Genomic DNA, 277698 nt, shown 5'->3' with positions numbered 1-277698 from the left:
AGAAATGAAAAAACTTGAATTGGAAAGATAAATAGAGGAAAAAGAAAGATTAAAAAGAAAGGGAAATGCAAAAACTTGAACTTCAGTTTCAAAGAGAAGGGAAAAGAGAAAAAGAATGATTTGAAAGGGAAAACCTTGAATTTCAGAGAGAACAGGAAGCAAGAAAATTTAATCTTGCCAATGAAAAGCTTAGAATAACAAACAGGGAATAACAGGGAAACTTGATGAGTCAAATTTAATTCCTGGTTTTGATTTGACAAGGAATCTTGTCAAGGACAAGGACCTTGTGTATAAATTCAGTGAGGAAGTATTTGAAATGTATTTTGTGTCACTTGAAAAAGTTTCTACAAAGGTGCAATGGCCAAAGTAAAGCTGTACAGCCTTATTGCAAAGCATGTCCATGGGGAAAGTGTTAAAAATGTACTCATAACTTTCAGACTTGCAATCTAGTGAGTATGAACCAGTGAAGAATGCTGTTCTCAATGCATATGAGCTGGAGCCTGGAAGCTTACAGGCAAAAGTTTAGAAACGTAAGGAAGAGACAGAGTAAGACTTTTGTGGAATTTGTTAGAGAAAAGGAAATGAAATTTGATAGGTGGCATAGGGCTATGAAGATTGAGCCGGATTTTGAAAACCTTAGAGAGATGATGCTAATGGAAGAATTTAAAAATAGTGCCCCTTTAGGAATAAGGCCCACCTAGATCATAAAGCTTCTAAGATACAGGCCCTACAATTATGGTTAGTGACTATGAGTTGTCTCATAGACACGTGACTAGAAGTAGACCATTGTTTTCAAACCTATAGAGAAACAGGAGAGATAAGAAACCTGATAATAAACAGAATAATGTTTACAGTGAGCAAGGTAGTAGAAATGAAAAGATAGAAACTCAGAGTAGTTTAAAAAAAAGATAGTATGAAGGATAAGTTTGATTTATGGTGACCAACATGTTATTTTTGTCATAAGAAAGGATATCTGAAGCAGATCATTGGAAACTAAAATCCAAAACTTTAGCATCTGTGGGACTGCAGAAAATGTTATACCAGTAGGTGGTGCTTGTGACAAACAAGTAGCTTCAAATGTATTTGCGATCAGAAAAGGCCAGAGCATAGAGGATTATAAGGATTTCATGTTCAAGGGTGAAGTCTCCACATCTTTTGTTTGGTAAAGCAGGCAAATGTATTAATATTCTTAGAAATATGGGATCAGTTCAATCACTGATGCTGGTAGGTGAAGGGAAACTGCTTCTAGAAAGTACACTATTAAAGAATGTATTGACTAAGGGTATTAATGGAGGTTGTTTTACCGCTCCATTGCATAAAGTTAATTTAAAATGTGGTTTAATTTCTGGCATTGTAGTTGTGGAAATTTTGTCAAAGATACCTCTTAATAGTGTCAGTTTCATATTAAGAAATGACCTCACTGCAGATAAAGTACTACCATCTTCAGGGATGTTAGTCAAGTCCAGTGCAGCTGTTGGAATTGAAAATGTACAATAGCATTGAAATGATTTACAGAAATCAGTGACTAACTGTGAATCTGCTGTGGAAATTGCTGTTTCAACTAAAAATGTGTCCATAGAGTCAAAACCTTAGACTTCTAAGGTTATAGAGACAGTGGAACATCAGACTAACAATAATGAGCAGTTGGAAATGAATTAAAGTTGTCTGATTTAAACCTGCAGGCAGACCCTAAGCAAGAAGTGTTAAAGCAGATAAAAGCAGCACTCAAAACTGATGGTGGAACAAAGGAAGTCAGTGCTTTAAAACCAAATGACCCTGCTGTAATTTAAACTGATACCGTGAAGCTATGTGTACTTGAACAGAAATTAAAACTTCAAAATAAAGAAGCAGTCACAGTTGCTAGAAAGGAATTAGACAAGGCCAACACTGAATGGGAAAATGAAAAACCAAAAGAATTTTAAAAAACTTGTGAACTGACTAAGAAACAGTATCAAGATTTTTTGACTGATAATCAATGTTACCTTAATGAGGTTCTTAAAGCAGCTAAGGAGGCAGTGTTAAACTTACATCTCTCAGAGAAGAACACTGAAGGTTTAAATTATGGGAACAAATCTAACTATAAAAGTAATCCTGCATTTAAATTGGAAGAGGACAATTTAGCTTTATAGCTGGCTGAAACTTTCTATATGGACTTGGACATTAAAAGATCTACAGCCATGAAAGAGAATGGCGCTCAGGAGTTAAAACCTGGACAGAATAGTTCAAAGACTGTATTAAAAGTCTAATATCCTGATGACAATGTTGTTCTTCACAAAATTAACCGAAAAAGACGAAGTAGATGGTTTTCCAGCCCAGGGAATGGAAACATTGTAAAACCTATTCAAAATGAGAAGGAGAATTTGCCATGACAAATGACGGAAAGTGAAGCCACCAGTATTAAATTGAAGCCTCGTTCGAAAGGGAACTGGAGCACTAGAATTCACGTAAACTTGCCTTGGACCCCTAACTGTTATATACATTTGGTTCATGCAGGTTAAACATAGTGATGTTGTCAAAACAAATTGTTTAATGGTGAAAGATAACAAAAAGTGAGAGAATATTACATGTGCTGTATGTAGTGAGTTAATGATTAGTGTGTTTATGAAGTGTTTTGTCACTTCTTAACAATTAACAACACTCACAAAAGCTATCTGCTTCTGAACCCCAGCTTCCAGTGTAAAAAACAGAAGGCTCCTTTATTCCTTAATTCTACACCAGAGGGACTTAGCACGTTCTACTGTCAGGTTTTTTTATATAAGACTTATTTTTAATGCAAAATGTCCTTTTACAAAAAAGCATAAACATTAAACACAAACATCACAGTTTACAATGTTATATTTTGGTAGTGTTGTGGGAGGGAGGTGTGATGAATCTTTTGGGGGGAGGTAGATGCTACCCAGGCCATGGTGACAGATGAGGAAACTCTATCACTAGAAGGGTTCAAAATTGATAAGGAGTAAATGTTGAATAGACTGTCGTTACTTAAAGTTGACAAGGCACTGGGACTGGATGAGATGCATCCAAGGATATTGAAGGAAGTGAGACTAGAAATTGCAGGGGCACTAGCCATAATTTTTCAGTCTTCCCTAAACTCCGGGGAGGTACCAGAGGACTGGAAAATTGCAAACATTACACCCATGTTCAAAAAATGTTGTAAGGATAAGTCCAGCAATTACAGACGAGTCAGTTTAACTTCAGTGGTGGGCAAGATTCTAGAAACAATTATTTGAGATAGAATTAGTAGTTACATGAAAAAATATGGGTTGATAAGGAAGAGCCAGCATGGATTTTTTTAAGGGAAAATCATGTTTAACTAACTATCATGTTTTTTAAAGAATTAACAGAAAAGGTCAATGAGAGTAATGCTGTTGATGTGATGGACATGGACTTTCAAAAGGCATTTGATATAGTGCCACACAACAGACTTATGAGAAAAGTTATTGCTTATGGAATAAAAGGGACAGTGGTAGTGTGGATACAAAATTGACTGAAAAATAGGAAGCAGAGAGTAATGGTCAATGGATATTTTTTGGGCTGGAGGAAGGCTTGTAGTGGAGTTCCCCAGGGTCGGTATTGAGACCCTTGCTTTTCCTGATGTATATTAATGATCTAGATCTTGGTGTGCAGGGGACAATTTCAAAGCTTGCGAATGATTCAAGTCTTGGGAATGTTGTAAACTACAAGGAGGACAGTGCAGAACTTCAAAATTAAATAGACAAGTTGGTGGAGTGGGCAAATAGGCGGCACATGGAGTTCAATGCAGAGGAGTGTGAGGTGATACATTTTGGTAGGAAGAACATGGACAGACAATATAAAATAAGGGGTGAAATTTTGAAGGGGGTGCAGGAGCAGACTTGCGTGTATATATGCATAGATCATTGAAGGTGGCGGGATAGGTGGAGAGAGCAGTTAATAAAGCATATAGTATCCTGGGCTTTATTAATAGGGGCATAAAGTACAAGAGCATGGAGGTTATGCTGAATTTATATAAGACACTAGTTAGGCTTCAGCTGGAGTATTGCATACAGTTCTGGGTGCCACGTTATAGGAAGGACATGAACACGTTGGAGAGAGTGCAGAAGAGGTTTACAAGAATGATCCCAGGGATGAGAAACTTCAGTTACGAAGATAGATTGGAGAGGTTGGGACTGTTCTCCTTGGAGAGAAGGCAGCTAAGAGGAGATTTGATAGAGATGTCCAAAATCATGAGGAGCCTAGATAGAGTAGATAGGGAGAAGCTGTTCCCACTCGTAAAAGGATAAAGAATGAGAAGCCACAGTTTTAAAGTGATTTGCAAAAGAAGCAAATGTGATGTGAGAAAGAACTTTTTCACACAACGTGTGGTTCAAGTCTGGAATGCACAGTCTGGAATGTGTGGTGGAGGCAGGTTCAATCAAGGCATTCAAGAGGGCATTAGATGACTATTTGAATAGAAACAATGTGCAGGGGTACAGGGAAAAGGCAGGGCAATGGCACTAGGTCATAATGCTCATTTGGAGAGCCAGTGCAGACACGATGGGCCGAATGGCCTCCTGTGCTGTTAAAATTCTGTGATTCTGAGATATGACGAATACAAAGTTTATACGGTTGTTATGTTTTAAATGGAGTAATGAAGAGTCATGTTATCAGTTATGAGTTCTGCCTGGCAAAGGGCCAGAAGCCTTGGTTACCAGGGGGATAGGTGGACGAAATTGAGACTTGCGGAGCATGGGGCAAAGTTCTCTCACCTGAAAAGGCAGGACCAGCTGGGGCTAACTGTGGGCAGACTTTCTGCATATGATTTTTTTTAGACAGAGAGTCTCACAGAGAGACGACTGCAGCAGTTAGTGTTGTCAGTAGAGAGGAGAGTGTGAACCTTTCTGTGGACTACCAGGTAGAATGCTGGAGGTAACATGGTCTGTGGTCGAGGTGATCCAGTGGAAAACTAAAGACTCTGGAAGATTTGCCCTCGTATGGCCAGGGGAAGGAATCGCTGGGGGTAGTAGTTTCGGACGTAAATGAAAACTGAGAGAAGTGCTTTTTGACGGTCACTCAGCGTTACAATTTGGTGAAATGGGCAGAAGTAAACCTGCTGGAAGCTAGGAATGATGTTGTACTGGTTCTTGTAAACTGCAATTCTGCAGAGAACAGGCAATGAAATATAACTGTGGCATGGGGTTTTCAGTTGTGTTGAAAAGTTAAAGGGAGGGATACCTTCTTTGTAGTTTAGAGCACCAGTTGCCTACTAAGTAATGTTTAGTCAATGTAGCTTTTATTTGTTTGTAACCGTAAAAGTCTTAAACCTTGAAATCCTGTTGTGCAATTGCTTTAAGTCAGTCACTGGGGATTCAAATATATTTGTAAAAGTTATCGGTCTCTATAGGGATTGTAACACATGGGACAGAATTTAGCCCTTGATGGATGGATGGCCCCACCAGCTCGGTGGCAGGCGGGCAGCTGAACTCTGCCGCCGAAACGGGCCCCGCTGCTATTTTGAGTCGGCGGGCCAATTAAGGCCCACCCAGCGGGCTGTCCGACGGGAAGCGCTATGTTCCCCAACTGTCAAAGTGCGCTCTTTCACGCATGCACACGAAAGAGCGCATTGCTCCCTGAGACTAAGTGCTGTCTCAGGGAGATTGGTGACAGTTTAAAAAACCTCAAAAATAGAAAAATAAAAAAATTATTAACATGTCCCCCTCATGTGACAATGTCACATGAGATGGGACATGTTAATAAATATCACATAAAGTTTATTAAAGATTTTTAAAACTGACATGAAACCTCATCCTGCAAGTGGATGAGGTTTCATGTTTTTTCTACTGCCCGCCGGGGCTCTTGGCCTGCCCGCCAACCTTAAGGTTGGATGGGCAGGGCCTTTAATTGGGTTAATTATCCTGTCAATGGCCTCAATTGGCCATTGACAGGTTGGCGGGCGGACAGCTGGTTTCGCTGTCCGCCCGCCTTCCTGAATATTTAAATGGGGCGGGATGACGTCGGGGGTTCCTCCCGATGTCATCCCGCGTCATTTTCGCGTCGGCGAGCGGGCCCCGTCCCCAACTCGCTGACGGAAAAATTCTGGCCATGATGTTAAGCTGATCAGTCTATAATTCCCCGGGCATGTTTTGGCCCCTTTCTTAAATATAGAAATTGCATTAGCTATCCTCCAGTCTTCTGGCACTACACCTTTTTCTAGTGAATTATTAAATATGTGTCATGTTACCTCTGCTGTCTCTTTCCTGGATTCTTTAAAAATATGTGGATGCAATCCATCCCGACCAGGGGCTTTATCCTCTTTGAGTTTGATTAGTTTATTCAATATATCCCCTTTTTTATCGTAAATGCACTAATCTCATTGCTCATCTCATCTTTCAATGTCATGTCTGTCTGTTCCATCTTCCTGGTAAATACCAAATCAAAATAATTATTTAATATTACTGCCATCTCTCTGTTACCTATGGTATTATCCTGCCTACCTTGTAACAGTCCTATTCCCATCACAGCGCTCCGTTTTATATTGATGTGCCTGTAAAATCTTTTACTATTTTGTTTTATGTTCCTTGCTAATTTAATGTTATGATTCCTCTTTGCATTCCCAATCTTTTTGGACTTTTCTCCCAATCTCTTTGTATTCTCTCTTGGCATGAAGAAGAATTACACAATTTTGCCACGGTTTTATGCTGTACCATTGCTGAAATGTTGGGTGCACCCCAGTTTAAATTATGACTGGTTCTGTACATTTTCAGTGTACCTACATGCCATTTTCCTACATTCAAGGCTGTTTTTGCATAGTTAGCTGTTGATTTGCTTATTCTTGTTTTCCAGGTTGGTATATATGGAATCTGTAGGTTACTTAAGAACCAGAACTTCTTTTTCCTTCTAGGAATTAGATTGATGATGTCCAAACTTGTTTCATTCAAAATCCTTCTACCTGTCAGATAGAAGAACACTTTTATCCCATCATCCAATTTGGATTTAAGACTATTCTCCACAGCAGATCTACTGTATATACAGTGCCCTAATAGGTTATTTGTTAATATGATGAAATGGAAACTGCATTGCGACGTGTTTGAATGTTTCATGCAATTACTGGATGCAAACAGGATTGCTCTATAATTAGTACTTTGGTCAACAGTTATATTTTTATCTCAATAAGAAAGATTAGAAAATAAAAGGGTTCCTAGTATATTTAGTCTTTAATTCTTTTCAGGTAATAAACCATAGTAAGAATTGTATTTAGTCATACAAGACAATATAATGTAGTGAGATTATGTCGAATGAAACTGCAGACATTACAGATAGCATTGATTAACTCCAGCTAGCAGCCTACAACAATTATAGTTCTTTAATTAACAAAATGGAGAAGCTTTCATTCTGTGTACATTAGGAAGGAAGGTTGCCCTTCCAACTCCCCTAGTCATTTTTCATCTTTGAAGATTTGGTACAAATTCCCAATAAAATATTAATCATCTTGTTTCCAGATAGATGCCTTTGACTGTGCTGTAATTAATAATCTACCTTACTTATCAATATGATTTTTAACAGCTTCAGTTGATTTATTATAATAGTTATGTTTTAAATTATTATACAGCTAGGTGACCTTTTGGCAAAATAATCTTTTTAAAAATGCACTGGAGTTCGCTCAGGTGACAGTGTTTATCAGCAGCTGCATTAGAAGTGAAAGCTTCAATGTCAGGGCTATTAACTATGTTTTTAATGTTTCGCTTTGCATGCTGCAAATTTGTTTATGAACATTACGACCTAGAAATTCAAACATGTTTAGAAATGGGGGCGCAGGCCCTGATAGTGTTAACTCCGGCAGCATATAATATTTGTACTGTCTGCTAATTATAATTATGTAAGCTTACGGCCAGCGCTGCATGTGCTATGCATGGGTACATTATGGGGCGTCTTTAATATCTCTCTGAGTACACTCTGGCTAATACAAAAATGGCTGCAATAAAGTTCTCTGAGGGAGACCCATGGTTCTCCAATGCTATCTTGGAGGTCTGGGGTGCAGATAGTGGGTAGAAAGAGAGAGATCATTATTGCTCCAGGGTGTCGGAAGCTGTTCAGCCATCAGAATGTAAGAAATAAGCTGGAGTAGGCATTTGGCCCTTCAAGCTTACTCCACCATTCAGTAGGATCATGGTTGATCTTCTACCTCAACTCTACCTTTCCACATTATCCCCATATGCCTTAATTCCCTAAATATCCCAAAATCCATTGATATCTGTCTTGAATATACCCAACGACTAGGCATTTACAGCTGTCTGGGATACAAAATTCCAAAGATTCAAAACTCTTTGAGTGAAGAAATTTCTCCTCATTGCAGTCCTAAATGGCAAGCCCCTTAGTCTGAGATTGTGACCCCGTGCTCCACATTCCCCAGATAGGGGAAGCATTTTCTCAGCATCTACCCTGTCAACCCCCTTAAGAATTTTATGTTTCAATGAGATCACCTCTCATTCTTCTTCTTCATCATTAGGGAATATAGGCCTAGTCTTATTAATCTCTTCTCATAGGACAATCCTCTCATCCAAGGACTCAGTCCAGTGACCTTCATTGTACTCCACCCTGGGTAATATGTCCTTCCTAAGGTAAGGAGACCCAAATTACACATAGTACTCCAGGTGTGGCCTCACCAATGCCCTGTGTAATTTCAGTAAGACTCCTTTACTCATGTTCTCTAATCCCATCCAAATGCGAGGTGAGAAAAATCTTTTCACACAGCGAGCAGTTAGGTTTTGGAATGGATTGCATGGAATTGTGGTGGAGGCAGGTTCAATTGAGGCATTCAAGGGGGCATTGGATGATTACTTAAATAGAAACAATGTGCAGGGTTATGGAGAAAAGGCAGGAGACTGGCACTAAATTAAAATGCTTAGAGAGCCGATGCAGACATGACGGGCCGAATGGCCTCCTTCTACACTGTAACAATTTTGTGATTCTTTGGTAACAATAGCTAACATACAATTTGCCTTTCTAATTTCTTGCTGTACCTGTACTAGGACACCTACATTTCCCTAAATGCAATCATGCTTCAGTCTGTCATTTTCAAAAAATATTCCTTTTTATTTTTACATGAAAGTGGATATCTTCACACTCTGCCAATTTGTATTCCAATTGCCAAGTTGTTGCTCACTCATCCATCCTGTCTATATCCCTCTGCAGCCTCTTAGCATCCTCCTCACCACTTACTTTCCCACTTAACTTTGTATCATCATCAAACTTGGATACATTAAACTCAATCCCCTCATCTAAAGTCATTAATATAGACTGTAATAGCTGAGGTCCAAGTACTGATTCTTGTGGTACCCTGCTAGTTTTAGCCTATTATCCCAAAAATGCCCCGTTTATTCTTACTCTGTTTTCTGTGCGTTAATCAATCTTTATTCTATGTTAATATATTACCCTAATCCCATGAACCCTAATTTTGTGAAATAACATCTTGTATGGCACCTTATCAAATGTTTTTTGAAAATCCAAATGCACCCCATCCACCGGTTTCCCTTATCCATTACATCCTCAAAAAACTTTAACAGATTTGTCAAACATGATTTCTCTTTCATAAATCTGGGTTGACTCTGCTTAATCATATTATGATTTCCTAGGTGACCTATAACCAGGTACCTAATAATAAATTCTGACACAAGAGCATAAGAGCATGAATAGGTCACTCAAGCCTGCTCCACCATTTAACTAGATCATGGTTGATCTTCTAGCTCAACACCATCTTCCCGCACTATCTCCTTATCGCTTCATATCATTAGAATCTAGAAATCTATTGACCACCGCTTTGGACATACTCAATGACTGATTTTGCACAGCCTTCTGGGGTAGAGAACTCCAAAGATTCACCACCTTTTGACTCAAGAAATTCCTCCTCATCGCAGTCCTAAATGGTTTATTCTGAGACTGTTTCCTGGTTCCAGACTACCCCCACCCCTCACAACAACCAGGGGAAACATCCTTCCTGCATGCACCCTGTCGAGCCCTGTAAGAATTTTGTACACTTCAATGAGATCACCTCTCATTCTTCTAAATTCTAGAGAATACAGGCCCAGTCTCTTCAATCTTTCCTCATTGGATAATCCCGCCATCCCAGGGATTAGTCTGATGAACCTTTGTTGCACTCCCTCCATGGCCAGTATATCTTTCCTTAGGTAAGGAGACCAAAACTGCACACAATACTCCAGGTATGGTCTCACCAAGGCTCCATATAGCTGCCACAAGAAAAATTAAATTTCACCTGCTGCTGAGGTGGGATTTAAACCCATGTTCTCACAGCATTAGCCTGGGCCTCTAGTTTACGAGTCCCATGACATTACCACTATGCCATCATCTCCCCAGTATTGATTTTATACTAACTAGTCCATAGTTCCGTTTTCTCTCTTCCTCCTTTCTTAAACAGCAGGATTATATTTGCTACCTTCTAATCCTTGGGACCTTATCTAGAATCCGAGGAATTTTGGAAGATAACCAATGTATCCACTATCTCTGCAGTTACTTCTTTTAAAATCCTAGGATGCAGGTTATAAGGTCCAGAGGATTTGTTGCCACTTAGTTCCATTAATTTCTCCAGTGCTATTTCTTTATTTATCCTGATTTCTTTAATCCTCATTCTTACTTGATCCTTGGTTCCCCATTATTTCTGGAATTGAATCACTTTTTATGTTCAGACATTGACACCGTGTATCCTTACTGGCTAATTTAGACGAGGTGTCTTCACATGGTGAGTCACTCTGCAAACGTGCGCAGGAGCTAAGGCAGGGGGAATAGAAGGCCACAGATTCCAGCTTGTTGCAGGGCATGGTAATATCCCAGTTTTGCTGCAAATGCTCTGAATCTGACTTCAATGGCCCTGTCTACCAAATAAGGCTGATGGACATAAGTGGTAAATGCTGGTTGCATTGGGCAGCCTGCAAGCAACCTTGTTCTGGATTTGGTGTTGGTGTTCATATTTGTATTCCACTGGGATCAAGACCCATAGGCTGGATTGAAGGAAAGCAATAGGATGGTGGTGAAAAGAATTGTGGTGTATTTGGAATAGGAGAGATGACTTAGGTGAAAGCTCTTTGATTTTTTGGCCTCTGAGAGCTCAGGACCTTGGTAACCTTGACAGCTACAGGCAGTGCTGCCCATGTCTTTGTGTGAGGCTCAAGCTATGGGCTGCAGCAAGTCAGTGACAGCTTCCTTTAAGAAGTGAAGGCATGTCAGACATTGCCTCTCAGACAAGGTGAGATAGGAGAAGTGCTCTCTGAAGACCAGTTGTGGATATGACCGTCTTTGCAGCCTCCTCTTTCTCCTTCCTCTTGTAGCAACTTCTTGTGCTCCCCACATTCTTATTTGCTGCTCCCCTCAGCCTTCACCTTCACTAGGAGCCTATGAGACCACACCCATGACTGCAGAAAAACTACCTATGCGGCTACCAACTAAAGTGCAACGCCAGCAAAATCTTGCTCTGTGCAGGCAAAGTGAACTATCCAGAAGCTAATCAACAGCCTGAAAGGACAAATCAAAAACTAACCTGTATGTACTGCATGATGCCTTTAAATAGTGCTAGTGATGTGTTCTGTTGGCACCATGTGTTGCTGGGTGAGTTCAGTATGTGGCGAATCACATGCTAGGACATACCAAAAGTGAAAAGGGGTCCTGCAAAAAGTGCAAAAGCTTAATTTAAATAAGATATTTAGCTCTTATCATAATTCTGATGTACTCTCCTGATGCCAACGGACTTACACCAACATGGTGGGCTGCACGCTTCTGGTTGGATGTGAGCTTGCACATCTTGCTGCCAAATTGGAAGCTTAGGAGACCATATTGGAAAACTCTCTAATTTCTATGCCTGGTTTCTCCTAAATTACAGGTGAGCTTTAGTAAGGCTTCAGCTTTATGTGAAGAAAAATGAAGAAATGTGCCAGCCTGCTCCAGGAAAGCACTCTCGAGCCCAAGGTTTCAGTCCATGACCAGAACCTGTCAGAAGACTTCTCCGCCGATGCTGCCAGACCTGCTGAGTTTTTCCAGGTAATTCTGTTTTTGTTTGAGAAGAATTTATGTACCCACTGGAACCCTACCAAACACCCCAGATGATGAACATGGTCATCTTCATCTCGAAAGACGAACAAGATAGATGAGCTTTTAGCACAGATCTAAGCAAGGCCTTGATCCTAACTGCAAATTTTGGACTCTGTTATCGACATAGTGTGAAAAAAGCAACTTCCACTTGGTTTTCAGCTTCTTGTTCCTGTCATTGTAGGAACTCCTGTGCCTGCTCTGAGATGTTTTTAAAATTATTTAAGAGATAGTAAAGAGTTGAATAGAGGACAGATGTGCTCATAAGTTATGGCAGTCTTATACAAAAGTGAAAGCATCTCAAACCATTGTCACCATTGAAATATTGTACTTATTTTGTGGGACTGAATGATCTCAGAGATTGCAACACAGCCTTTAAATTAATTTTAGAAAGCTGTCAAACTTTATTTGAAATTTAACCTACATGTGTTACCATCAATATTTTTCAGTAGAATGATTTATCACTCCATGGAGCAATGGCAATATCAAGGTATATGCGATCTTAAATGTGGTCTGTTCCACATAAGTGAATGGGGTACAATTCAGGAGATGCATTGCAAGAATTTCAAACTGTTTTTTATAAGTAGATAATGCAAGCAATGAAACTAGTAGCTTATGAAAAATACATCACATGAGCATCAAAAGGATGTTAATTATGTTGTGACTTGAATGTTTTACATTCTGTGATATCTTATCCTAAAAGAAAGTGATCATTTTTATATTTACTGACATTTTTGGGTGATGTATTCTTTGATGTGGAGTGGTAGGTATGATGATATAATGTTTGATTTGAAAACTACTTTTACATAGTTGCTTAAACCAGTACTACAAAAGCCACATACTTTGTGTAAAGCCAACACAAACCAATCCCACAGGAAAACTTTACTGAAATTGATGAATTTTACATGGAAGCTTTGCTTCCAGTGAAACATGATTAACTACTCATTCTTTTTTAAAGGTAACTTTAAGGTTAAGGCAGACAAAATTAGTTTCTCTATGCTAAAAACTTGTGGCCCTTCTACCACATCCAACACAAATGGAGAGCATGACAGAAAAGCTACAAAATTAGTGGGACCTAGCTGTGCCAGGTCCTGATCTTTATTAAGTTTCAACAAGGCCTTGTTTAGAGTGGAACTCCTGTCCCATGCCATAAAGGTGAGGGGAGGAGTCTTCCAGGGCTCTTTGAACCCAACCTGGTATAAGAGCTGGTACTTACACTCTGCTGGAGGGGGCACAAACCCCTACCCAGTGGAGTATGATCCTCTAGCTGGACCTGTGTATGTTGTTTTTAATTCTCCAACAAGAGAGAATCTAACCATCTCCCCATGACATTCAATGGCATTACCATTACTGAATCCCTCACTATCAACACCCTGGGGGTTTCCATTGACCAGAAACTGAACTGGACTAGCCATATAAATACTGTGGCTACAAGAGCAGGTCAGAGGCTAGGAATCTTGCAGTGTGTAACTCACCTCCTGACTCTCCAAAGCTTGCCCACCATCTACAAGGCACAAGTCAGGGGTGTGATGGAATACTTTCCACTAGCCTGGATGAGTGCAGCTCCAACAACACTCAAGAAGCTTGATACCATACCCAGGACAAAGCAGCCCACTTGAGTTACACACAATCCACAAACATTCATTCCCTCCACCACCTGTGCACAGTGGCAGCAGTCTGTACCATCTACAAGGTGCACTGCAGCAACTCACCAATGCTTCTTTGACAGCACCTACCAAACCCACGACCTTTACCACCTAGAAAGACAACGGCACCACCTACACATCCAAGATCCCCTCCAAGCCACACACCATCCTGACTTGGAAATATATCGTCGTTCCATCACTGTCGCCGGATCAAAATCCTGGAACTCCCTGCCTAACAGCACTGTGGGTGTAGTTACACTGCATGGACTGCAGCAGTTCAATAAAGCAGCTCACTGCCACCTTGTCTTGGGCAATTAGAAATAGGAAATAATTTCTGGCTTAACCAGCGATGCCCATATCCCATAAAAGAATTTTAAAAACCCTTGGGTGACCCATTATTACTACATTGCTTTTTAATAGCATTACAAAGCAAATATTAAGGCTCAAGAAACATGATAAAGTAAATGCAACAAAATAAAATTCTAACACTAATGTTTTATCACAAAAAGAATCAAGATTCCAGTATAAATATTTACAAATTGAAAAGTACTTTACATTATGAAAAATAAGGTCATTGTAGAAGTTAGGAGTGAGAAATTCATTTGCGTAGCAACACTTTGGCGCTATGCAGACTGCGTCCAATCCCTGAAGACAGGCAGCACCACGGGCCACTACCTGTGTGGCCCATGTGGCTCTCTTCAATTGTATCACTTAGGATGCGACATGACAAATTTCTCACACGTGTATTTCTGACTCCCTCATTTTATAAATATGTAAGTACTTTTTGAAGTACATTTATTAAAATAGCAATAGAAGAGCCACACCATTCCCTAGATAACACTATTATGGGGCACTATCATCATAAGGACTGCAGCGGTTCAAGGGGAAGGCTCACCAGTGCCTTCTCAGAGCAATTAGTGATGGGCAATAAATGTTATCTTGCCAGCATTTCCCACATCCTTAGAACAAATTTTTAAAAATGAGAATATTATAAATTATTATTTTTTGCCATGTAGGATTAAAAAAAAGGTCCTGAGCTGCTTCCTGAAAAGGTAACAAATCATTGTGATTCTGCTGCTGGTTAGATAGCCTGCTATAGCTGTATGAACACAGCAGGAATACAGAGATGTAGTGGATCAGAATCACCTTGTGAACTCATTTTATTTGAACAATATTCTGACTATAATATAAAGAAAGTTAGAATTTTCTGTATCTTTTCTAATGCATAAAATTGAATGAGGAATGGTGTACAACTTCATCTATTCTCAAGAGCATGAAAAAATAAATATGAATGTTTGTCATAAGCGTCTCCCTTGTTATTCACAAAACCTAGATTTAAGGGCTGGGATAGGAATGTTAATTTCAGCGTACTTGCCATAATTCCATTTAGTAAAGAATCATCCATACTTTTCATTCTCAAAATCTGAACATTGAAAAATATGACTACTTGGTAACTCTTTGTCAATTTGAAATAGAATTTAAATCACAATGTTGTAATTTTTAATCTCTTGTAATATAAAATCTACTATACTAGTTACCTTATATAAAACTTTAAAAGCATATTTATAAAAGTTTGTGATAAAGCACTGATGCGTTTGGTTTCATTTTTATGGAATGATTCAATCCATATGTGCAACTTCCAGCTGCTTGAACACATTGGGTTAGAAACTGGACGCAGGGAGTCACGATTTGCAACCTACTGCATCCATTGCTGTGGACATAGGCAGCATGCAAATTTGGTGCTGCCTCTTCCTCTGCCTGGTTGTAGCATTGGTCCGAATGGGGGTCGCACTACCGGCTGCCTGCATGGCCAGTAGAGTGCTAAGCATTGTGTGCTGGTAGTGCTTGGAGCAGCCAGCCTGGTCTCCTTAATGCTGGTCTGTCCCCTCATTAAAGGGAAGAGCACTGAATCACAGGAGGCTTTTGCTAAATACTATCATTGCAATTCTGAAGAACAAGTATCGAACACTAGGGCAGAGTGTGGGCTCTCAGACTCACAGATGCCACGCCAGCGGCGTGAGTCATGGAGGTGTGCAGGTGGTTCTACGGGGTTGCAGTAGGGCCTCAAGGAGCACCCTCAAAGGAGATTGAAGGCAGGTGACTACGGAGGTCGATTTTTAGTCTGACCCCGAGGACCTGCCAACGGTGCCTCAAAATGTTCAGTGACTTCTTGCGGTTGGTTAAAGTCAGTGAAAACGCTTTTGCATGCCACCTCCTATCAGCCACACCACCAACCTTGCATGTTGCTCAATGCCCCAAACCTCCATCATTCACCAGTACCTGACTATCAGGACTCCCGCCCAACATCTATATGCTCCACTTTACCCTCACACATGTTCCAATCATGCCATCCTCACACCCAGCTCTCACTACTTCCACATACCTCCAACTATTCAACTGCAGCAAGCGCATCCCACAAACTCAGTGCAACACAATGACTGGCGTTCAGCCCTCTCTCTTGAGGACAAGGTGGCACACAATAGAAGGGAGCAGAGCAGAAACAGCAGGGGACAAAGATGACTGCAACTCCTGAGCCCTACGAAGGCGAAGGCTCTTAGCAACATGGGATCAGCTGTGACAGAGCCCCAGGCATCTGGTGGAACTGAGAACATTGAGGACAATGGTATATTCCTGCCATATGCTGCTTATCAACTCCCAGTTCACCCTCCCTACTATCTGACATGGTGAGCAAGTGCCGATGGTATGACCATGAACCACTTGCTTTCCTCCTCAGCCTCCTTCCCTCACCCCAAACTTCCCCTTTCTGATTTTCTGCTTTTGGACACCCAGTTGTCACCACAGCACACCCAGGAGCAACAGAGCAGCACTTATGAAAAGACTCTGTCACTAATCTGCCGTTTGCAGCTACCAACTCAAGTATCAAGGGGATCAAAGGTTACGGGGAGAAGGCGGAAGAATGGGGTTGAGAAGCTTATCAGCCATGATTGAATGGCGGAGCAGACTCGATGGGCCGAATGGCCTAATTTCTGCTCCTATGTCTTATGGTCTTATTGGTGTTGCATGTACCAAAGCGGCTGGTATAGAGTTGGGATGTGCACGTGGTGAGTCACCGCGTATGGGTGGGCTGCATCCAAGCCAGAGGGAAACAATAGCTTGCGTGCCAGCTCACCAGATGAGTTCTGCTACAGAAGCTCAGATGAGGACCTCAATGGGGCTGCATTCAGGATAATGCTGATGAGGACACACACTGAGATGCCGAGTGCATTGGCTTGTCTGCCAGATAGCCCCCTATCACTCTCAAGGAGCATGGGGCAGTCCTAGTCCAACTTGGCTAAGGACATCGTGCAGAACCTGTCATCTCCGCAGCCTTTGCTCCATCTCCCTGTCCTGTCACAGACCCAGGGACACTACCTCGGCAGTCCCCATACCTGTTGCAGTCTCTGTGCAAACAGGTCACCCGAATCTTCTCCCCTCCCTCTGAGGATGCAGCAACATCTGCCAAATTCATCAAGTCTTACATTGGAACATAGGAGCAGGGGTAGGCCATTCGGCCTGTTAAGCCTGCTCCACCATTCAATTAGATCATGGCTGACCATCTACCTCAACGCCACTTTCCTGCGTTACCCCCATATCCCTTCAAGTCATTAGTAACAAGAAATCTACCAATTCCTGTCTTGAACATACTCAGTGATTGAGGTTCCACAGTCCTCTTGGGTAGAAAATTCCAAGGATTCACCACCCTCTGAGTGAAGAAATTCCTCCTAATCTCAATCCCAAATGGCCTGCCATAAATTGCTACTTTAATGGTCTTAATAGGCCTCTTAATTGTTGGTGGGCACGCTTCCGACTCTTGCCCGTGCCCACCGACTGACATATCACACCAGCACGTGATGATGTCAGGACGCTCGAGCGTTTCGGCCATGTGCCCGCACACTGGGCAAAAAGTTCTACCCCTAATCTGCTATACTTCTGGTTTAGTAATTAGACATTTTTCATTCATAGAAAAGACTCAACATATAGCAATGCTTTCTATTAAGTAAAGAGTTAAGAACAATGTTGAAGGAACAGCAAAATATGATAATTCTGGAACTGCAAGCCATTTTTCTTGCGTGTCAGTATGAAGAGACGGCAGGGAACCCAGAGCTAGATGTTAACTAGGTTTGCAGAATACTGATACCAGCAGAAATATTGTTTTGGATGTTATCAGCGAAATTCATCAGTATATGATTCAAGCCACCTCGTAAATGACATTTAACATTAACTTGCACTGACAAAGAAGAAAACAAAAACTATTTGTGTACCACTGGCTTTATACATTAAGTATAAACAAATGTTGTTGCTTACCCATTTTCAATAACTGAAAATCATTTTACACTTAATGAGGAATACCACTGATCTGCCACCATTTTGAACAGTGCTTCTCCTTTCCATTCTCAGTCTCCTCTCTGTTTTAGTCTATTATTCTCTTACCTCTCCTCCTTTCATTGTGTTAATTAAAGTCTTCATTTCTATTTGAGAGGCCAAATGCTTGGGGAGTTGTTTAAACATTTAAACTTAGTGATTTTATACATTAAAAGAGTGAGTATAGGTCAAAAAAGATATTAAGATGTTGATCTTCGGATTGTTTTCATTTGCTAATAATAAGATAAAATTGTCAAGTGCCAATGAGGTGGGGCTTCCTTCTTAGAAGACATGTATATTTAAACTAGCCATGTTTAACATTGTGTCATGCAGTTAAACATTCAAATGTAACTAACTCTGAAGTGCAATTTACATTGCATATTGGGTTTGATACTTGGTGCTTTGGAGTTGAAATTCAAGTCTGTGTTTAGGTTACTTTGTTAACGTCATTGGAAAATATCTGTTTCCATATACCATCTGTGCATGGCCCATGCATTTTTTAGACCTGTTATCACTGATGCAATTTTTTTTGTCTTTAGGCCCATTTCTTTGGCAGTAGCACGATCTGAAGAGACACCAATTTCTGTTTGCAATCTGTTCCATTCCATAATTTTTGTTGCCAGCTAGTCACAGTTCAAAACTTCTATTTATTTGAGATCTGCTTGGGTCTGATCCTTGATGTTTACTTTATTCAATTCTTCATTTTGTGATTTGGCCATCACAGTGTCTGACAACCTTACCTGGATGAAGCAGGCCATTTGACTCATGGTAATTTATCTATTCAGAGAGGTCTTAATTATCACCATTATAACATCCAATTGATTTATAAATGTCTTCATGTTTTTTGCCTTCATTATTCTATCTGGTGTGACAACCTTTGACCTAGAACCAGTACAAAAAGGAACATTTGTAATTTCTTTAAAATGTCCATGGAATTTGTAATTGTTTTTTAAGGATGTTCGAAAAGGTTCTTTAAGAGTTTGCATCAATTGTTAAAGGACCAATTGTACTTTTCTTGGATAATAAGAAATGCTGGTCCATGAGACCTGGCAACCCTTGACCTGGAAGCTGAGATCAGAAGCTGTGTGGTTGGTGGACAAAAGGAGAGCTGCAGGCACAATGGAGAACTACAAGCAGAGGAGCTGGAGGATGAATGCAATCAGCACACAGATGCAGGCACAAAGAGAAAACATAGACAGAAAGAGAAACACAGAGAATCCTTCTGAAGAGACAGGAGACAGGAACTCATGAAGGTACTGTGTGAGCTGGCTAAACTAAAGCCTGGAAAGCTGTGTGCATAGCTCAGAGATGCAAAAGAGCTGGGTGTTTTCCTAGAAGTGGCCAAACCATGAACCAGGGTGTCTTTGGTTGAAAAAGAATTCTGGAAAGCTACAGCATCTGGATTGTTGTGACCTGAGGGAGAGAGGGATCATAGAAGTGTGCCTTGCTGATGATAATTGTACATTTGAAACCCAAAGGTGAAAATTCCTGTTGGACAGGATTCCTGCAATATCCTAAATGAATAAAGAACAACATATTTTGGACTGTGCCAATTTGTGTGAGTGCTTGTGGTCCTGTAAGATGCATTTTTGTTTTAATGATTATTTAAAGTGAAATTTACTTTTTTATTTGAAGTATCATTGTAAAAAGAGAAATGTTGGTAATTTCTTTTTTGGGAGTCATTTTGTTTATGGCTCCCCCACAGAGATCGTAAGACTGGATGCTTATTACGCACATTGATCACTCTTGGGGGTAATTTTGACTTTGACGATAGTGTAAACTGGGAAATATTGCTTGACTTCATTATACATCTGCCTCGATTTTCATTTCCGTTGAAGTCAAGGACTATTAAAGCGCTAACCAGAGCAATGTGAAGTTTGGTAACTGTATTCTCTGACTTGTATTCTATTATTTTGACAAGATAGTTTAGCCTTTCCTTGGCCTTGTTTAATACTGCTTTGTATTGGTCAGACACGTTTACTGTCGAGTTCACAAATACTACAAGGTCTCATTCACGTTCATCCTTAACTATTTACTTTACTATATTACTTTCTTAAGAAAGGAGATCAAACTGTACACAGGACTCCAGAAGCAGTCTCACTAAAGCCCTGTATAGCTGTAGCAACACTTCCCTACTTTTATACTCAATTCCCCTGGCAATAAACACCAACGTTCCATTTGCCTTCCGAATCACTTGTGATGCCTTCATACTAACTTTTGTGATTCATGTACCAGAAAACCAAGATCCCTCAGTACGTGGAGTTCTGCATCCTCTCTCCATTTAAATAATATACTGCTTTTCTATTCTTCCTGTCAAAGTGGACAAGTTTACATTTTCCCACATGTGACAAATTTTTGCTCACTCACTTAACCTATCTTTGTAGACTCTTTATGTCCTCTTGACATCTTATTTTCCTACCTATCTTTACAGCATCAGCAAATTTAGCTGCCATACATTCAGTCCCTTCATCCAAGTGATTAAAATAGATCATAAATAGTTGAGGCCCCAGTACTCCACTAGTTACAGCCTGCTAACCCAAAAATGACCCATTTGTCCCTACTCTCTATTTTCTTATTTGTTAACTAATCCTCTATCCATGTTTACACTATGACCTCTTATTTTGTGAAGTAACCTTTGATGTGGCACCTTGTTGAGTGCCTTTTCGAAATCCAAGTACACCACATCTACAGGTTCCCTTTTATCCACATTGTTTGTTACTTACTCAAAGAATTCCAATAAATTTGTCAAACATTATTTCCCTTTCACAAAACCATGTTGACTCTGATCGTATTATGATTTTCTAAATGTCCTGCTATTACCTCCTTAATAATAGAATCTAGCATTTTCCCTATGACAGATGTTTGGCCATTGGCCTATAGTTTCCTGCTTTCTGTCTCCCACCTTTCTTGAATAGAAGTCACATGTGATTTTCTACTTCTTTTAAGACCCTTGGAAGCAGGCCATCAGGCCCAGGGAACTTGTCAGCCTTTAGTTTTAATAAAAAGCTAAAAGCCACTGCGGATGCTGGAAATCCAAAACAAAACAAAAACAGAATTACCTGGAAAAACTCAGCAAGTCTGGCAGCATCGGCGGAGAAGAAATCAGTCAACATTTCGAGCCTCCATGGCCCTTCGGCAGAACTGCAGCATAGTTTCAACAAGGGAGAAATATAAATTGGTTTAAGGTGGGGGGGGGGGGGGGGGGGGGGGGCGGGGGGAAAGAGACACATTGAGGGTGTGGTGTGAGCAGATAATAATCAAAAGATGTCACAGACAAAAGGGTCAAAGAGGTGTTGAAGGTGGTGGTCTTTGTCTGAGAAAAGTGCTAATTAAGAATGGAAAACAGGATATTCAAAGTACAGCTCTAGTGGGGGTGGGGTGGAAAGACTAAAGGTTTTAGTTTTAGATTTAAAAATAATGGAAATAGGTGGGGAAAGAAGAATCTATATAAATTATTGAAAAAAAAGCGGGTGGGGGGGGGAAAAGAAACGGGGTGGGGATGGGGGGAGGGGGAGTTTAAGATCTAAAGTTGTTGAATTCAATATTCAGCCCAGAGGGCTGTAAAGTGCCTAGTCGGAAGATGAGGTGCTGTTCCTCCAGTTTGCGTTGGGCTTCACTGGAACAATGCAGCAAGCCAAGGACAGACATGTTGGCAAGAGAACAGGGTGGAGTGTTAAAATGGCAAGCGACAGGGAGGTTTGGGTCTTTCTTGCGGACAGACCGCAGGTGTTCCGCAAAACGGTCGCCCAGTTTGCGTTTGGTCTCTCCAATGTCGAGGAGACCGCATTGGGAGCAACGAATGCAGTAGACTAAGTTGAAGGAAATGCAAGTGAAATGCTGCTTCACTTGAAAGGAGTGTTTGGGCCCTTGGACGGTGAGGAGAGAGGAAGTGAAGGGGCAGGTGTTGCATCTTCTGCGTGGGCATGGGGAGGTGCCATAAGTGGGGGTTGAGGAGTAGGGGGTGATGGAGGAGTGGACCAGGGTGTCCCGGAGGGAACGATCCCTACAGAATGCCGTCAAGGGGGGTGAAGGGAAGATGTGTTTGGTGGTGGCATCATGCTGGAGTTGGCGGAAATGGCGGAGGATGATCCTTTGAATGCGGAGGCTGGTGGGGTGATAAGTGAGGACAAGGGGGGTCCTATCATGTTTCTGGGAAGGAGGAGAAGGCGTGAGGGAGGATGCGCGGGATATGGGCCGGACACGGTTGAGGGCCCTGTCAACGACCGTGGATGGAAAACCTCGGTTAAGGAAGAAGGAGGACATGTCAGAGGAGCTGTTTTTGAAGGTAGCGTCATCAGAACAGATGCGACGGAGGCGAAGGAACTGAGAGAATGGGATGGAGTCTTTACAGGAAGCGGGGTGTGAGGAGCTGTAGTCGAGGTAGCTGTGGGAGTCGGTAGGCTTGTAATGGATATTGGTGGACAGTCTATCATCAGAAATTGAGACAGAGAGGTCAAGGAAGGGAAGAGAAGTGTCAGAGATGGACCATGTGAAGATGATGGAGGGGTGGAGATTGGAAGCAAAATTAATAAAATTTTTCCAGGTCCCGACGAGAGCATGAAGCAGCACCGAAGTAATCATCGATGTACCGGAGAAAGAGTTGTGGGAGGGGGCCGGAGTAGGACTGGAACAAGGAATGTTCCACATACCCCATAAAGAGACAGGCATAGCTGGGGCCCATGCGGGTACCCATAGCCACACCTTTTATTTGGAGGAAGTGAGAGGAGTTAAAGGAGAAATTGTTCAGTGTGAGAACAAGTTCAGCCAGACGGAGGAGAGTAGTGGTGGATGGGGATTGTTGGGGCCTCTGTTCAAGGAAGAAGCTAAGGGCCCTCAGACCATCCTGGTGGGGGATGGAGGTGTAGAGGGATTGGACATCCATGGTGAAGAGGAAGCGGTTGGGGCCAGGGAACTGGAAATTGTTGATGTGACGTAAGGTGTCAGAGGAATCACGGATGTAGGTGGGAAGGGACTGGACAAGGGGAGAGAGAAGGGAGTCAAGATAACGAGAAATGAGTTCCGTGGGGCAGGAACAGGCTGACACGATCGGTCTGCCAGGACAGTTCTGTTTGTGGATTTTGGGTAGGAGGTAGAAGTGGGCCGTCCGAGGTTGGGCGACTATCAAGTTGGAAGCTGTGGGAGGAAGATCTCCAGAGGAGATGAGGTCAGTGACAGTCCTGGAAACAATGGCTTGATGTTCTGTGGTGGGGTCATGGTCCAGGGAGAAGTAGGAGGAAACGTCTGCGAGTTGACGCTCAGCCTCCGCGAGGTAGAGGTCAATGCGCCAGACAACAATAGTACCACCCTTGTCAGCGGGTTTGATGACAATGTTGGGGTTGGACCTGAGAGAACGGAGTGCAGTGAAGACCCAAACCTCCCTGTCGCTTGCCATTTTAGCACTCCACCCTGTTCTCTTGCCAACATGTCTGTCCTTGGCTTGCTGCATTGTTCCAGTGAAGCCCAACGCAAACTGGAGGAACAGCACCTCATCTTCCGACTAGGCACTTTACAGCCCTCTGGGCTGAATATTGAATTCAACAACTTTAGATCTTAAACTCCCCCTCCCCCCATCCCCACCCCGTTTCTTTTCCCCCCCCACCCGCTTTTTTTTCAATAATTTATATAGATTCTTCTTTCCCCACCTATTTCCATTATTTTTAAATCTAAAACTAAAACCTTTAGTCTTTCCACCCCACCCCCACTAGAGCTGTACTTTGAATATCCTGTTTTCCATTCTTAATTAGCACTTTTCTCAGACAAAGACCACCACCTTCAACACCTCTTTGACCCTTTTGTCTGTGACATCTTTTGATTATTATCTGCTCACACCACACCCTCAATGTGTCTCTCCCCCCCCCCCCCCCCCCCCCACCCACCTTAAACCAATTTATATTTCTCCCTTGTTGAAACTATGCTGCAGTTCTGCCGAAGGGCCAGGGAGGCTCGAAACGTTGACTGATTTCTTCTCCGCCGATGCTGCCAGACTTGCTGAGTTTTTCCAGGTAGTTCTGTTTTTGTTTTGTTTTAGTTTTAATAGATTTTCCAGTACCTTTTCCCGATTGATTGTGATTGCTTTAAGCTCCTCCTTCCGTTTTACTTCTTGATTTTCAAGTACTCATGGGAAGTTTTTTGTGTTGTCTATAGTGGCGGCAGACAGAGCCGGTCCTGCCCATGGCTGGGATTTTCTAGTGCCACCGAAACTCCATGGACATTTGGCTGGCTGTCCAAATTTTCCATTCTTGCCCGCAACGGACCCCGCTGTGGGCGGGACTGGAAAATCCCAGTCAAAATATCTGTTCAATGATTCCGCCATTTCCTATTATTAATTCCCCAGCTTCACCCTCTAAGTGACCGCCACTCACTTCAGCTACTCTTATTCTTTTTAATTGCTTGTAGAAACTCTTACTACCTATTTTTATATTGTTAGCTAGCTTTCTCTCATACTCTAATTTCTTTCTCCTTTTTTTTAGCCATTTCATTGATGGTGTCTAACATCTGTCCAATCTTCTGACTTGCACTAACCTTTGCAGTGTTTATTGCTTTTCTTTCAATTTGATACTATCTTGAACTTCCTTAGTTAACCACAGAAGGTACATCCTTCTCATAGAGTTTTTCTTTTGTAATGGAATATATTTTTGCTGAGAGTTATGAACTATCTCCTTAAATAGCTGCCACTCCTCTACTGTCCTAGCTTTTAACCTACTTGTCCAGCTCACTTTAGCCAACTCTGTCTTCATACCCTTTTATTTTTCCCATAATATAAAAATCTGCAGATGACTGAGAACCAGTATCGCTGAAGATTGTGTATGTCTAGGGAACTGGTTGGCCACATGTGCCACCTGCTGCAGGAATTGGCACCATGGGGACATGAAGGACATCCACTTCCAGTAGCTGTGAAAGTGACAGCAGCGCGCAATTTTTATGCCAGTAGCTCCCTCCAGGGCTCCACAGATGACCTGTGTAGGATCTCGCAAGCCTCCATGCACAAGTTTATCCAGAAGGCCTTGGATGACATCTTAGCGAAGGCACAGAACTTTGTGCATTTTGACTGGGTTCAGGAAAGCCTGGAAGCAAAAGTGCTGAGATTTGTGCAGATCTCTGGTTTTCCACAGGTACGGGGTGTCACAGGTACGTGGTGCTTAGATCGCCATGGCAAAGAGCAGTCAACTATGCAAACTGCTTGGGCTGCCACTCATGAATGTTCAGCTGGTGTACAACCACCACAAACGCATCCCCCAGGTCTGCACACAATGTCAACAGCGCGTCCACGACTCTAGCAGGTCTCAGCTCCCTGACATCTTCCAGGGTCCAGAGAGGCTGCAGGGTTAGCTCTTCGGGGACAAGGGCTATTGGACTTGGATTTTGGTGGAGCAACTGATAGGCATTTTGAAAACGAGGATCTGGTGCCTCAACAGGTCCGGGGGATCACTGCAATATAGTTCATCGAGGGTGTTGTGTATCATCGTCGCTTGCTGCACACTACACAACCTGGCGCTACAACGGTGGGGGGGGACAGACCTAGCTGAGGAGGAGATGGAATAGCTGTACATCTCCTCCGATGAGGAGGACTTTGAAGGGAATGACAGTGATGTGGTCCTCGAAGGGAGGTTGCTGGCGATGAGGCCATCGCCTGGCCAGACGAGGCAGGTGTGCTCAGGAGGCCCACAAAGCCGCAAGATCCCTGGAGGATGGTGATGAGATGTTGTGAGGACAGTCCTGACATCCTCACCTTGCATCTGTGAATGGTTCACTCCTGTGTGGCTGACGGCAGTGCACATACCCTCAGTGCTCAGGCTCATGTCATGGAGACGCAGCAGAGGCCCTGATAGCTGCTAGATTCCAGGAGGAAGATAAGGACATGTAGTGAGGACACTCCTTCAATCTTCACATTTCCTTTGTGGATATCTGACTCCTGTCCGGCTGAGGGCAGCTTGCTTGCGCTCTGTGATAAGGGTCATATCATGGAGACAAGGCCATGAAACTTTAAATGCACCTGATCCTTTGTCCGCCTTCAGCACCTGACCCCTTCAGGAGCACAGCGTCACCAGTCACAGATGCAGACGAGATGGGGGCCAGCCTCACCTCAAAGGTGCTGAGAGCACACAGAGAGAATGACAGAACTCATTCCCACGACATTCTGGCAGCAATGTCAAGCACCATCGAGGTGCAGGCACCACTAATGTGTTCAGTGAGTGTGAAGCCAGACCATCACTTTGGTCTGAAGGTTACACACTGCACAGGGAAGAGGCCCTGGGCTGAGACACCTGCCTTAATCTTGTGCTGGAACCTAGGTTTCACATCTGAGTGACATGAACACTGCTCGTGAGAACAAGAAGCCATAGGCAAGGAAACATTCTTGGGAGTTTACTTGGGAGTGAACATTATGTACAAGTGATTAATACCCATGCCCAGGCTGTGCAATTATATCTTCTTAACTTTCCTAACCCTGATGCTACCTCTTTGTGGCTCCTCCCGCCCCGACATCCACTGCAGTGGTGGAGACAGCCTGCTAACTGCTATGTTTTCTCTGTGATGACCTTGACAGGTTTCACTGGAGGGCTGAGACCTGGAGGGCACCGGACTACTTTGGGTGTCCTGCTGTGGGCCAACTGCACCCTCCTCAGTCTGTTGAGCTGGAGCTGCTGGGGTCACAGGAAGAGGGGATCGGCCAGGCATGCCCGGAGTCACCTGGGTAGATGGCCCCGGTGTGTCAAGCTGCTGGTCCTCCTCCCTATAGGTGTCCAACAGCCCCTGACTGACTCTTTGAGGAGAAGGGGAAGCTGGAGTGAGATCGAGCTGCCCTGCACCTCTCTCATGTTGACACTGTTGGAGGCCAACTATGGCATCAGCGATGAAGTTTAGCCCATGCAGGAGCGATGTCTGGACCAAGATCTCCACGGTGGCCAACATCCTTTGTGTAGACCTCAGTGTGTTGGCATGCTGGCACTATCACCTCAGCCTGAAGGTGGAAGGACTCCTCCATTGTGCCTTACAATCTGAGGAGCTAGGCGGACATCCTTCCCTGATGTTCCCAAGCTTGTTTTTGTAGCTCCAGCAGCTGACATATGACCGAATCCAGAGGCTCCTCATCTGACTCGGACTCAGTAGATTTCTGGCCTCCAGCAGTCCTCCAAGTGCTGGAAACCTGGGAAGTCCCTGCCGCCATCTGCTATGGATCAGACAGTGCGATATGCTCACCAGATTGTGACCCCGATGCTACTCTAGAACTAGGTCCCACCAAGGTGTGTGTCTCTATGCTGGTGGAGAGTGTGGGTGAGTGCAGTGATGGGTCTTCAATTAGGCTGTCATCAGATTCTTCTTCCGAGGTGTTTTCAGGGCTTGAGTCGAGGACCTGGCTCGTGGACCCCCTCGGCTGCTTCTCAGATACACCTCTACCCAAACCCTTTCATATGCCCTGGCGCGAAGTAAAGTGGCATGTGTGCACAATGCCGCCTTCCACATTTTGGAAACACACTGTCCCCTTATGGAGCGTTCACATAACCTTCTATGTATGTTCATTTTAACAATGGTGACACACTCACCCTTGCAGATCTCAGAAGGTCATTCAGGTGTTTGTGGCACTGCATCCAGGTTTGCTGGATGACCCCCAAGCTGCTTACTTCTGCTGCCACCTCCATCCAGGCTGCTTTGGTCAGACTGGGAAGTCTCCTCTTCCCGTCAGCAGGCATGAGGACCTCCCTCCTTGCAGCCTGGAGGAGGGCTCTCAGGGAGTCATTGTCGAACCTTAGGGCTGTCCTTGACCTTTTGCCCTCCCCATCACCTGACTCATTTCTCTCAGCCATGTCAGGAGAGACACAGAAATTTAACAGCCTGATGCTCCCTAAACACTTGATACTCATCCGGCTAATGGGTAAGCTGCATTCCAGTGCTACTTCTCCCCTGCCAAAGGTCTTGAAAGCTTCTCATCAGTACTAACAGTCATACATATTTAAACATTTTCACACATCTTTTGCAGTGGTTCAAATGAATTCTACTTCACCTGCAGCACTTTTTGAATCTCTCAAAATGATCCCTGGTGCAGCTGACAGTCCCGTGCCAGGAGATCCCTTTAAATGAGTGGTCATGACCATCTCCTGGGTCACAGCCTGTCACTTCTGTGTCCCAATGTTCCACCCTCATTGGCTTATTGGGCGCACACCCCCCCATCCACAGAAGCAGTTGGCCAGCTCCCCGCCAGGCGGCTGTTAATTGGCACTACATGTATTATGCATCGTTTTTCAAAGATGGGGTTGGGAGTTGGCGAGCCACTGACTTCCGAAATGGACCCCCACCCACTGCCAACGTTGCCAATTCCAGCCCATGAGCTCCAAGCTCTGCACAAAGTCCTGTGCCAGGTTCAAGCCAGACTCCTCCATGCTCCTTGACAGTGCCAGGAGGCTGTCTGCCAATGCACCCAACATTTCAGTGTGCATCATGCTTGGCATTACCCTTTATGTCACCTCATTGAATCCTTCTGGAAAGCTGGCAGGTGAACTGTCCCATCCCCGGCCTCGCTGCACCTCACTCATGTCCGGTGACTCACCATTAAAAAGCTTTTAAAGTTTCACATCAAAGATTATTAATTAAGCACAAAGCTGTAATGGATTTTTAAAAATCTTACTAAAGGATAGGAAACATTGCAAGGGAACATCTTTATAATTGAAAAAACATGTATTAAGATGGCTGGGGAGGGGAGGGTTTATGATGTCTGTCTGGTATGCGGTTATGAATGAAGCATTGATGGTTTGTAAGTTTGAAGGCTGTCATGCTTCGAGTAGGAAAGTAACTTCATGTTGAAAGTTGTAAAATGCAAACTCTGAGTAACATCTCACAATGCTTGCAGTGATGGCAAGGAGGAAGCTGGTCTCAGTGTACTCACCTCAAAGGTAGAAGATGGCCTTAACCATCCCTATTTTTGACTCCAACCCAGGTGACATCAACTACTGGTGCCGCGAGCCCCAAGGGTCACACATTGAGGAGGAAGAGGAAGCCTCAGAGGGTGCAGTGTGTCATATTCTTGTTCTGCACCCAGCACCAGCACTGGTACTAGCACCTTGGTGGGTGTGCGTGCCTCAGAAGTAAGGGAAACACAAACAGGGGAAGGCACATCACAGTCGCATGCAGCTGCTAGATAATGAGATGGAGCAGGCCTCCTGCAGTCGGAGGAATGCTGGAGGCGACCAAGATGCTGAGTCTCAGTCGGATGTTGAGCCTCTGGCATCGTCCCTAAGGTAGCAGATGCTGGACCTCCAGTGCGAGGTGTGTGGAGATACCAGGGGGGTTGCGTGCACTGACACAGACACTGGAGGAGTCCTTCCAGGCCGCGATTGTTGCGATGACCCACTCTATGGAACGTATGGCTCACTCCACTGACAGACTGTCAACTGTCATGGAGGGCCAAATCCAGCAGATTACTGATGCAATAGTGAGCTTGTGTTCTGGCCTGCACTCCATCGACTTGTCTATGAGCTTAGGGGCTCAGAGCTATTGCGATATGGAGCTGAGGAGCCTGGAGTCACATCCAGCTCCTGACCCCTCTCAGGAAAGCAGGGAGGGCCAAATGGACCTCATGAAGGAGGGTGAGCAACAGCTGACACCACCAGGGACACCTCTTAAGGCACTTCTGATGGAGTCAGCCTCCCCTCCACCTCTCTGCCATAGGTACAGATATCTTCAAGTGCCATGGTGACAGTTGAGCCTCCTGCCACTGTGCAGGAGACTCCTACCACGCCAGGGTCCTCACAGTCTCAGGAAACTAGAGGATGGCTGCCAAAATCATCACAGACAAGGGGCACAAGAGTCAGCAGCTTGTCTCCAGCAGAGCTGCCAGTAAGAGGGGAGCATCAAACCACAGCACCCAGAAAAGATTCAAGAAAACCCCACAATAGTCATGCTTGCGTGCACATTGGTATATTTATGATTTGTATTATTTGAACGTGTTAATGACTCTCTATGTATATAAACATGTCTTGTTTCAACATCTTGCAAAACTTCACTGGTTTATTTATTGGATGTGTGAATATATGGAAAAGGCTTCTAGTGATGAACTTTTTGAGTATGTAAATATGCACACCCAAACGAGTGACATGTTTTGGACCTTTGAATTTGTCCAAGGTGTCAAACTGGTTTTCATGTCATGTTGGAGCATGAAGAAGGAAACATTAGTCACAAGGCTGCTATAAATGGCACCCCTAGACTGCTTGCAGGAACGCCACTGCCATGGAGCTGGTGGCTTCCCCATTTGGTGGAGGAGGGGGCAGGGGATGTGGCACCACAAAATTGGCCCTAATTAGGGTTTTAACTATTTAAACTCCCAGCCCGCTGGCATGCAGCGGGCAGGCATTCCGCCTCCCAGTCCAATCCTGGGATACTTCCCCCTCAGCAGTAATATGTGAGGGAGATGACCCAACATGGCTCCCTCTTTGTTTTAACCCCCCCTCCCCCTCAAGCAATGATCACAATGATCTCCACTCACGTTACCCTGGAACAGGAAAATTCAGCCCTATATTTCCGCTACACACGGTAAACCACCTGAATTTCATGACTTCTTCAGGACCTCATAGTGATATAGTCAAAGGTTGAACGATGCAAAATCTCTCCAACATTGAGTACAATTTGAAATGCTTCCAGCTGCTTGTCCAGCTACAATCACCCTACCTGTTACACTATTGGCTTACAGTGTTATCTGGAACTTAGCAGGAAGAATCACAGCTCCCAGTGAAGGGCCTAGTCTGCTTCCTCTTCTTGTAAGATGGGTAGCCATTAAGTGGCTTGTTTGGTAAGCGTGGGTTTGATTCCTGGTGGTAACTCTGCAATTCAAATATAACCCTGTTGCTATGCCATAGGCCACAATAACGGTACTTTGACCACAATATACACACAGCACAAAGTCCAAAACCTAACATACCTTGATAGAAGGGTTTCAGATAAAACCTCCATTGGAAAAAATGGATAATTTTAATGAATATAATTCCAGAAAACATTTTTAACACAAAGTTGTTATTTCTGTGGTACCGTAATTAAAATTTATGAATAAATGTGACATGCCATCTGAGAATATGTATGGATAGGCACATTCTGCACCTACTGTGATACAATTTTTGCATTTTAGTCTGAATTGATAAGCAAAATATCTTTTAGTGGCAGACAAATCGCGAATAATTTGCGATATTTTCCATCGCTGAATGTACAAGCCAAAAATAACAGGTAAGACACTTCACCAGGAGAGCAAAAATATTTGGTAACCAAGGATAGTTTAGCTACCATTCCCAAAACTTCTTTCACTTCCTATTGAAAACAATGGAAATTCCCAACATTTCTTGGAGGGAAACGATTATTGTAGTTTTTTGGCAGAAAGTTAAATAAATATTTTTAAGTTCATCTTTTGTTTGATTGATGTTCACAGAAGAAAGTTCCTGTGTGGCTCTGTTGCTCTTTTAGAAAGTCATATAAAGTAGTTATTTTTATTATCTTTTTATTGCATAAGTTCAGTATTTCCTTGGGTAAAGTAACATACAAGGTACTGAACAGAAAGGGTATTTCATAAAAAACACTGCACCCAAGGCAAATTTGCAGAAAGTCAGTTAATGATATTGTTCCTGTGAAGATTCATGGTGTGGATATTGAAATAGTTACTAACTACAAGTATCCAGGCGTCAAAGTGAATGATAAGTTGAATTGGAGAGAATAGTGTACAGATGTGATGGCCAAGAGTCATGCACGATTATATTACCTCAGAATTTTAAATCATTTTGCGTCAATCTTACAATCATGAAACTCTTATGTACGGCTGGAGTTGAGAGTGCTACCCTTTTTGGATACCTTGCCTGGTACTGTTGTCTTAGGAAAGCAGATTCTTTATGTGTACAGAGATTATTGAACCAGGCAGGAAGGGTATTGATGAGCAGATCTTTCTTCATGAAATCTGCTCTTGAAGAATTTTGACGAAAGTAAAGTGTCATGAACATGAGAATCACCCTTGTCTCACTATTAATGTTGGATACATCCAGGGAAAAGACCACAATCCCCCAGTGCAGGACAAATTGGCTCCTGAACTTATTTGTGCCCTTCTCTGTAAGAGCTTTTAACAGGAGTTTGATGTATGGGTGAGGATATGAACTCAGGATGGGGCTCACTGACTGATTATTTTAAATAATTTGAATAGTTTAAAAATATATTTTGATTATAGTTAGATCTCTATGATAGGGTCATTTTCTTTTTTATTGTTATTATTCATTTATATGTAACTTTTTAATGTACAAACAATGTGCCCAAAATGAATTTCTTTATGGACAATAAAGTGAAATTTAATTGATTGACTGAATTGATGTTCTTCACTGCTTTTCTTCCTCAAACCATAATATTCTCCATGCACAAACATTCTACAGTAAGCTTGTGTTCCTAAAAAAAATAATGTTACCATATTGTGCAATATTGGATAAAGCGTTATAGTATGTCACTTATCCCCTTTTTTCTATATTATGGGTTGGAATTTTACCAAGTCCCAGTTGTCCTGCTGCCAGGGCCAAAGGTGGGCGCTGGGCCCATGTGAACGGACAGCAAGATCTGGTGGGATATTACTGGTGACGGCCAATTAAGAGCCCACCACCAGGACTGTTGGGAGGATGTTGGTTACAGATCGCTATTTCTGAAAGAAGTCTCTGCACTCTTCTCTAGGTTAACACCAAGCCTTTATTAACTACCATAATTATTTACACATGTACAGTAAAGGGTACAAGCTAGAAGCTGTCTGCATGCTTAGGTTTTATACACATCTCTGCTCAACACCACATTGACCCCAAGTCTGGGCCATATGTCTTCTTACATCACTGCGTGGGCGGTACTGTACTCAGTCCCATATTAACCCTATATGTGCCAGACCCTTGTACTACAGGGACCACCATCCAATTGAGGACAGTGGCCTGCCCCTCAGAGCTGTTGGCCCAATCAGAGTCCAGGCAGCTCAGCAACCGCACTAATAGAGGTGGCTGCCGCTGAGGCTGCAAGAAGAAGAGGGCAGCTCCAGGTAAGCTTTTATTGTTACTGAGCTGGGACTAGGCAGGCTCCAGCAATCAGAAGGATGAAACCTCCAACGGCAGCGTCAAAGTCACAGATACAGCCATAGCTGCCAGGGGCCATAACCAGTGGGGGACTCCTCCATAGGACATGGATTGGCCACTAAGGAAGGCCTTCACCCCTGGAAATCTACTGGAGGCCACAAACTTTACCTGGCTTTTGCACCATGTGGAAAGACCCAGTCCTGAGGTGGATAAAATGCGGGAATGGGAAGTGACTGTTAATTGACCAATTAATTGGTTTAATTGGTTGCCTGCTTCCAGTGCTACTGTTCTTCCCACCATTGAGAATATCCCATGGTGGCAGGAAGATGTTGGGCCCCCCTCCCAAAATCTTCCATCCTGATTCTATGAGGCATCCCACCTGCCAGCCCAGAGAACTGGTAAAATCCAATCCATAATTTTTGGTTGAGCTGATTTTGCTAAAATTCCCAGCAATGTTTCGGAACCTCTGATGCCTACCTAGTAACCCTTTTTGGAAAATGAATATGTCAGCATGTATAATGGATAACTCCACGTTCAAGTAACCTGCTTACAGCTGCTTCCATGAAAATATCTGAGTAAAAGTGAAGGGCCCTGCAGTGAATTTCGCTTCCATTCCCATCAAATCTATTCAGAGTCAGGGGATGGTTACATCGCCAGTCTATGGTTGGCGAGCACTCATGTCGCAATGTGCACACACCAGTAGCGGAGAGGGGGAGAAAGATGGCACTAATCAGCTGTACGACCTGTTTAAAAAGTGTGCAGCACAATTAAATTCCATTTATTAGAGAGCTAATGTAACAAGTATTTTTTTCTGAGGCTTCAACACTGGGCCATGAGCTGAGATGTACATCTAACATTGAGTGTACCAGCATAAAGAATATTAAGTATGATGGAGACTGAGTTAGTGGAAAGTATTGACATGGTAATTCTCTCCACCCAGTTCCTCCTTTTCCAACATCATGAGCCATATTTGGAGCAGATAGAGAGTCGAGAGTACAATTTGGTGAAAGGCAAGTTCAGAACTGGAATAGCCCTGTGGTTAGGGTAGTGGATGGGAAAACTCTGGCATTATTTAGGAGGTCCTTGAATGCTATGCCAGGGGATCTGCAGGTTTCTATGAAAGGATGAATTAGGTGGGTCAAGTCTTTAATGTCTTCATTTATCTATATAAACAATAGTTACTAGCCTCATTATTTCTACTCATGGCTTTTATGGTGGTAGCACCCAAGATGTTTAACGTAATTGGCTTCCTGCAGCCTTTTCAAATCTGTTGTAAATGATGAAAAATAGTTTCATTCTATGCAATATACAGGAACTGTTTATATGCAATAAAATTGTAGAAAAAGAAGAGGAGTTTCAGAGTGTATGTTCATCTCACTTCCTTTAATTGTTTCATGCCTAATTTATCAACATGGTCTCCCATAACAATACATGGGTGAGACTCAACCATTTGGAAACTTTCAAGGATTGACCCTCTCACTCCACGGAATAATATGGGGGGAGTGGATGGCACGCCCACGCACCCCCCCCCAATTAAAACTATGTCGTCATGGAGCTGACGCACTCCACGCTGACCCGCCCCACAGCAATAAAGCACTGTGGGCTCATTAAAGAGGGCTGAGTGGGAATTCTGCCCCTTGACTTGAGCCTCTTTGTTGCTCGTTCTTTCTGGAAGAAAGGATGAGGAGGCACTGGCCTGCTTTGTCTGTTCTACTCTTGATGTAACTTGCCTCCTTATGACAGGTGGAGTAATACCAGTAAGCAGGTACAGATCATCCACTTTAGAAGGTTTTAGATAGCCAGTGATAACTCCGCAAGTTGCATTGAGGACAGGATCCAAATTCTTGGCATGGGGAAGGCATTCCCAAGCCTGGGCAGGCATATTCAGCTAATGAATAGTACAGGTTAAGGGAGGTTGTTCACAATGTTCTCAGTCAGATTGCCATTTAGAATTGGCCAGCTTCTTTATGATGTTTTTTCTGCCTGCCATCTTTGCCTTCATTTTGATGACATGATATTGAAGCTTAGGATGCAATGGAACATTACTCCAAGATATGCTGGCTTAAAGTTGTGTGCCAATGTTCTCCCTAATCTATGTTGAGTTCTTGTTTTATTCTCAATTCCTAACATGAAAAGGATTGATCTGTGTCTTTTCAGGTTGACCCACAGATGATTAATCACATAGTAGTTTGTTAGCTTAGCTCGTGTATCACTAAGGGGCTGCTCTACTACATCAAAGGGTTGGTCCTGAGATGCTATGCACAGGTCATCAGCATTGAGGACATCCTGGGGATCACCATTAATCAGAAACTTAACTGGATCAATACTGTGGCTACAAGAGCAGGTCAGAGGCTAGGAATTCTGCGGCGAGTGACTCACCTACTGATTCCCCAAAGCCTGTGCAACATTGACAAAGCTCAAGTCAATAGTGTGATGGAATACTCTCCACTTGCCTGGAAGAGTGCCGCTCCAACAACAATCAAAAAGCACCCAAGACAAAGCAGCCCACTTGATTGGTACCCCATTCACCATCTTAAATATTCACCTCCTCCATCACCAGCGCACAGCTGCAGCAGTGTGTACTATCTACAAGTTGCATTGCAGCAACTTGCCAAGTCTCCTTCAACAGCAACTTCCAAACCTGCAACCTCTACCACCTAGAACAGTGTTGTTCACTAGGATTTCAAAGCTCACCAAACTTGTGGCAAGGTCACTATGTTCACCACATGATGCAAAATACATGCAGTATTAATAAAACAAATGTGCAAGCTTTTGAAAATAGGTTTAAGGTTTTAAACCATCAGCAATTAAAAGCCAATGTATTCACTGCCAGAACCAGGAGAATAGCTTCAAAAGAGTTTTGCAATCCAATTGTACTGCAAAGCAAGTCTGCAGAATTGAAATATTAGGAGACTTGGGGAGAGAAAATCAACAAATCTCTATATATTTGCTTCCACACTCTGACTTTTGCCTTGATTATGCTTTGTCACCTGCCATTCCCAAACACAGTATCCAGACATATAATAGACCGTTGGCTCATGGCCAACCTCCTGTAGTCTCTCCTTTTACGCTAATAGTACCCTATTCCTATCAATCACTCATTTGAGCAGACCTATTAAGGTGAAGGCTGAACACATTTGGCTGTTGCTGCAACCCTCAGCTTGCCAAAATTGCAGATTTCAACTTTGAGTGGCAGCCATGCAGTGCTGTCTGAAGCTCACACACCTCAATTCTTTTGCAAAAACTGCCAACTACCAGCTAAATAAAGCTAAGCTTAGTATTATCTGTATCGCTAGATTCTCCAAGAAAATTTCGAGAGCAATTGGACTGCTATTCTTCCGAAGGGTGGTCCTGCTTTCGCAGTGCTTCACAGAGCAGTCCCACAGCAGATGTATCGTCACTTAGAGGCATCCAGGGAGTGTAGACTGCCAAGAATTCCCGCAGCTCTTTCAGGGGCTTGGTAAGCTCAAAAATGATTATCATATAATGTTGCTTCAAGATGCTAAACCTATGTCTATACACTCCAGGAGGGTGCCACACCAATTGCTGGAGAAAGTTAAAGAGGAACTGGGCAGGCATAGTGTTATATTATCAGTCACGGAGCCGAGTAGGCGGTGTTCCGGGCTGATAACAGTTCCCAAGCTGAATGGTAAGCTCAAGCTCTGCATCAATCTCACACAATTAAATAAAGCACCACTTGGGAAATCCATCCTATGTCCTCGGTGGATGACAGCTTGGCAAAACTTGCAGGCAACATTCTAAACTGACTAAAACACAGATTTCCAGTTTCTTACCACACACATACAACATATACATTAAACTTAAACTTGAAGCTGAAACATAAACTTAAAGCTATAGCTTATTCCTAAAACCCACCACTTCAAATATAACTTACTTAAAATTAACTCTAGTTTCTAACGCCTCTTCACTTGAAATAAAGAAAGCTTCACAACAGTGGAGGTTTCTTTACAATGGCCTTACATCCACCTCACACAAACTTAATATCATACACCTCTAACAAATAGCTTATTACCGGCTATACAGATAAGCCTTTCACCTCATTTCACAACTATCCATGTCATATTGTACAATCACAGAGATTTAACAAAACCAAAAGCAACAAATATAACAAGTAATATTAACAGAATTTACACATAGAATTATCATAACTCAACCTTTATGTTTATTTTTCCTCATATTCCCAGTCTTTAACTCAGCAAAGAATGTTTCATCTAAATCCACAACCCAATCATCTTTTTTGTCAGCTGTAGGTGTAATTCCATCCTCAAGCTCATTTCCCAAACTCAAATGTGGTAAATTCTCAATTTGATTTAACAAAGTTAAGATTTGTTAGTTAACATCTCATCTCCCTTCTGATCAAAATCTCTTTTAGCCATTTCAAGAATGTTATTGAGTGGCTTTTTATGTTCACACAAAAAGGCGTCATGCTCCTGCTTGGTTTGCTCTTTGAACATTTTATGACCTTGTAATTTCTCCCAATACCACATCAAACAAACCTTTTTCAATCCTATTTGAGCAATGTCAATCAGTTTCTCCCTTTGGAGTTTTATGGTTCATTCCAACCCTTCAACTTTTTTTTACATAATTCACGAATTATATCATTCCACTCCTCTGCAGGTTTCAAATGGTCTTTTGCAAACTGTCCACTTGCCTGGATTCCTGCTGCTGTACCTTGTGTCTTAGTACTGGCAAGCACCTGTAAATCAATGTCTCTGGTCATTGACCTCGAAGGGCCTTTTTGCACTTTTAGTCCTTTTTGTTTACACGTTTCAATTTCCAATTCTTCAGGCACTTCAGTTGCTTCTGTACTGCCCATTACCGAGGTTGATACACCAGTAATATTACTTGGATCAGTTCTTTGCTCAAATAGACCACAGTTCAGCAAGGAGCTTTTATTGACAGGAACAGATTCATAATTGCGACACTGCATACCACACTTCTCTTTCATTTTCTTCAGTTGCATCAAGACTCAAGAACCAAGAACCTCATTGCTCTTTTCACAACGGAGTTCTAACACTTCACTGATTTTGCTTTTTAACTCGATATTTAACCTATTGTTCTGATTCACCAGTAATTCCTTTTCCTGTTCAAGGCATTTTTCATGACACTTCGTAAAGACTTCTGATGCTTGAAGTTCATCAAATTTTAACTAAAGATCAACCTTTGTTAAATTTGCTTCTAAAAGTTTATCAATTAGACATTTCAAGTCCTCAATCAAGTGTTTGACTTTCTGTGACTGATTCTCAGTTGTTCTCACCAATTCTCGTTTTTCATTATCAAACTCCTCTTTTACGCATGAAAGTTGGTTCTCTACATTGATCAGGTTTTCTTTTAATTGCTTGTTATCTGCAATAAGCATCTCGTGTTTGGCCACAGTAGTTTTCAGGGGTTGGTTAAGGTCAGCATGATCAGTGCTTGCTGCACTACAATCGTTGCTACATTACTGTTGCTTCTAGCCAAATCATTACCCAGAATAAAACCTACCCCTTCAACAGGTGATTTAGGAATAATTCCCACCATAGCAATTCCATTTAGAAAGTGACTTTGTAATTTGACTTCACACAAAGAAACAGGTTCATAAATTCTATTAATAGCCCTTATTAGTACTTTTTCCTACATAAAACCATCTGCAACACAAATTGTATCATCAGCCACCATCAAGGACTGATCTTTTTTTTATTCATTCATGGGATGTGGGCATCGCTGGCCAGGCCAGCATTTATTACCCATCCCTAGTTGACCTAGTTCAGAGGGCATTTAAGAGTCAACCACATTGCTGTGGACCTGGAGTCACATGTAGGCCAGACCAGGTAAGGACAGCAGATTTCCTTCCCTAAAGGGCATTAGTATCTCTCAAAATTTTAATTTGTTTGCCTATTTTGTTGGAGGAGTAAGGGTACACTTCTCCCTTCGAGACAAAACATCCAGAACCCCCAGTAGCCTGACTTCTTTCACCAGTAATTAAGGAAGAATTCCCTGGACTATCTTGAGCCATATCCCCCATTCCCATAGGTTCTGAGGGAACACAGTTCACCTGTACTACTGCAATAGTTCTAATAACCATTTCCTTTACTGGTGTTACATTTTCCGAGGATTCCTTACGCATTCCTACTACCGCAATAGGTCTCCCATTTAATTTCCAGCACCTGGATTTAACATGTCAGATTTATTACAATGGAAGCACACCATTTTCCTTACATCACTTTTAGGTCCTTCCATTTATTCTCTAGAAATATTATCTTTTCCATTATCATATTTTCTATTCCTCCAATTTTTTTGTTGATTCTCATATGACCATTTCCTCCCATGTAACTGTCTGTGTGAGATACCATAGGTATCAGCCAAAACTTCTGCTTCTCGTAACTTTGATACTTAACACTCATCTAAATGTTTTAATGGTTACTGGAATGCTATTCTGGAATTCTTCCATAAACATGATTTCCCTCACATTCTAAAAAGTTTTCTCTAATTTCAGCACTCAAAACTATTGATTGCAAACTGTTTCTTCTTCTCTTGCAAATTCTACAAATGTCTGATTATGTTTCTTTCTTATGGTCCTAAACTTAATACTTAAAACTAGATAAGTTTTGGGGACAAGCTCAAAAGCATCTAATATCACCTTTTTAACCACTTTGAATGTCTTCAGACTGCTCTTCTGACAAACTAGCATACACATTCATGGCTATACCTGACAGAACACTTTGTAACATAATGGTCCGAGCATCTTTTGGCCAATTCAATTTCATTGCTGTTTTTTCAAATGAGGTAAAATATCTTTCAACTCCATCATCTGAAAACTTAGGCACTAAACGAAAATGTTTTGTTAAATTGTATTCCTTACCAGAAACAGATTCATTTCCTGATTCACCATCCCTTCTTTCAACTTTTAACTTAAGTTTCTCTAAGCTAACTCATGCTTTCTCTCTCTTTCTTCCTTTTCCATTTTTTCTCTTTCAAATTCTATTTCTATGCGTTTCAGTCTTTCCAGCCTTTCCTCTTTTTCCAACCGCTAGCTCCTTCATTCTCAGTCTTTCCTTTTGCTCAATCTCTTTCATTTGCAACTGAATTCAAGCTAATTCTAGCTCTGATCCACCTTTTTTAAGTTTCACATCTTTAAATTTCAAATGTTGTGCAATGATTCCTACCACTACATCTTTATGTGTCTTTGTTTCTACCTTTATTTCTAATGTGCGTGCTAAGTCTCTTAACTAAACCTTTGTCAGAGCTTTCAACTTATCCATTGTTATATTTTCTTTCTTGAGAAAAGTCTTAGCAACTGCTAAAGCCATTTTGAGATGCAACCACTTTAATATCCTACAACTAGAAAACTCCTGAGTTCAGTATCCTCCACATACTCGTATCTTTTAGATTCACCAATTTCAATCCTATCAAGGAATTTTGATCCTGCAAAGAGCCCCACATTTGCTATGATCCCACTGATGTTACTACTGGACAAGTCAGATCCCAGGGTGGAACCTGGCTTGATAGATCCTAACTTTTATTTTGTGTTTAGAAACGTGGAGAGTAGCTACTGAAGAGTCAGCTGATGAGCTTTCAACAAAAGAATAAAACATGTAATAAACAAGAAAAAATGAACTACATCACACTACTCCTTCATTCACAAAAATACCTTTACAGATATATACAGATTTGTAAGGAAATAAAATCTATTTTATACTCTAATGTTCACAGTGAGTCCATGTAAACAATTAGGTGATCTGTGGTGAGACACACCACGTTCTGAAACCAAGTGACAGATGCCACCCAAAGCAGATGCTAATGATCTTTCACGAACTCTCCACAGATGCTTGTCACACTGTGAGCCAAATGTCTCACTGAGCTCCGTTTTTCACACGAGAGTTTCCAATCTCCACTTTCAAAGAACTCACCTTGGAATTTTCTCCCAAGCTATGCTTTCACTTGGATGTCTTCAACAAAGATCCACCTCCAGGGTTTCAGCCTCTCCTTCTGATATTCCTCTCCCCTGGATCACCACATGCATTCAAGCTTCGCCTTCCATGTACTCTCTCAGATACTCAGCCATGCCAACAGAACACCACTGCGTCACAGGCCCATAGTAAGGAGTCACCCACCTTTGGCTGTCTCCTTGGATCTCGTGGCTTCTCGCAAGCCCATTTTGCTTTTATTCAGTTCCCCATCACTTTCTCTCATTAATTTGGAGCCTTTTCCTTTGCTCCTTACTTTCAATTCCACTGAACAGGACTGGTTCAGATACCTGTTCTTTTCCCTTGACTTCACTGTTTTCCTGGGACATTCTTCTGCCCAACTTCCTGATTTTTGGGGCCTTCTGTTTTCCTTTGCAGCTGATCCCTTTGGCTCCCTTCCTACCTGCTCTGGTATGCCCCTGCCAACTGAAATCAAACTGCTTTTCTGTTTACCCTGCCTCTGTGGACCCCCTGTTGCTAGGTAGCAGCAGTTTTCCCTACTTTGTTTTAACTTCCCTAAACCACTAACCCCCACCTTGAATCACAGGTCTCCGCTTCAAGATCATAAAGCCTCATCAAAATGCAGGTAATACAAACAAACCCACAGACTTGCAAGCAACATTCTAAAGTGACCAAAACCCACGTTTCCCCTTTCTTGCCACACACATACAACATATAAATTAAACTTAAACTTAAAGCTACAACTTAAACGTAAAGCTATAGCTTATTCCTAACACTCACCAATATAATGTTATGACCGGGATGGGAGGAGTGCGCGCATCATCAAGCCCCACTACTCTGCAGGCTGTTCCATTAATTTAAATGTTCAATTTTCTCAAAGAAATGGCCAATTGTTTACCTACGCTTCTAGTACCCAGAAGAAAAAAGACTCTGACCAGGCTTCTTTCAAAAAACTCAGAATGATTAATTTATTATCAAACAAAACTCCTTTAAAAAAGTGTAACTTAGCTAACCTTTTTAAACTTCCCTAGCACACATGCACAGAAACACATACACAGACAAACAAAAGAAAAGCAGGTTGTCTCTGCAGAGTCAGGCAGATGGAAAAAGAAAAGCTTTCTTAGAAAGAAAAAAAATTAAAATTCATGGAGGTTCAATGCTGGCGGTCTCAAGCTCCCTCAGGTGAAGACATGCCTCTAGATGTCGGGAAGTTCACCAATGCTTCAGTGTGGGGGAGGGTATAGCTGAACTAATTCTTCCTGTCTCAGCTAGCAAGTTCAAAATTATGCAGACAAACTACACTCAGATAATAATTATCTGGCTGCAGTTTGAGAATGACACAAAGCAATGAGGGAGAGAGAGCTAGTCAGAGTAGCCTTCTGTCCTCAGCCTTTCCCCAACAAGACTGAAAGCAAAACCACAGGCCTAAACTTAAAAGTTTACCTCTGCCATGTGATTGCCTTTTTGTCTTCCAGCTTTTCATTAATTAAAGGGCTTGGCAGTTCAAAACAAAGAAACTTCTTCTCAAGTAGGTGATTTCTTGGAAGAGGCCTGCTTGTTGATAGTTCCAAGGTGAACTTATGACCCTGTTAAAAAAAGTCTAGGGCAGCCTCCATTGCCCTTCCATATTTTAAAAAGTAAAATCCAGTTTAAAGAGATATGATTCTAACAACAAATATAACTTATTTAAAGCTAACTCTAGTTCCTAACAGTGTTCACTTGGGAATAGCAAAGTGTAGAGCTCATGCACATCAATCTGTATGATAGCCATGTAAAGAAAAGTATCATTTTTTCTAATATTACTGTGCAATACTGTGAAGCAGGCTTGTGGGGGCTGTCTGTGTGACTAATTTAATTAAACTGAAGACAGTCAGACTGCAAGGTTTAAATCATCAAAGGGTTAAGTGTAAATGCAGGGATTTTGAAGTGGAAATGAACAAGCCAAGATAGGATACATGTAAATAGAACATGAATAGGAATTTGCATTAGGAGATCTAATGAGGAGTTGAGATTTTAGCTGTTGAATTTCAAAGAGAAACAAAATGCAATTTTACAACTGGCAAAGATCATGAATGAATAAAGCAAAGTTATTAAGTTTATTTTTCCTGAAAGTAGTGGCCATAAAGACAACATAAAAAATCGTTATATTCTGGGAAAGGTAACTTCCAAATAAAGTTAAGAACAATGGGTTTAAAGATGAAAGAGAAAAAACACATTTAAAGAAAGCTTGAAAGCTGTATGGGGTGTATGGCCATGTGATCTTAAAGAGTGGGCTGGTGTGAGGACAGATCAGTGAAGTAAGCAGCCTCTAGTCATCCCAGGGAAGTGTTTGATTGTTCCAGAAAACAAGATTTTGTTACAAGCCTTGGATTTTCCTTTGTCGAGTGAGAGGGAAAGAGAAGCCTGTGAACCTCCGCTATAGCAACAGTGGGTGCCTTGTGGTAATATTACTGGATTTTTTTTATAGATTAAGAATCAATAAGGAATGTTGCCTGGAAAAGGGGGTTTATTTGTGAACCTAGCTAAGTAGAAATCTCTTGGGAAATATTACAAGACTAAATTTAACTGTGTAACTGTAAACCTGTGTGTTTGAGTTTTCTTTTCTTCTGTTGGTAAATATTTTAATTTAATATTTAAAATCTCCAAAAGTGGTAGTGGAATCTTTACTTCTGACTTCAGCACACTTACTTTCTCATAATAAATACAAATTGAAAATTGTTGTGATAGATTGACCAAGTTTCTCTTTGGGATTTGGTCAGCCCAGCAGTTATCACCTGCTATATCATAACAGCCAGGAATTTCAAAAGCAATTCAAGACATCATATTGTCATGTCATACTTGTGCAGTTAATGGCCAAACACACACAGAACCTTTATTTCCACCTACTTTTCCAGAATAGATCACAAGTTTCCCAAAGAGAGATCTAAATAGTATTCAAAGTGGAAACCAAACCACCAACCATGGTAGAAGCAGTGGTGACACCAATCTAACAGCGATTTGGTGCCATCGACAGAACACCAAAGGGAAGAAATCGGAAGAAGACTTCTTCAAAGGGAGAATCAGAAGACTTACCTTGGTGAGAGACACACTGAGAATTGGTAGTGATGTCAGCATCAGGCAAGCAGTCCTTCTGCAGCCATTTGCAAATCTTGAGGTGCATTGAGAGGTCAGCATTGGGAGTTATGGAAAAAGCAATTCTTGAGGTATCAAGCAGCATCAGGGCTCCATGCTAAAGAGCAAAAACACCAGGTTGGTGCATTCCTGTATGTAGTGAGGCCTGTTGCTGAAGATATCCTCCTGAGACAGGGAGTAGGAAGAGAATTCTGGAGATTTTTAAACCATCCTGAAAGCATTCAATGCATACTTCAGCTCAAAATGGAACTTGTAATTGAGCGAGTGTGATTCAATTAGAGATTCCAAAGGCTAGGGAAATCTATTGGAGTGTTCTTTACAGACCTGTATAGGCTAGTCTGTTCTTGCTTTAGAACATAGAAAATAGGAGCAGGAGTAGGCCATTTGGCCCTTCGAATCTGCTCTGTCATTCAATATTATTATGGCTGATCCTTTATATCAACGCCATACTCCCACTCTCTCTTCATACCCTTGGTGTGGTGCATTGAAAGATGACTGCATTGTTGTCCTATTCTGCAATGAAAAGCTGTCAGATTTTTTGCAGAAAAAGACGACTTAACACTCAAGCAAATGGTTCAATACTCTAGACAGGCTGAACTTCGAGAGCAAAATTAGGCCATAATCAATGGAAATACAAAGGCTTTAGATGAGTCTGTTCATTGGGTAGGCCCAAAGGCAGCTTCCTGCCACAATAGGGGAAAGAACAGGGAACCTTTTAAAGTGCCCATGCTGTGGTGCTAAAAAGCAGCATGGGAGATAAGATTACCCAGCAGGGGGCACAGGTGTTTCCAATGGAGAAATACAGGACATTTCAAGCAGTTCTGTAAATCTAAATATGCAATTAAAGGAAGAAAACAAGAGCATGTCTGTGGAAAGCAGACAATCCAGGAAATTGAGAAGAAGGAAAGAAATGACAATGAAGTAAAGGATCAAAAACAAAAATTTTGGCCAGTTGCTTTAGAAGTTAAAGGCTTTAAAACTGAGTTCAAACTTGATCTTGAAGCCAGTGTTACAATACTGGCTGACCATTTGGAATGGCTTAAAGCAGTAGACATCCAGACATCAAGAATTAAATTGCAAGGCCCAGGTAGTATGGATCTTCAAGTAAAAGGTGAGATAACCACTAACAAGGAGTGAGAGATTATCGAGACCCACTATATCTTACACAATCGAAGCACATCTTTGCTGAGCAGAACTGCATGTGTACAACTGAATCTTCTGGAAAAGGTGAACAATGTTCTTCAGCAGGACAGCCAGGTACTTTCAGAGAGGAATTTCCAATGTTGGGTGACAAACTGGTGGATTTCAATTCAGCAGCAGCTGGTGAGGCTTATTCATTGAGCAGGGGGTCATTCTTTATCACAAAAGCACCAGCCACTGGACCACAGGAGGAGATTGTATATCTCTCAGTTCTTTTCATAGACAGGCTAAAAGGCACGGAACCAGAAGGCACTGAAAAAGAGAGTGACCATCTATTAAAGGGGCTTCTAGATTCAGCCCTGGAGACTCATTCCATTGTTGTAGATGATGTAGCCTTACCTTCTTAAGCTGACACCATCATCCCATTGCCTACAGGGGAGCAGCCTCACGCTGAAGTAAGTGTGGCAATGTAACCACAGAAAGTGCAAGTAGTACCCTAGTAGTACCCTAAGTGTCGTTGTGAAGTTGTATTTTCTTCATATCCTACCATATCTACAGGATTTTCATCATTTTTCTTCTCATCTTCCAGATTTATTCAAATCTCAGATATGGAATAGCTTTTTTGTCCTCAATGCAGCAGTGAATGATACAGTTGTGTAATTCTTCATCGAGGATCAAGATACTTCATTTTCTCAGGCCTTTCTCCAGTGTGCTAAGAGGGAGCAGAAGATTCCAGAGAAAGTGCTAGTTTGTCTTCTTCCTGTTCAAGCGAGTGCGATCATCCATGTCCTGAAGCCTTCTATCTTGAATCAGTCTTTCATTGAAAAGATTTCATGACCTTTACAGTTCAGTTATCATAGAGATCACAGCCCAGCTACCAGTAGTTGTGGAAAGCTGCTATCTCACTTCGCCAATGTGTTTGTCTTCAGGGAAAAGATGAGTGACTGCATATGTCCACAACGTCCTCTCAGACAGCTGAGAACACTGTGGGAGATTGAAGCCCTTTATGACAGTGGTTTGGAGGGGGGGGATGGATAGAGTTGGATAGAATCTGTAACAGTACAGGAGGTTTACAGAAGTTCGAAAATATGATGTAAATAGTTTAAGAAAATAGTTTAAGATTGTTATTTAAAAGTTCAGATTATACTTGGGCGGAGATGTAGAATAATGAGTTAATAGTTATGGTGATGAGATACTGAGGAGATAAGATGGAATGGTTTGTACAAGAGAAAGATGTAGTTTCCTAGAAGCCTAGAATGTACTATAGTATAAATTAAGGAGTTTTTGAAGAAACATACCAGAGTTAGAATTAAGGCACTTGTAAGTACTGGGAAACCTTCCTAAACCAGAACAGGTCATAAGTTACCCGAAGAGAAATCCAAATAGTATTCAAAGTGGAAACCAAACTACAAACTCAAGAGAATGGGAATAGAAAAAGTAACAAACAGCGGACTATTTTTCTTTTTTCATGGAGCAAATGGCCCTTCAGCTTCTAGGTCACTAGAATTGTGACAGCTGAGCTATTTTCAAATGAACATAATTACGGTCTGACCGACATGTGATACGTCTAACAGCAACGTGGTTGATTCTTCCTTGCTCAGTTAGGGTTGGATGGCAAATAATAGTCTAATGACTGACCTCCATACTCCAACCCACTACTGCAACTTTAATACAACACAGTATTGTGTGGCTCTAAAAATGAACAATGTCAATTTGTCACATGTGGCAAGCATATTGGACAACACTGACCTAGAAGAACAAGGGCAACAGATGCATGGGAACATCACCACCTGCAAATTTCCCTCCAAGTCACACACCATCCTGACTTGGAACTCTATTGCCATTCCTTCACTGTTATTAGGTCAAAATCCTGGAACTCCCTTCCTAACAGCACTGTGGGTGTACCTACAACAGATGGATTGCAGCAGTTCAAGAAGGTGGCTCACCATCATCTTCTCATGGCAATTAGTTGACAGTGATGCTCATATTTCAAGAACAAATGAAGAAAATAAAAATGGAAGTACCGCCTAACCATTTTATTGGTAGGTGAGGAGATTTATGCTTGAGGGAAATACATCCCGAAAAAATCGCTACAAACTGGTAAATGGCAGGTTCATCCCAGTTACTCAAAAGTTATTTTTTCCAAATTTCTAATCAAAGGAAAACTTTTAGGCCAGGATTTCCCGGTTGGCGAGGGGGGTGCGGGGCCCGCTCGCCGACGCGTAAAATGATGCGGGATGACGTTGGGCGGAACTCCCGATGTCACCCTGCCCCATTTAAATTTTCAGGTAGGTGGGGGCTCATCAGAATCAACTATGCACCCAATTGAGGCCATTGACAGAGTCATTAAACTAATTAATGGACCTTCCCATCCAACTTTAAGGTTGGCGGGCAGGCCAGGAGCCCCGGTGGGAATTAGAAAAAGCATGAAGCCTCATCCGCCGGTGGGATGAGGTTTCATGTAGGTTTTAAAAGATGTAATTAAAGTGTATTTAAACGTGATGGACCTGTCCCAACTCATGTGACAGTGTCACATGAGGAGACATGTCAGGGAAATTTTTTTTTTTACTTTTCCGATTTTTCATTGTACAGCCGATCTCCCTGAGCAGCACTCTCGGCTCAGGAAATCCGCACCCCCCCCCCCCCCCCACCCACCTGCACATTGAGCACATAGAGCTTCTTGGCGGACGTCATGCTGGATGGGCTTTAATTGGCCCGCCCACGTAAAATGGCGGCGCACCTCCAATTGGGGGTGCCGATCGGTGGCGCACCTCCGCACACCCGCTCTTAAACCTCCCCCCCAATGGAGGGAAAATTCTGCCCTTAAAGCATGGTCATTATTACTATAAATGTGGCAGCCAATTGGTTCACAGCAAAGCCCCACAAAATACAAATGAAATACTAGATAATCCAACTATTTTACCTTTGATGGTATTGGATGAGGGAAGAATGTTAGTCAGAACATCAGGACAGCTCTCTGCTCTTCTACAAACAGCATAGGATGGTTTACATCTACCTCTGCAAATGGATTAACGTTTCATCCAAACAATAGCACTGCCAATCTCTGTGCACTCTTTAGGTGCTACAGTCACATCAGCCTTGGTTTTGTGTTCAAGTTCATAGTGCTTACACCCACTACTCAGTCCAAAGCAAAATGCTGCCAACTGAATCAAACCTATTTTATCATGCTAACTGCAACCGACTAAGTTGTCTGATCACCTAAGATCAGAAAATGAATCTTGGTCCTTCTTGGTCCATAAGAAACTGCTTTTCATTGCTTTAAACAGCAGTCATTGGGCAAACTCAAAAAGGATTTTAATACAGTATTTATATATTGTATTGTAACACTGATGCACAGATTAATGGTACGTTACACATTGCAATTCACAATTGTACTTTTTTAACAAATCAAATTCAACAAATCAAAAACATCACCAAGAAGTTTTGTTACCGCCCCCTTCCTTAGTGGGATTGAATATGTAGAGGAAGGAACTTACCACAGACAGAAAGACTAGAACTTATTACTTTCCAACAATGTGCTGAAACGACAATGGCAAGAATGGTCCTCATGAAAATAATAACAATTGCTCTGGCTGTTTATATTATCTGTTTGTCTGATTTCTTCCCCCCATCTGAAGGTAAGAACCACAGATACAGTAAGTAGCTTATTTTTTACAAAGATTTATCAGTACTGAAATCATGGCCCCTCTGGTGTAATAATGAGTGACACTGCAGAGAGGATGCTTTCAGTTATAGAATGAATAGAACTGCTCTTTTAAAATTGACACTTGTATTCAAAGATGTATTGAGCTTTTATTCCTGTCAGGTTTTAATGAATTATACACTGCAGGAAAAGGATATTTTGTCAGCAAAGGCATTTTATGGCTCAGTTTGTGTTTTCCTTTAAAATTGACACAGGTTAGATTTTCAGTAGTCAGTTTCCAGACTAGAAAGCATTTGATGCCACATTTTTCTACAATTTTGATAATCCCCTGGTGAGGTAATTGCAAATCCTAAATCCTTCTGTGTTCTTTTCAGATAGCATATTCTTTTTATAGAGTGTACTTTTGCTAAGTTCTGAAAGATTATTTAACTAGACAGTAAATTATTTTTAGCAGCAAATTCATCATTACATGAAATGGCTTGAAAGTGTGTTGGCAATGCAGTTTGCATACGTGGACTACACAGCGCTGTGATGGATGCAAAGTAATGTTTTTCAATTAAATTAGCTTTTCAGAAATACCTAAATGAACAAAATTTAACATTCATATTAACCATTATGTATATCAAAATGTACTATAATTTTGTAAATCAGTATCAAAGTGTGTTGACAGATTTTCTTGTGGACTTTGATAATGTTGACAGTGAGGTATGTCAGTATTAGGAAATGAAATACTTTCTTATTTTTGAACAGCGTCAGCATTGAGTGTTTTCATGCCAGGCATGCAACACAGGGAATAAAGCTGGGTTTATTTTCTCCCAACATTGTTATTTAAGCCCAATCCAAAGAAGGCACAAGAGTAAATATTCCATTTCTCACAAAAACTATCTTGTGCACCTATAAATCAAACTACCAGTTTAATGTTACTTGTTGCCAAAATATGTTTTATTTGCTATTGACTTGCTTTCACAAGGAAATGGACACATATTGCCCAGATTCCTCCCACTAAGGATTCTTGGAGCAAAACAGACCATCATCCATTCTACTGGATGTAGGCAAAGCCAGTTTCCAGAAGTAGGAATACATTCACCTGATATGCTCAATTACCAAGATAAAAGAAAAATACTGCAGCTGCTGGAAATATGAAATAAAAACAGAAAATGCTGGAAAAACTCAGCAGGTCTGACAGCATCTGTGGAGAGAGAAGCAGAGTTAACGTTTCAAGTCCGCATAAGCCCCATTTGTACTATGTTAACATCTGGTAGGTTGACTGATTAGTAGTTTAGTGACACAAGGTCAGATATAGATTATTAAGCTCCTTTATTTTGCAGTCAGCAAATGAATATTTAGAGTAACATTCCATTCAACCTAACCTCAGATAGTAAATAGCAAAATCATAAACCATAGCATCTGGTTCTATTTAGTGATTAAATTTTGTTAGCAAACAAACTCTTTGAAATAAACAGATAGGAAAAGAAGTTGGGAGAAGGAGGGGAAGAAGGAAAGTGACTTAAAGCATGGGGACCTCTGCCTTCATAACACATCTTAAATGGGAGGAAATAGGAGTCAGGGACAGTGGGTGGATGGTTAAGAGTGGATGAGGAGAGAATACAGGGGTTGACTGAATAGTTCAAAGAGAAAGAGCCTCTTGGGACTCTTGGGAAGCTGTCATGCCCAGCTTCAGGATTTATCTTTTTATCTTTTAAAAAATGTACTCTAATTTTTAATTCTTGCACAGTACATGACAAATTGAAGACCTGTGTGGATAGCAACACACTCATTCATGTTATAGGAATTTTCCTCATTTGAATGCAGAAATAACCAGAAAAAACTGCAATTCTCAGAAATTTCCCATGCCTCTATTTGCTGCTTCTGCAACCCCAACTGGAGACCACAGTTTGGAAACTGTTAGCGTAGAGCCTGTTGTGGGATCGGAGAGTAAGACAGCTAATTCAAAATACAAAACTGCTGTCTGCTCTTGTGGCCAGTGTTAAAATGACTGGTTCAATTAAACCTCCAGTCATTGGTAACCCCTAAGATGTTGAAGGTGAGAGATTCAACTAGTGTCATTGATGGATAGAGAGGGATTGCTGGATTTTCTGTTGTTTGGATGGTCATTATTTGGCACTTATATGGCGCAAATGTTACCTGCAAGTCTGGCTGTTTGCATGGGTTGCTTTGTTGTTGGAGAAATTGTGAGTAGAGTTGAATACTGTGGGAAAGAAGGCATATGGAATGCTCTCCTTCATTGGCAGAGGTATAGAATATAAAAATAAGGATATAATGTTGGAATTGTATAAAACACTGGTGAGGCCACAACTGGAGTATTGTGTGCAGTTCTGGTCATCACATTACAGGAAGGACGTAATAGCTCTGGAGAGAGTGCAGAGGAGGTTTACAAGAATGTTGCCAGGGTTAGAAAAGTGTAGCTACGAGGAGAGTTTGGATAGGTTGGGGTTATTTTCCATGGAACAAAGAAGGCTGAGAGGTGACTTGATTGAGGTGTACAAAATTATGAGGGGAATAGATAGAGTGGACAGGATAAAATTGTTTCCCTTGGTGGAGAATTCTAGAACCAGGGGACATAGATTCAAGATAAGTGGCAGAAGATGTAGGGGGGACACGAGGAAGAACTTTTTTATCCAGAGGGTAGTGGGTGTCTGGAATTTGCTGACCAAGTTGGTGGTAGAGGCAGAAACTTTAAACTCTTTTAAAAAGTACCTGGATCTGCACCTTAAGTGCTGTAAGCTGCAGGGCTATGGGCCGGGTGCAGGAATGTGAGATTAGAAAGGGTACCTGGGTGTCCTCAGGCTGGCATGGACAAGATGGGCTGAATGGCCTCCTTTTGTGCTGTAACTTTTCTATGGTTTTATGGTTCTAATGTCAGAAAACAGTCCCACCCCTGACCTTATGAAGGTCATTGATGAAGGAGGTGGAATTGGTTGGACAATTCCCTGATGAATTGCTGCATCAATGTTTAGCCTGCAATAACTGCCCACTGATAACCATGACCATCTTCCTTTGTGTCAGTTATGACTTCAGCTACCTGAGGGATAGCTTCAATTTCCAGTGATCTTAGTTTTGCTAGGGACCAAGCTTGATGTACACTATGTTGAAGATTGCTTTACTGTCAGGTAAGCTACTTTCATCATTTCTTCAAGGACAAAAGTGGAAATAAAATGTTACTCAATAATTCCATTGTATTTTTAATTGCTGAATGCAAAGTAGGACTATTGATGCTATCAAATTTGACATTTTTGGTACATGTGGGAGAAAATTTCATTTGGGTAGTGCCATTTTGCTCATGGGCATACGCATTACTGGTTATCCGCATGACCTGCATGAGTTTCCTCATTGATATCATTGTCAAACACTGGGCAGGGAGTGAACCAAAACATTTAGGAAGGACAGGCAAAAAGAGGTGGTGTGACGTTGTTAGTTAAGGATGAAATCAGTGCAATAGTGAGAGAGGATATTGGCTCAGAAAATCGAGATGTAGAATCAGTCTGGGTGGAGCTAAGAAGCAACAAGGGGTGGAAAACATTAGTAGGAGTTGTCTATAGGCATGTAACAAGGGGGCTACAATAATCATGAGTAATCATGGTACCATTACTCAAGAAGGCTAATAGGAATAAACCAGGTAATTGCAGGCCAGTGAGTCTAATATCAGTGGTAGGGAAACTATTGGAAAAAATTCTGAGGGACAGGATTAATCTCCACTTGGAGAGGCAGGGATTAATCAGGGATCGTCAGCATTGCTTTGTCAGGGGGAAATCATGTCTAACAAATTTGCTTGAATTTTTCAAGGAAGTGACTAGTTGTGTCGATGAGGGTAGTGTTGTTGATGTAGTCTATATGGAATTCAGTAAGACTTTTGACAAGGTTCCGTATGGGAGAATGGTCAAGAAGATAAGAGCCCATGGGATCCAGGGCAATTTGGCAAATTGTATCCAAAATTGGCTTAGTGGCAGGAGGCAGAAGATGATGGTTGAAGGTTGTTTTTGCGATTGGAAGTCTATGACGAGTCTGCGGGGATCAGTGCTGGGACTTTTGCTGTTTGTAGCATAGATTAATGATTTAGATATGAATATAGAAGGTATGATCAATGAGTTTGTAGATGACATGAAAATTAGTGGTGTCGTAAATAATGAGGAGGAAAGCTACGGGCCAAGTGCTGGAAAATGGGATTACAATAGATAGGTGCCTGATTGCTGGCACAGACACGATGGGCTGAAGGGCCTGTTTCTGTGCTGTATAACTCTATGACTCCACTACTGGCTGCTTCCAGGGCATTGATGTAGTCTACCTAGCTCTGACAGAAGCAAGGCTGCATGAACAGATTTCTATCCCATGATCACAAATGGCCCATCCATCAGGGCCAGTAGGCTCTAGGTCTCATTTCAGCCTTGGTCCAAACCTGAACAAAGAGGTGAATTCAAGAAACAAAAATAAAAATAAAAATAGCTGGAAAAACTTGGCAGGTCTGGCAGCATCTGCGGAGAGGAATACAGTTAACGTTTCGAGTCCGTATGACTCTTCATCAGAGTGAATTCAAGAAGCGAGTTAGGAGTTGTTGCCCTTGACATCGAGGTAGCATTTGACTTAACGTGGCATCAAGGATCCCAAGCAAAATTGGAGTCAATGGGAATCAAAAGGAAATCGCTCTAATGCCTGGAGTCATACTTAGCATAAAGGAAATGATTGTGGTTGTTGGAGGTCAACCATCTCAGCCCTTTGATATTACTGAGGGAGTTCGCCATGGTAGTGTCCTTGGCCCAACTATCTTTAGCAGCTTTGCCAATGGCCTTACCTCTAAGATAAGGTCAGAAGTAGGGATATTCACTGAATTGGAGATTCTATGAACCTTTAAAAAAGGCAGACAGATCCAGAAGTCCTGCCCCCATTTCCGGCAGATCAAGTGCATTTGCCTGGCATTTTTTCTGGTAGGGGAAAGGGTGTGAAGTGCACAGGCAAGAATTACAAATCGGCTAGGCCATTTGAACTCAGTGAGCAGGAAAGCAGAAGTGATTTTCGCTTTAGGAGCGGCCTTAATGTGCAGTGTGTGTTTCACAACTGTATGGTGAAGATGTCAATGCTCTTGGAGGGCAGATAAGGTATGTAGAATGGTCAAGCTACTAAGTTATTTAAATCCCTTGCCCTTTAAAAATGGGAATAAACTGCCTGCCTGTGTCTGTCAGAGTCATAAAAATCTGTTCTAGCAGATTAAATAGGTGTTTGTTGACTTAACCCTAAGTGCTATCATTACAGCATTATTACGGCTTGACTGATTTCCACAACCTATTGCTATCACAGTGGAGGGGCTGTAAGTTCACAGTTTGATTGAGAGCTCAAAGAGGTTATGAAAGGAGTAACTGACCTTGATGTGAGGTTATGAATACAAATGTTTGTTTTACTAAGGGATTAAGCACTTGAGGATATTTAAATGTATTGAACGGGCCTTCATGAATGTTACTTTTTTATATAGTGAACTCTATAATAAATATTTTAAACTTTATTTTATTTTGTCTCAACATGGGCCAGAATTTTACATTGCAGGATTTGGTGCGCAGCCAACCCGACCTCACATGAAGTCGCATGAGAAAACATTGGGCATGCGTCCCAACGTCATTGCGTCATTGTGTCATATTACAGTCGGTGGGCATGCATGGGAGTTGGAAGTGCACCCACCAACAATTAAACGGGCAATTAAGCCCATTAAAAAGGCAATTGATTGAAATTTTACTGGCCTGTGCGATTTTGTGGTCAATGCACGGGCCAGGCGGCCATCCTATTTTTGAAACACAATCCAGGGCAGGAGAAAAGTCAACTAGAGCCGTGGCTCTGTGAGTAGGTAGGACTTTAGGTGAGAGTTGGGTTGTAGGTGCTTTTCTGACAGTTAATTTGCATTGTCTGTGTTTTCTGGAGGACACTTTGGCTTACAAGCTTTCTTTAAAGGCTTTCTGCCAAGTGCACCCTGCAGGGCACTATCCTGTGCCATCTGTACTCCAGCAAATGGGGATTGTCTACTCTGCTGGAGGGACCTCCTCCTCTGAGGAGAAGAGGGCCAGAAGAGAGAGGAGGGCTGGTGTCCGCAGGCAGAGAGCGATGTATGAAAAGAGAAGTGCAGCTACATGGGGTGCACGGCCAGCAGGAAGTGCAAGGAGGAAGGGTCCACAGAAGATGCCATTATCCTGCAGCTACCTGGACATGTCAGAGATCCGGTGCTAAAGGGGGCTCCACTTCTCTAGGACGACTGTGACCTCCATTTGCCACAGAGATCACTTCAAACTGTATTGGTGGCCACCCGATGCCAGTGGCTCTTAAGGTGACAATGGCCCTGAACTTTCTCGCCTCTGGCTCCTTCCAAGGATAAGTGGAAGTTCTATGTTTTTTTTGCCAACCTGCTGCCCACAGCTGTGTCAAGCTGGTCACTGATGCTCTGTTCAGGCAGGTGATGAGCTTCATTCCTTTCCGGACTGATGAAGCTAGCCAGGCTGAGCGAGTCAGAGGCTTTGCTGCAATTGCTGGGTTCCCCCACATCCGGGGTGCCATTGATTGCACTCATGTGGCCAAAAGGTGCCAGTGGGTAAGCCGAGTGCCTTCGGCAACAGAAAGGGCTTCCCCTCCATTAACATCCAGATTGCTTACAACCACAGGACATAGATTTTGCAGGTCTGTGCCAGGAACCCGAGCAGCTGCCATGATGCATACACCCTGCGCCACTCCCAGGTGTCAAGGCTCTTCATCGTTCCAGCTCGGTTGGATAGTTGGCTCCTGGGTGACAAAGGCTATCCCCTGAAAAGGCGGCTCATGGTGCTGTTCCGACACCCAAGGACAGAAGCAGAGGAGAGGTACAACAGAAGTCATGGCTTCACAAGGGCGGTAATTGAGAGGACCATTGCCTGCTCAAGATGAGGTTCCGCTGCCTGGACTGATCTGGGAGAGCACTGCAATATCCTCCAGAGTGGATCTCACTTATTGTCGCTGTGTGCTGTGCATTGCACAATCTGGCTCTGTGAAGGGGCGACCTTTTGGAGGATGAAGACAGCGAGGCAGCTCCCCAGGCCATGGAGGACGACTCAGCCGATGAGGCTGATGAAGAGCCAGAGCAGGCCCAGGGTGAGGACATGGCTGCAGAAGTGATGAACCTTGTGGGAGGCAGGGAGACCAGAAAGGCCTTGATTCTCCATTCATTCAGCTAGGCATCCAAAGCATGGCTTGAAAGTGAGAGCAGCGTAAAGCCTCCTTACTGAAAGCTGCTGATGAGGCCACCCTGTCACCCTTATCTCAAGTAACAACCTTTAAAATCATGTTTTCAGTCCTTCCCGTTTGTCACAAGCCACTCCCATGCTCAAAACCCATGAGAAACATAAAGCACATTCAGACCATGAAGCATCATAACGCCTTTAAATGGTGGTCATGTTTACACAATTTGAACACAGAATACATTTCAGCTGAAGTAATATCACCCATGACAACCCCTCTTGTGTTTATAGTGCTGTAGACTTCCACCTGCAAGTGCTGTGTCCTGCCAGCCCCCTACCACTGGCAGCAGCATTATCTGGCTGTGATGCCCTGTTGGCCCTGATGACATTGGTGGACATCCTCTGGCTGGCGGAGTCTGTTTAGGCACTGCCTGGGAGGGAACATCCAGCATCATGGCTGGGCACTCCTCGGTTGTCAAGGCCTCATTAGTTGCCATGGGCACTGGCAGAGGGGCAGAGGAGCTGCTGCCTTTGTCTGGAGCGCCATGAGAGGAGCTCGCAGATGTAACATGCGGCTGGTCCTCCAGCATGAGGTTGGTTTGAACCTCCCTGCTCACCATCGATGGATGGGCAGACTAGATGCCTCATCCATCTCTCATACTGGCAGTGACCTGCTGAGTTCACTGCCAATTTGGGGGCTTGCAGGTCCGAACACAGCCCCAGAAACCCCTGTTCTGTTCCTGGAGCCATCTCTCCATGAGAGTCGCCACTCTCTCAATGGAGGAGGGAGTGCGTTTGGAAGTCCAGGTCAAATCAGTCCTCACACTTCACATGGACTCCTCCATGACAGTGATCATGGCACGCAGACCCTCAGGAATCTCCGTCAGATCCTTCCATGCATCCTGCTGGACATCCAGCATCTACCACCTGATGGACGACTCCAGAGGCTCATCATGTGCCTCAGACTCAGCATGGTCCTGGTCTCCAGCAGTCCTTTGAATGCTGTCTCCTTCTCTGGTGTCAAGGGAGGGTCCTCAAGGTCTATCAAGAATGGTGAGGATGGCACTTCTGAGGGAAGAACAGAATATGTCAGTTGATTACATTGTAACAAGGTAACTGTGTATGAACTATGGTTGCTTGTCAGGATGGACACTGCCTCACTGAGACACTGTGATTGGACGAGTAATGTGGACTGTTGATTAGAACGTCTCATTGGAGATGCCGCAATCCTACAGCTCTTATACACTCCCCCAGTCTCTCACCTGTCTGAGACCCCTGCCTCTCCGCAACCTGTGGACCTAGCTCTATGCTTGCATTCCATGTCCAGGGTGTCCATCTCAAGCTTGAAAAGTATCAGTACGTTGGAGACCCCACCACCCATTTGTGTGCACTCCAATGCATTATGGTTTCTCTTCTGTACAGGCAAAAGTGCATTCATTAGTACCTCCTATACCTGCCACACCATCCCAGCCTCGCACCCCTACCCCAAGGAGATGCAGGTTGAAGTGCCCGTCAGATTAGCACACCTCACCCTTCTATAAACACAAAGAAAGTGGGCACATCTCCCAGCCTTGGCACGCACATGGACATGTGCCATTTGACACTCTGCATCTCGCACCCCTGAGCATCATGAAGAATGGTTTCCAAGACATCTATACACAGTTCCATGCCATGTTGGTGCTTGCCCTTGCGGAGGGCAGAAGATCATTGAACCACTTCCGGCCCTGGATCTATGTGCAGTACACAACATCATGCCCGTTCAACCGGACAGCCACCACCGTCCAGGCCTTCTTTGTCACATGGAGTGGCCTCCTCTTGCCATCCACGGTATGAGGATGTCACGCTGGGCACTCACTGTCTCCATTAGAGCACACTGGCACTCATCAGAGAACCGGGAGGCAGAATGTCCACAGGCATTGCCCTCTCGCCTGGCGTGCCCAGAGGGTGCTGTGGCCATTGCTCTTGCCAAGTGTATGATATTGCACTCTCTTGTTGACAGCCCACTGAGGCACCTTCCCAACTCCTTGCAGCCTTTAAGGAGCTGCCTGTGTTCTTTTAAATGCCTCCTCTGGATCACCATTGGACCCGGCGCCCGCCATGCTCCCACCCCCACCAGCAGTGCTGAGCCAATGTCCAGGCACATTTCAGACTGGTTGGCCCTTAGTTGGCCAGCCGGTGTGAAATTACACCCGGTTGCGATTGCGGGTGGGAGTGGATAAAGCATCCACTTCCAGGCCCGCTGAACATGTGCGCACGATGTGCGTAAAATTCAGGCCAAGGTTCCTGGGATCTGCCTATGGTGGATACTGAGTGAATTGGCATGAAGAGCATGAAGGGCTATTGGGAGTGGGTGTGGGATTGGGTTGGCATGAATTAGAATGGAAGCTATGGTGAATGGGTGAAAGGGGTGAGGGGGGCTGTGAGGGCTGAGGGCCTAATATTTAACAAAACAACTGGGATGAAGTCCCAGAGAACCAAGGTGGGCCTTTTAACCATCCCACCTTGGCACTTGGCAGCCCTGTGTCCACCTTCGATTTGCATCAGGGGACGGTAAGCTTGACTTCAGCCAGCTCCTGCTGCACCTGCTCCCCACCTCCCCCACCCACCCCACAGTGAACATTTCCCAAGGCAAGTGCACCAAGCTGGGAAAGTTCCTGACTTGAGCTACCTGCCTCAGGAGTGAAAATCTGGCCTATATTAATGTGGCTATAAAGAACAACTCAGAAGCTGGGAATTCTGCAGCGTTGACTCACCTCCTGACTCCCCAAAGCCAGTTTACCATCTACAAAGCGCGGGTCAAGATGGAATACTTTCCACTTGCCTGGATGGGTGCGGCTTGAACAACACTCAAGAAGTGTGACAAAATCCGGAAAAAGCAATGATTCAAGAAGGCAGCTCACCACCACTTGCTTAAGGGCAATTAAGGATGGACAATAAATTGTCCTGTCAGCGATGCTCACATTCCATGAACAAACAAAAAAAACAATAATAATATTTTATCTTTTGATATGAAATTATAGTAACATGTGTACAAATCTTAGATGTAATCTTTTTTTGTCCTATCCAAATACTAAGTAATTTTTGAAGAATATGCTGTTTAAAAATGCATGGCAAAATAAGAACCCAGCAGTATATTGCATTTGTCAAAACTGAATAATTATGTGTTTATGTTGAAAACATTTACAGAAATCCATTACGTAGCCTGACATTATTCATTTGCTTGATGGGGTATCAATCTTTGACAATCATATTGGTCATTTTTGAACAAACAACATATTTTTCTGCACAATGTACTGGATCAGGCTTCCACTGACTTAGAGAGAAAACAATTGAGAAGGAAGGAAATTAGCATTTTATTTTTCTGCTCAATGTATGCAGTGGTTGCACTTTCCCTGTTACCTAAACAATGTAGATGTGTGTTACTCTTTAATATGTGGGTCTAATGTAGATCATTTTGCTATTGGAGCTATTTGTATATTGTGCAGTATTTAAGTATCTTGCATGAGACTAGCTGTGGTGCCTCAGGAAACTAAAGCAAGTGGCCATTCCTGTGTCTTATCCCCCTAAAAAGAATCATGCATAAAATGAATATAGTATTTATGTTTGCATACATTTTACATAGAATTATTTAGAATATATGCTACAGAAAGAGGCCAGTCCTCCCAACGTTGCTGGTGTTTATACTCCATATGAATCCTCCTCCCATTGTCTCTGATTCATCTTAGCCTTTCAGCATATTTTCCCCTTTCTTCTTTCCTTCTTTCCTTTTGAAAGCATCCAAGCTATTTGCCTCAATCACTTCTTGCGCTAGCAAAGTTCAAATTCTAACCATTCTGCGAGTAAATAAATTTCTTCAGATTTCCCTTTCGGATTTATTAGTATTCAACTTGTATTAATGACCCCTAGTTTCGGATTCCCTCACAAGTGGAAACATTCTCTCCAATTCTACCCTGTCCAACCTATTCACAATTTTAGATGTCCTCTATCAGGTCACTCCTAAGTCTGAAAAAGAGCCACACTGACTTGAAACGTTAACTCTATTTCTATCTCCACAGATGCTGCCAGACCTGCTGAGTTTTTCCAGCATTTTTGGTTTTTATTTCAGATTTCCAGCATCCGTAGTATTTTGCTTTCACCCCTAAATTTTCTCTGTTTCTAAAGAAAAAATCCTCAAAGTGTTCAATCTTCTCTGAGAGCTCTGATACCATCCTTGTAAATTTCTTTTGCACTTTCTCTGGAATTATGTCCTTTTCATAGTATGATTTTATGATGTAGGCATGTTTTTCAAAACAAACTCCAAATTTAAGCAGAAAGTCAAAAAGGTGAATTGAGTATTGCTAAAAAAAGAGGCATTTTTTGTAGATGATTTTCATCTTGCACGCATCAAGGCAACTTGCAAGAATACCAAGTATAAAGAGAACAACAATTTATACTATATGAGAAGAGAGTGCTAATTGGTTGGCAAATGGACTCTGATTGGTAGAGGTGTTGCCATGGAGAAAGCATCAGTATAAACTGTTGTTCCCTCTATGTCTGGTATTCTTGCGAATTGTCCTGATGAGTGCAAGGTAAAAAGATTTGACAAAAAAATTCTCTTTTTTCAGCAATACTCAAGTTCTGTATTACCAAATGACTATAAGGTAAATTGAATTCTCCCAGTAGGTAGAAGCATTTTCAGATATCCCAAGGGCACGAAGGGTGTTATACAAATGTAAGATTTTCATTTGTCTGTTGTCACTTCTGCTTACTTAACAATTAAGTATTTACGGTTAAAGGAACACAATATATTTTGCGCTTATGAGTGGATTATTTTGGTCTATTATAACAGGCCCCCAAACAAGTTGCACCTATGAAGTCAACCATTTCCTTTGGTTTACATTGTTAGATAAAATGTTACTTCAGGGGCTTTTGATTGTGGGCATTTTAAGATTGTACACCAAGATTATTTAGAAGTTCCCATGGTTAAAAATTCATCATTTTGGAAATTAAGAAGCCAATTTAAAGTTTTAATAATATATTAACTTGCTATTATGTTAAGAATGCACATTGCTTATAGTCAACAATGACGTATGAGATAAACATCTACAATAGCATGTTCCAATTTTGAAACTTAACCTCACTTATATATAGTGCTGATCTTAAATATGGACTCTGATTCATAGGCAAATCATGAATGCTTAGAGTTGAAAATATGCACAAGACTGTTTATTGTGAATTTGTTTGTACTCATTTCCGTGAAAGAAATTACCTTTATTTCTTGTTTGGTGACATAGTGACATGTGGGCAATATATATGCAACTAAAACAATTACCAACAAATGAAGGGGGCACTCAGTAGAGTGCATACCTCCAGTATACTGTAAGGAATTAAGTTGTGATAAATGTGTTGGTGGCAAGATTGTCAAATGGTAGCAAAGTGGAAAGATATTTTAGGCATAGACTGAGTAAACTAGGCAGTAATTAGCACAGCTTAAAATGTTATACTTCCCTGCTTTCACTATGATCAACAGAATACGCAATACCCTGACTGGATTTGTCTTTTTTGTTCTTCTTGGACTTCTCTTTGGTGCAGACTCCTATAGTTTATCTTTCAGGCTTCTGTGATCTGCTCAGTCCTCAGATTCCGGTTAGGGGCAATCTCTTCCCTTTGGATCCGTCTTCTCTGCACTGCAAAGAACATGATTTCAATCTTCTTTCTCATACATTAAACCGTTAACTAGTCCCCTCATTTACAAACCATTTAAGCCAATTAGCCAGTTACCAGGACACATAATTGATTTTTGATTGGCCTTTGGTAGCTGATGGTAGCTCCAAATCTATAACATTCTTCAGTAAAAGGATTCTCACACAGCCAGACACCTTATAATTTATATTGGTTATGGTTAGTCTAACTAACTGGACTAGCCATATAAATTCTGTCTACAAGAACAGGTCAGAGGCTAGGAACCCTGCGGCGAGTAACTCGCCTCCTGACTCCCCAAAGTCGGCCCACCATCTACAAGGCACAAGTCAGGATGTACATTGCCTTTAGTAAGGTTTAGACAAGAATCCATTATAATTCAAGCTAACAGCGCAGCCTTGCAGTGTGGGTTAGGAGAATGCCTGCACCTGAGCTGAGAGCACAGCATGCAGCCCAGTGGGCAAAGCTGCCGCCAATTGGTGAAGTGGAGTGGGGCGGAGGTGGGTGGGGTTTTGGGCAGCCAATGAGCGCACTACACCATGGCCATCCAAGTGGTGGCCAGCACTCTCCTGCATGCGTGAAGGGGACATCAGACTTAACCAAGAGAGGTTCTTAGTACATCCATGTTAACCCACGTGTTGCTCTCTTTGGTCCTGCAGGAGGAGAACATCAGGATCATGGAGCCTGGTAATTTAGTGGTCTGCCACAGAGACCAGACAGATAGAAGAAAAGAGTGGTGGAGGCGCCTGGCTCAGCAATGGGAGGAGCACCTCCTTCAAGATGAAGGGGTGGCAGGGCCTGTTGTTCACAGAGTTGAAGATCCACGGACAGCCGTCGCTCGTAAGCGCCTTGCTAGACAAAGGGTCTATAGATGGCCTCTGTCATTCCTGCAGATAACTGAGAACCAATGTTGCCAAAGACTGTGCATGTTGAGGGAACTGGTCGGTCACATATTCCACCTGCTGCAGGATTTGGCGCATGGAGACATGGAGGACATCCATTGCCAGCGGCTGTGAAAGTGACTGTGGAGCTTAGTTTTTACACCAGTGGCTCCTTCCAGGGCTCCACATGTGACCTGTGCAGGGTCTCACAAGCCTCCATGCACAAGTGAATCCAGGAGGTCATGGACGCCATCTTCACGAAGGCACAAAACTTTGTGATTTCACCCAGGATACGGAAAGCCAGGAAGCAAGCGCTCTGGGTTTGTGCAGATCTCTGGCAGGGTGTCATCGACTGCACTCATGTGGCGCTTAGATCTCCATGGCAACAAGCAATCAGCTACGTTAACTGCAAGGGCTTCCACTCACTGAATGTTCAAATGGTGTGCGACCACCACAAACACATCCTACAGGTCTGTGCATGATTCCCAGGGAGTGTCCACGATTTCTAAACTCTTAGTAGGTCTCAGATCTCTGATGTCTTCCAGGGTCCACGGAGGCTGCAGGGTTGGCTCCTCAGGGACAAGGGCTGCCCACAGAGGATGTGGCTGATGACACCCATACAGCGGCCTCAGACTGCAGAAGAGCAACGGTACAACGAGGCTCATTGCACGACCTGGACTTTGGTGGACCAAACAAAAGGCATTTTGAAAATTAGTTTCTGCTGCGTTGACAGGTCCAGTGGAGTACTGCAATTCAGTCCCCAGATGGTGTTGCACGCCATCATAGCTTGCTGTGCTCTCCACAACCTAGTGCTGCAACAGGGGAGGACCTGGCTGAGGAGGAGAAGGAGAAGCTGCATGTATCCTCCAATGCGGAGGACATCCAAGAGGATGACGATGATCAGGTCCTCGAAGGCAAAGATGCAGCCATCACACTGGCCAGACAAGGCAGGCATGCTTGGGAGGCCCTCATATCCGCAAGATTTGTGGAGGATGATGACAAGATGCAGTGAGGACAGTCCTGATATCCTCACCTTGCAACTGTGAACAATTGACTCCAGTGTGGCTGATGGCAGCGCACATACCCTCAGTGCTCAGGCTCGTGTCATGGAGATGCAGCCCTAATTATTGTTAGCTTCCAGGAGGATGATAACAACATGCAGTGCAGACTCTGCATCGATCTTCACATTGCCTCTGTGAATGTCTGACTCCTGTCTGACAGAGGGCAGCTCACTTGCACTCTATGATCAGGGTCATGTCATGGAGACACAGCCATGAAACTTTAAATGCACTTGATCCTTTGTCAGCCTTCAGCACCTGACCCCTTCAGGAGCACAGTGTCACCAGTCACAAATGCTGAAGAAATGGGGAGCCAGCCCCACCTCAAAGGTGCTGAGAGCACATAGAGAGAATGATGGAACTCTGCGACGCCTGTCCACAACATTCTGGCAGCAATGACAAGCACCATTATTGTGTCCTGTGAGTGTGAAACCAGACCATCGCTTTAGTCTGAAGGTTTCACACTGCACAGGGAAGGGACCCTGGACTGAGACACCTGCCTTTATCTTGTGCAGGAACCAAGGTTTCACGTCTGAGTGACACAAACACTGTTTATCAGAACAAGGAGCCATTGGCAAGGAAACATTCTTGGGACTTTACTTACAATACTGAACATAAGTATAAGTGATTAACACGAGTGCCCAGGTTGTGCAACTACATTTTCTTAACCTTCCTAACCCTGCCACTATGTCTTAGTGCTCCTCCGATATTCATAGCAGAGGTGGAGGCAGCCTGCTGACTGCCAAGCCTTGCCTGTGATGACTTTGATGGGTGTCCTCTGGAGGGCGGGGACCTGGAGGCCCCTGACCTGGTTTCAGGGCCCTGCTGTGTGGCAGTGGCATCCACCTGGGCCTGTGGAGCTAGAGCTGCTGGGGTCATGGGAAGATAGGATTCGGATGGGCCGGACATTCCTGCAGTCACCTGGGTGGATGGCCCTGGGGTGTGTATCTGCTGATCCTCCTCCCTATGGGTATCTGTGGGCTCCTGGATGCCTACTTGAAGAGAAGGAGAAGCTGAAGTGAGATCGAGCTGCCCCTTACTCCTCTCGCGTTGCCACTGTTGGAGGCCAACTATGGTGTCAGCAATGGAATTCAGCCCATGCAACAGTGCAGGACCAATGTAATAGACCAAGGTCTCCATGGCGGCCGCCATCCTACCAGCGTTGACCTCGGTACGCTGGCATGCTGGCGCTATCACCTCAGCCTGAAAGCGGATGCACTCCTCCATCATGCCTTGCAATCTGAGGAGTGCAGTGGACATCCTTCCTGGTGTTCCCGAGCTTGCCTTTACAGCTCCAACAACTGAGGTATAACCAAATCTAGAGGCTTCTCATCTGACTCGAATTCAGCAGATTTCTGGCCTCCAGCAGTCCTCCGAGTGCTGGAAACCCGGGAAATCCTTGCCACCACCTGCTGTGGATCAAGCAATGCGATTTGCTCACCAGATTGTGACCTCGAGGCTACTCTAGAACTAGGTCCCACCAAGGTGTGTGTCTCTGCGCTGGCGGAGAGTGTGGGACAGCGCTGTGACGGGACTTCAATTAGGCTGTCATCAGATTCTTCTTCTGAGGTGTTTTTAGGGCTTGCGTTGTGACCTGGCTCGTGAACTCCCTTGGTTGCTTCTTAGATATATCTGCGAAAGCAAGGAGTGATAATTGGTGCATGGCAGGGGACTGCGGAACAGGGGAACTGACTCACATCATGGCTTTCTGAGGGACGTTGGACTGCTGGATCCTCGCTTGGTTGAGCACCGTCGATCTCACCATCAGTGCAGGAACAGTCCAGATCTTCGATGGCCAGCTGGATGGCTCAATTTTCAAAGACTGTGAGGACCTTGATGTCAGGCATTCCTCCACCTGTCTGTGACCTCCCCCTTTTGTTGTGTGCCAGCTTGTCCTGTTTGAAGACAGATGGAGAGGGTGTAAGCAGGACGCCTGCCAGGCCAGATGAGAAGTATGTCTGGCATGTGTGGGTGGCGAGCAGTGCCATGGAGGGGATGAGAACATGATCCGCAGGGCAGATGAAGGTGTGTATGACAGAGTGAATGGCGATGTCCCTTGAACTGGAAGTGAATGAGGGCCCTGTGAACGTGTGATGGGTTTGTGAGTGTGTGAGTTGAGGGTGATGAGAAGAGTGACTTACCCTGGCGGAACGGAGGAGTTCATCCTTTTTTGGAACTGGGCCGCTGTCCTCTTTTGCAGGCGCTGGCCATCACTGTCACCGCCTCCCATGCTGGATTGGTGACCTCACTTGCTGGTCTTCGCCCAGAGCGAGGGCAGAGGACTTCATGGCGGAGCCTCCACTGTGTGCAGTAGGTGCCCGAAGGAGGTGTTGCTAAACTGGGGGCAGCAGGTTTCCTCCCTTTAGCAACCATGACTCGGGTGAATCAGAGGCTGTCCCATCAGTGATCCGGCATGTTTTCCAGGAATTCAGTATTAATGAGGCGAGACGTGCTGGGAATGGGACGATACAGTGAGAAAACCTGCCATTGTGGCTGGCGGGCAAAATGTCTTTTTTCCCGCCCACTTCAGCACTTTGTGCAATTCTGGGACGATTCCACTCATGGTTTAATTCTTTTACAGAGCATAATTCTAAGGCATGATTATCTCTCAAGACTCCCCGCCTTGAGGGTGAAATATACTTATTGATGCCTCACTAATTACTACTTCCCACTGATTAGTGAAGCTATCTCTGAGCCACGAGTTTGTTTATTTAATTTGTGGACCAAGCATCTCAGATAACAGTGCATGATAATACCAGCAATTAGCAGCAATACCTGGATTATGTTCATCAACATCTACAGTATTCTGATGCACAGGTCTTGCCCAACTTATAGGCAGTTCCCCACCAGCATCATTCCCTTAATTCCCTCATCTTTTTGCTATTTTGTTTGTTATTCTGTTTCATTTTGACTAGATGCTGCTATGAGGTGGCTGTCCTTTCTATTATGGATTTCAGACTTAATGACAGAAGGGGCATAGGGTGTCCAAACTGTGCAATTGCTTTGAGTGCCTCCTCTTGCATTCTAAAGTTTACCCTTAGCTCAGTGATGTTATGGGTCAGTACTGGGAACAATACATGGCTCTCTATTTGGGTGATCTGGGCTAGCTTAAAGCAAACGGTGGACCTTTTAGTAGCGCATAGCTCTTCCCCATACCATATTTCATGGGGATTTCACCTTAAGACCTCCCATTCAGCATACTCATGTAGCAGGGCAACCACAGAACCACTGGAACTATGGTCCTATTCTGACAGTCTCTATTCCCCTTTACTCAGTTGGACAATTCATGGGGCAGGATTTTACGTTCCTTGGGTGGGTGCGTGCCCAACCCGATAGATTTTCCATTTTGGATACTGCTAGGGGCGATGGTTTCTCAGGGCAATGCAGCAAGAGCCAAGTCCGTGGCTCAGCTGCACAATGGGGGGAGAAAAAAGAGTGGGAGAGCAATGATGACAGGGGATTCTATTATAAGGGAAACAGATAGACGTTTCTGCAGCTGCAGAAATGGCACCAGGGTGGTATGTTGCCTTCCTGGTGCCAGGGTGAAGGATGTCACTGAGCGGCTATAGGGCATTCTGAAGGGGGAGGGTGAACAGTTAGAGGTCATTGTCCATATTGGTATAAATGACATAGGTAGAAAGAGAGATGATATCCTGAAAGCAGAATATAGAGAGCTAGGAAATAAATTAAAAAGCAGGACCTCAAAGGTAGTAACCTTAGCATTACTCTCAGTGCCACGTGCTAGCGAGATCAGGAATAGAATAAACCAGATGAATGCATGGCTGGAGAGATGGTGTAGGAGGGAGAGATTTAGATTCTGAGGCATTGGGAGTGATTCTGGGGACGATGGGACCTGTGCAAGCTGGACGGATTGCACCCCAGCAGGACCAGGACCAATATCTTTGCAGGGGTAATTGCTAGTACTGTGGGGGAAGGTTTAAACTGGAATGGCAGGGGGATGGGAACCTGAGCGGGGAGACACAAGAGAGGGAAACAAAGATGGGAATGAAAGACAGGCAAATAGAAAGCGAAAATGGAAGGCGGAGGAAATAAGGGCTGGCAGCAAAAAGGGCCGTAGTACAAAAAAATGTAAAAATGTTAAAAAGACTAGTCTAAAGGCACTATGTCTGAATACACGGAGCATTCGCGATAAGGTAAATGAATTAACAGCACAAATAGATGTAAATGGACATGATATAATTGCGATTACGGAGACATGGCTGCATTGTGACCAAGGATGGGAACTGAATATCCAAGGGTACTCGATATTTAGGAAAGACAGGCAAAAAAGAAAAGGAGGTGGGGTGGCATTGTTAGTTAAGGATGAAATCAGTGCAGTAATGAGAGGGGATATTGGTTCAGAAAATCTCAATGTAGAATCAGTCAGGGTGGAGCTAAGAAGCAACAAGGGGCAGAAAACATTAATGGGAGTTGTTGATTGGCTTCCAAACAGTAGTGGTAAGGTAGGGGATGGCATTAAACAGGAAATTAGAGATGCATGTGACAAGGATGCTACAGTAATCATGGGTGACTTTAATCTACATATAGACTGGGCAAACAAAATTAGCAATAATACTGTGGCGGATGAATTCCTGGAGTGTGTACGAGGTGGTTGTTTAGAACAGTAGATTGAAGAACCTACTAGGGATCAGGCTATCCTAGATTTGGTATTGTGCAATGAGAAGGGGTTAATTAATAATCTTGTTGTATGGGGTCCTTTAGGGAGCTTTGACCATAACATGATAGAATTCTTCATTAGGATGGAAAGTGAAGTAGTCCGATCTGAAACTGGGGTGCTAAATCTAAACAAAGGGAACTATGAAGGTATGAGGCATGAGTTGGCTAGGATAGATTGGGGAACTTCATTAAATGGCATTACTGTGGATAGGCAATGGCTAATACTTAAGGAACGAATGTATGCATTGCAACAGTCGTACATTCCTTTCTGGCACAAAAACACAGCAGGAAAGGCAGCCACACCATGGCTAACAAAATAAATTAAGGATAGTTTTAGATCCAAAGAGTAGTGATATAAAATTGCTAGAAAGAGTAGCAAACCTGAGGATTGGGAGCAGTTTAGAATTCAGCAAAGGAAGAGCAAGAGATTGATTAAGAAGGGAAAAATGAAGTGTGAGAGTAGACTTGTAAGGAACATAAAAGCAGACTGTAAAAGCTTCTATAAATAAGTAAAAAGAAAAAGATTAGTGAAGATGAATGTAGGTCACTTACAGTCCAAAATGGGAGAACTTATAATAGAGAACAAAGAAATGGCAAAGCAATTAAGTAACTATTTTAGTCCTGTCTTCACGGAGGAAGACACAAATAACTTCCCAGAAATACTAGGGAAGCAGGGGTCTGGTGAGAAGGACGAATTGAAGGAAATTAGTATTTACAAAAAAAAAAATTGCTGGAGAAGTTAATGGGACTGAAAGGCGATAAATCCCCAGGGCCTGTTTATCTACATCCCAGGATGCTGGAGGAGGTGGCTATGGAAATAATGGATGTGTTGGTTGTCATCTTCCAAAATTCTGTAGATTCTGGAACAGTCCTGGCAGATTGGAGGGTGGCAAATGTGACCCCACTATTTAAAAAAGGAGGGAGGGAGAAAACACGGAATTACAGACCGGTTAGCCTAACATCAATAGTAGGGAAAATGGTGGTCTAGTTTAAAGGATGTGATAACAAGACACTTAGGAAATATCAATGGGATAAGACAAGGTCAACAGGGATTTATGAAAGGGAAATCATGTTTGACAAACCTACTGGAGTTTTTTGAGGACGTAACTAGCAGAATAGATAAGGGAGAACCATTGGATGTGGTATATTTGGATATTCAGAAAGCTTTTAATCAAGTCCCACACAAGAGGCTAGTGTGTAAAATTAAAGCACATGGATTGGGGGTAATATATTGGCATGGATTGAGAATTGGTTAGCAGACAGGAAACAGAGAGTAGGAACAAATGGGTCTTTTTTGGAGTGGCAGGCAGTGACTGGGAGGGGTACCGCAGGGATCAGTGCTTGGGCCCCAGCTATTCACAATATATATCATTGATTTGGATGAGGGAACCAAATGTATTATTTCCAAGTTTGCTGACGACACAAAACTAGGTTGGAATGTGAGTGGCGAGGAGGATGTTAAGAGGCTTCAAGATGATTTAGACAAGTTGAGTGAGTGGGCAAATACATGGCAGATGCAGTATAATGTGGATATGTGTGAAGAAGTTATCCACTTTGGTAGGAAAAACAGGATGGCAGAGTATTATTTAAATGGTGATAGAATGGGAAATGTTGATGCACAAAGGGACTTGGGTGTCCTTATACACCAGTCACTGAAAGCAAGCATGCAGATGCAGCAAGTAGTTAAGAAGGCAAATCGTACGGTTGCCTACATTGCAAGAGGATTTGAGTACAGGAGCAAGGATGTCTTACTGCAGGTGTACAGGGTCCTGGTAAGACAACACCTGGAGTAGTGTGTGTAGTTTTGGTCTCCTTACCTAACAAAGGATATACTTGCCATAGAGGGGGTGCAGTGAAGGTTCACCAGGCTGATTCCTAGGATAGCAGGATTGTCGTATGAGGAGAGATTGAGCAGACTAGGCCTGTATTCACTTGAGTTTAGAAGAATGAGAGGAGATCTCATTGAAACGTATAAAATTCTGACAGGTCTGGGCAGACTGGATGCAGTGATGACGTTTCCTCTGGATGGGGGTCTGGAACAAGAGGCACAGTCTGGACTGAGGGTAAACCATTTTGGACTGAGATGAGGAGGAACTTCTTCACTCAGAGGGTGGTGAACCTGTGGAATTCTCTACCAAAGGAGGCTGTGGAGGCCAAGTCACTGAATATATTTAAGAAGGAAATAGATAGATTTTTAGACTCTAAATGTGTCAAGAGGTATGGGGAGAGAGTGGGAGTATGGCATTGAGATAGAGGATCGGCCATGATCATATTGAATTGTGAAGCAGGCTCGAAGGGCTGAATGACCTACTCCTGTTCCTATTGTCTATGTTTCTATGTCTATGTTTATCTGCTTTATTTTAATTTTGACCATTTCCAGTGTGTTTAATTCTATCCTGTTTGTTTTAAAGTCAGTTTCTCTATAGAGTATGCGTCAGTGCCTTGATGATTTACAATGTTGTCTCTTTCTACTGGTCACATTAACCATTTCCTGCTATGCTGTTTGTCAAGTAGTTATGCATGTCTGGGATCTGTTTTTCTGTGCATTTCCCCATGTATTTCAGCATGTTAATTGCTTCATACATAACAGTTCACATTTTCACACACACAGGCATCCTATCACACTACATATTCTTAATTTTCAGGTGATCTTATCAAAAGGTCAAAGCGGGTCTCTGGCTTGAAATCTTTGCTCATCCTCCCCTGTATGGTCCCAGTGCCTCGGGTAGTGGCCAAACTTATCAAATTCAGTTCCCTTAAAATGTTCTTGGCAAGGACACAAACATCTCCAAGAGAAAGCTATCAATTTATGAGTCACATCAACACTTTCACTGGAGAGACTTTACTGTCCAGTACAATGTTCTCATAAAACCTTTAAATAGAAATCAAACATTCACAGTTGATTCCAGGCACTAACACATTGGGTGGAATTTTATGACAGCAGGATTTTACAGTCAAGCTGAAATCAACGGAGTTTAGAATGGCTCACCGCATTTTATGCTTCCGTCTCCGATGCGATCAGGCCGTTAAATTCTGGCCATTGTGTTTGTTTGTTCTTTATTTTAGATAACATTTTAGTTATTCAAAGTAATCCGCTAAATTGTGCCTGACTTTTTTTACATTTCAAAAAGTTATTTCAAATTCAAATAGCAGTGCTATTGGCCTGACAGGCTTTGTTAGTGTCCAAAATGTGTTCTACCCAAAACAAACTTCTTTTTTTGACACCCAGAAATCACCTAGACTGTTTTTCATTTAACACAAAAAATAAAAAATACCTGGAAAAACTCAGCAGGTCTGGCAGCATCGGCGGAGAAGAGTACAGTTGATATTTCGAGTCCTCATGACCCTTCAACAGAACTAAGTAAAAATAGGAGAGGGGTGAAATATAAGCTGGTTTAAGGGGAAGGGGGGGAGAGAGAAGGGGGGTGGGTGGTTGTTGGGACAAGCAAGCAGTGATAGGAGGAGATAACCAAAAGATGTCACAGACAAAAGAACAAAGAGGTGTTGAAGGTGGTAATATTATCTATAAGAATGTGCTAATTAAGAATGGATAGCAGGACAAGCAAGGTACAGATGGCTCTAGTGGGGGTGGGGTGAAATAAGACTAAAAGGGCATAAAAGGTATAGATAAATGATCGGTGGAATACATTAAAAATAATGGAAATAGGTGGGAAAAGAAAAATCTATATAAATTATTGGAAAAAACATAAAGGAGGGGGAAGAAACGGAAAGGGGGTGGGGATGGAGGAGGGAGTTTAAGATCTAAATTTGTTGAACTCAATATTCAGTCTGGAAGGCTGTAAAGTGCCTAGTCGGAAGATGAGGTGCTGTTCCCCCAGTTTGCGTTGAGCTTCACTGGAACAATGCAGCAAGCCAAGGACAGACATGTGGGCAAGAGAGCAGGGTGGAGTGTTAAAATGGCCAGTGACAGGGAGGTCTGGGTGATGCTTGCAGACAGACCGAAGGTGTTCTGCAAAGCGGTCACCCAGTCTGCGTTTGGTCTCTCCAATGTAGAGGAAACCGCATTGGGAGCAACGAATGCAGTAGACTAAGTTGAAGGAAATGCAAGTGAAATGCTGCTTCACTTGAAAGGAGTGTTTGGGCCCTTGGATGGTGAGGAGAGAGGAAGTGAAGGGGCAGGTGTTGCATATCTTGCGTTCGCATGGGGAGGTGCCGTAGGAGGGGGTTGAGGAGTAGGGGTGATGGAGGAGTGGACCAGGGTGTCACAGAGGGAATGATCCCTATGGAATGCCACCAGAGGGGGTGAAGGGAAGATGTGTTTGGTGGTGGCATCATGCTGGAGTTGGCGGAAATGGCGGAGGATGATCCTTTGAATGCAGAGGCTGGTGGGGTGATAAGTGAGGACAAGGGGGACCCTATCATGTTTCTGGGAGGGAGGAGAAGGCGTGAGGGCGGGTGCGCGGTAGATGGGCCGGACACGGTTGAGGGCCCTGTCAACTACCGTGGGTGAAAAACCTCGGTTAAGGAAGAAGGAGGACATGTCAGAGGAACTGTTTCTGAACGTAGCATCATCAGAACAGATGCAACGGAGGCGAGGGAACTGAGAGAATGGGATGGAGTCCTTACAGGAAGCGGGGTGTGAGGAGCTGTAGTCGAGGTAGCTGTGGGAGTCAGTAGGCTTGTAATGGATATTGGTGGACAGTCTATCACCAGAAATTGAGACAGAGAGGTCAAGAAAGGGAAGGGAAGTGTCAGAGATGGACCATGTGAAAATGATGGAGGGGTGGAGATTGGAAGCAAAATTAATAAATTTTTCCAGGTCCCGACGAGAGCATGAAGCAGCACCGAAGTAATCATCGATGTACCGGAGAAAGAGTTGTGGGAGGGGGCCGGAGTAGGACTGGAACAAGGAATGTTCCACATACCCCATAAAGAGACAGGCATAGCTGGGGCCCATGAGGGTACCCATAGCCACACCTTTTATTTGGAGGAAGTGAGAGGAGTTAAAGGAGAAATTGTTCAGTGTGAGAACAAGTTCAGCCAGACGGATGGGGATTGTTCGGGCCTCTGTTCGAGGAAGAAGCTGAGAGCCCTCAGACCATCCCGGTGGGGGATGGAGGTGTAGAGGGATTGGATGTCCGTGGTGAAGAGGAGGCGGTTGGAGCCAGGGAACTGGAAATTGTTGATATGATGTAGGGTGTCAGAGGAATCACGGATGTAGGTGGGAAGGGACTGGACAAGGGGAGAGAGAAGGGAGTCAAGATAGCGAGAAATGAGTTCTGTGGGGCAGGAACAGGCTGACACGATCGGTCTGCCGGGACAGTCCTGTTTGTGGATTTTGGGTAGGAGGTAGAAGCGGGCCGTCCGAGGTTGGGCGACTATCAGGTTGGAAGCTGTGGGAGGAAGATCTCCAGAGGAGATGAGGTCAGTGACAGTTCTGGAAACAATGGCTTGATGTTCAGTGGTGGGGTCATGGTCCAAGGAGAGGTAGGAGGAAGTGTCTGCAACCTGATAGTCGCCCAACCTCAGACGGCCCGCTTCTACCTCCTACCCAAAATCCACAAACAGGACTGTCCCGGCAGACCGAACACAGCTTTAACCTGCTCCTCATCTTCCCGCTTTGCGACATCCACTGGCTGTCAGTGCTGAGAGCGCTCTGATTGTATAAATGATTGGCAAAAGCTGCTGGGGTCTCATCTGGGTGCTGTTTAGTTTGGCTGAGTAAAGCTGGTAAATTTAAGTTCCTAATCCCAAGGTAATTGTGAACCTTTGCCATTACATCAGTGTCAATAGCATCCCTCTCGTAAACCAAAGCCTGCTGTTTACCTAACTTCCCTTTCAGCTCTGTTATCTTCAGTTTATAGAGAGAATGATCTGCTTCCTGATGGGGCTATTTAGCTGCCTCTCTTACTGCTCCTCTAGCGCCCCTAAGCTCCTGCTTGAGCTTCTCGTTCTCCTTCTGGAACTTCTTCAGTTCCTGCTAGGCTTGTTGTGCTTCTACCATAGCAGTTCCCACACTTAAGCTAAAGAGATCCTGCTGCAGCAGTAACATGGCTGATTGTTCAGCTGCCAATTCCAGGTTGATCTTTCTGGTATGTAATCTCCTATACCTGCTGTTTAAGGTTATCAACCTCTTGTGCTTTCTGTTTAAATTTCTCATTGTCTCTGAGTGCAGAAGTGTGCTCTTAAGCTATAAGATTAAATGCCTTGTCAACCTTAAGTATTTTTTCAACTACCCACTCCTGGATAAATGCTACTACTTCTGAAAAAGGCATGCACTCGCCCTTTGTAAGGCAAATAATTCTTGTACAGCCAACCTTACTGTATGAACATACAAACGTATGAACAAGGAGCAGGCGTAGTCCATTCAGCTCCTTGAGACTGCTCTCACATTTAATAAGATCATGGCTGATTTGATAGTAACTGCAAATCTGTATCCTACCTAGCCCGAATAACCTATGCTTGCTTACCAAGAGTCTATCCACCTCTGCCTTGAAAGTATTCAAAGACTGCTTGCATCACCTTTTCACGAAGAGAGTTCAAAAGACTCACGACCCTCTGAGTGAAAGAATTTCACCTCCTCTCTGTTTTAAATGGGCGACCCCTAGTTTTAGATTCTCCCACAAGAGGAGGAATCCTCTCCATGTCCACCTTGTCAAGGCACCTCAGGATCTTAAATGTTTATATGCTAACTTCTCTTTAGAAGCTGCGGGCAACTTTTCTAACTTCTCTTTATAAGCTGCAGCTACATCTTTAGATGCCATCCTTACTGTTTCTAAGGCCTGAATTTTACCCTTGGTGGGCAGGCACGGTCGGCGGGCCCAAGAGCATCTGGGAAATGGACCCCTGACGCGGTTGGCCCCTGATTGTGATTTCATGCTGACTGTCCAATTAACAGCCAGCCAGCGTGAAATACGCACTGAAAATTTCAGTGCTGCCAGGGTGGGGGCAGGAAGAGGGTGGGCGATGATGTCATGCGTGCGTGGGAGAGCATTGCGAGAGAGCTCCCTGAAGGCAGACAGCTGCCTCAGGGAGCTGCAGACCTGCAAATAATGAAATAAAGGTTTAAAAATCTGCAAAAAAAATGTCCATGCATCATAATTGAGCACCTGAAAGCATACCTCATAAAATTGCTGTCCACAGATATTTATTTTTATTCGATTTCATAACGGAGATTTCATCCCGCCTTTGGATGAGGCTTGATGAAAAATGTAAAAGCCGCCTGCCCAATTTGCCCATCCGCAAGGTTGGGCTGGCCATGAAAAATTGGAGACAACTGCGCCGTTAATGGGCTTAATTACCCTCTTAATTGTCAGCAGGCGGGCGCAAAAGTCAGAAGCGTGCCTGCTGAGCAAAATATTGCGCGAGTGCGCGATGATGTCGGGATCCTCGCCTGATGTCACCTTGCGTGATTTTATGCCCAATCGGGTCAGGCGCGCACCCGACCACAGGACGTAAAATTCTGCCCTAAGTTTCTAACTGCGTCTTTGACTACTGGCAGGTTTCACTGAGTCTCCTCACTCCCACTATGCTGTGGTATGCCCTCCCAGGTCACGAGCTGGCCAGGCAAAGCGGCACTGAGATTCCAAGTTGCCCAAAGAAAATTGTTTATGCGGTCTTTTATCACGTCCTTTATGAAGGTCACCAGATTCTGCAAGTGCAAGCGAGTTCTGATCCTGAGAATTACAGAAATAATGTAACCACACTCAAATGCTTCAGTGTGTCATTATTTTGACTCAGGTCCCAGTTTGTGGTCGCCATTAACTGTAAGGAGATCGGGTGTGATAAATAAGTTGACAGCAAGACCGTTAAATTGTAACAAAGTGGAAAGATTTATTAAGCAAAAAATTTGAATCAGTCAAGTAGGCAATAACTAACACAACTTAACTGGTTATCCTTGTTTCAGCTATGGACAACATAGCACGCAAAAACTGGGACTAGGTTCGTCTTGTAGACTTCTCTTTCATGTTATTCTCAAACTTATCTTTGGTGCAAACTCCTCAGACTTCCGTAGTTTATTCTTCAGACTTCTGTGATCTGCTCAGTTCTTGGATCCCAGTTAAGGGCAACCTCTTCCCTTTGGATCCGTCTTCTCTCCACTGCAAAGAATATGATTTCAACCTTCTTTCTTATACATTAAAATGTTTACTAGTCCCCTCATTTACAAACCATTTGAGCCAATTGTTCACATTTTGACACCTGTGACAAATTCCACCACAGCAGTTGAGACAATACACAATATTCTAAACAACCAGCACCATTCTAAACAAAAAAATCAATTATCTCCCAATGTTAATGGATCATTTAAAAGATTCCAGGATCTGGATCCGGATCTGCATTTTCGGCAGGAACTGGTGATTCTTTCCTGGGGCCATACCACATCTGTGCACCAAGTTTCATTGAAATTCATCCATTAGTTTTTCAGATATATTGTTTACAAACAGACTAACAAACAGGGGCAAAAATATTACCTCTGCCACCTTCCATGGTGAAGGTAATTAAAACGATGTTCATAAAATACTATTATTTCCTCCAGCTGCGATGATATTTAGTGACAAATTTTGTTAAAAGCTGTGATGATATTGACCCATGCTGTCCATTTCCAGAATCGCTCCTACCTGCAATTTGAATATGGCCTTTATCACAAACACCATGAATGGCAGTTATTCCACAGTGTTCAGTTACATATGGTTACACCTACTTGTCTGTAGGTGGTACTTATGCTGCAAGGGTTCTGAATGCTAATAAACTAGCGTATTGAAATCCTACTTTGCATTAATGTATCTACCACAGTATGCTTTCTGCTTATTGGCAGCTCAGTTTTGTTCATTTGTTGAGCATTCCCTTCGGAAATGGTTACACATAAAAGAGAAAGATTACCTGCTCTTTTGCAAGTCCACACTAACAACTAGAATGACGCCATTTTCCTCTTCAGGGACCGATGGTTAGAAGGATAAGTATATTAAAATAACAGAGTTTGTTTTATTAAGTATTCAATCAAAATGTGTTTTTGTTATTTTTGAATGGAAAAAGGGGAAAGTGCTTTGTTAAAGATGTCATTTGCGCTTTGAAAATTCTATGTGCTGCTAAAATCTATGCCAATGCAAACAAACAACATCACCGTGAAGAAAAAGAATTCATTTTCAAAATTCAGTTCACCGTCATTATCCCAATAATATTGGCATTCGTACTCTGGCATTGAAACCATTGTGTGAATATTAGTATAAGAACACTTAAGATAATTATAGAATATTACTTTATCTGATTTTTAAACAGTTGTATTGATTTCTCAAAAAAAATTAATTTGCTTTTTATGATGCTATAATACCTATAGGCATACATTCACATGTATTTTATGAAGCCATGTACGATTAATAAGGGTAGATCCACGGAGATATTTTGAAGTCATTGTAATTCAGGTGCATAATCACATGTATTTTATGAAAGTCTACTTTCCCTGCAAATTCTAACTACTCAGTGCTTGTGGGCACATCAAACTTCTTATACTGGGAGGAATAGTTTGACACATCAGGTTCCTTGTAGTGGAAGAAATACAAGTCAAAAGCCGAGGTAGCTTACTTGGCCTTGGGTTTAAGTAGAGTTGCAGGCAGTGGGGTTGAGTGGAGGGTGGTGGTGTGGTGCCTAAGCCCATCAGTTATATTCATGTTTGTCTGCCTTACACTTGAGGGATGGAAGATGGAGGCAGTATCCCCTTGAGTCAATGACCTAGGTGGGAGACAGTGAATACTTTTAATTGAGGGAAAGGACATTAAAAGGTAGAGGTTAGGGAGTGGTAGAACAAATCAGCAGCTGCAGAGATAATATGATATTTGGGAGGATCAGGGGCTGGGCTATTTTTCTCCCTATGATTTTGTTTCCTCCCTTTCTCCCTTTTCAATTTCTTTCTATGCCTACCTTGAACTGTGCAGGCTGTTTCTTTATTGCTGTATTTTTTTCTTTTCATTTTTCTCTGCTGAGATTTTGGTTGAACATAGAAGAAAAAATTAGCTTCACTTCGCTGTCCATTTCTTTTTTCTAATCCAGCATTTCTTTGTCTGGCTTTTTTTGGTTTTGTTCTTTTCCATTTTTCCTTTTGCCTTCTGCCTCAAATTGCCCCTTTCAGCAATTGTGGAGGGAGGGAGATGAGATCTTCAAGAGGAGTCGGAGCTTTTGTTATTCTATATACCGAAGCCTCCAGGACTAGTTTTCAGCCTTTGAAGGTAGTGAGAGACCAGCGCTGTACAGGTTATTTCAGCCACTTGATAATAGGTACTTGGTGATTATTCTACTTAAGGCATGTTTCCTTTAATTCTTCCTACAGCAAGAGACCAAGGCTGGTTGATCTTTCAGAAGATTTTTTTTTAAATTGCACATTAGAACATTTTAATGTATCTTTTAATTTAAACAGCACAGCATTAACATTGCAGTTTTTAACAACGCATGACAGGTTTGTGCTCTGTTGTTGGCATATTAGTTAAATACACCACTTGGTGCACTGAGGCTTACAGACCAGATGGTCCCAGTTTCATTCCCCAGAGGTCTCTGTTGAGCCAGCTGATCTCAGGTGGAGCCACAACTAGAGTGTGACAATTGGCATTAGCGACCTGGGCTAGAGACAGGGAAAATTGGGATCCATGCTCCTAATCACCACCCAGAGACTCCTGCTGGAACGTGCATGTGTGTGTGGCTGTGATTATGGCAATAGCTCTGTTAATAACTAAGTTCACTCACACACTTATTGATTGTTGTCTGTTCACAGGAGACATTGTTAATGTGCTCATAGTGGTGTGCATTGACCCAGCCTTATCAAATAAAGTAACCAACCTGTCTTCTCTGCTCGGATTCGTGAACATTACTAGTATCAACAACTATTCACAAAATGGAACTCAAGGAAGGATGACTGAGATAGAAGTCTCTTTAAATCATCCCAGCAATGCAAGGAATCAAGGAAAATTTGCTACTCAGAACGTAACTCCACATTTTATAGCCACAGGCTGGTTTATATGTAAAACTGATACAAAGGAAAAGCAAACACTGCATCAAGGATCACCTCCTCAGGGTAAAGTCTATTTATCTGGTATTTATATCATACTTAAAACTTTGCGATTTGTCTTTTTACTACTTGCAAAATCTCAAGATCTTAAAAGTGCCTGGGTGCATTTGTTTTATATATCTCATTTGTTTTCACTGTCTGTGGAGAGTTAACTGTTAATAATTGTTTTAAAAGTATAAATATTCTTTATCTCTTATAAAAACAATTATAGTAAGCACCATGTACTTCATTTCTAGATAAGAGGCATTTAATTTTTAAACATCATACTATGGCCAGGACTTTCCCCTCGTCGGGCGAGCTTGGCGGGGGTGGGCGGGAGCAGCCGGGAAGACGACCGCTGCCCGCGATCAGGGCCGGACAGTGATTTCATGCTGGCGGGCTGATTAAGGCCCACCCAGCGTGAAACGCATGCGGCAGCGCTGCCTGTGTGGAAGGGGGGAGGAGGGCGAAAACACAGGCTCGCGCATGCCTGTGGGTGTGCGCTGGAAAAGCTCCCTGACACACAGAGCTGTCTCAGGGAGATGAAGAGTTTAAGAAGTAAAAATAAAGAATTTTAAATTGTTAAAAAAAAACATGCCCCCTCATGTCACATGATTAGGGACATGTTATCAATGAAATGTTTTGATTTTTATTTAATTTTTAATAGCTGTTAGAAACCTCATCCCGCCCGTGGATGATGTTCCCTAAAAAGCGCAAAAACCGCTTGGCCTTTTCGCCTGCAAAATATTTCATTCAATAACCTGTTTAATGGCCTTTTATTAGGCCTTTTAATTGTCGGCGGGTGCGCTGCTGACTCCTACGCGTGCCTGCCGACCAAAATATTGCACGAGTGCATGATGACGTCATCATGCGTAATTTTACACCGGGTCAGGTTGGGCACGTGCCCGCCTGACGAGTGTTATATTCTGGCCTATGTAATGATCAAGAGACACCACCTAAAACTCAGTTAAAAAGTGCAGTTAACGCAATTCTTCTTAATGTGACCCAATTCTGGATGGTGTTGCAATTCAAAATTGAGTGGTTTGTCAAGATTGTAACAACATAGCAAGGTGTTGAATGAGAAAAGACTATTCAGCCACCAAGCCTTTTCATTGCACTTTTTGTCCTGACATGAATTCTGCCTCAAAAGTGAGATATGCGGATGCTGAAAACCAAAAATAAAAACACACAATACTTGAAATACTCAACAGGTGCATTAGCAACTGTATCTACGGAGAGAGAAACAGAGTTAACAGGCTAAATTTTACAGGCCACCCGCAGACAAGAAAACAGACGCTTAGACCCGTAAATTAGGAGACCGTGCTGAGGGACCCGCACACCGCGATCTCATGGGCAGCCGGGGAGGCATTACATGGGCCGCCCACCCATGGCCGAATTAAGGACCTTTAGTGGGCAATTAGTGCCCAATTAAGGGCCTCTTCCTGCCTCAAATCTGATTTATAATACAGCCCAGCTTTTCAGGTTGATGCCCTTTTGTAAGAACTGTAAAATGTTAGACCTGAAACATTGGGCTGGATTATATGTTCCCTTGCCGGTGGGTTTGTCGGGGTGCATGTAAAATCCAGCAGGAAACCTGCCTGCTGCATATATGTCCGCCCCTGCCCTCATCGTTTTATCACTGGTGTGGGAAGGGCGGATGGCCTGCAGGCAAGTGGGTCAGTTGAGATCCTTGTGGGCAATCAATGCCCACTCAATAGCCTCATCCCTCTGTTGTCTGGGTTTAACCCACGGTGGGGGAGGCCCACGCCAAACAGCAAGCCCAGCAGGTTTCCCTGCATGGGTTGGTGGTGGGCAGAGGGGACCCACCTTAATAAGAACATAAGAAATAGGAACAGGAGTAGACCATTTGGCCCCTCAAACTTGCTCCACCATTCAATAAGATCTTGGCTGACCTTTTTTGTGTTTCAATTTCCGCATTCCCATTTACCCCCGATAAACTTTGATTCCCTTGTCTAACAAGAATCTATCTACCTCTGCCTTAAAAATATTTACTGACCTTGCCTCCACTGCCTTCTGAGGCAGAGAGTCCCAAAGTTGCATGACCCTCTGAGAGAAAAAATTTCTTATCTCTGTCCTAAAAGTGCGACCCCTAATTTTAAAAAAGTGCCCCCTAGTTCTGGACGCACCCACAAGAGGAAACACCTTTTCAATGTCCACCTTGTCAAGGCTGTTCAGGATCTTGTATACTTCAATCAAATCACCCCTCACTCTTCTAAACTCCAATGGAAACAAGCCCTGTCTATCCAACCTTTCCTCATAAGATAACCCATTCATTCCAGGTATCAATCTAGTAAACCCCCTCTGAACCACCTCCCAATGCATTTACATCCTTCCTTAAATAAGGAGACTAAAACTGCACACAGTATTCGAGGTGCAGTCTCACCAATGTCCTAGCAGAACTGAAGCATAACATCCTTACTTTTATGTTCAATCCCTCTCGTAATAAAGGATAGCATTCCATTAGCTTTCTTAATTATTTGCTGTACCTGCGTACTAACTTTTTTTGACTCGTGTACTAGAACACCTAGATCCCTCTGCACCTCAGAATTATGCAGCTGTTCTCCAATTAAGTAATACTCTGCTTTTCTGTTCTTCCTGCCAAAGTGAACAACTTTACATTTTCCCATATTAGATTCCATCGGAGGGATTTTCCGTACCTGCACGCTGCCACGATCTTCTGGTCCCACCGCAAGTCAATGGACTTCTGGCTGGGGCGCCGCCTCGCCCATGGCGAGTCCCACCTGCGACGGGGCTGGGAAACCCTGGCCCATTTGCCAGATCTTAGTCCACTCACTCAACCTATCTATATCTATCTGCAACCTCCTCATGTCCTCTTCACAACATACTTTCCTACCTATCTTTGTGTCATCTGCAAATTTAGCTACTATGTCTTCGCTCCCCTCTTCTAAGTCATTGATGTAAATCATAAAAAATTAAGGCCCCGGTACAGACTCCACTCGTCACATCCTGGGCAAAATTTTGCCCTTGATGGGCAGGTGGGCCCCACCGGCTCGGTGGCGGGCGGGCAGCTGAACTCCGCCGCCGAAACGGGCCCCGCTGCCATTTTGAGTGGACGGGCCAATTAAGGCTCGTCCAGCGGGCAGCCCGACGGGAAGCACTATGCGCTTCCTGTTCGGGGGGGGGGAGGGAATCCCCAACTGTCAAAGTGCATTCTTTCGTGCATGTGCGCGAAAGAGTGCACATCTCCCTGAGACTAAGTGCTGCCCCAGGGAGACCGGTGACAGTTTTTGTAAGTTGAAAAATAAAAAAATTATTAACATGTCCCCCTCATGTGACAATGTCACACGAGATGGGACATGTTAATAAATATCACATAAACTTTATTAAAGTTTTTTAAAACCGACATGAAACCTCATCCCACCAGTGGGTTTCCCCCGACGTCATCCCGTGTCATTTTCGCATCGGCAAGCGTGCCCTCCCCCCAACTCGCCGACGGAAAAATTCTGCCCCTGTCAATCTGAAAAAGATCCATTTATGTATACGCTCTGCTTTCTGCCAGTCAGCCAATCTTCTATCAATGTTAATATGTTACCCCCAACATCATGCGCTTTTATTTTCCGTAATAATCTTTGATGTGGCACCTTATTAAATGCTAGACCTGTTCGAAATCTATCCCATCTACAGGCTCCCCTTTAGCCACCGCGCATCTTACTCTTTCAAAAAAACTCCAATAAATTGGTTAAACATGATTTTCCTTTCACAAAACCATGCTGACTCTTCCCTATTGCCTTGATCTCTTCTAAGTGTCCAGCTATAACTTCCTTAATGATCGATTCTAACAACTTCCCCATGACAGACGTCAAGCTAACTGGCCTATAGCTTCCTGTTTTCTGCCTCCCTCCCTCTTGAATATTTGCTACTTTCCAGTCTGATGGAACCTTTCCAGAATCTAGCGAATTTTGGAAAATTAACACCAGCGCATCGACTACCTCATTAGTCACCTCTTTTAAGATCCTAGGATGTAGTCCTTCGAGACCCGGAGACTTGCCAGCCCGCAGCTCCATCAATTTCCTCAGTATCACATCCCTGGTGATTTCAGTTTCACCAAGTTCCTCTCTCTCTTTCACTTCCTGATTTGCAGCTATTACAGGAATGTTTTTTGTATCCTCTATAATGAACACAGAAATAAAATGTTTGTTTATTTCTTCTGCCATTTCCTTATTATCTACTATTAACTCCCCACTGTCACTCTCTAGAGGACCAACACTCACTTTACTTACTCTTTTCCTTTTTAAATACCTGTAGAAACCCTTGTTATCCATTTATATATTTCTAGCTAGCTTTCTCTCATACTGTAATTTCTTTCTCCTGATTAATCTTTTAGTCATTCTCTGCCATTCTTTATATTCTGACCAATCATCTGTCTTGACACTCATCTTTGCACAGTTGTATGCTTTTTCCTTCAGTTTGATGCTTTCCTTAACTTCTTTAGTTAACAATGGATGGTGGATCCTCCCCTTAGAATTTTTCTTTATAATAGGAATGTACTTATTCTGAATACTCTGAAATATCCCCTTAAATGTCTGCCACTGCTTCTCTATTGATCTATCCACTAGCCTAGTTTCCCAGTTCACTTCAGCTAGCTCAGCTTTCATCCCCACATAGTTGCCCTTATTTAAGTTTAAGATACTAGTCTTAGACCTACTCTTCTATCTTTCAAACTGGATGTAAAATTCAATCATATTGTGGTCCCTTCTACCTAGGGGTGCCTTTACTCTGAGGTCATTAATTAACCCTTTCACATTACACAATACCTAGTCTAAAATAACCTGCTCTCTGGTTGGTTCCAGAACATGCTACTCTAAGAATCTATCTCAAAAGCATTCTAAGAACTCCTCATCCAGGCTACTACTGCCAATATGATTTTTCCAGTTTATGTGTAGATTGAAATCACCCATGGATATTGCCACCCCTTTATCACAAGCACACAATATTTTCTTTTGAATACTTTGTCCTACACTGTGGCTACTGTTACGGGGCCTGTAGACTACTCCCACTAATGACTTTTTTCCCCTACTATTCCTCATCTCCACCCAAGTTGATTCTACATCCTGATCTCTTGAACCAAGGTCTTCTCTAACTATTGTGCCAATGCCCTCTTTGATTAACAGTGCTATCCCTCCACCTTTCCCTAGCTTCCTATTCTTCTTGAATGTCATGTACCCCTCAATATTATGGACCCAATCTTTGTCGTCCTGCAACCTCGTCTCTGTAGTTGCTATCAGATCATATTTATTTACTTCAATGTGACCATCAATTCATTTGCTTTGTTATGAATGCTACGTGCATTCAGATAGAGTTTTGTCTTTTTGTCACCTTTGTAACATCGAGTCTTGACTATTGATGCATTCTTAGGGTTTTTTCTCTCAGTCCCTTCCTGCCATTCTCCGACCCTCATTTTTCATATTACTATTTTGCTCTCCTGTCTTGACTCTACACCTTGAATTGCTACCTCTACCCAAGCTTGATCCCTCACCCCTCTTGTTTAGTTTAAAGCCCTCTCTACTTCCCTAGTTATGCGATTTGTGAGGACACTCGTCCCAGTACAGTTCAGGTGTAAACTGTCCCAACGGTACAGCCCCCACTTTCCCCAATACTGGTGCCAGTGCCCCAGAAACCGGAATCCACTTCTCCCACACCTGTCTTTGAGCCATGCATTTGTCTCTCTAATCTTATTTGCTCTATGCCAATTTGCATGTGGCTCAGGAAATAATCCAGAGATTATTACCCTTGAGGTTGCTTCTTAATTTGGTGCCTAGCTCCTCATACTGAGCTTTCAGAACCTCTTTCTTAGTTCTACCTATGTCATTAGTACCTACATGGACCATGACGACTGGATCCACCCCCTCCCACTGCAAGTTCCTCTCCAGCTCTGAGCAGATGTCCTGAACCCTGGCACCGGGCAGGCAACATAGCTGTCTGGGCTCGCTCGTTGTTGCAGAGAACAGTGTCAATCACTATACTCTCCCCTTCCACCACTGCATTCCTTTTTCCTCCCCCCACTTGAACGGCTTCCTGTACCATGGTGCTATGGCCAGTCAGCTCATCCAACTTGCTGACCTTGCTTTCATCCACACAGGTTGTAAGCATCTCAAACCTGTTTGACAACTGCAAAGTCTGAGGCTCCTCCATTACTGTCTGCTCAGTCCCATTATCTGCCTCACTGACAATCACATCCTCCTGTCCCTCACTGCTGACCATAACAGATGACCCTCTTCTAAGAGGTGTGACTGTCTTCTGGAACAAATTATCCCGGTATTTCTTCCCCTGGCCATTCAGAGGGTCCCCCCCACATCTGTTAACCCCCCTCAGGTTCCCCTCCTCCCATGGCCTCTCAAACCCCACACGCGACCCCTTTCGCTCAAGCCTGCCAACTTGGCACCAGAAGAGACCCGTGACTCACCTGCGGGGCTGAATCCAGTGCTGCTTGCCTCTTATCGTTTGTGCTGCCCATACTGAAAAGCTGCCAGTCTCTGAAAAGCTGGCAGCTCTCCGAGACTGGACTTCCTGATCCAGAAGGGTGGAAGTCCAGCCTCCAGCCTAATAATGGCTATTTGGTCATTCAATAGCCATGGGGCAGCTGGTGTTCCCCTTGTTGGGTAGTCAACTCCCTGACATTTTTAGCCAGTGGTGTGTGGAATTCAGCATCTCCTATAATTCAGCCCATTAACTCTGGGCAGAACTTTACGGGCCCCTGCCAGCAGGTTTGCAGCTGGGGTGACCTGTAAAATGGCCTGCATGGCCTTCCTGTCATCTACCTGCCTGCTCCTGACTTGTCTGAAATTTCACAAGGGCGGATGAAGCCTATGGTGGCCTGCCTGTCCTCAGCCCAGTTGAGGCCCTTGAGTCCGGATGCAGAGTAGCATTAAGTTATTCTACAGTGAAGGGCTTCACAGCAAAGATCAATCATGTTTTGACAGGGCATCCACCGCCAAGCAATTTTCAGCATGGGCTAACGACAGCAATCAGGAATGGGAAAACTTTTGCCCACTGTAGCCAAGGGCTGTTAAAATCAATTAGAACATTTGGATTTCTACTCAGGCTCAGATCAGCCATATTATTTTCAGTCTTAAAGAAATATTTATCTGCTTCTTGTTTATAATTTGTTGATTGACATTGTTGGGTTCCTGTGACATGAAAAGAAATTCAACACTGTGGGGAGAATTTACACCCTGTCGAGGGGGTTGGGCAGGAGCAAGCGTGGGCGGGAGCGCAGCCGATCGCCGCCCACGATTGGCTGCGTGCCGCCATTTTACGTGGGTGGGCCAGTTATGGCCCACTGAGTACCCCCTGTGTGGGCGGGGGAAGTAGGCTGAGTTGGGGCCTGCATTCTTTTGCACATGCGCACGAAAGAGTGTAGAAATCTCCCTGAAGCACAGAGCTGCCTCAGGGAGATTAGTTTGATTTTTAAAAATTTAAATAAAGAAAACAATTTTTAAGACATGTCCCCTCATGTGACAGTGTCACATGAGCTGGGACATGTCTATCAATTTTATTAAAAATTTTTATTAAAGTTTAAAAACCTTCATGAAACCTCATCCCACCCATGGATGAGGTTTCATGATAAACGTGAAGGCCTCCTGGGCTCTTTGCCTGCCCTCCAATGTTAAGGTTGGATGGGTGGCTCAGTTAATTATTCTAATTAGAATTTAAATGGCCTTAATAGGCCTTTAACATTTTGGCAGGCGCGCAGCTGACTCCGGTGCACACCCGCCGAACTGAAGATCTGAATGATGCGTGGTGATGCATGCCCAATGTCACCGCGCATCATTTTACCCATCGGTGACCCGAAGATTCTGGCCTGTGTGTTCAAAACTTTACTCTTATTGCTATTTTTTAAAATGGATTTTCTGCTGAACCAAAAAAGATGGCTGCTACAAGTCACATGACCACATGGTTGGACATTTGTTCTGGAAGCTACCAAGAGAAGTTACAAGAACAAAAGAGTTCTACACTCAGTCTTCTGGAATCTCACACCTCATTGTATAGACCCCTTGTAATCAACAAAAGCAGAGGAAGTGCAGATAAACTGTGCCCCCCCCCCCTTCCCCCCAACTGCAACTATCACCAAAGAGAGAGATCAAAAAGCATTATACTGTAAGAGGTGTGAAGGACCACTTTGTCTCTCTCCTAAGGAGGAGCAATGGAACTCTGGCCAGAAGCACAGAAACCGATTGTTAAGCTGCAACTAACCATGAATGCGACATGTCACGTGATCCAAACCTCTGGCCTTTTTGGACAGTTTTAATATTACATCTTTAGCCTCATAGTCTGTTGTCTGACATCCAACTGGTGGACCACCAAGAAGCAGACCTCCAGACAAAACAACAGCCTGATCCTCAAAGTCTGTCTCTGCTGGAAGATTTCCTACCATCACTTGCAGAACCCATCCAGTTTCTGTGTACCTACTTCATCTTGCAATATCAGCACCAACTATAAAGTGAATACTGCAACTCCAGTCTTCAGCCAGCAGTACTCGAACTCATACGTGAAATAATTCCTCATTGGATTCTAACTCTGGACTCTGGAAATCATGTGAACTAATATCCATTTCTGTGGTTTTTGTATTGTTACTATCCATAGTTGTAATCCTCCTTTTTCTACCCTCTATCCCACCCCACCCCCATACCCTACTCTGTGTGTGTGTGTAGTGGAGAGGGATGTTGTGAACACTTCTCACCTGCGTTTTGAATGTGAAATAAACTTACCTTCTGAGTTAATCATAATGCGAGATTGCTGTGTGTTATTAGTAAATTGGACCACGCAAACCAAGGGTTTGGGAAAACACGCCACAGCACATATTAAAAATAACTCAAAACACTTTCTGCTTACAGACAGGTGTTTAGAGGAAATAAGTATTGTTTGTTTGTCTTTCTCCTGTTTGTACCAACATCCATTGTATTTGCTGGGTAACTATTCCACGTATACACCACACTGCAAAAGAAAATGGTACTTGTTTTACCATCCTAATTTGAAGCTTGTTAATTTTGCACTTGGTCTCTAGTTCTGTGAACAATTCAGGTTTCTTACATTTATATTATGCCATGTATCTTGTCATAAAGGACACAAATCATGTTCCATTACCATGTTCTTTCCTCCCAAGAAAACAAATTCAGTTTTGTGAATTGTTCTTCATAACATTAAATTTTAAGTCTCAAATCATCCAGTCACTATCTTCAGAGCCCTTTCCAGTGTACTGTCCTTTTGAAAATAGGCTATATAAAGTGAGAGACCTGCAAAGGATTGAAACAACCAATTTAAACTCACTATTCCTTCCCTTGAGGTCTATCCTAGTACCTGCTCCCTCCTTTCAGTTGGAGTGAATGATAAACAATCATATCCACTTCTTTTTCTACGTGTTTTGCTAATTCATACACACTTTATCATCTACACAATAATATCTGTCTCCATCTTACACAAGCCATCTAGCTACATAACTTGGCACCATCAACAAATTTTATAGTATTCTATATATTTGGAGTATGTAAACAAAGGAAATGGAACAGAGTCTTATGGAACTCTACTAAACAATGTCATGAAGACTGAACTTCAATTAATTAATTATCACATTTTGCTTTTTCAATTGCCAAAACAGTTTCTATTGAATTAACTTAATTCCATTAGGCTTGATTATCTTTAAAGTCTCACAAGTAGACCTTTATCAAATGCCTCATGAAAATCCAATTAAATTATATCCAGTAATCGTACCATTGATACTTTAACCTCTCCAGTAGCACATGTGATGATGGCTGACCAGTTGCTTGGAACTGTTTCCATTCTGCTGGCATTACTTCACCAGAGGTGTGGTGGAAATTCTTTTCTGCCGTACTTTTGGAAAAGTAATGTTGGTGGAGTGGGAGCAGTTCTGAGGAATTTTCCTTCCAAACTTCCTTTGAGCGCTTCTCTCCTTGGTAACCATTAAGTAAATTTTCTGGGGCCGGATTTTGCCCTTGGCGGGTGCTTGGCGGGGGTGGACGGGGGTGGTTGGCAAGCCGACCGCCGCCCGTGATCAGTTCCACACTGCAGTTTCACACTGGCGGGCCAATTAAGGCCCACCCAGCGTGGAACACAGATGTCAGCGCTGCCTGTGCGGGTAGGGGGAGGAAGGTGTGCAGACCAAGCGCGACCATCGCACTTACGCGTGAAAGAATGCTTCAAACCTCCTAAGGCACAGAGCTGCCTCAGGGAGATGAAGTGCTGTTTAAAAAAACTAATGAAGAAAATAAAAATGTCATAAAACATGTTCCAGCTCATGTGACAGAGTCACATTCAAAAATAAAATTTTTATTTGATGTTTATTCACTTTAGGAAACCTCATCACACCCATGGATGAGGTTTCCTAAAAAATGTAAAGGCCGCATGGCCTTTTCGCCTGCCCACCAACCGTTAGGTTGGACAGGCGGTGTAAATTTGAATTTAATTAGCTTCTTAATGGCCTTAATAGGCTTTTAATTGTTGGCGGGCGCACAGCCGACTCTGGTGCCCACCTGCTGAGCGAAATATTGCGAGACTGCGTGATGATGTCAGGTTGTTCGCCTGACGTCATCGTGTGTCATTTTGCGCTTGGGCGTGTCGGGTGGCCCACCTGCACGCCGAGCGTAATATTCTGCCCTTGGGGTTTTTTTGATTCATTTGTGCTTATTTCTTATGTGCATTTATTTCCATACAGTATCCAAAATGATGATATCTATAACAGATGGGAGTGTACTCACTGGGATCAACGAATTGAAGATACTCACCTTTCCCTTACTTAACAAAATTAATGCTACCTGGAGCTACAGTTCAGTAAATGGGAGGAAAACTACCAAATGTTACATGGAAGTTAAATTTCAGAACTCCACTATAGAAGATTTGACAGATCAGAATAGAGATCTTTGCACTAATAAGGAAAACTGCGACATTTTTGTGAAGAAGGAAGCCCCTAATAATCCAGGCTACAGAGACACAACTAATTATTTGACAGTGACCATTAAAGGTAAATTATAAAGTTGGTATGTATTAATGTTAAACTTTACTTCCTGCTGCAGAAGTGTATTTATAACTAAGTTCTGCTGACTGGTGTCAGCATCCTGATTTAAAATATTAACCTCGCCCAAATCTGCATGGTTCAGTTGGACCAGGTCTGGATTCAGATTTTCTAAAAAATAATAAAATCATCTGCTCTATTTATTACTTCCCATTATAAGGTATTTTTAATTCCTTCCAGATGTACCAGATGTACAATTCTCGGTCGAACAGGGTGAGCAAACATCCTGTTCTAAGGCCTTTGCTGATTCCTGTCTTTAGATGATTCATTGTGAGGTACCCAGAAGGGGAAGAGAGCGAGTCGGTTTTTGATTCTTTCTTTCTCCACTTGTCTCATCTCTACTGGCTACTGTCCAGTTATAGTGAATACTGCATGTGTAAACCACTATTCTTCCCCTCTGCACAATAAAAAATGGTCCACTTTTTAAGGAATCCAAACCAAATAAAATATTTTGAGATCAGCCAAGTTCAAAATTTTGTTGTGATAAGATTAATTCTGTATTCATACCTTTCAGGATGATTAAATTATCCAATTTTTTCCCTGCTCTCTTTAAAATTCCATACATCTTTTTGGAATGTTAGAAAAATATAGCAGGAAATGGTTAAACTCTGCAGAATGTCTCTAGGTTTGTTGGAATGGATTTTCCTCCACAAAAATGGAACAGAATGGTGGGAAAAAGGGATGGCGTGGCCTACTGTCGCCTCCCCATCACAACCTCATTTTTCTTCTCTATCCCTACTGGGACAATTGCTGGTGGTCCTTCCCTGCTTATCTCATGTAACTGTTAATGGGAAGTGGGCCCTGGTTTTTCATGTTATTTCCCTCTCAGCTGCCCTTCTTATCTGTTCCTTGGGACTGCTTGCTGGAAGGTACTTGTGGGCCCACAGTAGTGGTCTCCACTGCACTAATACGTATTTCCCTCTCTAACCCTAACAGATTCCTTCTTAGTCTGTCAGCTCTGTCTAAGCTCACAAATCACAGAATTGTTACAGTGCAGAAGGAGGCCATTCAGTCCATCATGTCTGCACCACCTTTCCAAATGAACAATCCACTTTGTGCCATTCTCCTGCCTTCCTCCCATAACCCTGCATATTCTTCCTTTTCAGATAACAGTCTAATCCCTTTTGAATGCTTCATTTGAATCTACCTCCACCACACTCTCAGGCAGTGCATTCCAGACCTTAATCACTGGCTGCGTGTAAAAGTTTTTTCTAATATCACTTCTGCTTCTTTTGCCAATTACTTTAAATCTGTGCCCTCTTGGTTTCGATCCTATTATGAGTGGGAATAGTTTCTCCCTAATTACTCTGTCCAGGCCCCTCATGATTTTGGATATCTCTATTAAACCCAGCCTTCTTTTCTCCAAGAAAAACAATCCTATCTTCTTCAATCTATCTTCATAACTGAAGTTCCTCATCCCTGGAACCATTCTCATTATATTTTTCTGCACTCTCTCCATTCCTTCACATCCTCCTTAAAGCACAGCGCCTAGAACTGGACACAATACTGCAGCTGTGGCTAAACTAGCATCTTGTCAAAATTCAACACAACCTCCTTGCTCTTGTACTCTATGCCCCTTTTAATAAAGCCTAGGATAGTATGCTTTATCAACCATTCCCTCAGCCTGCCCTGCTACTTTCAATGACTTATGCACATATACACCCAGGTCCCTCTGCTCCTGTTTTAGAGTTTTGCCCTTTATTTTATAAATTGGTAGCACTCTCGCCCCTGATTTAGAAGGTTGTGGGTTCAAGTCCCACTCCAGAGACTTGAGTGCAATACTCTAGGCTGACACTCCAGTCCAGTATAGAAAGAGTTCTGTACTGTCAGAGGTGGTATCTTTCAGATGAGACATTAAACGAAAGCCCTATCTACAGTCTCAGGTGGACACAAAAGATCAGTGACACTATTTGGAAGAAGAGTGGGAGTTATCCTGGATAATATTTATCTATCAATCAACATTACAACAACAGATTATCTGGTTATTATCGCATTGCTGTTTGTGAGAGTTTGCGGTGCAAAAATTGGCTGCCCTGTTTCCTACATTACAACAGTGACTACAAGAAGTATTTCATTGGCAGGAAAGCACTTTGGGGGGCTAATGGTTATGAAAAGCTCGATATACATGTAAGCCTTTCTTTCTTGGTGGTGGGAATCCAGATGGGAACCTGTCTTGCACGGCCAATAACCCCTGATCCTTCGCTAGATTTATGGTAAGAAAAGAGTGTACTAGTCCTGCTTCACTGTTACCTCATCGCTGGAAGGAAAACCCAGCCTTTCTTTTCTTATTTAATAGCATTTTTAAAGCACTTGGATTCATTTGGTGGAATGGCTTTAAGTTAACTGTCAATGTTGTGTCACATCCTGAGCAAGAGTAGAAATAAAGGGCTGAATTTTATGTTCTCCTGCTGGTGGGTTTGAGGGCAAGTAAAATCTAGCTGTTGGCCTTCCTGCCACCTACCTGTCTGCCCAAAACATGTCTGAAATTGTACAGGGGGCAGGGGAGATGTCGGGCAGCCTTGGCCCTATAGTGTCCGATTAATGGCCACTTAAGGGTCTCATCCCACCCCTGCTGGTATTGTACCCATGGCAATGAGAGGCCCACACCATGATGGAAGCCCAGCAGCTTTAGCTGTACGTGCTGGTATCAGGCAAGGGGGAGCCTCCTTTGTGGGTCCCCTGAGTCAATTGCAGGCACCCACTTCAAGGTCATTTGCCACCAGCCCCCCTGCCTATTGAACCCGCCCCTGCACACTCTCGCTGAGACCCCTGGCTCCAGGCTTACCTGGGCTCCTCAGCATTGAAAACTGCCTGTAGTCCCAGCAGTGGCCACCAGTCCCAGCTGGTGTCGTGGGTTAACAGAGTGGCCAGCCGACTGGATTGGCCAGGAGCTCTCTAAGGCAGGATTTTCTCCCGATGTAGGGTGCGGATGTCTCACCTTGAAGTAATTAAAGCTGCTCCCATTGTTAAATTGCTGCGGGGCAGCCATCAAGATTGTGGGTGGGGACACCTTCCCCCGGCCCCCAACTTTTTAGTCACAGGGGTGGGGATCAGGCTGGCACCTAAAATCCAGCCCAAAATGTGGAAAAAATAAATGAATTTTCAGGCATTTATATTTGAAGAATAAATCCCACTCCAGCAAAGGTCACAGTTGGAAGGCTTAATGCCTGAAACATTAACTTGTTTACTTTCTCTACATTTGCTGACTGACTTTCCACGTGTTTCCAATTTTTTTGTTTGTCTTTAATATTTCCCAGCATTGCAGTATTTTGAGTTTTACTCACGCTGGTTATTGTAGGCCTGCGATAAATTGACACCAACCAGCTCTTAACAGATTGAAAACCCTGCAAACCTGCCACAGATAATCTGCCTCATTATAATATAGGACTCTGCTTCATTATGTTTCTACATCTTCAGAGAAATTAATAGGGTAGTGGATAGTGGACCCCATATTTTAACTCCAAGACATGATCTATTTTAGTTTTGTTTTACTATTGTTGTCTACTTGCTAAATTACCACATAGGATCATGGGAATAGCTAGACCTCAGAAGACCTTTGTCCATCTAGTTCAACTTTCACCACCCTGGTAGCTTCAGATGCAACAAGTGAAAAGCGCTCTCTGTAGAGCACATAGCTCTGTCATGCTGAGTTAACTCAATGTTATTACAATTATGCAGTTCTTCCTCGAGGCTTTTTTCTGCCTGGTGGTTGCTCTATAACTATAAAACTGATAAAAGTAAATATTTTTATTAAGAGCTTCCATCTCCCTGAGGGGGCTCAGGCCAATCCATATACAACAACCTGCTCTGAAAACTCTGCTTACATTTGGACAGTTATGAAAAGTTCCACCCTAGCTGCTGAGACAATCCACAACATTCTAAAACAATCAACAACATTCTAAATAAAATAACCCACAACATTCTTAAAAATGTCAATTTGCCCTATTTCCCAATGTTAATGGATGCTTTAAAATATTCCAGGATCTGGATCTGGATCTTTGCTAAAATATAATCAGGTCTTCCTGGGGCAATGCCCCATCTGTGTACCAAATTTTATTGAAATCCATTCATTAGTTTTTCAGCTATATTGTTTACAAACTGTCAAACAGACTAACAAATGGGCAAAAAACATTACCTGTGCCCAGCCTTAGTGGCAGAGGTAACAACAATAGAGCTGTTGACTAATCTTAGTAATCAATGTCTATCAATTAGGCTACAGTTGACCCAGAAGTGAGAAAAACCAGACTAGGCTGTTAAGCATTTGAGCAATCAACATCTATATTTCCCTCTGATTTCCCTCTCAGATATGAACAGAACCAATGCAGAGACTTTACGAGAAGGTATTCATGTTACCTGGAGCATTCATTCTCCTGATGGAACGCAAATTACAAAATACTCTACATGCATTCAAGTGCAGAATCCCTCTACTGAATATCAAGGTCAGTCCAAAAAGTTGTCTGTGATGAAGATCAGAACTAATTTGAACAGATAATTTGCAATTGGTAGCCAAATGTGTCCTTGTACTAGTAAAGTAATATGAGGAAATTTGTGAGCAGCTTTCTGATGCATGTCCATCTTTTGGTTAGGCATGTCTGAAGTCTTGCTAAACATAAAAAAGCATAGAATCAGTTCCTGAAAACAGTCTGCAATTTTTAATATTTGCCCTTTATCAAACAATTTTATAATGGATAACACAATATAATTTAAATTAGTTAACTTCAGATTTGGCTGTGTAGTTTATTTGTTGACATTTTTATCTAAAATAACCTTAAAAATTCAAGTGAACTAGTTTTCTTAGATTTAGTTACTGATTACCAAAATTTATGCACATCTGTTCATGGGCACCTGCATGTAGATTTTTCTGAAGTTGCTTATTAGTCCTTTTGCAGATTAATAGATTTGTTGCTTGGTAGTACAGAACTTGAATATTGCTGAAAAAAGAGACATGCTGTCAAAGCTTTTCGTCAGGACAGACACAAGGATGGCAAATCTCAAAGAGAACTACAATTTATACTGCATGAGAAAAAGGGTGTTGATTGGTTGGAAAGTTGGCTTTAATTGGTCGAGACATTGTGAATGCACCAGGGAGCTATTACCCACATGCTTTTGTTTATTCCAAAATGGTGCAATGTCTGGACATGTTCATTTTGCCTGCAGAGGACAGGTCCCTGTATATGAATATATGTAGCTTCTAGCAAGTATATATGAGCTACATTGTGAGCCTGACTGATAATCTTAAATTGGTTGTTAGTGTAATTCTTAGCTCACTGGGGATTGAGCAGCAAGTGCTGCTCAATCATGGAATCACATATAATATTAGACATTATGTTCTGAGTTTTGCAAGCGTGGGTCGGTTGAGTACAGTCAGTACTCTGTCTATTGCGAAAAGCCAAAGGGAGGTGCTGTCTGATACAATTCACTAGTCATTGGGACATACGGCCTATGTTCCTGGTATCACACTGCCACAGAAACTCATATACCACATTACTCATTTGTGTGGTAGGAAGTTTGTCTTTTTGGCTTGATGGTAGCATCCTGTTAGTGGAAAACACCACTTGTGTTGCACTGCATAGTAGCAGCATAAAATGGCTAGCTTTATCTGTTCCTAAAATTTTTGAGATATTTTACCCTTCCAGGGTAATCTGAGGTAGACTGGGCACAGACCTGAAAGTGGTGGCATTCGGACCATTCAAGAGTATGCACGATATATAGCGAGCAATTATCGGGTTAGTCATTATCCCACAGGATAGCTTTGATACACCCTATTTCAGCGTCAAGCTTGCAGAGTGAGCAAATGGCTCAGGTCCTGTTTACGTGATTGCCGATAAGGCCAATCTTGGAGTGCTGAAGGAATCCCAGTGTGCATATTGACCAGTGAAGGTATGCTTGCGGTAGATGGTAGTAGAGAACCTATTAGTGGGTTTCTCAATCAGCAAGTTGAGGAAAGGGAACTCGTTAGATTGTTCCATTTCAAAGCTGAATTTATGAATATACGAACATACGAATCAGGAGCAGCCACAGGCCACTCGGCCCCTTGACCCTGCTCCACCATTCAATAAGGCCAAGGCTGACCTGATTGTAACCTCAACTCCACATTTTCACCTATCCCCAATTATCTTTCAACCCTTGCTTATCAAGAATCTATCTACCTCTGCCTTAAAAATATTCAAAGACTCTGCTCCATTGCCTTTTGAGGCAGAGAGTTCCAAAAACTCATGACTCTCTGAGAGAAAAAAATTCTCCTAATCTCTGTCTTAAATGGGCGACCCTTCATTTGTAAACAGTGACCCCCTCGTTCTAGATTCTCCCACAGGAGGAAACATTCTTTCCACATCCATCTTATCAAGACCCCTCAGGATCTTAGAAAAAAAAGGCTCTAATCAGACCACATTTAGAATATTGTGAGCAATTTTGGGCCCCGTATCTCAGGAAGGATGTGCTGGCCCTGGAGAGGGTCCAGAGGAGGTTCATGAGAATGATCCCAGGAATGAAAGGCTTAACATATGAGGAACGTTTGATGACTCTGGGTCTATACGCGATGGAGTTTGGAAGGAGGAGGGGGGATCTGATTGAAACTTACAGAATACTGAAAGGCCTGGATAGTGTGGACGTGGGGAAGATGTTTCCATTAGTAGGAGAGACTAGGACCCGAGGCCACAGCCTCAGAGTAAAGGGAAGACCTTTTAGAACAGAGATGAGGAGAAACTTCTTTAGCCAGAGAGTGGTGAATCTATGGAATTCATTGCCACAGAAGGCTGTGGAGGCCAGGTCATTGAGTGTATTTAACAGCGAGATAGATAGGTTCTTGATTGGTAAGGGGATCAAAGGTTACGGGGAGAAGGCGGGAGAATGGGGTTGAGAAACTTATCAGCCATGATTGAATGGCGGAGCAGACTCGATGGGCCGAATGTCCTAATTTCTGCTCCTATGTCTTATGGTCTATATGTTTCAATCAAGTTGCATCTTATTCTTCAAAACTCCAGCGGATACAAGCCAAGTCTGTCCAATCTTATATAAAAGCAAAAAACTGCGGATGCTGGAAATCCAAAACAAAAACAAAAATACCTGGAAAAACACAGCAGGTCTGAGAGCATCTGCGGAGAGGAACACAGTTAATGTTTCAAGTCCATATGACTCTTCAACAGAACTAAGGAAAAATAGAAAAGAGGTGAAATATAAGCTGGTTTAAGGGGGGGTGGGAAATGTAGGGCTTGATAGAGGGCCAGTGATAGGTGGAGATAACCAAAAGATGTCATAGACTAAAGGACAAAGAGGTGTTGAAGCTGGTGATATTATCTAAGGAATGTGATAATAAAGGTACAGATAGCCCTAGTGGGGGGTGGGGTGGGGGGAAGGGATCGAAATAGGCTAAAAGGCAGAGATAAAACGATGGATGGAAATACACTTAAAAATAATGGAAATGTGTGGGAAAAGGAAAATCTATAAAAATTATTGGAAAAAAGGGGGATTGGAAAGGGGGTGGGGATGGAGGAGAGAGTTCATGATCTAAAATTGTTGAACTCAATATTCAGTCCAGAAGGCTGTAAAGTGCCTAGTCGGAGGATGAGGTGCTGTTCCTCCAGTTTGTGTTGAGCTTCACTGTCCAATCTTTCCTCATAAGACAACCTGCACATTCCAAATTTTAGTCTAGTAAATATTCTCTGAACTGTTCCAATGCATTTACATCCTTTCTTACTGTACTGTACACAATACTCCAGGTGTGGTTTCACCAATGCCCTGTATAACTGAAGCATAGGGCGGAATAGTCCCAGATATGCACTAAGTGCGGTAGCAGGAGGGAAAAACTACATTTTACCTGCTGGCCACAATGGCGGTTTCTCAAGCCATCCCAAACCCGCTGCATTAATTATGTATGCCCAGGAAACACGCCGTTTCCATGGCAGCAGGCTCTCATTCACCCGCCAAGCCATCACCTCATCATTTCATCACATCGGGCACTATATTTAAAGTGCAGCCACACACACACCTCTCAGTGCTACCAGCCCATGACTACTGCACAGAAGACAGGATGGCCCCAAGATGCAAAAAGACTGCAGCCCCCAGGTTTAATGACTTGTTCCTCGAGTGCCTTTTGGATGCTGTGGAGGCCCGTTGTTATTTCCTCTACCTCACTTTGGCTGCAGGAGGGGCAGCAGCATTGCCACTCCTGCTTGGGAGGCGATGGCAGTGCCAATGCTGCACAGAAGAGGTTGGCCATCCAATGCACATAGAGGATGAATGATTGCATCCTTGCCGCCAGGGTATGGCAACCATCTCATCACTCTGAACTCACACACTCAAGCCCGTCACACATTCACTGGCATCTCACTCACTGTTAGCTCAAGGGACATCACCACTCATTCCTTCACACACCCTCACATCTCCATCTGGCCTCATCTCTTCTGGAGGCTGCCTCCTCAATTTTTAGACTAGTAAATCTTCTCTGAACTGTTTCAACGCATTTACATCCTTTCTTACTGTACTGTACACAAAACTGTTCCCTCAGACCTCGCCATCTTGAGGCCACTTGCACAATTGAACTTGTTCCCCACACACAAATGCTGGGATACCTCCCTTGCCCAGTACAGCCCCCACCCTGCAGCCTCTTCCCTGGCGTGGGGCCACTTCTCCCCCTTCCTCAAGCAAGCCCTATCCCTGCAGCTGTACAAAACCACCCCCACCTTACAGCTGGTCTGGTAAGTGGAGACCAGCCCATGAGCCCTCTAAAAGTGATGTGGTGCTGCCTGTGAAGCCTGGTGCTGATGTCCGTGAGTGCGGCCTGAAGTAAGGTAGACAAACGAACCTCAAAGTCCCAAGCAAAGTGCAGCTCACCAGGATGATCCAGCATGGGGGGATGAGTCCAGTGGACGGCCTTATAATGATATGCAGATATATTACAATGAGATTCCTGACATCTGATGGCGGGAGACGCAACCTGCCATTGTTGGGCTGAGCAAATGATTGCAAACTGGTTTCACAATGTCGTGAAACTGATTTTTGACCTTCTCGCCATATTGTCCACTCACACCACCGAACACGCCCAACGCCAGCGGGCATGGAATATTCCACCCATAACCTTTCTACTTTTTCATTCAATTCCCCTTGCAATAAGTGATAACATTCTATTATCTTTCCTAATTATTTGCTGTACCTGCACAATAACCTTTAACGATTCATGCACTAGGACACCCAGATCCCTCTGCAAATCAGAGCTCTGCAATGTTTCACCATTTAGACAATAGGCTTCTTTTTTATTCTTCCTGCCAAGATGGACAATTTCACATTTTACCACATATACTCCATTTGCCAGATCTTTTCGCACTCACTTAATATATGTATATCCCATTGTAGGGATACTTATTTCCTCTTCACAACTTACTTTCCTACCTATCTTTGTGTCATCAGCAAACTTAGCAAACAAAGCTTTGGTCCCTTCATCCAAGTCATTTATATAAATTTTAGAAAGTTTAAGTACCAGCACTGATCCCTGTGGTACACAGTAGTTACACCTTGCCAACCAGAAAATGACCCATTTATGCCTACTCTCTGTTTCCTGTTAGCCAGCCAATCTTCTATCCTTGCCAATATGTTACCCCTTATATCATAAGCTTTTATTTTCCGTAATAACCTTTGATGAGGCATCTTATCAAATGCCTTTTGTAAATCTAAGTACAGTACATCCACCAGTTTCCCTCTATTCACAGCACATGTGACTCCTTCAAAGAACCCCAGTAAATTGGTTAAACATGATTTCCTTCTCACAAAACCACATTGACTCTGCCTGATTACCTTGAATTTATGTAAGTGCCCTGCTATAACATCTTTAAAAATATCTTCTAATATTTTCCCTGTGACAGATGTTAAGCTAACTGGCCTGTAGTTTCCTGCTTTCTGTCTCCCTCCCTTTTTAAATAAAAGAATTGCATTAGCTATTTTCCAATCTGACAAAACTTCCTCCGAATCAAGGCATTTTTGGAAAATTAAAATCAACACATCAATGACATCAACTGTCTCACTAGCCACTTCTTTTAAGTCCCTAGGATGAAGTCCATCAGGATCTTGCCAGCCCGCAGCTCCAACAATTTGCCCAGTCCCACTTCCCTGATGATTGTAATTTTCTGGAGTTCCTCTCTTCCTTCCACTTCCTGATTTACAGCTATTTCTGGGGTGTTACTTGTCTCCCCTATAGTGAAAACCGATGCAAAATACCTATTCAATTCATCCTTATTTGAATGTTGGATGGAGCGTATTAAGGGCCAGGATTTTACATTCGGCGTGCAGGGGCGGGGACCTGACATGCTGGAACGTAAAATGATGCGTGATGACGTTGGCCATGCGTCCTGACGTCATCATGCAGCGTTGCGATGTTTCGTTCAGCGGGTGCGCACCAGGGTCGGCTGCGCGCCTGCCAATAATTAAAGGACCATTAACGAAGTAATTAATTTCAAGTTTATGCTGCCCGTCCAACCTAACGGTTGGCGGGCAGGCAAAAAGGCCAAGCGGCCTTTACGTTTTTTAGGAAACCTCATCCACAAGTGGGATGAGGTTTCCTAAAGCTTTTGCCAATTAAATAAATATTTTTTCTGAAAAATAAAAACATGTCCCATCTCATGTGACACAGTCACATGAGAGACATGTTTCATTAAACCTTTAGTGCATTTATTTATTTGTTTCAAAAGTGCTTCAATCTCCCTGAGGCAGCTCCGTGCGTTAGGAAATTCTTACATGCAGCTTCAGATTCAAATATAGCAAACGTGTCATCTACATTCGGAAATATGCAAGGAGTAGGAGATTAAGGGTCATTCCATTGAAAACATGTTTCTCCTGGAAACTGATGAAAATGTTAGTGAGAGCTGGCCCTAAAGGGGAACTCATGGCAACACCATCTATTTGGGTATACATAGTGTCATTAAAGTTGACCTCAACTGCACAAGTTGCTAAGTTCATAAGTTCAGTAAATACAGATTCAGAACATGGCAGCACATCTAAACTGCTATGATATCATGACGTGGTGCAAATGTCTATGGCTTCCTTGAGTGGTATATTAGTGAATAGGTAGCAATGCCGAACAAGCACATAGATATGGCATTGCTGTTGATATGCAGATTGCAAATAGTTTTTGCAAAAGTGAAGGAATTCTTCACAGTGTGTGGAATACTTACTCAGAACTGGTTGTAGTATCTAGCTCAACCATTTGGCCAACTCATGTAGAACCAGTCATAGATAAGTTAGGGCGTAATGCAGCATCAATTTTGTGTGTCTGGGGCAGCCCATACACACCTGGATGTAGTGAAGCATGAGGATGAATCCAATCATATACAGCACAAGGCAATTTGTTATTCTTATGCAAGTATAACAAACATTTTTTTGTAATTCGCTTTTGAACAGGGCTGTATGGCCATGTTTGGCAGCGAATTTGGATTGTCCTTAAGAACAGTGCGCATTTTTTCAATATAACCATGCTTGTTAATGATGATTATTCCAGTCCCTTTGTCTGGCTTGCAAATATGTATGTCTGGGTTGGCAGACATTCATGCTGCGTATGAAAATCGGACAAATCGTTGGAAATCCCGCAATAATCATGTGCTGGATCAACTCGGCATGTTTTCAACGTTTTCCCTGGACACTGGTTTGTGGCGGGATGGCTGAGAATAGAGGAGTTCAAACTCCACAAATACCTCCTCCCATCTGATGTGAAATGTAAGAACACCAAAATTGAAGCCATGTTGGAGGACATCTCCTTGCTTTCTGAGTGGATATGATTAGGCAGAAATTTAGTATTCTTGCATCTCTTCTGATGAGTGCAAGATGAAAAGACTCAATAGCATGTCTCTTTTTCAGCAATTGACAGAATTATTGCTCAGAACATTCCTGTTTTGTTCTATTACTGGAGCTGCATCAGCTGTTTAGCCATTGTGACTTGCAGGAATGTGTGGATGACAATTCTGGCTGGAATTCTGCAATTAATGTAGGAACTAAAATTGTGGGCAGCCTGCTGTTCCATACATTGGATGACGTTGACTAACATCAATAGGCATTGCAAGATTTCCTAAACATCAAAGTCCTGCTGTGCAGTCTAGACTATGCAATGGCTAAAACTCCTGAAAGCTAATAGATTATGTTAGATCTGCCTCATTGAAATGAGTGACATTACAACTTAAACATTTGGGATTCCTTTACCATAATGAATGGATTCGGAAGGGTTGGCACGATCTTTAAGGATGGTGCATGATCATATTCAAGTACTCGGAGGTAATGATAATATAAATAGAAGATCTCAAACTAGTCAAGGGGTTTTCTTAATGTGTGCAAAAGAACCAAATTTCATAAATAGCACTGGTTTCAGAGGAGGAAGTTTGCAGTACTTTTTGCGCCCACATGAAAGAGCACATGGAATTCACCAGATTATTAACATAGTCTATTTTTTATCAGGATTGCAGTGTTTAATTTGGACTACTGTATGCTGGTGATGATTATTAAACTTTATTTTGGTATGGCTGAATTATCATTACTGAGCTTATAAGTGGCTGGTGCATACCTTGCAAGTAGCAGAATTACGAATGAAACTCATGGAATAAATTGATATATGATATACACTTACTACCTCTAGATATATGAGGTTATTATAAATAAGGGATGCAAAATTTGGATTTATAGTGCTGCTGGAGCCTCCAGCTGTTCTGGCGTGGCCCACAAGGTGCCGTAGACTAAAAAGGGCACTCTGATGGATGTCCTGTGCATGAACTGGAAGCATCTGACCTGGTGCTATCGTGATATCACTGTGCCCTACTGGCTGATGTGAAGCTCAGCTTTCAAATTTGGATGATTCAGATCCATTGTACGTTCACTTGTCAGTCACCAAAGAACAAGTGTTGCACTGGAAGGGGATCCTAGCACTAGTGTTATTTAAAAGGCCATGCAGCCAACTTGCAGGCAGGTAATTTGGAATAACTTCAGGGCTGAAGTACTGTGGATTGGTTTTGTATGTGTTATGGTGAGTTCCTGGATTGGGCAGAGACTGTTGTTGCATCCTCACAAGGACGGCATAGGATTTTGTGACCTGTCTTCACAAAGGCTCCAACAGGCATGGGGACTGCGGCTGCAGTGCCTCTGGGTCAGCAGCACAACAGGGAGCTGGAGCAGAGACTGCGGAGAGAGCAAGATCTGCACAATGCCCTCTGCCAAGTTGAAGTGAGACTCCTTCATGCTGCTTGACAGTGATGGGAGGCTGTCTGGCAAGCCAGTTAATGTACCCACCATATCAGTGTGCATGCATGCCTATTAACACCGTGGTTGGTCCTCATCTGAGTTATCTGCAGCAGAACTTGCCACCTTAGCCTCTGGTGAGTTGGCATGCAAACTATCCTTTCTGCCTGGTTTAGCATGCCTAGAATAATCAGCACTTTAAAAAAAAAAATATTTCTTCTTGGGATGTGGTGTTGCTGGCTAGGTTGGCATTTAATTCCCATCCCTTGCTGGCATTTAAAAGTCAACCACATTGGTGTCAGTCTAAAGTCACACATAGGCCAGACTAGGTAAGGACAACAGATTTCCTTCCCTAAAGGGGATTAGTGAACCAGATGGGTTTTTAACAGCAATTGACAATGGTTTCATGATCATCACTAGACTTTAATTTCAGATTTTTATTGAATTCAAATTCTACCATCTGCCATGGTGGGATTTGAACCCAGGTCCCTAGAGAATTGCCCTGGGCTTCTAGATAACCAATCTAGTGGCAATACCACTACACCACTGCCTCCCCACAGCACCTAAGATACATGCAGTGCTAGTATCCAAGCTGGTGGCTGCGAGCATCAGATCAGTGACAGAGCCTGTTCATCAGTGCAGTGCTGTTGCTCTCCCTTCTCCACGTGGGCTGCTGTGGTTGGGCAAGTGGGAACCCTTGGACGTCAGAGAACAGAGAACGAGAATGGGAAGTTTGGGGTGAAGGAAGGAAGGTGGGGAGAAAATCAAGAGATCCATGATCATACCATCTGCAGCATGTTCATCTTGCCAGATAGCATGATCAGTGTGAGCTGAAAGTTGAGAAGAGGCATAAGGCGGCAACATTCTCAATGTTCTCAGTGACAGCGAATGCAGAGACTCTGTTGCCATTGCCCCATGATGCAAAGAGCCATCACCTCAGGAGATGCAAGCATTTTTATCCTTTGCCGGTTCTTCTCTGCTCCCTTCTATTGTGTGTCACCCTGTCCTGCAAAAGAGAATCCAGAATGTCCGTGATTGTATTGTACCATTGTGTCATGTGCCTATCATAGCTAAATAGTCTGAGGTATGTGAAAGCAGTGGGAGCTGGGTGTATGTCTGGCATCACTGGAATGTGTATGAGAATGAGGTGAAGTGTCTGGATGATAGGCAGGAGTTTTGATTGCCAAGGACTGCTGATGGCTGAGTGATGACTTCTCTGGCCACCAGCTACTGATCTCTTCTAAGGTTTGTACTTAAGGTCCTCCTGACCCCTGTGGAACCACGGTGTCTCTCCTGCTGTCCACCTCCACCATTTAGCCCTCCAGAGCTGCATTCGAGACTTTAGAACCCTCTCTATACCTTGGTGTTTCATTTTCCTTGTTTACAATTGCAGCAATAGTATTCAGCAGCAGCACTCTGTAATTCAGTGCAGTGCCCCTTTACAGGGACAGATTGCCTTTAAGAAGACATGACTGGCTGCACCACAAGCCTTTAGCACACACTGCTTGACTCCCTGCTGAGCACTCAGACAGCCAGCAGCACAAGAGTCTCTAGACTTAGTGCTTCAAGCTGGTAAATGAGGAGGCAGCACTCCACTTCAAAACATACGTGCAGGACCTGAATTGCAAACTCGGAGGTGAGTACACAGTAACATTGCAGAGCACTTGCCCGGGTCACCTGTTGGACTTCAATGTTAAGGCACGTTGCAGGGTGTTGGGTAAGGGCTGCCCTGTGGTTAAGGCGACTTGGGGGCAGGGGCAAGGGATGCCCAATGTTTGAGGTAACTTGGGAGGGTGGGCAAGGCCTGCCCTGCGGCTGAAGGTAGTGCACAAGCACTTGCAGTGTATGGGGTATGGTGGGTGAGGGAAGCGGCCATGCATTAGGGACATCTTGTATAAAGTGACCAGTCCTCCACAGCTGAGACAGGTCAGGCGCAGCCACATTGATTTGGTTGGAGTCGGGCCTCTAGCTTCTCTGCCCACTTAAGCAACACAGAGGCATTAAAGTGCCACCAAATGCTCCAGAGCTTTTCACCCTTTGGGTGCAGGCTGTAAACTAATGAGCATTTTAGTGGACTGCAGAACAGTTGGGTGACTGGGCAAGTTGTACAATCTCCTGGCTAAAGCTGGCCATGGAGCAGTTACTGGTGGAGGCGCTCACAGCCCCGTGTAATGTCATCATCCCAGTTTGGACCAGTCTCCCCCATGGTTCAAGCTAACAGTGCAGCCTTGCAGTGTGGGTTAGGAGAATGCCTGCACCGGAGCTAAGAGCACAGCATGCAGTCCAAAGGGCAAAGGTGCTGCCAATTGGTCTGGTGGAGTGGGGTGGAGCTGGGTGGGGGTTCGGACAGCCATGCAGCGCATCAAACTTTGGCCATTCTCACATTGTATCTATGAATGTTTGACTCCAGTCTGTTGTATGGCAATGCACATACCGTCTGTGATAATACTCCTGTCAAGGAGATGCAGTGGAGGCCCTAATGGTTGCACGATTGTAGGAGAATGAGGACGACATGCAGTGGGGACATTCATAGATCTTCACACAGCCTCTGAGAATTTCTAATTCCTGTCTGGCTGAGGGCAGCTCAACTGTGCTCTGTGATCGGTGTCATACCTTAGAGACGCATGAAAATTTAAAAGCACTTGATCCTTTGTCTGTCTTCAGCACCTGAGCCCTTCAGGAGCACAGCATCAGTGGTCAGAGTTGCTGAAGAGATGCGGGCCAGCCCCTCCATAAAGATGCTGAGAGCATGCAGAGAGAATGATGGAATCTGTGACGTCTGCCCACAGCATTCTGGCAGCAATGACCAGCACTGTCGAGGTGCAGGCATCAGTAATGTGTCCAGGGAGTGTGAGGCCAGACAATCACTTTGGTCTGAAGGCTGCACAGAGCACAGGGAAGAGGCCCTGGACTGAGACACCTGCCTTTATCTTGTGCAAAAATGTTTCACATCTGAGTGACATGAACACTGCTCATCAGATTAAGCAGGAAGGCATTCTTGGGAGTTTATTGACAATAGTGAACAGTATGTACAAGTGATTAACACCCATGCCCAGGCTGTGCAATTCTCCTTAACTTTCCTAACCCTCCCACTACGTCTTGGTGCTCCCCAGACATCCACAGCAGAGGTGGAGGCAGCCTGTCGACTGTGACACCCTGTCTGTGATGACTTTGGCGGGCATCCTCTGGAAGGTCGAGACTTGGAGGGCCCCGGCCTGCTTTCGGGGTCCTGCTGTGTGGCAGTGGCACACTGCTCAGCCTGTGGAACTGGAGCTGCTAAGGTCACAGGAAGAGGGCATTCGGATGGGCTGGATACTCCTGGAGTTAACTGGGCAGATGGCCCCGGGTTGTGCACCTGCTGATCCTCCTGTCTATGAGTGCCCAAGGGCTCCTGGCTGACTCCTTGAGGACAAGGAGTAGCTGGAGTGAGATCAAGCTGCCCAGCACCTCTCTGGTGTACACACTGTTGGAGGCCAACCATGGCCTCAGTGATGGAGCTGAGCCCACGCAGCAGTGCTGGAGTGACATCCTGGATTAAGGTCTCCATGGCAACTGCCATCCTACCAATGTTGACCTTGGTGCGTTGGCATGCTGGCACTATCACCTCAGCCTGAATGCGAACGGACTCCTCCATTGTGCCTTGCAGTCTGAGGAGTGCAGCAGACATCCCTTCCTGATGTTCCCGAGCTTCCCTTTGCAGCTCCAGCAACTGTCACATGTCCAAGTCCAGAGGCTCGTCATCTGATTTGGACTCAGCAAATTTCTGGACTCCAGCAGTCCTCCAAATGCCAGACATCTGGAAAGTCCCTGCCACCACCTGCTGCAGATCGGAAAGTGCGATGTGCTCACCAGATTGTGATCCTGGGGCTACTGTAAAGTTAGGTTCCACCGAAGTGTATGTCTCTGCACTGGTGGAGGATGTGGGTGAGCGCAGTGACGGGTCTTTAATTAGGGTGTAATCAGATTCCTCTTCAGAGGTTTCTTTGGGACCTGATTGGAGGCCCTGGGTCGTGGACTCCATCGACTGTTTCCCAGATGTGCAGGAGCAAGGGGAGATAATTAGTACATGGCAGTGGCCTGTGAAACAGGACACATCACTCACAGCATGGTTGTCTGATGGATGTTGCACTGCTGGATCCTCACTTGGTACAGCACCACCGACTGCACCATCAGCACAGGAACGGTCCAGATCATCAGTGTCAGCTGGATGGCTCTATTTTCAAAGTCTGTGAGGACCTCGATTTCAGGCATTCCTCCACCGGTCTGCAACCTCTCCCTGTTGTTGTGTGCCAGCTTGTCCTGCATGAATACAGATGGAGAGAGTATAAGCAGGATGCCTACCAGGCCAGATGATAAGTATGCCTGGCATGTGTGGGTGGTGAGTGGTCCCATGGGCAGGATGAGGACAATGAAGGTGTGTGTGAGAGAGTGAATGGTGATTTCCCTTGAACTGGCAGTGAGTGAGATCCCTGTGGATGTGTGATGGGTTTGTGAGCGTGTGCGTTGAGAGTGATGAGAAGAGTGACTTACCTTTACGGAATGGGGGAGATCATTAATCCTCTTGCGGCACTGGGTGGCTGTCCGCCTCTGCAGGGCATTGGCACTGACCACTGCTGCCACCGCCTCCCATGCTTGATTTGTCACCTTGCTTGCTGGTCTTTGCCCTGAGCGGTGGCAGAGGACTTCATGGCTGCCCTGCACTGTGTCCAGTAGGTGCCCAAGGGAGGCGTCGCTAAGTTGGGGGCAGCATGTTTCCTCCCTTTGGCAGCCATGACTTTGTAGAAGCTTCCGATGCTTTAAAGATTGTGAGCTCAGCCATGTCCTCCTCCCATTGCAGGGCCAGATTGTGCAGCAGGCAGCAGGCGATGATGATGCGCGATGCCCTCGGGGGACTGTATTGCAGCGCTCCACCGGACCGGTTGAGACACCAGAAGCTCATTTTCAAAATGCTTATCTTTTGTTCCACCAAAGTTCTGGTCACGGCATGAGCCTTGTTATACCCTCGCTCTGCTGCAGTCTGAGGCTGCTGCACAGGCGTCATCAGCCACGCCCTTTGTGGGTAGCCCCTGTCCTCGAGGAGCCAACCCTCCAGCCACTGTGGACTCTGTAAAATGTCCCAGATCCGAGACATGCTAATGATGTAGGAATTGTGGACGCTCCCTGGGAATTGAGTGCAGATCTGTAGGATGCATTTGTAGTGGTCATAGACCAACTGAACATTCAGCGAGTGGAAGCCCTTGTGGTTGACGTAGTTGACTGCTTGTTGCTACGGAGATGTAAGTGCCATGTGAGTGCAGTCGATGGCACCCTGCACCTGTGGGAAACCTGAGATCTGCGCAAATCCCAGCGCTTTTGCTTCCTGGCTTTCCTGATCCCAGGCAAAATGCACAAAGTTCTATGGCTTCATCAAGATGTATTCCATGACCAAAACAAAAACAGAATTACCTGGAAAAACTCAGCAGGTCTAGCAGCATTGGTGGAGAAGATAAGAGTTGACGTTTCGAGTCCTCATGACCCTTCAACAGAACTGTTTTTGTTTTGGATTTCCAGCATCCGCAGTAGTTTTTTGTTTTAATCTCTGTATTCCATGACCTCCTGGCTACACTTGTGCATAGCGGCTTGTGAGATTCTGCACAGGTCACCTGCGGAGCCCTGAAGGAGCCATTGGCGTAATAACTGAATGCTGATGTCATTTTCATGGCCACGGACAGTGGATACCGTCCATGTGCCCGTGGTGCCAAATCCTGCAGCAGCTGGCATATGTGACCGACCAGTTTCCCAGACATGTGCAGTCTTCGGCGACACTGGTTCTCAGTCATCTGCAGGAATGACAGGCACTGTCTATAGAACCTGGGACTAATGAGGTGTTTACAAGCGACGGCTCACTGTGGATCTTCAGCTACGTTCGTAGGAGGCCCTGTCGCCTCTTCATTTTGAGGGAGGTGCTCCTCCCTTTGCCGAGCCAGGTGCCTCCGCCACTCTCTTCTTCTATCTCTCCGGTCTCTGTAAGCCATGAGGCAGACCGCTAAATCACCAGGCTCCATGATCCTGATGTTCTCCTCCTGCAGGATCAAAGAGAGAGACCATGGGTTAGCACGGGTGTGTTAACAACGTCTTTTAGTTAAGTCTGAAGGCCCCTTCACGCATGCAGGAGAGTGCTGGCCACCACTTGGATGGCCATGGTGTAGAGCGCTCATTGGCTGTCTGAAACCCCACCCACCTCCGCCCCACTCCACTTGACTGATTGGTAGCAGCTTCGGCCACTGGACTGCATGCTGTGCTCTCAGCTCAGGCGCAGGCATTCTCCTAACGTGCACTGGAAGGCTGCGCTGTTAGCTTGAACCATAATAGTCCAACCTGAAGAAAGATGTTGCAAGGGGCTGTGAGCACCTCTACCACTGACTGCACCATGGCCACCTTTCACAAGGGGATTCTACAACTTGCCCAGTCGTCCTAAAACACACATTAATTTGTAGTCTGTGCCCAAGGTTCTGGAGCATTTGGTGGCATTTTCATGCTTTTGTGTTGCTTGAGTGGGCAGAAAAGCTTCAGAGACCCAACTCCAAGCATGTAAATGGAGCTGCTGCTGAACAGTCTCAGCTGTAGAAGAATGCTTACTTTTGATAAGCTTTTCCAAGTAGGTGGCCACTCCCCTCACCCCCCTCCCTCTGCCCCCACGCATGTGCTTGAGTATTTCCTTCAGCCCGTCTATGCTGCCGTTGCCCCCACCACACCCACCTCCCCTGCACCACCCCCACCCCCGCGCCAGGTGCTTGAGCATTTGCTCAATTTTATGCAGCTTTGCCCCCCCTGACCACTGCACATCCCCCTCCCCCCGCCACCCCGCACATCCCCCTCCCCCGCCACCACGCACATCCCCCTGCCCCTGCCACCCCGCACATCCCCCTCCCCCCGCTACCCCAATCTAATCCGCACTGAAAGCGAGCCAGGAAACATGGCTTACCGGTGCCCACTGCGAATGCGCGGCACCTTTTCCTTCAAGTCCTATGGGCGATGCTCATGAACACTGCTCAAGGTTGTGTGCACTCACCTCCAAGTTTCCCTCGTAGTTCAGCTCGCCAGGTGCACACCTTTTAAAGGCAGTCGTGAAGCACGCCGTTCTGAAGGCACGCTGATGTGGACAATAAATTTGTCATGAGAAGAGCATTCCAGTGAGCAGGAATTAGATGCAAACGGATTAAAATGATGTTCCTGACGTGTGGCGGCAGGAATCCTGTCCCGCCATTGACGGGTGGAGCGGATAATCGCAAACTGGTTTCATGATGAAGTAAAACCAATTTTTGGCCTTCTCCCCATATTGCCCCCCACTTCTGCCATGATGCCTGATGCCAACGGGGCTGGAAAATTACAGCTGATATCTATTTAAATGATGTAACATGCTTTGCAGACGCTTTGGAGCAGATAGTAGTGGCTTGTGAAAAATGCTTTGAAGCAGCTTGTGGTCGGACTCCACTGTTACTCTGTCTCTCCCAAGCAGGTATTGATGAAAATGCTCACAAGCAAAAACAATAGCCAGGCACTCTTTCTCAATCTGCGTGTAGTGTCATTCCATTTACATTAGTGCCTTGGATGCAAATGCGACTGGTTGTCCTTGCTGCATTAGGGTTACTCCAAGACCTGTCTCGCTGGCGTCACACTGCAAGGTGACTTTGTCATTGACGTCATAGCACTTCAGCACTGGCGTTGTCACTAGTTTGATTTTAGTGAACACTGATTCTTGTTCTGCACACCCTTGGCAGTGAGCTTTTGTAATGATTCACACTTCTACGACAAATTGGGCAAAAATTTTGTTAAATACTTCACGAATCCAACAAATCGTTGCACTGCTTTCACTCGGTCGCTGCATTGCTGACACAGCTCTCACCTTGTCAGAATCCAGGTGAAGACATTTTTCTGTCAGAACATGGCCTATGTACTTGATTGCAGCTTGAAGACATTGCTAGCCACCACTTGGATTGCCAGTATGTAGTATGCTCATTGGCTGTTTGAAACCTCACCCACCTCCGGCCCACTCCATTTGACCGATTGCAGCAGCTTTGGCCACTGGACTGCATGCTGTGCTCTCAGCTCAGGCGCAGGCATTCTCCTAACCCGCGCTGCAATTTTTTTGTTCAGCTTCAGGTTCATCTGGCAAGCTGTCTCTAGCAGTCGTATTAAATTCTGATCATGGTCATCTATGGCTTCTTCCATTGTGTCTCCACATCCATAGACTAATAGATTATCCACTATGGCTTACACTCCGGGAAGATCACTGATGTTGTCAGCAGTGATTCTCTTCTGTAGCCAAGGAAATGCCAAACGGCAAGTGCAATCATCTGTATCTCCCAAAAGGCATCCAGAATGTAGTTAGAAAGCTGTTGCTTGCAGTCAATGGTTTTGTGTGCTGTGACACGTTGTAAATCTCTGTTGGCATGTTCGGAATTACCAGTTCAAGCTTCAGACTTGCTCCAGCTAAGATGAATGGCTGTTACATCCCATCTATGATCTGGGACTCTAGATCTTCTTTCTTGCCATTGTGTTGGGTTCTCAAACCAATTTGTCCTCTTGGTATGAGCATCGTGCCATCATATAGCCTCAACCTTACTTTCGAGAGCTTCTCTTTTGGATGGCCATGTTGAACCAGTATCTGTCTGGCACTTCTTGTCAATTTGATACTCTCCCCTGATCATCATTGTAACAGTCACAAATCATTTATCACCTATAGACTTGACAGAGCCAACCTGTTGACTCATGGATAGTGCTCCATCAGACTCTTCTCCTGATATCTCTCCAGTGGCCATCTGTATAGGCTTGCTTTGCTTCTTTCTAGCCAAACACGCATGTGAAATGATTTGGCTTCTTGCAGTTAAAACACTGCTTTCCCTACACTGGGCAATCCTTCTTTTCCTTTGTAGGATGCCGCCTGCAGTATTTGCATCCTGCCCTTTGTCCGTGATTATTCTGCTCTTTCAGCTTGGATTGTCTCTCAGCATAATATATGTCTTGTACTCTAGCTGACGTTTTACAACCTTCACATATCTACACGCGTGTATTGCTTTCTTGACCGTAATTTGCTCCACTTGCAGTAGACTTGCTCTTATTGAGGGACTTCGTGTGCCTAAGAGAATTCTATCTTTAATCAGATCACCTTTTAGTTGCCCGAATTCACATGATTCTGCAAGCTGTGTTACTGCAGTCACATACTATTCAATGGTTTCCTTTCCACCTTGAGCTTTAGTGTTGAATACATAGCGTTCATAAGTAACTTAACTCGGGGTTTAAAGCATGCATTTAAGGCTTTTAAATCCCTGTCATCTGTTTCCTTCATTTGTCGGATAGATTTAGGGTGGCTTACAATTTGTAGCTGTCTCCCCAAGTAGTGTTAGAATTGTGGTCATTCTTATTGGCTCCAGCTTGTTAATTAAATCTGTTGCAAGCTCATAGTTTTGCAATTGCAAATGGAAAAACTGCCAGTTCTGCCACATATTGCCCTTAATTTTGACTGGAGCTGGGATGGGGAAGTTTATAGCCATGTTAACTTACCCAGTATTTTACTTGTAGCCTTCAGTTTGAACTTGCTGTTCCTTGCGCCTTTTTAGCAGATTTGAACATTTCTGTATGCCTTTCTGATCTGTTGAAGGCCCAGTCTGATCACTATGTTTCAAGTTCAAAGACTGCAATGCTTCTTAGTGTCTTTCTCAGTGTGAAGTCTTTATCAAGCTGATCTAAAATGGCAGCTTCCAGGGAGATTCCCTCATGGCAGAGGTCACATGACTGCAGCAAGCCAGATAGGACATGTTGTAACGTTGCATTTCAAAACCCAAACACTAAAAGACACTTAATTGTTATAGCTGATAAAAAGTCTGGTGATCTAATGTTGGAATGACTACAAATACTGCTCCCTCATAAAACACTAGAATCCAACATATTTACGGAATTCTCCTAAATAGGGCCCAAATCTTTATGTTAAAATAGCACATAACTTCAAAGTCAGAAAGTTGTAAGTTACCCCAATAAATTGATAATAAAGATTTATTCCACTGCATTTACAAAATTAAGTTTACTTCTATATTAGTTTTTCTTAGTAGTGCCATTTATTTAACTTAATAGGTATACTAATATTCCAGAATAGAAAAATAAACAATGGGCTCGATTTTGCTGTAAGCTTCTGGACTCCGAGGTCAGGACCAAATAGGGGCCCTGAGCCCACGGTTGCTGGAAGCAAACTCATCGGCATAATCTTCCTGGAGTTTGCCTCTAATATGGCTGCTTCCATGCCCACTGTGGGTGGGCTCTCAATGCTCCTAGCCCAATATGAAGCTGGCATCTCTGGAGCCTCACCAGCCTCACCGGAAGAGGTGGGCGCTGCTGAGGCAGGTCGGAAACTGCAAGGGCGCTTCAACATGGGGATGCCATATGAAGAATTGAAAATTCAACAAAATAAACTGTGGCCACAGCTGCCAGATCGTCACTGTCAAGGGAGACCCATCTGTGGAATGAACTTGGGCAGAAGCTTTAGCCCTTGCAATCCGGCAGATCCATTTTGAGTTGCTTTGCATGATGGGCTTCTGGCCCCTAGGCCTGCCAATGGGAGGCCACCACCATTCCATCTACAGGCTGTAGCTATATTGGATGGAAAATCCAGATGGTGTGTCCTCAACTGGCATTTTAATTTGCAAAATTGGCTACCTGCCGCTGGTAGGTGAGTAGCCATCACTCCCCAAAAGCTGCCTGCCTGAAAATAGGCCAGTGGAAGGAACATGGTGACAGACTTGCACGCCAGCTGGTAGTGAGAAACTATGCCCACCTCCAAACCTTCCTCCACCAAAATCCAGTCCAATGTGTTCATCTGTGCTGTGGGAAATATTTGTAATTTGAAATAATATATAATGTTAATGAAATGTGTTATTAAATTAAAAATGTGAAAAATTAAATTATGTATTAATTGAAAAAATGTGGAAACATAATATATTGAAATTACTAAATCATATCTGTATTTTAGATAAACATTTTTCTTTTTCCCAATTTAATTTTTCTGTGATTATTCTGAAGACCATAAACCTTGATCCTAGATCAATGTTGTTTCATGCTTTTGCCATGACCCACATGTGGCTAGCTGAGAATCCAGATGTGACTAATTGCATTTCTGATTAGTAAACAGAAAATGAGTAACAGAAACCACCGTTGGGCATGCTATACTGCATACCGAGGATGGAGGATAGTCTGCTAGTTATGCAGGTAGCCTGATTTTCACAGAATCACACAGTGTAGAAGAGGCCCTTCGGCCCATCGAGTCTGCACCGACATGTGAGAAACACCTGACCTACCTACCTAATCCCATTTACCAGCACTTGGCCCATAGCCTTGAATGTTATGACGTGCCTAAATTTTCCATTCCTACATTTAAATGAATGGAAATTCAGATGGGTTACATATTAAGTTATGGTCCTTCATACCCAGTATTCTGATTTGTTTTGCTGGCATGCGATGTTCTGTGCTAGGAACGCTGGTGAAAGTTTACCTCTAGTCTCAGTCATGCCCAAATAGATGCTGAGCATATGTTGTAGGGCATTGAAACTGGTGCTGAATTATTGCTCTATAGAACTTATAAGTGCCATCGTGTCAGTCCATTCAATACTCTGATTTTAGGTATTTATCAATGGTCTGTTTGTCATCGCCAGTTAAGCATCACTGTTGTGAATATTATGTGGAAACTTCTGGTCCTGTCAACAGCAAGAAGCAGTGATGGGCAGGGGAACAATGCCAAAAATCAATTTCCTGATGTTGGGATGAATTTTTGGAATTCTGTTCTCTGAACTTTAAAGGCAGGTTAAAGGCGGGTCGAGCTTCCTGACGAACAATGTTGGGAAGCCCTTTTGCATGTATCAGCATGTCATGCACGCTCATTAAGTTCCTGAATCAAATTAAATTCCATGCCAGGCAGAAATTAGAACGTTTGCTTTTGCGACTGCACATAAGTGGCCTGCACCTGGTGAGGTAGACTTCTTCTACGATTAACAGTGAGTAGTCGCTGCATTGTCCTCTTTGGGGAGGGTCTGTAAATACCAGCCTATGCTTGAGACTGGGTGGTGGCTGTACAAGTTGTGTGGAGGTTGACCAAGGAAGGGCTAGCGTAGAAGGGTGGAGCAGTGGCCGAGCAAAATTAGAAGGGATAGTGCAGGCTTTCCATGTGCCCTTTAAATATGGCTCCCAGACCTTCAACCCCTTGAGGTAATGACAGAGGTGGTTTAAATTCGTGCCTGCCCCCACTGTGGGTGAGCTCCTCGCGGATGCATATTTGATGAGCTGACCAGCACAAGATTGTGTGTGGTCAGCTGTCCTGCCCATTGCCCCAAGTGGTAATCACTCCCACTTCTGCACCCGCCACCGAACTTAGGCTTCAGAATGGAAGATTCCACCTATTCTGTTTGGACAACTAATGTGAGAGCATCACTTTCAGTGGCATGCTGTCTTGTATTGAAAGTTATCACTAGGAACTAAATTCAATAGATCCTGAAGATGGCATGGGGATTGCAATGCGGGTTGTGGACAGCACACAAACCTCATGCTGCCTGCTAATTTACATGATTGCAGCATGCGGCTAGTGCTAATCGCCTTGGTGACTGGCTGCATACATCAGCAAGAAGCCCAAAGTCGTGAGACACTTGCACCAGTTAAAGTCAAACTGCATCTCTAGAAGGAAGATGGCAGGAAGACGTTAATGTCACTGGACTAGTAATCCAGAGGCTCAGCCCAATGCTCTGAGGACGTGGGTTCAAATTGCACCATGGCAGCTGGTGGAATTTTAAGTTCAATTAATTAATAAAATTCAATTAATTAATACATCTGGAATTGCAAGCTAGCCTCAATAATGGTAACCATTAAACTATCATCAATTGTCGTAAAAACACATCTGGTTCATTAATGCCCTTTAGGGAAGGAAATCTGCCATCATTACCTGGCATGGCCTACAAGCCCACAGCAATGTGGTTGACTCTTAATGCCCTCTGAAATGACCTAGCAAGCCACTTAGCCAAGGCTCATACCTTACAGACAATGTCTCAGACACCACCATTGCCATCCCTGGTTATGTCCTGCCCCACTGACACAACAGCACAGTGGTGTACAGTCGGGAGGGAGTTGTTCCCGGAGTCCTCAACATTGATTCCAGACCCCATGGAGTGTCATGGCACCAATTCAAACAGGGGCAAGGAAACTGCTGCTTACCACCTACTGCTCTCCTTCAACTGATGAATCAGTACCCCTCCATGTTGATCACCACTTGGACGAGACACTGAGGGTGGCAAGAGACAGAACATACTCTGGATGGGGAACTACAATGCCCACGTTGGTCGAGTTCTGAAGGACATATCTGCCAGACTGGACCTCCGACAGGTGGTAAGGGAACCAGCAAGAGCGGAAAAACCTACTAGACCTTACCCTCACAAATCTACCTGCTGCTGTTGCATCTGTCCGTGACAGTGGTGGTAGGAGTAACCATTACATAGTCCTTGTGGAAACAAAGTTCCATCTTCACATTGAAGATACCATCTATAAGGTTGTATGTCACTACCATTGTGCTAAATGGGATTGATTTCGAACAGATCTAGCAACTCAAATGCTAACTCTGTTTCTCTCCACAGATGCTGCCTGACCTGATGAGTATTTCTAGCATTTTTTGTTTGCATAAGAAGGCTGATGAGTGCTTGGTGTATTGCAATAGCTGCCAGAAAACCAACCATCACAAGAAGCATAGAGGAGACTGGCATCAACTTTGCACAGGGCTTTGCAAAGAGCTTGGAGCCCATCCTTTCCAGCATTGAAATGGCCAACTTCATTGGAACACTTGTGGATCCAACCATGGTTTAGCATCTGATGGCCGATGTCCCAGCTACCATTGCAGCAGAAGCAGAACCGTCCAAGGTCTGAGTGTTGCGGTGGAAGCTCAGATTTCTGTCATGCAGACTCAGACTGCTCTAATTCAAACTCAACTTGCTGCCATGCAAGCTTAGACAGCTGCCATCATTGCTGCAGATACCAGTATTCAAAAGGTCTTCTAGGGTGTCATAGCAGTCCAACTATCTGCCCTCCAACAGGTTACTAGAATTGCTGAGGGACAGCCCCAGGAGACCGGCAGTGGCTCCGCCAAGAACAAACTTGCTGTTCTCTCTCACGAGGACAGCATTCCTCCTGCAACCACTACCACTCTGCTAGTGCCTTGCTCTTGCCTCTCAGCCAGCCAGCCCAGGCTGATGCCACCTATTGAAAAGTCTTGTGCTGGGCCTTCAAGGCCTACAGCTGCTTGAAGATTTTGTCCTAGACCATCAGCAGACTTTCCCATTCGAAGTCAGCAGCCTTCCACCAGCTATGCTGCAGCCGCTGGGGTAGCACTGCATTGGAGCACTGAGGTAGATAAAGGTCCCAAGAAAGATAGACTCCAAAGGAATGCACAAAGGTGATTAATGTACATTTGTATGCAATATGGCAGGCTTTGATCGATAAACTTGGTTTGGATTGTTTATTTTGTGTTAGTTTTTATTTTTGCCGTGTGCCCTAGCAGATGTTAGGTTAATGGTTAATGATAGAGGGAAGGTAAGGTGTGGGACTATTGATGAATGGGGAATTGGGGCTGCATCACAGTTGGATGAGTTGCTCACAGACAATCCAAACAGAGAGTGGCTGTCTAGGGCACTTCCTCCCTTCCATTTCCATCTCCTACTACTCCTGATCTACTTATCGTGCAGCTGGTCACAAAGGCTGGGCCCTCATGATGGCGAGGTTGTGATGCCAAGGTTTGCAGATGATAGCAAAATTGGTTGTGAGGACAAAAGCTACACACTGCAGGAAAATATCAATGGAATGGTCAAGTGGGCAGAAAAGTGGCAAATGGAGTTCAATTTAGAGAAATGTAAAATAATGCATACGGCGAGGCCAAACAAGGCAAGAGAATGCACAATAAATGGTGGGATTCTGAGAAGTGTGGAAGAAAAGAGGGACCACAGGGTTTGTATCCACAGATCCCTGAAGGTAGCAGGACAGGTAGATAAGATAGTCAAGAAGACATGCAGAATACTTCCATTTTTTGGCCAAGACATAAACATAAGAGCAAAGCGGTTATGGTAGAACAGAATAAGCACTAGTTAGACCACAACTAGAGTACTTCATGCAGTTCTAGTCATCAAATTATAAGAAGAATATGTTCACATTAGAGGGAATAGGGAGGAGATTTACATGGATGTTGCTGGGAATGGAGAATTTTAGTATGAAGGAAGATTGGATAGGCTGGGGTTGTTTTCTTTGGAACAAAGGAGGCTGAGGGGAGATTTAATTGAGGTGTCTAAAATTATGAGGGACCCAGACAGAGTGGATAGGAAGGACTTATTTCCATTAGCAGAGAGGTTAATAACCAGGGGGCATAGATTTAAAGTAATTGGTAGAAGGACTAGAGGAGAATTGAGGAGAGTTTTTTTCACCCAGATTGTGTGTCTGAAGGATGGGGTGGCTCTGGAACTCACACCCTGAAAAGGTGGTAGGTGTGGAACCCTCTTCGCATTTAAAAATACATGGACATGCACTTGAAGTGCCATAACCTACAGGGATACAGGCCAAGAGCCGGAAAGTGGGATTAGACTGGATAGCTCTTTATCAGCCGGCATAGACTCAAAGGGCCAAATTTCCTCTTGCTGTAAATTTTCGATTTTTATGTTTCTAAGCTTTTCTAATGGTCTGCGCTATCACATTTTGTATGGTAGCCTGGATTTCATTTAATGCACACTGCGTACATGTGCGCGTGTTGCACATTGGAGCCATCAGCCATATCATCAGTGGATAGTCTTGTTGTCCTGCAGCTAAAATTTGCTTTGTTGTGGTGGCTCAAATACAGCTGGTACAACAGATTCCCACACAATGAAGATGTCATGACTGCAACCAAGATATTGGGCATTTACTTGCCTAATTCATTGTGTATTACCTCTCAGTTAGAGAGCTCCCATGAACTCCCTTATGCAACAGAGAATGATAAACTGCGTGATATATCTCCAGCTTCAGCCTGAAAGGAGTCTGTTGCATTTAAGTTCATTGCCATAGTCACCTTCACAGCCACTGACAACGTGGCTCATCATCCTGCTCTGAGGTTGCAGTTATGGCTACAGCAAGTGGGAAATTTCAGTGAGGGCATCCTCACTGAAGCACTGGTGTCTCGCACAGTTCCTCACTGTGATTCAGATAGGAAAATTGCCTCCTGAACATCCCACTGAAGGCCCTTCCCCCCCCCTCATCCTCCTCCTTCCAATGTCAGTTTGCCCTGAGGTGTGTGCCTCTGCTCATTCTCACTCATGCTGTATTACAAACAGAAAGCACAACTGCAGTCATATCCAGGAGTAACTCATTTGTGCAGAAGCCTTGAAGTCAGGACCAAATCTTTCAGCACTTGCTCCTTGGGATCATCCTCTTTACAATCACAACCCCTGTCTTCCCAGGATCTACTATTTTTGAGGATGCACCTTCTTCTAAACTGTCTGATATTGTGCAAGGCATCTGAGTGTGACCTTGTAGTATATAAAAATGTAAATAGCATGAAAAAAAATCCAGAAATTAATTTGAGCAAGTAGAAATTTTACAGTTCATTGAACACTTGAAAATTGCAAGCTAAAGTATTTGGTTTCTTTCATTTTCTCTTTCTCTGTTTAAACACTTCTCCACACTGGAAGCTGGCAACCCTGTAATCCACCAGGAGTACTTTGATTATCAAGGGAAAAATTACGGAGGAGTTGTGAAAAAGTAAATAAGAAAAGTTGCTGCTAAATGACTTGCATGATATTAAAAGTCTAAAACTGGAAGTTTTCACAAAATATATTGAACATGGAACTGAGTGATTTGCAACAAGAATTTAAGCTTTGAGCCAAAAGACAAAATGGAGTGAACTTTTTATGATCAGTTTGGGTGATAAATATATAGCTTTAAGCTATTATAAAATGGATTATTTATTTATGTTACAACTAGGTCATGTTGCATAACTAATAGTTTATAGCCCAGAGACAGCGCCAACAATCATTAATTCAACATTCAGCTGTCTGCCATCTTAAGGAAATGTCCTCAGCCAGATTTATTTCTGAGTTTAACTCCCTGCTGTTTCACTGCCACACAATTCTGTATGATTTTCCCAAGAGATGCTTAGTGGCCCCTATCAAATAGAATTTATTCGAAACAGAAAATGTTGTAAATACTCAGCAGATGAGGCAGCGTCCGTGGAGAATTCTGATGAAAGGTCATCGACCTGAAATGTTGAGCTAGATTTTTGCCACCCAAAGAATGGGTGGGTTGGTGTCAGGTCAGAAAACTTTAAGGATCTCAAACCTGACCCCACTTTGGGCTTAGGGGTGGTGAGACAAGGAGCGAGAAGCCAACCACTCCTACAATTTAAATATTTTAATGAGGCTGGCACCCTCTGAGTTAAGCTGCTTTACAGGTTTGAATTATGTCCTTTGGAAATCCAGCAGCTACAGGGAGGCAAAGACAGCTTCAAGGAGAAGGTATCTGCCTTTAAAGCACAGCCTGTGGGCCAGCAGAAGCAGGAGTGCTACTCCTTAGCTCAAACTCCTCCTCGTCAGGCCCCCTATACAAAGGCTCATGGGGTTGGGGATTGCTCCCACCATCCCTTAGGTCAGGGATCAGCCTCCCCTCAGGAATGGACCTCCCATGGAGTCAGGGGTTAGGCCCTGCCTCCCCCACCCCTTATTAGGACCTAGTTGGTCTTGTGGCCTACACCAGAGTTCTCTGCACTCAACTGGAAGCCTCTAGCTGATTTTTAGGTGGGGAACTTATCAAGGATAAAAGAAATATGGGCCAGAATTTTTCAGTTGGCAGGCGGGCTAGGCGGGAGCAGGCAGGGGCAGTCACGGAGCTGATCGCCACCCGCGATCATCTCCATGCTGCCATTTTACATGGGTGGGCCAATTAAGGCCTGCCCAGTGTAAGACATGAGCTGTAGTGCTCAGCGCTACCTGTGCAGGCGGGGGGAGGAGAGAGAGTCAGGGCCAGCTCTCTTTCGCGCATGCGTGTGAAAGAGTGCTTCAATCTCCCTGAGGCAGCTCCGTGCCTCAGGTAGATTGAAGGCCTTTTGAAATTATTAAATAAATGGAGTAAAAATGTAATTAAACATGTCCCTTCATGTGACTGTGTCACATGAGATGGGACATGTTTTGATATTTCAGACAAGTTATTTATTTAATTAATAAAAGCTTTAGGAAACCTCATCCTGCTCATGGATGAGGTTTCCTAAAAACATGAAGGCTGCTTGGCTTTTTCGCCTGCCAGCCAACCTTAAGGTTGGATGGGCAGCGTTAACAATTACATTAATTACTTCCTTAATGGCCTTAATAGGCCGTTTACATATCAGCGGGCGCGCAGCCGACTCTGGTGCATGCCCGCCGAATGAAACATTGCAACACAGTGCGATGATGTCGGGACGCAAGCCCAACGTCATCGTGTATCATTTTACGTGTCGGCATGTCGGGCCTGCCCCCACATGCTGACTGAAAAATCCTGCCCATGCTGTGGAGTTAAAACTGAAACTTGTTCCCTCCTCCACCTATATAACCTGCCTCTGTTAATATCCAGGCATTTCTGTTATTAGTATTACTATTAGGAATATGGGGAGACAATGGTATAGTGGTGATGTTGCTGGACAAGTAACCTGGAAGCTCAGGCTAATGCTCCAAGTACATGGGTTCAAATCTCACCATGGCGGCTGGTGGAATTTAAAATTAAATTAATAAAATAATATGGTTGACTCTTAACTGCCCTCTGAAATGGCCTAATAAGCCACTAGGGCAATAAGGGATGGGCAATAAATACTGGTCTTGCCAGTGGTGCCTACATCCCATAACTAAATAAATTCAAAAATAAAGTTTGCAATCATTTGTCTGATTGTTCAGTGGAAGCATGTCACTTTTACAGGTCCAAAGATTCTTTACAGTATTTTCCACAAACCAATAAATATAAATTTAGTCTAACATGGGTTGAAATCTGAGCACTAACAATCTCCTATTAATGTTTTAATGTATTTTTTTTCATTTCAGAACAGAATTGTGTCCTTGAAATTATTTGGTTAGCTTTATTCCCGACCATCTGTGTAATCTTACTTATCATCATATCTTACCAGTTGTTCAAGGAAGATTCATCCTGTAATGGTTAGTATTGTATAAAGTACAACTGTTTTCTCAGAAGTGACCTATCAGTTTTGTTGTATGCAATTTAATTAAGTATGTTTTATGCTTATCAAAGTAATGCATGCCAGTGTGGGGTCCTTGATCATTTTCTCACCTTGTATTCAATGTCAGCATCAAACACTATAAAGTCAAATACAGCATGGGTTACACTCAGGGTCAGGCACTAACCATAGTGACAAAGAACGTGTTTTAAACCAAAACTCAAATGGACATCCTAACTTTAAATGCACAGAAATTAAATCCACCCACCTACTCTGTCTCTGACATAATCAACAATGGTCTCAGTCTGATCAGGAATCTAGACCAGCTCCCCGCCAATAATAATCCCAAAGTTAAGGGTAGTTTGCTGGAATTGCTCTGGTGAGGTGGGAGAAAGAATTAGTTCTTCACAAAAAATGTCCAGGCTGCACACAACTTGCCTCAGTAAAGTCACTATCATGACAAAGAAATGGCAAAGTGCACACATATCTCAATTTAATATTATGGCCCAGCATTGGTAGATTACATATTCCTTCTGATAGGCTTGGAATCTAATTGTGGATTCACAACCATAAAAAAAGGAAACATTTTGTAATCTCCAACATGATTCTGCAATGAGAAGTTCAATTCTATTGGAGTTGGAGTGGGAGTGGTATATAAATTAACTGTTCAGGCATAAAATCCCATTTTCCCTGATTTCTCATGGTTCCCACTATCTGTGGTTGAGTGACAGGTTCCTGCCACTCCATTAATTTGTTGAGCCAGCAACCAGGAGGCAGATGAAAGTAGAATAGGAACAACTCTGCATCCCCAAGGAGCAAGGTGCAGATTGACAACTGCAATGTGGAAGATTGCACGGGCATTTCCCATTGCCATGAAACCATCTTTTACTGTTCCAATAAGCTACACTACCATATGGTTCTTTTATTGCCAATATATATGTAGTCACACCTGCTAAGCTGTGATATAACTTTCATAATTCAGAATGGATTTGGGAAAAATAAACATTATTTTATTCTAAGGAGTGAAAAGTTATTTAGGTTAGTTAGACCAAGTCCTTTGGCTCATTGTGGTTAATGGTGTGCGAAGACCACTGGGTCAAGGCAGAATTGCATCACCACTAAGGCTTATATAAGGCTCAGTTTAAAAGATTTTGGATAAGGACTACAACAATCACAAAATGCCATGCTGTTTTGATGTCAGAAAACAGTTAAAGGTATCAGAGTGAAGTGCTATATTTTCTCTGCCTTTAACGTGCTTTTGAATTGTCATAAATGCTTTAATCACAGAAAATGGTTCATCTTCAATAACTAAGAACATTCTGGAAGAATGTGTTTTTATTTAAATACACTGTCCCTTAAATGGTTAATGCAAGGATTCTGGTTGCTGCTGTTCCTAGAAAATACAGCATTTTACAAGAAAAGGTAATTAAGCAGTTTCAAAGAAGCTGGAAACCGCTTGACCCTGGTGGGACTGTTAAAATGAGGGTCACATGATCATTTACAGCTTTGAAAAAAAAAATGCTTTGTAAACTGTGTTTAAAAGCTGGTAGGCTGTTTTGCTTTGGAAACAAGAAAGATCGACTGCTTGGGCGAAGAAGACAACAGCACCTGAAGCTCCAGAGAGTGAATGGAAGTTGCTCCAAAGTCATTCTACGTTCTGAAATTGAGTGACTGCAAGTTTTCCTCAAAGCCCGCCTGAAAAGTAGTGCAAGATTCATTGATTGTCTCCCTGACCAGTGCTGGGAAACCAACCATATAGCCCAGACACCATTTCAAGGTCTCTGCCATCTATCCTTTTCCCTTGAACCATTGACTTTTAACCTTTTGGCAGAATTCTGCTATTGAATCTTAGGGGAGAATTTTCTCCCCATCGGGGGCTTGGGCGGGAGCAGTCGCAGATGGGCACTCAGCCAATCGCTGCCCGCGATCGGCTGCGTGCCACCATATTACGTGGGTGGGCCAATTAAGGCTCGCCCAGTGTGACGGGCACCCGGAAGCACTGAGTGCTTCCTGTGTGGCCGGGGGCAGTAGGCTGAGTCAGGGCCTGCGCTCTTTCGTGCATGTGCATGAAAGAGTACAGAAATCTCCCTGAGGCACAGAGCTGCCTCAGGGAGATTAGTGTGATTTTTTTTAAAAGAAAATAAAAAATTTTAAGACCTGTCTCCTCATGTGACAGTGTCACATGAGCTGGGACACGTCTATGGATTTTATTAAAAATTTTTATTAAACTTTAAAAACCTTCATGAAACCTCATCCCGTCCGTGGATGAGGTCTCATGATAAATGCAAAAGCTGCCTGGACTCTTCGTCTGCCCGTCAACCTTAAGGTCGGCCGGGCAGCTCAGTTAATTATTTTAATTAGTTTTTAAATGGCCTTAATAGGCCTTTGACAGTTTGGCAGTTGTGCAGCCGACTCCGCTGTGCACCCGCCGAACTGAAGATCTGACTGATGCGCGGTGACATCGGGATGCATGCCCGACATCACCACGTGTCATTTTACGCGTCGGCCTGAAGATTCTGGCGTGTGTGTGTGTTAGGTGACTTAGAAAGAATAATTATTATACTTTTATATTCCACACTGTACGTTAATAAGCTTTGCCTTTCTCCTTGACAAGTCTGGTTTTATAATAAAGTAATAATTTTGTTGTTTATTGAAGAAACCTGGGCATTGAGTGGTCATCCTGAGACTAATAGGTAAAGCACATAACTGGAAAAATCATTTAAATATATGTTATGACCCTTGGAGCAGCAGAGCTAGAACAGACAGTGCATTCCTCCTATCTCAGTCGCAACAGAATATATTTCTTAGTCAAACCTGAAGTAGATGTTTTCTTAATGAAGATCGATGAGCAGTCTGTACCAGTTCCAATATAATATGGTGGCAAAATAGCAGATTGCTAGCCCTGAGGTATGCTACATCCCATTGCTATTGGCAGTCATGAAGACAGTATGGATTACTGTACTCATATAAATGCAAAAATGCTTGTGACTTGGACTATCAGATTAAATAATGGGACAACAAAAACTAACATTTAGATGTACTGATTGGACTCAAATATTTATATGACTTTCTATCTCTTTACATCATCCAAATTTCATTAATGCTTTTGATCACTGTCATCAGCCTCTAACAATAATTTTTTTAATACTGTTTAGCATGGAAATGTAGATCAAACTCTGACCATCTACAAGAAATCACAGAAGAGTATGCATACAGAAATGTTCCAATGCCAGGTAAATTTAATACAGGAATCTATTTCAAAAATTGATTTTTGAAGGTGGCAGACCGAGATAACAGATGCATTGTAAGTACTCAAATAAATATAAATTGACAGCAGCATTAGAAAAAAAATGTTTACGACAAATTTTACTTTCCAGCTGTCCATCAAAATCCATCAACCTACTTGTGGTATTGAACTCTTGCCAGGAATAAAACTCTAACAGTCATATATATTCTGAATTATAGAACAATTAAGATAGACAAACTAGCCTTAGATTTTTATTGTGTTTGTTATAGATGTTAAATGTTAAATTCATAAAGCTTTGTTTGTACTACCTTATGCAGGGACATTAAACTAAAATGCAAAATCTTTTCTTCTAAGAAATAGTCGTTTGGTAGTAGAGAACCTGAGTATTGTTGAATAAAGAGACTTGCTGTCGAAGCTTTTTGTCTCGCACTCTTCAGGAAGATACACAAGAATACTAATTGTAAAGGGAACAACAATTTATACTGCATCCCTTTTATATTGTCTCCCCATGTTCTTCCTACCAATATAAGGGGACACTATAAAGGGGAAATAGTATTTAACTAACTTGCTGGAGTTTTTTGAAGAGGTAACAAAGAGGGTTGATGAGGGTAATGCTGTTGATGTGGTGTACATGGAGTTTCAAAAGGCATTCAATGCAGTGCCACACAACAGACTTGAGAGAAAAGTTATAGCTCATGGAATAAAAGGGACAGTGGCAACGTGGATACAAAATTGCCTGAGTAATAGGAAACAGAGGGTAAAGGTCAATCGATATTTTTTGAGCTAGAGGAAGGTTTGTAGTGGAGTTCCCCAGAGCTTGGTATTAGGGCCCATGCTTTTCCTGATATATATTAATGATCTTGGCACTTAACTGTTTCCTGATGCATTCTCCATGGAAATGCCTCAACCAATCAGAGTCCACTTGCCAACAAATCAGCACTCTCTTCTCATGCAGTATAAATTCTTGTTCCCTTTACAACTGGTATTCTTATGAATTCTTATGTCCTGATGTGTGCAAGACAAAAAGCTTCCATACCATGGCTGAACTTTGCCATCGGTGAGCAGGGGGCGGGGCCCGCTCGCCGACACGTAAAATAACGTGGGATGATATCGGGGGGAACCTCCGACGTCATCCCGCCCCATTTAAATTTTCAGGAAGGCGGGCCCGCAGCAAAATCAGCTGCGGGCCCCCCAACTTGTCAATGGCCAATTGAGGCCATTGACAGGATCATTGAAACAATTAAAGGACCTGCCCGTCCAACCTCAAGGTTGGTGGGCAGGCCAGGAGCCCTGGTGGGCAATACAAAAAACATGAAACCTCATCCACCTGCGGGATGAGGTTTCATGTCGGGATTTAAAAAGTTTAATAAAGTTTTAGTGTAATTTATGAACATGTCCCATCTCATGTGACATTGTCACATGAGGGGGACATGTTAAGGGTTTTTTTTCCTATTTTTAACGTTTTTAAAACTGTCAGCGATCCCCCTGAGGCAGCACTTAGCCTCAGGGAAATGTGCGCTCTTTCGTGCGCATGCGCGAAAGAGCACACTCTCGCTTTTGGGGAATCCACCCCACCCGCACAGGGAGCGCATAGCGCTTCCCAATGGACGTCACACTGGGCGGGCCTTAATTGGCCCGCCCATGTAAAATGGCGGCGGGGGCCACTTCTCCGGCGGGGATCGGCTCCCCACCCGCCGGAGATTGGGTCAGGCCCGCCCACCCGGCAGGCAGAAAATTCTGCCCCATGTCTCTTTTTTCAACAATCTTCTAAGAAAATGCATTTCAGTATTAGCTTCAGTGCTATTGATTTATTTTCCAGATCATATGCTATATTAATGTTCATTGATCCTTTGAGATTGTCATATTCTGTAATGTGGATCAAAAATTATAGTTAGTCATAAGAGCTGCATTATTAAAGAACAGGCCATTTAACTTTTTGAGCGTTCCCCCCTGCTTAATGCTGCTAAGTATTATTAAAATGAGTTGTTGTTTCCTTTTGGGACTGTGAGGAAACTTGCAAAACCTGGTTACATCCAAATAAATTAAGATAGGCTATAGAAAAAGGAATGACTCCCTTCAGAAAACAATACTAGGGTCAAATGTTCCCAAATTATTTTGTTTTGTTTTCTAATTAATTTCCCCAGTGGATTCAATGTTTTCTTGGGTACTGTTTCACCTTGGGTCTAGATGAGGTTTCTCTAGGGTTTGCCTGTTACCCTAAGAATGCTACCATAGATTGCTGTTTGTAAAAAACATTCTTGTTTATTTACAGATCCACGTACATCTCAGTACTCTACACAAGCTTGTACTTCTGCTTCCCCCAGAGCACAGTCTTTTAATCATGTCACATTGCATCATAGTAACATCAATAGTTTCATCGGTGCCAGGTGTTCCTGATGTTAACCCATTACTCTACAGATACCTCTCAGAAATGTGCCAGAATTAACTCAAGTTTTCCGGCAAATTCTTGACTCAGAGTTCCATATTAAATTTGTGGTGATGCAAACTCAGTTTTGAAATACGAACCTGCAAGTTGTTAACACATTACTATCAAATTCTCTAGTCCACTATTTTAATAAGGCTTTAATCCATTTCAACTAACCAGATTAATGTTTCTATGAAAATAGTGAAGTAAGAAATTAATCTGGTTGTGTTTGTATGCAAATATTTACAATGTGTAACTTCAAAGCCATGACACTTTGTGTTTTTGACACAAATGTCACTAGCACAAACTCAAGCTAACTTCAGGACATTATTTTGTGGCTGTACAAATAACATCTGAAAATTGGTACTAGTTTTGTAAGTAAGATCCAGGAGAAATGAATAAATGCTGTTAGAAATAATAATTTGCTCTGTTGTGTTTCTGCCATGAGGAACTACATAAACTATATCCCACTAAGGGGTATATATGACCAGGGAATTACTTTTCCCCAACTATATCCATAATATATTAAGGGGAGAATTTTCTCCCGGGGGGGGTGGGGGGGTTTGTGCGGGGGTGAGCGCGCAGCTGATTGGCAGCCCCGATCGGCTGGGCACTGCCGTTTTACGTGGGCGGGCCAATTAAGGCCCGCCCAGTGTGACACGCACCCAGAAGCGCTGTGTGCTCCCTGTGCGGGCGGGGGGTGGGGTTGGTTAACTAGGTCGGGAGTGTGCTCTTTCGCGCATGAGGTGGCTCAGGGAGATTAGTTGTATGTTTAAACAGTTTAATTAAGTGTTGGAAATTTTTTTATGATATGTCCCCTCATGTGAAACTGTCACATGAGCTGGGACATGTGCATTAATTTTAATAAAAACTTTTCTGAAAATTTTAAATCATTCATGAAACCTCATCCCGCCCGTGGATGAGGTTCCATGAAAAATGCAAAGGCCGCCTGGGCTCTTCGCCTGCCCATCAACCTTAAGATTGGACGGGCAGCTCAGCTGATTACCTTAATTGCTTTTTAACGGGCCTTAATAGGCCTTTGATAGTTCGGCAGGCGAGCAGCCAGCTTGGCTGCGCGCCTGCCAAACTGAAAATCTAAATGATGTGCGGTGACGTCGGGATGCACGCCTGACGTCACCCTGCGTCATTTTATGCCTTGGCGAGCGGGCCCCACCCCTGCTTGCTGAGCTGAAGATTCTGCCCTAAAGCTCAGTAGTCAGGTCTGAGATAATGGAGCAAAAATGAAATAATCATTCTTTAATACTCAGCAACTTGTATTTTATTATTATTTCCCTTGAGCCATGAGTAATATCAACCGAAACTGAAAAATTGACCTGTGATGGCTGGAAGAATAACTTGACCATTTTGCCTAAGGAAATTATTCTGAGTTTCAACCAAAAGCTTACGGCTTTACTTCTAACTAAATTGATTGGCTAGAATAAAAAAGAGATCTTCATGCTGATGTACCATTTTAAAGTAAACCAGAACTTGTTAACTCATCAGGGACACCAAAGTCCCAATTTATAATAATTTTTATATGCTGTTATATTAAAAATCACTGCACCAACTAAATGATTTGTAAGGAAGCCAAAGTTTGGATGTGCCATAAATTGCTTATGATTAGTTATCTATTGACTGAAGAAAACTGCCAGTGGAAATTTGAACTTCTCCATGAAGCTCATGATAGCTTCTTTAAATCATCAGAACTAATTTTAATGTTAAGGGTAAAATTTCCTCAGTTTTCTATCTTTAATTTGAACAAGCATACTACTGCAAAAAGGCCCAGTATCAGAAACCAACCTGATTTTTAGGTCTGTAATTCATACTGCTGACTAAAGGCAACACAGAGAAAGACTCTGGTACTGTGCCAGTGCTTTACCCAAGTGACATTCTGTACGTGTGAGCTTGATAGTGCTATTGTTCGGATATTTGAAACCATTACAGTGAAGCTCACTCTTCTCCTAATATAGCATCCACACTCTTGCAATTTCCTACAATGATATTTAGTTAGCAAACGAGCAGGAACTCTGATTGATTTTTCCGCCTTAGCCAGGAGACCTTGAGACTAATTATAACACCATGTTGCTAACTCGACTGAGAATGACCAATTCAGCACAGAGCAAGTCTCAAAATTGGGACCTTTGTGTGATTTATAGTGCCACCTCACATGTTTGATTGTATCCTGAGCTATTGGGAGAACATTTGCAACTCTTTCCCCAATGCCATGGTGAGGCTATGTAGATCGATTTTAAAAAAACCTCAAAATGATTATGAACTTCTGTTAGGATTGTTTCCAGACCTCCTCCTAGACTAAAACTAGATATTGGGTGGACTTTGCTGTGTAAAATTTGATCCCCTAATCAAATTGCTAAGGAGATGCCCAGTTGTTTTTTCTGTTCACGCGGGTCTCAGATGCTTATAGAGGGCGCTGCAATGCTTGAATATTTCTGTTGGGGTTAGAACAGCCAAATGAGACTGAATGGATTCCTCTACAGGACCCACATGGACTCGGTGGATGAAATGGCCTCCTTCTGTGCCATAATGATGCTATGACACTATGAATGTTTGACTATCATAAGTTGCTGTGAAAAATTTCATAGAGAGTCTATGGGCAAGTCTAACAACTGCCCCCACTTAGAACAAAATCCAGCCCATTGAAATCTGCACCAGAAAACTGACTGAAGCTCAAGCCAGCGGAATGAAGCACATTTGACATTGATCTCCACAATCAGTAATGAAATTGGCCTTTTCTTTAGAATTTCTTGCAAAATAACCTGAAAATATTTACAATTTATGCTGTATTTAAAGCAAATGCAAGGCTGGGAATGTTCTAGAGAAGCAACAATATTGCTAAATATCTGTAACCCAAAAGAAACTCTACCTTACCTTTTTAACAAGGTCTGGGCAAAAATTGGATTCCTGTCATTTTCAGGCATGGGAGTTGCGTTTTCTGATCTGCTGTTGCTCAGTCTCCTTGAGACAGGCAGCAAGCAAATTTCGCACTGCTGCCTCTTTACAGTGATCATAGTATTTAACTGATTGCGACATACACTACTGGCTGGCTGAATGCTCAACAGGGGGCCTAGCACAGTGCCTGGCCAGCACATGTTTCAGCCTGCATCTTATAGAGGCAGCTGCCCATCTTAAAGGGAAGCTGCACTTAGCAGAAGGAAGCTGTTGCCAACTGGTTGTACTGAAATTGGCTTCAAGTAGAAGCTAAACAAATGGAGTGCCAAGGAAGAGAGAGGGTCTCATGTTCACGGATGCAGTGCTGGAGGCCTTAGTGATGGAGAGCGACATTAGGAAAGAGGCCAACTTTCTGGAGGCAACCAGGAGGCCTCAAGGAACACCATCCAAAGGGAAAGGGAGCAGGTGGCCAGGGAAGTCAACTCCTGGAGTCAAGCTCCAACAACCTGGCATCAATACCGCAGGAAGTTCAATGACATCACATGGGTGGTCAAAGTCTATGAATGCATCTTCAAAGGACATCTCATATCCACCACACCACTAACCTCTCATGCTGCTCAATGCACTACAGCCCCATCATTCACCCATCAGCCCTCCCGTGCACTCAGGACTCAGGCCTGACGTTCAGATGCTCCATCTCATCCTCACACACCTTTCAATGGTGCCAGCCTCACACCCACCTCTCAATGCCTTCACAGATCTCTAGCTATTGAGCTATGGTAGGCACATCACCCAAACTCAGTGTAATATAATCTGTCATTTTGTCCTCTCTCCTGCAGGACCGGGTTGCACACAATCTCATGGGGTAACATGGGTGACGGACAGACTGGCTTCCATATCCCGAATCCTATAGAGGTGATGGTTCTCTGCATCATGGGTTGAGCTGTAACAGAACCTGTGTCAGTGTCACTGAGAACATTGATGATGACGGTATGTTCCTGCCTTATGCCCCTTCTCAAATCCCCCCTCACCCTTATCCTGCTATTTGACTTGAAGTGTAAGCTGTAGATGGCATAACCACGAATCTCTTGCTTTCCGCATCCACTTCCCTGTTCATTACAACCCTGCCTAATCGATTTTACGCTTTCAGACACCCAAGAATTGCCACCTACCCAGTCACAGCAGCCTAAGGAGGAAGGGGCAAGAGCAGCACTATGCCAGAGCAGCAGCAGAGCACTAATGGAGCATTCTCACTTGATATGACACTCACAGTCACCAGCTCAGATACTGGCACTATGCAAACTTTAGAAGGTATTATACAGTCAGAATCTGCATGTGGTGAGTCATTAGGCACAAGCGGGTTTCAGTCAGGCAGGAAGAAAGGATAACTTAGGTGCCAGATCACTAGGGGATGAGGTCACAAACCAGTTCTGCTACAGGGGACTCAGGTGAGAACTTCAATGGGGTGGCATACAGGAGAACACTGTTGAACCTGCCACAGAGCCTCCTGTCACTGTCATGGAGCACAGTCTCGCTCCAAAGTGGCATAGGGCACTGCACAGAGTTTGGAGCCCATCTTTTCCACTATGGTTGTGGTGGCTAGGTCCACGGCAGCAGTTGTGGACCCAACTGTGAAGCAGTGCCTGATGGCTGCTGTCTCAGTTTCCACTGAAGCACAGGTGGAAACCACCCAACATCTCAGTGCTGCAGTGTGAACTCAGACTGATGTCATGAGGTGCAGGCTTGTTACTATGCAGGCTCAGACTTTTGCATCATGGCTGTGGATCTCAGTACTCTCAGGCTTGCAGCAATCTATCCTTCAACAGGTTATTAGGATTGCTGAAGTGCCATGACCGTAACTCTGCGGAGCACAAACCTGCTGTCCTCTCTCAGGGTGACAGCATTCATTCTCCCACCACTGACAACACACCAGTGCCCCGGCTGCTGCCTGTCAGCCAGTCATCTGAGACTGCTGCTGCCTAGGCCGAGGTGGTGTAGTCAGAAACTGGACCTTCAAGATGCAGAACTAACCAAGAGCGTCATGCAACGCCATCTGCAGTCTCCTTCCATCAGCCATACTGCAGTCAGGAGTAGCAATGTGTCAAAGCACTAGGACAGGCAAAGGCAGCAGCACGACAAGCACTAAGGAAATGCCCGAGTTGAATAGTTCATTCTTGGTTGTATAATTGGATGGGTGGTTTGATAAAGATGCTATGGAAATTATTTTGGTGTCTTTTGTCACAGGATCTTGGCCAAGAGGATGCTGTGATGGGGCATCACATAGAGGAATGGAAAGGTGGGAATAATAGAGCAATAATGGTGAAGTGAAGCAAAGTCCCTTCACTCTACCCTTTGAGCATAATCGAATGGACTTTCTGTAGCAAGGTCCCCTTTGGTGATTCCATGGTCTTTCATGGACTTTCATTCTTCACAATCCTTGTTTCCTCGAACAAAGGTTCTGCCCTCACCAGCCCTCCACTTGGTAGTTAACCCAAAAGTAGTTATTTTCTTTTGTCTGGCAGAGCAGCACCTTTTGTGGTACTTCTTCCCCAACTCTTGATTTGGCTGTCTCTGAGAATCTGAGTCTGCAATCAGCAAGAACATTTTATTTCAGATTTCCAGCATCCACAGTATTTTGCTTTTATTTTTGCTTACATCTCATTTGTATCTAGGTGTTAAAGCTCGCACCTGACTTTCAATAGGGATGACCTGTCTCCCATCCTTCCTGGCAACCAAAACACATAGGGCTGTCGCCCAGCAGAGTTCAGTACAACTTCACACCATTCCTCATTCCAGTGTATTCTGTCTTATCTTAAATTCAAAGAGACAGGGCGGAATCATCCCAGATTTGCGCTAAGTGCGGTAGCAGGCGGGTAAAACAATGTTTTACACGCCGGCCACAATGTTTTCACGCCGTATCATCCCAGACCCGCCACATTACTTATGCACTCTAGGAAGCACACCGTTTCCATGGCAGGTGGGCTCCAATTCGCCTGCCACGCCATCACCTCGCCACTTCATCGTACCAGGCACCACGTTTAAAGTACAGCTGCGCTCAGTGCTTCCAGCCTAGGACTGCAGCAAAGAAGCCACCAAACACGCCCGGCACTGATGGGCACGGAAAATCTTGGCCACGGTCTAATAAAGTTAGCAGTCATAACACTATATTTAATTTTACATATGCAATGAGCCCAATAATAAGCTCTTACTGATGGCACAATGTTGTCAATAATAATATCACTGAAGATAATAACCATCTCAAACCCATGGGACATATGGAATGACAATTTGTGTGCATGAATGAATGCTTTCTGTTTGGAATGCGGCATTGATTCCAGTTGTTACAATGAACATGTGAGAAAACACAATCTTCAAGTTACACTAACTTTTATTATGTAGGTGAACACTCAAACCAACAGGAAGCCCCTGTGTATCTCAATAAAATTCAGCATGAAGGAAGCAGAAGGCAGCCATCAGGTTGTGTGGCCTGTGCCAGAGAAAGTCAGCTTACAGTGCCAATCATCACGTATCAAGGTAACCCAGTACTAAAGCTGTAGGACTGACCAGAGTCTTCAAGTAAAATCAATTATTTATAACTATATATATTTTTCAAAAGGTAAAATAATCTACAACTGGTTCATGATAATTCATTCATTGCACCATCCTGTGCAAAGAATGTTTTCAAGTTTCTACAGTTAGGTACTGAGCTGAGTTATTTGGCGGAAGCTTGTTGATGTGTCAAGAGTCTCACCTGCCAGTTGGAGAGCTGCCTCTTTTTGGGAAGGCCCACCGAATTGCGTGCCAATCAGGCAGTGGTGAGGTTAGCTTAGGGTCCTCCCCTGGAATCAAGGCCCCAGGGACAGGTGCTTTGCCTACCGAGAGCTTTTGGCCAATCAGAGGCCAGCAGCTCATGTGCTCAGCAGCGCCACTGGGGATGCCATAGCTGCTGTTGGTGGGCACTGGAGTCCCAGGATCGCAGAGCCACACAGGCCACAAGTAAGTAATATTTGGGGGGAGGGGGTATTCACGGGGCAGGGCTCACAGGGAGAAGGGTGCAGTGGGGTCAGCAGCAAGGGCAGGGGAGTGGCTCTCACGGGGCATCCCCCTTCTCATGTCCAGTCCCTCGATCAGGCACTGAGTGCCTATGATTGAGGGATGCCCCACACCCACCACCCATGGAAGTGAGAAGCTGGCTGCATAGTTTTACCTGTAGTTCATGCCGCATGGGACAGGCCCATCTGCAGCTGGGTTAATAACAGTGGCAGCAGGATGAGGCCCTTAAGTGGTCATCAGTTGTCCACTTAAGGGTCTCAGTTGCCAGTGGGCCAGGAAGGTCAACCATGGGCCTTACCACCCAAAACTTAATTCTGGTGGAGGCTGGAGCAGTGGGGTTCAGGCATGCCACCATCCCGCTTAAGTAAAAACCCTTTTCACCTCCAAGCCTCCCACCAGCGAGAGCACAAGATTCCAGCCATTGACTCTATTGTGCACAGATAAAAAGACATTACCTGTTATCCACAGAGAAGGGCCATGATCATGGAAATTGTTACCACAAAGGTTACAGATTATTTCATTGAATAACACAAAATATTCCTTTAAAAGCATGGATTTTCCTATAGTAGTAATGCATTCAGTTTTCCTGATATATGGCACATAAACATTTTTAGGTTTTGCCTCAACTTGTTGCTAGAATGTACCTTAGAAGCATCATTTATATAATGTTGAATTTTTTTTTCTTATCACAGCATTGGATAACATAAGACATGGCTTAAGTCGACAGTCTAGCAGACACAGTCATAAATCTACATGTTCAGCCATTGTGTCCTCAAAGACTGGATTAAACAAAGGTGTGATTATGATTATTTACATGATCATGGTGTATAAAGTTTAACATTTCTTCCAAATGTATATTCTCTGTTACAACAAAAATGTGCATCAATGTAACCCATCACTATAGCTTCTTCTTTGGCTCAATGTTAATTTTTGTCTGATTCTGCTCACTGTTCCATTGGTGACTGTGCTTTCAGCTGCCTAGGCTCTATGGTCTGGAATTTCCTGACTAAACCTCTCCCCCTGTCTACCTCCCTGTGCTCCTTCAAGACTCTGGAATGTTTGACTGCATTAGAGATGCTGTGTAAATGAGAGTTGTTGTTGATTTCTAGATGTAATAGGACCCTCATTGGTATTTATGTGTAAGGCTCCTGGCCGAGTCTGGTTGGCACCTCATCTGTGACCAGAATCAATGCTGTTAAAATTGGAAATTGGCAAGAACAAAGCTGGAAATGGACCTGCTCCATTTTATATGCTCACCTGCTCTGTTTCCACTAGCAGAGTTGGAACATTTATCCCACCCCATCCCCTCAGTTTTCAGTAAATAGGGGTGAATTTATACCAAGTCTAAGTGTCATGAGAAGAGAATTACAAACATGGTTACATTTTATCTTAATGACTATTTTGCAGAATGCTTTTATCAGAGAATTCTAACTAATTTACTGTTTATGGTTTTCTCAAGGAAATAACTCATCAGAAAATCACATGGAACTGTCTGTAATACTTGAACATGAAAATACCCCATCCAATTATGAAGGTATTTTAGGAAGTAAAATGGAGTCTTCATCAAAGATTTCTGAGCAATGCGTTGGAAGGTATTCTGAATGTGTTTTCTATGTATTGTGTTCAGCAGAAATTGCTTGTGCCACACATTCCTCAGTACCACAAAGAAGCAGGAATTTATCTAAACATGGAATTCACCTGTTCAGCAATGAAGGTAATTTAATTGTATAAGCTCATTCTAGAAAGACAGATTCAAATAAACTCATTTGTACCCTGCTTCAAAGGATCCAAACAATTCAGTTTGTGGGATTTTGTTTTATTCAACCATGGGATGTGGGCATCGCTGTCTAGGCCAGCATTTATTGCCCATCCCTAGATGCCCTTGAGAAGATGGTGATGAGCTGCCTTCTTGAACTACTGCAGTCCATGTGGCGTAGGTACACCCACGATGCTGTTAGGGAGGGAGTTCCAGGATTTTGACCCAGTGACAGTGAAGGAACGGCGATATATTTCCAAGTCAGGATGGTGATTGGCTTGGAGGGGAACTTCAAGGTGGTGATGTTCCCATGTATCTGCTGCCCTTGTCCTTCTAGATGGTAGTGCTCGTGGGTTTGGAAGGTGCTGTCTGAGGAGCTTTAGTGAGTTCCTGCAGTGCAGTTTTTGGTTGGTACACACCCTGAAAGGCAAGAAGACTGCAGCCTTCAAGCATCTTTTGGACACAGTGGAGGCCTGCTGTGATGTCATCTACCCCCGCTCCGGCTGCAGGAGGGGCAGCTACATTACCACTATGGCTTGGTAGGCGATGACAGTGGTGATCAGTGCCAATGTTGTACAGAAGAGGTCGGCCATCCAATGCAGATGAAGGATGAATGATTTCATTCGTGCAGTCAGGGTATGGCAACCATATCATCACTCTAACCTCACATGCTCAAGCCCATCACACATTCACTGGCATCTCACTCACTGCCAGCTCAAGGGACATCACCACCCATTCTCACACACATACCCTCACATATCCATCTGATCTCATCTTCTTTGGAGACTGCCTCCTCAGCCTTAACCATCTTGATGCCACTTGCACAAATCAGCATATACCCCCACACACACCCTGGGATACCCTCCTTCCCCAGTACAGCTCTTGTCCTGCAGCCTCTTCCCTTGCCTGAGGCCACTTCTCCCCCTTCCCCAAGCAAGACCTTGCCTTGCAGCCATTGAAAAGCCACCCACATATGGCTGATCTGGTAGGTAGAGACCAACCAGTGAGCTCCCCTAAAAGTGATGTGGTGCTGTCAGTGAAGCCTGGCACTGATGACCGTGAGTGCTGCCTGAAGCAAACAAACCTTGAAGCCCTGAGCGATATGCAGCCCGCCAAGTGCCAGCCTTATATATGCTGTAGTGAAACATGTTGGCGTGTTTTCCCGCCGACGTGGGTGGACGATCCAGCGGTGGGGGATGAGTCTGGAGGGCTGGCCTTACAATGATATGCTGATGTATTACAGTGAGGTTCCCAATGTCCGATGGCAGGAAACGCGGCCCGCTATTGGCGGGCAGAGTGGACGATCGTAAACTGGTTTCACAGCGTCATGAAAACGATTCTTGGCCTTCTCACCATATTGTCTGCTCACGCCACTGAACATGTCCGACGCCAGCATGCATGGAAAATCCTTGCCACTGTGTGCCGGTGGTGGAGGGAGTGAATGATTGTGGGTGGGGTGCCAATCAAGCAGGCTGCTTTGTCCTGGACGGCGTCAAGCTTCTTGAGTGTTGTGGGAGCTGCACTCATCCAGGCAAGTGAGGAGTATTCCATCACACTTCTGATGTGCGACAGATGGTGGACAGGTGTTGGGGAGTCAGGAAGTGAGTTACTTACCACAGGATTCCTAGCCCCTGACCTGCTCTTGTAGCCACAGTATTTATGTGGCTAGTCCAGTTCAGTTTCTGGTCAATGGTTATCCCCAGGTTATTGATAGCGGGCGATTCAGTGATGGCAATGCCGCTGAATGTCAAGGGGGTGATGATTGATTTCTCTCTTGTTGGAGATAGTCATTGCCTGGCACTTGTGTTGCATGAATGTTACTTGCCACTTGTCAGCGCAAGTCTGGATATTGTCCAGGTTTTGCTGCATTTGGACATGGACTGCTTCAATTTATGAGGAGTTGCGTATGCTGCTGAACGTTGTGCAATCATCAGCGAACATTCCCACTTCTGACCTTATGATGGAAGAAAGGTCACAGATGAAGCAGCTGAAAATGGTGTTGGGCCTAGGACACTACCCTGAGGAACTCCTGCAGTGATGTCCTGGAACTGAGATGATTGACCTTCAACAACCACAGCCGTTTCCATCTGATTCTGAGATTCAAATTACAACCAACGTCAGATGCATTAGAGAGGAAGGAGACATCCTCCTCTAAGCCATCAGTGAGTTGTACTCATACTTGATAGTCAGTCCACATGTGAGCAATTGTTTTCTTATCATAAGGCTACAGGCTGGTTTCAAGTAAGAAGTACTGGCATCAATATCTGTCATTTGGGACTTGTGGGCCAAATGCATCCTGACACAGGCGGAAAAGGTACCATATGCTAAACAACTTCAATAAATGGCATATAGAGATGGCAGAAATACAGGTTACCTTGAAGAAGCCATGTACTCCCTTCCCAATGGTAATTCATCCCTCCACTAGGCTACCATGGATGGGATAAATTTATCTGCACACTGAAGATGCGTATCACTGCACTCCCCTCACCACCACCCCCTCAACTCCCTCACAACAAGGAATCATATCTAAATTCTAGATAAATATTAAAAGGCACTTCCCTTTATTTCAGAATTAACGTGAGGGTAAAACATCAGAAAACACCTCAACTGCCACCAGCACTTAAAATAATATCAGTTTTAAAGTCTAGACATGTGAAAGGTATAAGGTGGGGGTTTCAGATAAAGCTCTGACACTAATGGTGCATTGAAGGGAGGAGGGATGTCTATGTGGCCAGAGATGAACTGAGTAGATGGGAGCATAAGGCTGCAGGAAATTCAAAAGATGGAGTGAGTGAGGTCATGGAGAGATTTAAAGATGATAGAGAGGAATTTAACTTCAATGCGAGGTGAAGTGTAGCCTTTGTAGATTAGTGAGGACAAGGTTTTGAGTTCAAACAAATTGTAATTTATGCAGGAAGGTGGAGTTGAGGTAGAAGATCAGTGATGATCTTGTTAAATGGCAGAGCAGGCTCAAAGGGCTAAATGGCTCACTTCAACTCCTGTTTCATATGTTCTTATGTACATTTTAAAATCTAATATAGAACTACTACTTGAAAACAATCAGCCCTATTCTTCAGATAATGAAACCATTTACATTTAACCTTCACGTTAATCTGTTTTTGAGTTTCAACCTACAATAATCAAATTTTCAATCTAAAATAATGATTTGCAAAACAACTCTTTCATGAGGTGTCCTTTCACCAGCACCAGCCAACATTTACACCCAGGTATTTACATTGTTACCCAAGATGGTGGTTTTAATCATATTCTGCTTATCAATACTTACTGTATTACTACAGCACTCAGACTCTTGGAATTCAATCATAGTGTTGTCAGTAGAGAAGCTTGGGTGATGATGATAGTCTCCACAACTTTGTTACAAGTGTGCAAAAGCTTATGTGAGTAAAAGGCCAAGCACATTTTACACTCTGTCAAAGGAGGAAGTGAGAGAAATTTTCTTCATCTTTGTGGTCAATTACAGAGTTGAGATCCTATTTCTACCCTTATTTGCCAGAAGGCAGGCTGCACCAGGCACAGTACATGACCCAGCCCACCAAATCCACGTGGTCCTTACTTTGGACAAGTGTAGTAGACCAGACATTGTGCACTTTGGTGCCAAACATAGAGGGCCAAAACTCCAATAAGTACTTCTTGCAGATTATCTTTATGTTTAATTTCTTTTGAAAATCCACATTAACTTAGAATGATTTGCACTTCAGAGGCTGTATAGTTTTTAACATTTTGTTGTAAGACCTTGCAGGTAATGCTCCATTAAGCTAGGGTTTGTGTGGTCACTCTTTTTAGAACAAACAAAAAAACTTTATTGACATAGCACCTCGTCTTGTCCCTGGGCCAGTGTTTCACTTAATTTTAGAATGTAGATATTGTTAGTATGTAGGTGAACACACTAGCTAATTTATATGCTGCAATGAGAAGAATAACTTATTAATGCGTTTTTAAGTGGTGTTGAATAATGGAAGATTTTTGGCTAAGACACTAAGATCCCTACTCTTCTTTGAATGGTTCCATGTAATCTTTGACAAGCAGTCAACAAACGACCCACTATTGATGTCTAAACAAACTGATTCTTTGTTCAAACTCCAAGGAGACCCCCATTGACCGACATCAGTGAATAATGTTTGGAAAACAGAACTGTTTCAAGTTGCAGACATCTTTATTTTTAATCTCTCTCAAGAAATAATTTAAAGTTTCCATCACACATCTTACCAAATTACAGCAGGAGCAGCTCCAAGGAAATTCCCAGTGCATGATTAGAACATAAGCAATAGGAGCTGGAGTATGCCATTCAGTACTTTGAGCTTGCTCCACCATTTAATAAGACCATGACTGAACTTTTGCATCAACTCCACCTTTCTGCCCTATCCCATATTCTTTGATTCCCTTAATTCCCAGAAATTTATTGATCTCTATCTTGAACATACTCAGCGACTGGGTAGAGAATTCCAAAGATTCACAATCCTCTGTGTGAAGGATTTTCTCCTCACTTCAGTCCTAAATGGCTGACCCTTATCCTAAGTCTATGAATTCTAGCTCTAGATGCTCCAATGCAAATTAACCAGACTTGAAAAAGTTTCTTATTGCCTCTAGCTGGGGGAGAGGATGCAAGGACACCTGAATGTGGAAAATCTGGAATGAGGGGAGAAGTTCTTTATTTCTAACATATTATTACCCATTTTTGTTTTATCAAGGAGTTCCTTTTATTACATCACTGCCCAATAGGTCAAAATGACAAAACAGTGACAGTGCTTCAACAGATGAATACACAAATGTTTACTGTGAAATAAATGAAACCTCATTCACGCATCATCATCCTTCGGGTATTGAATCTGTTGAACATTTTCTTTAAATTCCTTGAATTTTGGGTCCCTTATGTATTTTAATCTAAAGGTTAACTAAAGAGGCATCTTACAGCAACCAAAAGATATGTGGTTAAATGCAGAAATCCAAGTTGTTCTTTCAAATGCATCATTCTTTCAAAAGTTTCCCGAGAACAGCATCTTGCCATCTAATTCACCATTCAAAAGTATTGAAAAGCATGATGTTGTACCTCATTGCCTTGGACTGACAAGGAAAAGGTTTGTCATTGTTCATTACAGTCTAAGTATCCTTTTAATGGCTTGGTAAGTCTTAATTACTGCCAAGAAACTTCACTGGCACTGCAAATGAACTTTTGCAAGTCTGGAATCTCATTCCTTCAACTTTTAATTATTATTGGAATTTTAAAAAAAATTATATATTTTATTCTGCCTTCTGTCTCTTTTATCACTCTATCTTAACCTAATCTTTATTTCCTCTATATTTTGTTTTCTGCATCTGATTTGACATTGAATTAAATGTTCTAACTGACTTCCTGGTTTAGACTTCGCTCTGCTCAGTGATGGTCCCTCAATCTGATTTGTTAAGGAGATACTTGGTTATTTGCCCTATTTACACAGACCTCTGATGTCCTGTAGAAGGTGAAGCACTGCTTGACTGTTTAACAACAATAAAGGTGGAATTTTATGGTTACCTGCCAGCAGGTTTGCAGGTGGGCAGTGCCTGTAAAATTCCTTGGATAACCTACCCATCACCCTTCATCCCAACTTGTTTGCAATTTTACGGTGAACAAGTGAGGCTGAGGCCAGCCCCCCTGCTCTTCCCCAATTGAGGCCCTGAGTGGGCAATTAATGACCGTTTAAGGGATGTTTCCTACCCAGCCTCAACTTTTAAGCAGGTGGGAGCAGTTCCGCACCAGCAGGAGGTGCCTGAAAAGTCACTCCGCTCAGGCTTTGGTTGGGAAAGGGATGGGAATGTGCCTCCATAAACAGCCTCCTTTAAACAAGATCATCACACCACCCTCACTACCTGAAAGGGTGGTGGAGGCAGAAACCCTCATAACGTTTAAGAAGCATTTAGATGTGTACTTGCAATGCCATGGCATACAAGGCTATGGGCCTAGTGCTGGAAAATGGGATAGTTAGGTACTTGTCTGAATGGCGCAGACTCGATGGGCCGAAGGGCCTTTTTCTGTGCTGTAGAGCTCTGTGACTCTATGACCCACCCCATGGGTCCTCCCATTCCCTCGGCCACTCCACTAAGAACTCCTGACCCCCTCTGCCCAACTGTCAGGCATCTGTTCCCCACCCTGAGACCTCCACACTTACCTCGTCCTGGACTCTGATGACTGCTTGTAGTCTCAGTCCTGGTTACTGCAGATTCTGCTGCTGCTGGGACTAGAGAGCCCAACAGTCAGATTGGCCAGCAGCTCTCTGAGGCAAGACATCCTCCCGAGTGAGGGGGGGAGGTCCCATGTCCAGTCACTTAATGCTCGTTGGAGTATGAATTGGCTGTGGGGTAGCCAGCATCGGTGGGGATGCTTTCCCTGCCAATTCTTTGGGTGATAGGGTGGGACACACCAATAAATGAAAAATCCTGGCCTAATTTACTGTGAAAGTCCCACAGGAAGTCTATGGAGATGTTCAAGTCTAAGGAACATCTCCACTCAGAGCAAAATCCAGCCTCTTTGAAATGCGCATAAAGCTGACTGAAGTTCAAGCCAATGGAATGAAAGCACATTTAATAACATGATATTGATCTCCTTAATTAGTAATGAAATTGACATCTGTTTAGAATTTATTGCAAATTAATTTCACAAAATATTACAATCTTGAATCATAGAATGGTTACAGCACAGAAGGAGGTCATTTGGCCCGTCATGTCTGTGCTGGCCTCTGAAGAAGTAACATATGCTATACTAAGGCAAATGTAAGGCTGGGAAAGTTCTAGAAAAATAGTGCAACTCAAAAGCTCCAGTTTACCTTACCATTTTTAACAACTCTTGTTTTTAAGAATGCACCCGTCTATTAAAAAGAGGTCTGAATAAATTGTGCAAATTAAACTTTATATTACGTCTCGATAATAGATTTTTACATACAATTTACATGATTGAAGTAATTCGATCTTTGGGAAACTTGGAGGCTGTGCTGATCCCACTACAGAATACAACTGTTGTATTTTTATCTTGCTGATATCTTTATATTTAATTTTATATATCCTCTGGAGTTAGCTATTAAGCCCTTACTGATGGCAATATTTTATCATTTACAATGCCACAATAATTATCTCAAACCCATGGGACATATGGAATGACAATTTGTGTGCATAAATGAATGCTTTCTGTTTGGAATGCAGCATTGATTCCAGTTGTTACAATGAACATGTGAGAAAACACAATCTTCAAATTACACTAACTTTTATTATGTAGGTGAACACTCAAACCAACAGGAAGCCCCTGTGTATCTCAATGAAATTCAGCAAGAAGGAAGCAGAAGGCAATCGTCAGGTCGTGTGGCCTGTTCCAGACAAAGTCAGCTTACGGTGCCAATCATCACGTATCAAGGTAATTCAAAAGCTAAAGCTGTAGGACTGACCAGAGTCTTCAAGTAAAATCAATTATTCATAACTATACATATTTTTCTTAAAAGGCAAAATAATCTACAACTGATTCATGATAATTCACTCATTGCACCATCCTGTGCAAATAATTTTTTCAAATTAGGTACTCAGTGAGGTACTGAGCTGAGCTACTGTCCTGGATTTTTGCCAAGTCAGGAAGGCTTGGGAGCCCTTTAAGAATGGCAGCCGGAACCCGATTCCACTGTTCCAGATTCAATTCCTACGGCTTCTGATTTTCTGCAGTGCCTTTTAAGGCCACATGCTGGTTCAGGTCAAAACTCCGCACCCTGCACTCCCAACCTGGCTGGCTCCATTACGGGAATAAGTACGCCCTACTCCTCTGCTATTTTCGTGGAGTTGGGCCAGGTTTTCAATAAGTCGTGGTTCATGGTACCTCAGAAGTGTCATGATTCTTAGTCTGCATGAAAGAGTCATTTGAAAGGCAAGTTCAAACGGTCCTCCTCATGCCCCCTGCCAAGGTATACCATCCAAACACCCCCTATGGCCCCTGATGCCCTCCATGCCATGGTATTTCCCCAGCCCTTTGTAGCCCCTCATGTCCCCATGCCTAGGTATGTCCCCACTCACCCCCATGATTCCTCATGCCCCTGATGCCAAGGTATACCTCCTAAGGCCCTCCCAAGCAACCCCAATGACCCCTCATGCCCCCTATGCCAAGCTGTGGTACTTCCATGCCCAATTACTCACTATACAATGTATGGGACCAATAAACCCTATAGTGATAACAGAATGTGTAAAACAAAGCTTTAAAAAGGTCATCCATTCATAACCTTGCACTATGTCAAAAATGCCCTTTTACTACAAGGCAATAAAAGTGTCAATCACCAGACCCTTTAAAATATCAATAGCAGAAACTGCAATCACTTGAAACACCTTAACCTTGTGTAAATAAACATTGTGCAATTAACAACAGAGATTAGCAAGCCAGAGCTGTCTATCAAGCACGGTTTTCTCTGGGACTCAGGTATTTCTGGGGCTCAGCCTCATTATGTATTCTTGGCTGAGAGCCTGGGCATCCAGAGAAAATATTGCATGATTAACAGCTCTGGATCTCTGATCCCTACTGTCAATTTCACAATGTTTATTCACACATGATAAAGAGGTTTCAAGGGCTTTCAGTTTGAGCTATTGAAACTTTAAAGTGTCTGGATGATTAACACTTTTATTGGGCTATAATAAAAAGGAGCTGTTTCTACGAAAGTAGAAAGTCATCAATGAATTACTGTTTTAAAAGATTTTTTTCCATATCCTGTTGTCACTATAGGGTTCATTGCTTTTATATAGTGTATTGTGGGTCAATGGGCATGGACGTATCATACTTTGGCATGGGGGCATGAGGGGCCATAGGGGTTTTTTGTGGGGCATAGCTCAGCATGGGGGGTCATGAGGAGCTAAGGGGGTGGGTGGGTGGCTTGAGGTGGCATGGACATGGAATTGGGGGGGGGATGGTGTGTGGGGGTGAGTGGATATGAGGGGTGAGGGCTGGGGAGCCTTTTTGTTTTTTATTTTAACTGGGGAGCAGACCCCGACAGTACCGAGGCAGACCTTTTAAACAGCCCACTCCTGCAGATGGCAGCCCTTTCTTTAGCTTGGTATCAATTTTTGTTTGTTGTGCTCACTGACAGAGACAGAACCATGGAATTTTGCTCTTGTACATTTATGGTTTTTTTGAGGAAGTAACAAACAACATGGATAAAAGGGAACCTGGAGATGTGGTATATTTGGATTTCCAAAAGGCATTGGATAAGGTGCCATAACAAAGGTTACTGCACAAGATAGGACCTCTTGGTGTAGGGGGTAACATATTAGCATGGATAGAAGATTTGTTAGCTAACAACAAAGCAGAGAGTAAGGATAAATGAGTCATCTTTGGGTTGGCAAGCCGTAACTAGTGGAGTGCCACAGTGCTGGGGCCTCAACTGTTTATAATCTACATTAATTTCTTGGATGAAGGACTGAGTGTATGGTTGCTAAATTTGCTGATGACCCAAAGATAGATAGAACAGTAAGTTGTGAAGAGGATGTTTAGGGCTATAACTTCCGGGGAGTGGCAATCACAGTCAGATTGCCACTCTGTTTCTAGTTACATTGAAATGCAGCTACACCTTTCTCGCCTGACCTTCCGACTCAGGCAAAATGAGGAAAGTGCTTAGCAGCAGGTTCCAAGGCCTTCTGTCAAGTGCAGGAGAGTCAAGGGTAAGGAAGACACATCCCCTTTTTTACGGCACTAGCTTCCATAAGGCAGTTAGGTTTAAAGGTCCAGCTCTTTGAGAAGCCAGGGAGAAGGTAAGCGTGTAAAGTAAGTGGGTGGGATGATGCGAGGACTGTTGGAGGGGGTCCGGTTGGGGATATTGGTGGGAGTCGTGTTTTGGGGGGGTCGGGTGGTCAGTGGGGGAGGGGTGTCAGGGGAGTGGTTTGGGTGGTTAGTTGTGGGGGGTGGTCATGTGGCCAGTGGGAGGGTTGGGTGGTCAGTGTGAGGGAAATTGGGTGATCAGTGGAGGGGAGGGTCAATAGTGGGGGGCATCGGGTGGTCAATGGGGGGTAGTCGAGGAGGTAGCCAGGGGTCTCGTGGAGGGTGTTGGGGGCGTCAGTACTATATCTACCCAGGAGTTAGAAGTGGTTTTAATTCTTCTTACTTTTTCTGGGTAACTATCTCTGTAAGCCAGTTGGAACATTCGAAAACTGCGATTGAAATTGGAGTATCGGATGATTCCCAGTGCAGGGTAAATGCTCAACAGAAGTTTGAACTTCCCGGGCAATTGCCTTGCAATCCTTACCCGGGGACCTCCAGGGTGGGTGATGCTCCCTCAGTGCATCTTTGGCGTACCTTCCTCAGCTACGACGCCCTTGAGATCAGAGGTTATGGACTTAAGAGTCTGCAAAGGAATATAGATAGGTTAAGTGAGTGGGCAAAATTTTGGTAGACGGAGTATAATGAGAAAATGTGAACTTGCCCACTTTGGCAGGAAGAATAGAAAAGTAGAATATTACTTAAATGAAAAAGATTGCAGAACTCTGTGGTACAGAGGGATTTGGATGAACTTGTACATGAATCACAAATGTTAGTATGTAGGTACAGCAAGTAATTAGGAAGGCAAATGGAATATTGCTGTTTATTGCAAGGGGAGTGGAATATAAAAGTAGGGATGTTTTGCTACAGTTGTACAGAGCGTTGGTGAGACCATATCTAGAATACCAAATACAGTCTTGGTGTCCTTACTTAAAAAAAGATATAACTGCATTTGAAGTAGTTCAGAGAAGCTTCACTCAACTGATTCCTGGGATGAAGGAGTTACCTTATGCAGAAAGGTTGGACAGGTTAGGCCTGTATCCATTGGAGTTTAGAAGAATGAGAGAGGTGATCTTATTGAAACATAAGATCCTGAGGGGACTTGACACAATGAATGCTGAGAGGATGTGTCCCCTTTTGGGACAGGCTAGAACTAGGAGGCACAGTTTAAAAATAAGGGGGCCTCCCATTTAACATGGATTTGAGGAGAATTTTTTTCCCTCAAATGGTCACTTGTCTTTGGAACTCTCTTCCCCAGAGAGCTGTGGAGGCAGGGTCATTGAATACTTCTATGGCTGAGTTAGACAGATTCTTGATTGACAAGTGAATCAAAGGGTATAGGGGGTAATCATCTACCCACTTCTGAACAAATATCAGTCTGATTCCAAACATAAACAGAAAATTCTGGAAAAACTCAGCAGGTCTAGCAGCATCCGTGGAGAGAGAAACAGAGTTAATGTTTCGAGTCCATATGACCCTTCTTCAGTCTGATTCCCTTCTGAAGGTGGCAGCTGACCTTAAATGAATTACCTTGCCCACAATTCTGGCCCACATGTCAATTTTCCAATGTGGGGAGAGAAGGTTTTACTAATCTCGAAAGTTGCTTGAGGCTTTTGATGATGAACCGGACAAATTGCCAAATCATGCCATGACTTTTTTTCTTTCCAGTGACAGCATGAAGTGACACCTACATTTTTTCCAAATTTCATCGACCATAATCAAATCTATCTACTCTAACTCACCCTTTGCTGAGATGATCATTTTTGATGACATTAATGTTTGTTGTCAGTAAGGGCACCACTTCTGAAATGGTTGAGCTTGTACTAATGCTATTATGAATAATCCTGAATAACCCATCAGTCAACTAGCCTGTATCCTGATAATTTATCCGATTTGCTGGACCTTTTCCTAACTTCCAATCTTACCATTATTTGGAGGCTGGTTATCGCATGCTGGTGGGGCAGGGCAGAGAGAATTTTATTCTACATCCAAAGCATGTTATACCTCGCCTAGAATTGTTTGAAGTTTGTTTGTGTTGTGCCCGTTTTTCAGGCAAAAAGCAATGCCAAAGAGTTCAATATGGTATGCATTTGCTCATTCCATGCTGGACTGCACTGTATCGGTGAGGGTGCCCTGCACTCATTTTGAGCATCTGCCTGAAACAGGTCGTAGGCCTATTATCTATGCAAATTGGAGACCTGATGTCTCTTTCAGATTCCGATTTGAAATTGAACTGTGAATGACAGCTTTTTCCAGCATGCAGTAGCCAAACAAGCACTGTTTAAAGGGATTGAGCGATCCAGATTACAACTGTACAACTGCCTGCCACTGCCCGGTCTCCTTCTGCTATGCTTGAGATAATTTCACTCCCACCCTCGCATGATGAGCAAGTTGCCTCTGGGGTCATGACTAACACATGCAGCTTGCCTCTGCTATACAAATGAGGCTGATGGATTGATATCCTGTTGTCCTGCTATCAGCCCTTTTAAGCATGTGCAATGGGCCCTGTGTTTGGGTTGTGGATGATTCTGTGCGATCAAATTTCGTGTCACGGTTGCCTAAATTCTGAAATAGCTAGATTTTCTGGGGCTATTAATCCTCAGCTTGATTGGCACATTTCTTTTAAGACTTCCATTAATGTCAATAACTTTAGCATTGAGCTCCCAAATTGTTTTAATGTGTATCCATTTTTAGTGAACTTGAAATATGACAGTAGGCAAACTGTTATCACAATCTATAATGCATTACTTTTCAACACTTTAAGGAATATGTGATCCTGTCCAACCATATGGTAATATGCAACAGCCAAACAGTGAGGACACTCCAGGACATGAATATGAAAACTTTCTGGATCTTGCAGCATGTGAGTTGATTTGTTAGGACTTAATAAAAATTATATTGCCTATGAACAATATTTTTTTTCACTTCAACTACATAAGAAGTAATATTGAAGGTATGACACATTGAATGAGAGTAAAGGGTGAACACTGCTAGAGCCCTGTTTGTTCAGCTGTGTTTTTCCAGCTAGGAAAGAATTTTAAAAGGCGGGGGTGCGCAGTGGGGGCAGTCAGGAAGCCAACTGCCGCCTGCGATCGGGCCCATGGACAATTTCATGCAGGCGGGCCAATTAAGGCCCGCCCTGCGTGGATCACGAGTGGCAGCGCTGATGGCTGCCTGTGCAGACACAGACATAGACACAGAGATGCCTCAGGGAGATTGTAACGCTGTGTAAAAAAACTAATGAAGAGAATAAAAGTTTAATAAAACATGTCCCCTCATGTTTTTAATTCAAAAATAAAGTTTTTATTTAATGTTCATTTGCTTTAGGTAACCTCAATCCACTCATGGATGAGATTTCCTAAAAAATGTAAAGGCCGCTTGGCCTTTTCGCCTGCCCACCAACCCTTAGGTTGGACGAGCAGCGTAAATTTGAATTTAATTAGATTGTTAATGGCCTTAATATGCCTTTTAACTATTGGCAGACGTGAAGCCAATTCCGGCGTGTGCCCACCGAACGAAATATCGCGAGACTGTGTGATGGCGTCAGGACGCACGCCCAACATCATAGCGTGTCATTTTAGGCTCGGGCATGTCAGATGCGCGCCCGCATGCCGAGAGGAATATTCTGCCCCATGAACAGAGCTCAGCTGTCATCCTAGAACATCCACGTAATCTGAAGACTAGGGGACCTAGAACAGTGCAGTGTTAATGCATGATAATTTTTACAGCATTTAGGAGTTATTTTTGTAAATGAGAATGCAATGTCCTCCTTCACTTACCCAAACAGAATTAAAGCTTAGTAAAGTTGCAGTACTGTAAACTGCTTGCTACCCTTTGCCCCATGTATTGATTTTCCTCCCTGCTGCCCATCTTTCTTCCTTCAATCTGGAGACCAGGACATTCACTGGGAAATAACACTAAAGCTGGTGTCCATGCTGCATATGATCTGCGTATTTGTGCTTGAAACACTGCTGAGACTTTGTGCACTACCCCATGAGATGGAGCTCTCCCTGTGCCCTGCAACATATTGCTCTACCTCAGGAATCAGCTGAGAACTGGCAACACTCACCTAAACAGGCCAGCTAAATTTCAATATCAAATCTTCTGTAATCTTGGCACAACTTGAGGAACATGGGCCATGATTTTATATTGGTTGGGAGGACTTGGCGGGATCGGATGAGAGTGATCACAGAGCCGACTGCTGCCTGCGATCGGCTTGGCACTGCAATTTCACATGGGTGGGTCAATTAAGGCCTGCCTAGCATGGATCACAAGTGGTAGCACTGAGCACTACCTGTTTCGGGCAGGGGGTGGTGGAGAGAGAGTCGGGTCCAGTGCGTGAAAGAGCTCTTCATTCTCCCTGAGGCACGGAGCTGCCTCAGGGAGACTGAAGCGCTTTTTAAAGAAATTATTAAAATGTCTAAAAATTTAATGAAACATGCCTCCTCATGTGATGGTGTCACATGAGATGGGACATGGTTTTATTTTCAAAATAAAGTTCTTATATAATCAGTATTGGCTTTAGGAAACCTCAACCCGCTCGTGGATGAGGTTTCCTAAAAAACGTAAAGGCTGCTTGGCCTTTTTGCCTGCCCACCAACCATTAGGTTGGAAGGGCAGCATAAATTTGGAGTTAATTAGTATGGTAATGGCGACTCCAGCATGCGCCCACCGAACAAAATATCGCAAGACAGCGCGATGATATCGGGACGCATGCCTGATGTCATCATGTGTCATTTTACTTCCCGGTGTGTCAGGCCCGCCCCGCACGCGGAATGTAAAATTCTGCACACGAAATAATGTATATTCCTGAGAACAGATATGTTTTCTGCACTAGCATCACTAGCATCATCAGTACTGAGAAACTGCAGCATAGGTCATGCAGATTACAGGTTCGGATAAAATGTTTTTATACTTTTCTTTTGTTGAAACATAAAAACATGATGAACACTAGAATCAGACAATTACTTTCATCTCATATTCTGTGAAAGTGGATGTTTTTAAAAAAATATTTTAGGGAATATGGTGGTATTCTGAAAAGAAGGGTGTGTGTTTGTATGTGTGTATGTGTGTGTGCGCAGGCATGCATGCGTGTGTAATTAAACTGGGAGAAGGCTAGTGAAGATAGCTTGTCTGTGGGAGCATAGTGATGAAACGTAAACGTTGCTAGATGTATGCATTTGTAATGAGAGGCTATGGTGAAGTTGAGTGGACAAGTAAATAAGTTGGTTTTTAAAATTTGCATTAGGTGATAGGTATGGACTTGACTTTTTAGCTGTCAAATTTCAAAGGAGGTTTAGAAGTGATAAGGGACTTTTATAACTTACAGAAGTTTAATAGGTAAACAAAGGAAGGTTATTAAATTTTATTTGACCCACAAGTGGAGGCAATCATAAAACATGAAAGATTTTTATATTTTGGAAAAATTGAGTTCAAAGATGTAGTTAGGACAATGAAATCTAAGATCAAAGCAGAAAAGGATATTAAAGGAAAGGTGTTTAGTTGAGTTGAGGTGGCTGTGTGGAGGAGATGTCCTGAGACCAGCTCTGTGCTGTGAAAAGTTGTGAATTTGAATCAGCTATCCAGTTTCAAGCCAGAAAAGTCTTTATTTTTAGAAAGCAGTCTGTTTCTGAATTTCCTTCACATTTCCACAGCAGAGTGGAAGAGAGTGAGAAGTTGTGTGGTATACTTTATAAAGTAGCAGCAGTTTTTGCCTTGTGTAATATCACTGGATTTTTATAGTTAAAAATCTATAAGGGATCTGTTGCCAAGTCGTTTACACTGTGAAGCCTCTGCGAGTCTGAGAGCATCATGGATAGCACGTTTAGAGAGGTGGTCACACCGCAGATGAAGGGACTTGAGGAAGGAAGGGAATGGGTGACCAGCAGGCAGTCCAAGAGAAACAGGCAGGTAGTTCAGGATCCCCTGGGGTCTTGCTCGCAAATCGGTATTCCGTTTTGGAGGCTAATGAGGGTGCTGGTTCCTCCAGGTAGTGCGGACAGAGCCAAGCTTCTGGCACCATAAGCAACCTGTCTGTACAGGAGGGGAGGAAGGGAGGAAGAGCAATAGTAATAGGGGATTCGATAGTTAGGGGAACAGCTGGGTGCTACTGTGGCCATCAACGTTACTCCAGGATGGTATGTTGCCTCCCTGATGCCAGGGTCCGGGATGTCACTGAACGGCTGCAGGGCATCCTGAAGGGGGAGGGTGATAAGGCAGATGTCATGGTACATGTTGGTACCAATGACATAGATAGAAAGAGGGATGAGGTCTTGCATCAAGAATTCAGGGAGTTAGGCAGTAGACTAAAAAGCAAGACCTCTCAGGTTGTAATCTCTGGATTACTCCCAGTGCCACGTGCTAGCGAGCTCAGAAATAGGAGAATAGCGCAGATGAATACGTGGCTTAAGAGTTGGTGCAGGAGGGAGGGTTTTAGATTCCTGGATCACTGGGACCGTTTCTGGGGAAGGTGGGACCTGTACAAGTGGGATGGTCTACATCTGAAAGAGAGCGGGACTAGAGCGGGACTAACATCCTTGCGGGCGGGTTTGCTATTGCTGTTGGGAGGAGTTTAAACTAATTCGGCAGGGGAGGGGACACAGAACGTTAGCAGAATAGGGACACATCATAATACAGTAAAACAGTCAAGTCAGAGCGAGTACAGCTACATTAAGCTTCAAGGGAGTAAAGCAAGACTGGATGGCCTCTACTTTAGTGCCAGGAGTATTACAGGTAAAATGGATGAGTTAAGGGTGAGGATTGACGCGTGGAATTGTGATATAGTAGCCATCACTGAGACATAGTTGAAGGAAGGGCAGGATTGGCAGCTCAACATTCCGGGATAATGAATCTTCAGGCGAGACAGGGGAGGGGGTAAAAGAGGAGGAGGCATTGCATTATTAGTTAAGGAGTCAGTTACTGCAGTAAGGAGAGAAGATATCTTGGAGGGGGCATCGAATGAAGCTTTGTGGGTAGAGCTTAGGAATAAAAAAGGGGCAGCCACATTGTTAGGTGTTTATTATAGACCCCCAGATAGTCAGAGAGAAATTGAGGAGCAAATATGTGCACAATTTGCGGAGGTGTGTAAAGACAATAACAATTGGGTAATTATATCACGTGATTTCAACTTTCCCAACATTAATTGAAATAGACATAGTGTTAAGGGCTTGGATGGAGTGGATTTCTTGAAATGTGTACAGGAGAACTTTTTAGATCAATATGTAAAGGGTCCAACAAGGGACGGCGCAGTGCTGGACCTAATTCTGGGGAATGAAGTCGGACAGGCGGCTGAGGTGGTGGTGGGTGAGCATTTTAGCGATAGTGACCACAACATGGTACAGTTAAAGTTTGTTATGGACAAAGAAATAGACAAGTTGCAAAAAAATGTTTTGGATTGGGGGAGAGTGGATTTTAATAAAATAAGGCAGGATCTGTCCAAGGTAGGCTGGGAACAGTTACTTGTGGGGAAATCTACAGAGGAGCAGTGGGGGGTGTGTTCAAAAAGGAAATGGGGAGGGTACAGGCTCAACATGTTCCCTCTCGGGTGATAGGAAGGAGTAACAAGCCCAGAGAACCATGGATGACCAGAGATGTTCAGGTTACGATGAGAAGGAAAAGAGAGGCTTTTAGCAGGGACAAGGGAAGCAAATCAGCAGAGGCATTAGTGGAGTACAGAAAGTGCAGGGTGGATCTTAAGAAAGCAATTAGTAGAGCAAAGAGGGGATATGAGAAAGCTCTGGCTGGTAAAAGTAGGGAAAATCCCAAGATATTCTATAAGTATATCAATGAGAAGAGGATAACCAGGGAAAGTGTAGGGCCCATTAGGGACCAAGGGGGAAATCTATGGGTGGAGCCAGAGGACATCGCTAGAGTGTTGAATGAATACTTCACATCCGTTTTTACCTAAGAGAATGAGGATGAAGGTATCGAACTTGGGGAGAGAGACTGCAAGGTTCTTAAGCAAATTGATATAGGGAGTGACAAGGTATTGGAGGTGTTGGCAGGCTTAAAAGTGGACAAATCTCCAGGTCCAGATGATTTGTGTCCCAGACTGCTGAGGGCTGCAAGGGAGGAGATCGCAGGGGCTCTGACCCAAATTTTTAATTCCTCTCTGGCCACGGGGGGAGGTGCCAGAGGACTGGAGAACAGTTAATGTGGTTCCGCTATTTAAGAAGGGTTGTAGAGATAAGCCAGGGAACTACAGGCCAGTGAGTCTCACGTCAGTGGTAGGGAAACTATTGGAGAAATTTCTGAAGGTGAGTATCTCTCTGCACTTGGAGAGGCAAGGTTTGATCAGGGATAGTCAGCATGGCTTTGTCAGAGGGAGGTCATGCCTAACAAATTTGATTGAATTTTTTGAGGAGGTGACCAGGTGTGTAGATGAGGGTAGTGCAATTGATGTAGTTTATATGGATTTCAGCAAGGTCTTTGACAAGGTCCCACATGGGAGATTTATAAAGAAGACAAATGCACATGGGATACAGGGTAATTTGATAAGGTGGATTCAAAATTGGCTTAGTTGTAGGAGGCAGAGGCTGATGACAGGAGGATGCTTTAGTGACTGGAAGCCAGTGTCCAGTGACGTACCACAGGGATCTGTGCTGGGTCCCCTATTATTTGTCATTTATATAAATGAACATAGATGACTATGTGGGGGATGGGATTAGTAAGTTTGCAGATGACACAAAGATTGGCTGGGTGGTTAACAGTGAGGTTGAGTGTCTTGGGCTACAGGAAGATATAGACGGGATGGTCAAATGGGCAGATAAGTGGCAGATGGAATTTAACCTTGAAAAGTGTGAGGTGATACACTTTGGAAGGAGTAATTTGACAAGGAAGTATTCAATGAACAGCATGACACTAGGAAGTTCTGAGGAACAAAGGGACCTTGGTGTGTGTGTCCATAGACCTCTGAAGGCGGAGGGGCATGTTAGTGGGGTGGTGAAAAAGGCATATGGGACACTTGCCTTTATCAATCGAGGCATAGATTACAAAAGTAGGGAGGTCAAGTTGGAGTTGTATAGAACCTTGGTGAGGCCACAGGTGGAGTAGTGTGTGCAGTTCTGGTCGTCACATTATAGGAAGGATGTGATTGCACTGGAGTGGGTGCAGAGGAGATTCACTAGGATGTTGCCTGGAATGAAACATTTAAGTTATGAAGAGAGGTTGGATAGACTTGGGTTGTTTTCGTTGGAGCAGAGAAGACTGAGGGGCGACCTGATCAAGGTGTACAAGATTTTGAGGGGCATGGACAAGGTGAATAGGGAGCAGCTGTTCCCCTTAGTTGAAGGGTCAGTCACAAGGGAGCATAAGTTTAGGATGAGGGGCAGGAGGTTTAGGGGGAATGTGAGGAAAATCTTTTTTACCCAGAGGGTGGTGACGGTCTGGAATGCACTGCCTGGGAGGGTGGTGGAGGCGGGTTGCCTCACATCCTTTAAAAAGTACCTGGATGAGCACTTGGCACGTCATAACTTTCAAGACTATGGGCCAAGTGCTGGTAAATGGGATTAGGTAGGTAGGTCAGGTGTTTCTCATGTGTTGGTGCAGACTCGATGGGCCAAAGGGCCTCTCCTGCACTGTGTGATTCTGTGATTCTGTTTACTTATGTGTTTTGACCAAGTGGGTTTTTTGGGGGGAATGTTTTGTAAGACTGTAGTAACTATGTCATTTTAATCTTATGTGTTTGTGTTCTTTTCTTCTTATTAATAAATCTTTTAATTTTAAAATCCTAAAAATGTTACTGGGATTCTATTCTTTTGGGATGAATAGTTTTCCCCTTGTTTTCAAAATACAAAAAAAAGAGTTATGATCAGTAAGACAAGTTTCCCTCTGGGATTTGGCTTGCTCAGTGAATAATATCGGCTGTGGTCGTAACATATTGAAAATACTTTAACGTAAATGATGGGAAAATTGCTGGAATTAATCATCAGAGGCAGTAAGTGAGCACCTATAAAGCTACAAGCTGAGAAAGGAGAAATAGTGTAGCTTTCTGAAAGGTTTTCAACAGGGCAGAATTTTACGGACCCTGCCGGCGGGTTTTCAGGTAGGTTGGGGGGTGGGGGGGGTGGGGTGGGGGTCTGTAAAATTTCCTGGGTGGCCTGCTCACTGCCCTCCTGCTCACCCTTGACCTGTCTACAATTTTAGGTGGGGTGTGCGAGATTGGCGTTAGGAGTTCAGGGCCAGGAGTGTTAAATCACTGTGGGGCTGCTGGGATCAGGGTTGCATTTCCTGCTGACTCTGGTGGTGGAGTGGGAAACCCCACCATCTTAAATATCCTGCCCATGGTTGTTTGCTCATTCATTTTAATGGATCCTGGTGGGTTTTGACTGTTTCTTGATATAAGTCCCCAACAAGTATGACTCCCCATTGGAGGGGAAAACTCATAAAATTACTTCTGTTACCTGATGTTTTTGGGTTAAGCCAAAGAACTGTAAGGATCTGGTAAGTTCAGATGTTCAAAAGTTGGTAAATACTCACTTGAAAAGTAAAGGACATGGAGAAGTGACAGATAATTTAGATTAAATATATAAAGCAGCCAAAAAATAAGCAAAAATGGTAATGGGCCAAATGGCATACTCTCAATCTTGTGTCATTTCGAAAATTGGAACAAATATTTGGCAATGAATATGAAACAACTTTCTCCTGCATTACTACAGCGTCTCCACTTCAGAAGTATTTCATTGGCTGTAAAGAACTTTGATATCTCTGGTGGTCATGGAAAGTGCTATATAAATGAGAACCTTTATTTCCTCTTTTGATCATCAAGCTGTGTCATCATTTGGCTCTTTGTCGGTGCAGACCAGTAATGTTGCTGCAGCAGCTGGAAATGAAAACCATCTGGTACTCACTTCAGATGAGTGGGCTACTCCTGTCAGTTGTTACTTTGACCCATAATCAGCTGGTCGCATGAACTGATGGTGTTTTATCCCCTCTGCAGGCGCTCCAGTTCTCCATCGTGATCACAGCCACAGCACTAACACAAAAGGAAAGAGAAAAATCATATGTTTGTGAGAACAGCATTCCTCAAGTGAAATCTCCATGCCAGTGATTCTATTTTAAGAGTGTTCTACTCCGATTCTACTGTTGATACTAAGGCTGAAAAATGGAGACTTATTTTACAATGTAAATTGTGTTTAAAGTATGCAGGTTCTGGAACAGGATTCAATTAAGGTTTAAGCAGATTTGTTAATACTTAATAATTCATAAATATATGTGTATTAGTCAGTGATGGGACTTATGTTTCATTATTATGGGTTTCATAATAACATTTTACCTTATAATTGGAGAAAGTTCCAGACAACAGATTCTTTATACATGGTTTTAAGTCTCAAGATACAAATATTGTGATTTTACTGTGAGATTATTAAAGCCTATTGAAATAAAGCAGTTAGAGCAACAGGAATAGAATGAGGGGGCACCAAATAATCATATGACTTATATACTTGGCTTGATTCTAAAATCCCACACTTTCATTGGGAAGCTGCCATTGGGAAATTGCAACCTCACACCCCATTGTTTCCAGTTCTTAATTTTAATGATGCTTCTTCTTGGTGTATCTGAGTTAAATAGCAGGTTTATCCTGTTAGCATGGACAGGGTGGCGGTTGAGGGCATGAGGCTGTGAGCAAGGTGACAAAGGATGTAGATGGAGAGAGCATGTTATTTACTTTTCACTTCAGTTTTCCTCAGTTCTTATTCTCTCCTGCCAGGCACCTTCTGAGAGTATAGATATCCCCAGAACTTTGTCAAGAACATAAAATGATCAATTCAAAACCATTTGTTCTATTGAATGTGCCTATACTGGCTCTTTGCTTGAGAAATCCAACTTATCCCACTGCCCAGCCCTGTGTCTTCCTCTACTTCAAATAGTATTCAATTTTCCTGTTATGGGAATGTGCTAAAAAATATATAAATTGTTTATCTGACTGGATTTTAAAAAAACGGAGCCCTCTAAAGATATTGGAAACTACCCACACTGTTGCAATACACAGTCACGTTCCACCAAGTGGGATGCGAATAAAGGACACTCAACTCCCTGAGGAGTGTGAAAGACACCATCTCCTGTTGGTTTCACATTATCCTAAGACTTTTCAAATGCTTCTGAGGCAAGACATCAAAATGCAGCTACTGTTCTAAAAATAATGACTACAGCAGACATGGACTGATAGAATTTCTCTGGAATATACAGCCAGCCTACTTACCAAGCAGGAGAGGGAGAGAACAAGGGACAATGCTGTGGTGAAGTAGGCTACTGAAGCTGTGTGCACTCTCTGCTCTCTCTCTCTCACAGAAGTGTTGTGCCCAGATTTGCAAAATAACCATCCTGAGATGAGAAATCTATTGCAAACCAAGATCATTTGGGAATAAAACATAGAAATCAGCTCCATACAACTACACCCAGGAAGACAACTGAACAAAACGGCCGCAACGTGGGATCACCACACCGAGACCAGCCAAGGAACAGTTAACCATAAACTCATCTGTTTTATTTTTACATGAACTGTAAAAGATCCTTAAACTATCCTCTTACCCTGTCATCTGTACTAGCGTGTGTATGCTGGCCCAGGTGAATGTGTGACGTATGAATGGTAGGTGCGATTTAACTAGTTTTTTTAATTTGGGAAATGATTCCAATAAATTTATCTTGCTGTTTGCTTACCTTAAGAAAACCTGTCTGACTAATTCTTTACAATTTGAAAGCATAAATAGTGGGTCCCCTGCAGATTTGGCAAAGCACATCCTCTCTAAATTCATTAAGAGACCCTGCTTTGGTCAGACCTGGAGTGGGAGAATAGGGGAGTCATTTCACCCTTGCTCACGTGGTTGTAACAGTCCTTAAAAAATTAAATGGTCTCCACCACAACCATTCTTTATCTCTTTTAAAAGTCACGCTCAGGATGTGGGAGTTCCAGGGTTTTGACTCAGTGATGATTAAGGAATGACCATATATGCCCAAGCTGCAAAATTGTAATGGAACTTGGAGGTGATGGCAGAAGTTGTGGATTTGGGAGGTGCTGTCAAAGATACCTTGATGAGTTGCTGAATTGCATCCTGTAGATGCTTAAAACTGAAACAGAGAAAATATTGATTTCCATTTCATCCAATCAACACCTTCATAACATAAAAAAATCTCTAACAAATCTCCTCTTAAGTTCCTTTGCTCCAGCTTAAGTAGTCCCTATATCTCAAACTCTTCTCATAAGTAACCACAGTGGTTACATATGCTTTCGGATTCATCCAGGTGAATTGGCACCATATGCTTTCTTTGGCTTTAATGCCTTTTCCATAACGGTGTTGCCAAAACTGCACACAGTACTCGAACTGTGGTCCAACCATTGCCTTTTAGAAATGCATCATTTTCTCTTTACTATTGTATTCAATGCCCCAATTTGTAAAATCAATATTATTGCCCTTTTTTATGGCTTTATATACCTGCACTTGCACTCTCAGAGAATTTTGATTTGTATTCCTAGATCCGTCTAGTTATGTGTGCTTACTGCTATCCCTTGTTTTTTTCTCCAAGAATTAATTACCTCCCACTTCTCCACAACGAATTGCATCTACCACCTGCCTGGTAATTTTAAACCGGCTTAAAGCCTCTTGAAGTCTTTTGCAGCTCTCACTGATCAGCAAATCTCCTACTTTTGTGTTGTCAACAAGTTTCGATAACACTCCCTATGTCCAAACCCCAAAGATTCATAAAAGCTCAATCATCCCATCCGATCTTTCCACTCCTGTAAGTGTGTGAGATCATAACTGAATGGACTGAAGGTCAAACATGTATCTCAGCAACTTGCTACATTGTCAAGCTGCCCAGGGAAGAAAATTCCTAGCTCCGGCAGATGTGTAAATTCCAGTGTAAATTCCATGATCCAATCCTGCTTTTTAAAGAATTATTTCAAAAATGGCAGCATTCACCAAGCAATGAAATCACGTAAGTGGTATAGGAACCTGAGAGATACATTCTGGAGCATGAGTCCTTAGCTCATTAAACACTCAGCTTTTGTGTTTTAAATATTTGTCTTTCCGATATTTTTATTTCCATAAAAAACCAACTGATGCATTATGTAATGTTTTTACGTGTCGTGAGGTGAAAATAATAATTAGTTCAGATATTGCAATAACTGCTATGCCAAGGCAGTAGCTCCACAACATTTAACACATTTTAACTGCATTCAGTGTCCAACAGTACATGGAGCTGTTCCATAGTAATTCTAGAGAGATGAAAACATAATTCACTGGAGTCCAACATAAACACTCATTCAACTGTATCAAATTGATTTCAGGAAGGTATATTTGTATGATTATTGTTGTTAAAACTTTGTAAATCAAGGCTACATCAATGTAATTAATTAGTCCTTCTCATGAAGAGCCAGAGGCCCTATTCAACTTTGCACACCTTTCATGTTGCTTCTGCTCACTTACAAATGTTGTGAAGGTTTTTATCCTCCTGAATGCCAACTAAATCCCAGCCTTTGGCCCTTCATTCACCACAACATTTCTGCAGCCAGTGATTTGCTCAACTGCACCCTCACTTCCACGTTATATACCCTCGTCCCCAATAAAAACATTACTTCCTCTCACCCTGGCAATTTCCCTGGTACAACCCTCATCCCTGCGCCCCAAGTCCAAGAGATGCAGACTTGAAAGGATATGGGAAATTGGTTCACCACCAGATCTGGCTGGACCAGAGGAAGCATTATCAGATACCGTCTGCTAAAACTGCTCAATATTCTAGGATCATCCAGGAATACAAAGATAATTCTAAATTTATTTTCTCTACCACAAACCATCCTCTTAAATTCCTACCCCTTGTTCCTCCACCTTCACCTCCAACAAGTGTGAGGAGTTCATGGCCTTCCTTGTCATTAATCAAGACAATCCAGTCAGCTGCCTCTATTATGTCCCTCCCTTACACTTGCCCACCTGGCCAAATTTCCTCTAATACTTCCCCTTCCCCGCCCAGGCCTGAACTCCCATCTTTCTCTCCTATCTCCCCTCATGCAGTTCTGGGGACCCAGGAGGTAGCATTTGAGGAGCCTTGGCCACAATTGTCCAACAGTTACGAGGTTCTTGCAAGCTGTGTAGACGAGAGGGAGGATGAGCGAACTAACCATGGCACCGTGATACAGGGAGCCATTCAAGAGGAAATGGGAGCATAGTAGCGGTAGAGGACAGTGTAATTAGGGGGATAGATACTGTTCTCTGCAGCCGTGAGCGTGAGTCCCGAAAGCTGTGTTGCCTGCCCGGTGCCAGGGTTAAGGACATCTCCTCAGGGCTGGAGAGGAACTTGGAGTGGAAGGGGAGTGACCCAGTTGTCATCATCTATTTTGGTACCAAAGACATTGATAGGACTAGAAAGGAGGTTCTGCTGAAACAATTTGAACAGTTAGGAGCTAAATTAAAAAGCAGAACCTCCAAGGTAATAATTTCAGCATTACTACCTGAGCCGCAGGCAAACTGGCATAGGGTAAATAAAGTCAATGTGGTAATCTGAGGCGCAGTACACCTTTAAGTGAATGTGAGTAGGTTGACCACGTGACTGTATGACCCAATTGCTGTGTAGCACAGGCAACAATGTTATGGGTTAGTCTAGTTAGTCTAGAGTAGGGTCTGGTTGGAGAAGCACACATCATGTTAGTATTCTCTTATCTGTGTAAATAAATTGCATGTGCTTCATTTCATATTGGTCCCTGCATCTGCAGTATACTGTTATCAACTCACCCGCCAGCAGATAAGCGTGCAAATGGGTTTGCTAAAAAAGCGATCCCACAGTAGAATATAACAGTCAAGGAGTTAAATGCGTGGCTCAAAGATTGGTGTGGGAGGAATGGGTTTTAGTTCATGGGGCACTGGCACCAGCTTGGTGGGACAGGATTCACTTGAACCATCCTGGGGCCAGTGTCCTGGTGAATCAAATAACTAGGGCTGTAGAGAGAGCTTTAAACTAAATGGAGGGGGGAGGGTTCTGGAAAGGGGATACGTAGGCTTTCAAAATAAAAGGATATGGCAGCATTGCAAGGCAGATATTTAGGTAATGATTCCCAGAGTGTGACAGGGAGAGACAGAGTGCACAAACACAAAGAAAACTGCAGAAAATAAGGGCAAAGTGGAAAAAAATGGTAAAAAGGCAAAATTAATGGCCCTTTACTTAAATGCACATAGTATTCGGAACAAGATAAATGAATTAAGGGCACAAATAGAGGTTAATGGGCATGATTTTATAGCCATTACAGACACACAGTAGAGAGAGCTGGGAAACTAAATATTCAGGAGTATGTGACTTTTCGAAAGGACAGGCAGGAAGCAAAGGGTGGTGGGGTAGCTTTGTTAGTATGAGATGGAATAAGTACGAGAGCAAGATATGATCTTGGATCGGAAGATGTAAAATCCATATGGGTAGAGGTAAGAAATAACAAGGGGAAGAAGACACTAGTGGGAGTAGTCTACAGGCCCCCTAACAATAGCTGCATTGTAGGACAGACAATAAATCAGAAGACAATGAGGGCATGTTAAAAAGGCAGTACATTAATCGTGGGTGACTAACCTTCATGTAGATTGGGAAAGTCAAATTGGCAGAGGTAGCCATGAGCAAGAATTCATTGTGTGTATTCGGGACAGTTTCCTAGAACAATATATTGTGGATCCAACCAGGGATCAGGCTACTTTGGATCTGGTAATGCGTAATGAGGCAGGTTTAATAAATGATCTCAGAGTAAAAGATCCCCTAGGAAACAGTGACCATAACATAGTAGAATTTAGCATTCGGTTTGAGAGTGAGAAACTTGGATTGGAAACAACTGTACTAAACTTAAATAAGGGTAATTACAAAGGAATGAGGGCAGAATTGGCTGGAGTGGACTGGGAAAGGAGTTTAGTAGAAAATATGGTTGATGAACAGCAGGCATTTAAGAAAATAGTTCATGACTCACAACAAAGCTATATCCCAATGAGTGAAAAGGATTCTAGGAAGGGAGTAAACCAACAATATTTAACCAAGGAAGTTAAGGATAGTATCAAATTGAAAGAAAAAACATACAATGTGGCAAAGATTAGTGTTAAGCCAGAAGATTGGGAAAGTTTTAAAAACCAACAAAACATGACCAAAAAAATAATGAAGAGGGAGAAAATAAACTTTTGAGGTAAACTAGCAAGTATTATAAAAACAGACAGTAAGAGCTTCTTTAAATATATAAAAAGAAAGAGAGGCCAAAGTGAACATAGGCCCCTTAGGGAATGAGACTGGGGAAGAAATAATGGGGAACCAGGTAATGGCAGAAGAGTTGAATAAATACTTTGCATCAGTCTTCACAGTAGAAGGAACTAATAGCATTCCAAAAATACTAAATAATCAAGGGGCAAAAGGCTGGAGGAAATAAATACAATAACTACTGCTAGGGAAAAAGTACTAGGGAAACTAATGGGGCTAAAGGCCAATAAGTCTCCTGGACCTGATGGGTTGCATCCCATGATATTAAAGGAAGTAGCTACACAAATAGTGGATGCACTGGTAGTAATCTTCCATGAATCCTTAGATTCTGGGAAAATGCCAGAGGATTGGAAAATTGCCAATGTAACACCCTTATTCAAAAAGGGAGGGAGAAAAAAATAACAGGTAACTATAGGCCAGTTAGCTTAACATCCGTTATTGGGAAAATGTTGGAATCTATTATAAAGATGTAATAGATTATGCATTTAGAAATGCATAATCTAATCAAGCAGAGTCAGCATGGCTTCATGAAAGGGAAATCATGCTTGACAAATTTATTAGAATTCTTTCAGGAGGTAACAAGCAGGATAGATAAAGGGGAACCAGTTGATGTAATATATTTGGATTTCCAAAAGGCATATGATAAGGTATCACACATAAAGCTACTTAATACGATAAGAGCCCATAGTGTAGGGGTAATATATTAGCATGGATAGGGGATTGGCTAACTAGTAGAAGACAGAGTGTTGGGATACGGGGGGCATTTTCAGGATGGCAACCTGTAATTAGTGGAGTGCCACAGGGATCAGTGCTGGGGCCACACTTATTTACAATATATATTAATGACTTAGATGAGGGAAGTAAATGTACTATCACCAAGTTTGCAGATGACATAAATGTAGGTGGGAAGGCAAGCGGTGAGGATGACACAAAGAGTCTACAGAGGGATATAGACAGGTTAAGTGAATGGGTAAAAATTCGGCAGATGGAATATAACGTGGGAAAATGTGAGGTTATACATTTTGACAGAAAGAATAGAGGAGCTGAATATTATTTAAATAGAGAAAGACTGCAGAAAGCTGCAGCACAGAGGGATTTGGGGGTCCTCATGAATCACAAAGCTAGCAGACAAGTTCAACAGGTAATAAGGAAGGCAAATGGAATGTTGGCCTTTATTTCAAAAGGAAAGGAGTATAAAAATAGGGAAACCGTGCTAAAATTATACAAGGCACTAGTTGGACCACATCTAGAATTCTGTGAAGAGTTTTGGTCCGCTTATCTAAGGAAAGATATGCTGGCATTGGAGGCAGTCCAGAGAAGGTTCACTAGGTTGATCCCAGTTATGGGGGATTTTCTTATGAGGAGAGGTTGAGTGAGTTGGGCCTGTACTCATTGGAGTTTAGAAGAATGAGAGGTGACCTTTTTGGAACATATAAGATTCTTAGGGGGCTTGACAGGGTGGATGCTGAGAGGTTGCTACCCCTTGTGAGAGAGTCTAGGAGCAGGGGGCATAATCACAGAGTAAGGAGTCACCCATTTAAGGCAGAGATGAGGAGGAATTTCTTCTCTCAGAGGGTAGTCAATCTATGGAATTCTTTACCGCAGAGGGCTGTAGAGGCTGGGCCGTTAAGCATGTTCAAGGCTGAGAGAGACAGATTTTTAATCAGTAAGGGAAACAAGGGTTATGGGGAAAAGGCAGGAAAGCGGAGCTAGGGATTATCAGATCAGCCATGATCTCACTGAATGGCGGAGCAGACTTGATGGGCCAAATGGCCTATTTCTACTCCTACACCTTATGGTCATCTTATGCCCTCATTACCTTATCTTGTCCATATGACCCACTTCCTGCTCCTTCAACCTATTCCCACTAAACTGCTATTTAATGTGAATATATAAATGAGACAGTTTATATCATTTTGGGGAAGTGATGTATGATCACGTGACTATCATGATCGGTGATCCCTTGCAGCCTAGTGGCAACGATGAAGTCTCATTCTAGATAGGGTTATTCTTTGTGTTGTGAATAAAGTTAATGTAAAACCCTATCTCAGAATACTCTAACAATAGTTATTAACAACACCTCAAACAGAAAAGCAATAGAATCATCGAACTTCACCTTCTGGTCCCAATGTTCCCCAATACTGTAAACAGTTCTCTCTCCTCAGGTTGTCCTTCTCTCCTTTAAATCTGCTGTCATCACTCCTCTCCTCAAAAAAGAACAATGCTTGACCCTACTGACCTTGCAAACTACTATCCCATCTCCAACCTCCTTTCCACTCCAAAATCCTTGAACGTGTTGTCGCTTCCAAAATCCATTCCCACCTTTCGTGGAACTCTGTATTTCTATCCCTCCAATCAGGTTCCACCCTACCATAGGACCTAAACAGCTCTTAAAGCCACAACGTACATCCTATGTGACTGACATTCCATCCTCATCCCTCTCCACCCTGCCTGCAGTCTTTGATATGGTTGATCAAACTATAGCCCTTGATTGCCTCTCCACTGTCATCCTGCTGGGTGGGATTGCTCTCACTCGGTTCCATTCTTGTCTATCTAATCGTAGCCAGAGGATCACTTGCAATGGTTTCTTTTTCTGTTCGCCCACCATTACCTCTGGTGTCCCCAAGGATCTATCCTCTGTCCGCTCCTATTTCTCATCTACATGCTGCCCCTCAGTGACATCATCCAAAAACACAGAGTTAGCTTTCCCTTGTACACTGACAGCAACTGACGTATGCTATATACTCAGTAGGTCATCTTGAAGAGGTTTTGAATCTTGTATGGTTAAACATTAAGTGTTTATTGGCAACACATAACTATGTACATATATACAGGATATAGCCCAAGCTACAAGCTAACTCGTTGTTCACGAGAATGATCCCAGGAATGAAAGGCTTAACATATGAGGAACGTTTGAGGACTCTGGGTCTATACTCGATGGAGTTTAGAAGGATAAGGGGGGATCTAATTGAAACTTACAGAATACTGAAAGGCCTGGATAGAGTCGACGTGGGGAAGATGTTTCCATTAGTAGGAGAGACTAGGACCCGAGGGCACAGCCTCAGAGTAAAGGGAAAACCTTTTAGAACAGAGATGAGGAGAAACTTCTTTAGCCAGAGAGTGGTGAATCTATGGAATTCATTGCCACAGAAGGCTGTGGAGGCCAGGTCATTGAGTGTATTTAAGACCGAGATAGGTAGGTTCTTGATTGGTAAGGGGATCAAAGGTTACGGGGAGAAGGCGGGAGAATGTGGTTGAGAAACTTATCAGCCATGATTGAATGGCAGAGCAGACTCGATGGGCCGATTGGCCTAATTTCTGCTCCTATGTCTTATGGTCTAACTCCATGTTTGCTCTTACACATGTCTCTATCCAGTCCACAACTAAGTCTAATCTCAGGTCATGTATCTCTTTATATTGCACCGTGAGCTGTGCTGTTTTCCAGTCCCAAATTAACTCTTGCTAAGCCCCACATACCCCTATGCTACACCTCCCTCTACTACACCTCCTTCTAAGTCTTCACCCAATGTATTTATGTTTACAATTGTGCTACCCCTTCTCCCCAACCCAAGTCTCTGACTTTATAAATTCAGATGGTCCGGAAGCTTGACAATTCTTCCAGATCTGGCTCTGGTCACATTCGGAGGAGTGGTAGGCTCTGTTGATTTGGGCAACCTTTGTTAATTTGGAGCTTGAGTTGTAGACTGTGTTTCTGGCACTTGGTTATCTACTTCTGATATGCTTATTCTGCTCCTTGGGAGTTGAACTTCTTTTTGTCAACTCCTCATTTGCTCTGCTTGGGGAACGCTGGCTTGTCCCGTTCTTTCTGGAGAGTGCGTTCACTCCATTCATTTGTGGTACGAACCCGGTTTTCCTTTTGTTGTGTGGTCCACCATAATCTTTGTGGTAGTTGAAAGTGTCTCTCTCTGTCGTTTAGATGCTTCTCATCAGCAGGCTTACCTTGCAGTTAGGCTTTTATTGCAACACTGTGTTCTTCAGTATGTCTCTGTGCCTCGCTGAGGTGTGCTCTGGCGAGTTAATGGTTGCTATTTCCTTGCTCTGGCATCGTCTTGCAGCTTTATGCGTTGGCTGGAGGTTGCAGTGTCTGTGCCATGGTGTTTACAGTTAGTGTGACAGTAACCTTTGGAGCCTGGAGTTGGGGCTCATTCTTCTGTTGCTGATCATTTCCCTGTGTGTCTCCCATTCAAGGCACAGTGGTAATTACCTGGTCTGGCCAAAGGAGGAGATTCTGCAAAGATATTGGACAAACAGGCTCTTTGAAGAGTGAAGACAACTCAGTGTTGAAGTCCCAATCAAGAGTCTCTTTATTGGTGGGCTTCTTGGGAACTTGCAGTTCCGTGTAGTTGATGACCGGGGTTTTCTTGACAGCTTCTGCCATTTTAAGGTTAAGGGCAACAGAAGCATCTCTGCTCAAGAGAGAAAAAGATTGGTTTTGGATGGCATACATGATTTTGAATATATGCTTGTCACCATACATTAGTGGTTCTAGGATCATGCCTATTGTTTTGTGTTCAAAGACAGCAGCTCTTCTTAGTGTCTCTCACTGGTGAGGTCTTTATTGAACTGATGCAAAATGGCAGCTTGCAGAGAGAGTGCCTCATGGCAGAGGTCACATGATTACAACAAGCCAGATAGGGCATGTAATACTGTTGCATTTCAAAACCCAAACATTCCCCTTTTCATAACGAAGAAAAGATCTAAACACTCCCCTTTTCCTAACAAACAAATCACAAGTTTGCATGCACGATCATGTGTAACTGTAAGTTACCCAAGTTACCCACTGTGCACCCACTATTGCATTAACAATGGTTTGTTCTACTAGTCAGTCTCTGCACCTGCATTACATACATAGTCCTTAAATCAAACAGGTCTCTTAATGGTACGTGTGTGCATTGTCATTGGCTGTTCATCTGGGTGATGTTCCTTGTCAGAGTGTTGTTCCCGTGGCACTTGTTGATGTCCTAACTATTATTGTTCCATTATGAATGATGAGGATACATGGACCTCTGGGGTTGATGGTAGTTCTGTACTCAGTACAGCTGGTGACATCCCTTCTCCCTGACCAGCTGATTGCTGAGTAGGAACAGCTTCAATAGTTGTGTTTATGTGCCTGCGGTCGCGCCAGTATATTTGGTCATTCATCTGACCATGTACGATCAAGTTGACAACTTCTCTATGCATGTCCCACATTTCCACATGGGTTGACTTCTGTTGAGAGTCTTGAAGGTTTGTACCCTGACTGGCTTTCCAATGCTCAGCCCTGGCAGTCTTGTCAATGAAATTTGGCTTTTCTGCTGTTTCATCTTGATTTTTTTCCCCACTCATGCCTGTTACTACTTCTGGTTTCAGTGGCTTTTTTGCCACTGTAACCATCCTTCACATATAGGATAGTAATGATCTTTGCCTTGGCCACGGTCCTTATCTGAGAAGACTGTAACACTGGCTCCCATATCCAATTTGAAGTTGGTGAGGTAGGTCTTTACTGAGATGTCCACATTCCAAAAAGAGAATTCAGGATCCTTGATCTGACCCAAGAAGGACAGTTGGATCTCTCCCCTGTATGGTACCTCAATCTCTTGGGATCCTCCATCCGTTTGGGTGTCTTAGCTTTGCATAGCTTTCTAAAGTATCCCAGATGGTTGTAGTTGAAACACTGCACTGAGATTGCTGGACATTGCTCGTGCCTATCAGGTTGTTTGGCTCCACAGCACTGACATGGTCATCCACCCTCTTGTGGTCTGTTTGGATATTGCCTTCCTTGGGCTGGAGTCTCTCTGCCCTATTGTTGTTTCACTAGTTGGACAGTTGGGGTTGCTCTGTACATTGGTTGTTTTTGCCATCTAAAATGGATTGGTACTGTTGGCGGATTTCAGACTCTCTGACTATTTGGATGGCCTTTGCTAGTCAGGTCTTCCGTGGCCTGTAAGTATGCCTGAAAAGGCATTGTCGGTCACACCGACAACAATTCTGTCCCTTATGAATTTTGACTTAAGGTCACCGTAGTCACAGCCTTCAGCCAATCTGTATAATTTGTTTATAAAAGAGTCAACTTGTTCTCCAGGCTGTTGGACACATTTGCTGAACTTCACTCTCTCTAAAATTTTGTTGCTTCTTCGATTAAAATGTGTAACTTCATCAGATTTATCTGAGGGTTCGTTTAGTCCTTCTGTCTTTTTATCTAATACTGAAGCTATCATGTATCTTAAGAATCTTTTTCGTCAAAGTCCCCAATTTTGTGTTTGGTCTGGCCTTTGGTTCAGTCCAAATTGGTCTGGTCATGGCGATTTGTTGTCCATGGTTGCTTCAAAGTTCAGGTGAGTACAGCTTTAAATGCTGTGCAAGTTTTAAAGATGGCTTCGCAGTAGCTGTTTCTTCAAAGAGTCTTCCTGGGCTTGTCTCATTTTGGCAGCAATGGCAATCCTGAACTCTTTATCTCTAGTTTTCTTCAGCAATTTACTCAATCAACTATTCTGGGCCTTCTCTGTGATATTGGAGGATTTTTTGGGCATTTTACAATCATAGCTTTGGCTGAGGTTTTTAAACCTTCTGCTTCTTTTTTTACTTACAAGGAGCTCGGCTGCCATGTGGTATGGTGTGGATTCTGAACCCGGGCTGCCTGCCAGAAATGGGCTGCTCTCACTTTTTTTTTTAACAGCACTGAAGCTTTTTTAAACTAGTTCTGGCTTAGAACTGAATTTTTTTGCTCACCCCTGCTAGGCCCTTTGACTCTGTACGCTGTGGGCATTCACAATGGACCTCCATGAGATCTCAAGGAGACCTCAGCTGTACAGTAGAGATTTTTCTCTGCCTTTCTGCTTCCAATTCTGCAATGGATCTTCTTTCAGGCGGTGTCCCCCTGTGTCTTCACTTCAGATGCTTTCAGTCAGGTCAGGATGTGGTTACTTTAATTTTCCAGCTTTTGACTTTCTGTTCCAGTTTCTGTGTCAGAACAAGAATTAAAACCTCTTCTAACTCCTGAGTAACTATTGTAAAGACCCAGACCGATGCCACGGGACCCCCCACCCTCCTCTCCGACCTCCGAGCGACACCCCCCCACCCCCCTCCCCGACCTCCGAGCGACACCCCCCCACCCCCCTCCCCGACCTCTGAGCGACACCCCCCATCCCCTCTGAACCCTGACCGGCACATCCCAACCCCCCAACCTCCGACTGACAACCCCCCTCCCCCCTGACCTCTGACCGACACCCACCACCCCCCGGAACTCCGACCAACACTTCTGGACCTCTGACTGACACCCCCGCCCACCCGGACCTCTGACCGAACCCCCCAGAATCTCCCCCACTCCCATCCCCCCCACACCCCCCGCTCCCCACCACCCTGGACTTCCGACGGTGGGGTTCGTTGATATTAATGTTAAATGGCCTGGGATTCTCATGAGTCTTCCTGTCATTGCTCAATGAGGGGAAATCCCTGTTGTTCTCTGAGGTGTTGTTCTTATAGCCATAAGTCATAACGGTAATGTATTTGGCTTCCTTTGGCTCTGTTAGTTTTATTCAGTAAGTTTAGTCTGAGAATGACTGATTTTCACTAAAAATCGCCATCTAAACTTACTTGCAGGAATATGATGATAAATCCTATTACTTGTCATCGATAGAAGTAGAAGGAAACGAGACTCCGTGATGGAAAGGAATTGGCTTAAGAGATACGGTTAAACTGGGCTGAGTTATTTACAGTAGAGATCAGTAAGAGTATGTCTGACATTGAAGAAGTACTAAGAGAAGCACAAAGTGTTCTTTGAGTAAGGAGGATCAAATGATAAAATTAGCCATCAGTACGATATTAAATATAGTTACATCAGTAGGTCATGCAAATTTGGATGTTTTTTCAAGATTTCCCATGAACACTGATTCATTACTAGCCACAGAGTTTCCTGTGAATTACTTTCCATACACAAATGACATGGCAGTGTCTGCCAGAGAAATTAGTGAAGAAACTTGCAAGGATGTGATGCTGAGTAAAGTGTTCAATTACATATAAATGGCTGACCTAAAGAGCAAGATGATGAGAAATTTTGGGAGTATTTCACACATAGAAATGAACTGAGTGTATATCAAGGCTGTCTCCTATGGGTTTCAGAGTCATTATTCTCCCAATGTTTAGAGAGACATTGTTAGAGGAACTTCATCAAGAACAAACAGGTATATCCATATGAAAGCAGTAGTAAGAAGCTACTTTTGGTGTCCAAAGGTAGATAGAGATAAAGAAGAGTTGGTGAAAATCGTGAAGTGTGTCTCAGAATGAGAAATGATCCAACGAAAGTTTCTTTCATTCTATGGTCAAAAACAAGAAAACCATGGGAAAGGGTACACGTTGGTTTCTCTGAAGTGGAAGGGAAAAAATAAATTGTTTCGGTCAATGACTAGAGCAAGTGGATGAATGTTGTATCTATGCCCAATACCACAAGTGGCAAAACCATTGAGGTTTTGGGAAGTTGGTTTGCAATTTATGGGTTGCCAGATGTGTTACTATCAGATAATGGTCCACAGTTTACGACAGAAGAAGTTGAAATATTTCTGAGTAAGAATGGAGTCAAATACGCTCTTGTACCACCATATCACCCAACGTCTAATGGTGCTGCAGAAAGGGGAGGTGCGTACAGATTGTGGAGAGGTCTTTGCACAAACATTTGCTAGGTGACATTTGCTAGGCAGTAATTTCCATGTTTCTCTTTGACACAAGCTAGGCAATTTTCTGTTCCCTTACAGAATAACTCCAAAAGTTGCTGACCTTACGAGTTAGTGTTTAAATACATCCCTAGGACCATTTTTACCTTGCTTAATAGAAAAGTAAGAGAAAAGCAAGACAAAGTGAAGATGAGTCATGATATACGAGGTGTGAAATTTAAATTGTGCTGGTCAGAAGGTCATGGTGAAAAACCACCAAAGTGATAAGGAGGAATACGTAATTGGAGTTGTTGTGAAAAGATGTGCATTCACGTTTCTAGTGAAGATTGGCGTGAGACACCATCAGTGTTGTGTCGATTATTTGCTTGAAATAGGAAATCTGGTAAAGAATGGAATCAGGAGAAACACCTTAAAGCTTAAATTCCTTCTACAAGCCAAAGTGAAGCTCAGAAAGAAAGTGAAAGTCAAAAAGAAACTGAAAGTTTGCTGGTATTACAGAATCCACCAGTAGAGCAAAGTGAATCAGGGTCTGTGATTAAGACAGATCAATCAATGTTACAGTCTCAACCATTAAGCAAAGTTGGTAGTCAAAGTCAAAGTTCAGGTTTGACACAGTCAGCAATGTTTGGAGAGCAGAGTCAAACTAAGCGAAATGGAAGAAGAAACCCAGACAGCAAGAGAAAGGAGATGGGTTATTGAAAGTATGCAGGAAAAAAGATGAATTATTCTTTATGTTACTTCTTGTCAAATTATTTATTTTAAACTCATGATAAGGGAAAACAATTTATTTTATGTATAACTTACTCTGGAAATATTGGTCATATATGTTTAGTTGTGACTACAGTAGAAACAAATAAGCCACCAACATGTTAAATTTTCAGGTATTGTTGATGTTGGTTTAGTCGTATTGTATTCTAGGAAAGTATGTATATGTACCATTTTACATTTTAATATGTAAGTTTTTAAATGGCGGGGGGGAGTGTAGTATATTGCAAGATCTGAGCATGTGTTATGTTGCCCTCTCTGTTGCTCTCTCTGTTGTGGAGGTGTAAATAAAGTTTGTTCAATAATGACTGCTTGCGGCTGAGCACATGTTAGTGTTAGGGACAGGAGGGGGGTTTAATTTGAACAGCCCTCATTTCTCCTATCACCAGCTGTCCGTAAACAGGAAGGTGTTATGATTTTGATTTCCCCCTTCATAAGCAGCGGCATATTTTCCCAAGCCCTCAGTTTTGGTGTGATCCAATTTTCCATTAATAACCCCACAGCAAACTCGAAATAGGGTAAACCAAGAGGGTTAGTTTATTTGCATGCGCTCAAATGTGGGAGGAAGGTCACTACGTAGCCTCCTTTTCACTCATACAATAAAGAGGGGGATAGAGAAAGGAAGATTTATGGGGTAAAGACCACAGAGAAAGGAATTATTGTTTCACATGTGTCCAGAATCAATGTCCAATGGTGTATTCCTTCATAGAGGTCAGAGTCTGAACAGACACTGGATAATTTCCTTTCCCGTAGTGCTGATTTCCACGATGAGATAGGCACATGGAGATTAATTAATCTTGTAAGCAATGGTACAAAAGATGGGGACAGGCATTCAAAACCTGGACAGAACCCCTTTTCTGTGCTGCTGCTTGGTAGATGGAAAGATGGCAGACTAAGCTTTGCAGCTCCACAAGGCAATATTACAGGTTCTACTAGCTAGGGGTTCATGTCACATGACTCCCACCTCTCCACTTTGACTTGGACAAAGGGTGTATCTCCCCTTGTCTGGGTTCTGGGTAATGTTCAAACCATTAAGAATTTGAAAGGAATGTTGTGAGTTCTTTGTCCTAGCAGACTAGTAGTCTCCAGTTGGGCAGCATGGGTTCTGAAATGCAGATGGCCTTGGTATAGTTCTCTTTGAATTTGGTCTCTGCAGCCCACAGGGGTCGTTAACATCTCCTCAGAGATAATGAGGCTATACTATCCTGATGGATCTTATTGTTCGAGGGTCACAGCCAGACATAGCTTCAGTCGTTTTAAAAGGCCATTATCCAGTTCTAAAATTTTAGAAATTAGTCATGATGATATATATATCATAAAAAATATAGGGTGAGATCTTAGCCCTGTTACAGTTAGTCTTACTCAGTGTTATACGCGATACCAAAAAAAATATATTTTAAAATATGAACTTCTTTATTTCTACGTTCTAATATGGATGTGTTTATTAGGTCCCCTCAACGTGTGCAGCTACTCCTCGCTATTGAACACTAAAATAGCAGTGGTGTGACCAAAAACATTGAGCAAACCAAGGCAAATGCAAATACATTTATACAATATTTAAAAAATTGTGTTCGAGTTGACATTGAAGTGAATAAGTCTGCCCCAAGGCAACTACAGAGATTTACAACATTGTGTGAGGAGCTTGTCACAGTGCTGTATTTGACTGCTCTCTGTAGGTTGGTTTGGGTGGTGGCTCTGAAGAACAGGAACACTATACCAGGTTGATCTGTGCTTCCTGTTCCGGGAGGGGAGGGATTCCCCATCTGTCAAAGTGCACTCTTTTGAGCATGCGCACGAAAGAGTGCTTTTCTCCCTGAGGCAAAGTCCTGCCTCAGGAAGATTTGTGACAGGTAAGTTAAGTGTAAAAATAGAAACATTCAAAAGTTATTAACTTGTCCCCCTCATGTGACAATGTCTTTAATACTTTAATACTTTTTAATAAACTTTAATACTTTTTTACAAAATGGACATGAAACTTCATCCCGCCAGTGGATGAAGTTTCATGAATAATCTGGAGCCCGCTGGGGCTCCTGGCCTGCCCACCAGCCTTAAGGTTGGCCAGGCAGGTCTTTAATTACTTTAATTAGCCTGTCAATGGCCTCAATTGGCCATTGACAGGTCAGCGGGCGGACAGCTGATTTCGCTGTCCGCCCGCCTTCCTAAAAATTTAAAGGGACCGGGATGACTTTGGGGATTCCTCCCGACATCATCCCACGTCATTTTCCCCTCAGTGAGCGGGCCCTGCCCCCAAATCGCCGAGGGGAAAATCCTGGCCAATGTTTCAAAATTAAAACTCTCATCCTTGTGTTAAATCCATCAAGGGCTTTATGGAATTTCCTCCTTGTACACCTCCAGCTACCTCCTTTCTTGCCTTAACCTTACCTCTTTGGTCAAGTTTTAATGTTCCTCTTTGCCCATTATCTTTTGCCCCTTAGGAAACTTTTCTATGTTAAAGGTGCTATAAAATCACAAGTCTTATTGTATTTGCTCTTGGCACCAGGATGAAATTATCATTTATTGTGCATTCCTAGTGCCTTAAGAGTCAAATGCACAGAATGGGACTGAAGTCACCTAATCTTTTTCTGGTGCTGAACTTGATTGGATTTAATTTCACAACTTGCTTTGATGGAAATAAAGGGTAGAATCTTGTTGAGGTGTTGGGAATCTTGCCTGCCAGCTGGAGAGCTGGCAAGAGAGCTGCACTGCTGCTTTCCAGGATGGCCCGCTGAACCACAAGCCAATCAGGCAGTGCAAGGTCAGTGGCGGGCCTTACCCTGAAATCAAGACCCTGGGAGTGGCAGTCTCACCGACCGAGAACTGCTGGCCAATGAGAGATTGGCAGGACTTATGCTCAGTAGCACTGCTGGGGAGGCCATGGCTGCTGCCGGAAGGACAGGCACTGGATTGCCAGGCTCGCGGAGTGACCCTGGCCACAGATAAGTAATATGGAGGTGGCGGGAGGGGGGGTGGTGTGTGTGTGTGTGTTTCGTGGGGTGAGGGTGGAGGGGAGAGAGGGCAGGGGAGGGTTGGCAGCAAAGGCAGGGGGGTGGCTCTCAGTGCCGCCCCCCCCACCTTCCTGATATACAGTCCCTCAATCAGAAACTGAGTGCCTTTGATCATGGGGACCCCCCCCACCACAGAGTTGACTAGCTGGCCACACAATTTTACCTGCTTTGCACAGTGCATGGCGACGGGCGACACTGCAGCTGGGTTAATGCCAGCAGTGGTGGGATAAGGCCCTTACGTAGTCACTTAAAGGCCTCAATTGACGGTGAGGCGGGAAGGTCAACTGTGGGCAGTCCAGCCCAGAACTTAATTCTGGTGGAGGTGGAAAGACAACATACCACCATCCCGCCGAAGTACATGCCCTTTACACTTCCATCAGCATCGCCATCAGCAAGAGCACAAAATTCCAGCCATAAACTCAATTTGATGGCTGCTGGTAAAGCAATATCACCACTGGGTTAAGACACCATCACTTTGTAGGAACTGCTTCCTGTTTGACAGCTGGTGAAGTGGTATCCCTCCAGCATACTATGATGCTCACCCAAGATGGAAATTACAGAGCAATTTCCTGAGTTCATACTGCCAGTGGGAAGTCTTGTATTGCAAAATGCATCTGTGCATTTTGGAATGTTACAGGCATGCAGTCCATACATTTCCACAAACTGAAGCAAACCTCTTGCAATAGCCTGAAGTGCATTGTTAGCATGTGAAGCTACTTACTGGCAGTATGAATTTGGAAAATTACCCTCCCAATAAATCACACTGTAAGGAAATCCAGAAAAGATAAATTTTGGACACTCTTTAGGACTGCAATGAGCATTGCCAATGCTATTTTGGAAGTTGGCTGCAAGTTTCCTTGCAGCAGATGGCACAGTTCTGCAACTAGCCCTATTGTTAGTCCAGAGCCAGCTCAGACAGTTGTCCCATGCCATTGCCAAAGTAGATGAACCAGGAACTAAGTGTGAGGTAATGCGTTTGGGAAGGGCAAACAAAGCAAGGAAATACTCAATAAATGGGAAGTTATTGAGAGGGGTTGAGGTAGTGAGAGACCTTGGAGTGCATGTCCACAGGTCCTTGAAAGTGGCAGGAACAGGTGGACAAGGTGGTCAAGAAAATATATGGAATGCTTTCCTTTATTGGGTAAGGTGTTGAATACAAAAACAGGGATGTAATGCTGGAACTGTATAAAATGCTGGTTAGGCCACAGCTGGAATTTTGTGTAGTTTTAGTTACATTACAGGAAGGACAAAATTGCTCTGGAGAGAGTGCAGAGGAGATTTGCAAGAATGTTGCCAGAGCTTGAAAATTGCAGCTATGAGGAGAGATTGGGCAGGCTAGTGTTGTTTTTCCTAGAACAGAGGAGGCTAAGGGGTGATCTAAATGAGGTGTACAAAATTATGAGGGGCCTAAATATGACAGAGAAGAAAGACCTGTTTCCCCTAGCTAAGGGGTCAATTATCAGGGGGCATAGATTTAAGGTGATTGGTAGAAGGATTAGAGGGGACATGAGGAAAAACATTCTCACCCAGTGGGTGGTGGGTGTCTGGAATTCACTACCTAAGTTAGTGGTTGAAGCTGAAACGCTCAACTCATTTAACCTGGATCTGCATCTGAAGTGCTGTAACCTGCAAGGCCACGGACCAGGTGGTAGAATGTGGGTTTAAAATGAGCAGCTAGTTTCTTTTTTTGACTGGTGCACGCATAATGGGCTGAACAGCCCCTTCCTGCACTGTAACTTTTCTATGGTTCTATGGACTATAGGTGCAATTGGCAAGTCTCCTCACTCTGGGTTTGATACCAGATGATTTCCCTGACCTCTAAACATAAATATTTGGGTCACTTTAAAAACAGCTCCATTACTAATGGTCTAACCAGCACAGGTATTTTCCAGTTAGAAGCAAATGTACACAGTAATAATTATTTTCATATTGACTCTTTTCTGGACTTTGTCCAGAGTCTGAAGGCCTCCTTTGTGTCTGTGCGCAGAATTAGATGCAGTCAGCTTTATTAGTTTCTTTAGCCTGTATTCTTTTATTCTTTCAAGTGATGTGGGTGTCACTGGCTAGGCCAGTATTTATTGCCCATTCCAATTTGGCCTTGTGTGTATAGTCACAGAGCCAAGCAATAGACTTATCAGTGGCCAGATGGAGTTCATTAAGCCCGCCTTCAAGTTTAGTTAGTGGAGACTCCTCGACAATGAGTACTGCACCACAGCTGCAGCCTGGATGGTCTTGGCAACCCACTAATGTTGAGTGGCTGCACAGAGGGCTTGGCCAGTCTGGAAATGGTTTAAAAAGGCCAACTGTCACTATGGGAGATCAAAGCCAGGTGGATGAGCAGTGGGGTCTATGATGAGAGAGTGGTTTCCGGTAGATGTTTTCTCCTTCCAATCCTCCTGTCACAGGTCCTCAGCTGTTACTCCTCGGCATACAATATGGTGTAGCCAGACCAGAGCATTGAATAATTGAGCAAACTTTGACACATTTTAGAGTTTAGTTCTGGGAAGATTGTTGTTGTGACGGTATGCTAACTAAAATGCAGGACTTTAGAGATTGCCAGAACACCTAAACAAAAAATGGCAGTTCAGAAGGTTACCTATGTTTGTTTAATAGAGTCAGAATAGAAGAGGTAGAGCCATAAAATAGGTGGACTTACTTAGCTGGAGAAATTGTAAAAGGGGGATAATTGGCTTGGAGGTCAGTTTGATGGTGGGCTAGAGCAGGTTACATCATCATGGAGATGAGTGGAGCTTAAGAAGGTTCTCTGGTTTCAATTAATCTGTGTTTGGTGGGAGAGGGTTTTGGTTTCTGTTTGGACCTCATCTGGTTTGCAGCTCAGAGAAACCCTGGGAGCCATTTAGCGACTTCAGGCAGTTTGGTCTCAGAGAAGTCCTTGAGAGCTGAGAAGGTGGCAGATGGTCACTGGTTCCATACTAGGTAATTAGGGCTTAGGGAAGTCCTGGGAGCCATTTACAGCTTGGTGCAGGTGGGGCACTGGAATTTGGAGAAACCCAGGGGTAGTGCCAGCTTAGCAAAGCTAGCAGATCGTGAAAGTATTGGAATTGTGTTGGTAATTAGAGGTGGGAGTGCAACTTTGGGAATCCCCTGGAACGCAGTCTCAGAAGAGATTGAATCATCGAGAGGTGAGCAATCATTGAGGTAGTCTGACTCAGAGTGGCTTTTGAGGGAATTCAGAGGCTAGAACTTCAAAAGCGAGTTTAAATCCCTTGAGAGACTCAGAATTTAAACAAAATATTATGATTCTCAGCAGTCACTGACATATAGGTGGGTTGCTGAGAAACCCATGGGATATGTCTTGGTTGTAACTGCCATTAATATGCAGTGTGGTGTGTTTGACCAGTTTGCTTTTAATCATATTTACCTCATTATTGCTGAATGTTAGAGCATAAGGGATAGTGTAGATTGTTTATCTTTGCTGACTTTGTAAAGTTTATTTTGTTTAAAACTGTGCTATCTTGTGGCTTTATTCTCTCAGTAAGTGCCTGGGATTTCAAACTTCACCTACTTTAAACAAAACGTTACTGGTCCCTAACCAGATTGTAAAAACATATATATGTCTGTTTTGGTTACATTTGTTCTGTTAACTGCTGCTCCACACTGATGAGGGACGAGAGTGATGTCCTATTTTATTGAATATATACCATGGCCAGAATCTTTGGCTCGGCGAGCGGGGGCGGGGCCTGCTCGCTGACACGTAAAATGATGGGCAGGGAGTAAGGTTTGCAACCATTTATGTACCTAAAAGTTCAGGTAGCCCCATCTGGAATGCTGATCAATTTCTTTGGGATTGATTACTTTTGTTTCCTTATGGTGATGAGGTTTGCATTAGGCCTAGAATGAATCCACACCTGCTCTCAGAAGCCATAACTGCATTTAGCAGGGTTCCTGGGGTTGCCTGCGAAGGTTCTCTGTGCCTCCACATTACTGCTGGAACATAAGTGAGGCTGGCAGGAGTGCCCATCCTTCCAATCAGAATTTGCTGATTGTTTTGAATGGGGCAGAAACTCAGCCTATCAGGTTCTGACCACTTTCTAACAGCCCTCTTCTAGTTTGGATTTGAGTTGCCATTACACAACAGGAATCATGTAACTTACACTCAATTTGATGGATACAGATGTAGTTGCAGAACAATCCTTACCCTAATGTATTAGTAACAACAATCAGTAGAATTTTAGACTCTGGGAGTGAGGCGGTGGGGGCTGCATGAAATTGGGTGGGGTAGCAGAAGTGTGTGCTAGTTGCCTACCCATTGCTGCTGGTGTTTTACCTGTGGCAGGGAAGGTGCAGGCAGTCTGCCGGCCATTGGGCCAATTGAGGACCTTAAGTGGCTACTTAAGGGCTTCTTTCCTTCTCTGGGTGCCCAGACTACATGATGAGGCCGTGTTGCCAGTTGGAGGGAGGGGGGCACACCTCTGGTTCTGGAATGTTGGGTGCAATGGAGCCCCGCTGCCTAAAGTAAACCCACAATGTGTTTCCCCTTGGCCCTGTTCATTCCAGGATCTCACTTTTCTTGCTGGGCCTGCCAGCCTGGCCCCCAGCGAAACCCTGGGCTTACCTTTTCATCCAGGTCCATGGGTCCTTGGCGTTGGGGAACACCTGCAGTCCCAGCAGTGGCCACTGCTCCTGGTGGCGCTGCTGGGTCTAGAGAGCAGCTGGCCATTTAATGATTGGCAGTTCTAAGAGGCAGAACCACCTCCCAGTTGGGGGATGAAGTCCAGTTCTGAGACAATTAACAGCCCAATTGGTTTGAGGTGACTTGGACAAACTGAAATGGGCTCACCCTAACTATTAAGCTGGACGAGGAGGGCACAGCCTCCATGTAAAATCCAGCCCTATATGAGTGCACATATCTTAAACAGACTTGGTAGATAGGTCAATTTCAGTATTTCAGCACAGTACACCAGCAGCACAGGTATATTTTCAAGCAGACTAAAACCTCAATTACTCACATACCATTTATGCTTCACGCCTTTTATAAGTGACGGGGGTGGGGAGAAATTCTGACGATACTTTATTTGACATGGTGCAGTGTAGTTTAATGAAAGACCACATATCAAACTTTTCACCGATGTAACGTTTATTCAAGACAGAATGATTGATAAGAAAAATGGAGGAAGAATCTACTGAACAGATTAAATATTAAATCTAAATTTACCATAATAAAATAATTCCATTTGCTGGTTCAATTATCATTTCAGGTACAGAGTGCTTCAAGCCCAAACATTAAAAACCAATTGAATGCTTATTTTTTTAAAAAACATTTTAACTATTGCCTCATATAAAATCCAAAACAATGGCCTTAACATGAGAACTATACTCTGATATACAGAGAGAAAAAAAACTTTGTAAACCTCTGAATTATTTTCACCTTAGAATTAGTGTTAACGATACTAGCGACCAAATATTTGGGTTGTATGCTGTTCCTTTGTCCATTACTTTAACTAACCTGTTTATCCTAAAGTTGATTAGTGCATACCTTTTTATAAAGCAGACAACTGCCAATGTCAACAACAGTAATTTCAAGACTATTATTCTTGAGCAATCCTGAAAGGAGTAAAACAATTGAGTCATAATTTATTTCACACAGAAATGTTGGCGCTGTTGAGAAAGATTTAAACAGCGTACTCTTCTTGATATCTTTTTGCTTTTTTGGATGATGCACAAATGGAATAAAAACACTGATCAACCTGCAGATTATTTATTAGCCTTCTGATTTTAAGGTTAAACCTGATTGAATCTGATACTGGCTCTTCAAAAGGTAAATTCCAGAATTAGGGTTAAACCAGAGAATGTCTAGAAACATCAACAGTGGAGTAGTTCAAGGCTGGAATGGTATACAGTCACTTTCAGTTTGACACGGAGAGAAATTCAGCTCTTCTCAGTGCTGGTGAACAGTATTAACATAAAGCACAATCATGCTGAATAAAGTTCAACAGGTAAGAGTGGCTGAGGATAGCTAATGGTACATGCCAATACATTTCAAGGAATTTGTATTTCTTGATTACTTAGAAATATTTATTTGTCCCATCGAAACTTGTTTTGACAATTAAGTTCATATAAACAAAGTTTTCTGATTTCAAAAAATCTCTTACTTTAACCTAAAAAAGACATTGATTGCATGTTATTTTGCTTTGTTTTTGACTGAATGCAAGAAAAAGTAAAACCTGAAAATCAGAAGACCTAATTATTTATTCTGTTGCCTTGAACAGGACTTGCATTTACTGAACAGCAATGGAATGCATATCATTTGTAAATCATGTAAATATTTACATTTATGTTCATCTGAACTCCTGTTTTGTCATTAAAACAGTTTGACATTTTGCACTCAGTACAATTTAAACAATAAATAATTCATCAACTTAAATCAATAAGAATATGTATTAATGTATGTAATGAAATAGACCTAAAAGAGAGTCATAAACCCTTCATGTTTTATAACAAAACTCTCTTGGAAAAAATTTAGGTTCATTGGATATAGTGCTACAAGCCCAAGCTAACCTTACTATCTTGTTCAAATTGCCGTTTCTCATCAGTGAGCCTTGGCAGCAAGTGATTGCCGGTCATTCACTCACATGGAAGATGACTGCCAAACCTAATTGTGCCTTTGTCAAAGTTCGCAGTCTCCAGCAGAAGATATCAAATAGCGATTGGAAGTCAGAGCCTTGGCTGATTTTGACTTCCCTAGCCCAGAGTGCTGAGGCCAACAGGAGCATCCCTACTCTAAGAGACCAGAAACTGAAGTTGGGACTTTTTATTGCTTGACTCAGTTATGCTACTTTTAGTATCTGAGCCATTAATAAGTGTTGCGCTTAATTGAATCACTAATGTCTTTAGAAAAGTGAACTACAAGTCTTACAAAGGATTTCCTGAACTTTTTTTATGAATATTTTGCTTTGTCGATACTGCTACTTCAGAACAATTATCAGGTGTTGTATTTAAACTTCCCTTCATTTTTGTGAATATGCGAACCAATGTAATAGCCAACATCAAAGTGATTTGATTGCAAACTTTTGGCAAAGATTAAGAAAATTAAATGTGGGCCAGTAACAAGGTCAGCCCAGTTTTCCCATCTGCACAGATTTTGCTTTATAGTTGCTGTGCATCTCACAGAAAAAATAGATATGCACCTGTCTCTCTTCATCAAGCAAGGGCCAAGTGCAGAGCTTTTATGACTATAAAGATAGAGCTAAAGGATTAGATTTTTCATCTATTTAATATGACTAGGCAAAAACATCTAGATAAAAGTTTATTTATCTGCTGTACTAGAGCTGTATTAAGCTCCAGAATTCTTTTTTTTTGGTTATTGTTAAATTTAAAATAAAAATCAAAATACCATGAAAAATACCAAAGGCAGGATTTTCCCTGCGGGCTTCTGAAACCCACCGTCAGGTTCAAATATGGGTCAGAAGCCCGCTCTGTGTGGGAACAGTCACTTGTTGTGATTGTCCCCTGGAGCAGCCAATTAATAGTCAGAAGGCGGGCTCGCTGTCCAATTAAGGACAACGGGCAGGCTCTCAAGCCTGAATCCCCAATCAGAGGCCTCCAGCTTGAAAGCAGCAGCAAGATGCCATGGTAGGTAAATGAGGGAGAGGGTGCCCCAAAATGCATGCTGGTGGGTATTCCTCGCTGCCCCCACCATTTTACCTCTGAGAAAATAGCCCATGGGCAGGATAGAGTAGGGGCACTGGCAAGCCAGCCACACAGCTTTTTTAATGCCCGTTTGCTCCGTCCACGGCCCAACAGAGACTAAAAGTTTAGCCCAGATCTTCACCCATTTCTCATTACATAAATTACAAACATGACATAAAACTCATCTGAACCTTGAGAAGAATGTAATTTGGATTCCAAGGTGGGGAATCGGCAAGTATAGAATGCATGGATAAAGTATACAAATTAGAAAAATATGATTGAATTTCCACAGGGATTGGTAACATCACTGTGAGATAGACAGAGACCTTGGAGAAATTATCATTTTTACATCAATTCTCTGGGGTTTTGCTGGTCTCGCCCTGAAGTTAAGGTGAGAGATGGGGACAACCCCTGTAGAAATCCAATGCTTATATATTTAATAGGCTTGCATTTAATTTATTTTTGCCCACTTCAGTTCAGTATGTATTATATCAATGGTAATTGTTTTAATTTCTATTCTGCATAAACTTATAATCCAAGAAATTCAAAAATATGCTACAGTAACATTTAACTTTCACACATTCTTCATATCAGCATCTAAAGTATTGTAGTGATATTCCTGTAATCTTATAAATGATATTCTTGCATCCACATCCTGCATCAAAACATTATTTGCTTACAACCTTAATGATGAAACTATTGCAAGGACATAAAAATATTAGTGATGATGTTTGTCTAGTGTTTAATGTTACTAAAATAGAAAAGTGCAGCTTTGGTGTCAAGTGAGTAGAAGCTGAATTCTTGTACTTTTTTAATTCTTTAATTCTTTCCGAGGATGTAGGCATTGCTGGCTAGGCCAGCATTTATTGCCCATCCCTAATGGATGCCATGATTTAAATATGATCACAGATAGTATTTTTTTGATTTTGGATGAAAGATAGTTTGGAATTAAAAAGATTTTCAAATATTGTAAAATTTAATGCATTAGCTGCACCTCCAGGTCTCAAACACAGGAGTTAGGAAATCTGATATATGCAATATTAGTGATCATTGCTTCTAAAAAAGTATGGTACACCACGGAATACTATTTATTTCACTGTGTTAGCTCAGGTCTTTCAAGAACTAAGGCAATTGGTGTTTTAATTGGTCTTACAAAATTAGCAACAATTCTAGTAATGACTTTTCTACAGCCTTAGCCTAAACCCTTCAGTGCAGAATTAGGTTCCTGTTAACTTTGCTGCAGGCTGTCCGAAATTCTGCAACTCAAAATCTAATATTACTGAATGCAAAGATAGTCCCACAATTTCTTAGTTTATTTGGCTACTTTGCTGGTGCTGGACTGCATATGGCAAATCTGAAGAATTGGAAGAAGTAACTGAAATGCACCTTTGATGTAGGTAGTACTGTTGGAGCCCTGTAAAGATGAACCCAAAGCAAATTAGTTCCTTTTATTGTTAACAGTTATTTATAGACATACAAGTTTATTCTTTCATAACCAAAACAAATTTAGGAAATTCTCTCTGCTTTCCAATGCATTGGCTTGATTTCAAAAACAACTGACAAAGAGTGGCATTCTGTGAGCAGGTAGTGTGACTTGCAAGTAGCAAAACTGTACCAGGTGTTTCCACAAGCAATGTTTTTAGGATTGAATTAACCGAATGGCATAGTGAACCATCATAACAAAGTAGTGAATGGGCTGGTGTAAATATCTTTCAAAATCCTAGCCCACAGTGTTACACAACTTACAACAACTAGCTCAGCGAGCAGCATTCATTAGAACTGTTGAGTTTTGCAGGATATTTAGATGGTAATTATTTTGTTTGAAATAAGCGATTGAAAAAAGGACATATCAATTTACTTCCAGCAGGTATTAAAGTCCTAGGACTGAGGCCTTGGCTCAACAAAAGATGCAAAATGATCAGAGCATGCATTTTAAGAAAATAAAGATGGAAAACTGCAAACGATGGAAATTTGAAACAAAGAGATAAAATGTTGGACATATACAACATCTGTAAAGGGGAGATGGGCAACAATGTTTCAGTTACATAGCTTTCATTAGAATTGAAGGTTGGAAGCTAAGTAAGCATTTTTGTAAGGCTGGAAAAAAGGCCACAAAGTTGACAGAAGAGACAGTCAACAGATGCATCAATCACAGCAGGGGAAGTTGACCTGCATATTGAGAAAATATTTTCTTAATATTGCGCACTGAAGTTAAACAAATAGAAAAAGCATATGTAGTGCTTCAGGAAGGGAACTGTAGCACGAGGTTATCTTCCACACACACACTGTTGCCACCCAGTTCTACGTCTCCACCATCTCATTTGATCTTGAATGAGCCATAATCTCCTCCAGCTAAATACGGAGAAGACTGAAGTCACTAACTTTGGTCCTCACTACAAACCTTGCATCTTTGTCATTGTATTGATTCCCCTCTCCACCAATTGTCTAGGGCATTTTTTTTTATTCATTCACAGGATGTGGGCTTCGCTGGCTGGGACAGCATTTATTACTCATCCCTAGTCGCCTTTGAGAAGGTGGTAGCGAGCTACCTTCTGAACTGCTGGTGTAGATACATGCACAGTGCTGTTAGAAAGGGAGTTCCAGGATTTTGACCCAGCAACAGTGAAGGAACAACGATATATTTCCAACTCAGGATGATGAGTGACTTGGAGGCAAACTTGCAGTTGGTGGTGTTCCCATCTATCTGCTGCCCTTGTCCTTCTTGCTGGTGGTTGTCGTGGGTTTGGAAGGTGCTGTCTAAGGAGCCTTGTTCACAACCTAGACTGTTCATAACCTAGGGTTTGGATTTTTGCACAGTCTGAACAACTCCAGGGCCATTAAAAATGGCAGGTGGGATCCAATTCAGGGATTCCTGTCCCCAATCCCAGCACGCCCAATTTTCACTGGCACGGGATATGGGTATGGGTAGTCAGCCCCCATTCTGCACTCCTGGGTTGGCCGGCTCCACTGTGGGAGTAGGCATCTCCTTGACCCCCACAATTTTCGTGGAGTCGAGCAAGCCATGCCTCGTGGTTCACAGCCCCACAGAGGAGTTCTGAACCATAGTTTGGATTCAGGAACCTTTTGAAAGGTAAGTTTAAAAGGTCCATGACCCCCAGTCCCTTCCATTCTAACTCAGTGCCAACAACATTGACCCCTCACAACCTCCATGCCAACTCAAGGCCCTTCCATGCCTATTCACCCAGTATGCACTATGCACAGAACCAATGAGCCATATAGCAACAAAGGCGTCTGTGGAACTGCTCAAAAAAAAAAACACCCATTCAAAGTCTATTGAAAAAAACTGCTACAACCCTATAAAAGTGTCAATCAGAGAGACCATTAAAGTATCAACAACAGAGGCTTCAAAAACTCCACACCTTAATCTTGTGCAAATAGTCCTCCTTATAACATCTGAGAGCTTGTGCCAAAATTCAGAGCTGTCCCACATACTAGTCACGCAACAGCCTGACATAGTCATACTCACGGTATCATACCTTACAGACAATCCCAGACACCAACATCACCATCCCTGGGCATGTCCTATCTCACCGGCAGGCCAGATCCATCAGAGGTGGGTGGTATACAGTTGGGAGAGAGATGCCCTGGGGGTCCTCAACATTGACACCTGTGAGGGACCAAGACCTCGTACTCTATATTTTCATAAAATACATATGGATATCCTCATGGCTATTTCTAAAATTTTAAACACTGAACAAAAATCCTAAAAATGGCTGAAACTGTGTCAGTCTGTGACCTAGAACAAAAGAAGCCACTTTGCAGTTTTGGAAATCTCACACCCTGTTATCTCAGATGAGCTACTAATAATCACCTGGGCACTGCACAGCCCAACTTCAAAGGGAGCAACATTGAATGCCTTTTGGATTTGATAACCCAGGCTTGCCAGCGGAGATGCAACATCTACTGCGACAATTTCCTCTCAAACATTCCTCTTAACCCATAATGGCAGTCCGGAAGACCTAACCCTAACCCTGGATAAACATCCTTTATTGAAGATCTTGTGGTGAGGTAATGTCACGTGACCTAAGCCTCTGATTGTTGAACAAGTTAATAATGCCTTGCTGAACTGCATAGCCCAGTCTGCTGTTTAACATCTGCATAGCCGGCCACATTGAAGGAGCTCTAGCCCAGGTTGGACACCTGGCCCCATCTAACCTGCTTCTGTGGGAAGTTATGTACCATCACCTACAAGATTGAATCATCTCTTCATGCCTATCTCATCATGTAAAGTCAACAGCACCGGAAAAGTGAATTATACATCGTTTTCAGCCCACTGATCTCCGTGAAGGAATATCTCATGGGACTTTGATTCCGGATTCTGGAAATCACGTGAACCAATATTTAGCTTCTCTATGGTCTTTGTACTGTGAAGCCTTCCTTTCTCTATCCCTCTCTTTACTGTCTGAGTGTGGAGGTGATGTTGTAACTCTCCTTTCACGTTTTGAGTGTGTGCGAGTAAACTAACCCTTTGAGTTCATCCTATCTAGAGTTTGCTGTGGGGTTATTAATAGAAAATTGGATCGCACCAAAACCAAGGGGTTGGGAAATACGTCACCAATGGGCGGATGGTGAGAGGAGAAATTTTACAATATTTGAAAATCTTTTTAATTAAATTAACACCCTTCCTGTCTGTAACACACCAGACTCCATGAAGTCTCATGGCATCAGGTCAAACAAAGGTAAGGAAATTTCCTGCTGATTACCACCTATAGCTACCCCTCAGCTGATGAATCAGGGTGCCTCCATGTTAAACACCAATGGAAGAAGCACTGAGGGAGGCAAGGGCACAGAATGTACTGTGCCCATCAGCAAGAGTGGTAACACCACTGCTGATGGAGCTGGTCGAGTCCTAAAGGACATGGCTGCTAGACTGGGTCTGCGTCAGATGGTGTGGGAACCATCAAGAAGGAAAAATTTATTTGACCTCATCCTCACCAATCTACCTGTCACAGATGCATTTGTCCATGACAATTTTAGTAGGAGTGACCACCGCACAGTCCTTGTGGAGACGAAATCCCGTCTTAACATTGACGATATCATGTTGTAAGGCATTACCGCCCTGCTAGATGGGATAGATCTTGAACAAATGTAGCTGCTCAAAAATGGGCATCCATGAGGTGCTGTGGCCATCAGCAGCAGCAGAATTGTATTCAACCACAATCCAAGGGATCACCCCAGTTCAATGAAGAGTGCAGGAGGGCATGCCAGGAGCAGCACCAGGCATACCTAAAAATGAGGTGTTAACCTGATGATGTTACAACACAGGACTACTTGCATCCCAAACATTGGAGCAGCATGCGATAGATAGAGCTAAGCAATCCCACAACCAACGGATCAGATCTAAGCTCTGCAGTGCTGCCACATCCAGAACGGCGGTGGACAATTAAACAACCAACAGGAGGAGGAGACGTCACAAGTATCCCCATCCTCAATGATGGGGGAGCCCAACACGTCAGTGCAAAAGACAAGGCTGAAGCATTTGCAAACATCTTCAGTCAGTAATGCCAGGTGGATGATCCAACTCGGCCTCCTCTTGAGGTCCCCAGCATCACAGGTAACAGGCTTTAGCCAATTCGATTCTCTCCACGTGATATCAAGAAACGGCCGAAGGCACTGGATACTGCAAAGGCTATGGACCCTGATAACAGTGCTGAAGATTTATGCTCCAGAACTAGCCATGTTCCTAGTCAAATTGCTCCAGTACAGCTACACTGTTGGCATCTACCCGGCAATGTGGAAAATTGCCCAGGTATGTCCAGCCCACAAAAAACAGGACAAATCCAACCTGGCTAAATAACATTAAATCAGTCTACTCTCCATCATCAGCAAAGTGATGGAAGGTGTCGCAACAGTGCCATCAAGAGGCACTTGTACAGCAATAACCTGTTCACTGACGCTCAGTTTGGGTTCCGCCAGGGTCACTCAGCTCCTAACCTCATTACAACCTTGGTCCAAACATGGACAAAAGGCTTGAACTAACTTGAGATAAGGTGAGAGTGACTGCCTTTGATATCAAGGCAGCATTTGACCGAGTGTGGCATCAAGGAGCCTGAGAAAAACTGAAGTCAATTGGAATTCGGGGGCAAAACTCTCCACTGGTTGGAGTCATACCTAGCACAAAGGAAGTTGGTTGTGGTTGTTGGAGGTCAACCACCTCAGCTCTGGGACATTGCCGCAAGGGTTCCTCAGGGTAGTGTCCTAGGTCTAACCATCTTCAGCTGCTTCATCATTGACCTTCCTTCCATCATAGGGTAAAAGTGGGGATGTTCACTGATGATTGCACAATGTTCAGCACCACTCACAGCTCCTCAGATACTGAAGCAGCCTATGTCCCTATGCAGCAAGGCCTGGACAATATTGAGGCTTATGCTGATAAGTGGCAAGTAACATTTGCGCCACACAAGTACCAGACAATGAACCTCTTCAACAAGAGAGAATCTAATCGTCTCCCCTTGACACCCAATGACATTACCATCGTTGAATCCTCTGCTATCAACATCCTGGCGGTTAACATTGAGCAGAAACTGAACTGGACTAGCCATATAAATACTGTGGCTACAACAGCAGGTTAGAGGCTGGGAATTCTGCGGAGAGTAACTCACCTCCTGACTCTCCAAAGCCTGTCTACAACACGCAAGTCAGTCATGTGAAGGAAAACTGTCCACTTGCGTGGATAAGTGCAGCTCCAAAAACACTCAAGAAGCTCAACAACATCTAGGGCAAAGTAGCCTGCTTCGTTTTCACCGCATCTGCTATCTTCAACATTCACTGAAGCAAGTCACCAAGGCTTCTTTGACAGCACTTTCCAAACTCATGATCTCTACCATCTAGAAGGACAAGGGCAACTGATGCACGGGAACACCACCATCTTAAAGCTCCCCTCCAAGCCACACACCATTCTGACTTGGAACTTTATTGCCGTTCCTTCACTGTTGCTGGGTCAAAATCCTGGAACTCCCTTCCTCTCAGCACTGTGGATGTTCTTACAACACACGAACTGCAGCAGTTCAAGAAGGTGGCTCACCAGCGCCTTCTCAAGGGCAATTAGGGACGGGCAATAAATGATGATCTTGCGAGTGATGCCTACATCCCATAAACGAATAAATAAAAACAAATAAACATTGAGACAATGCCAAAAGATCACGAAAGGCACAATTTATTGTAACCACTTAAAGGTGTCAATCGAGCAAAGTCAATAGTTCTCAGCTAAGCTTGCATAATGAGAAACAAGTGTAAGAGCTCCTTCAGTAGAACTGGATGGCCTCATTATTCAAGCTCGGCTGCCAGCCCAGACTTATAAAAGGATTATCTCAGCAGGGGCTTCTGTTTAGACAACTGGAGGGAACTGTTGGCTTTGCTTGATTGATATCTTTAAGTGGTTATAAGCTGTTATTTTAGTGATCTCTTTTGTCAATCTCTCAACGTTTATTTGCACAAGATGCTGCATACTAGACGAATGGGTACGGAAGGGCCATGAGTTGGCATGGAGCCTATGAAGAGCCAAGGGAAGTGGGGGGACATGAGTTGACATGGGGAGCATGGAGAGTGGGTGGAGAGGATGACGGAGTGTGAGGGGTGAGGGCTAGAGGGTCTATCAGCCTTCAATGCAACAGGGATGAAATCCCAGAGAACCAAGGCAGGCCTTCTAACCAGCTCACCTTGACACAGCTGCCCCCGTGGCCACCTATGCTCTGTTTATGGGGTCGACGGGCCCAACTCTATCTTGCACCACGTTCCCCCACCAACCCGGAGTGAAGATTGAGACATTCAGGGGCCTTTCTACCGAGGCCTAACTCACCCGCATCAGTCGCGAAAATCCAGCCCTAGATGTCCTATTCGACCACAAAGATTGCTTAATTCCATTTCTAACATAACCTGCCTCCACTCCTACATCAGCGTAGCTTCCTCTGAAATCATTATTTTTATCACATTCAGGCTTGTCTATTCCAATGCTTTTGTAATTGATCTCCCATCCAAAGAAAGGAAGACTTGCATTTATTTAGCGTATTTCACGACCAATGGACATCTCAAAGCACTTTACAGCTATTGAAGTACTTTTTGATGTAGTCGCTGTAGTAATGAAGGAAATGCAACAGCCAATATGCACACAGCAAATGCCTGCAAACAGCAATATAATGACCAGATAATCTGTATTTTATGATGTAGGTTGAGGGATATACATTGGTTAGGGCACTGGGAATAACTCATCTCTTCTTTTTCGAAATAGTGCAATGGGATCTTTTACATCCATCCGGGCAGGCAGATGGGGCCTTAGTTACTCATCTCATCTGAAAGATGGCATCGCCAACATTGCAGCAATCCTTCAGTACTTCACTGGAATGTCAGTCTTCATTGGCGGTAAAGTGCTTTGTGATGTCCTGTGGCTGTGAACAGGATTATATAAATGCAAGTCTTTTTTTTCCCTTTTGGTGACTTCCTTTGTTTATCCTTTTACTGCTTAAATGTTCATAAAAGACTTTTGGGTTCTCTTTTATGTTAGCCATTAATTGATTTTTGTACACTTTCATTGTTCCTCTCATTTCCATTTTCAGTTCTCTGTATTTCTGTGTTCTGCTTGGTTTTCCACTGAATTATGAGCTGACATTCATCATAAGCCTTTTTCTGTTTTGTTTGACTCTTTATATCTTTAGTCATTGAGGAAGCTCCAATTTGTATGCCTTTCCTTTCCCCTTTGTGGGAATATATCTAGTTTGTATCCAAACTATATCCTTGTTGAAAGTATTCCATTGCTCATTTATAAGGCATGCTCAACAGCGACAGTTGTGGAAAGAGCTTTCATTTCAAAGAATAGATAACTACTTGAAAAAGTAAAAATGTAAAAGGGTATGGAGAAAATGCAAGGGAATGGGACAAAGTGGATAGTTGTATGAGAGAGCTCACAGGACCTCAATTATTGAATGGCCTCCTTCTGCTCTGTTAATTCTATGATGTGAGGTCAGATAGATTTTATATATTTAGCCTGTAGTTAATCCACTAAATAAATAAATAAGTTTTCTGTATTCTGAAAATTAAGCTAGGCATCTTAGTGTTTAAGCAATGTTAATGTTAGGTGAGATAAATTATCCCACATAAAACAAAGAACTACATTAGGGAGCATTGTATAGGCCTTATTTTTAAAATATTATAAAGCTCACCTCCAATAATATAGTATTTATCTGTGGATTTAAAACCTCTGCCTTCCTTTTAGCCTGTAAAAATAATGCAAAAAAATTACACAAAATCAATTAAAATGCAATTAAAACAAGTATGCCTTATGTTACAAAGAAAACACTGCAGGTGCTATAAATCTGAAATAAAAACAGGAAATGCTGGAACTACCCAGCAGGTCAGGCAGCATCTGTGGGGAGGAACAGAGTTATGTTTCAGGTTGATGTTGACCTTTCATCAGAACTTAGGAATGATAGAAATGTGATAGTTCTGATCAAGTGAAGTCTATCTTCAAAGAAGAGATGGTTTGGGCACAGTCAAAGTATGTTCCCTCAAAAGGGAAGGGTAGGACAAACAAATCCAGAGCTCCCTGGATGACAAGGGAGATAGAAATTAAGGTAAAGAAGAAAAAGTGTGCTTACGACAGGTGTCAGGTAGCAAATACAATTGAGAACCAAGCTGAATACAGAAGGTTCAGAAGGGATGTGAAAAAGCAAATACAAGAAGCAAAGAGGGGTTGAGAAAAAAGACTGGCAGTTAACATAAAAGGAAATCCCAAAGTATTCTATAAGCATGTCAATTGTAAAAGGGTGGTAAAAGGAGGTGTAGGGCCGATTGGGGACCAAAAAGAGATTTACACATAGAGGCAAGAGGTATGGCTGAGGTGTTAAATGAATACTTTGCACCTGTCTTTACCTACAAGGCAGGTGCTGCCCAGGTCATGTTGACTGAGGAGGAAACTCAGTGACTAGAAGGGATTAAAACTGATAAGGTGATATTGGATAAGCTGTTGGTACTTAAAGTTGATAAGGCACCGGGACCAGATGGGATGCATCCAAGAATATTGATGGAAGTGAAAGTGGAAATTGCAGAGGCACTGGCAATAATCTTTCAATGTTCCCTGGATTCAGGGGAGGTGCCGGAGGACTGGAGAATTGCAAACATTATGCCCTTGTTCAAAAAAGGTTGTAAAGATCTTCCCTGAAATTACAGACCAGTCAGTTTAACTTTGATGGTGGGGAAACTTCTAGAAACAATTATTCAGGATAGAATTAATAGTCACATGGAAAAATGTGGATTGATTTGGAAGAGTCAGCATGAATTTGTGAAAGGAAAATCGTGTCTAACTAACTTGCTGGAGTTTTTTTGAAGAGGTAACAGAGGTGGTTGATGAGGGCAAGGCCGTTGATGTAGTGTATATGGACTTCCAAAAGGTGTTCAATACAGTGCCACAGACTTGTGAGGAAAGTTATAGGTCATGGAATAAAAGGGACAGTAGCAACATGGATACAAAATTGGCTGAGGGTTAGGAAACAGAGAGTAATTGTTAATGGGTATTTTTCGGGCTGAAAGGAGGTTTGTAGTGGAGTTCCCCAGAGGTTGGTATTGGGACCCTTGCTTTTCCTGATATATATAAATGATCTAGATTTTGGTATGCAGGGAACAATTTCAAAGTTTGTGGACAACACAAAATTTGGGAGAATTGTAAACTGTGAGGAGGACATTGTAGAACTTCAAAAGGACATTGACACATTGGTGGAGTGGACAGATAGGTGGCAGATGAAGTTCAATGTGGAGAAGTGTGAGATGATACACTTTGGTACAAAGAACATGGAGAGACAGTATAAAATAAAAGATATTATTCTAACGGGTGTGCAGGAGCAGAGAGACCTGAGTGTATTTGTACATAGGTCATTAAAGGTGGCAGGATGGGTAGAGAGAGCTGTTTCTAAAGCATACAGTATTCTAGGCTTTATTAATAGGGGCATAGAGTACAAGAGCAGGGAGGTTATGATGAACTTATATAGGACACTAGTTAGACCTCAGCTGGGGTATTGTCACACTGTAGGAAGGATGTGAATGCGTTGTAGAGAGTTCAGGTTTACGAGAATGGTTCCAGGGATGAGACACTTCGGTTATGAGGAAAGATTGGAGAAGCTGGGACTGTTTTCCTCGGAGAGGAGAAGGCCAAGAGGAGACTTGACGGAAGTTTTCAAAATCATGAGGGGTCTGGACAGAGTAGACAGGGAGGAACTGTTCCCGCTCGTAAACGGATCGAGAACCAGAGGGCACAGTTTTAAAGTGCTTTGCTAAAGAAGCAAATGCGAGGTGAGTAAAAGCTTTTTCACACAGCGAGTACTTATGGTTTGGAATGCACTGCCTGGAAGTGTGGTGGAGACAGGTTCAATTGAGGCATTCAGGAGGGCATTGGATGATTATTTAAATAGAAATAATGTGCAGGGTTACAGGGAAAAGGCAGGGGATTGGCACTAAGTTAAAATACTGAGAGTCGGTGCAGACACAATGGACAGAATGGCCTCCCTCTACACCATAACAATTCTGTGATTCTGTGAAAGAGGTGGAGGTTGGGGGAGAGGGGGAGGTATAACAAAAGGAAAGGTCTGTGTGATAGGGTGCAGGGGAGGAGAGATTAAATGAGAAAAGATTTTGTGGTAATGGTTAAAGAAACAAAAGATGTGCCCAGATAAGGTGTGAATGGTTAGATAGCAACAGTCCAAATGCAAAGTATGCCTTATGTTACATTGACTAACTCTTCAAAATATGGGAGGAATTTCAAAAGTGTTTATATCCCCTTTATTTAAAATCATTAATGTGTGTTTAGAAAATTATCCCATTTATGGAGTTGCTCAGTGAAGTATCTTTTGTCCTGACTTTTCACAGCAATGCACATTCTTATTTCATGGAACTCTAACTTGTGGTGCTCCCACCAAGACTATATTCAACTTTTTGTGGACTATGAGATCATTCTTAAGCTCACTGGTCACTTTGAAGTCCATATAATGGTTTGAAGCCAATCTTCCTCAAATTTGAGACAATAAAAATGATGATATACAACTACAATAACTTACCCCTGCTCGAGTCAAACAGGAAGCAAATTTCTTAGACAGTGAGGACACTTCCTTACACATAGCAACAGTTAACCTGGATCAACATGAAATTAAGTCTCATTAGAAACATGATTTAGGAAACAAACTAAAAATAATCAAACTTGCATATGAAGGCTTGGTGAGACAGTTACTTGAAAACTTTCACATCCACTCCAAGAAAGGTTATGCAAGACTAACTGCTCAAACATGTTCCCATTTATTTCACAGCTCAGTAACAGTGAGAGGATGTCACATTAAGATGCTAAGTAATCTGAATTGTGATATTCATTTTCAGAGAAGTAATGGATAACAATGAGATAAGAAGTGATTGGGGCCTCCTAACTTGACAAAGTTGAGAAGATTTCATGTATTTTGCCTCAAGTGCAATTTTTGATAAAAAGCAGAATGAAATGCCATGTTGTAAACTCTTGTTTAATGCAGGTATGAACTATTATAACTAAACAAAATCTTAAGATAAGAACTGAAAGATCACATTGTATGCCCACAACAAGCTAAGAAAATAATAGCTGTTTGCATATGGAGATTTGAATAGTTTTAGCCCGTGAATAATGAAGATAGTTTGAATATTTGTAAAATTTCTCTAAAGTCAGTTTAAAAGAAACGGATCTGGGATAAGTTGTATATGTACTAAGTTATGTGGGAAGTGGGGGGTGGGTGCATTTTAGAAGGAAAACGATTTTAAAAGAGCACATTTTAAAAGCAAATATTGGCAACAAATTCTATCTCCTGCACCATATTGCCTTTGCCAGAATTTTGTTATAAACTCTGCTGCCACAAATATATATTATTTTAGCACTTGAGGGATGTTTTCTTCCAGTGTTTTTAATTTTAGTAAAAAAGGAACCATAAGGTAAAGCAGTATTTCCTGATTTTCTTATCACTTCTTTTCTAATCATGTTATACAGAACACGCCTATTTTTGATTAAATCAAATAAATTATCCCAAATCAAGGTTTTAGATCTTACGCAGTGAGGATTTTAGACTGATCCAATGCTGGTTTCTCCACATCCTGTCCATGAAGGATTAACTCAGCCACCTTATGGAGTTGCTCAATGCAGCGTGCTGTTATTTCAGCCAGGCTCTCAATGGACAACATCAAAATATCCTGAATTCAAAACACAATTTATTTATTTTACAAATAACTATTTTTCTGTATAAATTTTACACCTTCCTCCTTGCTGGGATAGCACACTACAGTTACCAGCCACCCCATTCCTATGTGGCCCAAATGGTCATTACCATGTATAATCCTCAAGAACGAGTATTGGCAGACAATCAGCTGGATCTTCCAGTCCCGCCTGCCAGCAGGATTTACCGGTGCTGCTGAAGTTAATGGGCTTTTGTTGGCATTTTCCGGTCCTGCCCTCGATCTGGCGCGGTGAGGCTGAAAAATCCTGGCCAATGTGTCCGCAGAGGCATCACAGACTAGCCCAATTCTATCCACAGTTTATGGCACTTCCAGTACAGGCTGTTAGATTAAAGATTAAGGAGCCACCGTTTTGATCTCTGTAATCTAGGCGTGCTGTGTAATCCTCCAGTTGCTGTCCCATCTGATATCAGCTAATTCAGTACAGGCTAGAGGTTAAATCTGGCACCTTCTAGATCTGTTTGGCTCAGATATTTACTGGACAATTCAAGGAGTCACATGGGGTGAGAATACTGGTAAGTTTTTATTTTAATTTAAATTAAAGTAAGATGATCAGTATAAAACTAAAGTCAAATTCTTAATTTATCATATAATTACAATCAATGTTCAATTGATTAATCAAATCCAGAGAATAAATTTTAAATTAAATAACACCAGATAGTAACACTAAAAGGGTTCTAAATTTTTCAATAAATTAAAATTTGAGGTATACAGATAATAAGAGATAAGTAAAACATTTAATTCCCTATAAAATAAAGTGACATAAACACAAGGGAAGCAGTTAACTGTGAAGTAGCTGGTGAGTGTTCAGCTAAGGCTTACATTTATTTTTGTCAAGTCAGTTAATAGTTAAAGAAGACCATAGTAGGGTATTTGAGTCCTGTGGAATGCGTATCCTGTTCCACGTGGGAACTCCAGAACGCTTCTCGAGACCTGGACAACCACATTTGCTGAAAGTGTTGTCACCTCGAGCTCTGGTTTCAGGGCTGGAGTGGCAACTGGTGTCACTGTGGTGTATCCGTGAGGTTGAGGTTTTCATATGTAGCACATTTCTGGATATGGTCACCTTGCAACTTAAGGATATTTAGGCTGAGAGTAACCAGGTGACTGCCAGGCAGTCAAAGAGGTCCACGCAGGTAATGCAGGAGACTCCGGAGTGCATCTTGCTCTCCAGTTCTGAATACCGGTGAGACTGTTTGTTCCTTTAGAGGAAACATGACTGGCATAGCTGCATTGTGGGGCAGAAGGAAGATTTGGAAAGAAATAGTTAAAGGAGATTCTATAGTTAGGGGATCAGACGTACTGATGTAGAAAATTCTCTTGAACACACTTCAGAAACTCTTCTCTCTCTCTGTCCTTTGCACTATTACTATCCTGGTCTATAATTAAGATAACTAAAGTACCCCATTAAAACTACATTATAATTTCTGCACCTCCGTAATTTTCTTGCAAATTTGTTCCTTTGTATCTTTCCCACTAGCTGGAGGCCTATAGAATACATCCAGTAATGTAATTGTACCTCTACTGTTTCTTAGCATTAATCAATTAGATTCTGACCCCTCTAGAACACCCTCCCTCTCAAGGACTGTAATTAATACTCTCCTTAATCAATACTGCCACCCCTTCTGCTTTCTTTCGTTCCCTATCCTTCCTGAACACCTTATATACAGGAATATTTAGCACATAGTCCTGTCTTTTTTTGAGCCAGATCTCGGTTATCGGCACGTCATACTCCCAAGTGGCTACCTGCAACTGCAATTTACCAACCTTATTCACATACATACACTGCAAACCTAATTTAGGACTTATTGCATTCCCTCTTACTCCTCCTACCTAATGCTTTATGATTTCTTACTCTCGTGCTATGTGTCTCTCCCAATTCTTTGTACACCTTGTCCTTCCTCTCTAATGTTAACTTCTGGTTCTCATTGCCCTCCCAAGATAGTCTAAATACTCCTCAATAGCACTAGCCAACTGTCCCGCATTGACATTGGTTCCGGCTCTGTTCAGATGCAATCTTGATCTGGCACAGAGTACCTGACAATGAGGGACTCCTCCTGGTAGGCCGCTGGCAAACCTGACAGGATTTTCTGGACAGCTTTAGGGAGGCACAGAAAAGCCGTGCCACTCCCATTTAATTCCCTGAACTACTACTACTAAAATTTGGTGGGCTTAGGGATAATTGGTGACAAGTAGCTCATTGATGAGCCTAATTGACTTCTCACCCATTCTTCCCGCCTTTGGCTTACTCGCGTGAGACTTTCCTGCTGCCAGCAGACTGATGCGCAGCCTCTCTCATGATTATCTGGGTTTGGCCGTCAGGTTTCTCTCCGTGACAGGCTGGATTAAACTGAGTACACAAATCGTTGAAAGTGGCAGAACAGGTTGCGAAAGCACTGTTGTCATGTAGACTAAATATAGCAGACATTCTGCATAAACCAAAATCTTATGAGAAGCACTGAAATGAATAACCAGTTCATCCCTTTTTTCATGGAATCATGTAAATGGCAGAACCAAAATTTACAGAATCCATATAAAGACCAGGACATTGCGGTACTGCCCACGGCAGGAAACGTCATAGGCCAGATGGGAAATTTGGAGAGATAGCCAAAAGTCCATTGACCTTCGGCGAGAATTTCTTAGGAAATCCAGCCAAACTTTATTTATCTCGAACTACCCACGGCATAGTATTTCTTTAAAAGTTAAGTCAAAACTTACAGTCTTCATATTGAAACTAGAAGGCACATTTTAAATACGTTATCTGCAATTAGAATGCCATTGGTCATCAGCTGGAATAAGGCTTTGTACTTTTGAATAACAACAATGTAACAAAAATAATTTTAACGAGATTATCTTTCAATTTAAGCAGTTGTATACACTTCACATCCTCGAAAAATCTTACCTCTACAGATATTTTGTTTTTTTTTCTCTCTTCTTCTTCATCCTTTTTTTCATTATTTGTTTCTGAACCCTTTTCTTCAGCTTCTTCGGCAAGCAAAGCATTTGTCTCTTTCACCCAATCAAAAGCCTTTCTCCTTGCCTGGAAAAGTGAATGGCTGTCAATTTAGGACATCACCTGACTTTAAGAGTTTTAGCATTACGTAAATCTCTTTAAAATAATATTTTAAACATTTGATCATATCTTGTGCCATAATCACAACACATTACAATTAGAAGAGTTGTGTGTGGCAATATATTTTTTAACCTAAAGTATAAGTTGAAAGTAACAATGACTTGAAAAAAAAGATTTTCTGGCTTAACTAATTTATATCTGTTCACCTAAATTGAAGGGCTGCAGGGTGGAGTCTCTTTCTCTGTCCACATTAGGTTATTTTTGTGGATAAATTACTTTTGATACGTTTATGCCAATTATTTTCACAGTTGAATCCAAATATCATAATTAGTGCATTATTTGCGTAAAGCACAATTCACTTATTTCATGAGTTTCAACATTAGGATATTCAACATTTTCAACAAATTCTGTTTTACATTTAGAAACGGATGCAACCTTATAATTAAAGTTGCCATTTGTTAACAGAAATTTCTTACCTAAAATAATTGTACTTAATCCAAGTATATTTTTTATTCATAACTGGGATGTGGGCGTCACTGGCTCGGTCAGCATTTATTGCCCATCCCTAATTGTCCTTGAGAAGGTGGTGGTGAGCTGCCTCCTTGAAACGCTGCAGTGCATGTTCACCTGCAGTGATGTTAGGGAGGGAGTTCCAGGATTTTGACCCAGCAACAGTGAGGGAACGGCGATATATTTCCAAGTCAGGATGGTGAGTAGCTTCGAGGGGACCTTCCAGGTGGTGATTTTCCCATGTGTCTGCTGCTGTTGTCCTTCTAGACAGCAGTGGTCGCAAGTTTGGAAGGTGCTTTCTAAGGGGCCATGATGAGTACCTGCAGTGCATCTTGTAGATGGTACACACTGCCGCCACTGTTCGTCGGTGATGGAGGGAGTGAGTGTTTGAAGATGGGGTGCCAATCAAGCAGGCTGCTTTGTCCTGGATGGTGACAAGCTTTGTTGAGTGTTGTTGGAGATGCATTCATCCAGGCAAGTGGGGAGTATTCCATCACACTCCTGACTTGCGCCTTGTAGATGGTGGACAGACTTTGGGGAGTCAGGAGGTGAGTTACTCGCTGTAGGATTCTTAGCTCTTGTAGCCACAGTATTTATATGGCCAGTCCAGTTCAGTTTCTGGTCAATAGTAATCCCCAGGACGTTGATAGTGGGGGATTCAGCGATGGTAATGCCATTAAATGTCAAGGGGCGATGGATAGTTTCTCTCTTATTGGAGATGGTCATTGCCTGGCACTTGTGTGGCGCAATGTTATTTGCCACTTGTCAGATCAAGCCTGGATATTGTCCAGGTCTTGCTCATTTGGACATGGACTTCTTCAGTATCCGAGAAGTTGCGAATGGAGCTGAACATTGTGAAATCATCAGCGAACATCCCCATTTCTAACCTTATGATGGAAGGAAGGTCATTAATGAAGCAGCTGAAGATGGTTGGGCTTAGGACAGTACCCTGAGGAACTCCTGTAGTGATGTCCTGGAACTGAGATGATTGATCTCCAACAACCACAACCATCTTCCTTTGTGCTAGGTATGACTTCATCCAGAAGAGAGTTTTCCCCTTATTCCCATTTACTCCAGTTTTGCTGGAGCTCCTTGATGCCACACTCACTCAAATGCTGATGTCAAGGCAGTCACTCTCACCTCACCTCTGGGGTTCAGCTCTTTTATCCAAGTTTGAACCAAGGCTGTAATGAGGTCAGTAGCTGAGTGGCCCAGGCGGAACTCAAACTGAACGTCAGCGAGCAGGTTATTGCTAAGCAAATGCCACTCAATAGCACTGTTGATGACTCCTTCCATCATTTTACTGATAATGGAGGGTAGACTGATGGGGTGGTAATCAGCCGGGTTGGGTTTGTCCTGTTTTTTGTGGACAGGGCATACCTGACAATTTTCCACATTGCCGGATAGATGTATTGTATTCCTTGCAAAAAATGAAGGGTTAAAATGGCAAGCAATTAGCTGGAATCACATTTGAAATCATTGTCTTGTTTGTTTCAAAACTGAATAAAGCCAGTGGACCATTCCTCAACAGTTGTATAATAAGGGAAAAGTCCCATAAATGTTTCAATAACACTAGTTGAAAGGATATGATTATTGTACTGGTGGGGCAATAATTCATTTTAGAATGAATTAGCAGTTCCTTTTGGAATAGTACCTAAAGCATAAGATGATTGATTCAGCACAATGTGAATTATACTGACTAATCATAGACCCAAATGGAAAACAGACTTAGTGGCTGCATGCAGATTCAAGGCTTCATGCAGATTCAAGACTGGCCAGAATAGCCATAAGGTATTGCAACATTACAATTTATACAAGGAAATACCAGTTTAGATCATTTAGTAAAAACTTTAACATGAATATGAAATTGACGATATTAGAATTAAAAATCTTGCTTTTCCTAAATAAAGCTGTTCACAATTCCAACAATGTTATTTCAATTGAAAGCTTGGCTGAAACCAGGGTCAAATATTAATGGTTGAGTTAAAGAAAGTCACAAAACACTTCAGAGCCAATCTTTTTGTTGATACTGTTATAAAGAAACTCTTCAGCCAAACTGTGCACAGCAAGGTCCTGCAAACAGTAAAGAGATAAATGCTTCATATAGTTTAATTATTCAGAACATTTCTATATAGTTCAACCAGCAAAATGTGACAGGATATGTTCAAGTAATGCTCTCAGCATGCAATGGATTAAACATCGTTAGTCTGTTTACTGGCTGATTTCAAGAAATAAATTGTTTAAAAGCTGTCTCCTTTGTATTTAAGTAGTCAAAATCCCCTAATGGTTTAATGGGTAAATGCATGTGATGCAATATTGAACTATGCAAACCATGAGGAGCGACTCAGAATTGAACTCCAGTGTGTACAAAGTTAGCTTTAGTAAACCAAGGTAGGTTCACTATAATAGGTCTTAGAACAGCTGGGCTGCAGAATGCTACTCCTGATTATTGGGCAGCAATCTCTGCTGAAAAGTATACTAGGTTGGACTTTGAGTGAGGTTAGGATTAGAGCAGATGCTCACCATTCCAGTTTACGCAGGAAAAATGGCTTTTGAGGGAAGTACTGGTTCTGATAATCTATAAATAGGTAAGTGGCACTTAATGAATGTTAGGGAGCATGTATGTTCTCTCAAATCACTGTCTAATATGAGAATAAATCTTTGTGATTGAATGCTGTCTTTTCTAACTCAAGGAAGAAAGATAAGCCTTTAGCTAAGAAATAAATGCTTAAAAAAAACAATGTAGAACACACAAAAGGGCAAGTCTGTTACATCAAGAGTGCTCCCCCCACACACCACCACCCATCCCCTATTAAGCAATTGCTGTGCACCCACAAAACTTATGGCAAATATACTGTAATTATTCACAAAATCTACTTGCCTTGTTGAGCTTGTCTGGAGTAGCAGCCACATGCAACTCAAATAGTAGCTCAGTTAGCATGTTCACAAACTCCTCACCATCCTCTGCCAGAAACAAAATAGCATTTAATCTCTTTACTGCACTCTTTTACACTATATTCAGATTTTCAGGAATTAGAGATTTTAATAGTTTCTTCCGAAAGCCTAGGAGGCTATATTAGTTTGTCACACCACTCATGCAAGATAATCCAGTATCATACTTCCAGTCTTCCGCTGAACCAGTGGTAAGTTATTTTATCTGATTGTACAGTACAGAAAACATGTTCTCATTCACAAAGCGCTTCTTTTGGGAGAAATGCAGAATTATTTGGGAAATCTAAATTCTATAACATGTTAAACTGATATGATGGTAAGAGATATAAGGATTTGTGCAAGTTGAGATTTCAGTTCTGGTGAGTGTAAAGACAAAAGACCCAGCATGTTTTGATGGGGCTAAGTTGGGCTAAAATGCATTTTTTTTAAAATAGGGAAAATGTACTTTTTTGCTCCTCCAATACTACATGTTATTCCTCAGCTGACATATATCATGTAACATGTTTTTCATTATCGGTATAGTTAGGATAGTTCTCCATATTCCTAAAACATTTGAGGTGACACACCTCCTGGAATGAAATTGATTATGTCCATAAATGGTAATAAATTCTGGCCTAGCCAGTGGCACCCACATTCCATAAACTAATTTAAAGAAGCTCTCATAGGAGCAGTCGTAGGTTATTCAACCCGCTAAGCTGGTTCTGCCATTTAATTAGAAAATGGCTGACTTGTACCAGGCTTCCATTTACCCCCCTTTTGTTTATATCCTTATTTAATAAAACATCTGTGATTCTTGAAAATTTCAATTGATTCAGCATTCACAGCCTCCTGGGGAGAGAATTCTAAATTTTCAACATTCTTAGTGTGAAGAAAATGTTTCCTGGTTTCATTCCACCTCTAATTGTCTCCCTGTTCTGGACTCCTCCACCAGAGGAAACAGCTTTGTTGTATCTAACCTATCAAATCCTTTTATGCTGTAAAACATCTCAATTATGCCTCCAATCTTCCTTCTGAACTCAAGGAAATACAAGCCAGGTTTGTAAAACCTGTCATTGTAATTCAAACAGTTAAGCTCTGGTTTGATTAAAGTGACTCTGGTGAGTGAAATAAATGTTAAAGATAAGAAAAATGAGACTTAAAATAATGATACAAGTAATAAAATGCCCGGTTAAGGGAGAGTTGAGAAGAAAATGAGAAGCACAGCAGATTTATTGTTAATTAAAGGCATTTTAAAGTGTTCATCATTTTAGTAACATATAACATCAACATATAGAAATGAACCCATTATCGACGTCTGGTTAGTAATATTAAGAAATTATGTCATTTTCATAGCATGGACTGAAATGTATTTTAAAAAGGTTAGCTGTTACATGATAAGTTTAGGTAAATGTTATGAGTAGAATGGAAAGGACTAATCAGGAAAGCTACTAGATTCTAGTGGAGTACTGCTAATAATTTACTTATGGAGTAGATTGCAGCTGTGAAAAGAAGAATATGCTGGATGATAAGGTGTTTGCACTTATTGGCAGGAGGTACAAGGTCTGAAGTGTTACTTCAGCAAGAAAGTATCTGCTCAGACAAATACATTAAAGTTCATGTAATGCCTGGGAAACAAAGGAGAATACATCTGGCGAGCCATAGTGACAGTCAGGATATAAAAATAGTGAGGCTGCACCTATAAGAAGGATAAATAGGGTGATCACACGGACTTTAAACTGCTAACTGGCAGGAGCTCAAGTGGAAAACAATAGTTCAAAACTAAACGAAAGGGAAGAAAGTAGAGCAACAGTCAGACATTGATCTTTAATCACTACAGATAAAGCAAAAACTAAAGTATGTAATTAATGTTTCACTCATGGTTTTTTAATTTCTCTCCTGCTTAGAGCTGAAGGATGGGTTAGGTTGTGTGGCACAAATGAGTATTCTTTATACAAACGCACAGATTGTAAGGAACAGATTAAAAGAATTTGAGGCGCAAATTCAACTCGGAGGGTATGACATGGTAGCCATTACTGAGACATGGTTGAAAGATAGTTATGGTTGGGAACTAAATATATCAGATTATAACGGTCGAGTGGTACAGAAATGGCAGAGGGGGAAGAGTAGTCTTTGTGATTAAAGATGAAATCAGTTCAACAATGAGAAGATAAGGGGATGTGAGGAAAGTTGGGCTGTGGACACTTTTATGGGTAGAATTAAGAAAAGGATTTAAGACAGTAGTGGGAATCAGTAAATTGGGCAAATTTTCTAATGGATAAAATGACAGAAGATCAGCAGGAGATGTTCAAAAAGAATGTAGTAGAACCAGTTTATGCCCCTAAGATATAAGAGCAGGTGCCAGGCAATTACTATTTCCAACAAGAGAGAATCTAGCCATCGCCCATTGACATTCAATGGCATTACCAACTGAATCCCCCACTATCAACATCCTGGAGGTTACCATTGACCAGAAACTGAACTGGTCTAGCCATATAAATACTGTGGCTACAAGAGCAGATCAGAGGCTAGGAATCCTGTGGTGAGTAACCCATCTCCTTACTCCCCAAAGCCTGTCCACAATCTACAAGGCACAACTCAGAAGTGTGATGAAATGCTCCCCACTTGCCTGGATGAGTGCAGCCCCAACAACACTCAAAATGCTTGCCACCATCCAGGGCAAAGCAGCCCACTTGATTGGCAATCCATCCACAAACATTCACTCCCTCCACCACCGATGAACAGGGGCAGCAGTGTGTACCATCTACAAAGTGCACTGCAGGAACTCACCATGGCCCCTTGAACAGCACCTTCCAAACTCACAACCACTACCATCTAGAAGGGCAAGGGAAGCAGACACATGGGAAAACCACCACCTAGAAGTTCCCCTCCAAGCCACTCATCATCCTGACTTGGAAATATATCACCTTTCCTTCAATGTCGCTGGGTCAAAATCCTGGAACTCCCTTCCTAACAGCACTGTAGGTGTACCTACACCACAGGGACTGCAGCAGTTGACGAAGGCAGCTTGCCACCACCTTCTCAAGGGCAATTAGGGATGGGCAATAAATGCTGGCCCAGCCAGCGATGCCCACACCCCGTAAATGAATTAAAAAATTGCCAAAAAAGTCATCTGTGGAAAACGAAAGAGATAAACAATATAAAGCTAAAAGAAAAAGCATACAAATATTACAAAAAGCACAGATCCTGGCAACTGGGAAAAACACAAAAAACAGCAAAGGTTGACAAACAGGTCGTTACAGCTACAGAAAGGGATATGGAAAGAAACTTGAAAAGAAAATCCAAATCAACAGAAAAAACTTTTATAATTATCTTAGGAGAAAGAAGTTGGTCAGGAGTAATGTGGGTCCCTTGAAAACTTATAATGGTGATATTGTCAATGAAAATAAGCAAATTGCAGAGATGTTGAATAATTAATTATTGCTGAAGAAAGAGATGTCTAAGCTTTTCGTCTTGCACTCATCAGGACACTCGCAAGAATACCAACAAAAAGGGGAAAACAGTAATTTATACTGTATGTGAGGAGAGTACTGATCGGTTGGCAAGTGGCTCCATCCTGCACTCAAATTCACCTATGAAATGGAGCAGTCAAATGAACTCCCCTTCCTTGACATACTAGTTGAGAAATCTACCACAGTCTACCACAAACCTACCTTCACTGGTCAATATATGTGTTGGGATTCTTACAGTTCCACACATCCAGATTGGACTTGTCAGCAACCTTGTAAATAGGCCCAAGCCATTTGCTCACCACGCAAACTTGATGCTGAAATAGGGTGCATCAAAGGCATCCTGCAGGATAATGGCTACACTGACTGGATCATTTCGAGTTGAATATCACACAAACTCGTGAACAGGCCTAAGGCCGTCACTTTCGGCCCTGAACACCTCAGATTACCCTGGAAGGGCAAGGTATCTCAAAAATTTGAGCAACAGGTGAAGCTAGCTGGTTCACGCTGCTACTATGCAATCACAACAGGGGTGGTTTTCGCCACCAACAGGATGCTGGTATCAAGTCAAAAAGACATTCTGCCCATCACACAAATGAGTGATGTAGTATATGAATTTCAGTGTCAGTGTGATGCTAGGTATGTAGGCCATATGACCCAAAGGCTAGCGGATCATATCAAACACCATGGCCAGAATTTTCCCGTCGGCGATTTGGGGGCAGGGCCCACTTGCTGACAGGAAAATGACGCGGGATGACATCAGGAGGAACCCCTGACGTCATCCTGCCCCATTTAAATATTCAGGAAGGCGGGTGGACAGCGAAATCAGCTGTCCACCCGCCGACCTGATTAATGGCCAGTTGAGGCCATTGACAGGATAATTAAGGTAATTAAAGGCCCTGCCCATCCAACCTTAAGACTGGCGGGCAGGCCAGGAGCCCCGGCGGGAAGGAGAAAAAACATGAAACCTCATCCACTGGCGGGATGAGGTTTCATGTCTGTTTAAAAAAATCTTTAATAAAGTTTATGTAATATTTATTAACATGTCCCATCTCATGTGACATTGTCGCACAAGCGCGAAAGAGCGCACTTTGGCAGTTGGGGAATCCCTCCCCCCTGCACAGGAAGCACATGTGGCTTCCCGTCAGGCAGCCCGCTGGGCAGGCCTTAATTGGCCTGCCCACTTAAAATGGCGACGGGGCCCGTTTCAGCAGCAGAGTTCGGCTGCCCGCCCGCCCATTGAGGGCTAAATTCTGCCCCAAATCCCAGCCGCTGTTCGCAACGGGCAGGGTACAGAACGTACCCAATCAGCCCATGCTTGCAAAACTCAAAACACGGTGTCCAACATTAGATGTGATTCCACGATTGGACAACACTTGCTAAATAATCCTCAACGTGCTAAGAATTAGGCTGACAATCAATTTAAGATTTTCAGTCGGGCTTGCAATCTGGCACATTTGCGTCTACTGGCAACTACTGTCATGAAGAGATATTGTCTATAATGTTATTGGAAATTATTTTTAAATTGGAATTGTAGTGGAGTCTGTGTCTATGTGTGTGTCTCTTAATTAGATTAAAGCCAGCTAGTCTGGGTGCTTTGATGTATAGTAGTTTGACATGTTAATTGGGTAAACAGTGAGGAATATAGAAGGTAAAGTGTAAATTTGCATTTGTTGAATAAAGCATTCAAGAGTGGGAATAAAATCTTGCATCTAGCTGGGAGATGTCAAGCAATGAGTTTATATCACTAATAAAATTAGTGGGATTAAAATGTTGTTAGAAGATTTGATACCATGGAAAATTTACATTCAAAGGAAAAGCTAGGTATAAACAAAAAGGATTTTGTGTGTAAGTCAGAGGCACTCAAGATCTAACCAGCCAGTAGCCTACAACTGTGTCTGCAAAGGAAGCAAATTGCAAGGAACCTCATTTTGAATTTGTAAGGTCAAATGTGCTTTGCCTGGTGTCTGTTTAATGTCTGTGGATTACTGTTGCCTTGGTGGAGATTTACCTGGGAGTGATTAAATTTGAGGATTTGTTTAAAAGTTATCATGGTAGCAATTTGTAGATATGTGTATATGTTTAATTTGTCGTTAAATTAATAAATGTTTAATTAAAAATCTTTCGAGGCACGGTGGTCTTATTCCTAAATTCAGAACTGCATCTCAATCGATAATATAGGTTATGACAGTTGTTCAAGTTTCCCTCTGTGATTTAGACAACTCCACCTTTACTAACTGCTGTGTCATAATAACTACATATATTAATACACGGGGCCCTGTTCGTTGCAGACAGAAAGAACACGTACATACATTGCGCCTGTTTCAGCTAAACAAAATAAGTGACAGCCATTTGCTGACTCATTCCTCAGGGTAATGCCTTGACCAATCAGGGTCAAGCTGCCTGGTTTAAATTTCAAGCAATATTTAGTAGCTAACTGTCAGTCACCATCAGTGGTGCACTCTCCATGGCAATGCCACTTGCCAACCAATCAGTACTCTCTTCACATACAGTATAAATTGTTGTTTTCCCCCTCATACTGGTATTCTTGTGAGTGTCCTGATGAGTGCAAGACGAAAAGCTTAGACATGTCTCTTTCTTCAGCAATACACAAGTCCTGTATCAGCAAATGACTATTAATAATTAATTACTTTGTGTCAGTATTTACAGATGAGGAAGCATTTAATCAGGGAATCACCAAAATTAAGGTAAGGAAAATAACAACAACAACAGGTATTTTGAAGAGGTGACTTACAGAAGGCATTTGATGAAGCTCCTCATAAGAAACTGTTAGCTAAAGTTGAAGCCTATGGAACTGAAGGCAAATTATTGACCTGGTTACGAAATTGGCTGAGTGACAGGAAACAGGAGTAGGGATAATAGGCAGGTACTCTAATTCACAGGGTGTGACCAGTGGTATCCCAAATGATCTGTGTTGAGGCCTCAAATATTCACTGGCAAGGATTTTGCCCTTGTTGGGCGGTCTTGACGGTTGCGGTCGGGAAGCCAACCACCGCCCGCAATCGGGCCCTGACCTCACTTTCGCACTGGCGGGCCAATTAAGGCCCGCCCGGTGTGAATGTGTGCTGCAGCGCTCAGCGCTGCCTCTGTTGGGAGGGGGATTGAGAGAGGGAGGAGAAGGGCGAGTGGGGATCTGCGAGCCTGCATGCAGGAAAAGCTCCTTGAGACACAGAGCTGCCTCAGGGAGAGGAAGATTTTAAAAATTAAAAATAAAAAACTTTAAAATGTTACAAAACATGTCCCCTCATGTGACTCTGTCAGATGAGCAGGGACATGTTATTAAAGAAATCTTAAAGTTTTAATCTAATTTTTAATAGCTGCTGGAATGCCGCCCACGGATGAGGCTTCCGAAAAAATCCAAAGGCTGCTTGGCCTTTTTGCCTGCCCGCCTACTGTAAGGTTGGATGGGCAGCGAAAAATTTAATTCAATTATTACTTTAATGGCCTTAATGGGCCTTTTAATTGTTGGCAGTCGTGCATCCGTCAAATGAAACATCGTGTGAGTGCACGATGACATCGGGACACTCGCCTGATGTCATCGTGCGTCATTTTACGCTCGTTCGGGTCGGGCGCGCGCCCGCCCAATGAGCTAAAAATTCTGGCCGGTGTTTTTATTAACAATGTAGACGATATGATAGAAAGCCACATAAACAAATTTGCTAACAGCATAAAGACGGACAACAATTTAAACAGTGTAGATGGAAGTATAAAATTACAAAGAGATATTTTTAGATTAAGTGAATGAGCAAAACTGTGACAAAATGGATTTCAAAATAGGTAAACGTGAGGTAATTCACTTTGCAGCTGAAAAAAAGAGAACAGGGTATGTTTTAAATGAGGAAAATGTAGAAACAGCAGAGGTCCAAAGAGACTTAGGAGCCCAGGTAAAATGTCATGAACAGGTATAGGAAATAATCAAAAATGCTAATGAAATGTTGGCCTTTATAGAAACTTAGAAAATCTATACTACGGAAGGGCATTTGGCACGTTGTGTCTGAATTGTCGAAAAGAACTAATGCACTTAATCCCACTTTGTAGATCTGTAAGTTATGGCACTTTGAGTATATATTCAAGTATTATTTTAAATGCAATAAGGCTTTCTTCCCCACCACCCTTTCAAGCAGACTCCCAGACCTCTAACACTCTGTGGGGAAACAATTTCTTCTCAACTCCCTGCTAATCCTTCTGCCAATTACTTTAAATTTATGCCCCCAGGTTATTGGCCTCTCGGCTGAGGGAAATGAGTCCTTCTTATCTAGTCTAACTTGGTTCTTCATAATTTTATACACTTAAATATCTCCCCTTAGCCTCCTCTGTTCTAAAGAAAGTAATCACAGTTCTTCATAACTAAAATTCTCCATTCCTGGCAACATGCTCATAGATCTCCTCCATACCAACCATAGTGTGATCATGTCCTTCCTGTAATGCAGTGATCAGAACTGAATGCAGTACTCCAAACTGAGGTTTTGTGTTTTATACAGTTCTAGCAAAACTTCCCTGTTCTTATATTCTATGTCTCGCCTAATAAAGGAAAGTATCCTCTTTGCTTTCTTAACCAAATAGTTACCTGTCCTTCTAACTTCAGGGGTTTGTGGACATGGACTCCAGGGTTCCTATATCTCTAGACAATTAGAATACAAGGAGGTGGAAGTCATGCTGCAGCAATACATAGCCCTGGTTAGACCACAGCTAGGGCAGGATTTTGAGATTGTCCGGCGAGAGCAGCAGGCAAGTCCAGAGGCGGGTCAGAAACGGCCCGCTGCCCACGGTGGACCCCCGACTGCGATTTCATGCTGGCTGGCCAATTAACGGCCAGCCAGTGTGAAACATGCGCTGAAAGTCTTAGCGCTGCCGGGGTGGGGGCGGGAGGAGGGCGAGCGTTTAAGTCAGCATGGGCGAGCGCACAATGAATGCTCCCTGAAGGGAGAGAGCTGCCTCAGGGAGCTGAAGAATTTAAACCCTTAAATAAAGATTTTAAAATCCCGGAAAAAATTTCCACCCATAAGAATCAATCAACTAAACATCTACTAGGGCTATCTGTACCTTGCTTATCCTGCTTTCTACCCTTAATTAGCACATTCCTCAGATAATAGCACCACCTTCAACACCTCTTTGTCCTTTTGTCTGTGACGTCTTTTGGTTATCTCCACCTATCACTGGCCCTCTATCCAGCTTTACTCCCACCCCCTTAAACCACCTTATATTTCATCTCTTTTCTATTTTTACTTAGTTCTGTTGAAGGGTCATTCGGACTCGAAATGTTAACTGCTCCTCTCCACAGATGCTGCCAGACCTGTTGAGTTTTTCCAGGTATATTTGTTTTTGTTTTGGATTTCCAGCATCCGCAGTTTTTTGCAATCACCTAAACACGTTGTTGATAAAAATTCTGCCCAAACATTTTTATTTTTAAAAATTAATATTGGAAACTTCATCCCGCCCTTGGATGAGGTTTCCTCAAAAATCCAAAGACTGCCTGGCCAATATGCCTGTTGGACGGACAGCGAAGAAATAGCAGTTAATTAATTGATTAATGTCCTTAATAGGACTTTTAATTGTTGGCAGTCGCGCTGCCGACACTCGCGTGCGCCCACTGACTGAAATATCGTGCTTGCCTAACGTCATTGCGCGCTATGTAATCCTACCCCTGGAGTAGTCAGAGTAGTTCTGGGCATAACGCCTTAGGGAGAATAGGAAGGCTTAGGAAGGCTTTGAGGGAGATTTACCAAAATGATGCCTGGACTCCAAGGGTTGAATTGCAAGGAGAGATTACACAAATTAGGATTAAATTTCCGTGAATTTGGAAGGCTAAAGGGTGTCTTGATCAAAGTTTTTGAGATATTAAGGTGAACAGATAAGCTATATAGAGAGAAACTATATCCACTAGTTGGGAATTCTAGGACTAGGGGACAGAGTCTAAAAATTAGAGCCAGGCCTTTCAGGAGTGGAATTAATATATGTTTCTACATACAAAGACCGGTGGAAGTTTGGAACTCTCTTCCACAAATGGCAATTATTGCTAGGTCAATTGTTAACTTTAAATCTGAGATTGGTAGAATTTTGTTAACCAAAAGTATTTAGGGATATGAGGCAAAAGTGGGTATGTGGATTTAGGTCACAGATCAGGTATGATCTCAATGAATGAAGAGACAGGCTCAAAGGGTTAAATGGCCTACTCTTGTTCTTGTGTACCTAGGATTTGATCTACTACAGGAATCCTCCACAGAAGAACCTCAGTTGGGCTAGTTCCCTGGATCGAGATAGCTTCATTGTGATTGATCTGCCCTGATCTTAGGTAAGGTAATGGCAGGGTGACCGTGTTTCCCATAATTGAATCCACTGTCCCGTGTCCTGGGTTGCATGCACCTGGGACACTGTTTCTCTCGTAATTTGGACCTTTAAATCTCTTGCATGCGTAATACCCTCTCTGCTTCCCTTTGAGCACCCCCACTCCTCTCTCACTGCATCAGCACAACCACTACCCATCGCTCACCCCCACACTCCTCTCTCAGCCCTGCCAGCAACCACACCTCCTGGTGCTCTAATGACACCCATGCCAAAGTGTCCATTAATCTTCTTTGCAAGAGTTGGTCACTCTGGGTAATGGCACAGCAGAAAGTCGTGAACTATTCTCTGATGAAATGTTGTTGCTTTGTTGATTTTGAAGACTGTCATAAATAGGACTGAAATTGATTTTAATATACAATTATGTATTCATGTCTTATTTGACAGACCCGAGCTCAAATTATATGTAGAGACATAGTACCTACTATTTAGCTAAATATAGCTCAATGAATCCATAATCCCTAAAACAGTTGGTCTGAAGATTAAAATTTTCTAATGCAAAAACTAAAATCCTTCAGTTGTAGTTAGAACATACTCATTACTTCTAAATAGCTTTCTAATGCCAACGCTTCACATCATCCATTGAGAAACTGAGTAGACAAACACTAATATTACATTAGCATACCTTTTTCCTCCTCTTGCTCTTCCTCAGTATTTAATTCTTTAAGTAAGAAGACATCTTTAATACTGATTAAGTCCTTTCTCATAGTCTCCAACTCGTCTCCTGTGAGGGACATCAAAACAGACTGAACCTGGAAAAGCAGAAAACAATCTTTAATAAATTGATTTAAGAACAATGGGTGGAATTTAATGAGGGCAGTAGGGGAGGTCCAACATCAGCCTCTAAAACTGGCAGCACACCCACCGACCTAATTTCCAGGAGCCCTGAGGGAATTAAGGCTCTAATTAGCATCAGGTACCCTGCAACAGGGTTCCTGGCTCCATGGTGAACATTTACTTGCTGCATTTCCCCCATTCCAGTGGATATTCTGCCCCTGAGAGCTGCTGGTCAATCAGAGGCCAGCTGTTCTCCATTAATGCAGCACCATTGAGAGCAATGGCTGCTGCTGGTAATTCACTTGGGCCTTCACTGGGGATTATCGTGGAATCCTTGGAGAAAAACAAGTGAAGGTGGGATGGGGATCATGGGGAGGTGGGGTCACTGGTGAAGGAGGTCAGAGGAAAGTACAGACGGTGATTCTCAGCGGGCACTGCATTCCCGATGCCGGGTCCCTCAATCAGGCGATATGTGTCTTTGAACAAGAGAGGCTGCAAGCAAACCCAATGAGAGTTTGCTTGTCAGTCTCCCTGCATGGCAAGTAACCCGGCCATTGATGGTTGCAGTGGGATGAGGTAATAATTGCCCACTTAAGGGCTTCAATTGGCATCCTGGCAGGAAGGCTGTCCTCAAGTGTTCCCACCCCGGACTTACGCAGGGGGAGGCAGCGGTCTATGATGAAACTAACAGATCATTTTCATAATATTTTTCTGGTTTATGGTAAAGTAGGATTATGGGGGTAAGTATAGTTGGGTGTGTGTGTGATTTAATTACATTTGGAGTCAAGCAGACTGCAAGTTTAAATCATCAAAAGAAGATAGGTGCTTAACATGCTAATGAGTAAACATGGATGATGGCTTAGCATGTAAGGTGTGAAGGGCATTTTTAGATAAATGAAGGGATATTTGGACTTCAAAGGGATTTTAGTCTGTTTACAACTAGCCAGATAAGCAAGGCTAAGGAATGTGTTTATTTTTCCCAAAGGTTACTGGAAATAGTGGCAACTTGAAAGCATTTATATTGTGAGGGTGATACAGTTTCAAAGATGTATGGAATCATAGAATTTACATATTAAAAAGAGAGAAACATATATAAGGGAGATTGAAAGGTTATGTGTCAGAAGGCCAAGTAAGATCTAACTGGAGTGTGAGAAATTGCCTTAATGAAGCCTCCAGCGTTTGTACATAAGTCTGCTATCGAACTAAATTGAAGTTGGAGAAAAGCCATTTGGAATTTCACTGTCCAGGGTATTGTGTTAACTTGCTGAATTTGTTTTAAATCAAAAATCTATTTTAGACCGTTGCCTTAAAGGGAGTGTAACTGGGAGTCAGGTCAATTAGGAAGTTTAAGAGTTATTATAGTAGTAATTGTAGTCTTATGTATGTGCTTGACATCTTTTATTTTGTTAATAAATATTTTAATTTAAGTTTTTAAAATCTCTAAAAGTCTTGTGGACTTATTACTTCTGAATTCAGTGCACACATCTCATCATAAATACAAATTGCAAAACTGTTGTGAAAGTGCAACCAAGTTTCCCTTATGGATTTGGATGCCTGGCACACATCATCTGCCGTGTCATAGCAAGCTTCAGAATCTGGAAAGTGAGGGAGGCACCCCAGTCTCCCCACCACCTCTCATGCCCAAAGCCTGAGCAGAATGACCTGATAGGCTCCCCCGTCCCTGAATTCCTCCTGCCGGCCTCAAAACTGAGGCTGGGTCGGGAAGTCGCCCTTGAGTGGTCATTAATCGGTCATTTAAGGGCCTCAATTAGAGTGAGGGCATATGGGCCGCCCTAGACCAAGCTCACACCCGGTAAAATTGCGAACAGATCTGTGGCCAGTGGGAAGGCCACTTGGGTAATTTTATAGGCACCCACCACCTGCAAACTGCCAGCAGGGACCCTTAACATTTTGACCCATGGTCCCAACCCCCCCCAGGGGCTCTATCCCCACCAGATCTTGCCATCAAGAGTCCCACCCAGCACTCTATTCCCTCCCCTGGGCCTCCCCTCCCTGCAATGAGGCTTGGACTTATCCAGTCTCATGTGCTCCGGCACTTTGATTTTTGGGACTACATTTAGGCCTAGAGTCTCTGAAGCAAGACTTTCTTCCAAGTGAGGGGCGTTTGTCTCATCTCCAACCAATTAATGCTGAGCGTTAAATGGCTGCAGGCGGCCGCAATCGACAGGATGGGTTCCCTGCCGACTCTTTGTATAGCAGGGCAGAAAACCCTGCCAGCCGTTAAATTTTGCCCCATACATCAGATTGTAATTATTTGTGCCATACCTTTTACACGAAGTACTAATAAGGAAGGAGGCAATATTGTGGAACCACTTCCCAAGATAATTGTGCTCGACTGTTTATTTAAAGGAACCATGGCAACGTCTACAGATTTACAAATGTCAAAGCGGAGCTACAATTGTTCTGAATATATCAAATAAAGAACCGGAAAATACAGCTGAAGTGTCAAAATTATCATTGAGAATTAAATTGAAGGAAGAAAGTCTAGCTGAAACAGCAAAGAAAATTCTACCTCAGAGGGAGAATTTCTTTTCACAGTTTAATTATATAATTCAATTCCTCCCATTTCTAAAGACAAAATTTAAATGTTCTGAAACCCCTTGTCCTGCATTGTGCTGTGTTTTTACTGACCACAGCACCAGTCCAAGAATATTGGGAAATCTTTCACTGAAGCAATAAGCAATGATTGCAGTTGCCATTTTTCCTAGTATTTATTTAGAATTTATATTCATCTTCATTCATCTCAGTTTCTTCCAATAAAAAAGACAGTTCCATTTGATCAGTTCAGAGGTTTAACAGAACAGGTAGATAAATAAAAATTGTACACTTAAAATGTAACTTATAGCTGAGTATAACTGAAAGACAAAACAGAAAGTGAAAAAATATTAAAATGAAAATGAGAGGGAAAAAATGAATTAACACAGAAGAATGATAGTAAAGAAAAACAAGTTGGAAAACAATTAAAAAGTAACAATGACAGGAAAGAGAGAAGTGAAAAAAGAGTAAGGTTGAAAGAATATTCAATTTATGAAGATCCTTCAGAAGAATCTATTTACTTTCTCCCTATTTATTTGAAACAAAAACGATAACTTTCTTCAGGGAGTAAAAGAACACATTCAAACTTTATACCTGGCTACCTTTGTGGTTATAAATGTTTCAACAAGATTTGCATAATCCAAAAATTTCCACAGAAGTCATACAAAAAAAGCCCTCCAAAATCATCTTACATGACTCTTCCAGTGATTTATTGCATATTATTATGCATGTGTTAAAACGCTTATTGTACTATGCGGTCTGTGATGAGTGTTTGACATTATGGGCAGAATTTCACCCATGTCAGGTGGGCTTGGTGGGGCCGGACGGGAACCTGACTGCTGCTCACAGTTGGGGCTGGACCGCAATTTCACGCTGGCGGGCCAATTAAGGCCCGGCCAGCGTGAAACGCTAGCAGCGCCTGTGCAGGCTGGGGGAGGAGGGCGAGTGGGGCGAGCGTGATCTTCGTGCATGCGCACAAGTGTGCGCTTCATAATCCCCCAGGGGCACAGAGCTGCCTCAGGGAGATGAAGAGAAAAAAAAATGTAATGAAGCATATCCCCTCAAGTGACTGTCATGTGAGCAGGGACATGCTGTTAATTAAATTTTAAATTTTTTATTTGATATTTATTTGCTTTTGGAAACCTCATCCTGCCCTTGGATGAGGTTTCCTAAAAAGTGCAAAGGCCGCTTGGCTTTTTCGGCTGAGCGAAAAATTCTATTTAATTGATAATTTAATTGATAATTTAACAGGCCGTTAATTGTCAGTGAGCGCAGCGCCGACTCCAGCACACATCGCCAACTGAAATATTGCACGCGTGAGTGATGACGCCAGGACGCTCGCCTGACGTCATCGTGTGTCATTTTACGCTCGGTCGGGTCGGGCGTGTGCCTACCCGCCGAGCTAAAAATTTTACCCCCATGATTCACTTGAAATTCTTATTTTGAATATTTCTAAATATGTTGTGGTTTAGGTAGGCACTAGATGTAACAATAGATTTGTAAAGTGCGAATGCCTCGGACAGACAAATGATAAATGTGGAGCAAGTTCAAGACACATGGGTCAGAATCTTGGACCATCTACCAGATAATTTTGGGTAGTCTAACATTGCCAGATTTGTTACTGCATGAGTTTTCTCCTACAATTATTCTCATGACCTGTAGGCACTATACACAGCTCTGGAGAGTTACACATCATGCCAAGTACTGCTGCACTATTGTGGAGAGTGCTCTGGAGTTTTAAACATGACAATTCCACAGTCACGCTTTCACACAGCAGCTTCAAAATGGTGGTTAGGGTCAGCATTACTCCTTCACTTACCGACAAGATCTATTCGTCTCCATAATTTCTAGAGACTTTAAAAAGGCTACCATGTGTTTTTATTTCCTTATGCAGTCACTTAAATTTAAGAGACCTTATCCAGCTAATTTTGAAATGCTGTTCATCAGGACTGAACACTCACTGTGGTGCCCCCTTTATCTCATTCCAGGCAAAATAATGATGTTCATGAAATGGCTTTGCTGCAGAATTGTTCTGCCTGTGAACAATTGAATTTTACAAAGAAGTGCTTTGGTTTTTAGATGTATTGTTTATAGAAAGCTTGTGTTCATTAAAACTACTGCAAGGAGAGAAATATCACTGTTGTCATAATTCCTGCACTCAATTTACGCTTACCAGACATCAGCAACACAATTCAAAGAAAAAACAGAACATAACAAGAAATAAGAGTGGGCCATATGGCCCTTCAAGTCTACTCTACCAATCAATAACAACATGGCTGATCTTTGACCTCAATGCCACTTGCATGCCTGGTCATCATACCCCTTGACACCCCACAAGGTGCAAAAATCTGTCTTGGCTCTGAATATACTCAATTACTGAGCATCATCAGTCCTCTTGCATAGAGAATTCCAAAGGTTCACTAAAGAAATTCCTCCTCACTTTAGTCTCAAAAGAGCAGTCCTTTAATCTTAGCGATTAAGGGCCAGGTTTTCCCATTGGAGAAGGGAATCAGGAGGTGGCTTCCAATTCCGGATTGCAAACCCATCTCCGATGTGAAATGGGTAGCAGTTGCTATTTTGACCAAATCGGAGAGTTAATTGCCCAAAGGACAGGTCTGCCATCCAATGAGCAGGCAAAGGCATGGAAAAGGAGGTGGGTTAGTTAAAAGGCAGGCCATGTTCTGACTTGCTTGGGCAGCAAAAGTTTTATGACTGAAGTTGGTAAAATTAAAATTTCCCCCATTTCAGGGGGCAGTGGGAGGCCTGGAACCCAGGGCAGGGTAGATTGGTGATGCATTCATTAAAAGTAGTCAATTTTTATGTAATAGGGTAGGTTCCGTCTGCCATGCTCAGCCTCTTCAGTGCTGCTTTGAACTGTACCTTCACACATAAGCTTACCGGTGATGGGCTCGTAATGAGCCCACAATGATGTCAAGTGCCTCATTAATAGGAGGCCGCTCCCTTCTCAGCCCTCGGAAAAATGGCAGTGGGCGGAAACAGAGATGGGACTTCTGGCCATGTTCCTCGGCCGGCATTTTCTCTGCTGTCCCAGAGGCCAAAGAAAATCCATCCTTATGCCTCCTAGTTCGAGATTCTACAGGGGAAATAATCTTTCAGCATCTACCCTATCAAATCCAGCAAAATATTGTTTCAATAAGACCATCACTTTGTTCCAATCTACTCAACCTCTCATCATAGTCTCATCCCCGGGATCACTCTAGCGAACCTGTACTGCACCACCTCAATGCCAAGTATTCCTTCCTTAGAAAAGGAGACCAAAACTGTGCATAGTACTCCAGACATGGCCTCACCAAAACTCTGTACAGTTTTAGCAAGACTTCCTTATTCTTGTACTCCAGTCCCTTGCAACAAAGGCCAACATGCCAATTACCTTTGTAATTCTTATAGAACATGCATGCTAACTTTACATGCTTCTTGTCTGGGGACACCTAAATTGTAATGAAAATCAAAATTTATAAGTTTTGCGCCATTTAAAAAAAAAATCTGCTTTACTATACTTCCTACCAAAGTGAATGATCTCACATTTCCCCGCATTATACTCCATCTGTCTCCTTAATGATCTCTATCTATATCTCTGCAGCCTCTTTGTGTCTGCCTCACAGCTGATTGTCCCATATAGCTTTGCCTCATCAGCAAACTTGGATATGTTACTCTCTAAGTCATTAATATAGATTGTAAATCTCTAAAGAAAGAGAGAAAGCCAAATAAAAAGAATGGAAAGAGAGAGAATAGAACAGTGAGAGAAAGTTTTCAAACTCACTTTTATTTCACTCTCATTGGACAGAATTTCCAAAGCTTCCAAATGAGAAAGACCTTGAAAGTCATCAAATAACATCCCATAGTGAGCAGTCTTCTCAACAGTAATTTGGTGAGAAAGTCGTTGTTTCTCTTTTTCTTTTGCTTCCTTTAACATCTACTTGGAAAAATTAAATATGAGTTAGATCATTGTTATAATATTAGGCTTTTGATCTATATATATATATATATATGAATAAATTCAGATATGAATGAAGTGGTCAGCACTGATGTCAAGTGAAATGTGCACATCTCATCATGTAGTGTGTAACTAGATTCAAAGATACCCACATGATAGCATTTTTGAGGCTGCCATGAAAAATGCAAGACTGAATTGCCGTTGCAGTGTTCAATACTTTCTCCTGACCCTTTCCAATATGCCCCAACGTTTATATCATGGAATGAAAATCGTGATGGGGTAAAGTAGCCCATTTTAGTAGTTGGTGAAATCATAATGAATGAGCCTTACTATGGTATGACACTAGTCCAGTTTCTGTTCCTGTGCTGAGATAAACCTTGGGTTCCTTTATAATCTGACACTAACGCACTTCCAACCCTTCCCGACTGAACCTCATAATATCCTTCACCTGGGGACTGATGAATTTTAATCACATGTACCAAAATTGAGTATGAAAGATTCTGCTACTTGACAAGCCCCCGAATGTGAAATGGCAAGTTAGCTATCACCGGTATTTACAGTTTTCTCTACAATTGACTATCAAGAATAACACAACATTTGTTCCTCTCAAGTGCATATCAGATTCATGGCAAATATTTAGGAGAAGCATGTATAAACTGTACTACAGTACTGTGCCAGGTTTTACGAGCAAATCATCCTTGTTTGAGGTTTATCCTGCATCAAGTAGTTAAGTGGGTTTAAAAAGAAATCTAAATGATCTACATAACTTAAAACAAATTGTTCTTTCATTAAATTACAAGGAAAGATTACACAAACTAGGGTTGTTGGTCTGGACCTTTGCAGAGATGTTGAGACTGTGAAAATCTTCCAAAATGACAGTGGGACCCAGATCCAGAAGTCCCACCCCCATTTCCAACAGATCCTATTTTTGCTGAGGAAGGGGGTGGGAAACGGGGCAGGACGTGGTTCCCACATGTGGGAAACCCCAACTCAGCAGGGCCATTTTTGCTGAAGCAAGGGTCCAAACCTGCTGTGTGGGAGTTACGAATCTTTAGAGAAGTCGTAAATTTTCTTGCAGGGCAGATAAGGTCTGCAGAACTGTCAAGCTGTCAAGATTTTTAAATGGCAGTGAAAAACTTCCCGTCTCTGTCTGAGAAAGTTGTAAAAAATCTGTCCTAGCAGTTTCAATAGCTGTTTGTTGACAAAGCCCTAAGTGCTTTCATTATAGCAATATTAATACTTGGCTGCCCTCCACAACTTCTTATTATCACAGTGCGGGGGAGCGGGGGGAGGCGCTGTAATTTCCCGTTTGAGTGAAAGCTCAATGAGGTTGTTAAAGCTCTTTGATGTGTGGTTATGAATACAATGTGTGATTTAATAAGGGATTCAGTATTTGAGGGGATTCAAATGTTCTGAATGGGCTTTCATAAATAGGACTATTTTTTATATTGAGAAGTCTGTAAAAGATATCTAGACATTTTAATTCATCTCAGTATGACTACTGAGGTCTACCTATGGTGGATACTGGGTGAGTTGGCATGGAAGGTGTAAGGGCAAAGGATGGTGGGCGGTGAGACATGAATTGGCACTAAGGTGGTACGTGGCTATAAGAGGCCATTAAATGTGGGTGGGTGGACATCGGTTGGCATGAGTGGGCAGGGGAGTGGGTGAGGGTGTGAGGGGGTGTGAAGGAATGAAACAGCCCGCCAAGGCACTCAGTAGCCCCTATGACTGCCTCCAATCTGCATCCAGGGCGGCAGGCCTGACTCTATCCTGCACCTGCTCCCCGGGAATGAAGAATTTGTCTTCAAAGCTATCCTTCCCCCGAGGCAGGTGCGGCAAGCCAAGAAATTTTCCAACTCCTGCTTCCTTACTCAGGAGCAAAAATCCAGGCCATAGTCCCTGTAATTTAAAAAGTGCAGTATTGAGGGACTGCTGTATTGTCAAAGGTGTCGTCTTCTGGATATGGTGCTAAACCCAGGCCCGTCTGTCCTCTTGGGTGAGTCTAAAAGATTCCATCGTACTATTTTAAAGAAGAGCAGCGGAGTTATCCCCAGTGTCCTGGCTAATGTTTATCTCTCTATCAACATCACAAAAACAAATTAGCTAGTCAGTATCACAGTCCTGTTTCTGGGATTTTGCTGTGCACAAACTGGCTGCCTACACTTCCAAAAGTATTTAATTGGTGGTAAAGTGCTTTGGGACATCTGGTGGTGCTGAAAAACACTATATAAATGCAAGTCTTCCTTCGACTTGATTGAAATGTTTAAGATATTAAGAGGAACAAATGATAGATACGGAAAATCTATTTCCGCTGGTTGGGAGTCTAGGACCAGGTGGCATAGTCTTTTCAGACCTTTCAGGAGTCTACACAAACGGTGATAGAAGTTTGAAATTTGCTTCTGTAAATGACAAATCAATTGTTCATTTCAAAATTTTTGAACATTTTTGTTAGCCCAAGGTATTAAAGGATATGGGACAAAGATGGGTATGTGGAGTTAGGCTGCAGATCAGACACGATCTCATTGAATGGTGGAACAGGCTCCAGGGGCTAACTAGCCTACTCCTGTTCCTGTTCAATTCCAAAAATTTGTTGCCATTTTTAAGACATTTGAAAGAGTGTCTGTCTAGTTTAGATGTTCATTTAGTGAAGATGAGCTTCTAAACTGACATCTAAATATGTAGTAAAATCAGTACTTGTAATGATAGGGCATGGACAGTAGCCACTAAGCATTTGAAGGGCTCATTAAATTAGATACTGTGAAATGTTGAGAAAATTCTGCTGGGTACTATAGCTGTAAAGAAAATATCTTTTTATTTCTGTTGGGCTGTGGATTAAAATTACAATGGCTACAGCTTGAAAGACATGTTTACTGGAACAGTGTGAGGGATATATACAAGGTTTCTAACCTGAAACAGAGTGTGCCATGAAAGACAGGATGGTGCTGAGGAGGAGTCCAGTCTAATGGGGAACTGCCTGGCAACATTTTAATTGGCTCCTAACCAGGTGACCACGGTTTATGTGAGAGCAGTGCAGTCGAAAGAAAAAGCTCCTAGCCTGAAAAGGGAAAAACCTAAAACCTCTTTCTCCTGTGTACGATTCCATAATTCTACAGTAATAGCTAGCTGTTTTTTTTCTCATATCTCTACAACCTGCTTTCTCTCTGAAAAACCCCTGTCAAGAGGAAAAGGGGAAAATTACCATTAGAGACACTGAATAGCAAGTGCTCAACCAGTGAAATAAAGACTGAAAGTGCTGGGAAGACCACCTCGTGTAATCAACAAAGAACTGAAAGGAATTTGGAAGACATCGATCAAAATCAACCCATCGAATCCTGTACTCTGGAATTGGTGCTATTGAACTGTTTTATCCCACCTTTAAAATCCATGTTTTTGTATGTCTTTTGTGTCTTGTATGTGTGTGTATAGGGATTTAAGAAGAGGTCAAGTTTAGGTTATAGAGTTAGAAATTAGCAGCTCACATTTCTTTCTTTTGCCACCGGTTAAAGACAAGTTGTTCAATAAACAGTTATTTACTTATTATACAAACCTGGTGCTCATATTCTGTTAATCTAAATTAAACAATTAGGTGGTTTGATCAAACTTTCCAAATTTGTCGTGGCTCAACGAGCAGTGGTGCTTGATATTGCAGTCCACTATCCCCAGTGAGTCGTGACAAAGTTTGGGGGCTTGTCCCGGGGTATTTTGGAACAAAAGACAACGACGATTTGGCTGGAGATTTAGTAAATAATAAAAGCTAAAAGGAAACACCAAGTTTGTACTCTCAAAAATAAAATGGCACTGGAAACTGCTAAAGCTTTCCTGCAAGTGGGAGAGATGTCCCTGACAATTTTACAAGGGATCCTAGAAGCCAGGTTAATCAAATTGGCAAGTAAATTAAGAGTAGAATTGCCTGCCAAAGCTAGGAAGGCAGATATAATCGAAGGGATAGCACAGCATTTAAAACTGGAAGGAATACCTGAGAGATCGAGTTTCCCAAGGGGGGATTCATTGGAATATGCTCAAATTCAGTTGTAAATAAAAAAATTGGAACTAGAGGCAGCAAAAAAGGAAAGAGAAAGGGCACTCCAAAGGGAAAAGGCAGAAAGGCAGGAGAGAGAAAGAAAGCAAAAGGGAATTATAAATGGCGAGGTTAGAAAAGGAGGAAAGAGAAAGAGAGGGAATTCCAGCTTAGAATATTGCCAGTTAAAAATTAGACACTAGTTAATGAGACAGGGCTTGTTTCCAGATCAGAACCCAGTGGGGAGATGTTTAAATTTGTACAAGCTCTTCCAAAGTTTGAGGAAAGGGATGTTGAAACATTCTTTATTTCATTTGAGAAGGTAGCTAAACAGATGAACTGGCCAAAGGAAAATTGGACATTGCCCGTGCAGAGCAAATTGACAGGTAGAGCACAGGAAATTTATGCTTCATTGTCAGAGGGGGTTTCTAGGGATTATGATGTGGTGAGAAACGCCACTTTGAGTGCATATGAGTTGGTCCCAGAAGCATACAGACATAAGTTTTGAAATTGAAGGAAAGAGTCTGGGCAAACTTACATTGAATTTGAAATGATTAAGCAAAGCAGCTTTGACAGCTGGATAGGAGTTGAAACTACCTATGGACTGGAATTTTAGCTCAGAGGGTGGGCGCGCGCCCGACCCGACCCAGCATGAAATGACATGTGATGACGTTGGCCGAGCGTGCTGACGTCAACGCGCAGTTGTGCGATAGTTTGGTCGTGTGGCCGCGCGCTGGAGCCTGCAGCTCCATTAAGGCCATTAAGTTAACAATCGTCCTGAATTTTTCACTGCCTGTTCAACCTAACGGTTGACCGGCAGGTGAAAAGGCTAAACGGCCTTTGCATTCTTTTGGAAACCTCATCCATGGGAATAAGCAAATACAAATGAAATAAAAATTTCAATTTTTAATTAAAAACATGTCCCTGCTCATGTGACAGAGTAACATAAGGGGACATGTTTTATTAAATTTTTATGATGTTTAATAATGTTTTCAATATTTTCTTCATCTCCAAGGCAGCTCCGTGCCTAGGCCGGCTCGCACTCCTCCCCCCACTTGCATAGGCAACACTCAGCGCTGCTGCTCGCGTATCACACTGGGCAAGCCTTAATTGGAATGGAGCACTGTCACTCGCAGGCGGCGGTTGGCTTCCCGGCCGGCCCCGCCGATCCCGCATGCCAAGGGCAAAATTCTGCCCATGAAGTCCTCAGATGACCATTCTCTTGGAAGAATTTAAAAACTCCCTACCTTCTGTAATGAGAACCCATACTGAAATTGCTAGACAGGCAAAAGTGGCATGGTCAGCAGAATGCCAAGCAGCCTTTGAAAAGCTGAAGGCAATCTTAATAAATGAACCAGTGTTGGCCGCCCCAACTTTACCAAACCTTTTAAATTGGCAATTGATGCTAGCGACTTGAGGTTAGGTGCAGTCCTATTACAAGATGATAAATTAGGGATAGAGAAGCCGGGGTGGTACTTTTCCAAGAAACTAAATCAATATCAGAGGAATACTCTACAGTAGAAAAGTAAACTTTAGCATTGTTGCCTCTTCAACACTTTGAAGTTTATGTCTGACATGATAACAAAGAAATACTAATCTACAATGACCATAATCCGCAGGCATTCATTGAAAAGTTTAAAACTCGAAATGTGAGAGTGTTTAGATGGAGTCCATTTTTTCAACCATTCAATGTAAAGATTGTTCACATTGCCAGCAAAGATTATGTGAATGCAGATGCATTGTCCCAGGTGTAAAATGCTGAAATAAGTTAGAGTAAGAAATGCTGAAGATTGTGTAAGATAGTATAAGGGGTGGGGGGAAGGATGAATTGAAGTAGGTCCTATGTTTTGTCCATGTGTCACATACCTTATGATGAAACGTATTTTTGAAATGGCGTTTCATGTCTTTTAAGGGCGGAGGCATGTAAAGAACATATCTTTTTATTTCTGTTGGACTGTGGATTAAAATTACAATGGCTGCAGTTTGAAAGACATGTCTACTGGAACTGTGTAAGGGATATATACAATGTGGCTGTCCTGGAACAGAGTGTTCCATGAAAGGCAGGATGGTGCCGAGGAGGAGTCCAGTCTAACGGGGAACTGCCTGGCAACAACATTTTAATTGGCTCCTAACCAGGTGACCAGGGTTTATGCGAGACCAATGCAGCAGAGAGAAAAAGTTCCTAGCCTGAAAAGAGAAAAGACCTAAAACCTCTTTCTCCTGTGTGTGTAAGATTCCAGTAATTCTACAGTAATAGCTAGCTGTTTTTTTTCTCATAAACCTATAAGCTGCTCTTTCTCTGAAAAACCTGTCAAGAGGAAAAGGGGAAAATCACCATTAGAGACATTGAAAAGCAAGTTTTCAACCAGTGAACTAAAGCCTGAAAGTGCTGGGAAGACCACTTCATGTCATCAAAGAACTGGAAGGAATTTGGAAGACATCAATCAAAATCAACCCATCGAATCCCGTACTCCGAAATTGGTACTATTGAACTTTATCCCACCCTTAAAATCCATGTTTTTGTGTGCCTTATGTGTCTTGTATGTGTGTGTATGGGGATTTAAGAAGGGGTAGAGTTTAGGTTATAGAGTTAGAAATTAGCAGTTCATATTTCTTTCTTTTGCCACTGGTTAAAGACAATTTGTTCAATAAACAGTTATTTACTTATTAAGTTTACAAGCCTGGTACTCATATTCTGTTAACCTAAACAATTAGGTAGTTTGATCAAACTTTTCACATTTGTCGCAGCTTGGTGAGGACTGGGGCTTGATATTGCAGTGCGCTATCCCCAGTGAGTTGTGACACAGATGACAGTTGTGCACATTCAAATACATCACATCAGTATTTTTTTTTTAAAATGAGGGCAACATTCCTTTTCCTTCCTCAGTTATTTTCCTCCCCTTTCCTTGTGTTAATGCATCATGTAACACCGATATCCAAGATATCAATCATTCTTCATTGATGCTCTGAAAAAGCCACTAGTAGCTGTTGAGACCCCTGTTCCTGGCTCTGAGAAATTGTGGAGCTCAAAAAAGGAGACAGAATAGGCACATAAGCTTAAAAACAAAAAACTGCGAATGTTGGAAATCCAAAACAAAAACAAAAATACGTGGAAAAACTCAGCAGGTCTGGCAGCATTTGTGGAGAGGAGCACAGTTAACGTTTCGAATCCGCATGACTCTTCAACAGAACTGAGTTGTTCTCTCCGAGTTCTGTTGAAGAGTCACGTGGACTCGATACGTTAACTGTGCTCCTCTCCACAGATGCTGCCAGACCTGCTGAGTTTTTCCATGTATTTTTGTTTTTGGCGCATAAGCTTGTTCCATCATTGTGTTCCGTCAAAATATTACTGCAGTTTTTTAAAAAAATGCAATTAATGGGAGATTCATTCTCAATACCTGGGACAAAGTGGCAGTTCGATGTATCAATATCTTTGTTTTCTTGAATCCAGGATCACTTTCTGCAAGGACATTCATGGTCTTCTTGCCAATAAATTCTAGTGCATCCAAGCCACCGGTGATCACAGTCTTACCCTAAACAGAAACCACGGAAAACAACATGTAGTATTTTTAATTATTCACCATTTTACAAGTGATAAATTAGTCCACACTGTAACTAACCACATTCAGCATCACCTAGTTCAAACATGTTCATCAGACTGTTGCTGATTATAAACCCTATAACGCTACTGGATTCTTTCCAGAACAATGGGCAATGCAGAAGCTCAGGTTATGTGGAAGCTAGTATTGGTTAATGTGTTTATGTCTCCCCCTTTCTCAGTTGGGCTTGAAAAATACTATGCAAAAACATGTTAATCCCTTTCAACTAAATGAAACCAGGCTGGAAGTGGTTGATTAAAAAAGGAAGAAATCTTGCATGAATATGATGGTGTAGGTTTGCCATGCTGATCAGGATGTTTAATTTCACTTACTGTGCTTTGAACAACATTAGAAATTGTTGACAACATGCCACGAGATCCAGCAGTGGGGGAAGAAGGCAGAGCATCTACAGAATGGGTTTCTTCTTGGGGATCTGTCCAGAAAAGTAAAAGAATTTATTAAAATCACAACATATCTCAATTATTAGGGAACTTGAAGCTGCACAATTTATCAATTTCTTTAAACTATTTCCCGCAATAAATCTAATGGAGAAATATAAATCACTTTCTAATCCTTTTTGCTGTATCTTTGTCTCTGCATTCCTTGGCCTGAATTTGTCCCTCATCGGGCGCACGCATACGATGGGCTTGGAAGTGGTCGGGAAACAGGCCCTCGACCACGATTTCACACTGGCTGGCCAACTAATGACCAGCCAGCGTGAAATGTGCAATGAAAACCTCAGTGCTGCCAGACTGGGGGCGGGAAGAGGGCGGGCAAAGACATCACCGCAGGCATGGGTGAGCACCTCAAGAGAGCTCCCTGAAGGCAGACAGCTGCCTCAGGGAGTTACAGGCCTGCAAACAATAAAATAAAGCACAAAAAGGGGCTGCAAAAAAAATGTCCATGCAGCACAATCAAGCACCTGAAAGCATACCTCATAAAAATGCTGTCCCCAGATATTTATTTTTACTTTATTTCCTAACGGAGATTTCATCCTGCCCTTGGATGAAATTTCACCAAAAATGTAAAGGCTGCCTGGCCAATTTGCTCATTTGCCAACCGTAAGGTTGGATGGGCCACAAAAAATTGCAGACAATTGCGCTCTTAATGGGCTTAATTGCCCACTTAATTGTCGGTGGATGCACTTCTGACCGCTGCAAACGCCTGCCAAGCGAAATATCGCACAAGTGCGCAATGACGTCAGGACTCTCGCCCAGTCATCTCGTGCAATTTTATGCCCGGTCAGGTTGGGCGTGCACCCACTTGCGGAACATAAAATTCTGTCCCGTTACTAGGAATAGGTTCAAACAGTACTTGTATTGTTGAGACTGACATGGACTTGACCATGTTTAATTTTATTTCCAAAAAAATGCTTTCTTACTTGGCATGCAACACTTGACAGGAACCAATAAACTGGACTCTTATTTTAAAATAGAAATGTGATTATCCTCCCAAAATGACCCATTCCCTCACATCCAAAGCCAGATGTCATCATGGTCTGCTCCATCAACTCCAACGGTACCACCTGTTCATGAGTTCCTGCAGGTAGATATTAGGAAGCTGGGAAAGAAATTAAAAAGTAGGACCTCAAAGGTAGTCTTAGGGGAAGAAGCTGGGCAGGTGGAAGAGGTGTCAGTGGGAAAGCATTTTAATGGTAGTGGTCATAATTAAGTTAGATTTAGTGTAGTTATGAAGAAAGATAAAGATAAACCAAGAGTAAAAGTTCTCAACTGGGGAAAGGCCAAATTTACAAAGCTGAGATGTGATTTGGCAAAAGTAGACTGGAAACAGCTACTTGGAAGTAAATTAGTGCCAGATAGTTGGAGACATTCAAGGAAGAGATAGAGAGGGTTCAGAGCAAATATGTACCCATTAGGAAAAGGGTGGGACTTCCAAGTCTAGATCCTGTCCCCTCTCCTATGTCAAAGAGCATTCAGAATATACCAAGGCAAAAAAAAAAGAGAAGCATGTGTCAGATGTCAACAGCTCGATACTGCAGAAAGCCTTGAGGAGCACAGAAAGTGCAGGGATGAAATTAAAAAGGAAATTAGGAAAGCAAAGAGAGCATAAAAAAATATTGGCAAGTAAAATCAAGGAAAGCCCAAACAGCAAAAGGATAACTAAACAATAGGTTCTGCTGAAAGGTCACTGACCTTAAACATCAAACTCTGTTTTTCTGTCCACAGATGCTGCCTGACCTACTGAGTATTTCTAGCTCTTTCTGTTTTTATTTTCTGCATCTGCAGCATTTTACTTTTACATTAGTGTTCAGTCAAGAGGTACAAAGGCACGGATGACAGGTTCAACAGCAGATGATCTAAGGCAGGAAAAGAATCAGGCAATGTTACAGAGGATGAAATAGGTGAGCTTAGTGATGATGTGTATATGTGGTTAAATCTAACATCAAGGTTGTGAAAACTCTGGTTCAGCCTCAGCATTTGCCAGGAAAACAGATGGAGCATGTGACTAGAAATGAGTTCAGGTGGGGACTGAAGACAACAGTTTGGTTTTCCCAATAGTTTGATGGAGAAAATCTTTGCCCATCTTGTACTGGATGTCAGGCAATCAATCTGTGAGAAACTTGGTGTAATACTTGGGTGGATGGTACAGAATGAGGACTTTAAATGAGGAATGAGGGACAGGACAAGGTGAGATGTTTAAAGGAGGAGAAATTGCCAGAGGAATTGGGAGACAGACAAATATATGATTTAGGGATAAGGGCTAAAACAATGCCACAGCAGTTTGAGTGGGACAAATGGTTGAAAATAGCCACAGGACAGCTTCATTAAGGGGAAAAGCTGTTATCACCCCTCAACTACATTTCTGTCAAAGCTATGACAGCAATCTCATCGTCCATTAAGCTCATGGCTGGCAAGGGTCTTGCTCACAAGTGAATGTACCATTTGGATGGAGATGAGGAGGATTGATGACAGCCAATCCACTGGCAGAGTCCACAGGGCCAGAACTGAGGGCGATAAGAGGGATGAGGAGGAGGTTAGCAAAATTAACATTTGGCAGGCACATCATGTTGGGCTGTAAGAAAGAGGGGGCAGTTGGGGTTGCTGCTCATTAGGGCGCAGTGATAAGTGTCTTGCTGGGGCTTTTAGAGGGTGCCAAGGGAGGCACAGAGAGAAACTGTCAGGTAATTTAGGAGGGAGTCAAGCCTGGGATGACAACAGGAGAGTAGGAAAGATGAGAGCTGTAGATTTAGGGTTGGTGAGGGTAGAGTACTTGATGGCAGAGAAAAAAATGGAGGCATGATAGCTGGAGGGATAAAAAAAGAGGAAAAAAGGAAGAGAAAGGGGAAAATTAAAGTGAAGGGCTTGAATCTAAAGCAGCTGCCAAAATGCACATGTAAATGGGTGCAGGTAAACAAAATCACATAGGCATGGTTATATGCTAGATCTAGATAGCTATGCTTTGAAATGCAAGGGTAAGACAGAGGAGACAACACATGGGGAAAAACTAAATTTAACATCAAAGGTTTGATAAGCTGATGCAAGATAGGAGGAATTAACAATGGGTTGATGCCAAAATGAGTGAGGCCAGAGGCTTTTCAATGGGCAGAGCATTGATGTAGGTATTTACATAATTTAAATATTTCCTGCGACCAGGTGTTGCTGGTGCCTAGACTTCTACACAAGACAGTTAATGATGCTTGTGATGAAATCACTGCTGATAAATTTAAAAGTTGCAAAACAAGGCACTTTTAGCAAGGCTACCAGTAGGCACACAATGCCTTTGAAGCATACCCAAACAAGGACACAGTGTCTTTAGAATAGGAGAAAACAGACAAGAAAAAAAACTAAGTCCAACTTTTTTCCAGCTACCTGATGCTGAGATATCTTCATCTGGCTCAGACAGTTTCCTCTCTTCAGGTGCTTGAGCACTACTGTGTATTTTGAGGGATGCTTCTGCCTTCTCCATTACAGTGCTCAGCCCATGACCTGCAGTTGAAAACATAACTATAAATTTGTTCAAGATACAGATAATGATTTAACGTATATTTCACGAAAAAAAATACCAAGGCCATTGCATTAACATGTTAACCTGTATGTTAACCTCTCTGGAAACCTCCATCGTCAATGTGCTTTTAGTTCCCTTAAGTACTAGATTTCTCCCATGACACTTACCAACAGTTGCTGTTGCTGTGGACAGCAGCGATTTCCCCCAGGTTCCCCAGGTTCCCCAGGCTTTACTTTTATTAGAAGTTGAATCCTGTAGAATTGATGCACAAAACAAAGTGTTTATCGATTATTTGTTTAATAGCACAAGCTATTTTTGAGGTCCTTTGACAACACACAATCTACACAGCCACCATTAATTTCATAAAATGGCAGTTATTAGTTATATTAGACAAATAAATAGTTACACAAATTCTTTGATTTTACAAATTTACACTGTCTACAGAAAACTTCATAGCAGGAATTTTGGCTCAGAGATTGATGGAAAGTTTTGTACACAGGTTTCCGAAATATGTTCCTGATGCATAAGTGCCAAGGCACAATCCTTCTCAGTTTCCTCTTGAGCTTTGCACCAGCATAGATGCCAGGCCCCAATAAGATACTGCTATTGTGCAAAAGACTTGTGTTCTAGAACTAACCACATCTCTAGAAAAACTGCTCCATTACAGCTACAACACTGGCCTCAACCAATGTGGAAAATTGCTCAGTTATGTCTTGTCCACATAAAAAAACAGCATAAATAGCCAAGGTGTTCCAGTACAGCTTTAACACTGGCATCTATCTGGCAATGTGGAAAATTGCCCAGGCATGTCCTGTACACAAAAAGCAGGACAAATCCAACCCAGCCAATTCCTGTCCCATCAGTCTATTCTCCATCAGTAAAGTAATGGAAGGGGTCATCAACAGTGCTATCGAGTGGCACTTGCTTAGCAATAACCTGCTCGCTGATGCTCAGTTTGGGTCCCACCAGGATCACTCAGCTCCTGACCTCATTACAGCCTTGGTTCAAACATGGACAAAAGAACTGAACTCCAGAGTTCACTCACCTCACATGAGAGTGACTACCCTTGACATCAAGGCAGCATTTGACTGAGTGTGGCATCAAAGAGCCCTGCAAAACTGGAGTCAATGGGAATCAGGGGAAAACTCTCTACTGGCTTAAGTCATACCTAGCACAAAGGAAGATGGCTGTGGTTGCTGAAAAAAGAGGTACATAAATGGTATTTACCATTTACAGGAGGCTGCCTTCTAGCCAAAAAGACGTTCTGCCTATCACACAAATTAATAATGTAGCATATCAATTTCAGTGCCAGTGTGATGCTAGGTATGTAGGCTGTATGTCCCAAAGACTGGCAGATCGTATCAAACAGCATGTGCCCGCCGCTGTGCGCAACAGGCAAGGTACAGACCGTATCCAACCAGCCAGTGTTTGCAAAACTCAAAACATTAGGTGTGATTCCACAATTCGACAACATTTGCTAAATAATCCTCAGTGTGCTAAGAATTACACTGATAACCAATTTAAGATTGCCAGTCAGGCTCACATTGTGGCACATTTGTGTGTACTGGAATCCACATATATTAAAACACAGAGCCCTGTTCTTTGCAGACAGAAAGAACATGTACACACATTTTGTTTAGCTGAAACAGGTGCAATAAGTGATAGCCATTCACTGGGTCATTCCCCAAGGCAATGTCTTGACCAATTAGAGTCATGCTGCCTCGTTTAAATTTCAAACAATGCTTGGCAGTTAAGAACATCAGAACATAAGAAATAGGAATAGGAATCGACCATTCGGCCCCTCGAGCCTGCTCCGCCATTCAATAAGATCATGGCTGATCTTCATGTGTTACAATTTCCACATTCCTATCTAATCCCGATAACCTTTGATTCCCTTGCCTAACAAGAATCGATCTACCTCTGCCTTAAAAATATTCAATGACCCCGCCTCCACCACCTTCTGAGGCAGGGAATCCCAAAGTCGCACAACCTCCAGAGAAAAAATTTCTCCTCATCATTCTAAAAAGGCAACCCATAATTTTAAAACAGTGTTCCCTAGTTCTGGAATCACCCACAAGAGGAAACATCATTTCGACGTCCACCTTGTCAAGGTCGTTCAGGACCTTGTATACTTTAATCAAATCGTCCCTCACTCTTTTAAACTCCAGTGGAAACAAGCCCAGTCTGTCCAACCTTTCCTCATAAGACAACCCACTTTTTCCAGGCATCAATCTAGTAAACCTCCTCTGAACCTTCTTCAATGCATTTACATCCTTCCTTAAATAAGGAGGCCAAAACTGCACATAGTATTCGAGGTGCTGTCTCACCAATGTCCTCTATATCTGAAGAATAACATCCTAACTTTTATGTTCAATCCCTCTCGTAATAAAGGAGAGCATTCCATTAGCCTTCTTACTTGCTTGCTGTACCTGCATACTAACTTTTTGTGACTCATGTACTACAACACCTAGATCCCTCTGCACCTCAGAATTATGCAGCTGTACTCCATTTAAGTAATCCTCTGCTTTTTTGTTCTTCCTGCCAAAGTGAACAACTTCACATTTTCCCATATTAAACTCCATTTAACTGTCAGTCCATTTCAACTGGTTCATTTTCCATGGCAGCGTCTCTACCAGAGTCCACTTGCCAACCAATCAGCACTCTCTTATATAGTAAAAGTATGTTGTTTCCCTGATTTTGGTATTTTCTTGCGAATTGTCCTGACAAGTACAAGACAAAAAGCTTCAACAAAAATGTCTCTTCTTTTCGGCAATACTAAAGTTCTTTACTACCAAACAACTAATGGTTGTGGTTGCTGAAGGTCAATCATCTCAGTTCCAGGTCATCACTGCAGGAGTTGCTCAGGGTAATGTCCTACGTCCAACCATCTTCAGCTGCTTCATCAATGACCTTCCTTCCGTCATAAGGCCAGATGTGCGAATGTTCGCTGATGGTTGCACAATGTTCAGCACCATTCATGACTCCTCAGATACTGAAGCAGCCAATGTCCAAATGCAGCAAGACTTGGACAATATCCAGGCTCAAGCTGACAAGTGGCAAGTAACATTTGCGCCACACAAGTATCAGGCAATGACCATCTCCAAAAAGAGAGACTCTAACCTAAACTGAACTGGACTAGCCATATAAATACTGTGGCTACAAGAGCTGGTTAGAGGCTAGGAATCCAATGTCAAGTAACTCACATCCTGACTCCCCAAAGCCTGTCTACCATCTCCAGGGCACAAGTCAGGAGTGTGATGGAATATTCTCCACTTGCCTGGATGAGTGCAGCTCTAACAACACTCAAGAAGCTTGACATCATCCAGGGCAAAGAAGCCCACTTGATTGGCACCCCAACCACAAACATTCACTCCTTCCATCACTGATGCGCAGTGGCAGCAGTGTGCACCATCTACAAGATACACTGCAGAAACTCACCAAGGCTCCTTAGACAGCACTTTCCAAACCCACGGCTGCTGCCATCTAGACGGAGAAGGGTAACAGATGCATGGGAACACCACCACCTGGAAGTTCCCCATCCAAGCCACTCACAATCCTGACTTGGAAATATATCATTGTTCCTTCACTGTCACTGGGACAAAATCCTGGAACTCCCTCCCTAACAGCACTGGACATAGACTGCAGCGGTTCAAGAAGACAACTCACCACCACCTTCTCAAGGGCAATTAGGGAAAGGCAATTAATGCTGGCCTAGACAACGACACCCACATCCCATGAATGAATAAAAAAGAAATCCAACCTGGCCAATTACCACTCCATCAGCCTACAGTAATCTCAATCATCAGAGAAGTGAAGGAAGGACTAGTGAACAGTGCTATTAAGCAGAATTTATTCACCAATGCTTACTTTAGGTTCTGAAAGGACCAGACATTGGAATTAACTTGTATGCGGAAGAATCTTCAAAAGATTTTTAACTGAATTTTCACTTGCTCTATTGGCATTTTTTTTTTTAAGTGAAATTTTTTATCTCATGTTTGGGTCATAGGGCTTGATTTTTGGGTTGTCGAGGAAACTCCACAACCCTTTAAAATTGGGGGCCAGGACCCAAATCTAGGATTCTCAAACCCATTCCTGGGGTTTTCAATTTTTAGTAGTGCCTTTTAAATGTGCACACTGGTTCAGATGGCGAGCCCACGCCCTGCAATTCTGATCCAGCCGCTCCATTGTGGAGATAGTTACGTCCTAGTCTTCCACAATTTTTATGGAATTGGGCCAGCATTTCAAAGAACCATGGTTCACGGCACCTCAGAGGTGATGTGAACCATAGCCTACAAGATAAGTTGAAAAGTCCTCTTAATTGCCTCATACTAAGGAATGCCCCCCACCCACCCCCATGGCCTTGCATGCCCATGTCAAGCTACGGCACTTCCATGCCATATACATTGTATAGAAACAATGAGCCCTATAGTGACAGTATGTTGAATAAATAAAGCTTTAAAAGAAAGTCATTCATTCATAACTTTCCACTTTCTTAGGAAAAACTTCATTTTTACTACAGGCGAATAAAAGTATCAATCATCCAGACTCTTTAACTATTCAACAGAAGAAACTGCAAGCACTTAAAACCTCTTTATCTCGTGTAAATAAACATTATGCAATTGACTGTATAGGTGAGAGATCCAGAGCTGACAGTCAATCAAGCAATGTTTTCCCTGGGGCTTAGCTGTTTCAACAAGGCTAATAGGTTTCTGGACTCTCAGCCAAGCCTCATTTTGTATTCTAGAACTTTCTTCCAAGACAGGCGGGCCGAGCAAGGAATTTTCCTGACTCTTGCTACCCATCTTGAGGATGAAAATGCAGCCCTACAGCTGAGGTTTAGGGAGTGGGGTTAGAGGGGAACAAAGAGACAATCAACATAAATGTGGCATGAAGCATATCCGAAGTGTTTTTATTTATCTAAGAATTGGCACCTTTGCTGTAGAACCTGATGACTGTTACATCACCACAGGTGCATCATACAAAGTGTCTTGCTATGTCAAAAATAGAAAACCATGACTCCACATCATTTGCTATTAATAAAGTATATGTAACCCATCCTCCATAAAACCAGGATTGAATGTTTCAGATAATGTCCGAACTAACAGGAGTATGGCTTTGTCATTTATTCCAAATGGAAGCCAACTGATAACACACAGAAATCAGAATGCTCAATGGTTAACATTGCAATCATCAAATACCAGGGGAATTCATTATTTTGGGAAAAAGAATTCTGTTAGTCAGCATTGGAGAACACAATTAGCCTTGGCATGTCTATGTCAGTGAAGGGGGGTGAAAGACACAGACTTCTCAATTCTGATTGCTATCCAGTAACTTAGCTAGATAGTGCAAAAATAAACACAAACAAATAATTCCTAATGTGCATGCAATTCTTTGCTGATGTGAAACATATTCAAAACTTTCATATACTGGATCAAAATCAGACAAAAGCCAATTAGACTTTTATAAAGCATAATAAACCAATTATCCATTATATATATTTTAGGTTTTTACCATGTTTGTGAAAAGCATGATGGCCAGATGGAAATCCTTTATTAGCTAAAGATTTGTTTAGACTATTTAGAACATTACTAAGTATATATATGCATACACTGAATGCAGATTTTAACCATTCCAGTGATGATGATTTATTAAAATACTCCAGTAATTTAATTTTATTATACATTATTAGCTTACATCCTATTCGGTCATCAGCAATGGTAAATTTCCATTCTAGCTACCAAGAAATATACTGCTCACAAGGATAAGAAGCACAATATACTGTCAATGGAATGACCTCAACAGAGCTTAGTTAGAAACTTGCATGGTAATGAGAACTAACTTTATTCTGATTGTTTAAAATTAACTTTCAATTGCACCACATACCTCAGTAACATTTTCCTCAGTTGATGCATGTTCATCCAAAGACTGAGGTCTGCTGAATTCTGATTCCAGACTTACTGCTTCTTTACACTCAACAGATATGCTCTTAAATGTCTCTTCTGTCAGAGGATCTTTTGCTGCAGCCTCTTCTACTAGATCACTCTGTTTCAGTTCAGTCACAGCCTCAGAATGGTGTTCAGTGTCTTGTTGGATTGAGTTACTACTGTCAATTGGCAGTTGACTAGGGCCAGACTCCAAAGAATCACTTACTTGAGAAGATGGTGCAGTGGCTGGAACATCAGCACCATTTTCAGATGGCACACTGAACCCGTCTTCCATAGATAAGCTTGCCACCGCAGTTGAAATATCAACCCTTTTGCCATCCTCTGCCTCAGACATTGCCAATCATACCTGTCAAATAAAATGTTGATTATTACCACTCATATTTATTCTAAATCTCTCAAAAGTAGACAATTGAAGCATTTAAAACACAAATAAGCAAGCATTAAAGAAATTACAAAAGTGTGCCATGGTCGGATTTAGTAGGGCCAACGAGGCTTACTGTTTGGAGAACTGATGGGAAACCACCATCAGTTCTGTGAGGGAAGCCCAATGGAATTAATTGCTCTGCAGGTACTTAAGTGGCCATTTTGGGCCTTCCATGCAATTGAGGCTCCCAATAACAGAAGTCCTGCCCACTGAGAGCTGCCAACTCGTCATTGCTGCCAGTGCTTATAGACCTTGTCCTCAGCAATCCACCTGTTGCACATGCATCTGTCTATGGTAGTATTAGCAGGAGTGACCACCACGCAGTCCTTCTGAAAATGAAGTCCCTTCTTCACATTGAAGATACCATCCATCATGTTGTGTGGCACTACCGCCATGCTAAACAGTATAGATTCAGAACAGATTCAGCAAGTTCAAAAGTGGGCATCCATGAGGTCCTTTGGGCAGAATTGTATTCAATCAAACCCTGTAATCTCATGGCCCGGCATTTTCCTCACATGACCATTACCATCAAGCCAGGGGATCAATCCCGGTTCAATGAAGAGTGCAGGAGGGCATGCCAGGAGCAGCACCAGACGTACCTAAAAATGAGGTGCCGACCCGGTGAAGCTATAACACAGGACTACTTGCATGATAAACAGTGGAAGCAGCAAGTGATAGACAGAGCTAAGCAATCCCACAACCAACAGATCAGACCAAAGCTCTGCCACATCCAGTTGTGAATGGTGGTGGACAATTAAACAACTGGAGGAGGTGTTCCACAAGTACCGCCATCCTCAATGATGGGGGAGCCCAGCACATCAGTGCAAAAGACAAAGCTGAAACATTTGCAACAATCTTCAGCCAGAAGGGCAGAGTAGATAATGCATCTCGGCCTTATCCTGAGGTCCCCAGCATCACAGATGCCTGTCTTCAGCCAATTATATTCACTCCAAGAAATGGCTGAAGGCACTGGATACTAAAAGGGCTATAGGCTCTGAAACATCTAAGCTGTAGTGCTGAAGACTTGTGCTCCAGAACTAGCCACACACCTAGCCAAACTGTTCCAGTACAGCTCAACACTGGCACCTACCCAACAACATGGAAAACTGCTCAGGCATGTTCTGTCCACAAAAAGCAGGACAAATCCAAGCCTGCCAATAACCACCCCATCAGTCTACTCTTGGTCAGCAGCAAAGTGATGGAAAGTGTCGTCAACAGTGCTATCAAGCGGCACTTACTCAGCAATACCTGCTCACTGACGATCAGTTTGGGTTCCGCCAGGGCTACTTGGCTCCTGACCTCATTACAGCCTTGGTCCAAACATGGGCAGAAGAGCTGAACTCCAGAAGTGAAGTGAGAGCAACAACTTTTGGCATCAAAGCAACATTTGACCGAGCGTGGCATCAAGGAGCCCGAACAAAAATGAAGTCAATGGGAACCAGCTAGAAAGCTCTCCATTGGTTGGAGTCATACCTAGCACGAAGGAAGATGATTGTGCTTGTTGGAAGTCAATTATCTCAGTTCCAGGATATCAGGAGTTCCTCAGGATTGTGTCCTAGGCCCAACCATTTTCAGCTGCTTCAACATAATTTTCCTTCCATCATAAGGTCAGAAGTGGGGATACTTGGTGATGATTGCACAATGTTCAGCACCATTGACAACTCCTCAGATACTGAAGCAGTCCGTGTTCATTTACAGAAAGACGTGGACCACATTCAGCTTGAGCTGATAAGCAGCAAGTAATATTCAGGCCACACAATGGTCAGGCGATGACCATCTATCCCTGACATTCAATTGCATTACCATCACTGAATCCTCCATTATGAACATCCTTATGGGTTACCATTGACCAGATATTAAACTGGACCAGCCATATAAAAAAAGTGGCTACAAAAGCAGGTCACTGAGAATTCTGCAGCAAAGAACTCAACTCCTGACTTCTCAAAGTCTGTCCACCATCTACAAGGCACAAGTTAGGTGGTGATGGAATACTCTCCATTTGCCTGGGTGAGTGCAGCTCCAAAAACATTCAAGAAGCTTGACAGCATCCAGGAGAAAGCAGCTTATACACTACATTAAACACTCACACCCTCCACCACTGACGCACAATAGCAGCAGTGTGTACCATATACAAGATGCACTGCAGCAGCTCACCAAGGCTCCTTGAACATCACCTTCCAAACGCACAACCTCTACACCCGACAAGGACAATAGACGCATGGAAATATCACCACCTGCAAGTTCCCCTCCAAGCCACACACCATCCTGACTGGGAACTATCTTGCCATTACTTCAATGTCACTGGATCAAAATCCTGAAACTTCCTTCCTAACAAACTACCTATACCAGATGGATTACAGCGGTTCAAGAAGGCAGCTCACCACTACCTTCTTGACGGCAATTAGGGATGCTGATGATGCAGTGATGCCAACATCCCATGATAGAATTTTTAAAAATCTGCACTCCTCCAATTCTGGTCTTTGGAGCATTCCCGATTTGATTTACTCCATAATTGGCGTCTGTACCTTCAATTGCCTGGGTCGTAAGCTCTGAGATTCCCTCCCTACACCCTTCCGGCTCTCGCTTTCTTCCTTCAGGATGCTGACCAAGCTTTTGGACATCTGCTCGAATATCTCCTTATCTGGCTTGGTATAGGATTTTGGTAAATAACACTCTAGCATTTTGGGGGTTGTTATACAACTTTCAAGGTGCTTATATAAATGCAAGTTGCTCAGCAACTGACTCTTTCAATATTGTAATTATGCAAATATTAAAAATCAATACCCAAAATTTCGTAGTGGTCTCCCTGAGTCAGTTTAATATGTATTTGTATAGCACTATGAACACAACTTGTAAAATTACTGGAGACCAGTCATAGTGAGCCTAAAACTTGTATAGCCTACTTTGTCCTAACATCAATCCAAAGGCAGAACCTAAAACCATCTCAGGTGTGTGATGCCCCATTTTGCCGCTGCTGCTGCTGCCCACCCACTTCCAGCGCTCGGTATTTAAACTCCTCCAATCCGGGCTGAGCCCAGCAATAGTCACGCGAACGCTCTGCCCCTCTCTCCACCCGAGTCCGTTACACTTTAAACCCCACGCCCGAGGGCTCAAGGCTCACCTGTCCGCGCGCGCCGCTTCGCTTCCCTTGCTCTCCTTCTCTCCCCGCCCTTCTCGGCGCCGCCACGTCGACAGGACGGACCCATCCTGGATCCGGAACCTTGTGTGCTACACAGCGCGGCCCTCCGGAAAGGAGTGTCCCACCCAACGCCGCCCTTTGGGGTTGGGGGGAATCGGTTTGGTGTTGCACCGACGCTGAGTGCGGGATTTTGAGCGAGCAGCGTCTTCTGCTCGAGGAATTGGGAATTTTAACACTCTCCACAGATGCTGCTAGTATTGCTGAGTATTTTTATTTTAAAAAGTTCTACATGTTACTCAGGTATGATCGTGGCTGTCTACTCCCCTGCAACTTTCTCCTTTTCAACAATATACTGTCACAAAGAGTGAGTGCTTTATGCCCAAATTTGAAGGGTCAATACCCACAATGTAAACCAGAACCAACCCCCCCCCCCCCCCCAAATTCATACAAACTGTGTTTAAAATAGCACTCGACGTTCAATTCCTCCAGTTCTATTTTGATGAAGGAATTGAATGTTCGAGTACATAAATCACTAAAAGCTAGTGCACAAAAATGCTGGTCTTTTATTTCATTGGGGCTGGAATACCAAGGGGAGGAACTTCTGATTTAGTTACATGGAATTTTGGTCAGACTCCACCTGCACTACTGTGTTTCAGTTTTGGGGACCAGTCCTCAGGAAGGCGATATTGGCCTTGGAAGAATGCTGCCGTAGCTTAGCAAGATAAATTTTTAGGACAGGTTGCATAAACTTGGCTTGTATTCCTTTTGTCGGCCATGGCTCAGTTGGTAGCACTCTTGTCTCTGAGTCATAAGATTCTGGGTTCAAATTCTACTCCAAGGCTTGAATACAAAAATCTACACCAACACACCAGTACAGTACTGAGGGAATGTTGCACTGTCTGAAGTGCTGTCTTTCAGAAGAGATGTTAGACTGAGGCTCCATCTGCTGCTTGGTTGGATGTAAAAGATCCCATGGCACTATTGTGAAAAAGAGCAGGGGTGTTATCTCAGGTGTGTTGGCTGATATTTATTCTTCACCCAACATCACAAAAACAAATGACCTGATATTATTCTGTTGAAGGGTCATGAGGACTCGAAACGTCAACTCTTCTTCTCTGCCGATGCTGCCAGACCTGCTGAGTTTTTCCAGGTAATTCTGTTTTTGTTTTGATCTGATCATTGTCACATCATGTTTGTGGGAGTTTGCTATATGTATATTGTCTGCCACATTTCCAACATTACAAGAGTGACTGTGCTTCAAAAAAAATTTCATTGGCTGTTGAGCACTTTGAGACATCAGGTGGTAGTGAAAAATGCTATATAAATGCGAGTATTTCTTTTTTCTTTCTTTTCAACATAGACGATTGAGAGGTTATCTGATTGTGTTTAAAATGTTAAAATAATTTGATAGGATAGATATGGAGGAGTTGTTTATTCTGGTTTGGGAATGAAGAACAAGGGAACATCTTAAAATGAAAGGCCATTCAGGATAAAAAATGGAGAGAGAGTTTTTAACAAGGAGTAGGATTGAAAATGGTGATGTTTGTGGATCCTCTTCCTCCCATTGTTTGTTTCATTGTCCACCTCCATTCAGGACTAGATGTGGCAGGACTGCAGAACTTTGATTTGATCCATTGGTCGTGGGATTGTTTTGCTCTGTCTATTGCGTGCTATTTCTGCTGATGGTCCAAAGCACTTTATAGGTGCCTAGTTTTGAGCTGCCAGATCTGTTCTGAATCCATCCATTTAGTACAGCGGTAGTGCCACTAAATAAGATGGAGCATGCCCTCAATGAGAAGAAGACTATAGCTCTGCAAAAATTGTGCGGAGGTCAGTCCTACCAATAAAGTCATGGGCAGATACATCTGCAGCAAGTCAATTTGTGAGGACAATGTGAGGGGCAGACAGTAGTGTGGCGGTACTGTCACTGGACTAATAATCCAGAGGTCCAGGCTAATGCCCTGGAGACGTGGGTTCAAATCCCACCATGGCAACTGGTGGAATTTAAATTCAATTAATAAAATAATCTGGATTATAAAGACATTCTCAGTAATGATCATAAAACCATCATTGATTGTCATAAAAACCCCGTCTGGGTTCACTGATGTCCTTTAGGGAAGGAAATCTGCCAACCTCAACTGGTCTGGCTTCCAGGTCCACAGTAACGTTGTTGACTCTTAAATGCCCTCTTAAGCAAGCCCCTCAGATCAAGGGCAATTGGGAATAGGGAACAAATGCTGACCTCACCAGCAAGGCTCACATCCCATGCAGGAATGAAAAAAAAAAGGCTTTTTCCTCTTGGTGTTCTCACCATTTGCTGCAGGCCTCTTCTGGCAGATATGTCCTTCAGGACTTGGTCAGCTCAGTCAGTAGTGATGCCATCAAGCCCTCTTGGTAATGGCCATTGAAGTCCCACCCAGAGTACATTCTGTGCCTTTACCACTCTCAGTGCTTCTTCCAAGTGGTGTTTAACATTGGGGAATAATGATTCATCAGCTGAGGGAAGGGGTAAGTGGTAATCAGGAGAAGGTTTCCTTGACTATCTTTGTCCTAATGCCACAAGACTTCATGGGGTCCAGAGTCAATATTGAGAGCTCCCAGGCCCACTTTCTCCCAACTGTATACCATTGTGACGTCACCTCTAATGGGTGCGTCCTGCGGACATGACATACCGATAAAGGAGGAGTCTGGGACATTGGCAGAAACTATGATTCTGTGAGTATGACTATGGCTGTTGCTTGACTCATCTGTGGAACAGCTTTTGCAAAGTTTGCACAAGTCTCCAGATGTTAGTGAATAGGATTTTTCTGGGTTGACTGAGGAAATTGTGCCTTTGTCGTATCTGGTGCCCAGGTCGATGCCAGGTGGTTTGCCCAGTTTTATTTTTTTTTTAACTTTCTGTAGTGTTTTGATACAACTGAGCAGCTTGCTAGGGCATTTCAGTGGGCGGTTAAGAGCCAACCACATCACTATGGGTCTGGAATTTCATGTAGGCCAGACTGGGTAAGGGTGGCAGATTTCCCTAAATGACATTATCTAGCCTGGATGTTGCAGTCAGCAGTGAAGTGGCAGCACTTGCCACTGACCTCAAAGGGCAAACTTACCGAACATAATGGTGGGGGCAAGAATTTCACTTGCAAGGAAGGATGATCCCTTACAGGGCCTCTGCGATGTTCTCTGATACGAGCAAAAAGGACAGGTAATGTGGTGCAATGGATATAATAATACATGCCCACAGAATCCGTCAAGACTAAATTGCTGCAGTGTCTGTCATAATAGATACATGTAAAAGGTCATTGTTCCAAATTATTCTTTTGTTTCAATCACTTTAAAAAAAATCATAAACTTAGACATTTTTTTAATAAGTCAGATAAAAGTTGTATCAGAATAATGTTATAAAGTCCTAAAATAATTTAAAATGTCAGATCTCTCCCATAGCCATTCTGAAAGTTGAAATGCCTCCCAGTGTCAGTGTCCTCACTGGGCCGGATCTTTTAATTATTTGCAAGTGATTCCAGAGGCTCTTTCTGCCTGGAAACACCTGCCATAAAATGTTGTAGTGAAAATACTTTGTTACGTAGTTAGCCTACATTCTTGCCAGTGCTATTTCTTACATTTCAATCCTGAGTTGGACAAGTGCAATAGCAAAGCCTCTGCAACAGCGAAAAATAGCCCACTACAACTTCCAGATTTACACACCACAGTATTACTGGGCCTCTCACTGGTGCAATGACAGCGAACAGTGAGAGCTTCACCATCATTAGCACAGCAAAATTCAGGCCGATGTTGGGTAATCTGGTTTAGCAACTTCCTTAAAGAGTGCCATTTTCTTCAACATCTGTTTCCCTGCTTGACATAGTAAAGGAAGTGTTGACCACAGCCACCTTTACTGCCAGATATGCTGCATTCCTCTACTGAAATCATAAAATTCTGCACCTCAGAAGGAGAGTCATGGTGCTATTCCACTCTTTGAATGAGCTTGCCACCTCCTCCCATTCCCCTGTGCTTTCTCTCTACTCTATTAATTTTCTTTCTCATCCTCTGGGGAGTGTTTCGTGCAGTGCCAAACAGGGCAAGCCTCCTCATGCGCACCGATTGCTGCAATGCTTCCCCTTCACCAGCCATCCACTTCATCTTCCTGGGTTTATTTTATCTTTCCTGTCTGTCTCTTACCTCCCATTTCATTTACCCCCTTGCAGCCTTTCCCAAGACAGAAAAAAATTAAAATAGTTGCAACCTTTGTAAAGGCTAAGACAATTATTATACCCTATGGGGACACCTGTCCTTTAAGGACTATTTATGGTGCAATTTCCTCACTGTTCTTAGATGTGTTTCTAATGTTAAGGCCTAAGATAAACCAGCACTGCCGCATGAGGTATTAAGAGTGGAACACAGATACAGCTACAGCTCTTAGGGCTGGAAATTCAATTGCCCCAGTTTTTGGGCATGGGGGCGCAATGGAAGGTGTCTTCAACAGTGTCGTCAATCGGCAGTTACTCAGCACTAACCCACTCACCGAAGCTCAATTTGGGCTCTGCCAGAACTACTTGGCTCCAGACCTCATGAAAGAGTCCGTCCAAACATGGACAAAAGACCTGAATTGCAGAGATGAGGTGAGAGTGACTGCCTTCGACATCAAGGCAGCATTGGATTGAGCGTGGTATCATGTAAAACTGAAGTCAATGGGAATGGGGAGAAAACTCCACTGGCTGGAGTATTACCTTGCACTAAGGTAGATGGTTGTGGTTGTTGGCATTGCCTTAGGAGTTTTCAAGGCCCAGCTACTTACAGCTGTTTCATCAATGACCTCTCCATCATGTGGTCAGAAGTGGGGCCATTTCATGATGATTGCACAGTGTTCAGTTCCATTTGCAACTCCTCAGATACTGAAGCAGTCAGTGTTTGCAATGCAACAAGACCTGGACAGTGATCAGGCTAGGGCTGAGTGACACGTAACATTCATGGCACACAAGTGCTAGGCAATGACCATTTCTGACAAGAGAGAACCTAACCATCTCCCCTTGAAATTCAGCAATGTTACCATCACTGAATACCACAGCATCAACATACTGAGGGTTACCATTGAGCAGAAACTTGATTGGATCAGTCACATAAATGTGCTGGCTACAAGAGCAGATCAGAGGCTGGGAATTCTGTGGCAAGTAATTCTTGTCTCCCCAAAGGTTGGCCACCATGTACTAGGCACAAGTCAGGAGTACAATGGAATAGTCTTCACTTGCCTGAATGAATGCAGCTGCAACAACACTAAGCTTGACACCATCCAGGACAAAGCAACCTGCTTGATTGGCACCCCATCCACCACCATAAAACATTCATTACCTCCACCACTAGCACAGAGTGGTAGCAGCAAGTACCACCTATAAGATGTACTGCAGCAACTTGCCAAGGCTCCTTCGACAGCATCTTCCAAACCCATGACCTCTACCACTTAGAATGACCAGGACTACAGATATATGGGAGCATCACCAAGTTTCCCCTCCACATCACACACGCACAGTTATTGGGTCAAAACCCTGGAACTCCTTTCCTATCAGCACTGAGGTTGTACATGCTGTGGTTGGAGAAGCAACGCACCATGCCTTTCTCAGGGCCATTAAGAATGGGCAATAAATGCTGGCTTTGCCAGCAATGCTGACATCCAATGAACGATTAAAAAGAAATCCACAGGTAGATATGCCACCAAATGTTGCTCATCAACCTGTCCCAAATTTATTTCTAACCCACACCAAGGTGTCACATAAGTTGAGGGGTCTTTGGTTGTTTTCCCACATGCCCACATATTCAAGCTACAACTTGCAACTGACATCTTGGAAGGACTTTGCACATAAAATCATTATTGCCACCTCCACAAGCATGATACAAGGGCCTTGAAAGTCTGCAGGGCTTCTCACCTGACCTAAGTGCGAGGATCAGGCCATTGTGACCCTGCCAGAGTGAGTGAGGTCTGGAGGAGGTCACCTTATTATCATGCTAATGGAAGGTCCTGGCACATGTCACTGGTGGCACATTTTAGGAGAGAAACCAAGAAGCCCTCTAATGTAGTAGATCATGTTTGAAGTGGACATATCTGGATCCTGGACTTATTTGCAGCTCTTCTGTATTCCTGTCTGACTTACTGTGAGGTTGAACCAGTTTGGCCACCAATTTTCACCCTTGTGGTTAGTTGCTGATAAGCAAGCTGATCAGCAGCATGACCACATGATTGCCTGGTGGCAATCCCTCTCTCAAACCCTCTATCTACTTTGGGAAATGCAGCTGTGCAGTAACATTGGGCACTGAGCCACATTGCTGTTGATGTCCAGCAGGGAAGGAGAGAAAGTCCTGGTCATCATCAGTCACCACACCAGCCACCTGCTTGATAGCTGTGTGGGTAATTATTCACTCATTTTCCCACAAAGTTTAGAAAGAAAACTGAATGCACCTGGCCAGCTCCTGTTTACAGTTTTGAAGATGGGTCTACACTTGAAATTTTATCTTGTCTATCCTGCCCATGGATGCTTTCAGACCTGTTGAGTGTTCCCAGCATTTTCTGTTTCTCTGAATGTAACAGAAGCTTCTAGAGAGAATATTTTGTCAGTATTTTCTGTAACATTGATACTTTTACCATAACCAGTATTCTGCAAACTTTTATATTCAATGAAATTTTATCAGTTAAATCTGAAAACTGGGAACCCTAGTTATTTAATGCTGACAATTACCATTCGAAATTGACAAAAATTAAGGGACTTTCTGCTCCTAAACTGATCTATATTCCCTTCTGTTTATTTTATAACTATTTCCCTTTCCCTTCACCACATCTGGTTTTGTAGTTTCTGAAAGTTTCAGTTCTGCTTTTGATCCTGTAGCCTAAAAGCACCACTTAGAAAGAAAGACAAATGTTCATGTTTTTTATAGTGTGCTCCGTGTACTTGGCTGCCTTTTTACACTGTGCCACCAAAAAATGAGCAATGTGTACAGCAGCAACTGATTCAAATAGTTAGGGACCATCAGTTTCAGATTTGTTGAGTTGTTAAGTGCCATTCTAGTCCGCATTTTGCTGTAATCAAAACAATAGAGATTTTCTCTGGCTATACCATTACCTGTACGTGGCACAGATGAACTGTTTTATACTGTTTTGCAGATGTTGGCGCAGAGAGCATGTCCATTTGCAGAGGTAAGAATCTACATTTTTCAGTACATTTGCACTTTAACCTAGTTTGTTTTTCTCAATCTTCTCAAACATGTCAGTCAAATGTTACGTTTTATAACTCACTAAGAAATATAGAATATTCAGAACATAACAGTAGTTTTTCAATTAATGTACGATTATCTATAGAAAGCTTTTTAATATGAGCTGAAAGCTTGGAATTAATCTGTTGCAATCTTTTCTATATAAATCCTGGAACATTTTTTGTATCAATTAACCATATTTGCAAAAGTCTAATTGTACACATTAACATGTTGTTGGACTGGTGTGGTTCAAGTGAAGACCTACCAGCACCTTTTCAAGGGCAACTAGGAATTGGCAATAAGTGCCCAGCTTGCCAGCAACAGCCATATCCTGAAAATGAATAAAAATAAATCACAACGGGTGGGGGAAAAATACATGTTTGCACCTTTAGTAAATAGACCTGTACATGTTGCAGAAAGTTTTAGAACAGAATTAGAACATGCCTTGTAGGGAACCTTAAGCCTGTCCTCTTGATTTCAGAGGTGGATGCCCTGAGAGTGTGGAAATAATAGCACTGCTTAGAGTGTACTTCTTTTGCTGCTTCTGGAAATCCATTACAGCTACGTTGGTCCCATTCATTGGAACTCCCTCTCTCAAACCTCTTCACAATTTTTCTCTCTGGCTTAAAAAGGACTTAGTATCTGTTGTTTTTATATGATTCTTCAGTAAAGTATTTTGGGATGATTTCCAACCTTGGGGCCTGACTTTAACTCTATGCAAGTGAGTGGGTTTTGAATGAGTTAATATCTTTTTGGTGTCTGACTTAGCTCAGTGGTAGCACTCTCACCTGCAAAATGTTGGCAAGCACTCTTTTTTCATCCTATTAATGCATGAAAAACTGATCATTCAACTACAAGTTATGGTGGTAGCTTTTACTAATGGGACATTTCAAATGAATGTAAAGTAGGTGATACTCTGAATATCAGCATCCAAATTCATCTGCGTTTGCTGACCCTGCAACTGCAAAGGGTCCATTCCCTCTACATGAAGCTTATGTTTGTGATGTCAAAGCCAGCGATGTTTTAGACAGCTGCCTGCATCAATGATGGTGCAGAGCTAACAAAGACAGAAAAGAACACACAACATTGATCTCACTCCCTGTCACTTGCTGTTCTCTCCTCCGCTTGCCACTCCTTACCTTCACTTCCTTCTCCTGATCGCTACGCTCTCATTCCTCTCTGCTCCCTCCAACTTGCTACTTCCTGCTGTTTGCCACTTGCTCCCTGCTCTCTCCTGTTCCTTTGCTGCTTCCCCCAGCTCCCTCCCTTCACATTGACTTTCTGCCCCAACCCCCCTACCCCCAACCAGCTGCTTGTTGCCCCCTTCTGCTCCTTTCAGCTCTTCTCACAAGCTGCCACCCTGCTACCTCCCTTTGCTGCTCCCTTCACCACTGCCCCCTGCACTCTCTCTTGCTCGCTACTCCTGCGTCACAGTGAGCGGAAGGTAGTGGCGTGTGGGAGGAAGTGACACAAGAAGGGAGAGGGGTAGTGGCAAGAGGAGGGAGCAGCAACAGATGGAGTGGAAAGCAGCGAGCAGGAGTAAGCAGCAAGAAGAGCGGGAAGAAGTGGTGAACAGGGGTTGTTGAAGGGAGTGATGAACATAAGGGTGCGGGGGGTGGGGAGCAGCAAGCTGGGGGGGACAGTAGAGGGGGCTGTGGGAGGGGGAAGCAGGACAGAGCAGTGGTGGGTGGTGGACAACATGTGCACAACAATGACGTCAGTGGTTGGTGAAACTGCGCATGGGCTGGAGGATGGATTAGGTGCTGAGTTCCTGTTTGTCAGGAATTACAGTGCCATTCTAATCTGTGCTATGCTACCTTGCACGGCTGCTTTGGCTCTGCAGTAGCACCTATGTCCCTGAATCAGAATGTTGTGAATTCAAGCTGCACTACATAGACTTGAGCAAGTAGGTTGGCACTTCGGTGCCATGTTGAGGAGTGCTGCACTGCTAGGGGTGCTGTTTTCTAGATGAGATGCTAAACCAAGTCCTTGACTGTATGAGAAGGCAATGTTTGAAGAAGAGTTTGACCAGGTATCCTGACCAATGTTTTGTCTTCCAACCAGGAGCACTCCAACGTGTTATTTAGTCATTTATTTCACTGCAGCTTATGGTATCTAGCCATGTGCAAATTAATTGTAATATGTTCCTCTATGTCATAGCAGTGACAACACTAAAAAAAATGTTTTGGAGGTTATTTAGTCCATTAAGTTCTTTTGGAGGTTATTTAGTCCATTAAGTTTTTCTGTGTGATCAAAATATATTTTGTTCGTTTCCCTGTTTTTTTTTTCAATCCACTAAGGGATTCCTTTATCGCTTTGTAGTTTTTATACCCAAAACATTAAATTTGGCTTTTTTATCACCTGTTTGTGAAAGAGCTGCTGTTTGATTGCAGTATTGTACTTGCAAATAGTATAGCTGAACACTAGAGATGGACTGATGAATTTTTAGAAATTACACTCCAGGGTCTCATAGTGCTTGGCACAGTACATCTGAAGCAAATGGTCCAGAGGCTCTGAAATAATAGCAGTCATTGAATTACCATATCAACTTGAATGTTTTCACAGACACAACATCCAGCATTTTCTGTCTTTATTTCGGATTTCCAGCACTTATGTTTTTTTTTCTTTTTGTACATACAGACATAAAACACCTCTTCCTTTAGTGTGTATGCTACTTCCTTTAACTTGTGATTCAAATGAAAATATATTGGTATATAATAAAATCTATAAACTATAAATAAAATAAATGCTCGCAATAGCACATACATTAACGTTACCACCTTGTAAAATGGTGTTTAAGATTCTGATTGGATCTTAATATAGCTGCTGTGCCAAACGAATCTAATAAGAAAGAGGAAGTTATTTTACATTTTTAACACTTCCCGTTTATTTATAATTACTTTTTGAATATCTGTGGCAAGTTGCAAAAAAACATAAATGCATTATTCAGTTAAGCAGTTCTCTATAGTATGTCTAAGCAAAAGTTAGATGTTTAATCCTGACTAAGAAGATATTTTCTGGAATATTCTCCATCATTTTTCTGCCTTCCTTTCGGTATGATGATCAGGTTTCAAATAAAGGAAGTTTTTTGTAAAGTGTTTCATTATTTTAATTTTATTTAACAATTTCATATACTGAAACAACATCCTTTACAAAAGGATTTATCGCCACTCAGAATAATACTGAAAGGCATTAGTGGCTTGTAATTTCTGCTTTACAGATGGGAACAACTTGGCATATTTATTCTGAAAATATTCAATGCGAAAGGTTAATCTTGTACAATAGAACCATATTCAGATATGATAAACTGCAAAAATATAACTTCATAGGAGACAGTCCAGAAAGTTGTATATAAAACTTTTTATTTAAGGCTGTTTTCTTCGTTAACACAGGATTACTTAGGGGGAGTGGGCAGAATTTGTACTGTAATACAACAAAATCATTAAATATCTGATTATTTGTAAAGTTATTTTCGTACATGCGGACTGTGGTACTGAGTAACAAGGATGTGCAACATTGGAATCTATATAGTTCAATATTGTGCTAGAGAATTATAGGGCCGAATTTTACACTCCCCCACCAATGAGTTTGAGGCAGGGAGGCTTTTAAATCCAGTGTGCAACTTGCCCGCCACCTGCCCCACTCCCACTGCAGTTATACCAGTAGTGGGGGTGTCTTTGGTTGGCCCACTGGCCCATGGACCAATTGAGATCCATTAATGAGGCAATTTATGCCCACTTAAGGGCCTCATCCAACTGCTGCCAGGATTTAACCGGCAACGGTAGAGGCCACAGCAACATAGTGGACAGTGGGGACCCCTCCTTAACAGGCCCTCTGGACCCCCGGAGAGGCCACTTCAAGGTGTTATCTCCCCCAAGTTGCTCCCCCCCGCCACACACACACACACACACATGGCCTCTCAAACTGCAGCCCCCATACTGGAGCCTTCCAGCTCAGCAACTTGCGAGACCCCAATGTACTTATTCAATCCTGATCCAGTGTTGCACACCTCTGTCCCGAAGTCAGAGGCCGACAGCTGTCTGAGGCAGGACTTCATGTCCTTGAGGAACAGAAATCCAGCCTCCAGGCTACTAACAGCAACCGTTAAATGGCTGCAGGGCAGCCGGTGTTCCCGTGGATGGGCTCTCTGCTGACATTTCAGCTGGGAGTGGCAGGGAATCCGGTGTCTCGTATAATTCAGCCCACACTGGGAACTTTAGCTGACAGTTGTGCATCTCAGAAAATAGTGAGGGCATCGATATGACTATCCTTTCACAAAGAAAGTCTGAGATTTCTTTTTTGTTTGAAGGTATTGTGCAAATTTACTTGTGAATCGTTTCATCGCACCCCCACCCTTCACGCTTTAAGTATTTCCACATGAAGTTGCTATTAAAGCTTCAAGAGAAGAGGGACTGGTGAATGGTGGTAGATGTTTGTTAAGAAAATATAAACATGAAAATATATTTCCCTGTATTGTGTGAGTGTATGTAAGGAGTTTTCTAATACAATTAGTGCATGTGGCTATAGTGGTGTCACTGTAGTCAAACCTGTGGTTAGTCAGCAATTCCTATTGGACAGCACTGGTTTACATATTCAGATGAAGAAAGAGTGATGTCGCATTTTTGATGTATTGCTATGGTAATTCAAATGGCATAGAATAGGGTGGAGATGCCTTCTCCAGCCAACAGGGAATTAAGATCAAACATCAATGGGAACAAAATGACCCTGCATTGTTAAATCTCATTATCTCCACATATCTGAAATAGATTGAGGAACCCACCATACACTTATTACTACAGACATTTTCTGACTGTGAGCACAAGCACAGTGACCATTGCTGCAGAATGTACCTCAGAGGAGGAGTGGAAAACCTGGAGCTCACAGGACATAGTCTGCCCCAGAATCTCAACAGGACCACACTAGGTGATCATTCTGATGTAGTTGACACATTGTTGAGAAGAACAAATGGAAGGTTAGGCTTATCAGGGCATTGTGATTGCACTGTGCTACCATGCCCTAGTGAGACTTAACAATGCAGAGTCATTTTGTTCCTAGTACTGTCTGATTTTAACTCCCTGTTGTCTGGAGAAGGCATCCCCACCCTATTCTATGTTAGCTGAATTACCATATGTAGCAGTGGCCACCCATCTTCCCGGAAACATGTCAATATTGCTCCCAACGCCTCCTGTTAAATTAGCAGGGCCACAAAACAGTTGGAAATGGATTTGCCTTCCTTTCCATTGACTTCATAATTGCCTCTTTCCCCCCTCCCCCATCCCCCAACAACTCTTAAAAATCTTTGGCTGTGTAGGCCACAACACAGGCTTGGACTTCCAGGTAGGTCTCTGTTTCTGACTGACAGACCAGGATGCCTCATCTCTTGGAGTGTTGTGTTGGGGGATGGGAAGTGGTAGCTTCTAGCATGTTTTCCATGTTGGTACTGAGGAACCCCTGGACTGTGAGTCGTTTTCTCTTAGTCAGTCTTCCTCTCATGCGGGTGACCTTGGGTGCGGTATTGAGAGATTCCACCCTGAACAAGGCTTATGAAACTGTCATGAAGGCTATGTCCTGGTGTTTCTACGTTGCTACATATTTTCTGCCTGATCCTATGCACTCCTGCCGAATTTATAGCTGGAGTGTGCCAGAAGGGCAACGGTGGCATAGCTGAAGTATGGGTTACAGGGGACATAGAAGGTTTACTACCAACCCTGAAGAATTTGCTTCAATGCCAGGGTCTTTGGTTCTGCAACTGCTATGGACTTGGTGTCTTCAAGGTGGCATCTGCGGTCACTTTGTAGGGTTACAGAACTGCTAGCAATATGCAGCCCAACTGACGTAGTTAGAGATGTAATGAGTGATTTAATTAATCCAATGTTTTCAGCAGTTCTTGGGGATTGCAACTTGGAAAATCTCTTGTGTTCACATATCAAAGGAAATGGCTGGCCTGCAACCTGTGATATCCTATTCATTAATTGCAGTGGATGATAAATCAAGATACTGTGCGATCAGACTTCCTGAGATGAGCTCCCTGAGTGTGGATTACTGCTGGGAGTGCTGGACCCCTTTAAAAGAAAACTGGAAATCTTAAATATCCGCAGGAAATGCTCTTCAGCACCTGAGAAGGAATAAAGACAGGATATCAGGTGCAGCCTCTTTATTAGACTGACTTTACCATAAATCTGTTCATTAGAGCTTTCAGAGTCTTTTCACTGAAACTAACTTAACATTGTTGTCATTACCTCAATTATTCACCCCTGTTTTACATTCTACGACTGAATTTTCTCACCATTTTGAAACATGCAGGAGGTTGGTTCAACAATGTGAAACTATTACTATTGTAGATGGGTTCTGCTTGGCTGCTATATTTTTGTAACCATTTCTCGATTAAGGTTTCTTGCATTTTCCACTTTGCAACATGTCACTCAATGGCTTGTTTTATTTTCAGATCAACTTTACTTGAGGTGCAATACTAATATTCATATTTTGTTTTTGTTTCAGTTTTCTCATTGCACTAAGTAGATTCAACGTAAGGAATACGCAAGTGTTCAGCTGCAGAAAAGAAATACAGTAAAGTTCCTCACCATGGTCACCATTGTCTCCTCTTTTGTCTGGATTTTAATGTTTAGAACCTGCTACAATTTGTGTTTTCCTGCAAAGAATGATGTTGTCATAAACAATTCATCCTCCTCACTGTCTACTGTCCCAAAGAACCTACCAAGTCTCACACAAATATTGGATTTATCGCAAAACAACATCATTGGGATTCATATGCAGGATTTTGCTTCTCTTCACCAGTTGAAAAGTTTGAATTTGTCATCCAATAAGATCAGAAATTTAGCTGCTGCTACTTTCAGGTCTAATCAAGAGCTGGAATGTTTAGATCTTTCCATGAATGAACTTGCGAATATTGAATGTCACTTTTTACTTAATGTTAACTCTCTCAAATATTTGGATATTTCTTATAATAATTTTCTTAGTCTGACACTAGGAAAAGCATTTAGCTTCCTGAAAGATCTGGAATATTTAAGATTAGGAAGTAGGAAAACAATAAAGTTACAGAAAAATGATCTTGAAGCAATTTCAGGGAAACAGTTGCAGGAAGTTTCAATTGGATTAGAAACATTGTCAGAGTATGAGCCTGGTACTTTACAGGTTTTGAGGACAGCAAAACTCCATATTGTTTTGCCATCTATTAACTATACAAATGTACTTGAAAGGGTCATATATGATGCCTTCAACATATCTGATACTTTAAAATTATCGGGCATTGACTGCTGCCAAAATTGCATCCAAAAATTATCAAGCATTGACTGCTGCAAACACTGCAGTCTATTAAAATCAAGAAGGGGCTGCTGCCGACATTGCAACCGTTATATTAACAGTTTTAAAATGCTGGAAAAATTCTCAAAAGTCACAAACCTATCTTTACAATATTTAACATTGGACTGGGAAGCTTTTGAAAGCATAACAGAAATTATTTGGTCTTCTATGGTGAAAAATCTCAACATTTTTAATATGAAAATATGCCAAGTTACACCCTTCTCACTCGGGCATTTGGAAACAACATTGAAGACATTTGCAGTAAGGCAAGTAGAAACGGTACCATTCTATGTAAATCAGTCAGTTATATATCATTTCTTTGATGTGATAAAGGCTGAAAATCTGATGGTTTGTGAATCCGGAATGATTTTCATGACTTGTCCAAACAAAGGAAACACTTATAAATTAATTGACCTTTCTGATAATTCAGTTACCAGTGATTTTCTTTTCCAAGACTGTCAGACCCTAAATTCATTGGAGACTCTTATTTTACAACAGAATAAGCTTGGTCAATTATTTGAAGTGAGTAACATGACCAAATACATGAAAACCCTGAAGCATCTGGATGTGAGTCAAAACCAGCTTATTCTTGATGAGATTAGAGTTTGCCCTTGGACCAACAGTTTGACAAAGCTGAACCTATCCTCAAACAGACTTACAGATTCGGTTTTCACATGCTTACCTAGCAACGTAGAGGTCCTTGATGTGCAGAAAAATGATATTTTTAGTGTTCCCAAAATGTTGAACAACCTGAATATGTTGAAAGAATTATATCTTGGCACTAATAAGCTGGCTAATCCTCCTGACTGTAGCAAATTTATTAACCTTGAGATCTTGTTTGTCGAGGCGAATGCATTCCATGAACCTTCAAGCAGTTTTCTTCAAAGTTGCCAACGGCTGACTGTGCTGAATGCTGCCTCCAATCCATTTACATGTACCTGCAATCTGAGAGACTTTAGTAGGATGAAGGAAAACACCCACATAGAGATGATAGGCTGGCCAAAGTCCTATCGCTGTGCCTACCCAGATAACCTTAAAGGAACATTATTGGAGGACATCCATTTATCAGAAGTGACATGCAGCACAACTCTCTTACTGGTGATTGTACTGGGTAGTATGATCGCATTAACAATTGTAATTGGGCTTATGTGTCATTTTTTGGACTTGCCTTGGTACTTAAGGATGATTTGGCAATGGACCCAGATGAAACGAAGAACAATGAAGACTGACTCCCACCACTTATCTGAAAATTTGGTCTATCATGCTTTTGTGTCCTACAGCCAACATGATTCCACCTGGGTGAAGGAGCAGCTACTACCAAATCTAGAAGAGAAGGGCAGCCCATTACGAATCTGTCTTCATGAAAGAAATTTTATTCCAGGCAAAGGTATTATTGAAAACATAATCAACTGTATAGAGAAGAGTTACAAATCAATATTTGTTTTGTCACCTAACTTCATTCAGAGTGAGTGGTGCCATTATGAGCTTTACTTTGCACAGCACCAGGTATTAAATGAACAGTCTGATAACTTAATACTGATTGTTTTGGAGCCAATCCCTCAGTACCTAATTCCATCTAAATATTATAAACTGAAATCACTTATGGCAAAGAAGACTTACTTAGAATGGCCTAGCGACAAAAACAAACAGAGACTATTCTGGGCCAATCTGCAGGCCACAATAGGAATAAACCTGACCGCTCCGTCAGAGGAATTTTTTTGTGTAAATACTGACCAATAATATTCTGAGCTGCATCACTTTAATCTTCATAGTGTACATATATTCTATCAGTGTGTTCATTTCATGAGCTTATAATGTTTAGAATTATACTGAAAGTACAAAATTTGCAAGTTAAAAGATTACACCAGTAAACCTTCAACAAGACATTGGCTGCATCCGCTGATTACCTTCAGACTGAAAGGACAAATAAAGTTAGGTACTTAGTAATATGCAAATCTGAACAAGAAGAGCAGGAGGGTTTAAAGAAAATGTGGGAGAAAAAGGTGGATGAGTTAATTAGTACCTTGCGTGCCTGGTTGGCATCCTTTCATCTGTGAGAGATGATGGGAATGTGGCCTCAGAACTTTGGTGAGGTCAGATACTGCACTCCTTTTGATGGCTGAACAAGCCGATTCTGGAAAGACAAAGTCTGTCATAAGTGCCACACATGAAGTTGTTCCTTGCTGGCGGTGCGAGGTGACCTCCACTGCACCTTAAGTGGGGCCTTTAAATCACAACAGGGGAACTAACATGTGACTTGAGACCTCATAGACCACACATACACACTGTCATCAACAGCCACAGCCTGTATTTATATAGTGTTTTTAATGTAATAAAACATTCCAAGAATCTTGGAATTATGTGAACCACACAAGGTGATATTAGGGCAGATGGGAAAAATCTTGGTCAAAGAAGTGGTTTTTAAGGAGTGTCTTAAAGGAAGAAAGTGAGGTAGAGAGGTGAGGAGGTTTAGGAAAGGAATTCCGGAGCTTAAGGCTCAGGCAACTAAGGCATGACTTCTAATGGTGGAGCAATTAAAATTGGGGATGCTCAAAAGGCTATACTTAGATGAGTGCAGATATCTCGGAGGGATGTAGGTCTGGAGGGGGTTACAGAGAAAGGGAAGAAAGGCCATGGAGGGACTTGAAAACAAGGATGAGAATTTTAAAATTGAGGCATTGCTTAATCGGGATCCAATGTAGGTCAAAACATGAGCTGGAGGAAAGTTTAAAGGAAAAGAAAGGCATGATATGTGCCATAAAAATTTACTTTTGTCTACAAAGTAGGGAGAGCAGTAATTTTTCATGAAAAGAGGTAAGTTCTAGAGAACTAGCAAAAGCTGTTAGCCAGTTTGAATGTGGCTGAGACTGGAAGTGGGAGGACCAGGGTTTGGAACCAGAATGACCTGATATACACCAAACACTCAAGAGGTGATGAGACTCCTACAAGGAGTAAAAAAAGTACACAGCAGGCATTGATGAGGGGTTCTCTAACATTCCCCGAGTGTCTCCATGTAAAAGTGAATATGTGGAAGTTTGCAGACTTACAAATGTGTAACAAAGTTATAAGCACTTTACATCTCTGTAGTCTTGTTTTTGAACATTTGGTGAGATCTTCATGCAACTTTCAGAGTGGACTTTGGTTATTAATGTTTTGGCAATATTTTTAAAAAAAATTATGTGAACTAGCGCAACTGCATCTGACGATAGATATGGAAAGAAATTAACTCATTCCACTAATTGCTGTTTTTAATTCACGAAGCAACAACTTTTTTTGTATGCTGAATGTAAATAAATGCATTGAACATTGTTAAGGTTTGAATTTCTTAAACTGAATGGATATTCTCCATGGTGACAAGAAAATCATGAATTGACAAATTAACTCTTTGGGCTGTCATGAACATCCACAATGTTTTCCTTTTCTTTTAAGCAGGAACCACAGATTTCAAAACAGCATGAATGTTGGTTGGCCAGCATTACCCCAAATAGTCCTTTGACAGAAAAATAGCTTCAACATTGGAAAAATGTTAATGCAGCAGGAGACCTAGTAGTTTTAATAATTTAAGATCTTAACTTTAGATAGCTTCAGGCATCAGCGCTGAACTTTTAGGCCCAGATGGAAGTGGCATGTGGGTGGGTGGGCGGATAAATTTGCGCTGCTGGCCAGTGTGCCGGTTCCCTAGCTTCATCCGGCTTCCATTTTCCTGGTAGCGGGATGGAGGTCGCTAGTGCTACCTGCCCAGAAGTGGTGGTTAGCTAATGGATGACATTTAAGGTCCATTAAAGCCTATTGTCAGATTTTTCAGTCAGCCTCTAAGTCTCTGTAGGCGTCAGGGATTTTGGCAGCTTTTTTTAAAAATCATTCGTTCATGGGATATAGGTGTCACTGCCTAGGCCAGCATTTATTGCCCATTCCTAATTGCCCTTGTTCAGAGGGCATTTATGAGTCAACTACATTTGTCTGTAGGCCAGACCAGGTAAATATTTCCTTCCCAAAAGGGCATTAGTGAACCAGGTGGGTTTTTACAACAACCAGCCATGGTTTCAGGGTCATCATCAGACTTTTAATTCCAGATTTTTATTGAACTCAAATTTTCCCACCAATTTCACCATGGTGGGATTTAAACCCAGGTCCCCAGACTACCTCAGTCTCTGGATTATTAGTTCACTGACAATACCACTATGCCACTGCCGCCTCCTTGCTATCTGGAGGCAGCCTCCCAGGAGCAGACCAGGGAGCCAGCACTCCAGGCAGGCTTAGCGGCCCTCCTGCCTACCAGCCTGGTTTCGGTTGCATCCACAGATCCACAGGCTGCATTGTGGAAGGGTTCCCCCTCAATGGTGGGTCAGCTATTGAGGGGATATTTTACTTTATAGAAAAAACCAAGAGAGAGGGTGCCTAAATCATGAGGTGTGGGGGTGGGGGGTGCTCCCTTTCACCTGGAAAGGCACCCTCCTGCTTCTTCAGTGCTGGAGGGCCTCCTGTTGGCCCTCCAGCTTCAAGAACCTACCCACCATCTTCAATTGAATGGTGAGCCCAGTCTTTGGCCAATTTGGGGAAAATCACAACTGGGGGGCCACCTCCCTGATCTGTTGATCTAAGTAATTGTCATGCTCAGTTACTTGACAAGAACATGACATGAAATGGTTCATGTGGCTCAGGAGAGTGAGAAAACTTTTTAATCGAGGCACTGACACATGGTCCATAGAGAAACTAACTTTCTCCTTCGAGAAGCTAACCTAACTAATCAGGATAGAGTTAAGCACCTGTCAGAGGCATTGGCCAGAATTTTTCCGTCGGCGAGTTGGGGGCGGGGCCCGCTCGCCAATGTGAAAATGACGTCGGAAGGAACCCCGACGTCATCCCGGCCCATTTAAATAGGAAGGCGGGCGGACAGCGATATCAGCTGTCCCCCCGCCGACCTGTCAATGGCCAATTAAAGACGCTGCCCATCCAACCTTAAGGCCAAGAACCCCAGCGGGCTTCTGAAAAAACATGAAACCTCATCCACCGGTGGGATGAGGTTTCATGTCTGTTTTAAAAAGCTTTAATAAACTTTATGTAATATTTATTAACATGTCCCATCTCGTGTGACATTGTCACATGAGGGGGACATGTTAATTTTTTTATTTTGCTATTTTTTAGGTTTATTAAACTTTCAGCGCTCTCCCTGAGACAGCACTCAGTCTCAGGGAGCAGTGCGCGAAAGAGCGCACTCTGACAGTTGGGGAATCCCTCCCTCCCTCACACAGGAAGCTCGCTGGGGCTCCTGGCCAAAATGGTGGCGGGGCCCGTTTCAGCGGCGGAGTTCGGCTGCCCACCTGCCGCCGAGCCGGTGGGGCCCGCCTGCCCATCAAGGGCAAAATTCTGCCCATTGAAATTAAAGTAAAAAGAGACATGGAATTTGGACTCCTAAATTCAAAGTTTCTTTGAGTTAACAATGAAATTGGGATCATGAGGAACGGGAGAAATAATAATTAGCAAGAATTAATCACGATGAATAAGGGTAAAAAGAAAACTGAAGAACTTTTAAGTCTATGATTTCTTGGGAATATGGTACACAAGTTTCTTTACAATGCATTATGATTTTCCCTGTATCATGATGGTTAATATTGTCTAGATGAAACTTAGATTAGCTTTATGTACATACTACTAAAACAGGCCCGTAAAAATACCGAAAAGAGAAATAGAGCCCAGTTAGTGGAGAGCTCCATCAATATGAAGTTTCAAGGACTGAAAGGATGATTGTCAACAGATGAAATAAGATGAAAGGAACCATTGAAGCAATATGTATAGTTGTATGTATTTATATGGATGTAATATTAACTTGATTGTAGATTCAGGCAAGGCTAGAAAATAAGGTTAAAGAGTAAAGTCAAAGTTAGCCCGGAGTGGTTCCACTCAAATTCAGAAGGAGGGAATATTAGGATATTTTATGAGTATGAGTAAATCTAAGAAAATAGTCAAGGTGTCCCATCTCCCTTTTCCCCCAGAATTTTAGCCAGAGAGCAAATTTGAAGAAGGAGTATGGGTTGGTGGAGAAATGGAAAATTGAGTCTTGTCTGTGTGAACAAAGATGACAGTTGAGAAACTAAAAGTTGGAGAATTCTGAAATTTCTAGACTACAATAATGCCCAGGTCAAGAGAATCAGGTACCGAGATAAGGGGTTACAGTTCCTAGGACACCTACATACTACGATAACTGATAGTATTGAAAGACAGCAATGGCAGTCAGAACTTTGAAGGCTTGCAAGTCCACAAAGAGGCCTATCCACAGATGAACATTGGCCCAGGTATTCCTGAGTATAAGAAAAGCTTGTGAGACAGAGATGGATGTCAAGGTGATTAGGACATTACGTAAAACAGTTCACCTTGAGTTGTTAACTCTCAGAATGGTCAGAAGTCAACCATCTGCACAGATGCTCTATCCAGGACCTAGGAACCAGGTTGTATTATTATTTGTCATTTTCTTGCTTATCATTAAATGTAATCTGTAAACAGACATGTTATTAAATTGTTGAGCCAATATATTTTAAAACTTATTGTTGAATAAATCACTCGTGTCTGAGTTCTGCTCAGAAGTTATTGTTGAAGGATTAACAAACCTTTGTTATGACAATATCCATGGATGAAATCAACTTTCATAAATCATTACTTTCTGTGTGGAATAAAATGCATAAAATTAATGATTTGAGTAGCAGTGATGTTCAGCTAAAGCACAATGTCAGTATTAAAGTAGAAAGCATAAACTATTACACGGTGGGTGAATTATTTCAGAGGAATCCACGATATTTGGAATTTGAAAAGTGATATTTAACTACCAAAGATTTGATCATTCTAATTTGCAAATTAGGTATAGGCAAGACTTTTTAAAAAAAGCAATTCAACTTTGCCATCAAAAATTCAAAAGCATTGAGATTCAGAAATCTGAAGACCATTTTGATCATTGAGGCCAGTGTGAAAACTAGTGGAACATGGTCCACACCATCAGCTTTACTAATGGGAATCAGGAGCATACTTCCAAGGATCATATTTTCATACTCTGTGTTACATTGGTGGGTGTCAGTCCATCTCTACAACCATCATGAAAATTGACTTAACTATGTAATGACACCCACAAAACCACAGGGGACTGGTTGCATTCTATCAGATGTCAGAGACCAAGCTCAATCTCAGCAGCAGACTTCAGAGTATCACAGCACCACCAAAAACATCCCCCCCCCCCCCTCCCGGAGCAGAAGCAGCAGTAACCTAACATGACTCTATTCTCGCAACAGAGAAAAGTCATTTGAAAAAATAAAATTAGCCATCATTTCATCCTCTAGCCACTTGTCACCAATGCTAGCCATACATCGCCACTGGAATGCTTCTGAATTTTTTGAGGGACATTTCAGGGTAATTGCGGTTTCTCCATCCACAATTCTGCCAGCCAATTTAGTACAGTACCATTGAACACATGACAAACTCCTGAGGGAAAACCCCACACTGGTTAGTCAGACATTTTCGTATCGTCAATTTTCATATCGGCGGGCGTCATGGTGGGCAGGTGGTAGAGGTGGTGAGAAGGCCAAAAATCAGTTTCACGTCAATGTGAAATCAGTTTGTGATTGTCTGTTCCACCTGCCAATGGCGGGCCATATCTGCTGCCGCTACACGTTGGGAGCCTAATTTCAATACTCCATGTCACATTTACCACCCATGTTGGTGTGACTTCAGAATGTATGTGTCACACCTGTCTTTAAAAGGCATGCACTTGGGGAACTCAGAGATTAATGCACAAAACCTCGTGCAGGAAATGGTGCCAGGCATTCGCGGGAGGCACAGGCAAGTCGGTTTTTCCCAGCTGACTTTCATTGTGGTGCCAAGGCAAGGGCTCCAGTGTGGGTCAGGCCAGGGTGTGGAGGGGTGTGGAGCAAGGCAGCACAGACTGAAGGAAGCACTCAGGCACATGCTGGGGGGTGTGGGGTGAGGGAAGCAGCTGTGCAATTGGAAAAGCTTGTCAAAAGTGAGCATTTTTCCACAGCTGAGACCATTCAGCAGCAGCTCCATTGACATGCTTGGAGTTGGGTCTCTGAAGCTTTTCTGCCCACTTAAGCAACACAAAAGCGTAAAAGTGCCACCAAATGCTCCAGAACTTTTCACCCCTCGGGTACAGCATGTAAATTAATGTGCATTTTAGGGGGCAGCAGAGCAATTGGCCGACTGGACAAGTTGTAGAATCCCCTTGAGAAAGGTGACCATGGGACAGTCACTACTGGAGCACCCACAACACCTTGCAAAGTCTTTATTAAGGTGTGGACCAGAATCCATCATGGTTCAAGCTAACAGTGCAGCCTTGCATTGTGGGTTAGGAGAATGCCTGCACCTGAGCTGAGAGCACAGCATGCAATCCAATGTCCGAAGCTGCCGCCAATTGGTCAGCTGGAGTGGGGCGAAGGTGGGTAGAGTTTCAGACAGCCAATGAGCGCACTACACCTGGCCGCCCATGCGATGGCCAACACTCTCCTGCATGCGTGATGGGGCCTTCTCACTTAACCAAGGGTGGTACTTAGGCCACCTATGCTAACCCACGCATCTCTCTCTTTGATCCTGCAGGAGGAGAACATCAGGATCATGGAGCCTGATGATTTAGCGGTATGCCTCAAGGTTTACAGGGAACAGAGAAGAAGAAGAAGAGAGCAGCAGAAGTGTCTGGCTCGGCAAAGAGAGGAGCACCTCCCCCAAGATGAAGGGGCAGCAGGGCCTGCTGTGCATGCAGCTTAAGATTCACAGAGAGCCGTTACTCACTGGTGCTTCACTAGACCCAGGGTCTACAGATGATGCCTGCCATTCCTGCAGATGACTGAGAACCAGTGTTGCTGAAGACTGTACATGTCTAGGGAACTGGTCGGTCACATATGCCATCTGCCAGTGGCCATAAAAGGTTTTTTATATTTGTTTATGCAAGGTGGGCATCACTGGCTAGGCCAGTGTTTTCCCTGGTTCAGAGGGCATTTTTTTAAGAGTCAACCACATTGCTGTGGGCGCGGAGTTACATTTAGGCCAGACCAGGTAAGGACAGCAGATTTCCTTCCCTAAAGGACATTAGTGAATTAGATGGACTTTTATGTTAATCAGAAATTATTTCATGGTCAACATCAGAATTTTTATTCAAGATTTTTTATTGAATTCAAATGTTACCATTTATTTTGGTGGGATTTGAACTCAGGTCTCCAAACCATTACCCCAGATCTCTGGGATACTAGTCCAGCTACAATATCACTATGCCACTGCCAGTGACACCTTCTGGGGCACCACAGGTGACCTGTGTGGGATCTCACAAGCCTCCACGCACAAGTGTATCCAGGCTATTACGGAAGCCACCTTCACATAGGCACAGAACTTTATGCATTTAGCCCGGGATCAGGAAATCCAGGAAGCAAGAATGCTGGGGTTTGCGCAGATATCTGGTTCTCCACAGGTGCAGGGTGCCATTGACTGCACTCACCTGGCATTTAGATTTCCATGGCAACAGGCAACCAACTACATCAATCGCAGGGGCTTCCACTCACTTAATGTTCAGCTGGTGTGCAACCACCACAAACGCATCCTACAGGTCTACACATGATCCCCAGGGATCGTCTATGACTCCTACACCCCTAGCAGGCCTTAGATCCCTGACACCTTTCAGGGTCCAGAGAAGTTGCAGGGTTGGCTCCTCAGGGACAAGGATTACCCACAGAGGACATGGTTGATAATGCCCATGTGGCAGCCTCAGACTGCAGCAGAGTGATGGTATAACAAAGCTCATGTCACGACCCGGACTTTGGTGGAGCAACCAATAGGCATTTTGAAAATGAGGTTCTGGTGCCTCGACAGGTCCGGTGGACACTGCAATACCATGTCCAGAGGGTGCCGTGCAACATCGTAGCTTTCTGCGTACTTCACAACCTGGCGTGGCAACAGGGGGAGGACCTGGCTGAAGAAGAGATGGAGGAGCTGCACATATCCTCTGATGAGGAGGATGTCGAAGGGGATGACAACGATGAGGTCCTCAAAGGTGGGGGTGCTGGAAATGAGGCCATCTCACTGGCCAGACGAGGCCACATGGCCACAAGATTCATGGAGGATGATGCAGTAAGGACAGTCCTGGCATCCTCACCTTGCATCTGTGAACGTTTGCCTCCTGTGTGGCTGATAGCAGCGCACATACCCTCAGCGCTCAGGCTCATGTCATGGAGATGCAGTGAAGGCCCTAATAGTCGCTAGATTCCTGGAGGATGATAATGTCATGCAGTGAGGACACTCCTTCGATCTTCACATTGCCTCTGTGAATGTCTGACTCCTGTCTGGCTGAGGGCAGTTCACTTGTGTTCTGTGATCAGGGTCACATCATGGAGATGCAGCCGTGAAACTTTAAATGTACCTGATCCTTTGTTAGCCTTCAGCACCTGACCCCTTCAGGAGCACAGCATCACCAGTCACAGATGCTGAAGAAATGGGGGGCCAGCCCCACCTCAAGTGTGCTGAGAGCCCACAGAGAGAATGATGGAACTCTGTGACACCTGCCCACGACATTCTGGCAGCAATAACAAGCACCATCGAGGTGCAGGCATCAGTAATGTGTCCAGTGAGTGTGAAGCCAGACCATCGCTTTGGTCTGAAGGTTACACACTGCACAGGGAAGAGGCCCTGGACTGAGACACCTGCCTTTATCTTGTGCAGGAACCATGCTTTCACATCTAAGTGACACAAACACTGCTCATCATAACAAGGAGCCATTGGCAAGAAGACATTCTTGGGAGTTTATTTACAATAGTGAATATTATGTACAAGTGATTAATACTCATGCCCAGGCTGTGCAACTATATCTTCTTAACTTTCCTAACCCTGCTGCCATGTCTTGGTGCTCCCCCAACATCCACAGCGGAGGTGGAGGCAACCTGCTGGCTGCTATGTCTTGTCTGTGATGACCTTGGCGGGCATCCTCTGGAGGGTCCTGGCCTGCTTAGGGTGTCCTGCTGTGGGCCAACTGCATTCTCCTCGACCTGTTGAGCTGGAGCTGCAGGGGTCACAGGAAGAGGGGATTTGGATCAGCCAAACATTCTCAAATCACCTGGTTGGATGCCCCAGGGTGTCGAGCTGCTGGTCCTCCTCCCTATGGGTGCACAATGTCCTCTGGTTGACTCCTTGAGGGGAATGGAAGCTGGAGTGAGAATGAGCTGCCCCACACCCCTCTCGTGTTGACACTGTTGGAGGCCAACTATGGCGTCAGCGATGGAGTTCAGCCTGTGCAGCAGTGCAAGACCGATGTCCTGGACCAAGGTCTCCATGGCGGCCACCATCTTACCAGTGCTGACCTCAGTATGTTGGCATGCCGCCGCTATCACTTTAGACTGAAGGCAGACGGACTCCTCCATTGTGCTTTGCAATCTGAGGAGTGCAGCGGACATCCCTTCCTGTTGTTCCCAAACTTGCCTTTGCAGCTCCAACAACTGAGGTATGACTGAGGCTCCTCATCTGACACGGACTTGGTAGATTTCTGGCCTCCAGCAATCCTACGAGTAGCACAAACCTGGGAAGTCCTTGCTGCCATCATACGGAGTGATGTGCTCATCAGATTGTGACCCTGAGGCTACTCTAGAACTAGGTTCCACTGAGCTGTGTGTCTCTGTGCTGGTGGAGGGTGTGGGTGTAGGCTGTGATGGGTCTTCAATGTCAGCGTCATCAGATTCTTCTTCTGAGGTGTCTTCAGGGCTTGAGTCAAGGACATGGCTCGTGAACCCCCTTGGCTGCTTTGCAAATGTGCCTGTGAAAGCAAGAAGCGATAATTAGTGCATGGCAGGGGACTGCAGAACAAGGAACTGACTCACAGCATATAAGACCATAAGACATAGGAGCAGAAATTAGGACATTCGGCCCATCGAGTATGCTCCGCCATTCAGTCATGGCTGATAAGTTTCTCAACCCCATTCTCCTGCCTTCTCCCCATAACCTTTGATCCCCTTACCAATCAAGAACCTATCTATCTCGCTCTTAAATACACTCAATGACCTGGCTTCCACAGCCTTCTGTGGCAATGAATTCCATAGATTCACCACTCTCTGGCTAAAGAAGTTTCTCCTTATCTCTGTTCTAAAAGGTCTTCCCTTTACTCTGAGGCTGTGCCCTCGGGTCCTAGTCTCTCCTACTAATGGAAACATCTTCCCCACGTCCACTCTATCCAGGCCTTTCAGTATTCTGTAAGTTTCAATCAGATCCCCCTCATCCTTCTAAACTCCATCGAGTATAGACCCAGAGTCCTCAAACGTTCCTCATATGTTAAGCCTTTCATTCCTGGGATCATTCTCGTGAACCTCCTCTGGACCCTCTCCAGGGCCAGCACATCCTTCCTGAGATACGGGGCCCAAAATTGCTCACAATATTCTAAATGTGGCCTGACCAGAGCCTTAGAAAGCCTCAGCAGCACATCCCTGCTTTTATATTCTAGTCCTCTCGAAATAAATGCCAACATTGCATTTGCCTTCCTAACTACCGACTCAACCTGCAAGTTAACCTTAAGAGAATCCTGGACTAGGACTCCCAAGTCCCTTTGCACTCTAGATTTCTGAATTCTCTCCCCATTTAGAAAATAGTCTATGCCTCTATTCTTCCTACCAAAGTGCATGACCTCACACTTCCCCACGTTGTATTCCATCTGCCACTTCTTTGCCCATTCTCCTAACCTGTCCAAATCCTTCTGCAGCCTCCCCGCCTCCTCAATACTACCTGTCCCTCCACCTATCTTTGTATCATCTGCAAACTTAGCCAGGATGCCCTCTGTTCCTTCATCTAGATCATTAATGTATAAAGTGAAAAGTTGTGGTCCCAACACTGACCCCTGCGGAACTCCACTAGTCACCGGTCGCCATCCTGAGAAGGACCCCCTTATTCCCACTCTCTGCCTCCTGCCAGACAGCCAATCTTCTATCCATGCTAGTACCTTGCCTCTAGCACCATGGGCTCTTATCTTACTGAGCAGCCTTCTGTTCGGCACCTTGTCAAAGGCCTTCTGGAAGTCCAAGTAGATAACCATTGGCTCTCCTTTGTCTAACCTACTCGTTACCTCCTCAAAGAATTCTAACAGATTTGTCAGGCATAACCTCCCCTTGATGAAACCATGCTGACTTTGCCCAATTTTACCATGCACTTCTAAGTATTCTGAAATCTCATCCTTAATAATGGACTCTAAAATCTTACCAACGACCGAGGTCAGGCTAATCGGGCCTGCAATTTCCCGTCTTTTGCCTCACTCCCTTCTTAAACAGGGGGGTTACATTAGCGATTTTCCAGTCCTCTGGGACCCTCCCTGACCCCAGTGATTCCTGAAAGATCACCACTAACGCCTCCACTATCTCTTCAGCTATCTCCTTCAGAACTCTGGGGTGTAATCCATCTGGTCCAGGTGATTTATCCACCTTCAGACCTTTCAGTTTTCCTAGCACCTTCTCCTTGGTAATGGCCACCATACTCACCTCTGCCCCCCCGACTCTCTTGAACTTTGGGGATGTCACTCGTGTCTTCCACTGTGAAGACTGACGCAAAGTACCTATTCAGTTCCTCTGCCATTTCTTTGTTCCCCACTACTACTTCTCCAGCGTCATTTTCCAGCGGCCCAATGTCCACTTTTGCCTCTCTCTTACCCTTTAAATATCTAAAAAAACTCTTGCAATCTTCTTTTATATTACTGGCTAGTTTACCCTCATATTTAATCTTCTCCCTCCTTATTTATTTTTTAGTTGTCCTCTGTTGGTCTTTGTAGGCTTCCCAATCCCCTGGTTTCCCACTGCTCTTTGCCGCATTGTATGCTTTCTCTTTAGCTTTTATGCTGTCCCTGACTTCCCTTGTCAGCCGTGGTTGCCTTGTCCTCCCTTTAGTGTGCTTCTTCTTCCTAGGGATGAATTTTTGCTGTGTCTCCCAAATTACTCCCAGAAACTCCTGCCATTGCTGTTCCACTGTCTTTCCTGCTAGGCTCATCTCCCAATCAATTCTGGCCAGCTCCTCCCTCATGCCTCTGTAGTTGCCTTTATTCAACTGTAATACCGTTACATCTGATTCCAGCTTTTTCCTCTCAAATTGCAGGGTAAATTCTATCATATTATGGTCACTTCCTCCTAAGGGTTCCTTCACCTTAAGCTCCCTTATCAAATCTGCCTCATTACACATCACTAAATCTAGAATTGCCTGTTCCCTAGTGGGCTCCACCACAAGCTACTCCAAAAAGCCATCTCGTAGACATTCCACAAATTCCTTTTCTTGGGATCCACTACCAACCTGATTTTCCCAGTCTACCTGCATATTGAAATCCTCCATGATCACTGTAACCTTGCCTTTCTTACACACCTTTTCTATCTCCTGGTGTATCTTGTGACCCACATCCTGACTACTGTTCGGAGGCCTGTACATAACTCTCATTATGGTTTTTTTTACCTTTGCGGTTCCTCAACCCACACAGATTCTTCATCATCTGACCCTACATAATTTCTTGCTATCGATTTAATTTCATTTCTTACTAACAAAGCAACCCCACCCCCTCTGCCAACCTGCCTATCTTTTCAATAGGATGTATATCCTTGGATATTTAGCTCCCAGTCCTGATCCCCTTGCAGCCATGTCTCCGTGATGCCCACCATATCATACCTGTCAATTTCAATCTGCGCCACAAGCTCATTTACCTTATTTCGTATACTGCGTGCATTCAGATACAACACCTTCAGTCCTGTATTTCCCTTCCCCTTTCTCATTGTCGTCCCTTTATCTGATGTGCTTGAAGTTAGATTCTTAGCCCTTTCCAAACACTCTGTCCTATTTTGTGTTCTGGAGACTTTAATAGCCTCTCCTGGGCTCTCCTTTCTTTTCAGTTTTTTCATAATTTTCCATGAAGTTGAATCCACCCCCCCACACGCTAACCTGCTGCTTTGTTTCCCATTAGTCATACTTCTTGGAGTTTTACCCTTCCCTCCCCCCCCACTTTCTAGTTTAAAGTCCTGTTGACCACCCTAATTACCCTTTTCGCTAGAACATTGGTCCCAGATCGGTTCAGGTGGAGACCGTCCCAATGGTACAGATGCCTCCTGTTCCAATACTGATGCCAGTGCCCCACAAAATGGAACCCCTCTTTCCCTCACCACTCCTTTAGCCACGTGTTTACTTCCCTTATTCTCGCGTCCCTATGCCAATTTGCACATGGCTCGGGTAGTAATCCGGAGATTATAACCCTTGAGGACCTGTTCTTTAATTTAGTTCCTAGTTCCTGATAATCCCCAAACAGGTCCTCTTTCCTAGTCTTACCTATGTTATTTGTCCCGACGTGGACCACAACAACTGGATCCTCCCCCTCCCTCTCCAATATCCTTTCAAGCCGGTCAGAGATGTCCCTCACCCTGGCACCGGGCAGGCAACATACCATGCGGGACTCTCGATCCTGCTTACAAAGGAAGCTATCAATTCCCCTAATTATAGAATCCCCTACAACTACCACTTGTCTTTTTGCTCCCCCCTCTTGAATGGCCTCCTGTGCCACGGTGCCGTGGTCAGCTGGCTCATCCTCCCTACAGCCCTTTTCCTCATCCACACAGGGACCAAGTACCTCGTACCTGTTGGACAAGGTCAAAAGCTGAGGCTCCTCTGTTCCTGAACACAGGATCCCTCTACCTGCCTCACTTGCAGTCACACCCTGCTGACCCTGACCACTGACCGGACTTGAGGTACTTAATCTACCGGGTGTGACCGCCTCCTGATACAAAGCATCCAGGTAACTCTCCCCCTCCCGGGTGTACCGCAGGGTCCGAAGCTCGGACTCCAGCTCATCAATTCTGAGCCCGAGTTCCTCCAGCAACCAACACTTGCTGCAGATCTGCCTGTTGGATGTTGCACTGCTGAATCCTCCCTTGGTTGGGCACCGCTGACCTCACCGTCAGCACAGGAACGGTCCAGATTGTCAGCGTCCAGCTGGATGGCTCTATTTTCAAAGTCTTTGGGGACCTTGATGCCAGGTATTCCTCCACTAGTCTGCGATCTCTCCCTTTTGTTGTGTGCCAGCTTGTCCTGCATGAAGACAGATGGAGAGAGTGTAAGCAGGACGCCTGTCAGGCCAGGTGAGAAGGATGCCTGTCATGTGTGGGTGGTGAGTGGTGCCATAGACAGGATGAGGACATGATCCGCAGGGCAGCTGAAGGTGTGTGAGAGAGTTAATGGTGATGTCCCTTGAACTGGCAGTGAGTGTGAGCCCTGTTGATGTATGATGGGTTTGTGAGCGTGTGAGTTGAGAGTGATGAGAAGAGTGACTTACCCTTGCGGAACAGAAGAGATCATTCATCCTCTTTCGGCATTGGGTGGTTGTCCTCTTATGCAGTACATTGCCGCTGACCACTGCTGCCACCACCTCCCATGCTAGATTGGTGACCTTGCTTGCTGGTCTTCACCCAGAGCTGGGGTAGAGGACTTCATGGCAGACCTTCACTGTGCACAGTCGGTGCCCAAAGGAGGCATCATTAAATGTGGGGCAGCATGTTCCCTCCCTTTGGCAGCTATGACTTTCTAGCAGCTTTCGATCCCTTAGAGAGTGCTAGCTCTGTACAGGGGCGCTCTTTCATCATGGGCCACCGTGCCAGCACTCCGGACTTTTTCCTGTAAATGCATTATTTATGAGGTGAGACGAGCCGGGAATGGGACGATAAGGCGCAAAAGCCCACCATTGCAGACGGCAGATAAAACAACTCTTTTCACGCCCACTGCCACACTTTGTGCAAATCCGGGACAGTGTTGCGATCAAGCCTGTTGTCCCTGATTTTTTTGGGAATAAGAGTTTTCATCTGTACTGATTGTTGACCACACTGAGGAATGTCACCAGTGTCAACAGGCGTGAAGATAAGAATCCTGGTTAGCATAAAGCTGATCTCCCTGGGAACATTCTGTGGTGTCTCTTGTGCTTTCAAATAACTCAGACAGGGAAATTAGCAGTTGTTTAAATATAAAAACAAATGCTAAATTAGTAGAAAAATGAAAGCAAAATTAGCAGTTGAATGTGCTCACCTCTCCTCTTCATATTAGTTTCTGGTAAAGATGATTCCTGAACAATGTTGGACATGCATTTCATATGGGAGCCTGTATCCCGCAAGACATCAACATCCTAAATGAAGCAACCAACAGTGGACACTATTGGAGCAATACATATATATGTGTTTAGTTAGAAGTAATAATAATCAATTCTAGACTCAGGCAAGGCTAGAAAGAAATTTAAAGGGTAAAGTAAAGTTGCTACTTGGTTGGTTCCTCTTTCCCCGACACAAAACGATGCCGCAGTGCAAAGAGGGCAAAGTTCTGGTAGAAAGCATCTCCCATTTATTTTCCACTACAATAGAGGGTTGGAACAGAAAAGTGTGCAGGACACTAGTTTTACTAGAACCATCACAAGAATGAAAATAAGATGACAGTTTGCAAAATGGACAAATGTATTCCTGGGAGCTATTCAGCTTATTGAAGCAATGTAGTTCAATATTTTAATTCTTATTTCTGTTTTTTCAACATTAAATATGACTGTAAAACATTTGAAGCAAATGGATAGTATATGTGATAGGAACAAGACGATAGATCAAGGCCTTGAATACCATTAGGAGTGATTGAGGCACAAAACAATTGCATCTTTTTTATTCCTCACTCAACAAGTTCACTCAATCTTCCTTTCTCTTTGGTGATGGTCTGAAAATCCTAAGTAAGATTTAAATTGTATAAAAATAAATGCAAAAGGTGAATCTGTCATTTTAGACAGCTCCATTTACTGACTGTCATCAACCATTGTGGGTACCTAAATGAAGTTCTGAAAATTTGCCACCACCCCTTTCATAGATAGCTACAAACTTCAGCAGAGCCTTTGACCAGAGATTGATCGGAAACTTGTTTACTTAATTAACTTGTCTAATCCACCTACAATTCCACAGTAGGATCATGAACAAGCAATGGAAATGATGAGGGCACTTTTGACATTTCCCTCAATGGCAATATTTTTTGAGTATTCACACTGAACACGTTTAATCAGTGTTGTAATGGTGACATTTGACAGTAAACCATATTGCTTATAAAAGTGGACTAAGTTTCCTTTTACAATTTGCTGCTGTTACGCTCTACTTCTCTTTGAAGTAAACATACCAAGCATACACAAGGATTGGTGAAACAATAATGTGGGTTCTTTATTTGAAGTTAAGACTATATATAGATAATGTTCACTAGGAGACTGTGAGGAACATGCCTGACCTCACCACTGCTGATTACCAACTGACTACAAGCCTTGGGACTAATACATCATATCCTGTTGAGGTATTAATGATAGACAGCAATTTAAGTTATGCTTCCTCAAAGCTATATGAACATCATATCACAACGTTTCTCCTTTTATCTAAACTAAAGGTTTACCCTTAAAGAATCAAACTAATTCCATGAAAACAAAGCAAAATAACATTGCGCAGGGTTTTCTCCTCGTTGGGCAGGCGGGCCCGGGAGCGGCCGTGAGACCGACCGCCACCCACGATTGGTGCCTGAGCGCGATTTCATGCTGGCTGACCAATTAACGGCCAGCCAGCGTGAAACACGCGCTAAGAGCCTCAGCACTGCCGGGGTGGGGGCGGGAGGAGCGCGAGCGCTGAAGTCTGCACATGCACACAGGAGCATGCACTGAAAGCTCCCTGAAGGCATGGGACTGCCTCAGTTTGCTGAAGAATTTTAAATTCAAAAAAGAAACTTTTTGCAAATGATATAAACATGTACCCACATGTGACTCAGTCACATGAAGAGGGACATGTAAAAAAAGATGTTAAAACATTTTAATGATATTTTGGTAACCGTTGGAAACCTAATCCCGCCCATGGATGAGGGTTTGTGAAAAATGCAAAGGCCACCTAGCCTATTCGCCCGCCCGCCAACCGAACGGTTGAGCAGGCAGCGAAAAGTGCAACTTAATTAATTGCTTAAGAGCCTTAATAGGCCTCTTAATTGTCGGCAGGCGCGCTGCCGCATCTCGCACGCACCCGCCGAGCGAAAGATCGCGAGAGTGCGCAATGACGTCGGGACACTCGGCCGATGTCATCACACGCTATTTCATTCCTGTTCAGGTCGGGTGCACGCCCACCCGTGGGATGAAAAGTTCTGCCTGTTGTGTCTGAATGTACTTTAACATAGAAGAATAAATTTATAAGTCTCTGAAACCTACTGGTGGTTTGCTTATCCATCCAGCTTTAGTTACAGTGATCTCTAATGGAGGCTGCTGTACATTTTCAGAATGATGGGTGGGGGTGGTGTGTGTGTTGCATTTTAGACCATCTTCTAGACTGCTCAGTGTTTCTCGTTGTGGTATTGTTTTGATTTGACATCTATTTTGTTGCATGGTCATGCCATTTGGTGTTTGAACTTGATACGATCTGGGTTCTGAGTACACGCCAACAATTTCTGCTGGATTCCAGGTGCCATCAGTTGGATGTTGTACTCGAAATTTCTGTTCAATGTTCAGGTTGGGGAATTCATTACCCACATGCCAGTCATGGACATCTTTCATTTTCCCCTGTTTTTCGATTAATACATCATGTACTCCTGGGAATATCGACAAGTGATGACTTGGAGAGCTTTGTCTGCACCTCTCTGCCTAATAGCAATTCCCTATTGGTTCCGCAGTATAAAGTTTGCAAGTTCAGAATGGGTATACCTATTCAGTTCAAACAGTGTTGTGTAGCCTTTTGGCTGATGATCGGCATTGCAGAGTTAGTTGATCTTCTCCCAGTGTAAGCACAGAGTTTCTGATGGTACTCCTTGTAGTTTGTGGTCTTCACCTTTGTCTTGACAATACCATGAATGGTGACCAAGGACATGCCTGTAGGCCTTTGGTCACTGGACTTTTGGTGTCCACAAAATAAAATATCTGGGGTGACTAGGTAGTGACACTTGAATGCAGAGGATCCCAGGGATGGAATCTCCATCACAATAAGTTTGGAGCTGGTTGGTCAAATCATCACTTGCCACTTCTGTGGGCACATACATTTCAATGTATGAAGTGGGAGGATGTTTGCACCTGCACCGGTGTCCAGTTTTGCACATAGATTATGCGTACCCTTCATCTGTGGGCATATAATCTGGATGGTGGTAAAGGTTTCTGTTGGCACCACATTGCCGATACATTCTTTGATGTTCACCGTGTTGAATGTCTGCTCACTTTGTGTGTTGATGGTCTGGGTATCCTCATCATCTGACCATGTAGCTTGGTTAGACATTTTGTGGATCTTGTCTTGACGCTGTTTGGTACATGCGCTTCGTTGTTTGGAATATTGTACCTGTTCAGCCTCTGGTTGTGGCTTCTTGTAATGTTGAACCATTTGTTTCAGCCTTTACTTTCTGCATTGCCACTTCCAATGTCCTCTGGTGCCACATGCCTTGCATACAGCATTAAAAGCTGGGTATTTTCTGGGCACATGTATGAGGTAACACTTTTTTTATTCACTCAGGGGATGTGGGCTTCACTGGCTGGGCCAGCATTTATCACCCATCCCTAATTGCCCTTGAGAAGGTGGTGGTGAGCTGCCTTCTTGAACCGCTGCAGTCCGTGTGGTGTAGGTACAACACAGTGCTGTTAAGCGCACTGCCTGCATTGCCTACTAGGCTTGTCTGGATTGGCTATCATGCCAATGGTGGACAAATTACACATAGCCTGTAGACTATGCCTATCCATTAGTATGGCTGTGTACTTGTGATGGCTTGAATTAGTACTTCCACT

At 43.0% G+C, this 277698-nt stretch overlaps 3 protein-coding genes across 20 annotated transcripts; 2 read left to right on the top strand and 1 right to left on the bottom strand.

Moving 5' to 3' along the window:
* The first annotated feature begins 48789 nt into the window (after positions 1 to 48789).
* LOC144683384 (uncharacterized) lies at positions 48790 to 159770 on the top strand. 8 transcript variants are annotated; one of them, XM_078546360.1, is made up of 12 exons: positions 48790 to 48956; positions 79200 to 79499; positions 90184 to 90489; positions 94845 to 94979; positions 122826 to 122936; positions 126112 to 126189; positions 134935 to 135069; positions 136281 to 136382; positions 137048 to 137122; positions 137216 to 137302; positions 142054 to 142182; positions 144609 to 144729. In XM_078546360.1, exons 1-11 carry the CDS (start codon positions 48869 to 48871, stop codon positions 142092 to 142094), a joined length of 1458 nt encoding a protein of 485 aa, XP_078402486.1. In that variant the 5' UTR covers positions 48790 to 48868; the 3' UTR covers positions 142095 to 142182; positions 144609 to 144729. The 8 variants fall into 8 exon arrangements, with proteins under 8 accessions (XP_078402486.1, XP_078402476.1, XP_078402467.1 ...); XM_078546350.1 differs by having other exon boundaries at positions 48790 to 48974; positions 137219 to 137302; XM_078546341.1 differs by having other exon boundaries at positions 48790 to 48974.
* Positions 159771 to 181834: 22064 nt separating this feature from the next.
* fam114a1 (family with sequence similarity 114 member A1) lies at positions 181835 to 242466 on the bottom strand. 2 transcript variants are annotated; one of them, XM_078546238.1, is made up of 14 exons: positions 242358 to 242465; positions 238751 to 239158; positions 233035 to 233119; positions 232732 to 232848; positions 229234 to 229334; positions 228701 to 228835; positions 221108 to 221260; positions 214619 to 214745; positions 204114 to 204196; positions 200552 to 200689; positions 197468 to 197607; positions 196464 to 196536; positions 193581 to 193634; positions 181835 to 185818 (listed from the first exon to the last, which is right to left on the bottom strand). In XM_078546238.1, the coding sequence occupies exons 2-14, from the start codon at positions 239144 to 239146 to the stop codon at positions 185717 to 185719; spliced, it is 1704 nt and encodes a 567-aa protein (XP_078402364.1). In that variant the 5' UTR covers positions 239147 to 239158; positions 242358 to 242465; the 3' UTR covers positions 181835 to 185716. The 2 variants fall into 2 exon arrangements, with proteins under 2 accessions (XP_078402364.1, XP_078402372.1); XM_078546246.1 differs by lacking the exon at positions 181835 to 185818 and adding an exon at positions 191382 to 191508 and having other exon boundaries at positions 242358 to 242466.
* Positions 242467 to 242502: 36 nt separating this feature from the next.
* Positions 242503 to 260234, top strand: tlr1 (toll-like receptor 1). Of its 10 annotated transcripts, none has more exons than XM_078546197.1 (4): positions 242503 to 242629; positions 249517 to 249549; positions 255584 to 255748; positions 256104 to 260234. In XM_078546197.1, the coding sequence occupies exon 4, from the start codon at positions 256188 to 256190 to the stop codon at positions 258663 to 258665; it is 2478 nt and encodes an 825-aa protein (XP_078402323.1). In that variant the 5' UTR covers positions 242503 to 242629; positions 249517 to 249549; positions 255584 to 255748; positions 256104 to 256187; the 3' UTR covers positions 258666 to 260234. The 10 variants fall into 10 exon arrangements, with proteins under 10 accessions (XP_078402323.1, XP_078402335.1, XP_078402343.1 ...); XM_078546209.1 differs by having other exon boundaries at positions 255538 to 255748; XM_078546217.1 differs by having other exon boundaries at positions 242542 to 242639.
* Positions 260235 to 277698: the final 17464 nt, after the last annotated feature.

Source organism: Cetorhinus maximus, chromosome 1 (genome assembly GCF_964194155.1).
Source record: "Cetorhinus maximus chromosome 1, sCetMax3.hap1.1, whole genome shotgun sequence".
Classification (NCBI taxonomy): Eukaryota; Metazoa; Chordata; class Chondrichthyes; order Lamniformes; family Cetorhinidae; genus Cetorhinus; species Cetorhinus maximus.
This window is presented reverse-complemented; position numbering and strand designations above follow the sequence as displayed.

Bases quoted from the DNA above. Each gene is read 5' to 3' on its own strand.
- LOC144683384 (XM_078546341.1), top strand. From the start codon at position 48,869: ATGGCAAGAATGGTCCTCATGAAAATAATAACAATTGCTCTGGCTGTT. The intron at 48,975-79,199 runs GTAAGTAGCTTA...GTCTGTTCACAG, and splicing joins AGGTAAGAACCACAGATACA to GAGACATTGTTAATGTGCTC. The intron at 79,500-90,183 runs GTAAAGTCTATT...ATTTCCATACAG, and splicing joins TCAAGGATCACCTCCTCAGG to TATCCAAAATGATGATATCT.
- fam114a1 (XM_078546238.1), bottom strand. From the start codon at position 239,146: ATGTCTGAGGCAGAGGATGGCAAAAGGGTTGATATTTCAACTGCGGTG. The intron at 232,849-233,034 runs GTAAGTGTCATG...TTTCAACTGCAG, and splicing joins CACAGCAACAGCAACTGTTG to GTCATGGGCTGAGCACTGTA. The intron at 193,635-196,463 runs GTAAGTTATTGT...TTATTTTTACAG, and splicing joins CCTGTTTGACTCGAGCAGGG to GCTAAAAGGAAGGCAGAGGT.
- tlr1 (XM_078546197.1), top strand. From the start codon at position 256,188: ATGGTCACCATTGTCTCCTCTTTTGTCTGGATTTTAATGTTTAGAACC.